The following is a 288,358-nucleotide window of genomic DNA, read 5'->3' on the forward strand; positions in this document are numbered from 1 at the left end:
CAACTGTGGGACCTTATATAGACAGCTGTGTGCCTTTCCATATCATGTCCAATCAACTGAATTTACTGCAGGTGGACTCCAATTAAGCTGTAGAAAGATCTCAAGGATGATCGGTGGAAAAAAGATGCACCTGAGCTCAATTTTGAGCTTCATGGCAAAGGCTGTGAATACTTGTGTAAATGTGATTTCTTAGTTTTATATTTTTAATAAATTCCAAAAAAGTAAAAAAATTTTTTTTCAAATTGTCATAATGGAGTATTTTGTGTAGAATTTTGTGATAAGAGATCAAATTAATACAATTTGGAATGAGGCTGTAACATAACAAAATGTGGAAAAAGTGAAGCGCTGTGAATACTTTCCGGATGCACTGTATATTGCACTATTGATTCAGGACACCATCACTCATAAGCAGATGTAGATTTTATCACGCACTTTGTTTTTATGTGCAATATACAATTCATCCCAGAATATAAAAAATAAAAAATGTGCTTGTTTAAAACCAGAAGTTGCTGTATTTACTTAAACTAAAATCTCATGCAATTATTGGAGTTTGTTAGCCTCGCTTCCTGATAAAGCAGCTGTCGTCTAAAATACTGGTCTCAAGTCAAGATTTGTTTTGTCGTTGTTGTTTTTTTTTTGTTTGTTTTTTCTCAAAATCAATCTATGTACAGTATATTTGTTTAAGGGGAGAAAAGCGGTAGTCTAACTCATAAAACAGTAGTGATGTGAACATGCAGAAGATATCTAGTTACCATTAAGTCGATGATATTGGGAAACAAAAATCTGGCGTAAAAATGAATAGAAAATTCCAAGCAAATAGGAGGAATGCTATTTATAAACGTTATTTTACAAATAACTTCTGTACTGTTATATTCTAATTTTAAAAATAATTTTGCTGCTATAATGCACGACTGATTCCAAAAAGGGGTGGAAAAGATTTCAGGGCACTACTGTTTTTACGTCGGATGACATTTTTTTCATTCTTTTTTTTTTTTTTTTTAATTGGGGAAAAGTATGTGGCGTAAAAATGCTAACGTGAACAGAACATTCCAAACAACAAATAAAAGTACTGTACTTTATGAAGAAATATCTTCTGTACTTGTAAAATTGAAAAGCAGTTTTGCTACGATAGTTTTCTTGATTTCAAGACACGATCAACCTTTTAATTTCAGAAGATATTTTGTCACCATCATTTGGACTTTATTGGAAAACAAAAATGAGGCTAAAAATGTTTTTACCTTCATTTAGCATGTGGAAGAGTCCAACTTTGTCAGCAATAGAAAGCATCTTCTTCTGCTATTTTGTGCTTTTCTGGATCCAGAGGGTTTTGTTGACATGATGACTTTTACAGAAACTCCAAATTTAAAAAGATTTCCGCTTACCTACTATAATCAAGCTGTTTGTTTACAACTGAGACTGCAATGTTATTGATGCACAGACAGAAAAGGGGCGGTGCAACTGTTTTGCCAATCAGAATGCAGAACATGTTTGCTGGAATTCCACAAGGAGCAAAACCATGAAAAGTAAACCCTGATACAGCAAGGGATTACAGTACAGAGACCTTTTGCTACTTCACGCTTCGGTTATTGCAGTTTCACTCCTTTACGGATTTTCAAATTAATTGATTTTGTTTTTGTCGTCATTAATATCATTGTACTGTGCATTGTGTTCAGCAGGGACCGATTAAGGAGGGAGCTTTGTCGGGTTGTCTGTGTGCGCGGCCGTTATAGGCTGTGGTGACTGTGTGTTTGTGGCTGTAATTGGCTGGTGTAAGCTGTCAGTCAAACAGCAGGCAGGCGCTGATTATGTAAACAAACTGAGAAGCAAAGCGACCGCTAGCTTTTAGCAGCTCAGAAAATAAATTCATCATTTAAATCTGACTACGGAAACGGAATTGTGATTACCAACTGGTGCTTCGTGGATTATTATTAGGTTCCAGAAGCGACTCAAGAGTTGTCTGGGAAAAGGCAGCAGCGGTGCTGCTGGTCCGTCCTACTGCTGATGGCTAGGCTAAGTACTCTTCAAAGTCACTGCTATGGACCCTGTATACAGCCAACTGTCATGATTACCTAAGTGGAGCCACCTGGGGTAATCATCTGGCGCACTGGAGTGCGCCTTCTGATTGGGTTATGTTCGCTATTTAAGCATTCTACACCGAGACATGGGTGTCTGAGGATTACTCCTGTATTCGTAAGACACTCCCGATTACCTGCCTTGTTGTTTACTTGATTCTGCCCGTCTGCCTTCGATCCGACCTGCTTCCGTCCACGCTACGATCTTCTCTTCAGTCCTGGTAAACTCGACCTGCCTTCGTCCCACGCTACGATTGATCACGTCTCCCGCTAACCCTTACGCTTCCCCAAATAAAGAATTGTACGAACGCTCTGGGGTCTCCTGCTCTGTTCTGGTAATCCCTGACAGCCAACGCCAGTTCCATTAGACGTGAAATGGGTGACTAGAAGCCAAATCTCGTGGGAAACTGCTACATTCGGGACAGTTTTATTTTAATAATCGTGGCGATCCAGCTCAATTCGAAGACACCCTATGCTAGCACGCGGCCAGTGTGCCGCTGCCTAGATTGCTTTCTCACACTGCTATACAAATAAACATGACTTGACACTGAAAGGAGAGGCCCTCCAATTTTGTTTTACTTTTGCATGATGAGAATTAAACCATTCAACTTCAATTATGTGTTTTGTGTTATTATTTGTAGATCTTTAATTGTTTTTTTGTTATAGTCGTGTACGCATAGGTCATCTCGAGGTAAGTCAAACCCTTGGGGGGCTTTTATAAAGGTGCAATGCAACTTTGCGGATTTTCACTTTTCGCGGGTGGTTCTGGTCCCTGTTAGATGCTTCGTGGATTATTATTAGGTTCCAGAAGCGACTCAAGAGTTGTCTGGGAAAAGGCAGCAGCGGTGCTGCTGGTTGTTGTTGTTGTTGTTAAATCGCTTCAAGTCGTCTAAAGATGATCTTTAGGAACGACATGGAACGCTTCGGTTGTGTTACGATTACCGCGAATTGGCCGCTCCGAAAGCGGAGGAGGTCAGCTTTGGGTAACTTGTACCGAAGCGTTCGTGTAGCGGGTGGGAGACGCATTCGTCGGCCATGAGGCCGTCCACAGGACACCACGTGGAGGTTGCGTTCCTTGTCCTGCCGGTGCTGCTGGTCCGTCCTACTGCTGATGGCTAGGCTAAGAACTCTTCAAAGTCACTGCTACGGACCCTGTATACAGCCAACGCCAGTTCCATTAGACGTGAAATGGGTGACTAGAAGCCAAATCTCGTGGGAAATTGTTACATTCAGGACAGTTTTATTTTAATAATCGTGGCGATCCAGCTCAATTCGAAGACACCCTATGCTAGCACGCGGCGAGTGTGCCGCTGTCTAGATTGCTTTCTCACACTGCTATACAAATAAACATGACTTGACACTGAAAGGAGAAGCCCTCCAATTTTGTTTTACTTTTGCATGATGAGAATTAAACCATTCAACTTCAATTATGTGTTTTGTGTTATTATTTGTAGATCTATAATTGTTTTTTTGTTATAGTCGTGTACGCATAGGTCATCTCGAGGTAAGTCAAACCCTTGGGGGGCTTTTATAAAGGTGCAATGCAACTTTGCGGATTTTCACTTTTCGCGGGTGGTTCTGGTCCCTGTTAGATGCTTCGTGGATTATTACTAGGTTCCAGAAGCGACTCAAGAGTTGTCTGGGAAAAGGCAGCAGCGGTGCTGCTGGTCCGTCCTACTGCTGATGGCTAGGCTAAGGACTCTTCAAAGTCACTGCTACGGACCCTGTATACAGCCAACGCCAGTTCCATTAGACGTGAAATGGGTGACTAGAAGCCAAATCTCGTGGGAAACTGCTACATTCGGGACAGTTTTATTTTAATAATCGTGGCGATCCAGCTCAATTCGAAGACACCCTATGCTAGCACGCGGCCAGTGTGCCGCTGTCTAGATTGCTTTCTCACACTGCTATACAAATAAACATGACTTGACACTGAAAGGAGAAGCCCTCCAATTTTGTTTTACTTTTGCATGATGAGAATAAAACCATTCAACTTCAATTATGTGTTTTGTGTTATTATTTGTAGATCTATAATTATTTTTTTGTTGTAGTCGTGTACGCATAGGTCATCTCGAAATAAGTCAAACCCTTGGGGGGCTTTTATAAAGGTGCAATGCAACTTTGCGGATTTTCACTTTTCGCGGGTGGTTCTGGTCCCCATTAACCCCGAAAACTAAGGGATCTCTATATCAAACTGGTAGCCCGCCAATTAGTTACAAAAAGTAGTTCTCACCTTAAAAAGTAAGAGCCCCCTGGTGTAGATTAACCAAATTACAAGTCAAAGACCAAACTGTTTTGGTGATTGCCTTTTATTTTATTTAGCAGAAATGAACATGCTTTGCTTGACTTTGTTTCAACACTTGGGTCGCCCTGACAATATTAAGGTCCAACATTATGTGGTGTACATTCAGATATTACATATATTCAACCAAAAAATAACATTTACTCTGTTTGCCGCCTACATACGCACAATAAGACCGTTGATTTATCTTTGGTCCGACACGTCACGAGAGCATGTAGCTCAAATGAAAATAAATAAACGCCGTTGATGTCTACGTCTTTGTGCACTGTACAGATTAAGGCATTTAGCGTGATGTCCAACAGCTTGCTAAGAGGTGGAAGCTACTTAAAGTGGAAGCTGGATGAAAAGACAGAAAATGGAATCGAGGAAGAATTTCTTTAGATGTAGACAGGTTGCTCCTGTGCTGTAAGCAGGCGGTACATGGCGGCAGGCATCGTCTTCATGTGGATCTGAAACAAAAGTGGAACATTGTATTGATAAAAATTTTGTCTGAACATCTTGCACAAATTGACTTCAACTCAGGGGTGATTTGAGAGTTCAGAGATTTGGTGGTACAGATTTATCGTTCTTTTGTTTTACTTAGTGAAAAGCATCATTCAACATTGTTCAGAAGTACAGTGGGACCTCGCTACTTCGCGGTTCGACGTTTGCGGATTCAGAGCTTCGCGGTCTGTAATGGTTAAAAAAAAAACAGAAAAAATTTTTTTTTTCAAGGGGCGTCGCTACTTTTTGCGGGAATCCCCCTCGGCCGATGACCATAGCACGGCGCGCCATTCTCGTTTCCCGGTGTTGTGCCCAAATCCGACTCCCGTACAGAATCCTCCCCCCCTTGCGTGAACGCGCATTCTGCTGCGCTTCCGACAAAAGCGATCGTATTCTATATAATACGCTTATTGAAACCATAAAGCGAGCTAATTCAAATAATTGGGCGATCGTAGTCTATATAACGCGTTTATTTAAACAATAAAGCGCGATCGTATTCTATAAAATGCGTTTGTTAACGCGGATGAAAAAGTCACCAACGTCACGTCTCCCGCTCGGGCCGCGATGGCTCTACATGGCGCTACACAGCCCTCAAAGGGGGGGAAAGGGGTAGGGGGGACCAGTTGGGGTTAGGGGGCGGTGAAGCGGAAGCCGCGTGGACCCAGCAGTGGCAGCCGTGGGCTACCAGTACACTCAGTACGGCCGGAGTAATTCGAGAGCCCTCCTGGCTTAGCATGGTGTTCGTGGCGCACGTTAAAGCACGTGTATGCTGACGGGATCTCAAAGACTATTATCCATTACGGCGGTGAAGCGGAAGCTGCACCAAAACCGCGCGCCGGTGTTGTGCCCAAATCCGACTCCCGTACAAAATCCTCCCCCCCTCGCGTGAACGCGCATTCTGCTGTGCTTCCGACAGGCCGTCGCGGTGTCGTGCGTATCGCGCCCGAAAGTACCCGCGCCGCGGGTTAGGGGCTCGCTCGCGAATAATAAGGATAAGCGGTGCAGATAATGAAATGAGATGAGATTTTTTTTTTTTTTTGAAGGTGCGCCGCTACTTCGCGGATTTTCACTTATCGCGGGAGGTTTTGGTCTCCATTAACCGCGATAACCGAGGTCTTACTGTAACAGGAAAACCAAAAAATCAGATGCTGTTATCCAAAATGTTCATAGACCTCATTTAGAAGTTAAGGTGCCCGCACGGAACTTAGATAATGCCGGTCTAAATGTGAATCCAAGAGCCAAGTCTGCAGGCTCAAAAGCATTCTCCATCTGGGCCCCAGTGCTGTGGAATGCTGTCTCTAGAGATAAGATCTGCAATCTCAGTGGAAGTTTTTTAATTCTAGACCTAAGACCTCCCGCTATTCAATAGCTTATGATTGATGCCCACCTCCTACTTTTCTGGCTTGCCTGGCTGGTGGTGATACGAGGTAGAAGGACGATTCGAGATGAGTCAGCGGACCAGTATCTGGACCTGAAGCATGTCATCGTCTGCATCTACCAGCCAGCAGCGATTAGAAACTGCTCCCTTGCTGTCAGAGACGTTTTTGGACTATTTTACAGGCTCGAGGCGCTGTTGCTGTCATGCACTTTCTGGATGGATTTCAACATAATACCTATTGTTTTTTTTTATTGATGTTCACTATGTTTTGTGTACTGTTACCCAATGCAAAATCTATTGCACCCTGGTCATCCTGGAAGGGGGATTACTACTTTTAAGGCTCCTTTTCAAGGTTTCTTTTTTTCCTCGGGCTGAGCTATTGAGTTTTTCCTTGCCTACATGTGTCCTTTGAGACATTTTGTGATTAAGAGGTCTATACTGGACAGTCCAAATAAATGTGACTTGACTTGACTTCCCAATTGTGCACATCTTTATAGTTAAGGTGGGTAATAGACTCTCACCTGAACATGGTACTTTTTTACAGGAAAAAAAACTAAAAAAAAATGTTAGTGCTGGTGCTGGGAGGATGACCCACAAACATAGCTTACACATACGCAACATTTAAGTTTGGCATTGTTGCATTCCATTCAGTGGAGCTAAAATGAGGACTAATATCTGTTGATGATAACAAGGTTGTGCTATCGGTTGGTAAAATAATTGTTTAAGATGACCACTGTATAATAAACAGGAGCCTCTATAAAACACTAGCCGAGAGAAAGAGGAGCAGAGATGTGCTAGGAATAAACGACTGAACCATTTCAACACAGCGGAGTATTTTCGCTGATCCATTGTCCACCCTCCCTCTTCCCACACCTGTTCATTACCTGCACCTGACTCTACTCAGGAACCAAGTATTGAAGCACTGTGCCGACAGCAAAAGCTCACGGATCATTGTTTGGCCTTGATGTTCCTTAGCTGTATACCTATCATCAATCTACTCTGGACATCATGAATTTTGTCAGCTGCACGTATTTTCTGGACTGTGTTTTTTATTATTTGTTTTATCTCCCTCCAATATGCAAAGTACATTTTGTTATTTTGCCCCCACATAAACTAAAGTCACTCAGCATTGTGTGTATGTGGTTGGGTCCGCATCAACATAACAAAAAAAATGTTTGCGTCATTTCTGTTCTCCTACATAAATCCATCTCATGAAATTAATATATTTTCCTCCCTCATCTTTTTCCATTTCCAAGCATTTCTGAGGGATCTCCAGGGAGCCAGTATGGCCGCTCTAGAGCATCAAATTGCTGACTTCTGCAATAGGGAAAAGATTACCATTTTTTTCATACTTATTAATCAAAACATATGCCTGAAGAACTCTACATTGCCCTGCGATCCAGATTCTGGAGGGAAGGAATCATTCTCTGCTCCAAGTTTTCACAATACATCCTTGGCTTTGTGTCCTGCTTAATGAAATGCAACTCCCTATCTCCAGTTGCACTCCAACAGCCCAAAACCATGACATTCCCAACACCATGCTTGACTTTAGGCACGACACAAACATGTTTGTACTCCTCACCTGGTTGCCGCCACACATAGTTCACCATATGAGCCAAATTAATCAATCTTTGTCCCATCAAACCTGGGGATATCTTTCCAGTTAGCCTTTGTTGACATACTTCTTTTCATTGTGTCAAAGCAATGTTTTAGTAAAATTAAAGTGAAATCTCTGCCGAAATGTGAGTGGAGTACTCGCTGTTTGAACCGAAAAGACGTAAACAACTCAGAGGAGAGGCGAAAATCGCGCCGCTAAAACAGTGTCAGGTGTGTGGGACACGTCACCTTTGGCGTTCTGCAGCCAAAGTAACGCACTGCTTTTGACTGTCAGTAACGGTCACGTCGTTGTAATTGCGAAAAAAAATAATTAGTAAGATAAACCTGTTACTGAAAAAAGAACGCCGTTACATAAAAAGTCGTTATTCACAATTCTGTTCATGTTATTTTGTTCTTTTTGAATGGATGACTTTTTTACACCACTAGGCGGTGTTAATTAATACACAACGTCCTTTTAAGTGACCATCATGTGAAAATGTGTCTACATTTTAAAATATTATATTGTGGAATTCCATAAATGATGTCACTTTTATAATTCAAACATAAAACCTAGACATGTGGAATCTCCAAAAAGTTGGAAATCACAGTTTTTCGCATAACAGCAAAGAAATGAGAAAAGTAAATGTACCTCTCCCATGGCATTAGATAGGATCTGAACAATCCTCTCGTGAGGCGTCGCCACCACACTCTGACTGTTGATTTCGATGATTCGGTGGCCCACACGGACTCCGCCCCGCTCTGCGATCCCGCCCCTCATCAGGCTGCAGATCTGCACACATATAACCGCACAATCCATGAGAGGCAGGGGAGGCTGTACCTCACCCATAATCATGAAAACATGAAATTAAAATATATCAAATGATTGTATATTTATTCAGTGTTAATAGTTCTTTACAATTCAGGGAATTTTCCATTTTATTTATTATGAATTTTATTACCAAAAATTCCGGACTACAGAGAGCAAATTTAAGAATGAAACTTAATTTTGTCTTTGTACAAGCGGCAGGCTTACTTAGCCATAAAAATTAACTAAGTCACAGCCTTTTCTTACAATAAATACTGCACACACTTTCAGCTGCATTATTTTCAGTTCTGGTCCGAGTTGTTTGCATCGCGTGTTTTTGGCTGATGTGACACTTCAAGATGGTGATTACAAAGACCAGCACATATTTATTACTGTTTTGCGTGACGTGTGAGCCCTATATTTCTAGACGACTGCCAGAGTAACAGACAAAATTGCATTTGCTTGTAATCGTTTCTCGAGGATAAAACAAAACTTTAGCGACCTGACAATGACTCCTACAATGCGGAAAGAACATGAATATTTTTTAAAGATAACTTCAAATGTTGTTCAATTTGAATCTATCAATTGAGGACTTGTGTGTTAAATGATGAAATGGTAATGCTTGTTTTTAGTATAGAAGAACAAGATGATAACTTCTGGTGTGAGAAATCGATGGTACCTGTTTTTAAGCGTCAAAATAGAAGACAGAAGGTTTGAATATAGAAGAGGACACTTGTTTTCAACATCGAAAATGATGATCCTGGTTTTCAGCATAGAAAAAGAATAAATTAATGTCTTTCTAAAAATGGTTACACTTATTTTAGGTATTGAAGAAGATGCTAATGTCTAGTTTGGAAAATGTTGTTGCCCGAAGAAGACAAAAGTAATGGTGTAAAAGACGCAGGTTTGTAAAGTAAAAAGACACATTTTTGGCATATAAGTATCATGATATGCAAGATGATATCTAGAAGAAATTTGTATAATCCCATACAATCAAGAGTAAAATTAAGCTGCTGGAAAAACTTTTAAAATAAAAAGATATGTTTTTAAAAGTTATACTACGGAAAATACAATAGTACTTTAATTGAGACCAGAATATAATACAAATAGACAATTATAGCTACATAGAAAATACTGAAAATTGATTCCAGGTTCTACTCACGATGCCATTCTGGACACTAAAGCCCAATTGATATCGTAGGTCCGGTCTGCGGATGAGCACCATGGTAACGGGCGGGCACCGCACAATATTCATCTTGATCCTGCATTGAGATTTAAGCCCCTAGAAGAGAGCAAAATTATGAGCCCGAAGAAAAATAAAACTGAGATCTCGACTTGGTTGTACCTTTATGATGCTCTGGCATGTGCTGAGCGGCAAACCCACCAAACTAGTTCCATTGACGGTCATTATCTGGTCACCGATGTTGAGCCGACCCGATTTCTCGGCGGGTCCGGCATGCATCATGCTAGCGATGATGACGGTGGGGAGGATGGACCCCCAGCCTGACTCCACGATCACCACACCCAGAATCTCCCCCTTCTGCTTTTCAATGTAAACCTGAGAGCCAATCATCACCGCAATGATTTGCACACAACATCAAGTATTGTTCTTCAGGACTTTGCTGCTATCTGCTGGTTTACTTACATCTCTACAGTTCTCAGACTTGGAGAAGTGGATGAGGTCGTCGTTGTACATGTCCTGAGTGTTGAGTAGGTCGCTGTACTCCCTTTGACTCAAATCTTCGGGGTCGATCCCGTTGGCTCTAAGGAACTCCTGGTAGGCCACGCTGAACGACTGACCGATGGACTGAGCGATAAGCTGGGCCTTAAAAACAGATAAGGACAGGATTTTCTCAACCCAAAATCCTGGTTCTACATTTTGGTAGAGAGTTTTTCTCCTCCCCATTGCTGGGGTTCCAGACGACTCATTTAATTAATAAAAGCTTCACTACTCCATTCAAGACTGAGTTAGTTTAATGAAACTATCATTTGTAGCCTTCAATAGCAGTAAATTTGAATACACACATGCTACTTATATATACAACACTGGTGTCTCATGTAATGTAGGTTTGTCAAGCTGTTTTATGTTCGTGTACAACTTGGATCACAACGTTATTGACACACAGGCAAAAAATGGGCGGGGTGACTGTTGAGTCAAAAATAGGTTAGAACACAATGAACGCCGAAAATCCACAAATCAGGAAAACTGCAAGATATACAGCGAGGGATTGCTGTACAAAGCATCGAAATTTACCACAACAGAACCCACATGTGGACTCAATGACTCACATCCTCGGACTCAAAGACGTGGCAGATCATCCTGTAGAGTCGCCTGTCGTCATTGGACATGGAGGTCTGCTCGGCCGTGTTCTCCAAATTTTCTTGGGCACTGCGGGATCGGACCATCTTCCCACGGGCCATTAAGACCACCATGTTGCCGATGTCGGCAATGTAGGAGATGGTCCTCAGCGGCAAGTCCATTAAAGACTCCTGGTGACCCACCAAACCCACAACAGAAATGGTTATTTTGGTGACAAAAATTTAAATAAAAGATTTTTTCTTTTTTGGCGATCACAGAAAATTCCAGGCTACAGAGAGTACCTGATTAAAGACTGCATACTCAAATTTAAGTACAAAATTCTTTATACAAGCTGCACAGGAGTTTGTGATCATTCAAGATGGTGATTCAAAGATATTTACTACCGCGCCGAAGAAAATGGAAAATGTGAGCTGAACATTTCTAGACAACCATACTGTAGAGCATAATGACAGATTACAACAAAGACATGTCTTTCTGTGTTGTTATTGGTGGTTCCTGTGGTAACGGACCATATTCCTGGGGTCTTTTTATTGAGCCACAGCACCAGAACTAATCAACAAAACATTACCAATTAACAGGAGGAAACGGCAAAGTGTTTGCCCAAAAAACAGCTGCACAATACAATCGTAATATGTATTATAATACATAAGCATATGCCAAGGGGAGTAGGCTGAAGCCGAATATTTTAAGTGGATACACTAATTCCATTTTCTTCTTGCAGGGAGGACATATTCAAAATCAAAACAAGAAAACAGTACCTTACCCCACAAAAGGGAAATTATAAAACAGAGAAATTACATTTTGAACGTACAATAGTATAGCTAGCAACATATAATACCAAAAGGTACTCTTGTCATACAGTATTAATTTTTTATAGAATATTTTGTCTAATATACGTATAATATATACGTTTTTTTAATTCATATAAATTAGAGGCATTTGTAAATTCATCAGCTAAATTATTAAATAACTAAATACATTTTCAGGTGGCACAGTGGCTTTTTAATGTTGTGCGAAAATATTGGACCTTGGAGTTGATGAGTGTCTGCTCTGTTGAGAAACAACTGTTAAATATTTGTTGGGAGTTGATGCTTTCTTGTTTTGTAGATAGATAGATAGATAGATAGATACTTTGTTCATCCCCGAAGGGAAATTCACATTTCCAGCAGCATCCCTGAGCTGAGAACAATCGAGAACAATCGAAAATAACACGGGAGCTGCTGGAGTGGCTGCCATTCGTGACGGCGCCGGAAGAAAAGATTCAATTTGAATCATGTACAAACAAACAAACAATTGAATCATGTACAAACAAACAAACAAACAAAATATTCATGTTTCAATAAGTGGAGTGTTAATAAAATGGGGGGAAAATAATTTCTGATACTGATATAACCAGGTAAAACTAATTTTAAGTTACCTGTCCAAATGAATGTTGTGCCATCTCACCTTTCCCACTCTCTCATCTCACCTTTCCCACTCTCTCTCCTCTCACCTTTCCCACTCTCTCTCCTGCTGCTCGCTCCTAAACATAGAGATTTAGGCTTCACTAAATCTTAAAATTTGAACCCTTTGGATCTTTAAAACTATGTTTTTTATACCCAGCGTTATACACAATTCTAATAGCTTTCTTCTGTGATGGAAAAAGCGATTCTATATTGTTCTTATATGTATTTCCCCAAAATATCTATATTGTATTCTTTTGTTATTGTTCCTCGAGGATCAAATGAAACTTTAATGACCTGAGGTTGACACCAATGATACAGAAAGAAAATTACAGTGTTTTTGAGAGACAACGTTACGCACAATGTATAATAATAATAATAATAATTTCCTTTGTATTGTCATTCTTTGTAACAATGTACACAGAACGAAATGTCGATACACCTGACCCGTTGTAGCGAGTCGATGCAGCCGCAGCCAGAGGGCGCCGCCATTATACCAATTAGGTATGTCTCGGTCGAGGCGCGAACCAGCGACCTCCCAGTCTCAAAGCGGGCACACTACCATCTAGGCTACTGAGCTGTGAGCCCGATATTTCTAGACAACAGTGCCAGGGCAACCATACTGTGTGAGAATAGTGCCAGGTCGCTACACAGACGTGTTTTTTTCAGTCGTTGTCATTGGTGGTTGGACCAAATTTGCCTCCACTTATCGTTCCTTGAGGATAAAGGAAAATCCAGCAACTTAAGAATGACTCAGATGTTACGGAAAGAGAAGTGTAGCGTTTTTAATAGATAACTTTCACTGCTGTTCAATTTGAATGAATACATGGAGGACTGTAAAAGTAGAAATATTTTGCATAAGTTGTAAATGTCAAACATGCAGTTTTGCTCCTGTCATGTATTGTATGGATAATGAGAGAAAAAACATCAACTTATTTCTTCTCTAGAAAGGCGTCACAAATGTTTCCAGTTGGTGTTTTACATTTAGAGTCTATGCATCGTGTTAAAAGAGCAGTTCCCCATTTTCCTCTGTGCCGCTCATTCTTGAGGAATTTGTAATGGATTTACAATAACAAAAGTTGTGATGAGTCATACAATTTAATTGAACCTCTGTGAACTACTCATTCATTTTATTGGTCTGCTGTTGCCGGGCAAAAGAAAAATTCCGCCATTAAAAAAAAAGAATAAGCCACGACTATTTCAAGTGTAGCAAAAAAAGTAGTGGCTTGTAGTCTGGAACTTACGGTAAAAGGGCAAAGAGGTTCCTTTTAGCGTTAAATGCTAACGTAGCAATACCTGAGTGTCTGCATTCAGGACTTTGATCCTTTGCGTGGACATGAATAGATCCACCTCGGCGGTACATGGAGCCTCATTGTCCGGACTCTACAGAAGAACAAGAACAAAAAAAATTATTCAATAAGTTCAGTTCTGTTTTTGAGAAGAAAAACGAGACAGCTTACCTTTTTCCGATTCTTTGCCTGTTTCTGAGCAGCCTGCCGGAATGGAAACCACAACTTGAAGGTCAACATATTTGAAATTCATCTAGTTATCCTACTTATTTAACTCGTCTTACATGTAAAGGCACAAATCTCTCTTAACTAGTCAGCAGGTTGAGGTAGTTACTTTAAAAAGGTAGACAGTGTACACTCCCACAACAGACCCTGGTTTGTTTTCTGACTGCATTGCTCTTAGCGCAAACTTAGTGATTAGTTTTAGGAATTTGTTTTTGAAAAGCCAAAGTGGCCTTCAATATCAAATAATTAATCATCCAATTTTTCTTGTTGCTGTTTTTGTCTTTCTTGGCAAAACAAAAAATGGCACAAGATTTTACCAGAGAGATTTAAAGGGATGATGTGTAATTATGGACTACCAGATGTCCCTGTATGTGTAGTGCAACTGGAAAAGAGTGCCCCCAAAGCACAAAGAAGAATGCAAACCACAGAAACTTATTGTCAGGTTTTCAATGTAAATTATATACATGTATTTTATCTGTGCAAATATGGCCACGAAATAGTCATAATAATGATTGACTTTAACACTTATACACAATATAAGCCTCATCTAGAGGGGCTGGCATAATTGTCATTTTACAGGTAAAATCTCTGGCCTATGGCTAGTAAAAAATTAGAAGAAAAATTGTGTGGTTTGGTCACTTTGAGCCTCCGTAGTTTGTATCCCTCTTAGTGCTTTTTAGCACTCGTTTTCAATTGCACTACACAATAACAAGGCATTTGGTGGTCAAATACACGTTTCCCTTTAAATTGAGCAAAATTATCCACCTGGTTGCCTTTTTAATATCTGTTGTTGGTTTTCATAATGATGCTACTTTTTATGATATGTTTTAAGAGCTGTAGGAACTATACTTCAAAATATGATTCAACTGAACTGTATTAAAGCGTTCTTATGTGTTTACAAAATAAAAATAATAAATAAAGAAACAGTGTGTGAGTAGCTACAAGCTTTGTTTTGTCATAAACCTAATTTTATCATTGCCATTTTGATTGTTCTTGTGCACTCCTATTTAAACTTGTATAAGCCAACTGTGCAGTGACTCATCCTTATACTATACAATTTCTAAGGCCTTTATTGAGGCCATGCCCTAGAGCTGTCAGTCAACCAGCCAGAAAGAGTTTGTATCAGCTCGACGTTTCACTATTTGAAAAGGAATCGGCTTTACTCTTCATTTCTTAGTTTGAAATGAAACATAATAAGAATATAAAGCACACTCCAGTTCAAAGGTTTGGGGTTGATATGAAAAGTCCTTATTTTTGAAAAAAGAAAAGCTTTTGTTGAATGACGAAACTAATCAGAAATAGACCCCATACATTGTTTATGTGGTAAATGACTATTTTAGGAGAGTATTTTTGTTTTTAATGCAATATCTAGATAGGTGTATAAGTGGTCATTTCCATTAACCAGCACTCCAAAGGTCTAGAAATACACTGTGTTTACTAATTGAGTTAGAAAGCCAATGGTTTATTAGAATTTCCTAGTGCAATAATAGACAGCTCAATAAAACTGACCATCATTTGAGCTAGTAGGGTATCTGGGGCATCACATTTGTGGGTGTGATTAAATTTTCAGAATGGCCAGAAAAGTATACTTTAATTTCAAACTCGACAGTCTTTTTTTGTACTAAGAAATCTAGGCTATTCTATGCGAGGAATTGCCAAGAACCTAAAGATCTCCTACAACAGTGTGTGCTACTCCCTTCAGAGAACAGCATAAACATTCTCTAACCAGAGTAGAAAGTGTATTGGGAGGCCTCGCTGCCCAACCAAGAGGACAAGTGCATTAAAGTCTCTAGTTTGAGAAATAGAAGCCTTAAAAGTCCTCAGCTTTCAGCTTGGTTAAATAGTTCCCACAACTCAACTACAGCAAAGGGGCGACTCAGAGAGGCTGGCCATCAAAGCAAAGGAAAAACAAGTCCGGGGCTAGCCGACCAACAGAAGAGATTAATATGGGCATAAGAATTCAGACATTAAACATCTCATTTGATAAATAAAAGTGTGCCTTTTTCATGGAAAACACAAAACTGTTTGGTTGATCCCAAAGTTTGAACGGTGGTGAATACAATATATATGATAAGACATCATAATATTATCACAATATGTGTGTGTTTTTCAGAGACAGGGGTGCATTGCTTTACCAAAAAAGGTGGCCTTACTCGCACTCTGTTCATTGCTTCCTGGGCTTGCTGCATGCGGGCGCTTTTTGTTGGCGTTCTCTCGGACAGCAGATGTGTGCAGCCTAGGTAGGTTGCCGCGAAAATGATGCCATCTATGAGGTCGTCTGGATCACATGGTCCCGGAACTATGCGGATGGAATGCACTTATCAATATGAACATATATTTACATTGCTCACAATGTCTTGTGTTTAACCCAAAATGAAAACTTTTCAAGAAAACTTTTTCTGTAGGAACCTGCTTTGTGATGTCACTATTAAAAGCCTTCTTATAACCGGAAATATATAAAAACTAATGCATTAACACACATGAATGATGTTAAGTTTAGATAAATAAATGTATACATACATAAACAAACAAAATACTGTTACAATTGTCAATTTATAGTAAAACATTGACTTCAATCACTGCTTAGATGGGCGTATGAGCTAATTAGGTTTTCCTTAGGGGTAACAACTTTACTCATTTTTTTATAAATACAGTGGGACCTCGCTACTCCGCGGTTTGACGCTCAGAGCTTTGCGGTCTGTAATGGTTAAAAAAATTTTTTTTTTAAATAGCCATTTCGCAGATTTTCACTTTTTGCGGGCCTTTTTGGCGGAACGTCAGCGGACGCGGGATAAGGCGGCCGGTTGGATGGGACGGGACAGGGGGGGCGTGGCGGGGGTCACTCCTGGGCCACGCGACGGAGCGAGTTCGGCAGACGCGGCGTCACACGGCGCGACGCGAGAAAAGGCGGCTGCCGTGATCGGGCTACCCCCGTAACTGGGGGGAGCCCGCTCGTCCGACGACCCCAGTAGCGCGGCGCGACGACAGGCGGCCATGCGCACGCTGTGGGCGAAAGGCGCCGGACGTGCACGGGACCCCCAGAACTGTGTCGGTGTCGTACGTATCGCGCCCGAATTTACCCGCGCTGCGGGTTAAAGGCTCGCTCGCGGGAGCGACCGAACGGCACCCGCGGTGCGGCGCAAGTAAAAACCCTGTCGTGAATTTGTCTCCGATCGTCCCGGGCGGACGTAAAATCGGCCAGCTGTACGACTCTTAGCGGTGGATCACTCGGCTCGTGCGTCGATGAAGAACGCAGCTAGCTGCGAGAACTAATGTGATTTGCAGCTGCGATTGGCTGGCAAACAGTCCAGGGTGTCCCCTGCCCACTGCCCGGAGATGGCTGGGATGGGCCCCAGCCCCCCCGCGACCCTAATAAAGATAAGCGGTGCAGATAACGAGATGAGATGAGATTTTAAAATTTTTTTTTGAAGGGGCGTCGCTACTTTGCAGAGTTTCACTTTTAGCGGGAGGTTTTGGTCCCCATTAACCGGGTCTAAAAAATAATAATAAAAAAAACAAAACTTTTTTTTTTTCTTTTTTTTCTTTTTGAAGGGTCGTCGCTACTTTGCAGATTTTCACTTTTTGCGAGTGGTTTTGTTCCCATTAACCGGGTCTAAAAAATAATAATAAAAAAAACAAAACTTTTTTTTTTCTTTTTTTTCTTTTTGAAGGGTTGTCGCTACTTTGCAGATTTTCACTTTTTGCGAGTGGTTTTGTTCCCATTAACCGGGTCTAAAAAATAATAATTTAAAGAAATAATAATAATAATAATAATATGTATATATTTTTTTGGGGAAGGTGCGCCGCTACTTTGCGGATTTTCACTTATCGCGGGTGGTTTTGGTCCGCATTAACCGCGATAACCGAGGTCCCACTGTAGTGGGATTTTAAAGTGACGTGCTGTCAGCTGAGGAATAGCCTCACTTGTCATCCTGGAAATATAATATTAAAATATATGAAATGGTTATATTTATTCAGAGTAAAATCCTTTCTCATTTAACTTAACAATTTTGGGAATTTTCTTTTTCAATATTGCTGAATTTTGATGTTATACAGTATAATGAATATTATCAATACAAATATTTTGTAACGTCTTACTGTGCTGAGTGTCTGCAATTGCAGAGTGAGGTGCGCAATTCTCTTTCCTCTCGGCATAGGGCGATTGTGAGACCAATAATTCTTATTTGACATGATGGCTTTTTGAGACACTCGTAATTGAATTATTTACATACACGTAATGTAGTTTCATCAAGCTATTTTACGTACATGTACAACTTAAACCACAACGTCATTGACACACAGGCAGACACAGGCAGGAAAGGTGTGGTGCGACTGTTGAGCTAATCATAATGCAGAACACACTGAATGGTAAAAATCTGTTTCATTACAAAATGGTGAAAGGTAAACCGCAATACAGCGAGGGATTATTGTGTAGGTAAGAAAGGATTCTCCTTACCATCCACGAATGTGGGAAATTGAGGAAAAGATCTGCGGATCTAAATAGAAAATCAAAATATTACAACAAAAATACATTTTCTTGAAATGTAAGGATTTCTTTATCGTACCTCCTGGACAGGTGGCTGCATGGCCTGTTGCTGCGGCTGCAGTGGATTCTGTTGGTGATGCTGCTGTAATGCAGCGTCCCTCTGATTTGATTGGTGGCCTTGGGGCTGATGCTCGCGATATTGTTGGAAATGGCCTGCTCTGGATGACTCGACATTCAGCAGACCAACTGCCTCCGGGTCTGATGCTGAGGCATGCTGGGACGGAGACTTGGACACTGACTGCGGAGAAGTAATGTAAGGACTCATGTTTAGTAATATTGAAAGCGAATGTGCAAATAAATGGGGGGTTTATACTTGCCATCATGTATATTGGGTCCACTTCCTCTGTCGGGCTGATCTCCTGTCTCATTACCCAAATGGGTTCCGCAGGCTGGTCAGGTGTGTAGGGCGAGCGTATCGTCTTGGTCTTAACCTCCTCGATGGCCTCTCGAATGTCTTTTATGACTAGGCTGATGGCATCTCCAGGGACTTTTGTAACTTCTTCAGATGACAGACCAACTTCGTCCTTGTTCTCTCTTGAGGGGCTTAGATATTTTGTTTGTGTCTCTGTTGGTCTACAGGTTTTCTGAATGGGACTCTGAGTAGCGCTACCTCCCTCTCCATCGGACTGGCCATCATAATGGTGCAGCCGGCAACCAACGGAACTGTCTGCTTGAGAGGAATGGGAACCTCGATCCCTGCCCCATCTTGATGCATGATGGGAGCCCGTGCTAGGGGAGGCTTTCTGGACATTCTCTGGTCTATGGCTAGCAAATAACTCGCAGTGCTGGGCCTCACATGCCTCTGCCTTCTGACAGAGGCGAGGCTCCCTGAGTCCTTCAGGATAAGAGGTCATCAGGGGTTCTGGAAACGATTTGGGATGTGGTTTGGTCTCTGGATTATCACCCGGCTCCACGTAAGACTTTTGGTGGGACTCTGTATAAAAGTCTGCATAGGTTTTGGGGTAATATTCCAGCGGTGATTCAGAACACTCGTCGTCCTCTTCAGGGAGCATGTCATTGTCGGGCAGAGGGCTCATACTTGCTTCCTCGCTGAAGTGGTCCATCTGTGGGAAAAGATGCGCATCGGGAGATGACGGCGGAGTAGGGGAGTGAAGTGGAGGTGGGCTGTGGAGAGGTCCGTCGTTACTGAGTGAGGCAGCGCTTTCTGTGTCCGAGCACAGATCCGTGATTTCGCTCCCATGAGCTTCAACATCTAAAATTTGACAATCCTTTTCCTCTTCACGATTAACACAGACCTCCCTTCCATCTTCAACTCTATGCATGTCATCAAAGAGGCAGCAAGGGGGATCTGCAGTTAAGTGCTGATCCCCTCCATTCTCTGCCAGTCTTGGTTCTTCAATCTTCTTAACTTCTGTCAAGTCTTTCTCAAAGACCAGATCCTTTTCATGAAGATCTGGTTGGAAGTCAAGACAAACAGGTACAGTTGAGAGGTGGGTCGGGCTGACCAAAGCCACAGGAGTCAGGTGGGGTGATCCTTGATCCTGTAATTGTCCCTTCAAGAAACCCTCTGTAACAGTTTGCTGCATTGCCATTTCTTTTTGACCTTCATTGTGGTCTGATGCTGATTCTTGCATCTCCTTATTTAGTGGTCTCTGTTTTTGACTTTTGAGCCTCGGATTTGGGTCACCACGACGGCGGTAACGGGTTACAGCAGGCCGAAGTTGCTGGACTGGACGTGGATCTGTGTTTTGCCTATTATGGAAAGGAACAGCCTCTGGTGCAACTCCAGGAAAAGTATCATGACTTTGATCTTGCCCTTGTACAGATGGTGGTCGCCGGCGATGCCGCTGTGCACCACCACGAATTGTGGGTGGGTGGTGATGACTAGGAGGTTCATGATGATGGTGATGGTGATGTGGATTCAACTCCCCGTCCGGACTGAGTATCTGACATGGCCTCCAAGGTCGACGCATAGGAGGTTCTCCGAGCCCTGCGCCATTGTTCGGTCTACTCCTTTGAGAAACCGAGGCTTCGGGGCATTCTTCATACATTTCCCCACATTCCTCTTCTGCGTACTTCTGGCTCATTTTACTGAGGTAATTTGACTCCAATTTTCAAAACATAGTCCCCTTTATTTACATGGATACCTTTCAGACACAGAGAAAAAAGACAATATAAATACCTGTAAATAGTCAGACAAACTAAAAGAAAGTTTTTTTCATTATCTTTAGTTAGTGACTCTTATTATTTATAAATACCAGCTCGGTGGCCTAGGGGGTAAGGCGGCCGCCCCTAGACTGGGAGGTTGCTGATTCAAGCCTCGGCCGGGTCATACCTAAGACTTTCAACATTGGTACCCATTGCCTCCCTGCTTGGCGCCCGGCATTAGGGGTTGGAATTGGGGGGTTTGGTCACCTAATGACACATCAGTTGGGTTGAGCGAGGGGGCTGGGAATCCCCCTCTCTGTATCAATCTCCGAGAAAGTGTCAGAAATGTGAATGTTCTTGACTCTAGCCACCCCCCACTAGGGGGATATTATTTATAAATCACTTGGACTAGGCCTGTGTATTCATGTGAACTGTGGGTAGGTGCTTTTGCAGACATATCCAATTGTAATGATAGCGTGAGACACCATCACTTGGCAAGGCATAGCTATCAACTCATTGGGGGTGGCTCTGGGAATTGAAAAAAAAAAAAATAATAAAATAGTAACAAAATAAGACACGGTACATATAATGTTACAGTAATACCAATTTTTTTCTTTTGATCTTTGAAGAGATACAGTGCTGTTCAAAATAATAGCAGTGCAATGTGACTAACCAGAATATCTCAGGTTTTAGTTTATTTTTATTGTAACATGCCAAACATGTTACCAGTAGTTCAGTAGATTTCTCAGATAACAAACAAGACCCAGCATTCATAATAGGCACGCTCCAGGGGCTGAGCAATTGGTTACATAGATCAAAAGGCTGTGCTAGGAAGAATAGCAGTGTCTTCTGTTGACTGTGCGGACTCAAAACTATTTTGTATTTCCCGCACAAATGTAGGATTTAGGAATCCTCATATTTAGTTTTTTTTTATAATTGCTTCATCTGTGTGGAATAAAGTCAACCAACTTGGCACCTTTCAGTTGTTATTTCACTCCATGATTGCTTAACAGCGTTCCATTTTTTATATCTCCTGACAAGTTATCGACTTGATTGAAATCTGGGGATTGGGCTGGCCACTCCAAAATATTAATTTTATTGGTTAGGAACCAAGACTTTGCTCGTCTACTGGTGTGTCTGGGGTCATTGTCTTGTTCAAACACCCATTTCAAGGGAATGTCCTTTTCAGCAACATAACCTCTTCAAGTATCTTGACATACACAAACTGATCTATGATCCCTGGTACGTGATAAATGGGCCCAACACCAGAGTAGGAAACATGCCCAGACCATGATACTTGCACCATCATGCTTTACTGTCTTCAATGTGTACTGATGTTTAAATTCAGAGTTTTGGGTCGGCTCACTCTTGGTCAGTGGCACATGGACCCAGAGAGGACCATTTTACTTTCATGTGGCCAAAAATGTCCCTCCATTTTTCTTTAGGCCGTTGATGTGTTCGTTGGCAAATTGTAACCTTGTTTGCACATGCCTTTTTTTAACAGGAACTTTGCGTGAGATTCTTAAAAATTCTTTTTTGCTCCACACAAACGTCTTCTGACTGTCACAGCACTTACAGGTAACTACAGATTGTGTTTGATCATCCTGGAGCTGTTCATTGACTGAGCCTTTGCCATTCTGGTTACTCTCCAGTCAATTTTGAGAGTTGTCTTCAGTTTTCTTCCTCGTGTCATTGTTTTTCTACCCATTTTAAGGCATTGGAAGTCATTTTAGCTGAACAGCCAACACATTTTTGCACCTCTTTATAAGTTCATCCCTCTACTACCAACTTTTTTATCAAAGAACACCTTTCTTCGAAGCAGTGTCTAGATCGGCTCATTTTCCTAAAATGCATGTTAAACCTGTGCTGGCTTCATCATCCTTGAATAGGCGCCATAGGCGATTCACACATCATTTTTTTTCTTCCTCCCAAAAAAACTCATGGATTGGTTGCCACACTGCAAATTTTTGAACCCAACACTTTGAACTATATGCCTAACTGCACAGCCTTCTGAGCGTGCCTGTTATGATTGCTGGGTCTTGTTTGTTTTCTTAGAATACACTGCACCTACTGGTGACTTGTTTGGCATGTAACAATAAAAAAGATACTAAAACCTGAGATATTCTGATTAGTCACATTGCACTTCTATTCTTTTGAACAGCACTGCAAGTATTTTTGTGGTACTAACTACTGTGAATCAATTATAAAGACAATTTGTCCAAATTCAGACACACATTGAGAACAATCTATTTACACCCCCATTCAGAGTGGCTGATAACTTACATTTCATTAACAAGTAGGGTTCGGGGGAATTGAGATCAGGAAAAAAAACCTTTACCAAGGTTTTGTTACTCATACTGATCTATTCTGTACTTTATATAGGACACCTACAGAGGAGATTGCACAGGTTGCCAGTTCATTATTTTGACTATTATTGCACACTGTTGTTTGTTGTTATGACCATTATGAACTATTTACATCATTGTCACGATTGGCCAATTTTGCTGTTGTTCTATGATCTTCACACCCTTTAGGGCAGATTTGTTTTTGTAACTTAGGGTAGTTAATAAAAAAGAGAGGGATCAAGGAATGGCCTTAAGAACCGGTTAGAGTTTCTTATCTGAGTTTGGTCTCGCCCCTGTTCTCCTTGCAAGTTTAAATTCCATTGATAATATTCTCTTCTTCTTTTTTCAGTATCTAACCATTACTATAAAGACAAACAGGGCTACTAGGTAGTCCATACGTCATTTATTTAATTTAGTAGTCATTCCATTTTTAAGGTGGTTATTTGAAAACAACCAATGCATTGCATCTGCAGCTAACTATGACGTCGATAGTTGATTAATTTGTTGATTGTTTTGTCGATGCATGGAATCTTCTTTGGATGAACTTAAACTATGTTTTTTTCATTTCAAACTGTATTCTAGAACATAAAACATAAATGTGGGGTTTTAAAAAAAGAAACTTGGAATTTTTAAATTTGTCAACAATTTCCCAACAAAAATTAGAATAAAATCCCTAAATGTGCGTGGCCAGTACATTAGATGTCTTAAAAAACATTAATTACAAAATAATATTGAATTAACCAACGTTTATCAAATCAAATCTATTTGTAAAGCCACTTAAAGTGCTGTATAAAAAAAAACATACAACAAGACAGTAAAATCCCACTAATATTTCTGCCATCCATGACTTGATTTTTGAAATGCAATTTAAAAGGGTATCAATAGGACTTGTGCCATCCGGGGACACTGCACTGTAAAGCTGGGTGTCATCAGCATAACTATGGAAGTTGACCCCGTGTCTCCTGATGACACGCCCAAGCGGGAGCACATGCAGATTAAAAAGTACTGGGCCTAAAATTGAACCTTGGGGAACCCCACATGTAATTTCATGGGTTCTAGAGGAACATGCATCGATACTTACAAAGAAATGTCAGTCTGTGACATAGAACAAAACCACTTCAAAACAGTTCAAGAGATGCCCACCAAGTTTCTAAATCTGTTTGATAAAATGTGGTGATCTACTGTGTCAAAGCCAACACCAGAACTGTGTGTTTATTAAAAGCAATATTATACTTGATATAATTTCAATTTTTTAAAAGGGCAGTCTCTGTACTGTGGTTGCTCCTTAAACCAGACAGAAATTTCTCCAAAACACAGTTTTCTTCTAAAAAAGAATTCAGCTGGCATTCAAAATGACTTATTTTGTTTTAAGGAAGGTTTGAAAAATATTATTAAATATTTTTCTCCTTTTGGGAAAATAAAAAGCTAAAATTTGGTTAGCAGCCCTCATTGATAACAAATGGGGCATCTGTGCCAAGCCATGTTTCTGTCAAAAGAATCCCTTCTAGGCAGTTATCTAAAATTAAATCGTTTATAATAAAATATTTATTTAGAAGGGCGTGCACATTCAACACAGCTACGTTTATGGTTGTTTTGAACGTGCGATCATGAAGTGGAGTATGTGATGGTTTGATACATTGATTCTGTTTAACAAATAAAGACCTAATATTTAAAAAATATTTTTCTCTGATTAAACACAATGGAATTTAAAGGAGGAAACATATCAGCAAACAAGCATACATTCAAAAAATAAAATTCGTCATTATCTAATGTCAAAAAGCTGAATTTTGAGAATTTCAAATAGAAACGGAATGAAAATAATACATTACCGTAAATTCCGGATTACAAGCCATGACTTTTTTGCTGCATTTCTAACGCTGTGGCTTTAAATATGGCTTATTCTTTTTTGTTTTCTTGTTGGCACCGAGGAAAAAAAACAAGGTGCTCTTTTCCACAATATATGCACTTTTAATACAGTGACGCAATTCTAAAGAAATAAGTTTATGTTTTTGCCAACATTATTCATATAATACTTAACAGTTGTGAAATGGGAGGTTTTACAGTCATTTTTAGATATTTACAATGTAGTCACAATATTTTATCTATTTTCCCCACACATCAAGCCCTCAATTTATGCATTCGAATTGAACAGCAGTGGAAGTTATTTGTCAAAACCGCTTCACTTCTCTTTCCTTAGCATCATCCTCATTGTCAGGTTTCCTTTTATGCTCAGGTAACGATGACAAGCGAATGCAACATGGTCCTTTACCAGGGCAACAACCAACGACAACAACACAAAAAGATATGCCTGTGTTGTTATCTGGCACTAATCTCCACACTATGGCTGCCCTTGTGCTGTCGCCTAGAAATATAGAGCTCACATTTTATGTGGCGCAGCCCTTATTTGCGTTTTCCTTCGGCGCAGTAATAAATGTGTGTGCATCTTTGTCATTGGCATCTTGAATGGTTAGGTGATGCAAAAACAAAAGAGAACAGAGAAATACACTGAAAACGGCATCAGGTGTGCGCCGGGCTTAAAATGTAACAATTGGAATTAAATTAGTTCATTTTTAAATTAAAATCAGATTCAGCTTGTACAAAGACAGAATTAAGATTAATTCTTAAATCTGAGAATGCAGCTTTTAATCAGGTGTGGTATGTGTTCAGAAATATACGGTGATTTTCTAAATCATTTGAGATTAATTTAAACATCGATTAGTTGTTTATTAATCAATTAGATGTAGCCTCTCTAAAAAATGCAGCATAAAACAAAATATTATACAAACGAATAATACAAGAGTGAAGTGTTATTTAGTGAGTCAGTATTCCGCAAACTTTACTGTTCAGAGGACGGGTTTATTGTCCCACTATATTCTCGCGGCCTTGCCCGATTGTATAATTGATAATATTATGAATGAATGAATAAAAACTTTTATTTCGAACATTAAAATAAAAACAGGACAAAAACAATGAGTCAACATCAAAATAATGTCACATAACATGTTGGAAAAGGGGTAGTAACAATTATTATAAAAAATAGAAGCTTAAGTCCACTGTGTAATCACTAGATCACTAAAGATCTAGATGAGGTAGAAAAAGGCATTCAACTGTATCCCATCATCCTACTATTTTTACTCATGGTTCTGCGTTGTTCAACGTTGAACTCTTTCCCATAATGACCCATTTCAAAGCTGTACAACGTCTCACTGTGAGTAAAAATTGTGTGATAATAAGATCAATTTTTATACATTTTCCTTTGTCAAATGGAAACCTAGTGGCCTAGTTTCTGCCGCCAGCTTCGACCGATTCCCGTTGCATTTAATGCTGAGCAAATATGATCAGCGATATTTCTCAATTGTTCAATCACTGCACAAATCCGGTGATAGACTACTGTAAAACGTCAGTGAAACATGCACCCTAACTTTGAGGATTTTTAGGGGGTGGCTGATGACCGCTGTCTTAGTTTACATTAACAATACTAATGGCGGTAAAAACAAAGCTTCAGGGGCTGGCATGATTCTTAAGTGCTGTTTCATCCACTTTCCTACAGTTGCAAGCAGCTGACTGGGCAAGAAAAGTCCAAAAGTCAAAGAAGACTCAGGGTGGGAAGATTAAAACGGATATTTTCGCTGATTCGAACGTACACGAAGCGATGGACTGCCCAGTCATCGGAATAATAAGCCAGTTGTGATGCTTATCGAATGAGAACAGACTATCAGAGCAGCTATCAGTTGTTTCCACTGCTTGCCTGTGAGTCTTTCAAAAGATTCAATTTGTATGAGTGGGCAGATTGATCAAAATATCAATATTATCGATACTAACTACTTGGACAGAATTGATACTTTGTTCCTCCACAAATTTCCCCAAAACGGGGATTCTTTACGCCTTCCACCCTACAAAGAGCAATGAACTGCAACATTCAATGTAAACATGTTACTGTTCCTGAACAAAAACCTGTTATTCTGTTGTAACTGTGGCAACAAACACAAAAGACAATTAGACAAAAATGAAAATTTATCTGCACTACTTATTTTATTTATGAATTACAGTGATCCCTCAGTGTATCACGGTTTATTTTTCGTTGTTCCGCAGCTTTGCAGACTTTCATTGTGCATTGTGAATTGTGTTCTGCATCATGACTGGCAAAACAGTTGCCCCGCCCCTTTTGTGCCTGTGCGTCAAATGATTGGGCTAAGTTGTACAGAATGACGAACCTACAGTACGTGAGGTACGTGCAAATCATTTTAAATTTCATAGAAGCCATTATGTCAAAAAATGCTCTGGAACGACAAAAGCACCAGAGGAACATCCTTTCCCTTGGCAACAAAGTTGAACTTTCTTTAGGTAAAAGCATTTTTACGCCATATTCTCATTTTCCATAAACGTCAGATTGATGGCGACAAAATATTATCTGAAGTTAAATTATTTCAACCCCTTCTTGCATTCAATAGTGCAATATAGCAGCAAAATTATTTTAAAAATTATGATTTCACAGTACAGAAGTCATTAATAATAAAAAAAAACCTTTATGAAGTACAGTACTTTTATTCTGTAAACAATTACTTTGGTGTGTGAACAGAATTTGTTTTTTGGTTTCAATGTGTAATACAGTATTTAAAAAATAAATAGATACGTTTTTACTATGCGTATTTTGAATATTGTGGGTCCTTTTTGGAATGCAATCCCAGCAAAAAGAGACTGAGGGCTAAGGTTAATATGGCCCCCAAATTGATTTTGTAATCCGACCACAAGCCCCAACTGTCAACTTGATGAACCTCCAATTCCAATTCCAGTTTGCGCGGTGGAGAGAGGCTCAGCAAAGAAAGCTTGGCCCACCCGACCGCAGATGGTCCAGCGGCACGACAGGTCTTGAACGCAGCGCTACACTTCCATCTGTCAGGGTGCAGCGAAAGCTGCAGGCTGAGGGATTTGCTAACCCATTAACTCGCTAATCCACTCCTGATAAACAGCCACCGACAAATGCACACGTGCTATTTGGCCGTAGAAGGAAGCTAGCGATCAAATGTAGTGTCAATAACAAGATTGTTTGCTTTGACTATCCTTCCACAATCGAATGTGAAATCAATTAAGCTATTAGTTCTTGTCTAACTGATGAATTCACTCTGTTTTTAATTTTGAAACACCTGCAATGCAAAGGAAATTGTGTTGGATGCCAGTTTATCAATTGGACCATGATAACTCACTACTTTTGTTGATTTGACTATCATGCATTGTTTACATTATCGTCACTATCGGCCAATCATATTGCTGTTTTTTCATCACCACACCCTTTTGGCCAGATCTGCTTTTATATTTATAGGAGAATCAATAAAAAAGAAAGGGCTCCGCGTAGGGCTTTGAGAACAGGTTGAAATGTCTTATCTATATTAGGGATGTTCAATCCTACATATTTTGCAGTACTGTAAAGGCAATGTATTATATCTTTATTTTTTGGGTTCATTAGTGTCCCCTTGTTGACTAAAATGCAACTGATGCTAACATGGCTAATATTACGAGGACATGGATCCAAAAAAAGGCTTGCATCAGCACCGATACCGTGTATTCCTTATAAATTCAAAATCCATTGATGTGTTCTCTCCTTATTTTGAGTGTCTACTAAACTATAAACACAAATTAAAATAATATTAGGTGAGTGCTATTAAGTGAAAAGGTTCGAAAGTCCTAGAAATTTTACCACCAAAATGTATGTATATTTTTTCTGTGGTTTCATAATAATTAAGAGACTAGTTTGTTACTACAAGACCAGGTGGGTATTGCAAGAAATCAAGACAAGGAATTAAACAAGGATATGTTTATTATTTTGACTGGACTTAGCTTTTCCTCTAGGGCTCTGCAAACTACGGCCTGGGGGCCACATAGGCCACATGGGCCACATGAGCCACATGGGCCCAGCAGACATTTTAATCCAGCTCGCTGAACACGGTCAAAGCATAATGACAATATACAGTATATAATGATAAATAAAGTACTGCTGTGCCAGCTTTGTTCCTTTATGTGTTTACTACAAAAACACTACTACAGAAACACTAAAAAAATCATTAAAAAACTAAATCTCAAGTTTAGTGCTTGAAAAAAGGGACGTAATCTATGATTTGCATTCATTCTGAAAAGAAAATAATACTTAAGAAATACTACAAAGATATTACTAGAGTAATACTACAGAACTGAATCTACAATTCAGTGTTTTAAACATTTCTGAGCATTTCAAGACCAATTTGATTAGACTAATCTCATTAAAAACATATGAAAAATAAATATAAAATGAAGATGGTTGCATGTATATTTTTTTCCTAAATGAGAAAAATGGGATAGATCTCCAGGACCAGCCCGTGGCCACATTTTTCAACCGAATGCTGCCCGCGACTCCGACGGTTTGCCCAACCCTGCTGTAGTCGGTTGCAGGAACGCAAGTTAAATTTTGCTCAGCTATGACGCTAAGTTATTCTCTACAGCTAGCCTGCTATTCAATTTCGTTGTCATAATATGTTAACCCATTTTTTAACAATGACAATAAAGGTATATTCTATTCTATTCTATTCTAGACCAGGCTTACTACCGTTATCCCCAGAGATACACCTGGCGGTTTTACTGTCAATTGTGTGAAGAAATACTCTGGTTTTTGCATTTCCATGGGGTATTTTGATATGTTGCATTATTTTAAATATCCTGCATTGCAATTTACATGTAGGCTACATTGTCATTTAATTATACACTGTCGACTGTATATTGCAAAAGTCATTTTTAGTCAAGTCAACCCCTATAGTCCTTCATGTAGTAAATGTATTCCTGTCCGGCCTTTTTTCTATAGCTATGCCAATAAAGAATGCTTGTCAAAGTGCCATTGGAGCTTTGGTGATTGAATATATCACTGCTGTTTTTGAGATTCTAAAAAGTGACGCAAAAACTTGCAAAGATAGTATCAATTAAGTCTTTGACAATGGTATTATATTTTAAATACACTGTAGGTCCAACTATCATTCATCTGTACCCTTGTCAAAGAGAAGTTTTTTCTTTATGAAGAATTAATGAAATAAAACCGACAAAATCGTTAATTTGATAATGATTAAAATCTGAACTGTCTTTATTCTCTTTGATGACAACTTAGTGAACGATGATATCAGACGTGGCACTCCAGGATAAACATGATAAAAGACTTACAGATAAGAAAAAAATAAAGTAAAAAAGAATGATGGGATTAAATATTTGCCTCTGCTGCTTTAGGTAAAATTTGAAATCTGGGGAAAAAAAAAAAAAGATACCATTGAGCCAGTGCACAATTTAATTAGGGCTTCCCCCATAATAACTGCTCGTTTAAGTCTACACAATACAGTCTCATCTAGTAGTCAAATATTACATAGTATCCCTTTTATAAATAGTGTTTTGTTATTTGCATAACAATATCATATTCTTTAATTTATGTTTTGATCATTTAAATGCCTACAAACAATTTGACATCCGTTTGGTGAGAGAGCAACAGTGCAATGTCACATACTACGCAAGTGATATCTGCCTATTATGATGCTCCAATGACCCAGATCATTGAGAGTTGCAACCAAAGCCAAAATCAAATACTGCACTGCACTGCAACACATTCGATGAGTTTCCGTAGAAAAAGTGCCAGCCTAATACATATGGAAACACAATCTTCTGTTTGATGGGCTAGACAACAACATTTAGCATGATCATCATTACATTGGCCTCAATTTTGATTGATCCACTTGTTTTTGTTAAGTGTGAATACTCCGTATTACAGAATGGTATGAAACATTTTGAAGTATATGTGTTGCTTTTTTAGGTTTATGCAACTATATTCATAAAAATATCGGAATTGCTAACCAGCTAAAACATTAACTGTTCCAGGGCTGAATCCAATAGTAGTGGTAAAACTGTCAAAGCTATTTTAGCTGTGAGTCTGATCAATTATAGCTGCTATTTTTAGGATGGGCACTAAACTTTATTGGGGCAGTCTGTCAATAATAACTTCAGTTAAATCAAATTGACTACCGTTTCACTGTCCTTAATTGCATTTCAATACTTTCCCTTTTTAGGACCCGCTCGATTTTTATCAACCTGCCTGGCATAAAACAGTACTGCAGAAGGCTACTTTGCTAGATCACTAACCTAGTGCTTGCATAAATGTAGCAATAACAAAGGATGTAAAACAGAATGAAAAACATTATCATTACAATTTCTAGTCTCCCGAGCGCCACAACACAGTTAGCTATCATTAACTGGGACAAAGCCCGACACAAAAAGGATTTCAGAAAATTATACAAGGGAGTTAGCATATTTTCAAGGCGTATATTTACCTTTTACAGCAGGATCTTTTAGAACAGGTTGGAATTCCTTATCCGAGGTTTGGGTTCTCTCCTGTTCTCTTTGCATGTTCAAAAACTATTTATGTCTTCTCTACCCTTTTGAGAGTCTACTAAATTATAAAGTATTAACTGTGAGAGGGGAAAAGGCGTCTGGACTGAGAGGGTCCGTTTGTACTGAGTCTAATAAACTGTTTTTGTTGGGGAGAAAAAGAGGAAATATCTTACAAATTTCCTGCAAAAGGTGGGTGCGTCCATTTTAAAAAATTGACCATCGTATCATAATTGGCATCGACAGGTATGCATAATTGAAAGAATGTATCGGTTGCATTTTAGTTGCCGTGACAACAAGGAACCCAAAAAATAAAAGTATATTGCATTGCTGTACAGTACTGCAAAATATATAGGATTGAGACGATCAGCAAGCCAACCAAGAACTATTAAATCGTTCTAAGTGGAAGTTGGGAACTCCATCTTTTCAGCCAACCCCAAAACAGATCTTAAACCCAATCTTCTGTTTATGAATATTTAAACATGCGTAATTTGCTAAACATTCTGAATCTATCCAATGATTAGTTAAGAAAACAACCCAACGTTACACAAGATATGAAAGTGTAATTTTCGAGTTTGAGATAAAATTGGTACTGGAGCCTCTGTTCTCACTTTTGGCATAAAGTTGTCTTCTGTGTCATATACTGCATGTGATTTATAGTTTATTTTATGAACCAATTGTGTCCTAAAAATATCAGGAATTGCTTTTAATGTCCTGTTTTTGGAGCAAGAATGAGGCAAATTGTACACAAGACATTCCTTTGTGAACCTTAAAATTCTGAGACAGAATTGTACATTGCTACTTTAAACTCCAACAAGTGCAGTTTACAAACTGCTTCAGTAAAATTGTTTTGAACCAAAGTACATTTAACGAGTACAAATGATTGAAATTACATGTATACAAATACATCCTAATTGGATTAGTTTTATTTTCTAATGGTGGAATTCTGCAAAATCTTACAAAAATGTGGACACACTAGAACATTAGATATTATTTTGTACTAAAAAGTATCCATTGGTGATACATTTTCCTCATTCTAAGTATTAATTTTCTTGTTTTACTATATTTTCACTTGTTCCTCACGCAACATAAGATGGCAGATGGAAATATATAATAATATTAATAATAAATAAATAATAGTAAAAATGCATGAACTACCATATAAACATGCATTTTAAATTACCTAAGAAGAGAAATTTGCATTTATTTTACACAGCATGAGCCTTGCCTAAAGGGAGCTGACAATGTCTGCCATCTTGCTGCTACGGGTACCCAGGGACCTAAATAAGACTAGGGAAAAAAAATGAAAAGTAAAATGGTGTGTTTTGGTCGTTCTGAGTTTCTCTAGTTTCTATTCTTCCTTGTGCTTTTTAGCACACCTTTTCAGTTGTACTACACGATACATCTAGTGGTTGAATAATACTCACTGTCTCTTTAATTGTATTAATTGAAATGTTTCTTTTTTACATTTCTTTTAGAATTTCACATGTCCTGGAATCTCTACAGTCACATTTGAGAACCACTGCAATATAGGATATACATCTTAGAAATTAATCTGAAAACATATAAAGTATCCCTATTCATCTTATTACTTGTCTTTAAAGACTCTTATTGTATATTGCTCTTTGCTTAGTCACTCATGAGGATTTCTCATACCTGTCAACCTGTACATTTTTGCCGTACAAAGTACGTTTATTATGCATTTTAAGACGTGTACGACGAACAAGAAAAATCTGTACGGAAAAATGCAAATTTGTCAATTATGGGTTCCATCCGGTATACACCGACTATCACGAAACAGAAAATTAATCAAGTCAGACGAGTTCGCCACTATCTCAGTATCGTTTTCTTTCGTTGCAAAGGAAGCGATCGGTTTGATGCTACTGTGCGCATGCGTCTGCAGCCTCTGATTTCATATGGTAGTTATGTAGTAAAAGGAAGTCCGTCTCTTTTTAGAGAACCGGCTTTTTTGGCTCAACTCATCAAAGAGAGCCGGCTCTCAAACGGCTCACTTGCTTTGATGCATTGTATTACTAATTATCATGTTGTATAAAGAAGTTAATAAAAAAAAGGAAGTATAAAAGGAGAAAATGAAAAAAGACAGGTTTGTGGTTATCCCTTTAATTAGTAAATTAGTAAATTACCAACAATAATTTAATGCAGAAAATAAATCAATAATTTGAATAAGAAAATGTATTATTCTACTTAATTATATTTGCATGTATTTTTTCCTTCTGCGATGAAAGTCCAAGCCACTTAATTTTTGAACCTTTTTTATAATAAACCTCATTCATGTCGAGCAACTCAGTATCTCACAACAAAATGTTAATTAACAATATATATGATATAACGAAACACATGTACAATATAACATGTTAAACTACATTAATAAACACGTTCGAAGAAAAAAAATATGGTGTAAGATTATTTTGTATTTTGTAAGGGAATATATGACAATTTGTTAGGGCATGGAGCCGTGGAGGTTGACAGGTATGATTTCTTTACCTTTTAATAATTGACTGCATCGTCTTGTGTGTTACAAACACGCACAGTCATTTTCCTTGCACCGTGTTTTGCATGATAACAGCTTGATTTGATCCTAAATCTATGCGAGACACGGAATGCTATGTTAACCTGTCGCAGTAGTCATTCAATCCCTTCCCATTGCCTTGAGGATTCTCTTTGCAGGGCTCAACTATAAGCCATTTATTTGGCAGCACGACCATGCATAAAAAAGAGGCATCATACTGTTGCCCTGCAATAAAAACACATGAAGGGTTCTGTACAGATTCACAAACCGCCGACCACGATGTACCGTATTGCAAAATATTGCGTAACAGTGGAACAATTTGTCGCCTGCGCCTCCAGACGCTTACATTCGAGCAGGTGTCGTAAAAAAACAACGCCTTAGATAAACCGTCAAAGACCCGCAACGCTGTTTTCATCATAGCCTTACCTGCGTCTCAGTAGATGAAGCAGGTCCGGTGTGGTTCAGTTCTGGACGTATGCATCCCCACCGCCTCTTCTCTTCCCCCGCCCCGGCGCCTGTTTCTGTCTCGTTTGGGTTTTTTGCGGTTCGGTTCGGTTGGCATCGAGCCTTTAGACGACAAGTTGTCGGGCCGAGGCGGAGAGCGGAGCCCGAAGCCCGGAGCCCTTCCCCCTGCTTGGTGACGTCACCGCGGATTAGGGATGCACAAACGCGCTGCGGATGCTGACGTGCTTGCTTGCAGCCAGGAAGAGGACCACTTCGTCTTCCTCATCAATCTGGAAGTTTATTTACCATACCTGTCAACCTCCACGGCTTTCTTATTCAAATTATTAATTTATTTTCTGCATTAAATTATTGTTGGTAATATACTGATTAAAGGGATAACCACAAAACTGTCTTTTTTCATTTTTTCCTTTTATACTTCCTTTTTTTCTTAACTTCTTTATACAACGATAATGATTCGTAACATCAAAGCAAGTGAGCCGTCTGATAGCCGGCTCTCTTCAATGAGTTGAGCCGAAAAATCCGGTTCTCTAAAAAGAGACGGACTTCCTTTCACTACATAACTACCACATTAAATTCGTGGTGGCAGACGCATGCGCACAGTAGCATCAAACTGCTCGGCTGGTTTGCAACGGAAAAAAAAATGATACCGAGATAGAGGCAACCGCGGCGAACTTGTTTGACTTGATCGATTTGCCGTTTCGTGATAGTCGGTGTATACCGGATGGTACCCATAATTGACAAATTTGCGTTTTTCCGTACAGATTCTTTTGTACGTCTTACACGTCTTAAAATGCGTAATAAACGTACTTTGAACGGCAAAAACGTACAGGTTGACAGGGATAATAAACTCTTAAATCACGACAGAGCAAGGGTGTCATGTCCTGCACGGTCGTCATGGCACCCAGCTGGTCCCGCCCCTTGACACCAGCTGAGACACATTGACTCGATTGCGTGTGGGATACTTAAGCGCTCCTTTTGGGACTGCCCGTTGCCAGACCATTGCTTAACTATGAGGAAAACCTGTTCATGCCGGTTTGTTCTGAGTAAATGCCTTGTTTGTAATTTTGATTGCCTTTAAGCCTGTGTTGTTTTGTCTTTGGTACCTGTGTGTTGGACAACTTTTATTTTCCAATTAAATTGACGGATCGTCTACGCATTTGAGTTCACACTTCCTGCCTCCCGGTCCGTTCCGTGACAAAGGGTCCGCAACCAAAATGTTGAAAGAGCCATAACAGACTCAAACACCAAACTAAGCCTTGACAAATGTAATAACACCAAAATTAAATTGTAAATGGTCTGCATTTATATAGCGCTTTTCAAGTCATTGAAGACCTCCCAAGCGCTTTACAATGTGCTTCACACTTACCCATTCACACAATCACGCTCACACACAAATCCGGAGTCAGCTTCACACTTTTCACTTTTACACACTAACTAACCGATAGCAGCGTCAGCCATGCAAGGCAACTACCTGCTTATTGGGGGCATTAGGGATTCAGTGTCTTGCCCAAGGACACTTCGAGATATAACACGGAAGAGCCGGTCAACATTTTAGGTGGCATATTTGATCCCAGGAAAGATTTTGGGTCTACGCTTTGGGGATGAATGAGCACCTAGAATGTCTTGCTATAGTTATTATTATTATATTTTTCATTTTAAAGAATCAATACATAATATATTAATTAATAAATAATTGACCTTTGTGTTCCCAATCACAACCTGTTTTAATACCTTGAAGATAAGAATTCAATACGAGAAAAAAATCGGGACGGGAGGTAACAAACGCATAAATTTTAATCTTCGCATCTGACTGAGACAGCATAGGGCAAATTTTAGCAATGTTGCAAAGATGGAAACAAGCTGTTCTAGTAATATTCCTCACGTGTGTTTGAAAGGACACTTTGGGGTCAAATATGACAGCTAAATTTTTGACTGTAATGTATTGCTCTCTAGCAAGGGTGGGAGGATTGATCCGAATATCACTATTAATAATACTAAGCAAGTACTTGTATCAGATACTATTGTCCTGGGATCAATACTTCACCCCAGCAATTTCCTCAAAATTACTCTTCTATACGTAGATAGTGCAGTCCTTTTCTCTCTCACCCAGTGCCCTCGGCCACTCTCTAGGTTTATGCCTGTTTGTGTGACAAACAAAAAACAATTTTAGCACCTCTCTCTACCTAGCCTGCTGCTGCACCTTGCTTGCCAGGCAAAAGAAAGGGCCAAATCTACTCTCTGTTTAACAGTAGCTAAAATGACAGAAGAACTGTACGGTCGATAACAGAAAAGAACAATACTAAAGTTGACCACACATTTATATAATAAACATATTTTTCAACCGATATTGTTTTTTATTTAATGGATGTCGTGTTTACCACTTGTATGCTCTAAGTAATACACACTGTCCCTTTAAATGAGCAAAAGTATCTGTCATCGTTTTCAGTTGCACCAAACAATAAACCCACGTCTAGAGGTCAAATAATACACAATGTCAGTCAATGAGACATAATGGCGTTTTCTGTGTTCTAGATTTTTTGCAGTGAAGAGTACTGATGTAGTATAGTAGACACTCAAAATAAAGAGAGAAGACATCAATAAATTTGGAACTTGGAAGGAGGACAGGAGAATACAGTACAAAAATCCTCAAAATAAACAAAAATCAAATCTGTTCTAAAGTTCCTCAATATGTAGTACTTGTAACTTAATATGTAGTACTTGTAACTTAAATTACAACATAACAGAAATATTACAGTTGCTTATTTATGATTTATTTTCATTTTCTACCTTTAGGTAACTGATAAGTTTATAGTTTAGTTCACAGTTTACGGTTGATCCCTTGACCACCTGTGTTGTCAGGGCACAATCTCCTATGCAAGTGTCTAATATTAAAACCAGAATAAAGTATTTTTGACAAAGGAATTTGTTTTCTTTGTTTTCTTGCCTGCTTACTTGTTTGATCGTTTCAGACGTTACGTCAAATTTGTGAGTGACAGTAGCTGGGAGACACTTTGTGACTGAGATTATAAAACATTTATGCGGCGTTTGTAAAGTGAGCCCGGACAGGAAGCGGAGAACAAAATGGCAGCAAAGAAACGGGTGGGTTTTAATGTTTAATTCATATTCCAAGATCAGAATGTTGATCACAATATGTTGATTTAACTGCTGGAATACAAACAGGAAACTAGTTTTCCCCAAGAAGTTTTTACTTGAACATTTCAGCACTTTATTAAGCAGAAAGGCAAAGGGGTGGGCAAACTAAGGCCCAGCAGACTTTTTAATCCGGCCCGCTAAACAAAAAAGGTCAAAATATAATCACAATATATATAAATAATAGAGAATAAAGTACTATTCAAAAATAGTTTTTTTTCTCGTTCTAGGATTGGTTCCATTGTTCCATTGGGTGTCCATTACAAAAAACTAATACTGGACTATCACAAAAATACTACAAAATTACTACAAAAGTAAATCAAATTCAGTGCTTAAAAACAGTGACCTCATTCATTGTTTTGCTTTCATTCTGAAAATAAAAACTGCTACCACTACAAAACACTACAAAACTACTACTAAGTCATTCTTTAATATATACATACTACCACAGAAATAATACTTCTATTTCTCTATCTACCCTGGTCATAACCCTCAAGAGGGGTGACCGACAGCAAGACAAACACATAAAAAAACAAAGAAAATAACCAGTGAAACCAGTGAAATAATACTACAGATATAATAAAAAAATACAACCACAGTAATACTAAAACAAACAATAAAATAGTCATACTATGATAAAGAAATACTACTACAGATATACTACTAAATAAATGATCCAAAAATCTAACCACATCAATACTAGGAAAATACTATTACAGAAATTAAATTAAATTCTACAAAAGAAATACAACAAAAACACAACTACAGTAATATAGCTGATCTTTAGTGATGTATGTTTATGTTTATTTTATTATACTGTTTTTCTTAAAACCAGACTGTCATTTTATGTATTTAGAGTGGACATGAAAATACTGTAATGTCTGTTACCTTTGTCGCTGTAGTTTGGAATTTCGCATTTTATAATTATTATTTGTTATTTCCTGTTTTATCAGCTGATGGGGAAGTTTTGTGCTTTGAAGTCAGTCTGTGTGTGCACATGAACGGTGTGAGTTACGACCAATAGTAGCTCTTATGTGAATGTTTATACCGCTTGATATTTTGTTATTGAATTGGCGACAAGACTTAATCAGCAAGTGCATTGTTGATCACATAATTATTTTGAATGCAATGCTTTTCTTTTGAAGGTGTCTTACAGAAAGCACCCTATGTAAAAGTCGTAACATTGTAAATAATAAAGATCATTATGTATTCTAATTTTCTTTTACACAGCTTTTACGTTGCTAAATACTATTTAAGATGCGCATTTGATGGAAACGTTTCCTAAAATAAAACCATGTGAAGCATCAGTTTGAAAGCTGGACCATCATCATTTAGGTGGGGACGCTGCAAGTAAAACTACGATAATGCTACAGAAATACTACAAAAATGCTACCGTGGAAATACAACAAAAAAACTACAAAATAAAATAGTGATACCAGAAAACTAAATATCAATTTATTGCTCGAAACAGGGACTTAATATACAAATTTGCTTTGATTCTGAAAAGAAAAAAAACACTACAGAAATACTACAACAACTACTCAGAATACCTACAAAAATTCTACCACAAATATTATACGAAAAATACTAAAGAAATTATCCCAAAATACTACAATGGAAATACAATAAAAATCCTACAACAGAAAAACTACAAACCACTACAAAGCACTAAAGTAATGCCACAAAACTAAATATCAAAATATTACTTAAAACAGGGACCTTGTATATTATTTTACATTTTTTTCTGAAAAGAAAGAAATACTACAGAAATACTGCCACTTAAATATAACACACCACTATAAAATACTACACTAATTCTACAAAAGTAAATATAGAATTAAGTACTTCAAACAGGGACTTAATCTGTTATTTTGCTTTAATTGAAATACAGCTAAAGTGATACTACAAAAATATTACATAAATACTATCAAATGCTATCAAATAAATACTCCGAAAATACAACGACAATAATACTACAGAAATTCTTCTAGGGAAATACTACAAAAGCACTACAAAATACTACAATAATACTACAACACTAAATATTAAAATTAGTGCTTAAAACGGGGACTTAATACTGTATTATGTTTTACTTTGATAAAATATACAACTGCAGCCATACTAGAAAAATACTACAGAAATACTAAAAAATAGTACAATGGAAATACTGCAAAAATCCCGCTCCAGAAATATAACAAAACATTACAAGCTAATACATTATTGCTACAAAACTATATATCAAATAAGTGCTTCAAACGGGGATCTAATATGTCATTTTGCTTCAAATTAAAAATAGAAATACTCACACAACAAAATACCATTGCATAAATACCCCAAAAATACTATTACAGAAAAACTACAAAAATGCAACTACAGTAACACTACAAAAATACTACAGAAGTACCACAAAACTGGTACGACAGAAATATCACAAAAATACTAATACAGAAATACAACAATACTAAATATCAAATCAAGCATTCAAAACAGGGATATATTATTTCTCTGCTTAAATTGTGTGTGTTTCAATACCAATTTGATTAAATAATCTATTAAAAAAACTAATATATAAATTTATACAACATGTAGATGTCTGCATGTACCGGTATATTGTTTCATAAATGAGAAAAATTGGATAGGCCACATTTTTCCACCCAAATTAACCCCTGACTCAAAACCTTGACCACCCTGCCTGACTGCTTCTCATCAAACTACCATAATGTAAAATAAGTGCAATTTTGTGCCAGTAAAAAAACAAAATAAACTAACAACAAACAATACTATAATAAACAAAATACTATTTACATTTGTGTTCCTTTGATTAACACAGCCTGGGGTACAAATGTGTGAAGTAGCCCAATGTTGACACTGAAATCCATATTTTAGTGTCAGCCCAGGCCTCTCAGTGAAGATCAATGCTGCATTGGCCACCTCACTGGTTGAATATAGTCGGTTCCATCCTTGCTGTTACCGTGACAACAACCGCAGGAGACCATGCCAGCGTGCAATAAAGAACCAAGGTTAGCATTATATTAGGGCCAGCCTCTTACTGCATTTGTAGAACAAATGTGAAATCATTAGGCTTGGATTTGAAACCCATGCTAAAACCACATACATTTTTTTATTGCATCATGACTAGATAGATAGATAGATAGATAGATAGATAGATAGATAGATAGATAGATAGATAGATAGATAGATAGATAGATAGATAGATAGATAGATAGATAGATAGATAGATAGATAGATAGATAGATAGATAGATAGATAGATAGATAGATAGATAGATAGATAGATAGATAGATAGATAGATAGATAGATAGATAGATAGATAGATAGATAGATAGATAGATAGATAGATAGATAGATAGATAGATAGATAGATAGATACTTTATTCATCCCCTAAGGGAAATTCACATTTCCAGCAGCATCCCTGAGCTGAGAACAGTACAATAATAAAGCCAAAAGAATACAATATACAAATACCCAGTGTGACGTGCAAATGCCCACTGTAGCGTGTTATATAGAGTAACTAAATAGTGCTACACAGAATACATATTGCAGTAAGATTCGGTAATATCCAATGTAGGTGGTGTGGTTTAATGTGGGCCTTTACTCTGCCGGGTGGAGTTAAAGAGCCTCATGGCATGAGGAAGAAAAGATCTCTTCAGTCTGTCCGTAGTACAAGACAGTGACAGGAGTCTGTCGCTGAAACTGCTCTTCTGTCTGGAGATAATGCTGTGTAGTGGATGCGATGGATTGTCCATGATTGACCTCAGCTTTTTCAGTGCTCGTCTCTCAGCTACTGTTGTTAGGCTGTCCAGCTCTTTGCCCACAACAGAGCTCGCTTTCCTAGCCAGTTTATTGAGACGAGAGGCATCCTTCTTCTTGACGCTGCCTCCCCAACACGCTGCCGCATAGAAGAGGGCGCTTGCCACTACTGTCTCATAGAATATTTTCAGGAGCTTTTTGCAGATGTTGAAGGAGGCCAGCCTTCTGAGGAAGTAAAGTCGGCTTTGCCCTTTCCTACATAGAGCTTCTGTGTTGGCAGTCCAGTCCAGTTTGTTGTCCAGCTGCACACCCAGGTATTTGTAGGTCTGGACAAATTCTACACATTCTCCCTTGATGGTTACAGGAACCGGGTGAGTTCTGGTTCTCCTGAAGTCCACCACCATCTCTCTGGTCTTGGTGGTGTTTAGGTGCAGGTGGTTTGCGTCGCTCCATCGGACAAAGTCCTGAATCAATTTCCTGTACTCCTCCTCCTGCCCGTTTCTGATACATCCCACGATCGCAGTGTCGTCGGCAAACTTTTGCACATGGCAGGACTCAGAGTTGTACTTAAAGTCTGATGTATACAGAGTGAATAGGAACGGAGAGAGAACGGAGATCCTGTGCTGCTAACCACTAGCTTGACTTTGTTAGAAATGTCGATTTAAGGGGTCTGCAACGTGGTGCCCGCGAGTGCCAAAGTGCCCCCCAGGGACAGTTGAGGTGCCCGTGGACCTATCCTAGAAATAGCTCACCTGTGATGGCTCATTGTGATTTTCTCGTTAAATTATTTTTGTTTTATTTGTTGACTTAGTCTATTCAACCCTATTAACAGTTGACCTGGTAATAACATATGAACAACATTGTAATAACATGATTATTTGTCATTTTAGAAACTAAAACAAATAAATTGCAGTTCATGGGATTCATAGACAAAAAATCGATTCAAGTTTTAATTATAAATAATCATTGATTATTAATACTAAAAATAATAATTATTTTTAAGCAATTCATTAAGAGAATAAATTGTGAATCTATTCATGTATTGAATGTGTTTATTTATTCATATTTGTATTGATTTATTTCAAAGGAAATACAACAAACTAAATTCCAATTAATTGGTTTTACAAAGATAATGGGCAAAAAAAGTGCTTTTTTTAGCTATCTTCCTACCTTTTTACCTATTTAGCAAGTTATCTAGTTAGCGTTTTACATTTTTTGCATGCTATGTAGTTATCAAGGTAAATTGTGCCCCCTTTCTAGCTAGCTAGCTTGCTTTTTTCAGCTTTGTATCCTGACATTTAGTTGGCTTGTTACTTTTTTATCTAGCTATCTAGCTCCCTATTAGTTTTTTGCCCGTTTACCTTAGGAGCAAAATATAGACCTACCTTTTTAGCTATATACCATGCCATCCATCTAACTCGCTATTTTGACATTTCATATCAAAGCGGCACCCACTTTGCCCTAATTATTAACAATAAGCAGCTCGACATTGCAAAAAGGTTGGAGACCCCTCGTCTATTTCAACAAAATAAAGTAAAAAAAAAAAATCGACAGTACATTATAAAATCATCTTAGTAAAATTGAAAACATCTGTATTGTTGGGCAATGATTCCCAATTATTTTCTGTTGCGCACGGAAGAAGAAATCCTCCCGAAGGACCAACTTATATAAAAGAATAGCTTTATTAACTACAACAAAAAATATTTAAAGTGCATCTGAAATTCAAAAATAAACTAAAAATCCTTTAACTGTCCACATTTTTGACAGGACTTGTAAAACCATATACTGAAAATGTCTGGACCAGAACGGAATCAGGACCCAGATGCGAAACCTTAACCACAAGTTTATTGAGATAAAGAGGAAGAGCAGCGCCACGATCCGGTGCTCGCTGGATGCAGGAAGCAAGCCGCAATCCAGTGATAGATAGACGCGGGAAGCAAGCTGCTCACAGAATCGGATCGTGATCCAAATGCGAAAGTTGATCTTCCGGAGCGGGAGATCGTGGTGTCGAAGACGGAAAAAACAGGTCGATATCCGGGACAGAAGAGCAAAACGTGGTTGGGATCAAAAACGGGTCGTAAGCGGGGACGTGAAAGCAAAACGTGGTCAGGGTCAGAAAACAGGTTGTAGCGGGAGACAAACGGGAACAGATGGGTGGAAAACGGGTACAGGCGAATGAAAGGACTGAGCTTAAACAAGATAGGGAACCAATCAGGTAGCCCGCAGCTGCTGGCCCCAAACGGGCGGGCACAGGTGAAACTAATCAGTCATCCTGACAGAAAAATGAAATTACATAAAATCAATAAAGAGTAATGAATTCAAACAGATCACCAACATTAACTCAAGAGCACAATATTAAAAGAACTGCAAACAAAAATTTATAAAATGATAAGTTGGTTGGTTGGATCCCTTGAGCACTAGGGTCGTATGGGCACCATTTCCTGTGGTGTATCTTGGGCAAGTACAGCCTGGTGCCACCCATCTCTCTCCAGGCCAACATATGTTTCTGCCCGGTCTCGGACCCTAAACATTAGTGCTGATGGGGTTTTTTTCTAAAACAGTATAAATAAATAAGCACCTTTCACAATTCACTAATATGTATACTACTAATGTATATTAAAGCACAGTTATTATTTTTTTGTAAAAGTAAAAAAAATTCTAGCACAGGGGTCGCCAAAGGGCACTCCGTTGATATACATTTCTAAAATAACAAATAATCATGTCATGACAAAGTTATTACCAGGTTAATGATTGTTAGTAGGGTTAAATAGACTCAGTCTAACACAAAAAAGACAAATAATAATAATCATTTTCAAGAAAACCCCAATGAACCAGCACTGGTAAACTATTTTCATAACATGTCTGTGGGCACCTCAGCTTCTCAGCCTCCTTAGGGGGCACCCTAATGCTCGTAGTTACCATGTTGTAGATGTGTTGTAATACCGCTCAGTAATAGTCAGATAACAGAAAACCCTTTTATTTATTTACCATTGAAAAAAGGCTGACACCAATAATAGAAAAACACATTTTAAGCCTAACAAGGTAACCAAGAGATGAGGATATAATGGATAATGTTTTATTGTTCTTAGCCAATTTTATTGCTGATTAAGTTATGGGTTGCGACCGACCTGATAATATGGGATGTGTTACCTAAAAACCTAACAAAAGTAGAGGGTTAAACATGTTCATAGGATTAATATTCAACCTATAACCATAACTGCTTTAGTCTATTCTAGGTGGTACTCCCCCCTCCCACTTAAATGATGCCATACTGTACAATGCACATTGTGTCATTAGATATTTGTCACACTGGATGAACCCATTAAAGCACATCAATGTTTCATTAGCACACAGAACATTTTTCAACTCTCTTCTCATGCAGAAAACATGTGGCCTCAATTTGAAGGCATAGCAGAAATTTTATAGGCCCACTATGTAATTTTTGACAAGATGTCGCTGTATTATGAAGTTCAACTGAAAACAAGCGCTACAAATACAAACAACAGAGACTCAAATATATATATATATATATATATATATATATATATATATATATATATAATAATAATAATAATAATAATTTCCTTGTATTGTCATTCTGTGTAACAATGTACACAGAACGAAATGTCGATTGCATCTGACCCGATGCAGCCGCAGCCAAGAGAGGGCGCCGCCGACCACTTTTTAAGTCTTAGGAATGACTCGGCCGGGGCGCGAACCCGAACCTCCCAGTCTCAAAGCGGGCGCCTTACCATCTAGGCTACTGAGCTGGTAATATATATATATATATATATTTTTATATATATTTATATATATTTATATATAGTATATATGTTTGTTACCTCCCGTCTCGATTACTGTAATGCACTACTATCCGGTCTCCCAAAGTCCAAAATCAAGAGCCTCCAGCTGGTACAAAATGCTGCAGGTAGGCTTTTAACAGAGACAAGAAAGTTTGATCACATTACCCCGATTTTAGCTAACCTGCATTGGCTCCCTGTTAGCTTAAGATGTGATTTTAAGGTTCTGTTGGTAGTATACAAAATCATGCATTGACTTGCTCCCTCATATCTTTCAGATTTAATTTCGCCCTATGTGCGGGCCCTTCTCAAGATTTCTTCATTTTCCTCATGTTGAGGTTTTTGAGTTTTTCCTATCCCTCATGTAGGTTTTAGATCAGGGGATGGTGTAATAATAGTCTGTGGTTTGTAATAATCTGTGGTCTGTGTAGCCCTTTGAAACTCTTAGTGATTAAGGGCTATACAAATAAACATGACTTGACTTGACTTAACATATGTATACGTATTGAAGAAAAAAGACCCTTTTAAGAACTTTAATTGAAGAAAGCCGTAGCTCTTTTTCAAATCAAACAGAATATACGGAATCTTTTGGTAGGCATCAAAGCAGTTCACTTATATACAGGTAGTTTGTACTTTTTACATTAGTTTAGATACATTAGTAACAATGTATCTGTATGCCGGCAACAAGCCAAACAGGCATAACATACATGCAGCACTGTACATCACCAAATGCGAGTGATGTATTTAAATTGTCATGAAAAATATAAACAATAACAACGATCACTATGGTATGACCTATACTTGGAGTCTGAACAAATATGCATTAACATTTGAGGTCAAAGATGGTTCAGTGTTCTGTATTCATCAAATAATGTTTATCCAAAATCTTACGAAAATAATTGCATTCATTTGTTTATATGATTGGGGTTCAGCAGCATTTTTGGGTGTTCTCCGAGAATGGGTGGGGTTTCATCCGGGATTTGACCGCTACACCTAGTGCTGTAAAACCATTGCTGTCATCTTGTATATATTGTGTTATTTTTTTGGCTGCAAAAGCAAAGAGCAAATCAAAAACATGACAGATCTATTTAATGGGAGAATTATTCGAAGCCCTGAAATTTTACTTGGAAGCATTAATGAGACATTAGCCTTTATAAACTAGTAATGAATGAGTCATGTTCGCCCCCAAAACAAAAAAAATGGCAGGACCCTTTTGGTCACATTTAGTGAGTCATATCTACACCTCTTACATTTATTGGAAAAAAATATTGAAATTGGAACAATTAAAGGGATAGCGCGTATTTGTTAATCACTGTGTACTGCAACCAAAAAAGTCTAAAAAGATCAAGGAAGAATCCAAACTACGGAGTTTGCATGTTCTCCCTGTGCCTGTGTGGGTTTTTTCCGGGCACTCCGATTTCCTCCCACATTCCAGAAACATGCATCTCAGGTTAATTGGCCGGTCCAAATTGTCCCTAGGTGTGAATGAGTGAGTTGTCTGTCTCGGTGTGCCCTGCGACTGGCTGGCAACCAGTTCGGGGTGTCCCCTACCCACTGCACGAAACTAGCTGGGATGGGCTTCAGCCTCCCCGAACGACCCTACCGAAGATAAGCAATGCAGATAATGGATAGCATTGATTTACAGAATGAATGCTTATTTCTGAGAATCTAGAATCTCACATGCTCCCGAGTGCTTTTATTGGATGGGTAGTTAATAAGCCTGTTAGTTATCATGACAAATGCTGCACACGGCTTCAACCTGAATTGACTATCAAACTAGAATAGCTATGCACCATGAGAGCGCCATCCGCGTTTAGACACAAAACCATTTTTTGGGGAGCCTTTTGGGGCTGTTGCACCTTTGCAGGCCACACTCTTGGTGTTACTGGCCTTTCCACAAACGAGCATCTTGCAGTTTGCCAAAGTCAACCTCAAATTACTGTGACCTGTGGTCTGATGAGACTGAGATCAATTCATATGTTGAGTTATTTTGAGAATATATATTTACATTCGTTTATATTTCATAATCTAATGGTCATTTATTTAGCAATGTTAAAAAAGAGATTTGAAGGTTTTCTTTCCTTTTTTAACTCCAAACATTAAATTAGTCATCTGAAAGGATGATGGCACATGTTGAATGGTAAATCCTCCTTTGTCTTACCCAATGTAGCATAGGAAAATTATTTTGGTCGATTGTAAAGCAGCTGTCACCGAATTAATGAGTTTACTTTGGCAAAATGACGTTTTATCTTCTGAATGCTTACTTCCTGTTTTATCAGCTGATAATGGACAGTTTATTTCAGCATAATAAGCTTCATGGTAGAGCACATAACTGTTTTCAATAAATGTGATATTCATATGATTACTGTTTAGAATCACAGGTTAATCGCAATAAAAGCATCTCTTAATAATCTTTACCTCGTGAGAAATAACAACAATGAGACACTAACATAGCTAGTTAGCACTCGCTAACTTATTATATTGTGTGTCTTTGACGTGACTCGTAACTACTTAACATAAAATTGATCGGAAATACACCAAACGTACTGTGTAAAAATGATTGCGGCAAATCCTCGAATACTTGAGGGCTGCCAGTGTTGTGCCTCTGCACAAAAGCAGTCCCTCCGTTTGATTGCAGGTAACATCTGTCACGAGACGTGGTGAGGTCGAAGGAGTGATCGGACCAGAACGGAGGGAGGAAGCAGGAAGGGAGAACTCAATTGCGTGACGATCCATAAGTTTTATTTAACGAAATAAAAGTTGTCCAAAAGTCAGGGACAAGGCAAACAAAAACATTCTTACAATCAGAACAGAACGGTACAGAGTTCCTCCGGCACGAACTCAACAGGACAGGGCTTAACAGACGGAAAATGTTTAAACCTAAAACAGGACAAGGCATAACAGACCTGGGATTGTGTAGATATGTATAATGAGCCAGCACCCGCAAAGCCCAGAATCCAGCCTTAAATAGCAGACACAATTAGTTGAACTGCTTCAGCTGTTGCCCAGAGGGCGGGGCAGACTGGTCACCAAGGCGACCATGACAGAGCCCCCCCTTTAAGGGACAGCTCCCGAGGTCCCAAAAAGAAAGAATTACTACCTCGCGCCCCGGAATGGTTCGACGCTCACGATTGGGGCAACCCCGCTCTCTCCTCCGAACACGCAGGAACGGGGAGAGGCAGGCGCCATCTGCGTCAGGCGGATCGGAATCGGCGCTCGGCAGGGTGGGGGTCCGGCGGGCAAACTGGAGGGGATAACAGACAGGCAGAACCGACGAGAACAGGACAGATAAACAGGACAGGCAAAATCAGAAGAGTCGCACTCAGGACAGGCCGATTCAGAAGAGTCGCACTCAGGACAGGCCGATTCAGAAGAGTCGCACTCAGGACAGGCCGATTCAGAAGAGTCGCACTCAGGACAGACCGATTCAGAAGAGTCGCACTCAGGACAGACCGATTCAGAAGAGTCGCACTCAGGACAGACCGATTCAGAAGAGTCGCACTCAGGACAGACCGATTCAGAAGTGTCACACTCAGGACAGGCAGATTCAGAAGTGGCGATTCAGACAGGACAGGCGGAATCAGAACAGGCAAGGCAGGGCAGGCGGAATCAGAACAGACAAGACATGAGAGAGTCAAAATCAGAACCGGCAAAACAGGAGCAGCGGAGTCGGACTGGCAGGCAGCGGAGTCGGACTGGCAGGCAGCGGAGTCGGACTGGGAGGCAGCTGAGTCGGACTGGCAGGCAGCGGAGTCGGACTGGCGGGCAGCGGAGTCGGACTGGCAGGCAGCGGAGTCGGACTGGCAGGCAGCGGAGTCGGACTGGCAGGCAGCGGAGTCGGACTGGCACGCAGGGGAGACTGAATAGCAGGCAGTCGGCACGGGAGTCGGGCAGGAGGCAGAAAGGGAGAACTCAATTGCGTGACGATCCATAAGTTTTATTTAACAAAATAAAAGTTGTCCAAAAGTCAGGGACAAGGCAAACAAAAACATTCTTACAATCAGAACAGAACGGTACAGAGTTCCTCCGGCACGAACTCAACAGGACAGGGCTTAACAGACGGAAAATGTTTAAACCTAAAACAGGACAAGGCATAACAGACCTGGGATTGTGTAGATATGTATAATGAGCCAGCACCCGCAAAGCCCAGAATCCAGCCTTAAATAGCAGACACAATTAGTTGAACTGCTTCAGCTGTTGCCCAGAGGGCGGGGCAGACTGGTCACCAAGGCGACCATGACAAACATCGTCATCTTCTGTCCTCATCAAAAGGGATACAATTTCAAATCAGGCTTAGAACCTTGCCCAACACACAACAATAAATCACCATGCTTAAATTCTTATACAAGTGCTGTCTGCTAGCGTGCATCTTGCCGTCCATCGTGGCTCTGATTCTCCCAGGGAAGGCAATGTGAAGTCAGGTGCAAAGGGTCAATAGATATGTAGTCATTATTAATTGTCAAGAATGTTCGTCATGTTTTTCCTTCCATAGAAACCAAATAATTTTCCATTATCAGACATTTTTGAAAACTCACTAGGGAGCCACTAGGGAGTGACAAAGGCGCTTGTTGCCCAACCACGGCTAAAGTGACACTGTGTAATATCTGACCACGGGATGTCACTGTATTGTGTAGCACAACTGTAAACAAGTGGTAGAAAGCACAAGAAGGATTACAAACTAAATACAAACTAAACTCACTATAATGCTTAATGAAACTGTGAAAAAGTATTGGCCAAAACTGTGAATATATTGAGAATTATATTGTTTTATTTAAATTGCTGCTGCTAATTTTTATGGCACTTATTTTCATTGCTACATTGTTACTTTGCACTTTTCTTTCTCATTGCATTATTGTTATTATAAATTAGACCAGTTTTTCTGAGCGCTATATTGTAATTATCCATTTTTTGCTTATTTATCCTGATCGCCTTTTATCTTTTCTCCCTTCAAAGTCTTTATTACACAATTTACCCTGAAGTGCCATGTCGAATCTCATTGCATACAACGTTTCACAATGTTGATATCAATGACAATAAAGACTATTGTATTCTATTCTAAATCATAGACACTCAAACTGTATATATGACGTTTTATTTTACATCAAAATAGTACACAATGTCCTTTTACACTCTATTAATTATCAAAATCCAAAGTAAATTTCACAAACATTTAAGTTTGAAAGCTCCAACTTCACACAAAATGAACTAGAGTTGGTCTTAAGTGGTAATAAAATCTGTAAAAGTTGCTCTTCTTTCCCCATCCACTCTCCTCCTCTTTCTCCCCCCTCCTCTCCTCTCCACTCCACTCCACACACCCACTTCCACATTTGGGACAGTCAGCAGTGTGCTGCCAGTCCGGGAGTTGGAAAGCCACTCGAACAAAAGTCTGCAGTCATTTTTTTGTATTATCATTTCTCATCAAACATTCCACCCACGGTTGATTGCAATGTGGCTGTTGTACCTTTTGGCAGTAGCTGGTGAGTACTTTTCAATAGAATTACTACTGCTAATGCATGCGGATACTCATTTATTTTTTTCTATGACAATTTCTGTGATTCATACTTGCCACTTGTCTGTTCTCCCACTTTCCCCCCCTCAAGCCTACGTCCAAGCCCACAAGCAGTTGTTGCCGGGTTCCTGCAACTTCGAGGCCAACACCTGCGGTTACATTTCTGATGCAGACTTTGGTAGCTGGACCCTACATAAAGATGGTAAGAAATTTTTCATTTTTTGTCAGTTTTAGACATTTCAAAAAGCAGCGACCTTTGGCATTCTGGATGTTCCATCTGTTCTTCCACGCTTTTAAATGCGGGTGATAGGATCCACATCTGTTCTCCATTGACGCCAACATCCTTGAACATCTGGCAAGAACACATTTAGGCATACTCACTGGGTCGGCTCTGCAGTCCGTAAACGAGAGGGGAGCTGTGAACAATCACTTTGTGGCGTTTCAGTTTATTTTGAATCATCAAAGCTAGCTGTGGGATGAGAAGGTTACTCTGCAGCAGGAACAGAGTTTTGGTGACCTGGATGATATTCTCATTAAGTGTTCGGAGAATTGTATTGCCTAGATCAGGGGTTAGCAAACTAAGGCCTATGAGCTGTATATGCCAAGGTTTATTCATCCAGCCGAACGAAATGAGAAAAAAACTATATGACGGTATAAAAGATCACTGTTCAGGGATCTCTTAACCACTAGGGTTGTCACATCCTGGAGTGTTTCTTGGCAAAGGACAGCCTGGCGGCACCCATCCTTCTCCAGCCCTTTTTTTGGATATGAGTGTGTTCACCAACATGAAACAGATGTTTCCATGGTTACCTGGAGCAGGAAAAGCCACTTGATCTGACTCTGATACAGCACCTTTATCATCTGGTAGCCATTGATTTTGAGTGTCAAGCGCCATCCTGCCCTTCAGAAATAAGCCTTACTTTAGCATTAACAGGTAGCTAGGTAGACAAAACGGATACTAGATCCTAAATCACTGGGGAAAACGACTTTTAGAATCACATCGTACAATACTCATTGCATCACTTGTAGCTTTTATATTTTTGTTGAAAAACAAAGGTTGTGGCCATGACGTTAAATCCTTTGCTTTGATGACATATCAAAAGAGCTTAGTCTGGTAAAGGACTTTGCGTTTCATTTATTTTTGTATTAATATTCATTTTTTTAATGTATTTACATTCACTTTAAAAATTGATTAAAAAAATGAAATAATTCCTTTAAAAAAATAAAAAGGATTTATATTTCAAATAAAAATGTGTTGTTTTTGTGGGGTCACTCTTGTCCCAGTGTTCCTTTACATTTGTTTCTTTTTTATTGTGTATTTATTTTACTTATAAGATATGTATCAAGTGTCATGTTATCAGATTTAGTACTTAAAAGGAATGCATGTTATGTTACTTTTCTTCCATCTTGAGTGTTTCACAACAAATGCGACAAAATAAATCCTTTTAAAAACAAATATAAAATGATATATGACATTTAGTATACAAAAATGCATCTGAAAAAAATGGAAATAAGTACATTTTTGAATTTCATTTTTTATTTCTTCTGCCAAATTGTTTACCCATAGCGGAATGAGACTTTAAAAGCTTTAGGTTTAATTGAAAATGGAACCTAACGTCTAAAAAATGTTTGTAATTCGCTTCAATTTCTAGAGTCTCACGAGAAAAAACACTTCTTGCACACTATGGACTAAAAATAGTGTTTTAAGACATGATAACAAGTTGAAATTAGAGATAAAAGAAGTGAAAAAGTTATTTAAAGTAGATGTTTAAAACTCGTCTGACGTAAGGACCCACAATCCCACCCTAATTACAAGCTGTGATCCCAATCAAGAAAAGATTTCCACTTCTCAAATGTATTGAATGTAATGAACTCACCCGGCATGGTGCAAAAGCACATGCAGAAGAACAGATTAGTACAATTGAATGGTGGTCCTTTATTAGAGCAGGCTTTGGTACACGGAGATGAAAGCAGCAAGGCATCAGCATCCAGAACACCAGAGGATAACAAACATTACCCAATAGACAGAAGGTTTGGTGATCCAGTAAATTTGAGCTGAAGAGTTCACGGTACAATAGTTTATCAGGTAGTACTCGTAGTACAGGAGTCCAGGCAGGGGATTGTTAGAGAAAGAACTGGCAACTAGCATTCACTCAAATTTGTTACCGCCCGTTATTGTAGTGGGTTTAATTGTAGTTACTGGTAATCTAGCAGTTGCCAGTTTGAATCCCAATTAGGAAATTATAATTTATTCACGTTAAAGTACCTAATTTCCATTTACACTTGATTTCATTTTTTGGGGTTGAAATTTAAGGTAATTGACAAGATAGATAAAACAACAACCAATCTTAACCATTGCCTTCCAGTTATAAAAGTATTTACCCTTTCCCAAGTGCCAACTTGAAAAAATAACAGTTAACTAGAGCGTAAACTCATTTTTCATTTGCAGGCCGCTTCATTGCAGTAGATGCTGCTTTGAACGATCATCTTGACGTTGACGCACGTGCGGACACAGCAGGGATCTTGTTGAGTCCGGTTCTAGAACTGAATGACTGGAGCTGCCTGCGGTTGGTTTACCAAATCAGTGGCACTGGAAGCTTGCAAGTCTCGCAACGCACGGAAGGTCGGGGCTTTGACAGGCCGCTGTGGAGCAGCCAAACGGCTTCGGACAGTTGGGTCATTGCCAGTATGGACCTGGCCAACAGCACAGAGACTGCTCGGGTAAAATACGCACTTACATTGTCTTTGAATGTTGCATCTTGGAACCAGTGTTGGGCATGTTACCTTTAAAACAGTAAAAAGTTACAGTTACTAGTTACTTCATTTAAAAAATAACTATGTTAACCCCCAGATTACTGACACCAATAAGTAGCACGTTACTCTTAAGGTAACTAGTTACGAATTACCGTATATACTCTCATAGAACCTGACCCCCTGAAACTGCTTTAAAATAGCCACATAACAAATGAAAATAGAAGAAAACATGTACGTCAACCTTTGGAAACGGTGAACCCTTTCTTTCTTGGCCTGTGCAATCTCGAGAGCTTGCAAACAAACACTTAGCCAAGGGACCCCACATCCTCTTTGTCTTTCAGCCTTAAACCGTTGAAAGATCTTTCTCCATTTCTGAGTAGTCCAAGAAATGTTTCTTCTTCAGGCAGTGTATTTCAAAAGTAATTTTACAAATAAATGACGATTATTCGGCACACTTATCCTGTAAATTGCTTGCTCGGGTTTGCCCAATTTGTTTCTCGTTAGGTTGTTGTTCCTGTATGAGCCACGCCCCCCTCGCCACCGCTGCCTACCAATCGTTACTGGTGACACTCAACTAAATATGCGCATATAAGCTGGAATACTGATTTCAGTATTTTGTGTTAAAGTTGTAAATTAAGCTTAGATGTGAGTATATATATATATATATGGTAGGGAGAATATCTACCTGAGGAGAAATTTAAAGACCTCATACTCTGTGCTTGAGACAAATCATATTGTATTTTGTAGGTAAATGTAAACCACTTTAAGATATCATTTCTACTGGATCGATGGATGGATGTGACAATGTGAAGCAAAAGAACGCAACAAGCAGACGACCTTTCTTAGCTACCTACCTATCGTATGTGTCTGTGGTCTCTGTGTTCTCTGTGGTCTCTGTGTTCTCTCTGTCCGTCTGTCTGTCTGTCCATCCGTCCGTCCGTCCATCCGTCCGTCTGTCTGTCTAATGTACCTACCTCTCCATTATATTTCCAGTAAATGATTAATCCTGCATTTCTAAAACAAAAATACTTTTTTCACCATAAGTGCCTCAGATGTACTATGATTAAAGGAAAGATAAGTGGGAGTAAACGTCTTATTCGAACAACTGTGGGGTCAATGGAGTGTTGTTTTTTTGTTGTATTTGATGAAGTACAATCACATTTTGCAATTCTCTCAGCTATCTATTGCCCAACCCTTTGAGTCCAAACATCTGTATCGGTGAATGGAAGGCAAAAGTAGGTCGCGATAATAATGCACTGATTGATACAAAGAGTGTAGTCAAGTCATCTAAACATTGTGTGGGAACAGTTGAGCAAATGTTTATGTTGAATTCAGAACTCTGACAAGGTCACAACCTATATTGAGCCATGTCTGCTGTATCCGTGTGCGACCCTGAGAATATAAAAAGATTTTCCACCAGATCTAGGGTGAAGTCTTATGAGGAGCAGTGTTGGGCATGTTAATGAAAATTCAGTATTGTGATTTTAAGACTATAAACCGCAACTTTTGTCACCAATTTTCAATCCCGCGGCTTGCATTCTTTCACTCGCCAAGGGCGCTTGAACAGAAAAGCTAAGAGTAAGACGGGTTGCGTTTTACAAAGTTTAACATATGGTTACACTTACACGCTTTGTACATATATAAATTAACATAAACTGACCCTGATCGTAGAAAAAGAAAAGCATGTGATGCACCTTTCAAGTAAAAAACAACAGAGTTGGCCAATAAAGAAGGGAAAAGGGACGCTACATGTAAATTTAGAATCAATGAATTGAAGGTGAAACATTAGAAACAGCAGTAGGAAGAACTGGAGAAATGTAAAAAGCCCCCCAAAACCAGAAATTACGGTAATTAGTTTCAATTACTAATTACTTAACATAAAAGGTAACTCGATCCCAGACGGTAAGACTATTAATACTATCAAGTATCCACATCATAAAAGAAATTGAATAAAATGTGTTTACAACCTGCAAAAATAGGGTTAGAAATAAAAAGAGAAACATTTGCACCAATTTTAACATATATTTTGTTATTACTTTTGCCTCATTGATTTCATGTGGGTTTGTTGTTCCTGTCTAAGGCATCCCTACACGCTGCTTCCATTCGCTACTGGTGACACACAACCAAATATGCGCATATAAGCTGACCCAATGATTTTAGTGTTTTATTTTATACTTGTGAATCTGTTTTAAAAGTGAGTATATATACTAGGGAGAATATCTGCATGAGAGAAATTCAGGTTCTCGTATTCTGTGCTTGAGACAGCCCCAACTTGTCTGTATTCGGTTGTATTTTGTAGGTACAGTATATGTGAACATACCCACCCATTGTTAATGGCACAGTTTTACATGTGTCACTTTGAATAATGCAGAATTATTCAGTTGTCGGAAATATGTTGCAATTTATTACCTGTGTTTGATGAGTGACGCTGTAACACTCCATGTAGTATTGACAGCTGAGTTACTTATTTCTGTTAGTATCGCGTTACGGGCCTCGTCACCAAAAAAAGTAATTGCGTTCCTTTGTAACGCGTTAGAGCAGCACAGCAGTGCAGTGGTCAGTGCGTCCACGGCACAGTTTTGAGGTCAGAGGTTCAAATGCAGCCTTCCTGTGTGAGTTTGCATGTTCTCCCCCTGCTTGTATGGGTCTCCTCCCACATTCCAAAGACATGCATGTCAGGTCAAATGGCTGGTCCAAATTGTCCCTAGGTGTGAATAAGCGAGTGAGTTTTCCGTCTCTGTGTGCCCTGCGACTGGCTGGAAACCAGTTGAGGGTGCCCCCTGCCCACTGCCTGAAGATAGCTGGGCAGTGCAGATAATGGATGGCTGTAACTCATAGTCCCAACACTGGACACAACTGGGAGTTTTATAGGATGCTATCCTTTTTTAAATATGAATGGCAGCTAGCTTGACAGCAAGTTTGACAGCACAGGAACTAGTTTTCTGTCTTGGTCTACTATTTGTAATCAAGGACAGGTAAGTACTGATACTATGTATTATACCTGTGCCATAACCAGTCTTTTTTAAGATCAGTTCAGGCCCACCACAGGTTTTCATCCGGCTCGCGAGACAACACTAAGAGAAGCACAAGAAAAAAAAGGAGTTTAAATATGTCCAGTTGCTGTCACCAAAGCCACGCGCCACTCTCATAGCAACTGTCTCTCTGTCTCTCTCCCTGCCTTGCTCTCTCTCTCTTTGTATCTCTTTGTATCTTTCTTTGTTTCTTTCTCTCTCTTTCGTTCTCTCACTCTATTTCACTCTTTTTTCTTCCTCTTTCTCTCTCTTTCACTCTCTTTTCTGCTTTCTTTCTCTCTCTAATCTAGTATTATGTCCCATGTGGCCCCTGAGCTAAATGTAGTTTGACATCCCTGATATAGGTACTCACGAAGGTTGTAGTCATTAATAAGGATCTAAAAACAAAGGGATAAGTTTGTTCTATTTTCAAAATTGAACACCTACAAAGAAAATGTCATAGCATGGCAGTTTATTATTTTAACTATTATTGCGCTCTGTTGTTTGTTGTTTTAAATATTACATCAATGTACATATCTGCCAAACGCTTTGGTCTTCTTTCATTTTTCCACACCCTTTTGGGCAGATCTGATTTTGAAACCTAGGAGATGTAAAATAAAGGAGAGCCTTGAAAACAGGTTGGAATTCCTTGTCTGAAGGCTTCGCTCTCTGTCATCTTTCAAGTTTAAAATCCATTGATATCTCCTCCCCTTACTTTGAGTGTCTACTTAAGTTTAAACATTTCAGTTACCAACAAACATTTTCCCAACATGTGCTGTGCGTTAGGTGCTTATCGAAGGGATACCCGGACAGTCGGCTGGGAGCAGCGTCTCTGTTTTCGAGATCCACATTAGCCCCGGATACTGCTTGGGTGGGTGATGTCACACTTTTGCTCGCACGCCATCACGCGCAGTCCCTCAATCGAATAGGAACTTTTCCAATGTGTTGCACATACGACTTGACCTGCACATTTCCTTTTGGAGTACAACCTTAATAAAGATGACAGGTGTCGTGTTTCCTTGCATATGGTTCCGCTCAGCCCTCAGCTGGCTCTCATTTACAAGACTTTCGAACAGATCGTATAACAAACAGAAATGTAGTATTTTTGTAGTCCCTAACCCAGGCATGTCAAAGTCAGACCCGGGGGTCAGTCACGGCCCGTGATCACATTTTTACTGGCCCACGTCCTCAGTCATAAAACTGATTATTTGTGGACCTCCAATAATATCCACCGGAGTATAAAATAAATTTGTACCAGAAAAAAAATCACAATTTCACCAGATGATGGCAGTCGCCCTTAGGCCACATTGCCCTTGGCTTTCTTTGAGAATTTTAGCCCACCCCATGTCCAGCATGGCGACTGTAAATAAAAAAGGAAAGTTGACTGTTAGGGCCGCCGCTTCCAGGACAAGTGGAAATTGGAGTATATTTCACCCAAAACAGAAACAACCACATCTGCCCAAATCTGCCAAGAGACTGTGCTTGTTTTTAAAAAATATAATATCAAGAGGCACTACTAGACAAACCATGCTGACTACAAATAGCTGACTAGAAAAGTAACGCTGTGAAAAGGTGAAGCAACTGGAAGCTGTTTTAATGGCACAGCAGTGCTTTTTCACAAGACCCTGCAAGCCAATTGAAAATGCTACAAAGGCGTGCCATAAGGTTGCGACACTGATCGCCAATCACTGCAAACCTTTCGCGGAGGGTGAATTTGTTAAAGACTGTTCAAAGAATGCCAGGCAGAATAGTTGCCCCTCAAACATTTTCAGCTTACTAAATCAGGCCCGCTTTCTAAAAAACGTAGACACCCCTGCCTTAACCGAACAGTCACAAAGATCTCCTCTTTACCAGTGTTGAACGCCTTACTGAAAATGAGTAATTAGTTACAGTAACTAGGTACTTCATTTAAAAAAGAATTCAATTGCCCTCAGGTTACTGACACCAAAAAGTTGCATGTTATTCTGAAAGTAACTGTTTAGTTACAAAGTAACCTCTAGTTTTTTGCTTGAAAGCCAACCCCCCTAAAACTGCTTTAAGAGTCACATAAAAAAAGAAATAGAAGAAAAGATGTAACCTAACTTGTGGAAGCATTGAACTGTCAGTATTACTTGGCAATCTTGAGAGCTTGCAAACTAACACTTAGCCGAGACACTCCGTATACATTTTGACTTTTGTCTTCAAACCACTCGAATATTTTAAAATTTAATTTTTTATCTCTGGGTAGTGTCCAAAATGTTTTTTTCTCCAGGCATATGGTGTATGTCAAAAAATAATTTTCCAAATAAAAAGACCAAAACCAAGCAGATCTCTGGAAAAAAAATGTGTTGTTTGCAAACGAACCGGCTAATTAGACCGGTTTGTTAGCGAACAACACATCACAAGTTCAGATGGAGTAAAGTGTAAACTGCACGATCCTCCACTGAGACAGACAGGCAGATGCGTACTTTGAGCAGGTTTAAGTAACGGCTTCGATGAAGCCTAATGAAGTGGAGTTAAGACTACAGTTTGTTCTTCACAAATCTCATCAACTAAAATATATAGTGATTTAAAAATACTTTCAGAAGTACAAAATGTCCCAAAACTTTCTCAAGTAAATGAAACAGAGTAAACTTAACGCGTTACTACCCACTCCCAACACTGCCTTTTACTCCCTATCTTGCATATAGATTGCGACTTTGAGGAGTCCCACCTGTGCGGGTACAACAACCAATGGAACGCCAACGTGAACTGGTTTGTGGGTGGCGGTGGTGGAGGTCAACTTTTTCACAATAACCTGCCAAACGATCACACGCTCAACAACAAGACAGGTCAGTGATGATCCATGGCTCAGCATCAGTGTTGTGCACAAATTGACACCCCATTTGGGTCATTTTGGTCATGTTTGGGTCATTAGATGACCAGAATTTGTCATTTATGTAAGGATACTGATCAGTATTTTCTCACGGCAGTTCGAAAAAAGATATAACCAATACAATATATTTTCTATTTTGCTGTGCCTCACCTGTCATCATGGAAATATGAAAAAAAAAAAAGGAATGGTGATATTTATTCAGTGTTAAAGTTCTTTTTCATTTAATGCCACGATTTAGGGGTTTTCTTTTTAAGAATCGCTAAATTTTCACTTGATATTATAACTATTATTAATGCAATTAGTATGTAATGTACTAACGTGCTGAGTGTTTGCAGCTCCAGAGTGAGGCATGCATTTCTCTTGTCTCATGGCAGAGTGAGATAGTTAGACCGATGATTCTGATTTGGTGGAGCACCTGAGCATTTCCCCCCAAAATGTCCACACACACCACTTCTCAAGACCTAAAATTGTTTTCTTCAATACCTGCTGCATCTTTCCTACAAGTTGTTCCAATGAAAGCAGTTTTGCGTTTTATGATTTCCTTTTCAGATAAACCCTCTGTGACTATAAATTTGAAATGTTCAGTGATCCCAGTTTTTTATTCTCCAGTCAGATGAAGGTTCTTTATATGGAAAACTTGATGGCGCACCAACTGGCCATCTTGGCTACATGCTAGGAAAATTGTGTCTGGAGCCCTTAATGTGAACGTTGAAAAACCCACTCAGAACGGAAACTGCAATGATTCATTGATTATATAATTACAAAATGTATGTGTAATGTGCAAAATAATTAGTTTTTTTCTGGACCTTTCCAGGACACATGTGTTGGTTCTGTTTTTTTCTTTCCCGGTGCCAGTCTAGGTCATGGTTGGATTTTATATTCTTTAGTATTCCCTTAGACCAGGGGTGGCAAACACGTGGCTCTAAATGTTGGACCAGAGCTCCCTGCAAATATCCCAGAGTAAAGTAGTAAGGAATTTGAGTCACTGATAAAAATTAACTCCAAGACCATGTTTTTATCTGGGGTTACGGAATCAGAAATCTTAGACGTGGTTAACAACCGTAAAAACGAAACGTCTATGGATTGTTTTGACATCGATATGGCACTTGTTAAGCATATTATAAATAGCATTGTGAAACCATTGACCTTCATTAACCATTAACCAGCTCGGTAGCCTAGATGGTAGGGCACCCGCTCCGAGACTGGGAGGTCGATGGTTCAAGCCTCGGCCGAGTCATACCTAAGACTTACAACATTGGTACTCATTGCCTCCCTGCTTGGCGCTCGGGTTGGAAATGGGGGGATAGGTCACCTAATGACTAAAAATGGCTGCGCCCTGTTTGGCTGCGGCTGCATCTGCCTGTACAGTTTAACTGGTCAGGTGTATCGACATTTCGTTCTGTGTGCATGGTTACATAGAACGACAATAAAGGTAAATTCTATTCTATTCTATTCATATATAATCTATCATTTCTAACAAGCAAAATTCCAAATCAAATGAAAATAGCAAAAGTTATACCAATATACAAAAATGGAAACAAGCACATTTTTACAAATTATAGTATACCTGCTTCTTCAGTTCTCTAAAATATTAGAGAAATTTTACAATGATAGACTAGATCAATTGGTAGATAAACATAAATCGATTAATGAAAGTCAATATGGTTTTAGAGCAAACAGATCAGCAACAATGGCTATTATTGCTGCAGTAGAAGAAATCACCCATAGCACAGAAAAAAGAGATACGCATTCGGGTTATTCATTGACTTAAAAAAAGCATTTGATACCATTAATCATAGTATACTATTAAAAAAACTAGAAAGATATGGCATCAGGGGAGTGGCTTTGCAATGGATTCAAAGTTATTTAACGGGGAGGAAGCAATATGTAAAAATGGGAGAGTTGTCATCTGAATACTTGGACATCTGTTGTGGAGTACCACAGGGTTCTATCCTGGGTCCAAAGTTATTTAATTTATATATCAACGATATTTTCAATGTTTCAAAACTATTGAAAATAGTAATATTTGCAGACAACACTAACATTTTCTTTTCAAATGATAACTATATTGATTTGGTAACCTGTATTAATCGTGAAGTAATTAACCTAAAAGTATGGATGTATATAAATAAATTATCTTTAAATTTACATAAAACCAAAGTAATATTCTTTGGTAATCGCAAGGCAAATCAAGATTCAGAAGTAAAAATGGATGGTGCTGCAATAGAAGCTGCATCAGAAATTATGTTTTTAGGGGTTATAATAGACAATAAATTAAGCTGGAAAAGACACATCAGACACATACAAACTAAAGTATCTAAAAGCATTTAAATAATTAATAAAGCCAAATTCATTTTAATCTATAATGCATTGTATTTATTATATTGTTTTCTAGTTCTGCCATACTTAACATATTGTTAAGTCTGGGGCAATACAAAAGTTCACTACAGCCCCTTTTTATCCTCCAAAAACGTGCAATTAGAAATATACACAGGGTAGGATATCGAGATCATACTAATATTTTATTCCTGCAGTCCAAACTATTAAAATTGGATGATTTAGTAAAGTTTTTCACTGCACAACTGCTTTTTAAGGTCAACAAAAACTTAGTGCCAGAAAACATCCATAAATTATTCATTCGAAAAGAAGGAAATTATAACTTAAGGGGCGGTAGTGAATTCATGATCCCAAAGGTGAGAACCACCAGGAGAAATATGTGTGTGTCTGTGTGTGGAGTCAAGCTCTGGAACGGTTTGCAAGACAAGATCAAACGATGTCCATCTAGTCACTTGTTCAAATTTAAATACAAAAAAACATTCCTGGCAGAATACAGGGATGAAGAAAATTGGGTATGAGTGATACGAGTGCGTCTAGAACTATGATTAACTTTGTGTTATTGTTGCTGTCGTTATACAATAACTGTTATTATTAATAGTATTACAATTGTTGTTATATAATTGGTGTGTTTAATAGGGAAGTTAAAGGGGTAGGGAATATAAGCATTTGCCTTTGACTACCCCTTTACAAACATATTATGTAATATTATTTTGTTGTTGAGTTATTATTTTTGTTCTGTTTTTATTTTACTGTTCAAATAAAGTTTTCATTCATTCATTCATTCATCTTTGGCAGCCTTGCTAAAAGGGATCTTCGACACCAAAATGTGTCTATCGCAAACATCGAGTTAAAAGTATTTTCCTTGACTCACAGTTGTTTTCCTTTCTGGCCTATATTTCACAGTACTAAACAAATCTTTTAGGGTTTAGAGCAACAAAGAATAGACTCCAGTTCTCTCGAATCTGTATAACATACAAAGAATGTTCATGATTTATTATTAAGTACAGACTAAGCCTATTATTTAAAATTGTGTCCCAAACTTAATTCACTTTTGATTAATTTAGTTCTGCTTTGGATAATAAATGTGCCTGATGTGGATGTAGCAGCTATATGACACAACAGTCCAATTTAAATAATTGTTTTGAATAAAATTCAATTTTAAATCTCTATACACGTTTATTAAGTAAAACATTTTCCTTAGGTCATTTCATGTATGTGGACTCGGTCTACTCCAAAACGTTTAAAGAAGTGGCTAAGCTGGTGTCTCCTATGACAACGGTGCCCATTTCCGGCTGCCTGACGTTCCACTACCAGCGCAGCGACCAGGGTGGAAACCTTTTCTCTGTCTACGCCCGAGACCAGCTAGGCCAGTACCAGGAACTGTGGAGGGCCGAGTCTGGGACATCCGGGGACTGGACTGAAGGGGGCAATGGAGAGTGGACGCTGGCGCAGGTGGACTTGAAAGCTCCGTACTCTGTGCAGGTCAGAATCGAGGGATACATTTTCTGTATCTCTCGTTGTTTTTTTGCTTCTGCCAATAATTTCTGGTGTGCTGTGTGGCATAGAAATTTTACCAATGATGATCAGACTCCCCTGCTAAAATAGACTCTGTTGGAGATACAGACTTGTAATTTCTAGAGTAACCTTCTGTGGCATCAATAAGTCAGCACAGTGAATTTGGGGTCATTTGGAGTTTTTATTCAGGAGTTAGCAGGGGGGGGATTTGGGCAGGCAAAACAACAAAAAAGCCTGCCCAAATCCTCCCCCCCTGCTAAAAGAGACTCTGTTGGAGATACAGACTTGTAACCTCTAGAGTAACCTTCTGTGGCATCAATAAGTCAGCACAGTGAATTTGAAAACTTTCAGACATTTCTCATAATAAAACTATTATTATTTTTAATAGTAGTAATAAAAACGAACTAGATTGGTCGAACACCTATTCAGTAACACATCAGAAAGTGGAGGTATTCCTCTGTAGTTGGATTCCAAAACCAAAAAACATAATAAGGTTTAAAGCGTGTCTTACTTTGCAAACAGTATAGGCAGGGAAGTCCGATTTTAAATGAAAAAAAAACAATTTGCTTACACCGCGGGATCCAAAGCAACCAGGGTTTCATTCACATTAAAAAAAGACATTACATAAGGCTATTATAATACATCAAATAAAGGCTATTTGTGTACAATTAGTTGTGATCGCGGAAATCATAGCGTACATTGACGTTGGTGACTTTTTCATCCGCGTTAACAAACGCATTTTGTAGAATACGATCGCACTTTATTGTTTAAATAAACGCTTTATATAGACTAAGATCTTCCAATTGTTATAATTAGCTCGCTTTATTGTTTTAATACGCGTTTTATATAGAATACGATCGCTTTTGTTGGAAGCGCAGCAGAATGCGCGTTCACGCGAGGGGGGGAGGATTTTGCATAGGAGTCGGATTTGGGCACAACACGCAGCACGCCACTTCCACTAGCCAGTGTAGCAATGTCATCTTCCAGATTCAAAATGCGAGTTTTATTTTTGTCAAGACGATATTGCAAAGCACTAAGTTTTTCCAGTTCTGTTATGTCTGTTTTTATTGACGACACGTCGTCCACTACTTTGGTCAAGGTGGCGCTCATTCTTAAGATTTGCGTGAGGAGCTCCCGCCTTTTTTGCTCTAACGTTTACACTCGTAGCGATATCATGGTTAGCTTCCATGATGGCTGTGGTTTTCAAACAAGTTTGAATTGTTCGTTTGCCTTGTTCCATTGCTCGTTTTCACCACAGGGTCCAACTTTCAATTTGCCAAAGAGATGAACGTTTGAGTTGATTTTTCAAGGCTTGAATTTTGAAGACTTAGGACTGAAGCAAGGTTATTGTGCTGTACAGGGAAAATTGGAATTAACTTGATTTGAGGGGCCTAGCCAAGGCAAACCTAAATTTTCATAATTTATTTTTGAGGATTTTTTGTGAAGGGAGGAAGACGTTTTTTTAAAAAAATTCCACCCGTAACTGTTATTAGATTAGGATTTGCGCAATGCATTCTGCCCGCCTTTTGCACAACGCAGCCCGGGACGGGCCAAGCGCGGGATGCATTGCGCAAAGGGGGGGACAAAATCCACCTCGCAAATCCTCTACAAAGAAAGATAATCAAAGAACTATGGCAGACACACGCTACGCGCGTTGGCGAGAGCTGCGTTGCGCGAAACAAAATGGGGTCAAAATCAACCGCGCAGATCTTTCACAGAGAAATATACACTAAAAACAATAGGGGATCCGTGCCAAGCGTGGGGGAAATAGTCAGCAAGAGCAGCCCAGCCCGACTTGAACCTGAAGTAATGATTGACATTGAGTTCGGGCTGGGATTTAATATCTTAACGCTTGTGTTTTGCCATCTCCCAGGTTCCACACAAGTGACACCAACATTATAGTTTTTACGATATTCAAATATACAGTGTAGGGGAAAAATGATAAACATACAATCAATGTTTGATTTGTTCCTCTAAAAATATTGATAGAAAAGTTACCAGATAATAAATAGAATACTGTACTAACAAAAACTTCAATCCTTAAGAATAAACCTCAAAACGTGCATATAATAATTTTACAAAACGACAGTATGACAAAAAGTCAACTAACAGATACAGAGAAACACTTCCCAACCGAGTCAAGCATGACTGGGTGGTTGCTCTAAAAATCATTGGTTGCTCTAAAAATCATTGGCTGCTCTATGCCCAGTCTGGAGGTCATTGGCCGCTTGCGATACATCAGCAGAGCCAACAATATGATAAACTGCTCTTTCTCCAGCCCCCACACTGACCTACTTTCCTCTGGCAGATTCTATAGGTCCCTTAAAACAAGCACTCAGTTTATTCCACAGGGCCATCACCACCCTAAACAAGAATAAAAGACAGTAAAAAGTTATATATATATTTGCCTTCATTTGGAAAAATTAGTTTTCATAACTGATTTATCAAAATATTTTGGAAATACTGTATGTTAATGCTAAATTTAATTTCAATATGTTTTCATAGCACTATTTCTTTGATGCACTTACTGTAGAATTTAGGCCAGTCTCCAAGCACTGATGCCTTGTAAATATCTTTGCCTATTTATCCGAACATTTTTATCTTTTTTTCCTCTTTTAAGTCTTTATTACATGATTATCCTGGGTTGCCACGCCCAATCTTGTTGTAAACGATGTTCACTAAGTCGCTATCAATGACAATAAAGACATTTCTAATTCTTCAGGTGGTTTTCGAGGTCGCCTTCAATAGCCCGCGAGGAGGTCACGTTGCAGTCGATGACATTTCATTCTCACCTGAGTTCTGCAGTTTAGACACAGGTGAGCCACACGACGTTTAAATCACTCAGTAATATGTGTTGAAAGGTAATCCTATTTTGTATCTTGTAAAATATTAATATTTAACAATACAACAACTTAAGAATAAAAATAATGTGTAGAGAAAGTCACGTGAAGCTGATTCTCCTTTCACTCTCATATCTTCAATCGGAACTGAAAAACCACCTTTTCAGACTTGCTTACTCATCATAAACTGCTCCACACGACCCCTTTCCCATTTTTTACTATACTGTGGTTTCATTTTTGAGATAATTGCCTGTTTTTGTTTCTGCTTTTTATTTATATTAATGTTTTTATTCTGTATACAGCGACCTTGGGTGTCCTGAAATGTGCTTCAAAAGGACATGTATTATCACTATTTTATTATTATAATTATTGTAGTAAGACGTTCCCTTGCTCCATTTCTCACAGAGCCAACTTTTGACGCCTCCATTGCAAACTGTGACTTCGAGTCTGATTTGTGCCAGTACACGCAAGACCAAGCAAAGGGATCCCTGTGGAGAAGAGTGTCTGTAAAACCAAATCTATTTAGAAATGGCGACCACACATCAGGAGCAGGTGGGATAAAAGAGCATGTATGGATTTTTAATCTATCTCAGCTTTATATAATGTGATACTGATAAGCTTGAAATTCAGTAGACACTCAAAATAACCAGATAAGACAAGCTTGTAAGGAGAACCGAAGAGGACTGTACAAAACCACTCAAAATTCGAAAAATTCCACTGTCAACATATACAGTGAAGAGGTGACTCCAAGATGCTGGCCTTTAAGGAAGAGTGTCAAAAACCATTTACAGCTAAAATATTCATTTAATGTGGTATTTATATATGTGGTGTATTTGTGATTAGTTTCATATTATCTTCATTGAAAAAACATTGCTTTACCTTTAAAAATATTCACATTTCCAGGCGAATGGACATGTTTCTAGTGACACATTTCATTATTCAGATACAATCCAAATAACAACTTTTTCATGTAATGGATTTTCTTCACGTATATAATAGTTTTTATTCTCAAAGGGACATTTTTGCTGGCTCACTCCCAGCTGAGCACCCAGTCCAGTTACATGAACCGCCTCGTCAGTCCAACGCTTGCCGCAAACATGAAATACTGCCTACGATTTTACTTCTCTTTGCGTGGTGAGTGGTGACGAGTCGACATGTTGGAAACTTGAAAAAAATGCAAGTGACTCACCAACTAAGGAAAACCACAGGATTCAACCAGACGGACCAAGCCCTCACCGTGTATCTGCAACAGGGGAGCAGCCAGGAGAAGATCTGGACTCAGAGCGAGAAGTCCAGAGGAATCTGGATCGCAGCGGACGTGACCTTCCAGACGTTGCAGCCTGCCAAGGTCAGGAGAAAAGGAGATGGAGTTTTTTCTGTGAGGGGAGGTGTCGTCATTCAGGTTAGTGTGAATGGAAGAGGTTCATTAAAGGTTTTGCTGTTCAGGTGGTTTTTGTCAGCACCTGCAGAAGTCTGTGGGATTGCGGCTCCGTAGCTCTCGATGACATCACTATGAGTCTGGGAGACTGCGAGTTGGCCACAGGTAAAAAACAAAACCAAGCCAGCTATATTTACTCCTTAGGTCCTGAGGGGTGGGCAAGTTTTTTGATTCATTGGGTTGTAAAAATTTCAATCTGAGACTTTTGAACAGAGGTTTCTTTATTTGTTCTGTTTTCTTGCTGCAGGAATGTCCTCTGCCCTTCCGGGATGCTGTGACTTTGCTGCAGGCCTCTGCGGTTACACTCAAGACAAGCTGAGCGACGCCGCTGACTGGGAACGAAGGAGAGGGCCAACCCCAACCTCATACACTGGACCCAGGGGAGACCACACAAGTGGACTGGGTTAGAGAAGGCCTACACACACTCATTTGAGTGCTCACTCATAAATTCCTATATGAATGCTGCGGTTATGCACTTGAAACCAGTGTTGGGACTAACGGTGTTATTTATAACACCATTGCGTAACGGCATTATTTTTCAGTAACAGTGTAATCTTACTAATTATTTTTCTTCACCATTACAACATTGTTACTGTTACTGACGGTCAAAGGCGGTGCATTACTTAGGCTACAAAACGCCAATGATGGCGTGTCCCAACACACCTGATGCCGATTTTAGCAGCCCGGTTTTCCGCTCTTCTCGAATCATGTCACTATTCAAAATGGCGACAACAATATTGTTAGATAGCAATTTTGAGTATAGTATTTGCTATGCGCCGAAAGAAAAGGTGAGTGAGGGCTGATTTGCAAAAAAATTACAGCAACCCCACTTGTATCGTTTGGGAACGAAACGTCTTTGTGGGCCAGCTCTCGGAAATGAAGGATGAGAGACGGCTCCCCAACAATCATGGGCGTAACCAGCCCCAGACATTATGGCATTTTCCTTAATACAGGACAGGATAAGCTTGAATATGATTAAAAAAAACAATATATAAAAAAGAAAAAAAGAAAAAAACATTAAAATGAAAAAAAAAACGCAGCGTCGGAAATACTCAACTGCCTTGAAATGGTTCAGTCAATTTGATCCATAGCACCGTGTTTAGATTTATCCTGATAATTATGTATTTTCACCTCATCAGTTGACCAGATTATCATAACATTCTAATAATTTATCCATAAACCATTTACTATTAAAAAAAAAATAGATAAATCTGTGGTCTGTGCAGCCCTTTGAGACTCCTTGTGATTAAGGGGTATACAAAAAAACATCTAAATGTAAATGGTCTGGATTTATATAGCACTTTTCAAGTCAATGAAGACCTCTGAAAGCGCTTTACAATGTGCTTCACACTTTTTCCTTTCACACACTAACTAACCAATAGCAGCGTCAGCCATGCAGGGCAACTACCTGCTATCGGGGGCATTAGGGATTCAGTTTCTTGCCCAAGGAAACTTTGACCCAAGACGAGCGCTCTACCTCCTGAGCCAATGCCGCCCATGACTTGACTTGACTCTATTCGTAATCCCGTGATGGATTTTTTTGTGTGTGATAAAATCTTTTAATTCGAAAGATGTTTTTGTTTGATGATGAAGCACAATTTGGTTTTATGAATAATAATCTAACATTTCAAAAGTGACCGACACTCATGCTTGACGGTGGTTGCCCGGCAGGATATTACCTGTACATGGAAGCCTCTCCCATGCTGTCCGGCCAGACCGCCCGCCTGCTGTCCCGCTCCCTCCGAGGGTCCAGGGGACCCCAGTGCCTGTGCTTCTACTACCACATGTACGGTTCCAGCACGGGCCAGCTCACTGTTCGTCTCCAAAAAGATGGAGGGAACGTTGTGTTGTGGCAGCTAAATGGCGAGCAGAGCATCGCCTGGCTCAAGGCCACAGTGGAGTACCAGAGCGACAGCCAACATCAGGCAAGTCCATAGAGTTTAGTTTTGTTCCGAGAATGAATGAATTTACATTTTTCACTGGAAATACAGTGGCCCCTCTGAGATCTTAGAAATTTGAGATTCATGATGTCTTTCGAGCAAAAATCTTGCCCGACATCAGGAGAAAATCCAAGTTACCAGGATTTCCAGATGCTACCACTAGAGGGCCTAGTACTTGAGCATGTCCACCGCCAGCACCATCTTGTCCCAATTAGCACATGCATTTTTCGCTGTACATACCGGATACTGCGCACTTGTGTTCTGTTTACCGTATTGCTTACGTATCATAAATAGTCTCTTATGCTACCTCATAGATGAAGCCCTCAAGGAAAACGCTCCACGTCAGGGTTTCAAGATGATTCATTAACTCGACTGTGCAATCATATGGACAGAAAAATGTATAACAAACATGCTTGTGTAAAATACGCTCTGAATAGAAAAAATATATTTTTGAAAAGTTTCTTAAGAGAGTAACAGAGTAAGAGTGTATCATGAATTGTTCTGTGTTACGTTGTGTATATGCAACAATTGAAAAAGGGACGAAGTGCTTATTAATTTTAATTTAAAAACAATATTTTTCCCAAATTTTTGGACTCAGGCGGTTTCTTTTTTTATGCAGAGAATTTCACCAGCTTTTGAAAAAACACTTTCACAGGGTACAGATGAAGCAGGGTGCACAGATGTTTGATAGCAAGTTTGTAAAGAATTGGAAGTGCATAGTGATTCCCAGTGCTGAAAGGAACTTTCAACTTTGGGCGGGCGTTTCTCTGCTGCTTTTATTTCGAACCACACTCAAAGCTTGCAAATCATTTCTTGAATCAGTTACGCGGGCCTTCAAACGTCACTGCTTACGTCATCAACACACACCTGGATTTGCGGTTCATGAACCACTCATCTAAAATACTCGGCACACGCTTTAGGGATTCGAGCAAAAGAGCACATTTCTACGTCATGGTTGGGACTCTGAAGAAAATAGACATCAAAGTTGCTTCACATTCAATCAACACAGCCTAATTGAGGATTAACATTAGCAAAGGTTAGTTAAGACCTTCAGTAACTCAACTACATTTCTCAATAAAATGGTCAGTCATGTCATTATTCATGCATAGAATTTCATAAATTGGCAACCTTCATAGTCTTGAAACGTTAAACACAGGACATATAACATTTCATAGTCCATTGTTCTGTTGAAAACGCAGGGACAGAGTTTTTGACTCATGCTCCCTTACTCCTCCACTACCACGCATACACCTCCGTTAGCAACCCTCGACTTTCTCTACGGCAAGTGCTCGTACTTAACTCACAATTTTTTTCAAAAGTATTGTCTTATCTTATCGCTGTATTTTTATGTACCATTACTATTTTAATCTGTTTTTAGTGACCAGGAAGATGTCTTTTACAGATATCATGGGTTAACTTGGATGATTTTGGGGAAGCCGGTAACCGATTATCGTGTTTTTTGGTTATGGGGAGAATTTATTCAAGATACGAGAAATTTGAAAGTCGAGATCAATCTGGGAACAGATTAATGTTGTCCATAGAGGGGCCACTGTAGTATTAATAAATTGTTTTAATCTGGATGACATAGAAAAGTAAACTTTTTTTCTTTTTTTACTGTTCTGTCCCAGATAATGTTTGAAGCAACCAGAGGTTCATCTATTAGGAGCGACATTGCCATTGATGACATCAACCTGAGGGCCGGGCCTTGTCCAGGTACATATTTTTCATCCCTTGAAAACTGCTTAGAGATAGGTAATCTGGGAGGGACTTTTTGTAGAGGCACTGATCCTCCACGTTGAGAGGAACCTGCAGAGGTTGCTCGGGTATTTGGGTAGGCTGGTTGTGTCCAAGTAGTGAGGATCACTACTCCATACCTTTTACAAAAGTTGACTCATCTTGGATGCCTCCCTCAGGATTTGTTTTTAAGATTTTTTGGGGGGGAATTCTTGAACAGCACTAAATTAATGATTTTCCCTAATAAGAAAAGCCACAATCCTCTCATTGTTTTTAACATGAACCATCCATCATCTGCAACTCTTATCCTGAGTAGGGTCGCGGGGGTGCTGGAGCCCATCCCAGCCGTCTTCAGGCAGTGGGCAGTGGACACCCTGAACTGGTTGCCAGGGCACACAAGGACAGACAATTCGCGCGCTCATTCACACCCAGGGACAATTGGGACCGGCCAATTAATCTAACATGCATGCGGCACAGTTCTGAGTTCAAGAGATCAAAACTCCTGTGTGGAGTTTGGATGTTCTCCCTGTGATTGCGTGGGTTCCTTCCCACTTTTCAAAAAAACATGAACCAATTCTTCTATAAATCCATCCATTATCTGCACCGCTTATCGTCAGTAGGGTCGCGGGGGAGCTGGAGCCCATCCCAGCTATCTTGGGGCAGTGGGCAGGGGACACTCTGAACTGGTTGCCAGCCAGTCACAGGGCACATAGAGACAGACAACTCACGCGCTCATTCACACCGAGGGGCAATTTGGACCGTCCGATTAACCTGACATGCATGTTTTTGGAATGTGGGAGGGAACCCACACAAGCACGTGGAGAACATGCAAACTCCACACAGGAGGTTCGATCTCATGACCTCAGAACTGTGCCGCACACGCGCTAACCAGTGCGCCGCCGTGCTGCCCTCTTCTATAAATCATTTTTAGATTAAAACCCCTCATTTTTAAGAATTTAATTTAATTTGGGAATCTTTTATTTTTTGTTGTAAAATCTCATCTCATTAGCTGCACCGCTTATCCTCAGTAGGGTCGCAGGGGTGCTGGAGCCCATCCCAGCAATCATCGGGCAGTGGGCAGGGGACACCCTGAACTGGTTGCCAGCCAATCGCAGGGCACACGGGGACAGACAACTCACTCGCTCATTCACACCTAGGGACAATTTGGACCGGCCAATTCACCTGAAATGCATGTTTTTGGAATGTGGGAGGAAACTGGAGTGCCCGGAAGAAACCCACGCAAGCACTGGGAGAACATACAAACTCCGCACAGGAAGTCTGGAGCTGGATGTGAACCCACGCGTGGGGTTCCCAAGACATGAACTGTGCCGCACATGCGCTAACCACTGCGCCGCCGTGCTGCCCGCTGTAAAATCTATTTACCATAAAATTAGAATTCTTTTTTTAACCTGACAAAATGCAGCGCTGCTTGGCAATCCATCAGGCTTCCATTTCAATGGCTTCTGCAAGCAATTGTTGCGGTTATTTTTTACTTAGATTGCATAATTGTAAATACATTTGATTCTGGTAGAGAAAGTGGTTTGGCAGACAATTTGGCACTTTTTAATCAAGAAATGGTATCTTAATGAGTTTGGTAAAGGCAATAATAATAAAAAAATAGCGACTAGCTTCAAAAAGTAAACATTTTCAAAACTGCATCATTCTTAAAATATGGTTTTAAGAACAAAGATGACTTACAATTCAGGGAGTATAGGTGTAGTTTGAATTCCACTTGGGAGTAGAGGGGAAGAGGTCTGGTGAGTCCTGATTCAGTTCAAGAGAAACAATAGTGACCTTTGTGAGCTGCAAGATTCTTATTTTTAATATATGCAGTTTTTACTGTTATTGAGCAAAGCATACAGGAAGTAACATCTGGTGCAGCATCCTGATGGTCTTTGTACCCTTTTGCATCAACAGAGACCAAAGCCCCTGTGACAACATCCAATGAGATCGAGTAGAAGGAAACGGCAGCAACAGGAAGGATGCTTTTTTGTTTTTGCACATTTCAGCGGACTCCAAAGGCTTTTTAACTGCCAACTCAAACACTCGGTCACACACATGTAGATCTCTTTATATCGAGCATCATTGTTCTTTACACTCATGCACTGTTTAAGGAGTGCAGTATTTTCTTCACATGTGTATGCATTAGATTAATGCTTCTTGCTTAACTAAAATAAAAGGGGATGTGGTTTTGCAGAAAATGTTCAAGATCATCAGGACCACACATAAACCCATTCAAACAGAAAAGATTGAGCATGAATAAAAATGACTCAAGCTTTATTCAAAAACATTGTGCACTGTACATTTGCATTGGAATGAACCAAACATCAGTTGGTCCCCTACATAATACAAGTTCCATCGTTCAGATGTTTCATGGACTCCATTTGCTGCGTCAGAGATAAAACATCCTGAAATCCGCTGCTGAGGCCGGACATGTGCTGGAAATATGCATCCTTTTCCACCTGCACCGACAGATTGTTCACTCCTGCATCCTTCAAAATGGCCGTCACCTGCAAGCCAGCACACATATTGTAAATCCCGGACTTACAGAGCACACCCGATTAAAAGCTGCATGTTCTAATTTAAGAACGAAACTCGTTTTTTTTTTTTTTTTTAAACGAGCCGCATGGATCATAAGCTACGGGCTTGAACTGTCGTAAAAATGAAATAAAGTAATTTTCGGAATTCAGAGTGCGCCTGATTAAAAGTTGAATGCTCAAATCTAAGAACGGAACTCCATTTTGCCATAGCGGATTTTAAGCGGCAGGGTTGACCAGCCATAAAAATGAACTCATTCACATCCATTTCTTACATTCAAATAAAAACATCAGCAGGGAAATGTCCAGTGCGTTAAAGTAACAAATTGTGCCACATGTAAGACACTTGTTTGTGGACTGTGTCCGCATCTGTCAATCTTAATCAAGTAGCACAGCAGTCAATATTTAGGAGTGCGACAAAACATTCTCAAAACAAAACTCAAATGTATTGTAAAATTTAGGAGCACGTACAATCACAATAGCATGTACCAATGCTGAGCCATGCAACTGATCTTAAGCTCTCTCATTTTTTTGCGCACATGACAAAGTGATAGAGAAGAGACCAAGTATTGCTGCTACTATTACCAAAAAAAAATCTCAAGTGTGTTAACACAATGTGTTATTTTTCTGTACTATACATTCCCTGCTGATTCTGCCAAGCCTGTCCCTTGGCTGTGGATTCGCTTAGATGGTGGGTGTGAATCTCGTTCCTCCATCCATATGCGTCACTCATTACATGACGAGGCATTTGACTACTGAAAGGAGTCAGTTACTTCCGCCGATTAATGAAATGAAATGATCTGCATTTATATAGCGCTTTTCAAGTCAAGACTTCCCAAAGCGCTTTACAGTGTGCTTCAAATTTCCCAATAGCGGCCGTGCAGCCATGTAAGGCGCTAACCTGCTTATTGTGGGTATTTTGGGTTCAGTGTCTTACCCAAGGACACTTCGACATGTAACACGGAGGAGCCGGGATTCGAACTGCGATCTCTTGATCCCATGACGAGCGCTCTACCTCCTGAGCCACTGCACTTCATTGAATTTCTTCACTTTGACATTCAGAGCACTGGGCAGAAATCACATCAACACCCACCTTGGGCCCTCATGATGCTTTTTTTCTTTCTTTTTTTTTAAACAAAATCGTTAAGATTCCCCTGGTCTGCATTATTAAGCCAGCTGCTAGGCACCAGCTGAGGAAGCCTGCAACAGGTGAAATCTGTGAGAAGGGTCCAGTGCGCCTCTGAAAACGCGGCTGACATTCTCGCCAATATCCGTCTCACAAAAAAAAAAAAAAAAAAAGAATGAGCCGCACCGGATTTAAAGCCACAGTGTCAAAAATGTAGCAAAAAAGTAGCTGTTTTAGTGGGGGATTTACAGTATGCAAATCACAGCAGTCAGTGAGCGTAATTACTGACTTCATGATTAATCTCCACTTAACACCCGAGCGGTTAGTTATCAAGTCTGCAGGTCAAATAAGAGTTGGTAATTGGAAATGACCTGCTGAATAATGCGCTGTTCCACCACATCGGACATTATCTGCAGATGGATGGTCCCTGCTATCATGCTGGCTGAATGTCTCCAGAAATGAGGGTCTCTGTATGACAAGACTCCTTCAATCTTCTCAATCTGGGAACAGAACCAAAAAAGTGAACAGGATCAACTGTCGGGTGCATACAACTTCATCCTGTCCATGACTTCATTCATAGCTGACAATTCTTTGCATTGTCTAATGATGCCCTATTTTCTGCCGCAACACAGTCGACATATTCTTCCTCAAAAGGCTGCGTGATATGCATTTTTGGTATACAGTGAACAACAACTAAATATGGCTCCACAGCAGTGTGTCCAGTTTTCAGTTAATTTTGTGCACAGTAATCCGGCTTACTTTTGTGAAATGTAGTTTGTATTTTGATTGGCTAAACAGTCTCCACACCAATTTTCTGCATGTGTCTGCCCGTGTGTCATGACGTTGCGGTCTAAGTTGTAGATGAACATAAAACAGCTCACCGAACCTAAAATACATACGCGAAAATCGTTTTCAATTTTGAGTTCCTCTCAAAGCCACTTGTCGACCAAACGCTCTGGAACTACAAAGACATAGGGCAGAAGAAGATGCTTTGTATCACCTACAAAGTTGGACTTCTCCACATGCTAAAGAGAGGTAAAAAGATTTTCATGCGAAATTTTGGTTTTCCGATAACGTCTACATGATGGCGAAAAAATATCATCTGTAATAAATAGGTGGATAGTGTCCTGAGATAATTTCCTCCCCTTTTGGAATTAATAGTGTATTACAGCATTAAAACTATTTTTTAAATATATTTTGACTGTAAATAAGGTATTTGTAAAAACAAAAATGCTTTTATATACAGTACATTTCGTGTAATGCTTGAGTCTGTAAATATAGTTCGTCCTTTGGTTTCAATAGATAATAAAGTAGAGCAAGGTTTCTACTCAGTAGATTTTGACTATGAAGGGTCCTTAAAAAAAACAACACGAAAAGCAAGTAATTACTTTGTGTTGAAATGGATTATTTTTGAGTTAGTGGATGAAGACAGGCACAAGGAAAATCAGTGCAGTGCTATTTTTTTAGGTGTTTCTCTGCTATAGGTAGGTCTTTATTTACTTCGGTAGTTGCGCTTTTTCCTTTCCTTTTTGTGCATGTTAAGTCTGTTAAAAATGACTGAAACCACTCAAGTGTTTTAGATTTCATAGAAAATGCAGCTAACTGAGCATTAAAGACGTTTTTTCGGGTCATTTTGTTAACAAAACATGAATATATTCTATTATCCCAGTTTAAACTTCACATTTTTCTCATTCAATACATTTCCAAAGTGGGATTTTTTTCTTGATATGCGTTACGGCATGTAATCAGGGTGGGATTGTGGTTCCAAAAGTTAGATCAGTCAAGAACCACTGCCTTTGAAGGACGCTGTAAACTCATAAGGCTCCTGGGTGTGCTCACCTTCAGCAGAGCACTGTTAAGTTCCTTCTCATTTTCCGGGGGAGTTCTCAGTAGAAGAACCTCACAAGCATCCTTGAGCAGAGGGATTACGCTAAGGAAAATAAGCGTGGCGATGAAAAGGGAGCAAATCGGATCAGCAATCAACCACCCAAACTGCCTAATGAGGATGGTGGAAATAATCACACCGACGCTGCCCAACGTATCAGCCAGGACGTGAAGGTAAACTCCTGCGAAGACGACAAGAAATTCCACTTGGCTTCTTTCCTTGAAATATAAGGGCTGTTTTTATTTTTTACAGCTATGCAGCCATCAAACCTCTCATGTTGGCGTTCATGCCCCCTCCGCCTGAGCCGTGGGAATGGTTGTGCCCGCTGTGCCCGCCGTGAGAATGGCCGTGGCCTCCGTGGCTGTGGTCGGCATGGGAGTGGCCGTGGTGGGAATGGCCGTGGTCGTGCCCCGAGCAACTTTTACCGCCGTGGGAATGAGCGTGGCTGAAGGCGCAGATTCCTACCAGGTTGACCAACAAGCCGCCAACAGACACTGGCTACAAAAGACACCGTAAAAGGGCAAACTGATTACTGTAAATTCCAGACAACAGAGCTTACCTGACTAAAAGCTGTATGCTTAAAGTTAAGAATGAAATTCCATTTAGTCTCTGTACAAGCTGCACCAGATTTTAAGATGCAGGCTTTAACAGCCATATGAAACAATTAGTTTACATCCATTTCTTTACCTGGTGCTAACCACGTAGGAAATTTGGCGTCAACGCATTTGGCGCCGTTTTCATTTCTGTTTAGGTCACATCTTTTCAGATCCTGTGACCATCCAATATGATTAAAAGGTGAGCTCATATTCACTACTGTCTCGAGGAAAAACACGAATAAGAGCTGTGTATCGTAAAACGAGCCCTATATTTTTAGACAAGACAAGGGCAATCGTACTGTAGAGAATAGTGCCAGATTGCAACACAGACGTAATTTTTGTGCTGTTATCATTGATGGTTGACATAATACCGGACCAAATTGCATTTGCTTGTCCTCGTTCCTCAAGGTTTAAAGGAAACTCAAGCAACTGGATAATGACTGCGTTGTTAGAGAAAGCGAACAGAAGTGTTTTAGATGGATCATTTCTACTGTTTAATTCAGATGTATGAATTGAGGACTTGATTTGTGAGGCATGGGGGAGTATAGTCAATATTTAATCAAGTAACATAAAAAGCCTTTGTTTTGCTCCTGTTACGTATTATATAAATACATACTTCCTCTGCTGGTACCTCCAATTTCTCACCATTGATCAATAAATACCAAGTTTACTGGTAGCAGCTCGTGTTCCTTTAACTGCCAGAGTAATTGCTTTTAACTGAAATGCCACATTACATACGCTTTTTCTATTGGATATTTACTTTGATGAGGGATAGTACATTTGACTGATTTACAATAACAGAAGTTGTAAATAATCATACACTTTAATGGACTTCTGTGAACTACTCATTCATTTCATTCTTATACTGTTGCTGGGCAAAATGTTTTTCCGCCACAAAAAACAAAGAATAAACCGCACCGTAGATTAATTTACAGTGTTTATAATGTAGCAAACAGCAGAAGGCTGTTGTCTGGCATTTATGGTAATGTCATTGAAACACACTGGATTCAATGCGAACAAAATCTGTGCGGATGTTAAATTGAATAGTCCACAAAAACAAGCAACTAAAATGTGATTTCAAGTGGAAATGAAGTACCAAAAAGAATGACCATAAAAGGCAAAGCCATTAGCCTCTAGAAGGGATCCTTAAACAGTGTCTTTGCGACTGCCTACTAAGTGGCCATTCTTTCGTAACACTAACTTTTTGTTTGACGTTTGCAGAATCCATGTCTCTCTCGGCAGGCCTGATGTTGAGGACATAGTTTATATTTTCACAGTGGACTCACTGGGCCACTTAAACATTTATACCGCGTTCTAGCTGCTTTTAATGGCAGAGAAAAACAACTTGAAAACGTCAATTTAGGGCAAATAAATCTGGGTGTATTTTAATATGAAATGAGCTTATAAGCACTAGATAACTGCTTCAATAGTACATCTCCCTGGCCAAGCTGTGGAACAAGTCATTTTCAAGGAAAATGAATAGAAATTCACTCACTGTCAGCATATCTGTGTCTATGTTGGGAGGGTCCACTAAACGGGTCACCGACTCCATGAAGACAAAGAAAGCAATGACCATCAGGAACAGTCCATTGATGAACCCAGAAAGGATTTCAACGCGGCCGTATCTGGAAGAGGCAATGATGTTTTAAACCATTTTAAACTCAATTTATACTTCAAAAATGTTTCCTGGTGAGGGGGCTTCACAAACCTCGATCCTTACCCATAGGAGAAGATCCTAGTAGCTTTCCAGCGGGTCATCAGGGCGGCAAACAAACCGAGGACCAAAGCCGAGCAGTCAAACAACATGTGGAAGCCATCAGAGATCAGACCCAGGCTGTTTGTCCAAACACCATAAAACAGCTCAACAAAAGTGAAAGCCTGCAACATATAAATGTCGTTTGACAGCCAGAGTCAGTTAACTGCAAGCAACAGGGATAACCAAACGACACCACAGCTTGCACGGAAAAATAAATTGAAAAATGTATTTCCTTATTATTTTTCCTATTACAGACGCTCCCCTACTTACGACCATTCAACTTACGAAAAAAAAGTAGATACGATCATTTTTTTCAGAATGTCGAAAAATATCCGGACATTGCTGTAAGTTAGATTTTGTATTGTGTGCAACTTTTTCCGAGTAGAGGACATTACTGTAGTGCTTCTTTCCGCCACTACCAGTGTGTGGAGGTGCTGTGAGAGGTCACCCAGCATCCACCCCAAAGAAGAAATCCGCTTCCTCTTCCTAGTTTGTGTGTAAACATACTATGTATACTGTATATCTGTATCTGTAGCGCGGTAAGAACTTTGACGTTTTTATTGTTTAATATCTCTTGCATTAATTCAATATGGTTGGTATAAAGTGTAGAGAAGAGGTAAGCCGTTTATTTTTTAAATGAAAGTGGAATAAGAAAGCTTGATGCAGTTGAGAAAATGGTTGGATCGCTTTTTTTCGGCCACTTTCTACCACGGAGGAGGAAGTAGCCTAAGTCTTGAAGCCCAATTTACCGTATTTTCCGCACTATAAGGCGCACCGGGTTATAGGGCGCACCCCGAAAAAATAGTTTTTGGTCCTATATTTGACATACATAAGACGCACCGGATTATAAGGCGCTACAATGGGAACGTCGACAAAACAGTCAGATAGTTCAGTCAAACTTATTACCCCCTTAACATTCCGAAAGCTTGCAAAGACGCAAATACGTGTCGAGAACATGTGCGGATGCGGTGTCCGTACGATGTCACTCAAATGCATCGTTCCATCATTCGGAAGGTTAAAGTCTTGGGATTCAAGAAATGCCAACCATTCCTTAGTTTCTATTTTCTTTTTCGCTCACAACTATACTATGCATATGACAATAAACACTTGGAATTGAGTTTAACTTAAAAATAGACACTCCATTCCATCCATTATCTGCACCACTTATCACAGAAACATCGAGTTCAGTCTGAAACAAGATAAAGGGATAATATATAGCCGGAGTAGCTCACCGAAGTCGTTGTGTTCATAATAATGTGCAGCCAATGTCCTCTTATATCCGTGAGTGTAGTAAATCCAGGAGAATAAAATATTTACAAATACAGTATAGTAAAAAATGCTTTCTGTACGCCGTCAACCACGTGCTATACACATCCATCTTTTTCGGCCAATTGCAGGCTTTGTTTTGCCGATTAAGCCAATGCCAGCCTGTAAATGATAAAAAGGATCCGCCCCTTGACCTCCGAATAACTTTAGCCAATAGTGATCGATTCAACTGATGATTGACACATCTTCTTTGGCCAATTGCAGGCTTTGTTTTGCCGTTTAAGCCAATGCCAGCCTGTAAATGATAAAAAGGATCCGCCCTTGACCTCCGAATAACTTTAGCCAATAGTAAACGATTCAACTGATGATTGACACATCTTTTTTGGCCAATTGCAGGCTTTGTTTTGCCGTTTAAGCCAATGCCAGCCTGTAAATGATAAAAAGGATCCGCCCTTTGACCTCCGAATAACTTTAGCCAATAGTGATCGATTCAAATGATGATTGACACGTTGGTTAGCCAATGAAATGCCGGTAAATAAATCCCAGCATACACCGCGGACTACTTGGCGTTCGGGGGAAAATCTAGTCGGCGGCTGCAAGTTAGTTGGAAGACTTTGCAACTTAATGTTGATCCATAAATAAGGCGCACTGTATTATAAGGCGCATGGTCAGCTTTTGAAAAACATAAAGGCTTTTAGGTGCGCCTTATAGTGCGGAAAATACGGTAAGTTAAAACTCACTTTTTTTCAAAAGAGCATATTATTTTATCAAATAATTATATTTTAGTACAAAAAAATACAGATTACTTATACAAGCCTTAAACATACTTATATAAACCTTAAACATACAAAATAGGTAGATAGATGAAAATTAAATAATATATATATATATATATATATATATATATATATATATATATATATATATATATATAAATATAAAATATGGCACTGAAGCAACATACGAACAAATTCAACTGAACGAACGATCGTCCTGAATCTTGTTCGTAAGTAGGGCAGCATCTGTATACTGCAAGCTTCCCTCAACTCTCTAACTGAGCTTTTTGTAGTGTAAAAAGTATCGTAAAAGTAAAGATAAGTGCAAATAATATGGTTTAAATTAATACTTAACTTAGCTGTCGACATTATGCTTCCACTGGAAAAAAACATTTTCTTTAATAAGAACTTCATTTTAAATTTCAATGGAAATCATACCATTACAATAATATTCAAAACAAGTTTTGCTTTTTGTTTTTGTTCCCTTCGGGCAAGACTGTTAATTCCAAATATATAAATCCAGAGAAATACTAGATGCGAATATTACTCCTTCACAGATTATGTAGCTTACAAGATATAAAATATAATTGATTAAAGAAAATAAGAGCTTTGTAATCCCCATTTCCATCCCCAAAGAACAAAAATGTCCTACTATGGTAACAAATGACATGAATAATACTTAATTCGTCTTAATATGAAATTCAACAAATAAAAAAACAGGTACAGTGGAACCTCGGTTTTCGAACGCCTCTCAGTTCGAACCAATCGCAGTCCGACCAAAAATTTCGAGAAATTCTTGCTTCGCTGTTCGGTCGAAAATTCGGAGTTCGAACGCTGGTAATGCATGAGTGCGTACGCTAGAGTGCGATGCTGAGCGGCTTACGGGTGTAGATTGTGTAGATAGCCCCCACCCCTCGTGACCAACTGTTATCACGTGCGCACTTGCCTCTTTTTGCTTTCGCTTTTGATATCGCTGAACGGAGTGTTTTAGCCCCTAACTATGCCTCCGAAGAAGTTCGGTGCAAGCAGGACAGGTGAAAAAAGAAAAGTTGTTCATAAAACTATTGCCTTTAGGAAAGACATAATAGCTAAATATGAAAGAGGTGTGTGAGTTTCCGATCTTGCTAGGGAATACAGCATGTGCCTTCTGCTGACCACCACAAAGGTAAGAAATCCTAATTATAATTCTTTTCTTTATCTGTTTTTTTTTTTACACGTTTGTGTTAGCGTAATCTTTCGTACGGAAGATTACGATAACGCGAACGTACGATTAGCCTGGGTTACATTCAGGTAAACATTCAGGGTGTTGGAACTGAGCCCAAAATTCAGGGTGTTGGAACAGAGCCCTCTTTCCAATGAAGCGCTAGCCACTTGTGGTGCTAAATGACTTGTAAACGACCTGATTTTTTTATTTTTACGCGTTCATGTTAGCGTAATCTTTCGTACGGAAGATTACGATAACGTGAACGTACGATTAGCCTGGGTTAGCTTCATGTTTACGTTAAACATTCATGGTAACAATTCAGAGTGTTGGAACTGATGAAAACGATTTACATTATTTTTAATGGGAAAAATGATTTCGGTGATTGAACAAATCGGTTCTCGAACAGGGTTCTGGAACGGATTATGGTCGAGAACCGAGGTTCCACTGTATAATTTTTTTATGTATTTAACTGAAATTTTGTTTTTTAAATACAAAAACAGGTTTAAAAATAAGTTTGTTTTACTCTTAAGGATGTTTCCCGAAGTCCAAAATCAAGAGACTTCAGCTGGTACAAAATACTGCAGTGAGGCTTTTAACAAAGACAAGAAAGTTTGATCACATTAACCGGATTATATCTAACCTGCAATGGCTCCCTGTTTGCTTAAGATGTGATTTTAAGGTTCTGTTGGTATTATACAAAATCATGCATGGACTTGCTCCCTCATATCGTTCGGATTTAATTTCCCCCTATGTTCCGGCCCAGAGCCTACGCTCTGAAAATGCTGGTCTAATGATCCAAAGAGCCAAAAAGATATCCGAAAGTTTGAGAGCTTTCTCCATTCGGGCCCCGGTGCTGTGGAATGCTCTTCCCCCTGAGATTCCATCTGCAACCTCAGTGGAACTGTTTAAATCTAAGCTTAAAAACACTTATATTCTATAGCATATGAATAACCTATATTTTATGCTAACAATATGTGTGTATTATTTGTTAATCCACTGCAGCCGGGTCATCCTGGAAGGGGGATTGCCTCATGTGCGGTCCCGTCTCAAGGTTTCTTCATTATCCTCATGTCGAGGTTTTTGAGTTTTTCCTTGCCCTCATGTAGGTTTTAGATCAGGGGATTGTGTAATAATAGTCTGTGGTTTGCACTAATATGTGATCTGTGCAGCCCTTTGAGAATCTGTGTAATAAGGGCTATACAAATAAACATGACTTGACTAATATTTAAAAAAAAATACATCTCTTACTTTTAATATTGCATTTATTTATCGGAATTGTGCTACCCCTTAAATTCCAAGCAAAGAGGATCTAAGATGCCGAAATAATTGTTAGTCATGTTTATTTGGAAAATAAAATAGACTTCAAATTGTCTTTGTTTTTATTCCACGTAGTCTGTCTTGCTATGAGTTAATAAGTGCCATGTTCTGTTTGTAGGTTTGATCATCGCTTAAAGAGGGGAGTAATTCGCTGAGGTTTACATGTATGTCTATCTCCTTGCTTCCTTTGGTTAGTGTTCAGTGTTGTTCACAAAATGCCAAAGAATCATTATTCAATTGTAAAAGTTACAAATGACTAGTTTGAAGACACATGCGGTGGTCACGTTATTATGTTTCTCATAGCGTGTTCAATTTATGCGACCCCTGCAGGTTTTTCCATTAACAAACAATGAGCGTTCAACTATTGACTTTTTCTGTTGATTCAAAACACGAGCAACTGAAGCTCTGTGTTAATTTTGTAATATGTTATAACCAGTGTTGTACACAACAGGCATTAGCCACATCACGGTACTAAAATCACATTGCACGTACCAGGTTGAGACACAGAAAGTAGAAGATCTGCCTGGAGTCGTACTCCTCCAAGATCTGTTTCAAGGAGTCTTGAATGAAGCGCGGCAGGGACTGAGAGGTGTGCTGCAGGGCGTCACCCATGAAGTTGTACAAAGGTGTTCCTTCGGGCGAATAACCGACCAGGGTGCCTTTTTGACCTTTCCTTGACGGGGATGAGAGAATGCTGGATGCTGCAGAAGAAGAGTCAAGACCAACTGTGTAAAAGGTCTTTTAACATGTTCCCCGTGCTTTGACAGTGGGCATTATATGAAGAGTCTTTGAGAAATTAATATTTCAATTCAATCTTATTAGAAGCCAAATTTATTTTCTCAATGCACCGTGCAATATAAACTTAGTGTTTGCTATGCAATTTTGTGAGACCCTGATCGGTGGACAGTCTAAGGGGGCCAGGGGTGTGCCACCCGCATTGCTGCATTAGACTTTGTGAGTAGCCCGCGTACTAGTAACCTGGGTCATTGATGATTTTTTTAGGAAATGTAATTTCTAATTGACATCATGTTTAGCAGTTGACCTATTTTAACCTTTAACAATTAAAACATGGAAATAACATGTTTTAGAAATGCATATAAAACTAGTAAACCTTCGCGCTAGTAAGTATCAAAAAAGTTGCTTTCCGCTTCAAAAAGGTTGGAAACCCCTGCACTGCACAATACGGCGACATCTAGTGGTCAAAAACTGTAAACTGTCTCTTTGAGTCTTTATTAAGTGTTTATCCTGGAGCCAGGAGTGCTATACTTATTTCATTGCAAACAATGTTTACCACGTTATCAATGACAATAAAGACAATTCTATTCTATATCACGATTATTTTTATTATAGCAGTTCATCATTTCCCTTTTCTCATGTAATATTGTTTAAACCAAGGTAATCAATGAAATTAGCTTAGGTTATTCTGGAGCCAACACCAAAAGCAGCTAACATCTGCTGCTCAGCAGAAGTATTTATTAAAACCACATAAAAATCCAAATTCGTTTTTCCCTCTTCTAAAAAGTCAGTCGGAAAAGTAGCTATATTTAGCAACAATGATGCTTTGTAGGAAACACTGAGTTCACTTTCTTCTCATGTCCCGAGACTTCTGCCAGTTGCCATGACAATTGAAGTCGTACATGGCATTTCCCGTATTTTTTAGACTATAAAGCGCACCCAAAAACCCCAAATTGGCCCGAAATTTGAAAGTGCGCCGTGTAAATCGTAAAATACGGTCGATAAAGCTGGAAATGCATACAGCATTTATACATGCATTTATACGTGTTATTACACAAGGTTTTACCGATACTAGCGTATTTGTGCAATGACCAAAAAACGCAAAACATTGTATGCAGCAGGAATCGAACCCGGGTTGCGGCGGTGAGACCCAGGACACTTCTTATTAAATACGATAAGGACCGATTCATTGTCCGATACACCAGATTTTTTTCTCTTGTCTTGCTTTGTTGAGATTATTTATATCCTTCAGGGGCAGCTCGGCGGCGCAGTGGTTAGCGCGTGTGCGGTACAGTTTTGAGGTCATGGGATCTAACCACCTGTGTGGAGTTCACATGTTCTCCCTGTACTTGCGTGGGTTTCCTCCGGGCACTTCGGTTTCCTCCCACAATCCAAAAAAAGGCATGTTAGGTTAATTGGCCAGTCCAAATTGTCCCTAGGTGTGAATGAGCGAGGAGTTGTCTGTCTCTGTGTGCCCTGCGACTGGCTGGCAACCAGTTCAGGGAGTCCCCTGCCCACTGCCCGAAGATAGCTGGGATTGGCTCCAACACCTCCGCAACTCTACTGAGGATAAGCGTTGCAGATAATGGATGGATGGATTATATCTTTTAGGACACATTTTTTTTTTCATTCTATAACATTTGAGGGTGACACGGCACGTCCGTGGCACAGTTCTGAGGTCATGGGATGAAATCCAGCTACCAGCTTTCCTGTGCGGAGGTTGAATGTTCCCCCCGTGCTTGCGTGGGTTTCCTCCAGGCACAGTAAGAAAATGAGATCAAATTGAATGCCTTTTCGTATGTTAACTGTATCGAGGTCCAGTGGTTAGGTTTCTGCGCTTTGATCGCCGCTTCCCGGGTTTTTTGCCTGTTGCATACAAAGTTTTGCGATTTTGGTCAGCGACATTGTTCGACTTATCAATCATTGCACTAATATATACCATAAGTGGATAAAATACGCAACAGATATCGCTAATAAATACGGTAGCTCTTACTGTAGCTTTATTCCGATGCGCTTCATAGTCTTATGCTCATTATATATTTTGGGGGTGCGCCTTATAGTTCGGAAAAGACAGTAAATAGGAGGAATGTGTCCCTTTAAACGGGAGCATGCATCAAACTTACACATAATGAAGAAAAAGCCACTGACGAGCACGCCTCCTGAGAGCACATGCTCCGTGCTGCTCTTCTGGGGCGGTTTGCTCATCAAGCGTAACTGGTCGGTCAGTGGGTGAGTCCAGAAGTTGGCAAGTAGCAGAGCGCTGGAGAAAAGAGCCATGGTGCCATAACGGGCACACCGCTGCACTTCCATCTTTGTGTTGCAGATGGCCTCCACATAAAACTCAAGAATCATCACGGAAAAGATGATCATGGCGAAAGGCAGGATGAGTGCTGACCATGACTCTACTTTACTCTGTGGGAAAACAGTTAAAAATTGTAAATACTCAAGCAGGATTTCAGAGGATAAATGAAAACTGATTCTGACGAATCTGTCTTTTTTAAGACTACCGTATTTTTTTGACTATAAGGTACACCAAAAACCCCAAATTTGCCAGAAATTTGATAGTGCCCCTTTAAGCCGATGCGCCTGATATACCGGAAAATACTGCAGATAAATTTAGAAATGCATAGTTATATTAAATGAAACTGCTCACTGTCACTGTCCTGCCTTTGAGAAACATATCGAGTGGTCTTTAGGTGGAAAGAAAAGATAAGCGCAGGACTTAATTGGCAGCTCAGATGACAACTTTTGAACGCTCATTGCAAATCCTCTTTTGTTGTCTGCAAGTGTTAAAAGTCTTTTTATTACATGAATGAATGTATATATACTTTTCTATAACGTTTTGTACAAAATTACACACTTTTGTTTGAATAGTTGTTAGCATGTCATAACTTCACTTAGAATGTATCCGTATATTTAGCAAGCTAAGGGGACTTTTTTTGTACTTTGTATTCAGTTTTATGGTGACCTTCTAAGGATAATGGTTGAGGCCGTTCTCCGAATAAACTGCATCTAGCTGTCTGTGATCACGTGTATTTCAGACTGTAGAAATTAATCCGAACAGATCACTGCTAATATGTTGCACCACAAGGCTGTGGAGGTTGTCAGCAGTATCAAGTTCCTAGGGGTGCACATTACAAACAAACTCACCTGGTCCGTGAACACTGCATCACTGGTTAAGAGGGCACAGCAGCGCCTGTACTTCCTGCGGAGGATGAGGAGAGCCCACCTGCCCCCACCCTCCCTCATTACATTCTACAGGGGCACCATAGAGAGTATCCTGACCAGCTGTATCTCTGTGTGGTGTGGAGGCTGCAGCGCTACCGACTGGGGTAGTGTGAGGAGGGTAACGAGGACAGCAGAGAAAATAATCGGGACTACACTTCCCTCCATTCAGGACATTGGCCAGAAGCACTGCCTATCCCATGCTAAAAACATTACCGGGGACCCCTCTCACCCCCATCATGGACTGTTCACTCTGCTAGCCTCTGGGAAGAGGTACTGCAGTGTGCGGTGCAGGACCACCAGGCTCCGCAATAGTCTAGTCCCCCTGGCCATTAGACTGTTAAATGGTCAATCTAACATATAGTTAACTTAAATCTAAACGGCTGCTAATCTGACTTTTTGCACTACTGGCAGTTTTTTTTTTATAGCTTGCCACTCCTTGGACATTGCTCTCTGCACTATTGTAATTACAGCGTTATTGTTACAGTGTTAATGTTACTGTGTACCTGACTTGTTAACCTGACTGCCCATTTTGCACATCTGGTTAGCTACTCTTCTTGCACTATCGGCACTATGGTAAAATACTATACGTAGCCAAAATACAATACAACATTATTTATATCTGTACATTCAAGGAAACTGTGGGGGTCAGATGCATCGACATTTCGTTCTGTATACACGTGTACTAGAATGACAATAAAGTAGATCTGAATCTGAATCTGAATCACTAGTTTTTCAACAGTTTTGAACCAATAAACATATATTTTACAACGAATCAATAACGATGTTTTACAATGGGATTTTGTGATGACAAACTCTATTTTATCACGCTGTGTCTGTAACAAACTTTACAACCAACCACAATAGTTCAGACAGGACAGACTAGTTTCATTTTGAACACCAACACTTTTAATACAAACCTAGAAAATTTCAAATCACTAAGTAGTTTTTTCCCCAAAAGTAGTCTTTGATGTACACCACCCCCCAAAAAATACCAAAAAATTAACATTTTGCAGATGGGCTTAATATTGCAAAAAAAGAAAAAAATGACTTTCCGACTTTTTAGAGAGGGCTTAGGGGCAGCAGCTCTAGCACCACATAGTGTCTATCTGTGTACAACACCCATGAGACAAACATTTCACACTTACTTCTGTGGTGGCTGACAGCACAATTACCCAAGGCAGCAGTACCACAGCAGAAACCAAGTTATCCAGGGCGTACAGGCGTTTAGCTCCACCAAGTTCCACTGACAGCTTCCTGGACGCTGTGTGGAAACCAACCTTGAGACATAAGGAGACCACCAGCAGCACAACACCACCCTGATACAGAGAAGAGGTCGATCGAGTAATTAGGTTTTTGGGGGATACCAAATTATACCTGAAAAGTGCAGTTTCTAAAAAGCGATGAATGGGGAGAGCAAATCCTAACTAAACAAAAATTAACTGTGTCATAGTTCAACTTCATTTACTGTTTTGCTCTTGGTTGCAAAATGACAATGACACATTTGCTTTAACTGCAAGTAAAGTCTTTTGCATCAAGTTCACCTTAATTATTGCCTATTTATCCTGCTTCATTTCAGTCAACATGACATGTCAAAAAAAAATTTCGACCAGAGTTTGACTAGGCTAAACCTTGCTTTGAATATTAAGGGGCACATGTTGAATTATGGTTTGTTTTGTGTTGTTCTGCAACTGTACAAAACCTAAATGCACACAAAATGGATGAAAAAAAACAACGGCAATATGTTTGTCTCCAGACTTCACTAGGGATCCAAAAGGTCCAAATCACAGCAGCCCAAGGCAATCACTAAAGTTTTACTGCCAGAATGTTTTTCTTTTGATGAAATATTCTGGAAGGGACCAAAATATATTTGTTCATGTTTTGTTCTTTTCTGTAGTCATTTATCCAGGTGTTGGTCATCATCAAGAGTATTCTTTGCAAAATCTAAGGGCCCGGTCACACAGCCGTTTACGTCTGAATCACGGCCAGAAATTTCTGCCTGTGAAGCAGACGCTGTTGGACGCTTTGAGATCGCCATACAGACGAGATACAGCAGTGCTTTACACGCGGTCGGAAATTCGCACGCGGTTGGCAGCGCGAAAAAGTTTTGCGCTGCTCAAAACTTTAGGGCCCAGTCACCAAGCCTTTCACGGGCGTATCGAGGCTGAAACACGGCCAGAAATTTCTGCCCGTGAAGCAGACAATGTTGGACGCTTTGAGATCGCCATATAGACGAGATACAGCAGTGCTTTACACGCGGTCGGAAATTCACACGCGGTTACCCGCGCGAAAAAGTTTTGCGCTGCTCAAAACTTTTGCGCTGCTCAAAACTTTAGACCACGTGTTAACCGCGGGCGGCACATGAGGTAATGACGCAGAAATGACGCGGAACGACGTGCTCTGGCCGCGGCCAGGGCGTGGTTACACATGGGTAGGACGCGAAATTTCAGCGGGTAATCGTGGGTGGAGCACGGTCATAGCATGTTCTGCGCCTGTATCGCGGTGTTATTACGTGAAATTACCGTGTTACGCGTGTGACGGTCAAACACCTTTCTCCGCGTATATACAGCGCGATTTGCCGAGCATACGTCAGTTGTGCTCGAGACGTCAAGGGGTGGACATGGATCCCCGTCACCGTAGTGACCTCGTCTTAATCCATTTTTATTTCTTGACATTTCTTTTCATTTCATAACAAGATAATAAAATAAAAATGAAAAACTATTACAATAATAACATGTTGGTTTCTTCGGTGCCATAGCTTGAAATCTTGATCTTCACGGGACTGTGTCTTGAGCGGTTATGATTTCTACAGCCCGGTGTTATGCCGAGAAATGCATCCCTGCCGAGATTTGCATCCCCTCATCTACAACCACTTTTACCTCGTTTCATCTCACTTTTAGGGAATGTAATGGCGAACATATAACCAAATCTACTTTGTCTTGCATTTGTTGGGAATGTAATACAACTTAAACCATTCCATCTTTGTTTTTGTTGTGAACGTAATCGAACTGTAATGCACACCGTATATAAATCACTTTTGAGAACTGTTATGCACTCTACCGTAAAGCTTATTATGCAGAAATAAGCTTTACGGTAGAGTGCATAACAGTTTCAAAACGAGCGATTTGAATAGAAAAAGGCAAAATAAACATGTTACCTGCTCAAAAGTGATTTGTATACGGCGTGCATTACCGTTCGATTACATTCACAACAAATACAAAGACGGAATGGTTTAAGTTGCATTACATTCCCAACAAACGCAAGACAAAGTGGTTTTGGTTATATGTTCGCCATTAAATTCCCTAAAAGTGATATAAAAGTGAGATAGAACGAAGTAAAAGTGGTTGTAGTAGCGAGGGGATCCAAATCTCTGCAAGGATGCATTTCTCGGCAGCTTTTATACCCGTGGTCCACACGAGAAAATGACGCGGAAATGACGCGATGAGGAAGCGGAACAGTCGCCGGCGTCTGTTTTGCGGGCATACCACCGATGAACAGCGGGTTGGCCAATTTTGCGCATTTTCCATCGCGGGCAACCACGGGCAAAAAAAAAAACGCAAAATTTTACCCGCGATACAGACGCAAACGGCTGTGTGACCGGGCCCTAAACAAATGCACATTTTTATAATATTGGTTGTATCATGGTCTTGTGAGTCGTGCTATAATTTTGATAATGTTGGGCTCTTTTGTTAGATATTTCATAAGACGTATAATGCTCTTTTTGAGTCATTTTGGTTGGGTTAGTGATTGTGGGAGTTTTTACCCAGTTGAGAATTGGCTCAATTTAGGGTTTAAGAATCCGGTTTCCTCCCACATTCCAAAAACATGCATGTCAGGTGAATTGGCCGGTCCAAATTGTTCCTAGGTGTGAATGAGCGAGTGAGTTGTCTGTCCCCGTGTGCCCTGCGATTGGCTGGCAACCAGTTCAGGGTGTCCCCTGACCAAAGCCCGATGATTGCTGGGATGGGCTCCAGCACCCCCGCGACCCTACTGGGGATAAGCGGTGCAGCTAATGAGATGAGATGAGAATCCAACTTTGATTCCCTGGAATGTCAGAGACTTGGAAATAATTTCATAGCATTTTACATATTAATTTTTCCACTTTTTTTGATTAATGTATTCTCTATTTTTGCTTTGGGAGTTTCTTTTTGAGCGCAAGTTGAGTACTTCACTTTGTCTGACAGGTACTAATAAAATAATGAGACACAATACATTTTATTCATCCGAAATAGTTAATTGTGATTAATGTGCAAATCAAATATCACAAATCATAAGCATGCATGTTACTTTAAAACCAGATTTAACAATGTAAATGGAGTCAGTGTGATGAAAAAATTAACATCTTAAAAGTTTCTCCAATTACAATGATAACAAACTACCATCCTATATCATCTTTTCAGTAGTATCTAAAATTGCCAATAGGAATAATTATGTCACATGCTGTTGCCCCGTATCAGAGATTTAATAAAAATATTTCCATTTTAAATAATTGGCATAGATGTTGAAAAACAAAAAACTTACAGTTAAAGAGTACCAACTTAGTTTTCTATTGCGTGAGCTTGTAGTCCAAGAGTGTTGTGAACGCACAACGCACAACAGTATGGTACTCACTTTGTGATCTGCAACCCCTAGAAATGCAATGGTAGTGTAGAGGAAGTGAGTTAGGGCACTGTCGTGATGTCCCTCAGCTTGGTTAAAAGTTAAGGCTGACATTTTAGAATTAAAAAAAAGACTAACATATGACAATTAAGGATACGATGCTCGGCCATTTTTGCCATTAGATCATCATTGTCAAAGAGAAGTAGGCAAATCACTGCAATGATGAAGAGGGCAGCGCCCCTTGTCTGCAAAAGATGTGAACAAGCATAGTCATTAAAATGGAAGGCATGGAAATAGTGTTCTGTGTGTTTTTGTTTTTTTTTAAACTTGGCTGAACTACACCAGGGAAAGATGAGTAATGTTTTAAAGGAAACATTAAAGAAAGGTAGGGGAGGATTGTTAAAGTTAAATTTTATATAAACTCTTTGGTGGCTGTATTACCCAAGTAAAAAGCAAGTATTAAGTTATAAAATCACCCTCGAGGATGACCCAGCCCTGTTGGGATGGCATGTTGCCAAAAACGTGTCTCCGACAGAACTGGGGACTTCCGGTCAGGTGTGGTTTTATTGACACAAACAGGAAAAGGAACACTCATGAGCGCGACTTCAAAATAAAAGAATATAAGATTGATAAACGTATAAAAGATATAATTAGACTGATGTTTGAAATGTGACTATGTGTGTGTGTGTGAGAAAGATTGTTTTTTATATTTAGTAGTATGAAAACAAGTTATTTTCATTGCATTGAATTCTGAGAAATGCACATATCCAAAACAGCCACCTTTACAAGGACAAAAGAGAGAAGGAAGGAAGGAGGGAAGGAGAAAGGAAAGGAGGGAGGAAAGAAGGAAGGAAGCAAGGAAAGAAGCAAAGATGAAAGGGGGAAAAGTGCAAGAAAAGGGGGGAATGGTAAGGATAGGATAAAAAAAAAAGGAAGAAAATAGCCATGCGGCCACCACCCCTTTTTCCTCCACCCCACACACCTCCGTTTTGACCAAGGTACTCACGGAAAGATTTTCACATCAATTCAGCTTGATGCTAGGTATAAATATGATTCTGACACGCGATAAAATAATTCCTGATCATTTAAATGAGTTGATTACCTTAAATCTGGGTTTATTCGTCAGTGCATTCATACCTGCTATTGAATTTCTCCCCTCTGCCCATCGCTAACACCGCAAGTTCTTTTCTCAACTATGTCTTTAGTTATTTATTTTGATTTGATTTTCCTTTTCATGTTAATACATCATAATTTGTTAGAATCAAACAACGCCGCACTATGTATTTGTGTTTCTATCCATTTTTCTTTCGGCCTGATCAATCAATATAAATTGTTTGCAAAATAGATAATTTAATGCTAAAATACAATATATTTTGAGTACTGCTTCCTTCACGATAAATAATACAGAAACGAAAATGAATTTTGGGAACTAATTTGGGTGGGAAATTGTGAGCACCACCCCCTAGCCGAATTGGTACCCACAGAATTAGATTCTGAAACAAATAAATATAATTTAAATCAATTTTCTTTACAAAAAAAGAGGAAGAAAACAGAAGTCAAACAAAAAACAAAAAGAATCAAAGGAGAGCAAAAAATGGGCAAATAATTGTGATTGTCGGTAATTCAAATATCACCATTTGTCAGATTTTATTATTTTATGGAGCAATGGTTGTATTAAATTCACCCTAACAGCACAGAGCTGTTCTCCATCTATTAATTACACTATAATACAGGTTGAACGCTATCATATTTATTTGTGTATGATACGCATTCTTTTCAACCTAAAAATAACAATGACAATAATAAAAGTTTGGGTGCGCATTATACACAAGGCTTTATGGTAGTATATTACCATGTTTGTGCAATGATTGATCAGTCTAAGTATATCGCCTACCACAATCACAAAACATTGGAAACAACGGGAATCAAACCCAGGTCGCAGCAGTACCAGAAAAGAATGTTAAATAATAAAAGAAAACAGAAAGACAGAAATATATAAATAAACACAAAAAACACAAGGGAAAAAACAGGGGAAACAATTCTTATGAATCAGATGATGAATCAGACATTAATTAAATACATTGTAAATCTTATGTTGGTATTGTGTTCACAGTTCATATTGTCAAAAATGATTTTCATCATGGCCAAACATATTCAGAAATCTTCTTCACTTACAATTCTTACTTTGAAAAATAGTGAAACCAAATTCCAAAATGTTTTGATCACAAATTAGAGGTTTTGTGTTATAAACAAATAGATATGCTAATTACTTGACTAAACATTCATAGATCAGTGTGTCTTGTTTCCCATTTAGAAGCACCCAATAATGAAGTTCCCCAACAGCACGTGAAGAACTAAAAAAACCATGTCAGATGGATATAATGCCAACATCTCAACAACAATTACAGTGGAACGTTATTGAGGTGAGACAAGTTTACCTTTGCTGGACCACCTCCGGAACTGGTGAAGAGGACACCAAGAAGAGCTATCACCACCACATCACTGTGTTCAAAAAGCAGCAAAGTCCTAAAAAAGACATAAGAAAAGTACAGAATTTTTACTCTACATAAAGCATCATATTATAGCATTGTACACTATATACTGAAAAAGACATGCACAATTACCTGAGAGGTCCACAGAGTGTGAGACCAAAAAAGCCTAGGAGCGATATGATACAGCTGAAAACACTGTGCTTGAGTAACCTAATCCACTAGAAACAATTAAAAACATAATTAATTTTCTTAAAGCAATAGGTGAATAAAGAAACATTCATATTATTCACCCTTTTCTTATCGGATTTTAACACAATTATAAGGGGAAATATTGTCATAAACGTGCACCTGTCTTTTGGAGACGACTTTTCCAGAGGAAAAGGGCTTCTGGAAAAGGAGTAAAACAACAGCAGACCTGAAAACAATGGAATAATGTCAAGTTGAGTAAATTTATGAACATTTTTGGGAGACATTTGTAAGTAAATTATCCTGTTGTTGTATTACTTGATGTTTTAAGTTGTCAAAAGCCATGCTTCTTATGTTATTCATTGAGCTCGAATTTCATTTTTATTTAAAATTACTTAGTTTTTGCCTTGGCCAGACTTCAGACTGGCTTCTTAGAATGTGTTCAAATTTGTTTGCACATTTACTATGTATGAGTGTCAAGTTTCCATGCAAATCGGAGATAGGGTGGAGGGTATAACTGTGTTCCATACAAAAGACTACTTACTCAAAATAGTATTTAAGAATGATCTAAGACATAAGGCCTTTTCCAAATTTTATCACATTTTCTAATAAATCCTATTACATCTTAAAATTAGAATTATCTTTAATATTGTTGATTACAACGTAGTGAACATTGTTTGAACAAGATTAGACAAGCAACTTCAGAATATAAATGTAATAAAGTAATAGAAGAGAAAAATAAATCAAAAGAATGTCAGGATAATTATGCAAAAACATTGACAAGGTGGTGCTTGGAGACTTTCCCTAGGTTGTAAGATCATCCTAACAATAGTGCAATGAAAATAGTGCAATTATTTTAAGTAGCAACAAGATTCCAAAATTAAAATTGTTTTAGTTTAATTGTGTGTGTTATTATGTTGAATCAAATGGTGATGAAACATTATAATCGTACATTTACAATTTGACTTTACATTAAATGCTCATTATTATTTTATTCTCCTTATATGATAAGATGTGATTCAATTTGCATATGCAATCTTGTTATAATAATTGGTTACAAAATTTTATTACTGTGTGATTGGACTGACAAGAGGACGGGACCAAAATAAGCTCTGCCTTTTTTCTGTCAGCCCCCTTTTTTCCTTCTGTTTTCTCAATTGATTATCAGTTTAGTCTTAATTCATTGTAACTTTGTATTTAATGAACAGAGGAAAGAAAATGTCAATGTCAATCAATCGAAATAAGTCAATAAATACGATATGAATACCTATTTTTCTATACATAGGCTGAAGTGCTTATTTAGGTTGCAGATGGCCTGGGAAAGAAATATTCTCTGAGCCTCTTAGTTCTAGTTTTAAAACAAATAAAATAAACTAATGGAAGAACTAGAGAGTACTCACCCTAACTTCAATGTGAAGATGAACTGAACAATGTGAACAACCTTCAGGATGTCATATGATTCAAATATGCCCAATGCCTTTAAGATCTTTGAGATGATGAGTAGAACAATGTACCGAGTTAACCTGCAGATGAAAGGGCAAGCATGCATATTAAATACATTCTTATAGGCATACCTGAGGAGGAGGTGTACTACGAAACACTGACATAAACGGGACGGTGTGCATTATTTTGCACCTCCTAATAGTAAAACATGAACTATCTAAAAACAATAGAAAATAATTTTAACCTTTTATAATTTAGTCTGGAGAAACCTTGTCAACAAGACTTAAAAGATTAAGTCCCTCTGCATTGAACACAATTATTTTCTTAAAATTACAAAAAAAATGTCAAATTATATGCATGCATTGATGCCTTTTTGTTGAGGAAAAACAAGTTATCAAGATTTAATATTGTTTCTTGAGGTCTTCATTGCGACGTCACAATAAAACAGCTGTTTGGCTGCGGGTGCATCGGATCGCTACAGTTTAACTGTACGGCTCAGGTATATCGACATTTCATTCTGTGTGCATGGTTACAAAGAATGCCAATAAGAGTAAATTATATTCTATTCTATATTCCAGTACTGCAGAAAAGGCGAGTAAGAAATGAATGAAACATCGAGTAATGAAGCAATATGTGACACATGTGAGCTGAGGTCTCATTGCCTCACGAGGTTTCCCTTTTACCATCACTAGACGCATCTGGTGTCATGCAACCAAAAACGCAAAAGCACAAGGAAGAATACAAACTACAGGTACTTAAAGCAGCAAGACAGTGGACAATAATGTCAGCTCCCTCTTAGGTGAGTCTTATGCTATGTCAAATAAATACAAGTTTATCGAATGGAGATTATTAGAATGTATGTTGTCGCTAAGCACGGCGGCGCAGTGGTTAGTGCGTGTGCGGCACAGTTCTGAGGTCGTGGGAACCTCCTGAGTGGGTTCAAATCCAGCTCCCGGCCTTACTGTACGGAGTTTGTATGTTCTCCCCGTGCTTGCGTGGGTTTCCTCCGGGCACTCCGGTTTCCTCCCACATTCCAAAAACATGCATTTCAGGTAAATTGGCCGGTCCAAAGATGTGACTGAGCGAGTGAGTTGTCTGTCCCCGTGTGCCCTGCGATTGAATGGCAACCAGTCCAGGGTGTCCCCTGCCCATTGCCCGATGATTACTGGGATGGGCTCCAGCATCCCCGCGACCCTACTGAGGATAAGCGGTGCAGCTGATGAGATGAGATAAGATGTTGTCGCTATTGCGTGAGTTTTCAGCTATATTAGTTTTATTATTTAATCAGCACACGATTACTTTGACAGTCACATTACCAATTTAGTTGTTGTAAATGCGCCTTATACTTATCAACATATTTGAATAAAATATTCATTTGTTGTGTTTACTTGAAGTTTCAATGATTCCATCAATTGGGGACTTTCCCAATCGTTTTTCCAAGTGTCCTTGAGTCTGCCATATGTTATAAAAACACCAGCGAAAGCGAGTTAGATCCAGTCTTATCAAAGGTATGTTTGTGAATGTGTGATATCCTATCTTTAGCATTCAAGTTTCAGTTTCCATTTGTCAAATTGACACCTTTTTTATAAGACAAGGGGAGAAACATTTTTGCATGCCTTTTTGAAGTAGAACACTCTCCTGAACAACTGGTCCGAAGTGCACTCCATCCATCCATTATCTGCACCTCAGTAGGGTTGCGGGGGTGCTGGAGCCCATCCCAGCTATCTTCGGGCAGTGGGCAGGGGACTCCCTGAACTGGTTGCCAGCCAGTCGCAGGGCACACAAACACACAACTCACTCGCTCATTCACATCTAGGGACAATTTGGACCGGCCAATTAATGATAATGCATGATTTTAGAATGTGGGAGGAAACCACAGTGCCCGGAGGAAACCCACGGAAGCACTAGGAGAAAATGCAAACTCCGCACAGGAAGGCTGGTACCTGGATTTCAACCCATGACCTCAGAAGTGAACCACGCACGCGCTAACCACTGCCCTGCCGGGCCGCCGCAGTGGACTCTATCTTATTTTATTTTCTAACTTTGTAATAAAACTCTTCAGCTTCTTCTTTTTCTTCATCTAAATACTCTGTCAAAATCCCAGAAGTTGAACACGCAGCGAAACGCGGGTCTACGCCAGTTTTTCAACCCTTTTTGAACCAAGGTACACTTGTATTTATAAAAACTTTCCGAGGCACCCCGTCCATCGAAAATGTTCAAAAATGAAGTTATGTCAAATATTTCACTGTACTACCTAATAAGCAGATAATTAATATATAAAAAGAATAAAATACTACTCAAAATAAAAAAGAATGATGTGCTTTGTTTATGTTTTTATTTTTTACAGTGCAATTTTAAACTGTTTTGTTATACAAATTAAGTTATTAAATGTACTGTTCTACCTCATGAGCAGTTAATTAGTATATAAAAAGTATATAAAAATCTAATGCCACCTACTGATATGGATGACTATTAAAGTTCCCCATCCGAAGATAGCAAAAATACTGAATAATGGCCTGATTTTATGGAAAGATAAAATTTGGCAAATTCCAGCGGCACACTAGACAAGGTCTCACGGCACACTAGTGTGCCCCGCCACACTGGTTGAAAAAACACAGGTCTACGCCAACACGACCAACGACAATTCAAATGTGGAATTCATGTATTTTTGCTTCTGAATCAAACCTATATGTTTTACCTCAATAAATGCGTTTTTACCACTAGAAGACGCTAAAAACACGCATTGCCCCTTAGGAAAATTACACAGCAAGGTTGTTATCAACAAACCCAAAAAATATCATACCTGGAATTTGGAACCTCAACCATTCCAAGTTGTCCTCCAGAGAGTACGTTGTTACTATATTTGTCGTCCATTTTCAGCCACCAGGCTCGATGTTTTCTATCAATATCCTTTTCGCATTGCTGCTATCTATAAATTGAATTTAATTTGGAACTCATTTAGCAGCGAAGCGCAGCAATTGTTGCCGCTTTGCTTCAACTCAAAACGCTGTCATAATATCCAACAACCCATAAGAAGCGGCAGTTAGACGTTAGCTGCAAGCTAGCTAGCTAGCCAATAGAAATGCCGGTAAAATTCCTTTTCTATTCCCTATCACGATGAAACGTGAATTTTTCAATAGACGTAGGCATCAAATAACCAAGTTTAAGGAACACAGTGGGGGTTTGTTTCAGAAACTCAAATAAAACTCTTTACAGACTGAGCCAAATTGTGATGGTTCACTTCCGGACACGGTCAACAATCCACGTCATTTTCGAGAGAGTCACTTCTGCGTGGTTAGTGCAGTAATAATGGAATTTGGCTTTTTTGGCTCGGCTCCGAAAAAAGGGTTGTTTTGGGCTCACAAAGGGCTATTCGGATTGTTTTGGTTGCTTTCATTCGTATGTTATCAATTATTATGTAATAGTATGCACGAAAAGACTTCAAAAGGGGAAGGAAAAAAAAACAAGAAAAACAAGTAAAAAGGTAGGGAAAATGATAGAAGAAAAAATAATAAAAGGGAAAAGAGAGAGAAAAAGCAAGGAACAAATAGGATTAGGGGGAAAACAAGCTAATCGTGAAAACACAGGGTTCCTAAAAACACAGCAAATATTGATGTAAATATTTACAAGCCTACAAAAATAAAATTTAGAGTAGGACACAATTTTAATCGGCAGCACGGCAGCGCAGTGGTTATCGCATGTGCGACACAGTTCATGTCTTGGGAACCTCCTGCGTGGGTTCAAATCCAGCTCCAGTGCTTGCGTGGGTTTCCTCCGGGCACTCCGGTTTCCTCCCACATTCCAAAAACATGCATTTCAGGTGAATTGGTCGGTTCAAATTGTCCCTAGGTGTAAATGAGCGAGTGAGTTGTCTGTCCCCGTGTGTCCTGGGATTGGCTGGCAACCAGTTCAGGGTGTCCCCTTCCCACTGCCCGATGATTGCTGGGATGGGCTCCCGCGACCCTACTGAGGAGAAGCGGTGTAGCTAATGAGATGAGATGAGAAAATTTTACTCTTTGTATCCTCAACGAATTTAGAGTCAAAAACAGAGAATCCATGGCAAAAAAATAATAATACATATCAACCAATTAAAGCGTCTTGGAGGCAGCCGACTCATGATTGGTGGGGAACAGGTGGGGAACAGGCTGCTTTCGCTCACTTTAAGGAGTTGGCTGACAAAACCGTTTCGTTCCTGAGCGACACATCACTAAAAATGTCGCTCGTTGGGTTCACGATTGCGGGGTTACGTTGCATCGAAAAGAAAAAAATCTTCCTTGTAACAAGATAAAAAAAAAGTTTAGCGTCAACATTTTAGTTTATTTTTACTTAACCAACAAATATATCGAACATGCATGTGTGATAGGTTGTTTGTAGGCACAAATTGTTGAATAAGTCACGACTGTACAGGTCTTTATTTTTTCAGGTCCTCGATGTAATAAGCTATGATATTAAAGTGTTTCTCAACTTTTTTGAGCCATGGCACACTTATTGAAAAAAAAATTAATCTAAGGACACAAAGACCATCAAAAAATGTTTAACATTTAATTGAAGACACTTTTTAAAAAAGCTTAATTCAACATGTCGCTACGAATCGCAATCTTGAGAGCTTGCAAACTAACACAGCTGAGACACCCCATATCCATTTTGTCTATGGGCTTCAAACCACTCCAGGATACTCCATTTCTGGGTAGAGTCCAAGACACCTTCTTTTTTTCACCAGGCATGGTGTATTGCGAAAATGATTTTACAAATAAAAAGACCAAAATTCAGACACTTTTACGGTAAATTATTTGTTCACTTTTGCCCCGTTGATTTCACTTGAATTTGTTGTTCCTGTATAAGCCTCACCCGCCTCCCCACACGCTACCGGTGACACACAACCAAATATGTGCATAAGAGCTGACCCCTTGATTTCAGTATTCTATTTTTTACATCCATCCATCATCTGCACCGCTTATCCTCAGTAGTGTCACGGGGGTGCTGAAGCCCATTCCAGCTGTCTTCGGGAAGTGGGCAGGGGACACCCTGAACTGATTGACAGCTAATTGCAGAGCACACAGTCAGACAACTCACGCTATCATTAACACCTAGGGACAATTTGGACCGGCCAATTAACCTGGCATACATGTTTTTGGAATGTGGGAGGAAACCGGAGAGCACGGAGGAAACCCACGCAAGCACGGGGAGAACATACAAACTCCACACGGGAAGGCTGCGGTAGCTAGACTTGATCCCTGAACCTCTGCACCATGGGGCTGCGCACCAACCACCCAGCCGCCGTGCAGGATTTCTATTTTATACTTGTAAATTTGGTGTGGATACAAGTACTGTTTATGCGGTAGGTCGAATATCTACAAGTGGAGAACTTCAAGGTCCTTGTAGGCAGTACTTGAAACGGCACGACCGTAACTGTATTTAATTGTACTTTTTTAGGTAAATATAAATCCCCTTCAGGAATTACCTATAAAGGTGTGAGGGATGTATGTGAAGCAAGATAAATCAACAAGTAGAGGACAGGATAATGACTGTATTTTCTGGACTATGAAGCGCACTTAATTAAAAAAAATAATGTAAGGAATTTTTTGGTGCGCCTTGTAATACGGTGTACCTTATAAGCTGGAAAATATGATAAATAAAAATGGAAATGCATAATTACAATGAAAAGCTACGGATGAGTTTGTAGTTTCGTAAACCCTCAAACAAGGAGAGAATACATCAACGGATTTTGAACTTGCAAGGAGAACAGGAGATGACTATACAGAATGCTAAATTCCAAATCTGTTCCAAAACCCCTCCCTTGAGCACTTTCTTTTTATTAACAAATTTGCATCATAACCAATCTCCTTTGCAGTTGTCCAATATTAAAAACAGAATACTGTAATCTTATACGGTAACTATTCATGAATCTATTAGTGGTGAAACAAGATTTCGTTATGATAGTTCATGTTCTATAAACTATATATTATTTTCTGATGCTCTTCTTTTCCCAACCTTATCCATAACAGTAATTGTAATATCGTGTACCTTATAGCCGGGTGCACCTTAGAAAATACGGTAATGACCCGCATTTATACAGTAGCGGATTGACAAAGTGACACACCAAATAGTAACGATAGTAGGGTCAAAAGTTTTATTAATAATGCGTTACATTACCCGTTACCAAGAAAAGTGATAGTATTCCAGGAACACGTTCTTTTGTAATGCATTAGTCCCAACACTGTCCATCGAGTAATTAAGGGACAATGAAGCAGTGTTGAGAACTCTGACTCAAAATCCAATGAAGTGTTTTACTAATGGGGTCCACAAATTCCAAGAAGGATGTTCTCAAAATGATGCTTTGTGTCTTTCTGTGAAAAGAAGTTAAATGCAAACTTGACGTAAAAGTTAACTTGTCAGTACAGGCGGCATCTTTGATTTTACCAAAATGTCCTCCTGTAGCGTAGAGTTATACATGGCCCTGTATTCTTCCAAGATCTTTTTCAGGTCTACCTCAGAGCGACTCACCAGGACCCTAATCAGAGTATCTTCACAGGTACCATGACGCTGCAAGAATACAGTAGTCATCCAAAAAGATGCTGAGCATTAGAACTAATAATGTTCAAGATCCATCTCTCAATTTAGATCAATTGACCTAGGCTCTAAAGCTAGATCTATCTATCTATGTATCGATCTACCCATCTATCGATCTAGATCTTTGTTTAAGCTGAGAGCTACTACTTGTTACTAATTAGCAAAAAAGGGCACCCAGTTTGATATGCTTTTTTTTAAATAAAATAACTTATGTTATCACTATGTTGTTACTATGTTATTACCAGGTTAATTATCAGAAGTAGGATTAGATACTCAGTCAACCACAAAAAAAATAATAATTTTGCACCATGGCACCACATTGGTCTATCTATCCATCTATCTATCTATCTATCTATCTATCTATCTATCTATCTATCTATCTATCTATCTATCTATCTATCTATCTATCTATCTATCTATCTATCTATCTATCTATCTATCTATCTATCTATCTATCTATCTATCTATCTATCTATCTATCTATCTATCTATCTATCTATCTATCTATCTATCTATCTATCTATCTATCTATCTGTCTATCTATCTGTCTATCTGTCTGTCTGTCTGTCTGTCTGTCTGTCTGTCTGTCTGTCTGTCTGTCTGTCTATTTGAAGAAAAAGATTCATATTGGATTCGTTCATACCTCCATAGCTCGATGCAGCTTCTCAGCAAAGAATGCAGGTGTACTCCATGCACATTTTACTTGAAATAAAAACAAATGACACTCTACTTTAACTTATTCATGTTTGTGTGTGTTAGTGTGCATTTTTGTTTCTGCACGTTTATACGATAATCTAACTGAGTGCATGGCCATTGCTCACCGATGTCAAGAAGACAGTCTTCAATGTCCCCCCTCAGCTCCATATTCAAAGCTTTAGGTAGCGTCATGTCACTGAGGCAAGCATACCTCTGGAATGCTGTTAGGCAAAAAGGAGGTCACAAGGTCATATAGGAAATTATGAAATTTTGTAATAATGGTTGGCCATTCTGCTGCCAGAGGTACCTTCAAAAACCTAGTGAAAGGCATACATTTTGAAAAGAAATATTGCAGTTTGGTTACTCTGAATCTCCATAGTGTGTATTCTTCCTTGGACTTTGTAATACTTGTTTTCAGTTACAACATCTTGTGGTCAAATAAGACACATTGTCCCTTTAAAAAAGCCCGGTATTGGCACCGATACTGAGGCCTGGTATCAGTATTCACCCCTCCAAATTTTTCTTTAAACATTTAACATTTGTTCTCTGTTTTACAAAGCATGTTCGACCTGTTTCCCAAGGTACGTGCAGCCCCGCCTATTTGTTTGAGAATAATTGCCAAACCTTGTAAGTCAAGTAAAGCAGCCATAGCATTGACCTGCTTTTCTGTGGCACACTCACTTTTGGAGAGTTGAGGTCCACTCCGTGTTGTCAGGATGTCTAAGAAAGCGTGGATGTCTGTTTTTTTGGAATTCTCACCGGCTTCAAACAAAGTCTGCGGGTGCACAACACAATTACAAAAATCAGTGGTCTCCCGAAGTCTAGAATCAAGTCTCTTCAGCTGGTACAAAATGCCGCAGCGAGGCTTTTAACTAGGACAAAAAAGTACGATCACATAACACCGATTTTGGCTAACCTGCATTGGCTCCCAGTTAGCCTTAGATGTGATTTCAAGGTTCTCTTAGTATTATACAAAATCATACATGGACTTGCTCCCTCTTATCTTTCAGATCTGATTTGCCCCTATGTCCCGGTCCGAAGCCTACGATCTGAGAGTGCCGATCTTCTGGTGATCCCAAGAGCAAAGAAGTGTTCTGCTAGTTCGAGAGCGTTCTCCATCCGGGCACCGGTGCTGTGGAATGCTCTTCCCCCTGAGATACGATCTGCAACCTCAGTGGAAATGTTTAAATCTAAGCTTAAAACTCACTTCTACTCCATAGCATATGAATAACCTACTCTTCTCGTCGGCTGAAAAATAGCCTGTGTAATATAGTGTAATAATCTGTGAAGCCCTTTGAGACTCTTTGTGATTTAGGGCTATACAAATAAAAATGACTTGACTTGACTTGACAACAGCCTGTACACATGCTGAGCCATTCGACTGATCTTAAGCTTTTCCATCCCTTGTGCACATGCAGATTGTCGCTCTCATGGGTATAGGTTAATGCTAAGTTAATTAATATTGACTACTAGGCTAGTTGATAAACAAGTTTCTTAATCGCACGTGTTACATTTCTGTACTAGACATTTCCCCGCTGATTCTGGCAAGATTGAGATCTTTCTCTCCAGGGAAAGTTTGAATCGCTGCCATCCATTCATGCGTGTCGCTAATTTAAATACGAAGCAATTTGGTACTGAAGGGAGTCATAATTACTCCCATTGTTTACCCGCGCAAATTTCTTCACTTTGACATTTAGCGCACTGGGCAGAAATCACATTCCGTCATGACTTGTCGTGGGCCCTCGCAATGTTTAGTTCTAATTAAACGATCGCATTCCCTGAGCTGCACCAGTTCTAAGCCATCTGCAAAAGAGACCCGTTGAGGATGTGCTGCCAGACAGCTTGTAGTCTGGAATTTATGGTAGAGTGATTATTGGACCTCTGCATCTTTCTGGGCCCGAGACATGTCAACTTCTGTGCTCTCATCTTTGTTTGCCTTCAGCATCGCCAGCAGGGCTGTCGTGAAATCCCCTCTGGTTTCATCCTCGATCACATGCTCCAGGTCTTCTCCGTACACTGGTGAGAAAATGATTCATATGTAGAACACATTAAAATCAAATTTGTCATGAAATCACAATGTTTGTAGTTATTAATGGAATGTCATCCCCTTAAAGCAGGGGTCTCAAACTCAAATTACTTTGGGGCCGCTGGAGCTAAGTTCTGGGTCATGTTGGGCTGAATCAGGTTTTCCACAAAACAAAAAAATTCTGATAGTATTGTTCCACTGCTCTCAAATATCTTTTAAAAACTGCTAAATCAAGAATTAATATGAAAATCAATCAATTAATTGATTATAAATTCATAAGTACCATGGGCCGCACTTACAGTAATGGGACAGTGTGTAAGATTTGACCACTAGATGTAGTGTATTGTGAAGTGCAACCGACATTTTGTGCTAAAAAGCACAAGGAATAATACAAACTGTGAGGACTCAAAGGGATCAAAATGCACCATTTTACTTCTCATTTTTTTTGCCAAGTCTTTCGCAAGGTTTTTTGGAGTATCCTTAGCAACAAGATGCCAGACAATCTTGTCAACTGTCTCTAGTTGCGTCTCGTATTGTGTAAAATAAATACAATTTTCTCGACCTCCGGGTATCAAATGCATGTTTATATGATAGTTCATGTATTTTTGCCCAGAGTTCAAATCAATCTTGTTTTTTTTAATTAATACAATTTTATTTCTGTCACCAGGAGGCGCTAATCTCAGGCACAATCTCCCTTCAAAATCAAACTTGTGGTGTGTAATGGCATTCTGTTTTTTCCTCACTGTGATCATTCTGCAGAATTTGCATAATATTTTCTCACTTTATTCTCTTCTCGTCCGTACTTTCTCATTTACCTCAAACTTTGGTGCTTTGACTTAATTTATCGAACAGACAAAAAAAAATCCAACCTTCTTTATAGACCTTCTTCAACAGTTTAATCTCCTCATTTGATCTGGTTGCCATAACCTCCACGAGGACCTCTTCATCTGTGCCCAGTCTCTGTTGCAAAAATAAATTGTGATTGCATTTTCAGAAGCCATCAGATAAAACACCTATGTCAAAGTCAAGGCCCGGGGGCCGGATGTGGCCCACAAGAAGGTTTTCTAAGGCCCCTGAGATGATCTTGGCCCCTGAGATACTGTATCATACACGAGTAATTGTGTATTTTTCACAATACAATACCTCTCTATAAAGGTAGTGTTAATTAAGGTTAATAGAGTTTTGCTCTTTATTGTCCGTCCATCCATTATCTGCACAGCTTGTCCCCAGTAGGGTCGCAGGGGTGCTGGAGCCCATCCTAGCTATCTTCGACCAGCGGGCAGGGGACACCCAGACTGGTTGCCAGCCAGTCGTAGGGCACACAGAGACAGATAACTCATTCGCCGATTCACACCTAGGGACAATTTGGACCGGCCAATTAACCTGACATGCATATTTTTGGAATGCGGAAGTAAACCGGAGTGACCGGAGGAAACACACACAAGTGAGGGGAGAACATGCAAACTAAGCAGAGGAAGGCTGGCAGCTGGATTTGAACCCATGACGCACTAACCACTTAGCTGCGGTGCCGCCGCTCTTAATTGCATTTTTACAAAAATACCTCAGTTGAGAGAATAATAAAAAATGCTCTGAATATTTTTTTCTTGGAAGTCAATTTAGCCCAACTTTTTCTAAAATAGAAAAAGATGGTGCCTTAAAAATAGGGGTTAGCTGGTTGGTAAATTCAAAATTAATGCTTGTAATACACTACAAAAAATCTTATTTTTCATACTTTAAGTCAGGCATGTCGAACTCAGTTTGACTCGGGGGGCTGGTTCCAGGATTTATGTTCTCGGGTAGGCCGGTTCAGTGAAAAGACGACAAACATTTCGCTTTGTTTTTAGTAGTATGCTTTATCATTCAGTCTACATTTGTTGCTCAACCTTCAAATACAATCATGGGTGCAAAGGGGTCTTTTCTAAGCACAAGCAATGGAAAATAAATGATTTATATGTTTGGCATTGAATGTGTTAACAATTTGGTTCTTGTAATAGTTGAGTAAATACAGTTTTACATCTGAACCAACTCACCAAAAAACATCACAAGCATTAACTACCTCAGGTGGAAGCTATGAATAAAAGTATGCTTTACTAATACACATACTGCTTTGAGATGAATAAAAATGAACTGCAAGGTAAGAGTTTAGAATAAATGGGCAATAACATCAGCTCACACTACTAGGCTGGGCCTACTTTTACACCTTTACTGCCTTCTATCGGCAGTAAGGAACATTTGATTTGTATTTATTTTCAAAAAGTATAACTTCTGAAATGAGCTAGAAACATGTTTTTTCACATATTGAGAAATCTAGGGCAGGCTGGAATAAACCATCCAACATATGTTTAACATGCCTCTTCAAAGTAGTGAGCACATAGTTAGCATTAGCGGTTAGTTGTTAGCCTTAGCATTTGTATACAGTAATCCAGGTCAGAATCTAGCCTTTAAAGGTCGGCTAGCACAACATAGGCAACTGGCCAGCTTTAGCAGATGACATTTCAGACACTCTCACTAGCTTCAGGGTTGTTTACTGCGACTAGCACAATAATAGCCTTTGGCAATAGCAGCTTGTTTTATTTGACATTAATGTTATGGGGATTTTCATATTAAGGATTTTTTTCTTTTTACGCTTGTTAAAAATTTAAGATTACTGACGGAGCCATACAAAAACATTGCTTTTATCTGATCATACTGGAATATATTTCAGTATATATTTTAGTAGCTTCAGACTAAATTATCTCTCTCTCTCTCTCTCTCTCTCTCTCTCTCTCTCTCTCTCTCTCTCTCTCTCTCTCTCTCTCTCTCTCTCTCTCTCTCTCTCTCTCTCTCTCTCTCTCTCTCTCTCTCTCTCTCTCTCTCTCTCTCTCTCTCTCTCTCATATAAGGGCCCTTCATCTATTTGAATTTGACACGCCTGATATAAAGGTGCTGGTGCAATCCCTGACAAACTTTAACAACAACAAAAATGATTAAGAACCTAAGATATTTTAAATATAAGATTAGTATTTACCTTTGTCGCCTTTCTGATTAAGTAGGCGTCAAAGTGTGCCGGCGGCATCAATAAGGCCAAGCAGACATCCTCCAAATCCGACCTGAGGACGCGCTTCAGGGCTTCTTCTAAAGGCTGCAAAACATGGACATAGATCACTTTCCAAAAAGAAGAAATTGAACACAAAATGTTAACGACTATGAATTTAACAATATTTTATCCATTCAAATGATAGGTTTGACCTAGTAATAATATTAAATCAAAATCATACCTGTCAACTTGGATGTTTGCCCTGTATTCGATAAGTATTTTGAGCATTTCAAATTGTGTACGTCATAACAATATTTGTGTTTTTTTTTTCGTTAGATTGATCTCGTCTTTCCCATTTCGGCTCTAATCCCGATCGTCGTGGTCACTGGTAGCAGACGACAACATCATTGTAGATTGTTAATATTGTCGCGTGTTACACTAACAAATGTTACCCTTGATCAAGCATTTATTTTTCGCGCATATTGCTCTGCCTTCCTTACTCTAAAGCCGACAGTGAGAGGTTTCAGCCATGTGAGGAAAGTACATAGAGAACATAGTATAGGAAGACAATGGGAAATGATACTCTAAAATGTTTGTTGCAAATAAAATTGCATTGTGACAGATTTTATTACAGAGTAAAACCATCTTTAGATCAGATGATTGCCACTCCTTCTTTCTTTTCTGGATAGAGCCTTTTTTATACTGTACTCTGAAGGGAGTACTACACACCGTTGTAGGAAATCTTCAGTTTTTTTGGCAATTTCTCCTATGGAATAGCCTTAATTTGTAAGAACAAGAATAGATCGTCAAGTTCCACACAAAAGTTATTTTTCTGGAATCCGCGGGTATCAATTCATTTGATGAAAATAACACTTACCTGATGTTCAGAAGCCTCATAAACGACTTTGATCTTCTGTCTCTGCTCATTGTTCCTTTTGACCAAAACAGAAATGATGACATCTTCATCCACTCCTGAATGAGAAAATGTGTTTTTTAGGAAATTGATTCACTAGAGTGATGCTACTTTTATCATGTATGTCGAGGTAATGTTGCTTTTCTGTTTTGTTTTCCTAGTTCCCTTTTTGTTGTTGTTGATGCGGTTATTGTGCATGTATCCGGTTGGTTTGTTTTTATGTTATGTTGTAACTTTGAACGGTGTAATACAGTATTATTATACATACTGAAAAAAAATTGTTTTTGTATTCCTGGTGAGTGGTGACTAAAAACCCAATAAAAAAGAAGAAAAATCAGGAGTGTTAAAGTACGTTCGGTCTTCCTGTTAAAAATATTTAGACCAATGTTTCACAAACCTTTTTAGTGACATATACCTTGTGAAATATTTGTCAGTTACCTACGACCGGCACAAAGCTTTTGGGTTGGAGGGGAAAAAAATGAATACATGCTGTTTATGTTTCTAAATAATTAAACATATTTGTATAGTAGTCTTTAAAAGGACAGTGTGTATTATTTGACCATTAAATGTCGCTTTATGGTGTAGTGCAACCAAAAACGAGTGCTAAAAAGCTTAAAGAAGGATACAAACCATGGAGACCCAAAGCGACCAAGAGAACCATTATACTTCTTCTTTTTTTTTGCCCAGCCTTTTTGAGCTTTTTGGGTACCCGTATCAGCAAGATGACAAACATGTAAGTCAGCCTCAATGAGCCTCAAAAAGTAAGTGAGCCTCAAAGCTTGTTTTTTGTCCTATGAGAATTTTTAAAAATGAATGTTTTTACAAAAATTCATGTATTTTAGTATATTTTTAGATCAATATGATATCTTTAATAACTAGGAAGTCCTAGATAATACATAGTGTCCCTTTAATAAAAATACAGTTCGGAAAATGCTGCATACCTTTACTTTTAATGGCACTCTGTAGAACTTCGGCATCTTTGCTTGCATTGAAGTTAGGGTATGGGGCAATGGTTCCATAGAACACAGGTGTCTTTTTTCCTTTGACCTTAAATACAGGCACAGGAATATTTTGTTTTTTCTCTCTGAGCCTTTGCATGTTCAAACGAGCATGGGCAATACTCACTTTAATGGTTTCTTCATCCGGGTTTCTGTCGTGAATTATATTTTGGTAGAATTTCCTGAAGAAAGACATATTTCCTGGGCAAGATGATTAAAAATGATCTGATAAAATTGTCTGACAGAATAAGAAAGATAATTGTGAAATTTAAAGTGCTGAGAAAGATCGTCTTCGAGATGCAAAGCAACTCCACCCGTGTGATGATTAAAAAAAAAAGAAAAAAGAAAAAAAAATTGTCACCTGCACAATTTAAGCCTATCATCTGCCACTTTCTGAAACTGACACACCCTGAGCAAGCAATAAATAGCTACTGGTTGAGTGAGTTCTATTCAGGCTTGTGAAAAGAGCTTTACCCTCAAACTAAACAATGTGCAGTTTGTAAAATCTTGCTAGAGGAAAAAGTCCAAACAAAAATAAAAAGCTGTTTACCGAACTAATAATAAGAAGGCTGCTGTGCGACGATAATGTGCTGTTTTATCAAGTGACTGAACCGGATCTCCCACTTATTTATGTGTCTCTCCTCAGTTCAGGGTGGAAAAATATTTCCTGTATGCTGATGAAAATCTAGCAAAACTCTTTGTCAATGTCCAACCAACTAGATGGCACCCTTTGCAGTATTAAACAAGCTTGGCGTTTCCCCAAATTTCTCATAAGTATATTAACGGACGGCAAAAATAATATGTCATTGCAGACAAACCTACTCAACTTAACTGTTCTTGTACAGTTTAGAGGCTATGTGTCAAACTCATGGCCCATGAGCCAAATGTTGCCCGCCACATCATTTTATGTTGCCCATGAGACAATGCTGAGAGGAGCACTAAAAAAAAAGGAGCATCAAACAATGTTTAGTTTAAAAATTTTCCACTGGATGTCACGAAAGCCTGGCACTACTCCAAAGCACCCACTCTAGCTGTGTGGAAGACAATTGATGAACCAGAGAACATTGAGGAAACCCATCCCGTTGTTATCTATCCTTCCATTATCTGCACAGCTTATCCTCAGTAGGGTTGCGAGTACATCCCTGCTATCTTCGGGGAGTGGGCAGGGGACGCCCTGAACCAGTTGCATGCCAGTTACAGGGCACACAGAGACAGACAACTCACTTGCTTATTCACACCAGGGGACAGTTTGGACCGAACAAATGACCGGACATGTTTTTGGAACGTGGGAAGAAACCGGTGTGCCTGGAGGAAATCCACAAAAGCACGGGGAAAACATGCAAAGCTACAGAACTGTGCCGCAGACACGCTGGCCACTCATCTGCCGTGCCGCCGCCCGTTGTTATTTTACGTGAAATAAATATCACGGATGTGATGTTTGAGGCATCACAGAAAACACAAAATTTTAAAAAATAGCACCTTGCTGCCTTTGCAGTAGTTAAAATAAGTTTTACCTCCTTTCTATAATAGATATGAAATATAACAGTAAAGTTCCCATATTCAAATAAACAAAGAAGAAAAGCAGAAAGACTTTTGAATCGTGAAGTAAGTCGTTTAAATAAATGTGTGTATGTTATTATTTTGTCACTTTATATATATATATATATATATATATATATATATATATATATATATATATATATATATATATATATATATATATATATATATATATATATATATATATATATATATATATATATATATATATATATATATATATATATATATATATATATATATATATATATATATATATATATATAATATATATATAACACGAAACAATTTTACACAAAATATTAAGATATTTTTTAACATAAAAGCAAAGTTATACGTTACATTGAGAGATTTAAAACATGATTACTCCTTGAATAACTCTCATAAACCTTTGAGAGACAATTCAGATCTATGAACAAACAACAGCATTCAGACATGTATTATTTCTTTACAGGACAGTGACCAAATAACACACAAAACCAGGGTTGTCAAATTTATTTTATTTCTGGGACCATTTTCGCTCATATTTTAATCCAAGAAGGCAGAATCAGTTTGTCTTGAGTAGATAACTTGAATCAAAAAAATGTCAACAAAATTAACCTAATTGTGAAAATATTCCAATGTGTACAGAAAAGTCACAAAAATGAATCAAATCCTCAAAAAATTTAGAATATCAATTTAAGGGATCGTCAGTGCACCCTCTAGAGACGAAAAAGGAAAAAAGAAAGGAATAGGTACATTTTAAGAATGATTTTAAGGTTTTTTTATCATATTACGCACCGGATTAAACGTACAGTTCGCTTGACATCACGAATTTTAAATCCCTGAAGTGGGAAGACTTTTTAAAATTAGTAAGCAATCAATGTTCGTGTGTTACTGACCAAATTAGTAATTAATCGTCTAATGAATTAACTGTGAATTGATTTTAAAAGAAAAAGTTTGCTAAATTCCCCATAAAAGCTCCTTCAAAATTATGAGACTGATCGTTATTTTATAGAGAGTACATTTAGCGTCCTCTTTTGGTAGTCTGAAGTAACTGCAATCACTCAGAAATCCTAAAACTATTTCCCTGCAAACACAAGTTTATAAACAATACATATTTCATGATTAAAAATGGAAAAATGCTCCATTGCAATCCCCGTGAGTCCTTTTCCACAGTTACTGTCTCTTCGTGTCCAGTGTTAAAAAAAAGGATGTCATCATGTTATTATTATCTCGGAGGGGGTCCTCTCCCACGGCCACGTCCTCGACCAGGACCGGACACCGGTCCCGGTCCTCTGGGACCAGGCGGTTTTACCACAGCCCCTCTGCCGTTTGAATTGGGTGTTGCTGCATCTTTCTGAACACCTTTTCCAGCAGCGCCCGATTTTGTCTTCAGTGCCTTTGTATCTGGTGTCTTTTTATCTATTTAACAAGAACGTAAAAGAAGATACAAGATCATTTGTTTTTTATTTCGTAAAACCTATATCCTTCATTGTCAGGGTTGCCATGGTGCCCAATTGGTCCCACCCGTGTGGTTTCTGTCTTTCCACACCAGACCGCTGTCTAACGTGCATGACTCCCCACTTCCCGTAAAATAAAAGGCTTGTGTGAGAACATCATGCGTTTGGGTCCTGATCCAGTTCTGGTTCTTGACATAAGTTTGGGGACGTTTAGATATGTTCTTGTTTTTAAAAGAAAAGCACTGTTTTTTTTTTCAGTGAAGATGACATGAAACTAATGAAAAACACACCCCAAACATTGTTATAGTAGTAAATGACTATTTCACCAGTGACACACATTTTCATATCTGGAGTCGAATATTGGTTGGCTGAGAGCCGAAAGGGCGAGGGGGATTGGGAAAGACTCGTTGTGAGAGAGTGGTGGAGAATGCGTTTGGAGTTAACGAGAGCCGTCGATTCTTGAGTGGTGTAACTGTTATATTCTTTTGCGGCGTGGCTATAGCCGACAGTAGCCATTGATCAATAAAGCGACCTGTTGTTAAATCGTCGCCTTTCTTTTCACCGGACGCTACAGTACTGTACACTGTTTTGGCTAATTGTATCAGAAGGCTAATGGATGATAAGAAAACCCTTGTGCAATTATGTTAGCTGAACTGAAAACAGTTTAGCTGGTTAAAGAAGCTATAAAACTGACCTTCCTGTTAAGCTAGTCGAGTATCCGGAGCATCGCAATTGTGGTTGTGATTAAACTTTCAGAATAGCCCGAGAAAGAGAACCTTAGTGTGAAACAGTCTGTTCTTGCTCTAAGAAATGAAATTGCTTGAAAACTGAAAGTCTCTGACTACAGTGTTTAAGTCAAGTCAAGTCATGTTTATTTGTTACAGCCCTTAATTACAAAGAGTCTCAAAGGGCTGCACAGATCAAAGACTATTGCAAACTATTTTTACAGACTATGACACCATCCCCTCATCTAAAACCTACATGAGGGCAAATAATACAAATTTACTACTCCCTTCAGAGAACAGCACAATCAGACTCTAACTAACGTAGAAAGAGAAGTGGCAAGAGGACAAGCACAATAGAGTATCTCGAGAAATTTATGACTTGCAGATCCTCAACTAGCAGTTTCGGTAAATAGTACCCACCAAACACCAGTTGCAAAGAAAACGCCATATGTGAAACTGGCCAGCAAAAGGAAAAGATTAATATAGACCAAGGAAAGAGTCTTTAAACAAATAATTTGAGAAATAATAATGTGACTTTTTCATGGAAAACACAAACGTGCCCGGGTGACATCAAACTTTTAAACAGAAGTGTAGTTTACAGCTTTTAGTAAATAAATTACTAGATCCTCAAAAATTGTGTTATTGTAATATACGGTAATTAAGACACCTGCAGAGTATCACACAAATAAAATAAACATAATCTAGCACTGCGATTGATTAAAATAATTTGCTAACCCGGCTCTGGTGGTGGAGGTGGGGGCGCTAGCGAGCGGTCTGGCAGCAGGTCTTCCAAGTCTTTCATAACTTCGTTGGTGCTGTTTGTGTTGTTGCGACGGTTCTTTTCTTCATCACGAGCCTAAACATGGAATAGGGGCAGCGAGTAGTGAATTGTTACCAAAAAATGTCCCCAAAAATTTAATTTGTTACAGGATTTATTATTCTGTAATATTCTTATCTTTTTACGTTTCTGTTTTTTATTTATTCATTTAGTTTTTCCTTTGGGTATCTCCCATTAGGTTCTTTTTTTAAACCAAAACTTGACAGGTTTCTCATTCAGTCTCTTGGGTTTTCATTGTTATTTTGGGGTGTAAGGGATGGGTTCTGACTGTAGGAATTGTCTTTGTTATATGAAAGGTGTAAGAGTTTTTAGGAAACAAAACTCTCATTTTCTACTCCAATATATACAGTCTTGTGTAGAGTATTCAATGTCAGAAAATGATCAAATATTGTCAAAACATGGGAGGTAAATACCTGTACTGTGTTTTAAGTCAATCACATAGATATGTTATCTGACTGATACCGCTAGAATGTGAAGTTGGGAAAGGCGGGATACCGCTTCAGTTGTGCATCAAAGGTCGCCGTCACAACTCCACCACAGGGGGTCTGCCCCTCCCGGACCCCAGAGCTGGTACACGTCTCACCTCACAAGGGCAGTCTGAATTTGGCCAGCCAGAAGGTAGCAGGGCATGTCCTGACAGAAAAAACTGGTAGGTCCTGGCCAGGTCTCAGCTCAACAGGCAGCCAGCCAGACTTGCCAGGACGGCAGCCAAGCTTGATTAAGCTAGCGGCCAAACCAGTGGAACAAAGCCAGCAACCTCGGAGAAGCCTCAAGCCATCCGCAGTCAACCTCTCCTTCAACACTCTGTATCCTGTGGTCCTCGTTCCAACCAGTTATCAAGCCTACCAGGATTCCTCATCGCTCTACAGCAGAGGACATGGAGACTGTGCCTTCATCTTTATCGACGCAGAACTTCGCAGAACATCTCGTTGTTGCTAGGTATTGGTATTACGCAAAATTGGGAACTCAAAATACAATAACGTAAAAATCAAGCCAATGTTCTTGTCTATCCAAATGGTGCCAGATTAAGTTCTCAACTTCTATTTTATATTTTTGTTTTATTTTCTTATTCTTGTTTCGTGTTCTATTCAAGCTTCTTCATTAGATGATTAGTAACAGAAAATTCCATAAATCCAAGAGTATGTGTGTCTTGATCAAAAAAGGTAAAAAGAATTCACCTAATGTGTGTAGCCATCCTTCAGAATAACTAAACAAGGTTTTTCATTAATTTTCCTGACATAATGATCCAAAAACGTATGTGATGCTCCAAAAAGGCAAGACGAGTTTTGAAAGAATAAACCCGGCTCTTTAATTCAATTGGTCAATAAATTGTTTGTTGGAATAATTTATTTACCACCCATATTCGCAACACTTGTATGTTTTAAACACTCTAGAAGGAGGTTGGTTCAAAAATAACCCAATTTCTCTGAAGTGTGAACTGATTAACACCTTTAATTTGACCCAACATATTTTGTTTATAACAGCACCCCGTCTATTGTTAATAAAGAAAAAAATAGCCCAATAATGGGTAATGAAGTAGCAACAAACAGTAAACATAATCATTTTATTAAAACGTTGAAAAAGAGTAATTCTTTACAAAGAAAAGTTATCCTTTTTTGTTGTTTAAAGTGACATACTAAAAAAAATATTGGCCAGAATAGAGTCGATTGGTTTAAAGCGGCCTGAAAAAAAATGAGATTTTTGGGGGGGAGTAAAAAAATTGGGTCCTCCTGTGCATTACAAAATCTTATTCTTTAAAATGACCTGAAAAATGTGTCAATCTGTTTGAAGAAACACAATAAATTGATTTATTTAAGAGTCAAAACAATTGGACCATTTTGTTTAAAAGTCAACAAATTGAGATCATTTGCACAAAAGAAAATCGTGTCTTTGTTTGAGCATCCCCAAAATTGGGTCTATTTCTTTAAAGCAACCTAAAAGATTAGATTGTTTTTAACAAAACAACAGCCAAAATTGGGTATTTTGATCAAATAAACCCCAAATATAAGGCCATTCTGTATCAGAACCATTCCAAAATTTTGTTGTTTTGTTCCAAAGAAGTTCTTTAAAAAAAATCAAGCCTTTTTGTTTAAAAAAAACCAAAACAAATTGCTTAGTCTTGTATAACCCCTAGAAACTGGACCATTTTGTTTTCAATAACCCAAAACGCTGAAGTACTTTTCTGCAACATCCAAAAAATAGTTGTTGATCAAATTGATATAAGTGGTGTCCAATCTGGACCCCATTTGGGTATTTAGTGTTTCTGGAATGTATACTGTGACTTCTCGTTTTTAACGGTGCTTAGGTTCTAAAATGAACCCTTGATAGGCGAACTCCGTGAAGTAGAAACCTATATTTTGTACAATTGTCATACAAATAAATCCTTTAATGCATTGAATTAAAAAACAACAACATATTTTTATAAGCCCAAGTATTTTTTTAACAAATAAAAGTACTGTATATTGTAATCAGTTATCTATTTATGACCAATGACTACCATCTTTGGGACTGTTAAACCAATCTGAATGCAGAACACAATGCCGTTCTGTGAAGTAACAAAACCATAAAAACTCATGCATGTTATAGCAAGGGATCACTGTACTCTTTACCATCTGCATCTTCTTCTTCAAATCCAAGTTGGAGTTTTTGTATGCCTCTGAAACGGAATTCAAATAGTAGATGGCAAGTCTGGGGAGAAAAGTACCATTTTTAGTATACACAGTGACAGCAAAGTAAAACATTTTTTAAAAGTATTGTATTTGTATCTTGTACTGTATTTAGCTCTGTACTCACACCATCAGCAAAACAGCTGGTATAATGAGTCCCGGGTTGGCCACATAGCCAAACAGCGTCCCGATGAAGGCCGGCAGGTCGAGATCGATTGTCTCGATGATCACGTCAAACATTTTGGCCTTTCCGCTTCAAAAATTTAAAACTTTGATGTACGGAACTGTGAGAATGCTTAATGTACACAGCCGTTAAAAAGTTTGGGGACTTTAAGAAATATCCTTGTTTTTTAAGGAAAAGCACTACGTATTTCTTTTCATTTGTTCAGAAATACACCCCATTCATTGTTAATATGGTTTATTACTATTTTAGCAGCAAATGTCTGTTTTTAATGCGTTGTCTACATAGGTGTATATAGGCCCATTTCCAGCAACCAGCACTCGTGTGTAGTAATAGTACATTGTATTTGCTTATATTGAACAACTCATTTAATAAATAAAAGTCTGACCTTTCACGGAAAACACAAAATTGTCCAGGTGACCCCAAACTTTTGAACAGTAGCGTATTTTATCCAAGGCGTTACCTGAATGGTCCGCAATCGAATGAGGGTGGGAGAGTCATAATGGTGTAGACAACCGGCAACAAACTGAGGAAAAGGATGAGGAGCAGGAGCCCCATGTAGAAGTTGTTGGATTTGGAGGCCTTGAAGACTCTTTCGTGAGGGACGTTGGTGGCCATGACAGCCCAGCACTGATAGTACATTGACGTGAGCAGCCTAAGGACATTGATGCCAACCAGACCGGGAGCGTAAAAGGCCCCCATCCTAAAATGAGAGCACTGACAAAATCAAAATTATCTAGCTCAATATGTTGCTTGGTGTGCAAAGACTGGTAAGTCACTGAAGAGTTTTTGGTCCATTTGCTATATTTGAATAGTCAATCTTGACTGAATCCAGTTAACATGTGTGGGAGGAGTTAATGAGAACAAAGCAACAATTGTCGAAATAGTGCCAGATTGAGTCACAGGCGGCGTGTCTTTTTGTGCTTTTTTACTGGTGGTTTCTGCCATAATTAACCATTTGCATTAATTTGCTATCATTCCTCAAGGATTGAAGGGAACTTCAACAACCTGACATTCAGCCCATGATACGAAAAGTATTTTTGATAGATAATTTCCACAGCTCTTCAACTCGGATGTGTAAATTGAGGAATTGATTTGTGGGTAAAAAAAAAAAAAATATCGCATGTTGTAAGTTTTAAATAAAGTAGCGTCAAACCTATCATGATATGTATTATACGAAAAATGTTGGCAAAAACATAATTCTCTAGAAGGGCATCTAAAATGTTTCCAAACGTCACTGCGGTGTATTGTTCAGAGCGCATGTTTTGCGCAAAAGGGCAGCTTGTAGTACGGAATTTACGGAAGATGTTTCTCAACACTTAAAAGGGATTCCCACTCACTTAATACTGACAGATTCAAAAGCTCTTAAGTTAATACAACCATATTAAATGAAGGATTAAAACAAGTTCATACCAGATCATTCCTTGATTGAAGACAAGTCCCAAAACATTACCACTGATGTCAAACTCTCCATACGATGGCTGAAGACATAAAACCAATATTGGCTTGAGTCTACATGTATTTACAGATGACTTTCTGACCATTTCTTTATCCTGATCCCCAAGTTTTGTAAGCATGCTTTTAAACAATCGAGGGGGGAAATGGTGTATTCTAGACATATTTTGCTGAACGGGTTTGATTTCTTCAAGATGATTTATATAGAGCCATTTCACACCGCAAACAAATAATAACTGTAATTCATATCCCAAACGATGAATGCTTTGCTAATTTCAAGAATTGTTTTTTATACATATCATTTATTTATATTTACCAAAAAAATAAGGGAAAAAACGTTGAAATTAACACCATCATTTTGCTAATATTAAGCATTTATTATCTCATTTTACCCCAAAAGTCTCAAAATACGAAAAATATTTTCTTTCAAAAAAATATATCATGAAATAATAAATTAGTTAACAAAAGTATCTCCCTTTTGTGTAAATGGGGAAAACTAATGCTAATGATGTATTTAGGAAAAGTATACACTGAAACAATTTAAAGATAGCTCACTTTGCATTATTTTCTTAAATACATTTAAATGTCTAACAATGAAACGTACAAATCCAGCTTCCAGGTCCCAGCACCAACAGTAGTTGAGGAAACGCACAATGACAGCTCTGGCAAAGTCACCTATCAGGATTGTCAAATAGGTGACTTGGATGTCCGACACAGTCAGCTTTACAAACTCCTACAAAAAGATTTTTTTAAAATCATAAATAGATGAATACATAAATAAACAAACGAATACTGTAAGCAGAATATATATTGCTGGCTATCTACAGGCTAGATAACTAGCTAAATCAATAACTGTTCTGTCGAAACCAACCAGTACAGTATTGAATTAAATTGTCTTAATTGTCATTGATATCAACATTGGATGCAACGAGATTGGCCATGGCACTCTAGGGTAAAAATGTAATAAAGACTTTAAAGGGGGAAAAGGAGGGGGTATTAAAGGCAGAAGAAAAAATATATAGTGACAATGTAGTGCTAAGAGACTGCCCTAAGCTATAATAATGGGGCAATATTTGTAAATGAAACAGAATAGTGTATGTAACAATAGTGCAATGTTAAGTGGTGCAATAATAGTTAGCAGCAACAACAAAAAACAAAAACTTCTTTTTCGGCACAATATGTACAGTGTGAACAGCAGGAAGTTCAGAACTAGCCAATGCTCAGTGCTGAGGTAGAATAGACGTGGTGGAAGAAGTTCACAGACTGTGGGCAGTTAGAAAGAAAGTCCATAATCCAGCAGCAGCTGAAGGAAAAAAACGTAGGTTTGGAGAGTTTCTTCAACATAACATCTGGGATAAATATTTTGAATGCTGAGCTGAAGACAAAGAAAAATAACCTGACATAGATCCTCTGTTGCCCCAGGTTACGCCGCACAGTATAAATTGCTGTATTTATAACATCATCAGTGAGGCAGTTTGTTCTGTAAACTAACTGATGAGGGTCCAGTATGGGGAGGGGGGGACTCTTTGTGGTCTTCAAACACCAAACTCTTAAAACACTTGTATGGTACAGCAGACCTGCAGTATCAAGGCTGACAACTGATGACTTGTTGGTGGATGATGAGAGGCAGGATGGACATGGAGTGCTTGAAGAACGTAGTGAACATCACAGCCAGCTAGTAAGCGTAGTTTGTAAGCACCATCCCTGGTACTCCGTCCAGACCAGCCACCTTTCTGGGGTTTATAATTCTCAGCACACGTCTTAATTCGTGATTTTGAAGTATCAGTGTGCTGCTTCTGGTTGTCGGTGGGTGTGACGCAAATGCTGTAGGCCTGCTATCTTTAAAGCAGGTGATTTCCATTCTCTGTCAATGAAGCATTAGCCCCAAAGGTCACCATTTAGTTTCTTCTGAAGTTTGGAATTTATCCCTGCCACATTCTCCTCATCCTCCTCAATCTTTCGCGTTTAGGCTGCCCTGGCAACCCTGACGTCTCTATTCATGAGGACCTACATAGCTTTGCCCACCTGACCTGAAGGTGGTTTATCATTCCTTCATCTTGCAGTTATTTTTTGTTAAATTTCTGCCAGAAATCAGTCTTGGTGTCTGTTAAGGCCCGGTCACACAGCCTTTCACGGGCGTATCGTGGCTGAATCACGGCCAGAAATTTCTGCCCGTGAAGCAGACGCTGTTGGACGCTTTGAGATTGCGATACAGACGAGATACAGCAGTGCTTTACACGCGGTAAGAAATTCACGCGCGGCGAAAAAGTTTTGCGCTGCTCAAAAAGTTTTGCGCGGGTAACCGCGGGCGGCACACGTGGTACACACGAGGTAAAGACGCGGTACGAACGTGCTAGGACGTGCTACGGCCGCGGCCAAGACGTGGTTACACGCAGGTAGGACGCGAAATTTTAGCGGGTAATCGCGGGTGGAGCACGGTCATAGCACGTTTGTTCTGCGCCTGTATCGCGGTGTTATCACGTGCATTAGCGTGTGTACCGCGTGTAAGCACGGTCAAACACGATGCACCCGCGGTTACCCGCGATACAGTCGCCGGCGTCTGTTTCGAGGGCATACCACAGGTAAACAGCGGGTTTAGCCAATTTTGCACATTTTCCACCGCGTCTGCTTCACGGGCAGAAACTTCTGGCCGTGATTCAGCTGCGATACGCCCGTGAAAGGCTGTGTGACCAAGCCTTTACAATTGCAAGTTCTGATACTATAAAAAAGGCTTGTACGTATAAGCACCTATTGTCCATCCCTAGTTTGTAACTATGTTTATTAGTCTGAGTCCAGTTAAGAGAGCTGTTTCACCTTTACAGGTTTTACAATGAAACCCAATAAGCCATCTATTTAGGAAAACATCTGTTCTTACTATGCCAACTGCTGTCTCCCAGCAAGGTCCTCTGATGACATCGGCAGGGTTCATTGGTGGTGGGGTAGCCTCAGTGTCATTGATCAAGCGTGTGTAATTGGCGTGATACTCCTTCAGAGCCAAAATGGTCGCATTCTTAATGGACTCTTCTTCTTCGAGCTAAGGGCAAGGCAGGACAAGTTTTGTGAAATATTACTAGAGTGTTGTTTAGAAAATGTGTGAACTGCTGACAAGTCTCACCTTGGTGTTGACCTCATCAAAGAGTGCAAACAGGAATGTGTAGAGATTCCCCAGCAGAAGTGCAAAGATGCGCCCCAACTGCCACTTAAGGGCAATCCGAGGGTGGTAGTCCTCCAGCTCGGCAATGGTCTCAAACAGTGGGGGGCACAGGAGGCCCAGCAATGACATGATAATCTCCAACTGGAGCAGAAGAAAGGTACCGATAGTACTTACTAGCAAGAAAGTATCACAGTACCAAATAATTGCTTTACACTTTAAAAAACAATTTGGCCGATAAAAAAGACCTGTTTACATGTCCAAACATTTATTTAAATCAAAGTAATGCATACTGTAACTACAGCTTAACCTTTTTACATTACAATTTTCACAATAAAAATCTGCGAAGTGGCGAGACCACGAAAGGTGAACTTAATATACCAGAGGATTACTGTGTTTTGTGTAAAAAATGGGGTTGTTTTTCCACCCCTCCTGTTCCAAAAAAGCATCATCTGTGAGGGTCCAGCGCACCAACGCGTGCTATTGGACTAATAAACTGATTAAGCACACCAGGCACTTGATAATCACCTGCATATAATGACAGCACAGACAGATCCCTAAGTTATTTGAAACCAACAAAAACAAAAAAATGGATCAATTTGATCCAAGTACCAGATTGGACATTTTCTAACCAATTTGGGTTATTTTTGTTTAATCTATACCATAGCCTTCTTATTTATGCATGCAAACGCCCAAAAAGATCAGATCAGCGATTTGTTGAATTACAACTTCAAAGGTGAATTCTGAGCAGTAGTATAGCCTTTTCTACAAACAATTGTATTGTGTACTGCATTTGTACATCTAACAATGTCTTGACATTACCTCATTTTTCTCATACCAGCTGAGATCGTTTCTATTGGCAAACTCCTGTGACCTCTTCACCACAAAGTAGATGAGGTACCCGCTTCCTCCTAGGCTGCAAGTGATGAGGACGTTAGCCAGAACCCTGAGGAACCTCCTCAGATGAATATTCTCGTCTTTCTGGTTCTCTTGCTCATCCACAATGGACTCCTGATCTTGCACAGGAGTTGCAAAAAAGCAGTTGCATGTAGTTGCTACTATTCACATTCATGAGACTGGTTTTTCTATGGGTACCTTGAAGCTGGTGGTGATGGAGGCGTACTTGTTGTCGGCAGTTTCTGCATTTCCGATTAGATAATCCCAGCTTGTGAACATTTTCCAAGCGAAAGTAAACTCGCCATCTTCTCCGTCCCCACCACCAAGGTCCGCATTCTTTGCCATTCTAACCGAAGAAACAGAGACATGTGAGGAGGGGAGAAGAAAGCACAAGGTTTTGCAAATCCTAGTGCACATAACTCACGTGCGGATCACGACCATCAAACTGTAGCCGAATGTTCCAATCCCAACCATGAGGTAGGCTAAAGGCAGCCGGAACTTCAGCAAGCCGATGGTCCTCTGGCTATTGTAATATCCGTAGAACAGGACAGAATACTTGCAATAACCCTGAAGGTTGGGATAATATTATATTGTATAATATTTCCTTACTCAATTTCTAGTAGAAAATATTAAATTGGGATCTATAGGCTTTTTCTTAAATATTGTTGGCGTTCTTGAGGGGTAAGGAAGGAATTTTCTGTTCTAGTGGTATCAGTATAATAATGAATTCATAGGATTAAGATCGAGGGAGATTACTAAACGTCAAATGTGGACATTTTAAGCACTTTGAGACTATTTTGTGGTCATGGGCAATACAAATAAAACCTCAAAAACCTCAGTATGAGGAAAATTAAGAAACCTTGGTGCTACTCAGGTGTTCTTAAGGGAATACCTGGTGCCTGTGAACACCACGTAGGAGACCCCTGATTTAAAGGAACTTCATTGAAAACATCTTTGGGAGAGGATAATTTTTTTCTTTGGGGTGGGGGACGATATTAGCCATTGTAATATTGGAAACTGCTGAGCTTCGAATTTACATCTGTCAGACAAAAGCAGTAACGTTCAAGTAAATTTCCCTGCATGTTTTTAAGTCATATTTTCTGAATAACATACAATCTAAAAAATGTATATAATATGATACATTTAAAAGAATATGGATGACCGTCGGCCAGAAAATATTTGATTGAATGGCGACAGGCATGGCAAACAATAACACTATCGAGAGCTGATGCAAGTACCTATGCCTGTAATATAGCTTGGTAGTAGCACGATAAAGGGTATCGAGTTTGAATTTTAGTCATAATATTTCAGGCAATATATTTATATTTTACAATTCCTATCATAAATCCTATCTAGTTCATTATTGAACTGAAATTTCTTTATTGCCATCTATATCAACGTAGTGAAACATTGTATGCAAAGAGATTACAAATGGCACTTAAGGATAAACATGCAGTAAAGACTTTAAAGAGAAAATACTGTCATAATAAATTGGCAAAAATATTTACTACGTAGTGCTTAGAGGCTGGCCCAAGTTATAATAATAGTGTGTTATGTCTCTATCTGTAAAACATTACTAATCCACATTGCCGATGAGTTAGGCATCCTGAACTGGAACTAGATATTCGACCCAGTGACTTGTTTAAGTGACAACAACTCACATTGAAGTCCATAAGGACCGAGTAGTCTTGAGCAGTTGCCTGTTCTGCTCGAGGAACAGTTTTCCTGGGAATAGAACCGTAAGGAAGGCCCATCAGAACCTGCATTACAAAGAAAAACAAAGCAAAAGTAATTTGAAGATTACAAATGATAGCTCGTCACTAGTAATGACATAGCCAATACGATGTGGCATCAAAATGTTTGACACCCCAATAATATTGGGTTTGTATGAAAATGATTTTAACTGTGGCTACTCGATTGTTAAATAGCAACTAGAGGCATCGCGAGTATTGATACCCTATAAAGGGTGATATCAGCAGAAACCAAAACCTGGTACCAGTCCTCGCACAACACAAGTAATTACTATGGCACCTCAGGAATGACCACTAATCCGAAGGTAAAACCGAACATGACGAGGTTCATCCCATACATCCATCGCAGGAAGATGAAGTAAGATGCAACAGATGAACCAAAGTGACCTGAGGACATTGAAAGTTGTCAATCATTGGTACAATAGCAGCTTGCTCATAAGCTGTAAACTCACTTTCCACCTCTTTGATCTTCCTCTCCCAGGGAATACATGCGGTTTTGAAATTTTCAAAGTCTCTCTGGAATTTAATCCATTTCTTTGAAAACACAAAAAGAAACATTTTATTGTGATGCTAAACCTGTGCATGCGCTAAATAACAGAAGTATTTCGCTAACTTTTGTCATCATGACTTTGTAGGCATACCACTTCCTTCCTTTTCCTTTGCCAAGAGCTCCTTCAAACTTATCCACAAATTCCTGAGCTTCCCTAAAAATACACACAAAGGATGTAAAGGTTTGTTGCCATTGTTGGCCATAAACATCAAAAACATGTTTCGATGACCTCTAGTAGACAATTACTTGAGGTGCGTGAGTCGCCTCTTCATCCTCCAAGGCTTGTTCCTGATAGTGGATATCAGTTTTTTTTTCTCTTCTACCTCTTCCATTAGCAGGGCCATCTCCCCTTCCGATAATGATTCCTCTTCATCGTCAGAGCTTGAACTGGAGTCCGACGAACTGGTGAAGGATGAACAACTTCATAGAACTCGAAAATCTTTTGCAACAGATTACGGTACACTAAAAAATTCAAAGCTGAGGTCAATCCAAAGTTTTTCTTCTATGGGCTCCAAATAGTCTAACCATGAAAATTAGTTTAATATGAAGAGTATAATTCAATCTGTCTCAGAGCAGCAATTTTGTTAGTTGGTGTTGAGGGAATATGACATCACAGTTGATCAGTCTTCAACGGTCAGCTAATGACTATTTGTGGCTTTTTTTTACCCGAGTCCTGATTTGTAGTTTGAAGACGATTGGCAACTTCAACGTCTTCTTTGCTTGGTAGCATTTTCAAAATGGCTCCCTCCAGAGATGGGTTAAAACAGAGGCTATTATTTTTTTCCAACTCAAACTCAACATACCTAATACGTCTAATTAAAATGCTGAGTTTAGAGTAATGGAGGCCCAAACAGCCACTGTACGTAGATATGTCTTTAATAGGTACGTAGATATGTCTTGGATAGATACGTAGATATGTGTTAAATACATACATAGATCTGTAGATAGATATTCCTTTTGAGTCTTTAATTTTGCAATAAAGAGTTACTTCAAGTGTTGTGGTATTTTTTTGGTCATAAAAATGTGGACAGAGTTTACCTCTCTTGTTTCTTCTTTTTCTTTTTGTCTTTTCCCTTGGCTTCTCCCTTTTTGCTTTTACTGTCATCCTCCTCCTTTCCACCTTTCTTCCCTCCTTTTTTTGCCTTCTTTCCCCTCCGCTCATCACTGTCCTCCTCCTCACTATCTGAGGTCTTGCCTCCCTTTTTCCTACTGGCAGCTCCTCCTCGTTTCTTCCTCTTGGAGCCACTGTCCTCACTTTCGTCATCACGTTTGTTGGTGGACTTCTTTGCGTTTGGGCCCTTTCTTGTCCGAGGAGTTTCCGGCTCCTCTTCATCTTCTTCGTCTTCACTGGCTGCTTTCTTCCCACGGGCTCTTCCCTTTGCGGCTGTCCTCCCACCTGCTTTCTTCCTGTTTCCTCGACTGCGGGCGGCGCCATCTTATTTGAAAGTTTGGATGGACAATGTAAGAGGTCAACGCATATGGGCAACATGGAACTGAATATGGTTACCAACTTACCATCACTGTCACTTGCGTCTTCTTCCATATCAATCCCAACTGTGAGTTAAATACAGCACACATATGTCATTGCACAAGCATGTATCTGGTTCTGTTGTAAAGCATACAATGCTAAAGGGGGAACCACAAGGCTTCCTGTTTTAAATTGGACGGATTGTAACAAAACTAGGGCTGCAAGGCTTAGTTGACAAAAATCGAGAATAGAAGTAGTCGACAATGAATTCCATTGTCGACGATTGTCACCAGACACGTTTTTTCCAATAGTGTGAGACATCTCTACATGAATATAATGTCTGGTTAGAGTTGCTCATGTGCAGTAACATCTCTGACTTGAGCAGTTACATACAGAGATGACGGCGTCAACATCAGTTGGCATATCATAAACAAAATTGAGAGCATTTTAGCATAAATACGTCCAATAAAAAGGGTATTTGCAAAGCTTGCAAAGCAGACCCTGCGTATCATGGCAGTACCTCAGCGATAAAGCAACATTTGAAGACCAAATATGTCGGACAGTTAAATGAAACAGAGTCTGGAGCCCATCCCAACCATCTACTGGCAGTGTGCTATGGACACCCTAAACTGGTCGCCAGTCGCAGGGCACACATAGACAGACAACTCACTCGCTCATTCACACCTAAGGACAACATGGACCGGCCAATGAACCTGACATGGAATGTTGGAGGAAACCCACAAAGGCTTGAGAACATGAAAACTGGTAGCTGGATTTGAACCCATGACCTCAGAACTGTGCAGCGGACGCGCTAACCACTCAGCTGCTGTGCCACAGCGTGACAAAATATCATCTGGAGGAAAGAAGTAGAGTCCTGAAACCATTTCCACACCTTTTTGGAATCACTAAAGCAAAATAACATATCAGCAAGATTTTTTTTAAATTCCAATTTGAATGTTGTTTGTAAAAAAAAAAAAAAGTTCATGAACCTCATTACTTTTATTTGTTAAGCCAGTTGGCAATTCAAAATATTGAAAGAGGCATATTGGAAAAAAACAACCACAACATATGTTTAGAGCTGAAAAAACATCAAAAGTTACATAAGCCTTATCAGGAGGGCAACACATACTGCATATATATGTTAAGAAGGTCAGTGCCATACTAGCCCCCCCACAGAAACTATATCATTTTCCATTAAAAAAATATTTTGGGAAAAAGTGCCAGGGAGCAAATGGGGCAGAGGTCTCCAACGTGGTGCCTGCAGGCACCAGGGTGCCTCCTAAAGACAGCGGAGGAGCCCGGAGATCTGTTCTGAAGTTTTTATTTTAGAAATGCATATTAAACTGAGTGCTGTTTGCTCTAATCAGCAAAAAGTAACCCGAATCATGAAAAAGGTTTGAGTCTCCTGCACCAAGAGGCTTCAAAGAGCCGCATTTGGCTCCAGAGTCGCTTGTTGCTCACCCTCAAGTTAAACAAATGTTTGAGCCTGTAAATAGGGTTTGCTCTTAGGTTTCAATGTTTACTAGAGTACTTAAAACATGAATAGTTTTATACTTTGCGGATTTTGACTATCACAGGTCGTTTTAGAACACAACCCCTGCGAAACATAAAACATAGCCAGCACACCAAAATAACTAAATAAACATGTTTATCTTCCCGCCTCACCGTCATCTGCCGACAAAGCTCCTTTTCTCGGCATGCTGAAAAACAGAATACTTTCTGCCTCCTTCACGAGGTTTTCCTCGAGGCGACCATTTAATATCTTTCTTCTCCGCTAACATCCAGTACCCAACTCGGGTATCTTGCGAAGCCGTCACTATGGTGACAGAAGCATGTGATAAGATAACAAAAGAAGTTCTGGATGTGTGTGTTGCATGTCCAAAGAGGTTCAAATTTTTGTGCATTTTTTGAAAGTTTCTTACACAAATTGACAGTTACCATGTTACAGTAACACATTTGCTTTTACGAAATGGAGAGACACCATTATCCAAAGTGCTTTGGTGGACTCTCACTTGTTTTAGACGGCACACACACAAACGTACAGGCAACAGCCAGACACTTTTTAAGATTTAATGACGGTTTGGGTTTCTAAAAGCAGAAACCAGAAACTAACTAGTAAAGACTAATTTGGTAGGTTTTAAATCAGCCGACCCAAATCGGAGTACAACAGGCAGAAAAACATTAAAAGATGATTTTTCACATTTAAATTTAATCCTTAAGGATACCATTCCCTAAGATCGAGGTGTGGTTCAAGTCTGAAGGAAGTCCTATGTACAGTTTAAAACAATACAATTAAAATAAATTATTAAATAGCTAATAACATTGAATAAAACCAGGGTGCTCAACATAAAGAAAAACAGTAGGATACAAGTGCAATTTTGACTTAATTTTCTTTACCGTAACGTAACAAGTACACAACATCCATCCATCCATCCATTATCTGCACCGCTTATCCTCAGTAGGGTCGCGGGGGTGCTGGAGCCCATCCCAGCAATCTTCGGGCAGTGGGCAGGGGACACTCTGAACTGGTTGCCAGCCAGTCGCAGGGCATGTAGAGACAGACAACTCACTCGCTCATTCACACCTAGGGACAATTTGGACCAGCCAATTAACCTGACATGCATGTTTTTGGAATGTGGGAGGAAACCGGAGTGCCCGGAGGAAACCCACGTGAACACGGGGAGAACATGCAAACTCCACACAGAATGTTCATGACCTCAGAACTGAACACACGCGCTGATCACTGCGCCGCCGTGCTGCCCAGTACACAACATTTGTTTATTTATTTTATGTTATTTGTGTTACTTTTGCTTGACTTTATTTTGCTTTATGTTTTGGTTCTTTTCAGCTAGGTGTGGTTTGGTTTTGGTTTGCATTCTTTGCAAATATAAATCTTCCATCACAAAGTACTATAAAAAACTGTACATCAACATTTTTTGGTGTGGTATTCTTTGTACTATATGTTGAGTGGCAAGCGGGCCGCAAATAGCCCCTGGGCTGTAGTTTGGAAACATCGGTTGTAAAATGAAATTAAATAGTAATATTCAACTTTTTTACCAAGGTCCACTGATTTACAATCTGGCAGTAAGATAAAAAGACAAACAAACTGTAAACTAAAATTTTTATAGTACTACTTTATTTAACACAGTAAAAACGTGAAGGATCACATGGCATTTTTATTTGGTGTAAAATATAGAGCACTGCTTTTGACCAATTTAAAAATACAGTTGGGGCTGCATATATGTTTTTTTAAGTAATCTCAAAATGAATCAGAAAAACTGTGAAAAAAAACAGCATCAGTGCTTAATGAAAAAAAAAATCTATTTTGATTCATCTTCATCGTCCAGTAAAACATTACTTACATCCTGTATATGCGTACACACACACACACACACACACACACACATATACATATATATATATATATATATATATATATATATATATATATATACTAAATTTACTGCAAATGGGGACATTTTTCAGAAAGATGCTGAAAGTTGTTTGTGTTGTTTACCTGGTAAATAAACTTTTGACACAAACTATCTTTGTTTTTCATTCTTCATAGTCTCTTGTTCTGAGTAAATAGGCGCTGCTTTATGTTTGTAAGGTTTATTTGTCAAGAACCAGAACAGGATCAGGACCCAATCGCGTGACGTTCTCACACAAGCCTTTATTTTACGGGAAATGGGGAGTCATGCACGTTGGGCAGCCGGTCTGGCGTGGAAAGACAGGAAGCCAGAGACCGACGAGATCGATTCCAATTGCCCGGGTTGATATCGGACAGATGGGGTCGATACCGGACAGGACGGGACAGACAAGACAGATAACGAATCAGGATATCAAAAATAAACAGGAGAAACTAGACGGGAACAAAAACTGGAGAAAATAACAACAGGACAAAGACAGACAGAAACAAAACTGGAACCCGAAATTAAACAAAAATAAACGGGAACCGGACTGGAAATATCAACAGGAAAACAGGACCGAGTCAGAACCCACGTCTTGTGGGGCAGAGGTTCATTGACGGGCTGACAAAAAAAGCAAGAGAGCGCTGAGCTTAATATAGACAGAAAGCCAATCTCACCACGAGCCGCAGCTGGCGCCACACGGGCGGGGCCAATTGGGCACCATGGCAACCGTGACACACACGGGTGCGGGCGCCATGGCAACCATGACATTATTATCACGTAATAATGGGAATTGAAATCATTAATAAGGAGAGTAATTGTCTTAGGTTGACAGGTATGTGTTTGTCCTGTTAAGTTTCACGTTTCTTTTTTTTTTGCTTTATAAGCCACGACCCCCTCCCCATACGCTACCTGCCATTTGATACTGGTGACACACAACCAAATATGCACATCTAAACTGATCCCCTAATTTCAGTATTCTACTTTATAATCATTGTTCCGCTTGGATACGAGTGTTTACGGGAGGAGGATATCTCCATGAGGAGAAATTCTCATTCTCTGTGCTTGAAACGGCGCCGTCATAACTGTATTCAGTTGTACTTTGGAGGTAAATATAAACATGTCCACCCATCAGAGTATGTCAAGGGTTCTATGAGACAACATAAAAGAGTGTTCAGTAATTAGAGGATACTGTTATTCATGATCTGTATTTAATAAGTATCACAGTAGAGTTATAAAAACACGTTACAAAGGCTCTCGGCTCGTCTGTGCCATGATGCTGAGGTAGTGGAGCTTGATGTGGAAACATGAGCTGCTGGGAAGGGCTATCAATGTTAGAGATCCAATTTCCACCTGCGTGTGGGCAGTAAGACTTACTGAGCATCATTAGGATGTAACTGGATGTTGGAAGGCCACAGGTAGTGAAGGATCAGTTAATTTATCAATAAATGTCAAGCTCAGGAATAAAGATAATAGGTCATCAGGGCTCTTCTTTATAAAGAAGTTGGAGTGGAGAGGGGGCGGGGTACCTGACGACAATATATGAGAAAAAATATCGCAAAACTAACAGAAAAGTGCCATGTAGTTAAAGTGCAACTAGAATGAACAAATGAAACAATATGAAATGAAATATCCATCCATTCGCTCGCTCCTTCACACCTAGGGACAATTTGGACCGGCCAATTAACCTAATGTGCATTCGGCACAGTTCTGAGGTCTTGAAATTGAAACTCCTGTGTGGAGTTTGCATGTTCTCCCTGTGCTTGCGTGAGTGTCCTCCGGGCACTCTAGTTTCCTCTTACTTTCCAAAAAAACATGAACCAATTCTTCTGTAAATCCATCCATACATCCACTTTCTGCACCGCTTATGCTCAGTGGGGTCGCGGGGGGGCTGGAGCCCATCCCAGCTATCATCGGGCAGTGGGCAGAGGATACCCTCAACTGGTTGCCAGCCAGTCGCAGGGCACACAGGGACAGACAACTCGCTTGCACATTCACACCTAGGGACAATTTGAACCGGCCAATTAATCTGAAATGCATGTTTTTGGAATGTGGGAGGAAACCGGAGTGCCTGGAGGAAACCCACTCAAGCATGCGGAGAACATGCAAACTCCATACAGGAGGTTCGATCTCATGACCTAACCACTGCCCCGCCGTGCTGCCCTTGATATGAAATAATGAATGCAATTTTATGCCTAGGAGCATGTGCCCACTTCCACACCATTCATTCATTCATGGACTCTTTCATTTAGTGCACTCATTTACATGATTTTTCACATATACATAATGCACTCCTAAATAATTTGTGTCTATCATAATTTCAATTACTGACACCAGAGAGGCAGAGAGAAATGACAAGATGTCCCGGTGTTGGAAATTAAGAAACTGAACATGTGCTTTCATAACAATATTGGGTTCTTGATGTGCTTTTAATGTGAACTAAAAACACTGTACTTTTGAAGAGAATTGGTAAAGGGTGAAGTACATTGTAAAGCGCTCATCTTGGCACCAAGGGGTTGCAGGTTCGATTCCCTGCTCTTCTGAGTTATAGGTGGAAGTGTGCTTGGGCAAGACACTGAACCTCTAATGCCCAAGATAAGCAGGTAGGATCCTTGCATGACTGACACCCCTATCGTTGTGTGAGTGAATGGGTAAATGGGTAAAGTGTGAAGTACATTGTGGATCACTCATCTTGGGACTAAGAGGTTGCAAGTTTGATTCCTGGCTTGTCCGAATTAAATGTGGAAGTGTCCTTGAACCCCTAAGGCCCCTGATGAGTAGGCGGGTAAATTTCATGGCTGCCGCTGCTATGGGTGTGTGAGTGTTTGTGAATGGGTAAGTGTGAAGCACATTGTAAAGCGCTTTGTAAGGTCTTCAGTGACTTGAAAAGTGCTATATAAATCCAGTCGATTTACCATAAAACAAAGCATATTGTATCCGCCATGTGAAAGAGAGTTTAGTTTTGTTCAATACGCTACTACGTAGTTAAAAGGTGAGATCTTTTTTATTGGACTACAAGAAACCACCTGATCTTGGTGTCCTCAATTCTTTGTCAAGATTACATTTTTCGTGCATCATAAACGATTTTTTTAAAGCCAAATATACATAGTTTATGTTGTCTTTTGTGAGCATACTTGGTATTCGAGTAATCCAAAGTAATCACGTTACTCTACTTTAGTATTATAGTATTTGGTTTACGTTACTGGTTGCATTTTTCAAAAGGTAATTAGTAACTGTATCGGATTATATTTTTAAAGTAATCCTCCGATTCTCCGTATTTTCTATTCCTGTGCGTTTTAGAACAGGTTTTTGGTTGCATTACAGTGACATCTCGTGGTCAAACTGACGTCATTGTATGCTACGCAACTCTTTTTTTCTTTTTTTTTACCAACTTCAACGGAGTTTCTTGTGTTTCCGTAGTGCAGTGGTTAGTACATTCACCTAAGACGCAAAATGTCCCCAATTCGACACCAGGTGGAAACATATGTTGGCCATGGAGCGGTGTGGGAACCAGGCTGTACTTGCCCAAGACACAACACAAGTGATGACCGTAGTGGTTAAGGGATCCTACCAACCAACGGAATGCAGTACCTTAATATTGTGTGCAGGAAGTTCCAGATAGCGTAAACGGCACGTAAATCTTCAAAACGATACGCTTTCGAGAACATCTGAGCTTCATTTGTAGGTAGGGACCCAAACTAACGGCCCACTGAATGAGTTTAAGGGCTCTTGTTTATTGTTAAGCGCCTCCATGTGGTTATAAAAATAATAATTACAAAAATATATTGACATGAAAAAATAAGCAAAAATACTTTAACAATGATATAAACATGCTTGTATTAAGATTGTGATGGGCTAATTGAACCAACATGAACCAAAGATACCTTGGTTGACATGTCACATAATGGTTCACCACTCGACGTGTCATTCATCTTTTTACTGACGTATTTTGTAAGTTGTGCAGTATTGCAGCTGTATGAATGTGATGTTGCAATGAAGACCAGAATAATCAATATTGATGCTTGCCTCTCGGGGTAAAAAAAAAAAAAAACATTCGAAAGGCTGGCAATTGTTTTTTTTTTTTTAATAATGCAGTTTGGTGACTTTGAGGCTCTGAGGTCTGCATTCTTACTTGTGCTTTTTAGCACTGGTTCTAAGTTGCGCTACACAATACGACAAGATGTAAAGGTACAATCATTGACACTCAATCTGTGGATTCACTTATTACTTATTGATAGATTACAATTTTAATAATTTATGTCTTATTTTTAGATCTTATTTTGTGTGGCAATATATTTGAGAACTGTCTAGTATTTGAAAGCATTGAAGGGTATTTATGTGAACAGCAGAGCATGTGTAATAGTGTGAGTGGTTCCCTGTGTTGACTGGTGTGTGATCTCCCCTTGGCTGTTCAATGTGTACATGGATGGTGTGGTGAGAGAGGTGAATGCAAGAGTATTTGGCAGAGGTGTAGAGATGATGGATAACAGTGGAACGGTGTGGCAGGTAAGTTAGTTGTTGTTTGCAGATGACAGCGCTTGTGGCTGATTCTGAGGAAACATTGAGAATGTTGGTAATGGAGTTTGGAAGAGTGTGTGATAGGCGTAAGTTATGTGTGAATGTTGGGAAGAATAAAGTGATGAAGTGTTCACGTGATGGAATGGCAATGGCATTAGAAATAAGGTTGCATGAACAGGTGCTGGAAGAAGTTGAAAGCTTTAGGTACTTGCGTTGTGTTGTGGCTGCAGTAGGTGGAATGGAGTGCAAGGTATTGCACATAGTGAATCCAGGAAGCAAGGTTTTGAGTGCTCTGAGGAGAGTGATGAGCAACAAGAGTATGAGTATGGATGTTAAGAGGGCACTGTATGAGAGTGTGATTGTGCCGACTGTGTTGTATGGTGCAGACTTGGAGCCTGAACTCATATTTGAAAAGAAAGTTACATGTTTTTGAGATTAAGTGTTTGAGGAGTTTGCTAGGAGTGACAAGATTGGGAAATGAAATTGTGAAGGCCAGAACTGGAGAAGTAGTGGAACTGAGCAAGCATGTGGATATGAGAGTACTCTGTTGGTTTGGACACATGGAGAGGATGGATGAAGAGCAAGCGTTGAAGAGGTTCTAGAGCAGAAGTAAATGGAAGGAGACCAAGAGGAAGGCCGAGATTAACATGGATGGATGGTGTTATAAGTGCACTGGAGGTAAGAGATCTAAATGTAGTGGAAGCTAGAGCGCTTGTTGTTGAGAGGAATGAGTGGAGAGGTGTTGTGAAAGGATAGTGGGATGTTTGGATGCGTTCTAAGGGATGGGCAGGGCACCTCTATGATGCGGCAGGGGTAAACCAGTGAAAGCTGCCAGGCCGTGCTGTTGAACAAGTGTGTTGTGTCACCCTAACCAGAGTGATGTGGACTCTTTCCTGTGTCCCGTTTCATCTGGAGGGACGAAAGCATGACCAACTTGGGTGCCGAGGTGCTTAACTTGTTTAAGTGTTTGGGCATTCGGGTTAGCCATGGTCCCCGAAAATTTTGGGTGTGTTTTTTGCTACTTTTTCCTTTTCTTTTTTTTGTATGTTTGTCTTGCTGTCGGTCACCCCTCTCGAGGGATATGACCTGGGTAGATAGTGTAATACAGTATTTTAATTGTTTTCTTATGGAAAATCCAATTTGGCCCAACCTCAGCTAGACCCTAAACGCCTCGGTCAGAGGGACTTTTATAGGGGTATGTGTCTAGTGACTGCTTAACTCAACTTCTTATATGGGTGATCACTTGTGAGCACAGACAAATCTGTAGTATAATTACCTGTTAAAATTGTTAGAGTATTAGGGTTTACTTCCTGTGAGTAAAAAAATGCCCTCTTATAATATTCAAAAATAATCTGTCATTGCTGTGAACACATTTTATTTACATCATACAACTTACTCTGTATAATTGGAAGATTACACACACTTTAGTATATAAATAAAGATGTTTGTACAAACTTGCATAACTAAAAATGTTTAAAAAAAAAAAAATCAAGCAGCCACACCTTCCTCCCGACAATGCTCCATGAAACGCAAACCCACCATCCACATATTTTTCCAATTGTGTTTTGATCAACATAATAACACTCCCAACATTGTGAACAACGGCTCACGTGAAACAGCAGAAAACATTCAAAGTGAAGTCAAAACAGAATATATTAGCAGGATCCACCCTGTTAGAGGCAAACAAATTATTCAAGTCTTGGCTACTTGTGACAAAACACGCAACAGTGGAGGAAAGTAGAGGGCGATTAAAAAAAAAGTGTTAAATGAGGACCTATAGAACACGAAGCTGGCATGCCAACACTCAAATCTTTTGTTGGGGGCGTCAAAAGTTTAAACAGACATTCGCCAACTGTTCATACATTTAGTATTAGCAACACTGCTGTATGGGTGTAAGTGTCCAGCGGCACATAGATATTTAATGTGTAAGCCAGATTAGAAAAAGACCGAAAGAACAATTCAATATCCACTTTGCTACTCATGCCAGCAGAGAAGCAAGCACAATTAGGTTGGCCTTAAGAACCAACAACTAAATCTCCAATCCAGGACAATAGGCTCATCTTTTCCAAAACATTTGATTAAAAACAAAATTTCTGCATAGGATCAGCCTATAGAAAACAAATGGATGGGAACCATAACATAGACCCCATGATTGCTCTTAACTGTTCGCTACAAGCTAAAAATAAAACCACACAATAACTGAAAATATCAATGAACCAAAAGAACAATGAATAATAGTGACAGTTGGACTCCATTGTAGAAGGTTGGGCTCAAGTCTTTTTTTATCCTAAACATGAAAAATGTCATATTCTCTGGATCTTGTCAGCTACAACCACCGGGTTCTCTTTGCGGATCTTGGCCGCTGCTTCCGCTTTGTAGTCGTATGGACAGTTGTGCTGGTCGGAATAACGGTGGAAGCTACAGTACAAGTTCCCACAGCGACACTCGAAACCTGAAGTGTAACAAAATGAGAGTAAGTTTTTTTTAGGAATATAATGTTATAAAAATCAACATAATAAACGACAGTGATGTATAATAGTCTAAGTAACAAGCTGGCATCCTTTCCAATCTCCTTTGCAGGTGTCAAATATTAAAGCACAAAAGACTTATCAGTTTATATCAGTGGTTTCAAACTCACAGCCTATGGGCTACAGTCCCGTAGTATGAGGCCCCTGCCTTAAAAAAAATATTTTAAGTTTAATTTCACAAAAGGTTCAGTCGAGTTTGACATGAGTGCTACCACTGTGATGCTAAAAATCGTGAGGCAGGGCTCAGAATTGCAACCAATTCACTCGCAAATGCGGCCTAAATTAAAGTTGGTGTGGCCAAAAGAATATTAGCTCTCAAAATGAGAGTTCTGTCTGCAGTCAGATTTAAAAGTGCTATTTGAAAGTCACTTACTTGGCTAGCCACTCAAAGCACAAGACAGCACAGTAGATAAAAATAAAATTGTGTCTGAGACCAGGTAAACACGAGAGAGACGGATTTTTGAGTTTGATGCATGTCTGTCCTGTTATATATGTGAAATACTTTCTTGTTTGGCATATCTGCACATCTACATATACCTACCCAACTAAGACTATAATTTTAAAAAGATTTCCAGATTTGATTAATCAACCGCCACATTGAAGCCAAAAGGACAGTGGATGCATGTAAAATTCAAGGAATTTGTGCCTTCGAGCAAAGTGTCAAACAGGTTTTATCTGCTTGACCTCCATTTAAAAAAAAAAAAAACTTTACTATGTTTGCTGCCGTTGTGTAAGCATGCATACATCACAGGAATCTAACTTTAATGCTCCCAGCCAAAAAATGATATCATTTTTGTAGGGAGGGATAAATAAAATTAATCTTTCCGTTTAATTTATTTAAGAAAGGGCCCATATTTCAATTGGCGGCACGTGAAATTAAAATCATGGAGTAAAAACTAATCAGCATTTATGTTTTTAGAAATCTGTACCCAGATGGGGATAATTACACTTGAAGATGCATTCGCATTTGTGCCTCTTGACAACAACACCCATGTGCGTAACAGTTTGGAATGAATCTCACCTGTGAGGCCAATCTTTTTGCGGCACATAAAACAACGATTCTTTCTAGGTTTGGGAGGGTCCGGGGCTTGAGATTCTTCACTGCCAGCAGTGGAAGGATGGATGTCGGGTGTTGTGGTATGACCCGAAACTGAAAAAAGTGCAATGAAACATTTACTTCAAAAAATCTTTTTAATGTACTCGTGTAAAATTATCAGAATACAGACGCTCCCCTACATACGAACATTTGAGTTACGAATAACGGTACATACAAACATTTTATTGTGTGCACCTTTATCCAAGTAGAGGACAGTGCTGTAGTGCTTCTTTCCGCCGCTACCGGCGTGTGGTGGCTCTGTGAGAGGTAACCCAGCATCCACCCCGAAGAAGAAATCCGGCTTCTACTTCCTGGTTTGTGTGTGTACACACTGCACTGTATCTCTAGCGCTCCAAGAATGTTGATGTTTTTATTGTTTAATATCTCGTGCAACCATTCAATATAGTTGGTGTAACGCTGAAAGAGGCGGGCTGTTTCTTTTGAAATGAAGGTCGAGAAAACGGTCGAATCACTTTTTTGGCCACTTTTTACCACGGAGGAGGAATTCTCTTCCAAACTCTTCCAAAAGTAAGTTAAACTTAACTTTATTTATCTTTATAGTCAAGTCATGATTATTTGTATAGCCCTTAATAACAAAGAGTCTCAGAGGGCTTCACAGACCACAGAATGTTAACGCCTAATGTGTAGCTTTGTTCTCCATTACTATGCTTTATCATTCAGCCTGCTTTGTAACGTTATAGAGCATATTATTTTATTAAACGTTTATTTTTCAGTTTCAAAACAATACAGGTTACTTATACAAGACTTAAATATACTTATATATACCTTAAACATACATTCCATACAAAATATAGCACTGAAGCAACTTACGAACAAATTCAACTTACGCACGATCGGACGGAGCCCATCTTGTTCCTAAGTATGACAGCGTCTGTAATCAATTTACAATGCTAACCAACTATAGACTAATTTGTTTTGAGTTACAATGGTCAGTTTTGCTGCATTTTGCCTCTTGTTGCTGTTGCTTTTAAAACGAAAGCCTTGCGCACACCGTCCGCCACACTGGCAATTTGCCTCTTGTCAGGTGTGTGGGGTCACTTTTTGAAGGGGGAAAAAAACGCAGAATCAATGGTGTAAATTATCAAACATGAATATAACTATGGACATTGCAGAGAAAAATACAAAACAGTGCGGTGACGTCTAAAAACATTTATGATGCTCTTCAAGGGAGATTAGTCAATCAATGTTGGTTTATATAATTTTTTATATAATACATAACAGGAGCAAAAAAGGAAGTTTGACAGTATTTTATTAAATATTTTCCTCGTACTCACAATGTTTCAACATTGTCAGATCGCTAGTTTCCCTTAATCTGGATATACTTCCGGCGCCGTCGCAAATGGCAGCCACTCCAGCAGCTCCCGTGTTATTTTCGCTACTTTTGTGATTTATTGTTTTTGTTTTTTTGCTTAATTTTTCAGTGGCTGCCTTGCAACACTTGTAGCTCTTTGGATTACTTTCTATCCTATGGATATGGGTTTTAACGCGCAAAAATGCGTATATTCAAGAAATCAACTTCTCGACCTGAAGAATTCTCGAGCCGGCGGGGTCCCCCTTTTACCTAACGAGGTGAGGCGACCCTACCGGGGGTGCAGAGCCGGTGCTAAGGTAAAGGCTAATCGGCTAGCGGCGAAGTGGCAATATAAGCCCACGGTATCGTCCATAATCATGGGGAATGTCAACTCCCTACCAAATAAGATCGACGAACTGGCTGTGCTTGTGAAAGACATCAAAGCATACAGGGAGTGCAGCTTGCTTTGCTTTACGGAAACGTGGCTCACGTCTAGCATCCCAGACGCTAACATCGCGCTAACCGGCTTCTGCGCTGTTCAGGCTGACAGAGGCACAAAAGTCAGTGGGAAGCGCAAAGGAGGGGGACTGGCTATCTACGTGAACACGAGGTGGTGTAACCCCAGGCATGTAAAAACAAAGCTTTCTATCTGCTGCCGTGATGTCGAACTTTTGGCCGTAAGTCTGCGTCCCTATTACATGCCCAGAGAGTTCGGACACGCCATTGCTGTCATTGTTTACAAACCACCGCGCGCTGATGCAGAAGTAGCGTTTGACGTCATCCACTCCGCGGTGGCAAAGCTACAAACACAACACCCGGAGGCTGCAATGTTAATCTCTGGGGACTTCAACCACGTGACTCTTGATAAGACACTGCCCTCTTTTGTCCAGTATGTGGACTGCAAGACCAGGGGAAATAGGACTATTGACCTTCTGTATGCAAATATCAAAAATGCATACAGTGCAAAACCACTACCTGCCCTTGGAAAAGGAGACCACAACCTCATTCTGCTTAAACCACAGTACAAACCAAAAGTGAGGAGGCTACCAACAACCACACGCTCTTTTAGAAAATGGTCCAACGAGGCAGAGCAGGCTCTGAGAGACTGCTTCGGACTTACGGACTGGGATGTCCTGCTAGGGTCCAGCAGTGGGGACATTGATGAGATGGCAAACTGCACTACTGACTACATTAACTTCTGCATGGACAATGTTGTTCCTATAAAGACTGTACGCTGCTATGCCAACAACAAGCCCTGGATCACGAGCGACATCAAGTGCCTTCTGAACCAAAAGAAGAGGGCCTTTAAAAATGGTGATCAGCAGGAGCTAAAACGAGTACAGAGGGAGCTCAAAGTCCAGCTCCGGAAAGGGAAGGAGCAGTACAGGAGGAAGTTGAAGAAAAAGCTGCAGAACAACAACACGAAGGAGGTGTGGGAAGGGATGAAAACAATTACTGGCTGCAGCACCAAGCAGGGTGTGGCTGTGGATGTAGATGTGGGGCGAGTCAACCAGTTGAACAACTTTTTCAACAGGTTTGACCAATACGCCTCATCCTCACCCCTGAGTACTGCAGCTGTCCTTCCCCCTCCCCCTCTGGACACTAGCATGGAAGACATCCCCCCACTAAAAATAACTGCAGCCCAGGTGTGTGGAGAGCTGAGAAGGCTGCGAACCAGCAAGGCAGCTGGTCCAGATGGAGTATCCCCCCCGACTGCTGAAAGCCTGTGCGTCTGAGCTGGGAGACCCTGTACAGCGCATCTTCAACCTGAGCCTTGAACAGGGGAGGGTCCCGCAGCTGTGGAAAACATCCTGCATCATCCCAGTCCCAAAGAAATCAAGACCTGAGGAACTCAACGACTTCAGGCCGGTTGCCCTGACATCACATGTGATGAAAACCATGGAGCTGCTGCACCACCTGAGACTACAGGTCCGTCACGCCATCGACTCACTGCAATTTGCTTACCAGGAGAAGGTGGGAGTGGAGGATGCTATAGTATACATGTTACACTGATCCCTCTCTCACCTGGATAGGGCGAAGGGGGCTGTGAGGATTACATTTTTGGACTTCTCCAGTGCCTTCAATACCATACAGCCTCTGCTAGTGAGTAGGAAACTGACAGAGATGGGAGTTAGCTCACACCTTGTAGAATGGATTACTGACTACCTGACAGGCAGACCCCAGTATGTGAAACAGGGGGGCTGTACATCGGACACTGTGGTTAGCAGCACAGGATCTCCGCAGGGGACCGTGCTCTCTCCGTTCCTATTCACTCTATATACATCGGACTTTAAGTACAACTCTGAGTCCTGCCATGTGCAAAAGTTTGCCGACGACAGTGCGATCGTGGGATGTATCAGAAATGGGCAGGAGGAGGAGTACAGGAAATTGATTCAGGACTTTGTCCGATGGAGCGACGCATACCACCTGCACCTGAACACCACCAAGAACAGGGAGATGGTGGTGGACTTCAGGAGAACCAGAACTTACCCGGTTCCTGTAACCATCAAAGGAGAATGTGTAGAATTTGTCCAGACCTACAAATACCTGGGTGTGCAGCTGGACAACAAACTGGACTGGACTGCCAACACAGAAGCTCTATGTAGGAAAGGGCAAAGCCGACTTTACTTCCTCAGAAGGCTGGCCTTCAAAATCTGCAAAACGCTCCTGAAAATATTCTATGAGACAGCTGTGGCAAGCGCCCTCTTCTATGCGACAGCGTGTTGGGGAGGCAGCGTCAAGAAGAAGGATGCCTCTCGTCTCAATAAACTGGCTAGGAAAGCGAGCTCTGTTGTGGGCAAAGAGCTGGACAGCCTAACAACAGTAGCTGAGAGACGGGCACTGGAAAAGCTGCGGTCAATCATGGACAATCCATCGCATCCACTACACAGCATTATCTCCAGACAGAAGAGCAGTTTCAGCGACAGACTGCTGTCACTGTCTTGTACTACGGACAGACTGAAGAGATCTTTTCTTCCTCATGCCATGAGGCTCTTTAACTCTACCCGGCAGAGTAAAAGCCCACAGTAAACCACACCACCTACATTGCATATTACCGAATCTTATTGCAATATGTAATCTGTGTAGCACTATTTAGTTATTCTATATAACACGCTACAGTGGGCATTTGCACGTCACACTGGGTATTTGTATATTGTATTCTTTTTGCTCTATTATTGTATTGTTCTCAGCTCAGGGATGCTGCTGGAAATGTGAATTTCCCTTCGGGGATGAATAAAGTATCTATCTATCTATCTATCTATCTATCTATCTATCATCGAGGAACAATGACAAGCGAATGCAATTTGGTCTGTTAGCGCGGAAAACACCAGTAACGACACAAAAAGACAACTTCTCATGTCGGTGTTGCAAACTGGAAATTTTATCCACATTTTGGTTGCCCTGGTCCAATTATCTAGAAATCTGGGGCTCACATTTTATGCGATGCAGCCCTCATTTGTGTTTTCTTTCGAGGCAGCACTAAATACATGATTGTCTTTATGATGGTCATCACATGACTCCAAAACACACAACATAAACTACTTTGTTTCAGCTGTGCAGGGGACGGCGTCAAAGGGGGTTCTGCAGCAAAAGAAATCGACACTACATTCTCCACACTAATGGCGGTAAATGGGAGTGTTTTTGAACACATTGAATTACATTGAATAGCAACCCTGCAGCATTATTTTATGAATTTTTCTGCCGGTACCAAATGCTTGATTTATCTTGAAAGGAGCTGTACGGAATTTTGACTTTTTTTTGCGCTTGCCACCTATGGCTTGCATCACCATTGCAGCCTCTTTCAAGCTCCTTTATGATGCGTGTGAAAGTATGCATTTTATAGAAGCAGTCATATAAAATCTTTTTTCATCTTTAGGGGATTTTGGGTTGGCGTTTGGACTTCACTTAAAGCAGGCCTGTTTTTACTTTCACCATTTTAATGCTACACTAACACGATCCCAGTTAGAGCTAGAGTATATTGCAGCATAGATATTTGTCGTTGCTGCAGATACATCATTTATGCGTACTCTGCAAAATATGAGCCCACTAAAAAGTTTACTCCTTGGATCTACACGAGTCACATAGGTCACCTGGTTTGACTTTTAAACGCCAATCTTTGAAGTAAGGAGAGATTCTAATGCCTCCATACCTAATAGAGAAAATATTTAACTATCAACTTTTTAGAGACACCTCAAATGACACACCCATCCTTTAAAATACTTGAGTTTCTATAAAAGGCGGATATTTTCTTGCAAATTGTATTTTCTGAAATTATAGTGAAAATAGCCTCCATAAAATGTGACACTCACCAGAGTCTGGCAGTTCTGCTGTGATCGCCGATGCTCCTTCTTCTTCTGATAAAAGACTCATCTCAGTCATCTTTTGCGTTATACTAACAGTACTTGACATTGCACTGCAGGAAGATACACAGAATACCATTATTCAGTGAACCGCAATCATCCATTGCATAATCTAAGTGATGCAATTCCTTTTCATCTTTTTCATAAACAGATCTCACCTGAGCATGTCATTCGCATTGGCCTTGGCTGAAGCCTCAGCTGCAACCTCTGCTGCAGCCGCAGCTGCGGCAGCAGCATTGTTCAAGGTGGCCTCTAACCTCTGGATTGCCGAAGCCTCCACTGTGGGGCCATTGCTACTGCCTGGCAGAGAAGATAACGAAATGACAATACAGTCGCATACCACATTGAAGTTGTTTTTAAACCAATAAGAAAGACTGTAGGCAAATATGTGTAAACATTTTGTTATCCATGGCTTTTGGAAATTGGTGTGTTTTTAGTGTTGTAGATTACCTTTAAAAGTAGAAGGAACTAAAGAACTAAATTGAATGTTATAACATCTAATACCTATAAAATGTATCCTCATTTGGGTTGTTGGTGTATTCATTCCCATAGAAACAAGTAACGTAAATTCTGGACTACACGCAGCTACTATTTTGATACAATTTAAACAGAGCGTAATTTTTTTTCTTTTGACAGCACCAAGGAAAACTACAAGCGTTTTTCTTCCACAACGATTGCGCACTAAATACATAATACCACTGTGATGCCTAGAAACATTTATGACACATTTTTGAAAGAAATTAGTCCATAGTTTTTCCACCATTTTTCATATAAAGAATAACGGAAGCTAAAAGGAAAGTTTGTCGGCACTTTGTCCTAGATCGACAACGTACTCGCAATATTTCAGCTTTTTTACCCACAAATCAAGTCATAAATTTATACACCCAACTTGAACATCAGCAGTAGTTTTCAAAAAAGCTACAGTTGTTTTTCCCATGTTTGGCATCAATGTCAGGAAACAAAAGTTTCCTTTAATCCCAGAGAAACGATGACAAGAGAATGCAATTTGGTCCATTAGCATGGAAACCACCAATTAAAAACACAAAAAGACACGTTTGTGTGGCATTGTAGCACCATCTTCATCTACAGTATGGTCCCCTGGCGCGGTTGTCGAGAAATATAGGGCTCACATTTTACGTGACACAGCCCTCTTTCGCATTTTTCAAAGCAGTAGTACATATGTGTTTGTCTTTGTAATTGCCATTTCGAATGGTCACATGATCCAAAAATATTTGATGCAAAAGACTGAGATGGTCATTTTAATGGCTGTTTAGGCATGCGGTTTATAATCCGGAGCAGATTGTACGGAAACAAAATTGAATTTCGTTCTTTAATTTCAGGATGCAGCCTTTAATCAGGTGCGCTATGTAATCTGGAATTTACGGTACATGGTCTGCATTTATATTTAAGTCATTGAAGACCCCCTAAAGCACTTTACATTGCCCTTCACGTTTACCCATTCACACGCACACTCACATACCAATAGTCAAAAACATTTCACACATGAAAGAGAATAATCACATAAGTCTTTAAGGCAGGGGTGCCAAACTCGCTTCTTCACAATCACACTTAATAAAAGTTTGAGTCTTTAACTCCATTTCATTCAAATATGATTTTAGACTGTGATTCTCAAACAGAATACCAGAATCTGTACTTAAAGGAATTTTAGGGGGTACTTAAAATAATTGCATGTGCCTTACCATAATTATATTTTGATTATTATTTCATGTTTTTGTTTTTATTTTATTTTAGCCATTGTGTGTATTCAGCGTTTCAGTGTGTTGGGTGGGGATGAAGGACGGGATTTTCATTTCTTATTATACTCTGAATGCTTTTATACAGCACATAAAGCGGCAATACATTGCCTGAAAATTCCTTTACAAATACATTTTATTTGATTTCAAATACACCTTTTGAAGTTCCATCAATGGAAAAATCACGGCCCTTATGTCCCTCTTATCCACATTGCAAAAAATACATCATTGTCTAGTGTGGATTGTCAAAAATCTTCAATGAAGCCCTGGATAAGAATGTACTTGGCTGAAAAAGTATATAACTGGTGGGAGATCAAAGAAAAAAAGGTTGAAAAACACTGCTGGATAACATGTACAGATCAGTTGAGGGTTTTAACGCAAGCACTTTGGTCCATGCACCAAAAAAGGACACAGTAGGTCTTACCAATGGAACTCAAGGAACTGACTCCTCCATTGTTTTGTCGTGACAGGTGCTCCTTGTGGCAAACAGAACACATGCCATTAGTTCTAGGGTTGCCATAGAAACCACAGCCAGTAGCACAGAGCATTGGTGTTGGGCTCTGATTGGTCTCCTGGGCCATGATGTTGAGTAACCTGAACTGGAGGCATAAAAAAATAGTTTTCAGGAATTGTGTGTGTGTGTGTGTTGCCATAGCAGAATTAATGGATCTTATGTTTGTTACATAAAAAGGAGGAAAATAATGTAAAAACGACAAAAGCAATCAGTTTAAATATAGATGCAAAAAAAAGTTTGGAACTGTCCACAACAAGACTTTGGTCAGAATGGAGTCAAGGGCTGCACAAATAACCGAAATCTAACTGATATTGTGATAAGACGTACTGCGTTTGTGAAAGGAGAATCCTTCCAATTTCTTTGTTTTTTATGTAATGACGACATAGACCATTCATTCAATTAAGTCTTCTTTTACTTGTAAATTTAAAGTTGTTATTTTGTTACAGTCATATACTCTCAGTCGGTAATGAAGTAATATCTAGGTAAGTTTGCATGCCAATATGATTAAGCTCTAACAAAACATAGCACAGAAAATGCACTTTTCTTTTAAAATTGAAAATCGCGTCAAAATTGCAGTACAGGTCTGAAAAATCGTAATTAGTATTTTTTTCCCAAATTCGTGCAGCCCCATTGGCGTCTGCATTAGTATTATTTGACAGTAGTTCTGCAATATGTTAAAAAACGTTTATGAAATGAAATGATCTGCATTTATATAGCGCTTTTCAAGTCAATGACTTCCCAAAGCGCTTTACATTGTGCTTCACATTTCCCAATAGCGGCCGTGATCTGTGCAGCCATGTAAGGCGCTAACCTGCTTATTGGGGGGTCAGTGTCTTACCCAAGGACACTTCGGCATGTAACACGGACAAGCCGGGATTCGAACTGGGATCCCTTAATCCTAAAATGATCGCTCTACCTCCTGAACTACTGCCGCCCCGAGCTACTGCCGCCCCAATATATACACAACTTTTATTTGTTAGACAAAAACTGGAGTCTGTGAAAAATTGTTTATTTATTGATTTAAAAGTCTTAAGTTTTGTTGTTTAAGAATTGTTAAAGAAATAAATTTCTACTTCACGGATTTTGCCAGGTTGTCTTTCTAACAGAACCCACGCGATAAATGAGGGTTCACTTCTATCCTGATTTACCATCAGTAGTCCTACATACAAATTCGTTGACAACAATAGTTTTTTCACTAATCATTGACTGTTCCGTATCCTTTGAATTAAACTTTCTCAATTTCAATTTCACAACATGAAAATTATTATTTTAATTGACTTTCTTTTTAGAAAACAAATGTTCTTTAAATCGATTCTTGGTTGATTTGGTATGTTGAACATTTTTCAACATGGCTTACAACTGGTCAGATAAACCATGTGGGTGTTGTTTTTAAAATTTGTTTCCATTTAATTTTATTCAGGTCGTTTCAGATATTTTCTTTTTTACTTCAGATTATATTATATTATATTACATTATATATATATATATATATATATATATATATATATATATATATATATACCATTTTCTGATATGGCATTTACCAAGCCAGTAACTAAATTATCATGAATGGGTTTCATATATTGACACACTGAATATTCGGATTTTAGAACATATGGATAGAAACAAACATTTTTAGTTCATACGGTTATTTAAAACAACAATGAACAAATTATCATTAGATACTTTTAACATTTTCTAAATCTTGATTCGACTAATGCTAATGTTTAATGTTTGCTCGCAAAAATGAGAATCCAACACTCATTTGTTTAGATTTTATCAACAGTGTCCAACTGACTCTCCCGTCTCGATTACAATAATGTACCATTCTCCGGTCTCCTAAAGTACAAAATCCAGAGCCGGCAGCTGGTACCAAATGCTGCTAGCGATGCTTTTACTAAGACAAGAAAGTTTGAGCACATTACCCTGATTTTAACAAACCTGCTTTGGCTGTTAGCTTAAGATGTGATTTTAAGGTTCTGTTGGTATTATACAAGATCAGGCATGGACTTTGCTACCTTTTAGATGTTTAATTTCCCCCTATGTACCGGTCCAGAACCTTCGCTTGGAAAATGCCGGTCTACTAGTGATCCCAAGAGCCAAGAAGAGTTTCGCAAGTTAGAGAGCGTTCTCCACTCGAGCCCCTGTGCTGTGAAATGCTCTGCCCCCTTAGATTTGTTCTGCAACCTCATTGAAACTGTTTGAATATAGGCTTAAAACACACTTATATTCTATAGTTTATGAATTACCTATATTTCGTGGTGACAATGTCTGTGTATTGTTATTGCAACATTCGTTGCAGCCTGGTCATCCTGGAAGGGGATTTCCTCATGTGTGGTCCCTTCTCAAGGTTTCTTCATTTTCCTCATGTTGAGATTTTTTAGTTTGTTACCCTCCTATAGGTTTTAGATGAGGGGATGGTATAATAATAGTCTATAGTTTGCAATAATCTGGTTTGTGCAGCCCTTTGAGACTCCTTGTGGGCTAATCAAATAAACATGACTTGAGTTCTTTTGCCAAAAGGAATCATTAAACAAACTGTTTTTATTTATTTAATCAAGTGGAATTTGGTGTCAATCCATATGAGTTATACAATAATGTAAGATTTTTAAGAAAGTAGACTCAAATGTTCTTTTAATTGAGAGTTGGTGCAAAAAAATCTTCAAAGATCAGCTGTGAATGTTTTAAGTTTTAAATTCAGGACAATCGAATTTAAGCTCTACATTAAAGTCAACAGTTTGGCTTTTATTTCCAAGCATATACCACACAAAAACGAGATATTTCCCCGAGAAACCAACAGAAAGCTTTCAACAATCGAGACAAAGGCTACCATCCTGGCATTTTTTAAAGCACGTGCATCCTGAATGTACATCGTAGGTTGCTGGCCCCATTGGGAGACACAATCAGACTTTGTACCAGGTCATTTTAGACGGAGTTGAAGAATAAACACACAAATATAAGACCATTTTCCACCAACAGTGTGTTTCGACCGAACAGGCCACAAATCGTGTCACTTGGGCAAATCCACTGAGTCATGCTAGCAAGCTAACGGCTGCTACTAACAGTTTATTTTCATATGCACTTTGCTCTTATACACAGTTCTATACGTAAAACGAACGACATAAGTCGGATTATTTCCATTGCTACTACTCAGAATACATTTTGATGTATTTAGACAACAATGCGCTGTAGAGCTAGTTTGCTGTAGTTAGCCAAATGCATCGCGTGAGGGGCTTCTCGTGATTTTGCTAATACAAGCTAGCGGATAAGTTAGCAGAAGAAAACATTGTCGTCATATTTGTTGTTTTAATGTCTATATACACACACGCTCGATCACATTTGAAAGAAATCGGCCCTAAAGCTATGTAAATAGTAAAAAAACAAAACAAAGACACCATTTAAAGTCCTTGCATGGCGATTGTGACGATACTGTTTATTGAGTAGATCAGCAACAATCATGATAACGTGTTTACGAAGACTTGTAAGGGGATTGGATTTATTACGTTTAGAGAGAGCATATTAAATTGGTTTTGATTTGTTCCCTTTCAGCATCAAATGAATGTTTTTTTAATCTATAACATAAGTAAAAAACGTTAAAGACCCCTCACCAAACGAGCAACAGCGATAGCCTTGGTCGCCAAAAGTTTACTTACCTCCAAAGACAGATGTCCGTCCAGTGGTTTATTCGGAATAATAATACAGCGATTTCGATTTCAGGGCTCAAAAATGTTGATCTCCTTTGTTGTTGTTGTTTTTTTTTTTTTTTTTTTTGCGGTTTTCTTTTCCTTGACAAGGTTGAGCTCAGCCTCTTACACGACTAGCGTCCTTGACGTCCTAGTGTGAACTGTGTTCCTATCCAAATTGGCATCTGTTTTCTGAAGAGTTGTGTTTAGGGACTGCGCTTCCGTGTGAACGTCATGAAAGCGAAAAGGGGAATGGGTTTTAGATTTGAATTTGAATTAATGGCTATGATATCAATTGTGTTGCCAGTAGACATGCGTGTTCAGGACACTAACCGATAGATCAGAATCGGTGCCCTTGTTGGTGGAAAATGGAGTTTATATCACTAAACCAGGGGTCTCAAGCTCATTTGAGTTGGGGTACGCTAAGGTTACCCCGTAGGGAAATTCACATTTTCAGGAGTATCCTCATGCTAAAAAATAAAATAAAATGAGAGCATAGAATATTAAAAATACACAATATGACATGTAGAATAAACACATTTAAATAATGTTCGACTATTGGACATTGTAATAAAAATAAAGCAAATTATGCAAATGTAACGATTAGGGTTTGATGTGGGCTTTTTCTCCCCCGGGTGGAGTTAAAGAGCCTCATGGCATGAGGGAAAAATTATCTACTCAGTCTGTCTGTGGAGCAGGAAAGCGACAGCAGTCTGTCACTGAAGCTGCTCCTATACCTGGAAATGATGCTGTGTAGTGGATGTAGTTTGTAGGTTGACAGCAGCTTTTTCAGTGCCCGTCTGTCAGCCACAGTTGTCAGGCTGTCCAGCTCTGTGCCCACAACAGAGCCCGCCTTCCTCACCAGTTTATTCAGACGTGAAGCATCCTTCTTCTTAGTGCTGCCTCCCCAACACACTGCCGCATAGAAGAGGGCGCTTGCCACGACAGTTTCATAGAACATCTGCGGGAGATTTTTGCAATGTTGAAGGATGCCAGCCTTCTGAGGAAGTACAGTTGGCTTTGTCCTTTCCTGCACAGAGTTTCCTTGTTGGCAGTCCAGTCCAGTTTAGTGTCCAGCTGCACACCAAAAGTTATTTGTAGGTCTGGACAAACTCTACACATTCTCGTTTGATGGCTACGGGTTCCAGGTGAGGTCTAGGCCTCCTGAAGTGCACCATCATCTCCCTGGTCTTGGTGGTGTTCAGGTGCAGGTGGTTAGCGTCGCTCCATGAGACAAAATCCTGGATACATTCCCTGTACTCCTCCTCTTGTCCACTTCTGATACATCCCATGATAGCAGTGTCGTCAGCAAACTTTTGCACGTGGCAGGACTCAGAGTTGTACTGAAAGTCCGACATTTACAGGGTGAACAGGACTGGAGAGAGCACAGTCCCCTGCGGCCCTCCCGTGCTGCTGACCCCTGTGTCAGATGTACAACCCCCCTGTCACACATACTGGGGTTTGCCTGTCAGGTGGTCTGTTCCACAAAACAGCACAGATAAAACATTCTGCTGTTCTTAAAGGGACAGTGTTTTATGTCTGTACACTATATGTCGCTGTAATGTGTAGTGCATCTTAAAATTATTCCAAGAAAGACTACAAACTACAGTGACTGAAAGTGAGCAAAAAGCACCCTTTTCTTCCAATTTTTACTCAGCCTATCACAAAGAAGGGCAAAAAGAAGGGAAACACTTTGTTTAAAAAACAGGAATAAAAATAGGGAAGAAGAAATAAATTGGCAAAAAAAGAAAACAGGAATATGAAGAAAAGTAGTAGGAAAGAAAGCAAGAAAGGAAAATAGAGAAAAGGAAAGAAAAAAGCCAATACATTAAATAAATGACTTGAAGAGAAAAAATACAAAAACGGGAAAATATGCAATTTTCTCTCTTATTTCCTTTTCATTTTTGTATTTAGACACCCGAGTTGTAGACCCACTGCCTTGAAAGATCAAATGTATGGCGAGTGAGGGAAAATATGGCCCGCCACATCATTTTATGTGTCCCACAAGACAATGCTGAGAGAAGCACAAGAGAAAAGGGGTTGGCATCACGTCAATGACTTAAAGATTTAAATATGTCCAGTGGATGTTGCCGAAGCCAAGCTGCACTCGCAAAGCACCCACTGTAACTGTATTTGCTGACCAGCATTAATCAACCATAGAACATTGAGGAAATCCCTTATTTGACTTAAAATAAAAGCCACAGACCCGCTATTAAAGGCAATATAAAAATAAAGAAATAGATGGCAGCACGGCAGCGCAGTGGTTAGCGTGTGTGCGGCACAGTTCTGAGGTCATTAGATCGAACCGTCCTGTGTGGAGTTTGCATGTTCTACCCATGCTTGTGTGGGTTTCCTCCAGGCACTCCGGTTTCCTCCCACATTCCCAAAACATGCATGTCAGGTTAATTGGTCGGTCCAAATTGTCCCTAGGTGTGAATGAGCGCGCGAATTGTCTGCCCCTGTTTGCCCTACGACTGGCTGGGAACCAGTTTAGGGTGTCCCCTGCCCACTGCCTGAAGATAGCTGGGATGAGCTCCAGCACCCCCGCGACCCTACTGAGGGTAAGCGGTGCAGATAATGGATGGATGGATGGATGGATAAATAGATAAATAAATATAGGGGTAGCACGGCGGCATCTTGGTTATCACGCAGCCCCATAGTGCAAGGTTCAATTCCAGCTACTGCAACCTTACTATCTTGAGTTTACATGTTCTCCCGGTGCTTGCATGAGTTTCTTCAGGTCACTCCTGTTTCCTCCCTCATGCCAAAAAGATGAATGTCAGGTTAGTTGACCTGTCCAAATTGTCCCAAGGTGTGAATCAGTGAGTGACTTGTCAGTCTCTGTGTACCCTGCGACTGGCTGGCAACCAGTTCAGGGTGTCCCCTGTCCACTATTGTAACTGGGATGGGCTCCAGCACCCCCGCGACCCTCGTGAGGATAAGCAGCGCAGAAAATGGATGGATGGATAAAAGAATACCTGGGTGTCTTTGCAGATATTTAAAGAGGCTTTAACTTCTTTTTATAATAGATATGAAATCTAACAGCAAAGTAATCAAGTAAACAATTTTATAGACAAATAAAAATAAAAAGGCAAAAATACTTTAAAATCAATACATCAATAATCAAAGTTAGTGTTTGTATGCGATTTTTGTCACTTTCCAGTCTACATGAATTTCTGCGATTTAAATGAACTGTTGTGGAAATTAATCAAATGTTTGCTTTTCTTCTTTGTTTTTTACAAATGGAGATTAACAAATACTTCAACAAATTAAATCTTAGTGGAGGAAAAAAAAGATTATAAATCTTATTTACAGTCAAATGTTACATCCCTGAATCCTAATTTAACGGTGAGCCTCAAAAAGATCCCCTGTCCTCCAGGTAAGGGACACTTTTTATGCCAATAATGTTCTGGTCGGCTGGATAAATATAGGGGTACCACGGCGGCATCCTGGTTAGCACGCAGCCCCATAGTGCAAGGTTCAATTCCAGCTACTGCAACCTTCCTGTCTTGAATTTACAATTAACAAACACTTCAACAAATTAAATCTTAGTGGAGGGAAAAAAAGATTAAAAATCTTATATACAGTCGAAACTTACATCCATGAATCCTAATTTAACTGTGAGCCTCAAAAAGATCCCCTGTCCTCCAGGTAAGGGACACTTTTTATTCCAATAATGTACTGGTCAGACCCCCAGGTGAGGGTTTCTTCGAACATGTGCCTCCCGAGGTATAATGAGTGCGACACCCCTGCCTAAAAGGGATACTGTGTATAATTTGACCACTAGATGCCGCTGAATTGTATGGTGCAACTGAAAACTAGTGCTAAAAAGTACTTGAAAGAATGCAAACTCCAAAATCTCAAAGTGACCAAAACACATCGTTTTACTTTTTTGGGCAGCCTTTCCGAGGGTTTTTGGGTACCTCTAATAGCAAAATGGTGGCTAAACAAGTCAGCTCCCAATAGATGAGCCTCATGTTATGTAAAATGCAAACTTCTCGCTCTATGAGTATTTCAAAAATTGCAGGTCTATATATTCATGGTTCACGTATTTTCGCTTATTTTTAAAATTAATATATATTTTTATCTAATTTATTGAGTTTTTTTTAGCATTGGTCAGGTGCTAAGTAATGCACAATACAGTATCAATTTAACACCCACTCTCAACATTTCAGGACAATTCAATTAAATTCAAGACAAGTAATGTAGTGATTATTTTCATGCATGAAAAGGTTTTTGGCCATCGGCGTGTGTGTGTGTGTGTGTGTGTGTGTGTGTGTGTGTGTGTGTGTGTGTGTGTGTGCGTGTGCGTGTGTGTGGGTAAGTATGAAGCACATTGTAAAGCGATTTGGGAGGTTTCAGTGACTTGAAAAGTGCTTTATAAATGCAGATCATTTACATTAAATTTGAGGCCTTCAGGCGATTATAAAAATTGCACACAATCTTTGATCATAAACAAATTTTTGCAACTCGTTCACGTTATGGTTGATGTTTTTAAACAGCAAAACCAAACAAATGAGCAGGAAACGGAAGTGAAGAATTTAATAATGACGTCACCAACAGAATGAAGTTGTTGATTAAACTACAATAAAATGTATTCAGATGCATAAAGTATGAAACAATTTGTCATTTTTCACGTACTTATTTTCAAATTTATTATTTTTTCCGTAAAAGGTTTTGGATCGCAGTACTTTCTTACAGATGTGTTTTACCAATCAGCTACTCCGGTAGTTTAACTCAGCCAATGGGCTCGCAGCGTGCAAGGATTTAAACTGAGACGACCATAGTGTTTTAGTGTGTTGCTTGAACTCGGTTTACCAACCTCTCGACAGCGCTTTAACTTACTTCAAGCTGCATTTGAATATGGCCTTTCGAGTTACCAGAGTAAGTTTTTAACACATTTTAAAAATTGTTTGTTATCATTGTTAGGGCGCTAATGTTATCTCTTAGATAATATTTGCCTGTTGCTGCTCATGCAATTGCTCTGCAAATAAGTACCTTTCATTGTCCAATTAGTCATTTCATTCTTCATAATCCTACGTCAGTTGACGCAACTTTGAATTTAAATTTACATTTGTATTTCTCCTTGCAGAACCGTTTGGCTTCCACAAGGACCGACCTCGCTGGTAAGAAATGCTCCTTAACTGGTCCTGCGCTCAAGACCCGATCAGCTCTTGGGGACATCGGCAACCAGGCTACAAAAGAAGAGGTTCACAAGAAGGTAACTTTATTATTATTTTTTTAAGTATTAAAAATAACTTTACTGCCAGTGCTTCAGTCTTTCGAAACTACCAGACTTTAATCCCGGCAGCCATTTTATAACTTCTCCTTCTCGAAGAGCGAGCCATATTGAGTATAAAAACTAGGCCAAGAAGCTGACCAAAGCTAGATTTGATTTGATTCTATTGAATCTGGCGATAGTTTTAAATCGGATTTCTCATGAAGACCGCAACGTTACCATGTTAAATCGTTTGAATTTCATAAAAGGGTTTAGAATGTCTGCCTACTAACCTGTACCACTTTTCTCTCCTTTAAGGAACTACAGCTATTTCAAATTTCATTCAAAAAAATACCCTGTGTTTTGGTTTCTATCATGCCTGTTTGACCAATTTAGTCTTTTGCAAAGACTTGGTCACTCAGTAAAAAAATCACATTTTGTCAATTTACTCTTCCGTTTTGTGGGCTGGATGTTGGCCCACGGTCCATAGTTTGCACACCCCTTTCTATAAGCTTCTGAAATACCAGTTAATGCAAATTGATCTAATCTTTCAATGGTTTCCACTTTTAGGCAGTCAAAGCTCAGGCTACAAAAAAACCAAAGCCTCCTGCTGTTGTGACGGAAAAAATTGAGGCTGCTCCACAAAATGTTCCTGTTGCAGAGGTGAGTTGATGTTATGATGGCCTGTTTTTTTTTTTTTTTTTTTTTTTTTTTAAATATATATAAATACTTACTGTCACTTTTGTACAATGTTTAGGTGGCTATTCCAGTTCCCCTTGCAGTACCAGAGTCTGTGTCTCCAACACCAATGGAGACGTCGGGCTGTGAGCCTGCTGACTTGTGTCAGGCATTTTCCGACGTAATTCTGCATAACTCTATCAGGGACGTTGATGCAGATGACGGCGACAATCCTATGCTCTGCAGTCAATACGTCAAACTAATATACAAGTATATGCGTCAGCTGGAGGTGAGCATTTATGTCAAGATCTATTGTATCCACACTACTGTTCATAAGTTCGGGGTAACCCAGACTACTCTATCAAAGTTTGGCCAATGACTTTTCGCCCATATTAAGCATATCTTTTTTTTTTTTTTTTTTTTTTTTTTAATAAGGCTTCGCTATCTTGGCACCTGAGTTACCACTTTAACTACATGTATTTGTCACCATTCTACTCTGGTTACACACTTTTTGTGATTCTTTCTGGTAGAAACTCACAAATCTTATTTATTTTTTATAAAATTTTTTGAAAGTCCTCACATCAGATGGCCTTTATTTCTTATTTATTGGTGCTCAAGAGAAAGTTGATTGTATAGCTTAACAGCTGACCTCAAGCTGTAATGTTACACGAGGGTTTTCTAGTCATCCCTTGGCATTCAAATGCTTTTGGGGAAACTCCATATACTGAAAGATTGGACCATTATATTGATTTTTAAATGCCAATGACCCTTGACAAATGTAGATATTGCATTAAAATAAGCAAAAATATTAAAGCTAAAACGATATGTATGTGTTTCTGTTTTAATTTTTTTCCTTAAATAAACAAAGGACATTTCAGCGCGACCATAACTTAATGGTGGTGTGTGTACTCAGTTGCTGGAAAAGACTAACTGCTACCATGTATCTGAATATTCACTTGGCATTGTTGAACACCTAAATTATTCTGTCCTCAGGCTGAGCAGAATGTCCGTCCAAATTACCTCCAAGGACAGGAAGTGACCGGCAACATGCGTGCAATTCTCATTGACTGGCTAGTGCAAGTGGCCATGAAGTTTCGCCTGCTGCAGGAGACAATGTACATGACTGTGGGACTAATTGACCGCTTTCTTCAGGTATGTTTACCAATTGTTTTGTAAAGATCTACAAATGGGTGGCTAAACTTTTATTGTTTTTTCAAAGGAAAACCCAGTCCCCAAGAAGCAGCTACAGCTTGTTGGAGTATCTGCCATGTTCCTGGCTTCAAAGTATGAAGAGATGTATCCACCAGAGATAATGGACTTCGCCTTAGTAACCGATCAGGCTTACACCACCGCCCAGATCAGAGAAATGGAAATGGATATTCTCCGTGTGCTGAACTTTCAACTCGGTCGCCCGCTTCCACTGCACTTCCTCAGACGTGCTTCCAAAATTCATGAAGTTGGTTGCACAAAATCTTATTTTGGGGTCTCCTTAATCCATTGTGCGTGCATACTCAATGGTCATGTCCTAACTTAGGTGACTGCTGAGCAACACACCCTGGCAAAATACTTGCTAGAACTCACCATGGTCGACTATGAAATGGTCCATTTCCCACCTTCAATCGTAGCAAGTGCTTCTTTGGCTCTCACACTTCAGCTTTTGGATGCTGGTGAATGGGTGAGTTGTAAAACTTTTTACCAGTATTTGACTCCAAAAGTTGAGCATCTTTTGACAAGGGTTGCAGCAAGCTTTTTTTTTTTTCCCTCCTCGCACCACTTTTGGTGTATTACTTTGTTGCCTAAAAAGTGTGCTTGGCAAATTACTAGCATCAAGCCAAATTGTACTTTTTAAATTTGTGTCTGTCAATTATGGCCCATTTGGATTCTTAATGAGCTTTTTAACTAGATGGTGCTCAGACTACTGATCCTTAAAGGCAGACCGTATGTGCAAATTTCTGACCATTTTGGGATTTTTAAATACTAATGTGGTAAATCAATCAACTTCGCTTTGCTTTCTGAATCTGTCTGCTGTTAAGTACTAAAACCACATTTTAACTTTAATTTAAAAAAAAAAAAAAATTGTGCCCAAACTTTTTCACACTAGTTTCCATCATTTGATGATGCCTGAGTCAATCCAGGTTGTTGCTCAATACCTTAGTCTTATTGTTGCAATTTGTTTCAGTAAAAATCTGTGGGGAAAAGGTTAAATTTCAGGTTTTAAAGAATTTTCTTAACTGATTTAATGTTTGCCCCTTTGCATTTTAGTATTTTGACTGACAGTTTCCTGGTTCTGTGCAGGATGTGACACTGCAGCACTACATGGGTTACAGCTTGGACAGCTTAGTACCAGTCATGGGACACATATGCAGAAATGTCATGAAGGTGAACGAAGGCCTAACCAAGCACATGGTAAGATTCCTCTTTTTACTTGATTTACTTAATTAAAGTAATAAGCATGTGTGTTTTCTGCAGGCTGTCAAAGAGAAGTATTCTTCTTCCAAACATATGAGGATTGCGACAATCGCCCAGCTGAAGTCTAATGTGGTGAAAGATCTTGTGAAGCAACTGAAAGCTAGTTAGAATGTTTTAACATGATGTATAGCATTGTCACTTATTTACTTTGTATGTACTTTTATGCTGCTTTTAATAAATTCATCAAAATCCATATACTTGTCAGTTTTAAATGCAATGACGAGATGTTTGGAGTCCTTATGTTTTACCAGCAAGATGGCCACTAAAGTTTTGCTTTTAAACATTCGGTTACATGCATTTTTCTTGATGATAAAGTGTCTGGGTTTAACGACTGTTCAGTGAGCATCTAACTCTGGCCTGTGTAGAGGCCAAATTGTCCAAAGGAATGGTCTGAGTAATTTGCTGTATTAAAGTTTCCAATGTTTAGAGTGAATTTTTCCCGACATGGATTTGAGTTGTGTATGATTCTGAAAATTAAAAAAAAATGCAACTACAGTATTGTAAACCAAATGAGGCAGTGTGAGCATTGTATCATACAATTCAATTTCAGACCCAAACCCAGTGGTTTAGGATGTAGCTACACTATTGCATGTCACTGACCGTGGCAGTATCTTTAAAGAGCGGTAAGCTTTGGACCCAGATGCTATTGGTGTATATCAGTATACTACCTCTCGCTACTGGTAACCATGGAAACTAATCTTAACCTTAAAACCCTCCTGGAGGGTGATGGCTCTACACTTGCTTAAAACGAAGTCCAAACATTAAAATACAATTCAATATACTTGAATAAAAAATATACCTAAAAGTTTTATTTCTGACCTCTTTTAAAACCAAACGCGCTTGTTAGAAACCGGAAGCTGTAGACTTTCATAAACTAACTTTAAAGCCTTTGTTGGGGCAGTTAATTCATGCACACATCTTGGTCTTGCATCAACATTAAGCAGTCATTGACTCAAATACTAATCTCTAGTTTTTGTATATATTTGAATACGACTTTTAATCGGTAGGCTATTTTAAGGGGAGAAAAGCGGTATTAGTGCACACTGTAAAGTCCCGCACTTGGTTGTATTTACCAGCAGGGGGGGTGCTATACTTTAAAATCTCAAGGTATTTTTCAAAGGCTTGAACTATGAAAATCTCATATCGGAATGTTCTCTACTGAAGCATATTTAGGAGTAAATGTATTGCTTTTTTAGTTTGCTATGTCAGATAAGATTGCTTGTCAAATTACCACCAGAGCTTTAGATATATTGTCGCACTTTTTTGGATTCTAAAAAGCGAAGCAAAATTTTGTAAATACAGTAAATCAATAGTCTTTGACAATGGTAATATATCTAGATCCAACTCAGCTGTTCTCTCGTCAAGAAAAGAGATTTTAGCTTTTTGTGAAGGATCAATGAAATGAAAGAAAATCAAAAAATAAGAATTTCAACTAGAATTAACTTGATTGTCATTGTTAACATAGACGTGAAAATTGGTAACAATGAGATTAGGCCTGGTACTTCAAGATGAACATGTAATAATAAATACAATAAGATAAAAGGTTTCAATACACAGGCAAAAACATGTCTCAATTGCATTGGTTGGAAATCGTATCGTCCACTAATACAAACAACTGTGTGGCAGGCAAAACTTGTACCTCTGTAACACTTTATGTACTCCTCTACAACCCACAAATAGCCTACTCTTTGAATAAGACCGTGTGCAGCTGCCGGTTTCTCCCTTTTCCTAGTAACAGTTGTCCGGCAGCCGCAAAAAACGGTGGGCAACACTTTATCTGATCCGTGATTCTGATAAAGATTCTGGGGGTTCATTAGAAAATCCTGTGAACATGCACTTATCCCAACTATCTTCAGCTGGCCTTTTCATCCTGCCTCTGCAGAGCGGCAACAGATTAAGTCAAAATCAATGACCAGACTTGATCAAGCTGCACTTTATTCAGTTAGCTTGGATTTCTTTATTACACTTTTGTGAAATACCCCCCAACTTGGACAGGAATAACATCCCATCATACCATCAGTCAATCACATTATGCATACCGGTCGTCCTGTTCGGTTTTGCCTTACAAAGTACGTTTTTTATGCATTTTAAGACAATTACGACGTACAAGGAAATCTGTACGGAAAAACGCAAATTGGTCAATGATGGGTACCATCCGGTATACACCGACTATCACGTAAAGGCAAATCAATCACGTCAAAGGAGTTCGCTGCGGAAGCCTCTATCTCAGTATCGTTTTTTTTTCGTGGCAAACGAAGCGAGCGGTTTGATGATAATGTGCGCATGCGTCTGCCGCCTGGGGATTTCCAATCATGCATCATTCAGAAAAAAAAATATGGTGTACGATTATTTTGTATTTTGTACGGGAATATACGACAGTTTGTATGGGCATGGAGCCATGGAGGTTAACAGGTATGCATTATGTCAATCACTCCCTCCCAACTACACTTCCAATACCGTAGTGACTAATCGGGAAAAACGGGGGGCTTTCCAGACGGTCATGTCATGTCATGTCAAGGTCTAATTTTGGGGCCGGCTGGATGAGAAAACAAATTTGAACATGTATCTGTCACCTGCAGTATCTAACCTTCCTCGTGCATTCATTCTCTAGTCAGCTATTTGCCCACATTCAGCGCAACCCCAACATCGTATAGCAGTCTTGGTGAGGTGACCTTTACCATCTGTGGTATTCTCCTCTCAAATTTTAGGTTGGTTTGGCCCACCACCAGTCTGGTGAAATAAACACAAAATAAAGAGAAATTATATTGGTCAGGTACGATAGAGGGAAGAAAGGTGCTAGTTGGAGACGAAAAGCCAGGAAAAGAAGAAGAAACACATTAAACGAAGGACCGTTATCATTCATTTCACTCATCTTGCCGTTTTCGCCCATCATCTTTGTCCGTCAGGTTGTGTGTTGTGCAACGTATTTGCAGAATTTACCAGTTAACTGTCTTTACCAAGTAGCTCCTCTCAATCAAATAAGCTCGTAGTGATGGGAATTCCGTCTCTTTTTCGAGGGGCAGCTCTTGCAGCTAAGCTCACTGAAGTCTCTTCAGATTGTTTTTGTTGCTTATATCCATATTTTTTCATTTTTTTATATATAACATTATGCACAGAATTATTTTCGGGGGACAATTTGACAAAAAAAACAAACAAAGACAAGACTGAAAAGGGATACAACAGAATAAAATAATAAAATATAGACCAAAAAGTTAAAAGGGGAAAAACAATAATAAAGGAAGAAAGAAGACGTCAAAGGTAGAAGAATCAAAACAATACAAGGAAAATGAGAAAAAGGAAGGAAAAGCAGGGAAAAAAAGAAAGAAAAAAAAAACTTAAGAAAAAAAAATAAATAAAAGAAGAAAAAAATCAATGAAAAAGAAGAAAAAGCCGACCTCCTTACAACATAATTTCCTCACAGATGCCTTAAAAAAGAATTAAGCAAAATAAACTTATGAAGCATTAAAAAGAGCAAGAGAAAAATACTTGCCTACGTCGTCACAGTATTGCCACAGCGTGGGTGCTTTAGCCCAAAACAGCAGGTTTGAATAGAGTGAGAAGATTTGTATGTCGAGTTGCGTTTTTAGAGTCTCAATTTTAAAAAAACATGCCCATCAGTTGTGTTTACAGGTGCACAAATTGTAATTTAAAGGAACACGAGTTATTTTGAGTAAACAGGCTTTTTTTAAAGTACCGTAGGAGCCTTCGGCTGTGGTGATCTGGTTTAGATGTATTTGTATGAATTTGAAGTTTGCTACTGCTGATGCTAGCTAGTGGATCTTTTATAATAATAAGAAAAGTTATAACAAGATTAACAACATTATCAATAATGAATACTTAATATAACCTATATTTAATAATAATAATAAAACATAATTAAATCGAGAATGATCTTTATTGTTGATTAATTGTCATTATCATTATTATTATAATTGATCCCACTAATACAAACAATATATTAAAGGTGGGTGCAAGCCAAAATTGGGAATTGTTCTACAGTTTAACTTATGTGTGAACTATCCATCCATTATCCATCTGTTATCTGCACCACTTATCCTCAGTTTTTAGCAGGGGTGCTAGAGACCATCCCAGCTAGCTATAAGCAGTGGGCAAGGGAAACCCTGAACTGGTTGCCAGCTAGTCGCAATGCACACAGTGACAGACAACTTACCTGCTCATTCACACCTAGGGACAATTTGGACTGGCCAATTTACCTGAAATGCATGTTTTTTGGAATGTGAGAGGAAACCGGAGTGCCCAGAGGAAATTCACGCAAACACGGGGAGAACATGCAAAATCCGAACAGGAAGTCTGGTAGCTGGATTTGAACTTATGAGCTCAAACCTGTGCTGGAGACCACTCAGCTGCCGTGCCGCTCTATGAGTGAACTAAGCTCCTGTAAATATAAACAGGTCCTTTTTCACCCATTTACCCTTCTGGTATAAAAGCGATTTTACCCGTTCCTTACCCGATTTGGACTGGCATTGCAAAAAAAGTCACACGCCAAAGCTCCACAAAGTGACTCGCACTGTAACGCTTATTTAAGTGATTCAAATTTTGATCACTAAAATAATGTCGCTATCATGCCGATTGCACATACTATGTGCTCATTTGAGATGTTACTATCTACAATCCACAATATTTGTCCGTCAATTGGCTAGTGTAAACTAATATGTATTTTGCTGGTCTGCCTCAGAATGCGCACACAGCTAAGCCACGTGGCACTTGTTTACAAACGCGGGAAAGTGTCTATAAATTTTGAAGAATGCTGCGATTGCATTCGAATCGGGCAGTTGCACTCGCATTTTTGAATACTTGATGTCACATAGCTGCAACACTGTGCGATCAGAAGAACGCGTGTCTTCCTGGCAGCTGCTAATGTATAGTTTGGAGAGCAGCTGAGGCAGATATTCTTGTAAACGGACACGTCTGCCTAGTCATGACCTCAGCCGCCAAGAATGAACACTTTGTATCATCAGTAACTTTGAATGCGGAATTTTCCCTGACAAGCAGTATTAGGAATAACGCATTCGAAGGAACGCCTTAGTGGAACTCAATTACCTTTTTTGATAAGTGCTGAAACGCGTTATTAATAACAATTTGTAACTTCACTTTGTTAACTAGATGGTGCGATACTTTAATTATTCCGCTACTTATTAAATTCAGATAATAGATTAAGTCAAGTCAAGTCAAATTTATTTATATAGCCCTTAATCACAAAAATGTCTCAAAGGACTGCACAGGATTACAGTTACAAAATTACACAATTACCTGATCTTAAACCAGCATGCGGGCAAGGAAAAACTGAAAAACCTCAGTGTGAGGAGAAAAGAGAAACCTTGAGAAAGGACCTCACATGTGGTAATCCCCCTTCCAGGATTGACCAGGGTGAATTACAATTAGCATTACTGTACACATAATAGTAAACATTAGGTAAGATGTTGAAAATGTCCGGAAAAGGCATGACATCAACGACGCCCCCAGCCTGCAAACCAGTTCAGAAAGTCTATGACGGCCATGACGCTGCCTCCCGTCTCTGCCAGCTGGTAAATGTAGGGGTTGACATGCTGCAGGTCAGACGCCGGTCCGCTGACCCATCCCAAATCATCCTTCTCCTTCGTATCAGCCAGGCAGGCGTCGGAAAAAGACAGGACAAAACAGAGTATGAGGTGGGCATTAATCATATGCTTTGGAATAGTAGTGTGTCTTAAGCCTCGATTTAAAAACTTCCGTTGAGGTTGCAGATCTTATCTCCAGAGGCAGGGCGTTACATAACACCGGGGCCCGGATGGAGAACGCTCTCGAGCCCGCAGACTTCTTGGCTCTCGGAGTCACGAGTAGACCGGCATTTTCCGAGCGCAGACTCCGTGCAGGAACATAGGGGGAAATCAAATCGGAGAGATAAGAGGGTGCAAGCCCATGCAAACATTTATATGTTAATAAGAGAACCTTAAAGTCACATCTTAAGTGGACTGGGAGCCAGTGCAAGTTGGCCAATATAGGAGTAATATGCTCAAACTTTTTGGTCCTAGTCAAAAGTCTAGCTGCCGCATTCTGAACCAGCTGCAAACTTTTAATGCTAGACATCGGGAGACCAGAAAGCAATACATTACAGTAATCAAGCCGAGAAGTAATAAACGCATGAATTAAAATCTCTGCATCTGATTGGGACAGCATCGAACGAATCTTCGCAATATTACGGAGGTGGTAGAAAGCTATTCTAGTAATATTTTTCACGTGTAACTGAAACGACAGATTAGGATCAAATATAACACCTAGATTTTTGACCGAGTCACTATGGGTGATATTACATTTGTCTAGGTTCAGGGTAGTGTTTGAAAACAACTGACGACAGTGAGCTGGACCAATAATCAACATTTCAGTTTTTTCTGGGTTAAGGCGTAAAAAATTATTTGACATCCATCTTTGAATCTCAGTAAGGCAAGCCTCCAGATTTCTAAAACTTAAATGTCCAGTTTTTTCCAGTGGCACATACAGTTGAGTGTCATCTGCATAGCAATGGAAGCTAATATTATACTTGCGGATAATGTCACCAAGCGGGATCATATAAATACTAAAAAGAAGGGGGCCAAGTACAGAGCCTTGAGGAACACCACAAGGGACATTAGATTGTTTAGAGGTCAGATTGCCATAGTTAACACATTGCATCCTGTCTGACAGGTAGGACCTAAACCACGAGAGTACAGTTCCTGATATACCAATGCGTTCTAGACGAACCAATAATATGTTGTGGTCGACCGTATCAAAAGCAGCACTGAGATCCAGCAGCAGTAACATTGATGAGGCACCAGAATCTATTGTTAAAAGGAGATCATTGGTTACTTTAGCAAGGGCTGTCTCAGTAGAATGATTTACCCTAAATGCTGACTGGACAGTTTCAAAAAGGTTATTTTCTGACATGAAGTCATTTAGCTGCTGTGCAACGACCTTTTCAAGTAATTTCGCAAAAAATGGCAGATTTGACACTGGCCTATAATTACCTAGGCTTTCTGGGTCAAGGTTAGGTCGCTTAAGCGTGGGTTTAATGACGGCAGACTTGAAGGCTACAGGAACAATACCCGAGGATAGCGATATATTAATAATATTTAAAACTGATGGTCCTAAGATCCCAAACAGATCCTTCACCAGTGAAGCTGGAAACGGATCAAGCAGGCACGTAGTTTGTTTGGCCCTACTGACCATCTGTGTTAGATTATCAAGGGACAAATCATTGAAACTGGAGAATGTTTCTGAACAACCGCTGACACAGTCCATATCTAACACCTCCATATCTTTGATATAGGAGGAGGAAACAGAGCATTCTTTTAAAATTTCATTCCTGATTAGTTGAATCTTTTTATTAAAAAATTCCATAATGTCCTCAGCAGAATAAGTGCAACCATTTGGGTTAAGTTGTTGTCTAGTAAGTCTCGCCACTGTGTCAAACAAAAGTTTCGGATTATTCTTATGTTCAACAATAATCTTAGAGAAATACGATGCTTTAGCTGAGGCAAGAGCTACTTTATATTTCAGCAAATTGTCACACCAGGCCAGTCGAAAAACCTCCAGCTTAGTAGTGCGCCATTTTCGTTCAATTTTTCTGCAACTTTGTTTGAGTAACCTAGTTTCTTCAATAAACCAAGGTGTATACTTCTTGCGTCGGAATTTATACTTTAGGGGCGCCACAGAATCAAGAACATTAACCAAAGCAGTATTGAAGTTGTTTGTAAGTGAGTCAACAGACCCAGTGTACGGAGGGAAGGCTGCAGTTACCGTAGGTAATAATTCTTTTAAGGCTAACACCGTTTTAGGGCTGATATTGCGACTGCTAAAGCCTAAATTTTCCTTATCACAGTAAACATTAAACAGCACCTCACATTTAACAAAATAGTGATCAGAGATGGCATTAGGATACGGTAACACTGTAACATTTGAGGCTACTACGCCACGGGTCAGGACGAGATCTAGAGTGTTCCCATCTTTATGAGTGGGCACATCAACTATTTGATTGAAACCAAATGTATCAATCAGTGACTTAAATGCAATTGCAAGTGAATTTGATGGGGAGTTTATGTGAACATTAAAATCACCAATAATTACAACATTGTCCGCATAAGTTACTAAGTCTGTTAACAGTTCCGAAAATTCTTCCAAAAAATTTGAGTATGGTCCAGGTGGGCGATACACAACAACTAAATAAATTGGTGTTGACATTAAGGACCTCATAACAAGTGCTTCAAACGTTTTAAAACTAGTAGGGGTATTAGAAGTAAATTTCAACCTATCTTATATAAGAGCAACACCTCCACCTTTTTTGCATGGTCGTGCCAAGTGCGAATTCACAAAGTTAGGGGGAGAAGCCTCATTTAACACTACAAACTCATTTGGTTTTAACCAGGTCTCACAAAGGCCAACAAGGTTAAGATTGTGTTCATTAATAAGATCATTGACAAGTAAAGCTTTGGAGGCTAGTGATCTAATATTAAGAAGGCCAAGCTTCAGCACTGTGGACTGAGCTGAAACCTTTCGCGAATTTTGAACCTTAATGGCAACCTTAGTGGTAACCACCACAGGATTAGACTGCCGGTCCCGGGTCTTGTGCCTTGCATGACGGCAGACGCAGCCCGAATTCCATACCACAGGAATATTGTTGACAGGTGGAGTAGCAGGATGACTATTGGTAGAAAATAATGTTATTTCTTCTCCCTCCTCACCTAACAAGGGAGAAACAGAGGTAAGAAGCACAGAAGAAGATGCTATAGAAGAGTATAAATCAGGGTGTATGGTGCAGTCAGTAGAACGCTCTAAACTACAAAAACTATGTGAATTGCATGAATCTAGCATAACGCTAGTTAGCTCTAGCGTTACAGACTCCACACCCATGGTTACAGGTTCGCTAATCACCTGTGACCTGGCCTGCACTAGTGTACCCTGTCATGGAAGGCTTAAACAGTAATCTATATTTTTAGAAAGAGTGAGAGCACCTTCCCAGTTAGGGTGAAGGCCGTCTCTCCTCAGCAGGTCAGGTCGGCCCCAGAAAGCAGGCCAGTTATCCACAAACCTAAATCCCTTCTGATTGCAAAAACTTGCCAGCCACCGGTTTAGCGAGACTAGTCTGCTAAACCTCTCATCATTGCCTCTCGCAGGCAAGGGGCCAGAGACAATTACTCGATGCCGACTCATCTTACTGGCGAGATTACAGGTCCTAGCAATATTTTTCTTTGTAATCTCAGATTGTCTCATTCTAGTATCATTAGAGCCGACGTGAATGACTATATCGGTGTAGCTAACCCTGTCCTGGTGTCTAGGTTTGCTCGTCAGCTCCCTCAAATTAGCCTCAATGTCAGGTGCTCTGGCCCCAGAAATACACATAACCGTGGCTGGGGTGCTAAGCTTTATGTTACGAGTGATGGAGTCACCTATAACTAGGGTGCGGGAGCCAATAGACCGGGGTGGAGTGGGACTAGCTAGGGGGCTGAACTTGTTATGCGTCTGAATTGGCTCACCGCGATTAGCATGCCGTTTAGGGCTAATGCTAACCGGACTAGTAGGTTCGCTACAACCCACGCTAGCAGTGGTGTCCGAGGCACCTAACATTTTCCGTTTAAACTGCTCTAGCTCACGGACACGTCCCTCTAGAAGGGCTACCTGCCTACGGACACGGGAGCAACCTTTACAGCAACCCATACTCACTTGTAAGCGTCGGATGCCAAAGAGCGTCTTAGCAGCCGTGGGAGGGGATGCCCTTCAACAACGATCAGCAGCAGCTTCCGACTGTAAAACAATTGTGCGCGGCACTTACCTTGCGCCAATCGTCCGAGATGCTTACCCGAAACTTTTCAACTGTTCAAGATAAAAAGTCTCAATCCAGAATTCTGCTATAGTAGGAATCTGAAACAATCTCGTAGACGCGACGACGTGAGCAACACAAAATTCCCGCCACTCGATAACGATTCTATTATGCGGCTATTTTAAGACCGTTTTAGTGGGTCGGCTTCTATGCAAGTATACACTGTGATTTGTAACTAGATAGTTACTGTTGAAGTGACGTACTACTTTTTCCTGTCAGTAATCTGGAAGGTAACTGGGTTACTTTTTAAAGGAAATAACTCGTAACTGTAACAAATTACTTTCGTCCACTGATGCTCCAAACACTGCTGATAAGCAACACAAAATGAGGGGACGTGCAGCAAATGTTCAATGCACTTTTTATTCACAATTTAATAAGTTGCTTTTTTGTTTGGACTGGAAAAGTCTGTATTATACAACAAAATAAACACTAGACTAAACCAAATTCACCAGCAAGCTATTAACAGGAGGCCCTGATGGGTGATGGGAAAAAGCGACTTAGCTCATGCAGCTGGTGTTCCTGCTCTAAAAGGCCATTTGGACTCCTCCAGGGAATGCAGAGATGGATAGGGGTCAAACAGTACCTCCAGAGTCTCAGCTGTAAGACCATCAAATATATACAAACTTTGGTGTACTTGCTGTACATTATAATTTAAATTGTCTTTATTGCCATTGATAACAATTTAGACCACTGGGCGCTGTTCACAAATTCCACTCACTGATAACTTGCCTGAGATGCGTTTCTTCAATATTTGAGTCATCTTACTAGTCCAAACACAGCCAAAATGGCCAAACCCTCTCAACAGTTGAACCGCAATTTGCCACGTCGGTCACAGACCAGAACGGACACAGGACTCAATTGCATGCGTTTCTCAGATTTTATTGAAAGAGAGTGCGATTTTAGGCTTGCTTGTTGCTTGATCCAAGGAATGGCTCAGAGCGGAATTGAGCAAGGCGGGGATGACACTTCCGTGTCGGAAGAAGGCAGGCCGGAATGGCACGTCGTTTGACCAGGGTTGGAGATCAGGGGTGATGTCGAGTTCGTAATAGTGGTCGTAGGCAGGCAGAACAGGCGTAGTCAGATTCGGAAATGGGTCGAAAACAGGGATCAGGCAGAAAACAGGTTTAACAGGGACGGAGTCGGACGAAAACACTCACTGAGTGAAAATGCAACGGCTCGCAAACGATCCGAAAGAGTTTGAACAGAAGACAGGGGCTTAAGAAGGGTGTGGCCACCAATCAGCTTGTCCGGGCTGTTGGCGCCAATTAAGCTGCCATAGGTGTTCCAAATATGGCAATCATGACAACGTCGATCATTTCCGTCTTAATTCTCGAATGGTAAAGTTTTTGAGGGGATATATACATAAAAGGGCATTGATTTGTTTTGACACCGTTTACAATTTTAAATCAATTAAATTTGACCTCGAAAGTTTTGGAATATAGGACATTTCAAAGTCAAGGTGAAAGAAAAGAACCCGTTGTGATTTTTTTTACATTAGAATGTTTCCTTGCAGGCTTTCCTCCAGACCTCTTCAACTGCTTTTTGTTGAGTTTATGTGAAAATAATGTAGTCTTCAATCTTAAACTAGCATTTAATGTCACGTGGATTACCAGAACAGAGCAGGGAACCCCAGAGCGTTCGTTTCAAGTCTTTTATTTGGGGAAAGAGTAAGGGTTAGCGGGAAACACGATGACCGTCGAACTCAGCAGCAACGTCGTGAAGACAACTTCGGACGACGTAGCCAATCGTAGCGTGGACGGAAGCAGGTTGAGTTTACAGGGACTGAAGAGAAGATCGTAGCTTGGGACGGAAGCAGGTCGGATCGGAGGCAGGCAGGCAGAATCAGGTAAACAAGGCACAGGTAATCGGGAGCGTCATACGGGGTACAGATGTGAATCCTCCGACCAGGAGTTCTCCGCGTAACGCGTTTAAAAGGGGAGCATTGACCAATCAGGAAGCACATTCCAGCGCGCCACATGATTACCCCAGGTGACTCCATTTGGGTAATCATGACATTTAAAGGAAATATATGAATGTAAATACTCTTTTTTAAAGATTAGCAAAATAGTTTTCTTTGGCCTTGTAGTCCAATATGTTCTAAACCAGGCATGCTAAACTCAGTTTGGCTTGTGGGCTTAGTCCAGACTCTATGTTCTCAAGTGGGCCGCATGCTTATCGTTCAGCCTACATTTGTAGCCTACCCTACGAATTATAATCATGGGATTTATGATACGATAGGGTTCTTTTGTAACAGATCTGTTCATAGTCAATGAAAACAAATATTTTTGATGCCTGGCATTAAATTTGTCAACTTTGTTTTATTTTAACAGGAAAATGGTGTTATTTTAATCAGATTAATATTTTTCGGATCACTCTATATTTCTGATTACATACCATGATTTATCTCTTTTTTTGTTAGGATGATAGGAAGCGGATTTGGATGAGGTCAAGGAAAATTAGCACAGCGCAAAAAATGAACAAGAGACAGTCTCAAACAGGAAAAAATAACTTTTGCTGGGCAAGAGATTACACAAACAATTATGTTACGTAAAACAAATAAAAATTCCTCAACCTACAAGTGTTTGAAAATGCATATATATGATAGTTCATGTATTTTTTGCCTTTTATTATTTTTTTGAATGAAGCTTATTTATGTCTAGAAGGGTGCTAAATTATACAAACTATCACTTTAAACATAATTTTCTTATGGTTTACAATATCCTGCAAATCACAAGCAAGATTTTGCATTAGCATGAGCAATGTCTGTAAGTCATGACAAAAAGTTATCTGACGCCAGGGCAGATAAATCTGAAAAGTTGCCTGACCAGCAATAAAGTTGCCTGCCCCATTTTTCATAACTTGAAACACAATAAGACGACTAATTGCAAAAACAAAACAAAACAGAAAAACACTTTAAAATTAAGTTTATTATAAATCTACTTATAACATTCATTGCATGTATACGACTTCGCTGTTTTCCATCTGCCATCAGGATGTACCTGTATTTACTGATCTTCATTCATGAACCTACTCATCTTTTTTGAGATGTCATCTCAAAAAACTCATCTTTTTTGAGATAGCATCGTTTGCTACAAGCCACGTGAACTCCTCTTTCCACAATGCTTTTTCTAGCGTCATAAATTTTGTTATATTCTTTTGAATATTTACTCTGGGGCTGAGGTTTACTCTTGATTCCTAACCACGTTACCATTTTTCTTGTGTTCTCCGTGCGTCTACTTTGGAAAATGATATGCAACTGCACGACCTTATAAGGCTCGCGAAAGTCCAGAATCACGAAGTTATTCGATGCAGTCTTCGGATCGGCTGCCGAGTATGCAAATTGCTAAACGAACCAAAATTCCGAAATTTCTAAAACGATCGAAGATTTCGAAATCGGAATAAAGCAAACATTTTCTAAGTTGTACGGCCTGACGTAAAAGATGCACGCCCTGGGCAGACGTTATTTCAGACACTGGCATAAGCATTGGTTCGTTACCATTACTTCTGGCGATGAATTTGGAAAATGTACTGAGGAAAAGCCCAACACTGTTTTTTTGTCTTTTATTTACCACTGGAATATAGTAGATAACACACTATCTTTAAGTTATCCACCCTTGGCAGAGTGGAACATGCTTGACATACTGCAGGAAGAATTGTATTTTTTGGACTTCAGGGGCACCAAAAACCCTGAGTTGGCAGAAGTTTGAAAGTGCGCCTTAAAAGCTGGTGTGCCCTGAATATAGTGGTACCTCTACTTATGAATATAATTTGTCCTGGGAGTAGCCTTGTAACCTGAGAAGTGGTGGTTCTAGACTTAAGACCCGCTTCTATTCAATAGCTTATGATTGATGCCCATTTTTTTCCCTGCGTTTCCCGACTGCATGGCTGGTGGTGATACGCGGGAGAAGGAAAAATCGAGATGAGTCAGCGGACCAGCGTCTGGACCTGAAACATGTCAACCTCTGCATCGACCAGCCGGCAGAGATGGGAAGCTGCGTCGTTGCTATCATGGACCTTTGGGACAATTTTACATGCTCGAAGTGTTGTTGTTTTCATGCACTTTCTGGACAAATTTCTACATATTTCCTATGTTTCTTATTGATGTTCACTATGTCTTTTGTATTGTTATCCAATTCTAAACCTATTGCACCCTGGTCATCATGGAAAGGGGATTACCACTTGTGAGGCCGCTTCTCAAGGTTTCTTATTTTTCTGATGCTGAGGTTTTTGAGTTTTTCCTTTCCCGCATGTTGGTTTAACGTGCGCAGTCCTTTGAGACATTTTTTGATTAAAGGCTATGTAAATAAATGTGACTTGACCTGACTTGTAAGTAGAGAGGATTTTTGAATAAAAACGCACTAATCCCTTCCAAGCCCCATAAAAGTACAGTATAATATGATTTCATTTAATCATAGCAGCGCATTGGAACATGAAACAAATACATGTTAGAATTACATTACTGCACATCAAACATAAAACGAGAGGTACATAAGGTAAAAAAAACAAACAAAGAATAAAGGAAATAATAAGAATATTAAATTATCTTTTTGCCTTGCGTTTCTTGAAAAACTGATCCAATGACGTCTGGTTTTGCTGGATTTTGACAATCCATCCATCCATCCATCCATTGTCTTCCGCTTATCCGAGGTCGGGTCGCGGGGGCAGCAGCGTTAAAAGGGAAGCCCAGACGTCCCTATCCCCAGCCACTTCCTCCAGCTCATCCGACGGGACCCCGAGGCGTTCCCAAGCCAGCCGAGAGACATAGTCTCTCCAACGTGTCCTGGGCCGCCCCCGGGGCCTCCTGCCGGTGGGACACGCCCGGAACACCTCCCGAGGGAGGCGTCCAGGAGGCATCCGTATCAGATGCCCGAGCCACCTCAACTGGCTCCTCTCAACGCGGAGGAGCAGTGGCTCTACTCCGAGTCCCTCCCGGATGACTGAGCTTCTCACCCTATCTCTAAGGGAGAACCCAGCCACCCTGCGGAGAAAACTCATTTCGGCCGCTTGTATCCGGGATCGAGTTCTTTCGGTCATGACCCAAAGTTCATGACCATAGGTGAGGGTAGGAACGTAGATCGACTGGTAGATCGAGAGCTTTGCCTTTCGGCTCAGCTCCCTCTTCACCACGACAGACCGGTACAGGGTCCGAATGACGGCAGACGCTGCACCGACCCGTCTGTCGATCTCCCGTTCCATCCTACCCTCACTCGTGAACAAGACCCCAAGATACTTGAACTCCTCCACTTGGGGCAAGACCTCCTCCCCGACACGGAGGGAGCATACCACCCTTTTCCGACTGAGAACCATGGCCTCGGACTTGGAGGTGCTGATCCCCATCCCGGCCGCTTCACACTCGGTTGCGAATCGCTCCAGCGAGAGCTGAAGATCACGGGCTGAGGAAGCCAACAGCACCACGTCATCTGCAAAAAGCAGTGACGCAATGCTGAGGCCCCCAAACCGGACTCCATCCCCGCCAAGGCTGCGCCTAGAAATTCTGTCCATAAAAGTTATGAACAGAATCGGTGACAAAGGGCAGCCCTGGCGGAGCCCAACCCTCACCGGGAACGAATCCGACTTATTGCCGGCAATGCGGACCAGACTCTGGCACCGGGCATACAGGGACCGCACAGCCCGGATAAGACTGTGCGGTACCCCATACTCCCGAAGCACCCCCCACAGGGCCTCCCGAGGAACACGGTCGAATGCCTTCTCCAAGTCCACAAAACACATGTAGACCGGACAGGCAAACTCCCATGCACCCTCAAAGACCCTGAAGAGTGTATAGAGCTGGTCCAGTGTTCCACGGCCAGGACGAAAACCACACTGTTCCTCCTGAATCCGAGATTCGACTTCCTGGCGGACCCTCCTCTCCAGTACCCCTGAATAGACCTTACCAGGGAGGCTGAGAAGTGTGATTCCCCTGTAGTTGGAACACACTCTCCGGTCCCCCTTCTTAAAGACGGGAACCACCACCCCAGTCTGCCAGTCCAGAGGCACTGTCCCCGATGTCCACGCGATGTTGCAGAGGCGCGTCAAACATGACACGCCCACAACATCCAGAGCCTTAATGAAGTCTGGGCGGATCTCATCGACCCCCGGGGCCCTGCCACCGAGGAGTTTTTTGACAACCTCGGTGACTTCAACCCCAGTGATACGAGAGCCCAACCCAGAGTCCTCAGGCTCTGCTTCCCCAGAGGAAGACGTGCCGGTGGAATTGAGAAGGTCTTCGAAGTACTCCGCCCACCGATTCACAACGTCCCGGGTCGAGGTCAGCAGCGCCCCATCGGCACTATACACAGTGTCGATGGCACACCGCTTCCTCCCCCTAAGACGTCGGATGGTGGACCAGAATTTCCTCGAAGCCGTTCGGAAGTCGGCTTCCATGGCCTCGCCAAACTCCTCCCATGCCCGAGTTTTTGCCTCGGCAACCGCCAAAGCCGCATTCCGCTTGGCCAGCCGATACCTGCCAGCTGCTTCCAGAGTCCCACAGGCCAGGAAGGCCCGATAAGACTCCTTCTTCAGCTTGACGGCATCCCTCACCGCCGGTGACCACCAACGGGTCTGAGGGTTGCCACCGCGGCAGGCACCGACTACCTTGCGGCCACAGCTCCGATCAGCCGCCTCGACAATGGAGGCGCGGAACATGGTCCACTCGGACTCAATGTCCCCCGCCTCCCTCGGGACATGGGCGAAGTTCTGCCGGAGGTGTGAATTGAAACTTCTTCTGACAGGAGATTCTGCCAGCCGTTCCCAACAGACCCTCACAACACGCTTGGGTCTGCCGGGTCGGGCCGGCATCTTCCCCCACCATCGAAGCCAACTCACCACCAGGTGGTGATCAGTTGACAGCTCCGCCCCTCTCTTCACCCGAGTGTCCAGAACATGCGGCCGCAGGTCCGACGAAACGATGACAAAGTCGATCATCGAACTACGGCCTAGGGTGTCCTGGTGCCAAGTGCACATATGGACACCCTTATGTCTGAAAATGGTGTTCATTATGGACAGACCATGACGAGCACAGAAGTCCAATAACGAAACACCACTCGGGTTCAGGTCAGGGGGGCCGTTCTTCCCAATCACGCCCTTCCAGGTCTCACTGTCATTGCCCACGTGAGCGTTGAAGTCTCCCAGCAGTACGAGGGAGTCCCCAGGGGGCGCGCTCTCAAGCACACCCTCTAAGGACCCCAAGAAGGGTGGGTACTCCGAACTGCTATTTGGTGCATAAGCACAAACAACAGTCAGGACCCGTCCCCCCACCCGAAGGCGGAGGGAGGCTACCCTCTCGTCTACCGGGGTGAACCCCAACGTACAGGCGCCGAGCCGTGGAGCAATTAATATGCCCACACCGGCTCTGCGCCTCTCACCACGGGCAACTCCAGAGTGGAAGAGAGTCCAACCCCTCTCGAGAGGACTGGTACCAGAGCCCAAGCCGTGCGTAGAGGTGAGTCCGACTATATCTAGTCGGAATTTCTCAACCTCACGCACCAACTCGGGCTCCTTCCCTGCCAGAGAGGTAACGTTCCATGTCCCAAAAGCCAGTTTCTGTAGCCGGGGATCGTCGCGCCAAGGACCCCTCCCTTGGCTGCTACCCAGCTCTCTGCGCACCCGACCCCTTTGGCCCCTCCTACAGGTGGTGAGCCCATGGGAAGAGGGTCCCACGTCGTCCCTTCGGGCTGTGCCCGGCCGGCCCCCGTGGGTAAGGGTCCGGCCACCAGGCGCTCGCCAGCGGACCCCACCTCCAGGCCTGGCTCCAGAAGGGGGCCCCGGTAACCCGCGTCCGGGCGAGGGAAATCGAGGACCAAAGTTTTCTCTCATCATTAGGGGTCTTCTGATCTGCGTTTTGTCTGGCCACTCACCTAGGACCTGTTTGCCATGGGTGACCCTACCAGGGGCTTAAAGCCCCCGACAACATAGCTCCTAGGATCATTGGGACACACAAACTCCTCCACCACGATAAGGTAGCAGATCAATCCATTAGTCATAAGCTAGGCAGACATCATAATGACTGATAGCCTGACTTGTCAACACTTTTTTCCGAGTAATTCCTTTTCACAAACTCCAAGACTTCATGGAATTTTGCTAAAATGTCTTCAATTTGCGCTAGTTAAATGATAGCTGCGTCCTCCTCCCCGCCATCTTGCCAGAACCCGTCCTCCTACTCGTCTCTAAACTCTGAACTGTGATGGTGAGCATGCTGGGACACATGCAGCCCGTTTGTTTGGGTTCAGGAAACTCTGGGAGCAGCTAATAGCAGCACGGAGGAGCCGGGATTCGAACTCGCTCTACCTCCTGAGCCACTGCCGCCCCAATGAAGTATTGCATATGGTAACTCTTCTGCCTTTTAGAAATATGAGTGGTCCTTGAGTTTCCCCTTGTGGTTAATTGTGGTGAAACCAGATGCCATAATTGATATTTTATGAAATAAATTATTTTTGATTAAATGTACATTTTTTTTATGCAACCGTAGCGCTTACTGTAATTTTAATTCCATGCACCTTATAGTCCAGTATGCCTTACATATGAAAAATATATTCAAAAAAGACCAATTGTGCCTTATTATCTATCCATTGCGCCATGCGGGTTGGGTGACTTCTGCTGAAATTACAATCTCATTACACAGTTCCACAATTCCATTTTCCAAGTCTTTGTTCAATGCACATAGCATGAGTTATTGATTTTTTGTTGTTGATGTCGGTTGAAGACACTGTTTTTTGGAGGACTCGCTATCACGCTATTTCGTGATGACAATAGATTTCACAAACACGGCACATACTTAGCAGGTCTGAAGAGCCAATTTTCTACTCCAATCAACCCAATAGCTCTATTGACATAGTAATTAGGGAACACAATCAATTGGATCTCAAACTGCATGTCTTAAAGGTATACTTGAATGCACCATTTGAAACAAATCATTGATGTCAACTGAAATTGTCCTTCCAGCAAAAAAAGTTGGCAAAATAAAACTTAACGTTTTATTATAAAATATTTTCTGGACTCTAAGGGACAACGTGTGAGAACCAGAAATGGTCCTGCGGAGAATAGTGCCAGACTGCAACGCAGACACGCCTTTTTGTGTTGTTGTCATTAGTGACGGACCAAATTGCATTTGCTTGTTATTGTTTCTTGAGGATTAAAGGAAACTTCAGCGGCATTTACGTCAATGATACGGAAAGAGAAGCGTAACATTTTTAATAGATAACGTTCACGGCTGTTTAAATCGATTGTATAAATTAAGAGCTCAGGAATTGAAAGATGAGACTGACCGTCTTTAAAATTCAAGATCTGGGAAAATAATTGAAATATACCAATGACATATATCTATATATATATATATATATATATATATATATATATATATATATATATATATATATATATATATCTCATCTCATCTCATTAGCTGCACCGCTTATCCTCAGTAGGGTCGCGTGGGTGCTGGAGCCCATCCCAGCAATCATCGGGCAGTGGGCAGGGGACACCCTGAACTGGTTGCCAGCCAATCGCAGGGCACACAGGCACAGACAATTCGCTCGCTCATTCACACCTAGGGACAATTTTGGACCGGCTAATCCACCTGAAATGCATGTCTTTGGAATGTGGGAGGAAACCGGAGTGCCCGGAGGAAACCCACGCAAGCACAGGGAGAACATACAAACTCCGCACAGTAAGTCCGGTAGCTGGATTTGAACCCACTCAGGAGGTTCCCGAGACCTTAGAACTGTGCCGCACACGCGCTAACCACTGTGCTGCCGTGCTGCCCTATATATATATATATCTATATCTATATCTATATCTCAATATATATATATATATATATATATATATATATATATATATATATATATATATATATATATATATATATATATATATATATATATATATATATATATATATATATATATAGATATATATATAGATATATGTATATGTCACAGACCAGAAACGGACATAGGACTCAGTAGCGCACGTTTCTCAGTTTTTATTTGAAAAGAGCGGGAGAGTAAGGCTTGCTTGCTTGATCCGAGGACTGACGGACAACAGGAGCGAGCGAAGCGGGAGTGACACTTCCGTGTCGGACGGAGACAGGCGGGAATCGTGAGTCGTTGGCCGGGGCTGGAGATCAAAGGCAATGTCGTGTTCGTAAGCAGGGTCGTAGGCAGGAGGCAGGCAGGTAACGGGGTGAAACGGGTCAGGTAACAGGAGGCAGGCAGAATGGGCTTAATCAGGTCCAGAAACAGGTCAAAAACGAAGCTCAGGCAGGAAAAGGCTTTAGCAAAAACGGAGTCGGACAGGAATGCTCACTGAGCCGAATGCAACAGTGACCGAAAGGAAGCCGGGGGTAAAAATTGAGCGTCCACCAATCAGCTGTCCGGGCTGTTGGCGCCAATCAAGCCGCCGCTGGTGCTCCAAATCAGAAATCACGACAGTATAGATATAGATAGATAGACAGATATTATGATAAAAACATGCACTATTTTCTGACATTTCGTATGTTGTAGAATTCGGGAATCCCTTTAACAATGCTTTTCAACGGTTGGAGCCAGCTCAACCAGGAAGTAGATGGACGTCATAAATGTTTCCAGACATCAACGCGTTTCTTTGCATTTAGAGAGCATGCGTTGTGGAGAAGAGCAGCTCGCCGTTTTCCCCCGGGGTCTTCACAAGCAGGAATTAGCCGTATGGTATTGAAAGCTGCAGTGTTTAAAATGTAGTAAAAAAGTAGCTGCGTGTAGTCCAGAATTTTTGATAAGTTCTGTTTTAAAACAACATTTTATGACCTGTAAGTTCTAAGAAAAAAATAGGGCAATTTGTCATTTAAACATAAACATAATGAACACTCATACACTGATCATGACAGTTTGGGGATATCTTCAATAAGCTGTAACCCGACCTGAGCAGCCAAGACATACTGGCAAAAAGAAACAAATCCTGAGTGGCCATAAATCTTGGAATTCTTTGGAGGAAGGGAGGCAAGAGGCTGCCACACCGTAAATCAACTTCTTGCGTCACTTGGTGATCCAATTTTTGGGACACAAGGTGTGGCTGGGCCTGTGGACGCAATTGATTTTTAAGATAAACTGTAATCAATCCGTGTATTCTGTTCATTTCCTTTTTATCCATTTTCAATGACGTCAACATTTCTCAAACCAGATTTGAAATGTCAATAACTTGGTTCTTATTCATTTCCTGCATGGATATCGCATGGTATGTCACTCGATACATTAAAAGAGATGTGTGACACATCACATTTTTGTTATCACTTAAGGATGTTAGATATAACATTATTTTTACAGGAAAATATCTTTTGTCATTGATACTGATACCACCAACCTACCACTTAGACATTAAATTATATTCCCTCTGCAAATCAACTAATACCTATAAATTCCAGAAAAAAAATCGTCAAGGGGCAGTGTGTCACGGTTGCCCATGGCGCCCAATTGCCCCGCCCGTTTGGCGCCAGCTGAGGCTTGTTGACTGAGCGCTGTTGCCTTTATTCGAATAGTTATTGTACCGCCACTTGTACTTGCTGCTCTTTGTTCAACAACCCACTGTTCAAGTGTGTCCTCTAACTGTGGCCATCTCGCTTTTATTGCCACGGAAACTTTGCCTATTCTTCCTTACTTGGCCATCGATTCATTAATGTTGAACTCTCTCGCTGCTGCTCTATTCCCGTGTTCTACTGCGTGACTGATCGCCTTGAGTTTAAACTCTGCGTTGTAAGCGTGTCTCTTAATAGGAGCCATTTCAGGGTCTTTATACAAACGCACAAATAAAAGAGAATCGTTGTTTAATATTTCCCAGTATGCACAGCGCACTTCTTCTTCTGTCGGTGGCTGCTTACCGTGAGTTGCGAGACCTTGTAATTCAATATTGATCCATATATAAGGCGCACCGGATTATAAGGCGCATAGTCAGCTTTTTAAAAAAAAAAATCAGATTTTATGTGCGCCTTATAGTGCGGAAAATACGGTACAGAGACTCAAATTGACCAAAGCACACCATACTACATCAAAACATTTTTGCCAGGGCTTTTTGAGGCTTTTGGGTCCCCGTTACAACAAGATGGCAGACAATTATGTCAGGTCCTCTTGGGTAAGGCTCCTGTTATGGTAAATAAAGGCTGATTTCAAATGCACATTTATCGGATTGAATTGTCTTTATTGTAACTGATAACATCGTAGTGAAACATCGTTTTGAGTTTAAACATGGCACTCCAGGATAAACATGCATGGAAGACTTTAAAGATTAAAATAAGATAAAAGAATAAACAGGCAAAAATATTTACAACGTAGTGATTAGAGACTGGCCTAAGTTATAGTAATCGTGCAATCAAATAACTGGATCATAAGTGAGTGAGTGATAAATAGGAATAGAAATGGCGGCCCCGATTAAAGTAAATGAGAAGCCCAATCCAAAATTGCTTTACGTTTTGTATCTGAGCCCCCAGTAGTTTGGAAACAATAATCATATTTATATTTAATTTACTGACTAGGACTATTGAAGAAAAAGCCACCTCTCATCTTTCATAGAAGGCGGCCATTTTGCTGAGTGAATTTCAGGTTTCAAGTAACAACCAATCACAACGATACATGGAAAATAGTTGAAAATGTATTACGGTGACTACAATTAAACATAAAGATGAATACAAATTTGATTTAAATTATTTGTGCATTGATCTTCTGTTCAATCCCTGAAGATAGCTCTGATAGGCTCCATCACCCCATGAATAAATATGGTACATAAATTGATTAATAAATGTAACTTGACAAACGTTTTTAAAAAATGAAAAAAAAAAAAGTAATTCTTGTTGGGGATTTGTGAATATTCGCCTTATTATTGACAACAGAGCGTACACATGGTGTATGCACTCCGGAGACATAACAGGAAACAGAAGCGTTGCTATTGATTGTATTGGACAATAAAAGACCAGTTTCCTCTAGGGCCATTACACTAATGCACTTGGGGTGAATGTCGCAGCAGCCATTGCAGGCCTGCAGGTTATAATGTGCACCCAAGTGCCTTAATTATTCACAAGGGCTCCCCACCAGCTCTCGACCCTCCATTAGAGTCAGAAGGGGGAGAAAAAAGAGGGGAGGCTGACGGCACTCTTTGAGCATGATGCCACTTTCCCCCATTGAACCGAGTGAGGCCACCTGGGACTGAATGACCTATTCTTGGTCATAAATCACCGGGGCCTGTCACTGAAAAAAGTAATTAGTTACAGTTACCACCGGGAGTTTTTTTTAATTTAAAAAGTAATTGCGTTAACCCTCAGATTCATGACACCCAAAGGTAGCGCGTTACTCTGAAAGTAACTTTCTGGTTACAAACTACCATCAACCGTCTATTAGCTCGGTAGCCTAGATGGTAGGGCGGCCGCTCTGAGACTGGGAGGTCGCTGGTTCAAGCCTCGGCCGAGTCATACCTAAGACTTACAACATTGGTACTCATTGCCTCCCTGCTTGGCGTATGCACTCCGGAGACATAACAGGAAACAGAAGCGTTGCTATTGGCGCTCGGCGCCCTGTTTGGCTGCGGCTGCATCGGCTTGCTATACAGTTTAACTGTACGGGCCAGGTGTATCGACATTTCGTTTTGTGTGCATTGTTACAAAGAATGACAATAAAAGTAAATTCTATATTCTATTCTATTTCTTCTTCCAAATGTTTACATTGAAGTACTCTAAAACTGATTACAAATAGCCACATAATAAAATAAATAAAAGAAAACATTTCCACCAACATGTGGATGTGGTGAAACCTTCAAATTTTTTTTGTCTTGGAGCACGAAAACTAATAGTTGAGACACCCCATTACTATTTTGTCTTTTGTCTTAAAACCCGCGACTATTTCCTTCCCAATTCTGGGTAATATTCAAAACATTTTCTTTTTTGACCAGGTATGGCGTATTGCATAAGTAATTCAATAACATACCTCGGCTATTTTCCACGGTAAATTCTGTGCTCAAGTTGGCGTCAGTGATATGGTTGTTCCTGTAAAAGCCACGCCCACATGCACCCTACTATTTGCTACTGGTGACACACAACTAAATATGTATGCAAATACAAAATGAACTGACCCCTGATTTCAATATTTTATTTCATAGTTGTAAAAATGGCTTGGATGCAAGCATATACAAGAGGAATAGTATCAGAGTATCAACAGGGAGAAATTGCATGTACTTGTACAGTAATTGGTACATATAACATACGAAAGGTCATTAGTCGTTATTCCATTATCACGTTATTTCTACTCACAGTGCTAGAAACACTGATTTGCACAGTGCATTCTGAGGTTAAACAGTCTCCAAATCTTCACCTGTATGTCAGTAACATTGCGGAAGACAGAAACAGAAAATAGAAAGTCTTTCAACAAAATACTATACAAACTCTTTTACGCACGTATACATATTAAATGCATGTACTAATTGAAATTGTAGATTCAATTGGCGAAAAATAACACATGTTGAATGAAATTTGACATTTATCTGTAAAATCCTCCAATCCTGTTTTTCAGCATTTAACAAATCAGACTGAGGATGCATAATAGTCGTAAGTTTTCCATGTTGAGACTGTAAAACACTTCTCAGCTGTTAAAGTTTAGGACAGAACTGTGATTTTCTTTTAACATTACCACTTTTGACATACAGTAACCATGGGAAATTTCAATGTTTTTTTTAAATAAAACCAATGGTGTCATGATTACTGATTACACTCACCTTTGCCCGCTCGTTTGGCGCCAGCTGCTGCTGGTTACCTGATTGGTTCCCCGTCCTACTTAAGCTCAGTCCTTTCACTCACCGGTTGTCAGTCCGTCAGCAAACCTCTGTTGTCACAAGGCATTTTTGACTCTGACTCCCTTTTTGTCACCTGCTTTCCACACATCCGTTCCTGATATCCCCGTTTGTCTTTTGCTATGACCCATTTTTTGACCCTGACCATGTTTTGATCTCCTGTCCCGGCCAACGACCCGTTTTTTGACCCCGACTACGTTCTGATCTCCCGTCCTGACCTGTTTTTCCGTCTACTATGCTACGATCTCCCACCCCGGAAGATCCACCTCCGCATTCGGAACACGTTCCGATCCAGTGCGCGTCTTGCTTCCCGCGTTTATATTATCGTCCGTGATTCCCATGGATCACGGGTGATGCCTTTCCTCTATATTTTAATAAACTTGTGCTTAACATTACGCATCTGGGTCCTACTTCTGTTCTGGTCGTGACAAATGGTCTAAAAATTCTTTAGATATTGCACAAAAAGGTTGACCACATGAAAGCTTAATATTCATTCCGAAAAGGCAATTATGGGAGGAAAAAGAAGAGGGAAAATGCTCTATTACCACCAAGTGTCTATCTGTGAATGCTTCGATTAATAGGCTTTGTAAAAATGTGTGGCCTATAAGGGTCTGTGTAACAAATAGTACCGATTGATCAACCGACCGACTTACCTACCTACCTACCTACCTACCTACCTACCTACCTACCTACCTACCTACCTTCCTACCTACCTACCTACCTACCTACCTACCTACCTACCTACCTACCTACCTACCTACCTTCCTACCTACCTACCTACCTACCTACCTACCTACCTACCTACCTACCTACCTACCTACCTACCTACCTACCTACCTACCCATTACAGCCATAAATTCCATATGTTTTATTATTATAATTAAAACTTTTTATAACTCTTGACATCTTTATGAAAATATGTGTGTTCATTTGATTTTAGATTTTTTTTTTCCCAATCAAAAAAGGCCTTGCATGTTTTCATTGTTGTTAACGAGTTTATGCTTGCCTGCTGGACTGACTCTTGGTCCATTTCTGGGAAGTTTTGCAGGACTTCAGGTATGTGATGCAAAAGCACAGTGGAAAATTGTAACAGTTGGAAACAAAGAATCCACTTATTACGGAGATTAAAAACTTCAGATTAACGTCATTTCTTATATGCACATTAAGATTCATATTTACTTTAATTCATTCCCTTAATAGCAACGGGTGGCCGTGCTGCCTGGGGGTGCCCCCCTCTTGAAGCATGTTAAAAGATACTTTGTATAATGGTCAACATACACCAGAAAACTGTCAGTTGTCACCATGAGCACCAATGAGAATTATTGTTATGTAGTATGCTGAAAATATATGGGAGACAGCAATGATGATGATGACGGTGAAAATAGTGATGGTGATGGTGTAATTGTAATCCTGTGCAGTCCTTTGAGACACCTTGTGATTAAGGGCTATACAAATAAATGTGACTTGACATGATAATGATGATGCTCTTAATGAGGATGATGATTATGTGACTGCAACCACAGAAAATAAAAACAAACTGAATAGGGGGTGTTACCTTCTTTTATGTGTTTTTTTGGGGTCTATTTTTTTGTATAGCTCAAATTATAAAAGGAGAAGAAAGAAAGGCAGAGGCACACATTGCTGTTGGCAATATTTCATTAGAAATAACCTTCATGTCTTAGAACAAGACTAAACTGTCAGGTTTCAGACGGAATATACAGTGGCTTCCAAAACTACTTGGCCCCCTTGTGACCTTTTGCCACATTTCAGACTTCAAACATCAAGATATAAACTGTAATTTCTTGTGAAGAATCAACAATAAGTGGGACACAATCATGAAGTGGAACACACTTTATTGGATATTTCAAACCTTTTTAGCAAATAAAAAACAAAAAAGGGGGTGTGCAAAATTATTCAACCCCTTTACTTTCAGTGCAGTAAACTCTGTCCAGAAGTTCAGTGGGGATATCTGAATGATTCAATGTTGATCTAAATACACCAACAATGATAAATGGAAACCACATATGTGTAATCAAGTCTCTGTCTGAATGCACCTGCACTGTAATAGTCTCAGAGGTCTGTTTAAAGTGCAGAGAGTATCATGAAGAATGGAGAAACACACCAGGCAGGTCCGAGATACTGTTGTGGAGAAGTTTAAAGCTGGACTTGGATACAAAAAGATTTCCCAAGATTTAAACATCCCAAGGAACGCTGGGCAAGCAATAATATTGAAATGGAAGGAGTATCAGACCACTGCAAATCTACCAAGATCGGGCCATCCCCCTAAACTTTCAGCTCATACAAGGAGAAAACTGATCAGATATGGTAAATGGTAAAGGGTCTGCATTTATATAGTGCTTTTCAAGTCAATGAAGACCTCCCAAAGCGCTTTACAATGTGCTTCACACGTACCCTTTCACACACACACTCACACACGTATAGCGGCCATGCAGCCTGCTTATTGGGGGCATTAGGGATTCAGTGTCTTGCCCAAGGACACTTCAAAATATAACACGGAGGAGCCGGTAATCGAACCTGCGATCTCTTGATCCCAAGAGCGCTCTACCTCCTGAGCTAAGAGGCCAATGATCACTCTGGATGAACTGCAGAGGTCTACAGCTGAGGTGGGAGAATCTGTCCAGTCATATAATGCACAAATCTGGCCTTTATTGAAGAATGGCAAGAAGGAAGCCATTTCTTAAAGATATCCATAAAAAGTGTTGTTTAAAGTTTGCCACAAGCCACCTGGGAGACACACCAAACATGTGGAAGAAGGTGCTCCGGTCAGATAAGACCAAAATCGCACTTTTTTGCAACAACGCAAGACGTTATGTTTGGTGTAAAAGCAGCACAGCTTATCACCCTCAACACACCATCCCCAGAGTCAAACATGGTGGTTGTAGCATCATGGTTTGGGCCTGCTTTTCTTCAGCAGGGACAGGGAAGATCGTAAAGTTGATGGGAAGATGGATGGAGCCCAATATAGGACCTTTCTGGAAGAAGTCCGCAAAAGACCTGAAACTGAGACGGAGATTAGTCTTCCAACAAGACAATGATCGAAAAAAGCCACAATGGGATGGTTCACCAAAAAAACATATCAAGGTGTTAGAATGACCAAGTCAAACTCCAGACCTCAATCCAATTGATAATCTGTGGAAAGAACTGAAAACTGTTGTTCACAAACGCTTTCCATCCAACTTCACTGAACTCGAGCTGTTTTGCAAGGAGGAATGGGCAAAAATATCAGTTTCTCGATGTGCAAAACTGATAGAGACATACTCCGAGCGACTTGCAGCTGTAATTGCAGCAAAAGGTGGCGCTACAATGTATTAACTCAATGGGGCTGAATAATTTGGCACGCCCACTTCTTTGTTTTTTTTTTGTATTTGTTAAAAGATTTTAAAATATCCAATAAAGTGTGTTCCACTTCATGATTGTGTCCCACTTATTGTTGATTCTTCAAAAGAAATTACAGTTTTATATCTACATCTTTGAAGTCTGAAATGTGGGAAAAGGTCACAAAGTTCAAGGGGGCCAAATAGTTTCGCAAGCCACTGTATATTTTTCTGGCCATTCTCAAGGTTGACTTGTACCCACAAATGTGATACTCCACTGAACTGTCATTAAACCACTGATATGTTTTTTGTTTCCTGTTTCTGGTTTGAGCATCATGTTAGTTGTTTAGTGCCCATTTGTTGGGTTGTTACTTTTTACTTTGCATCTCCATTTCCAGTTTCGTCTTTGTTTCTGGTTTAGACATTTAATTTTGTGAACTTCCTTTTGTTATTAAATATGATCCCTCTTTTTAAGCACGCCTGCCTCTGCACCCCTCAATTTAACAATATATGGGGTGTGTATTTTTGATTAGTTTATATTATCTTCATTTGAAAAAAATAAATACACTTCTAAGCCACCTCAAACTTTTGGACGGTGGTGTACATTACATACAAATTACGAGTTGATAATCTGACTTTTCAGAATTAGAAAAATATGTTTTCATTGGGCAGCTCGGTGGCCTTGGGGGTGGGGCGCTCGCCCCGAGACTAGGAGGTTGCTTGTTCAAGCCTCGGCCAGGTCATACCTAAGACTTACAACATGGGTACTCCCTGCTTGGCGCTCGGCATTAGGGGTTGGAATTGGGGGTTTGGTCACCTAATGACTCCCAACACACCAGTTGGGTTGAGCGAGGGGGCTGGGAATCCCTTCCTCTGTATCAATCTCCCAGAAAGAGTCAGAAATGTGAATGTGTTCTTGACTCTAGCCACCCTACACTAGGGCAGGGGTGTCAAACTCAATTACACAGAGGGCCAGAACTCAAACCACACCTTTGGTCGCGGGCCGAACAGAAGAAATATTTATTGAATACACTTTCCTTTTTAAAAAAATAAAAATAAATAAATATGAATTCAAAACAGTCAGGAATATTATTCCAGAATAAACAAACCTAAGCATTAAATGAATTAAAAATTGTTGCTCTCCATAAAAATATCTCCTGTCATAACTATAAAACCTAAGATATGAAAAAATGGAAAATATAATTAAAATTTGTGCTTTTCACTTTGGGAATTTGCTTTATTGAAAAACATCTTCATATTGTTCTTTAACTCTTCAACTTTCTGTATCTTTTCTCTGGATTCAAGGTTTTACAGCTTACTCTGAAGTTTTGTCTTGTAGTGCCGTTTTACATTAAATTCCTTAATAAAGGCCACAAAATCCCCACAAATAAGACACACGGGTTTACCGGCAATGTCAGTTAACATAATTTTCTCGGCCATTGTGTTTTTTTAGTATCCGAGTATAATTTGAAAGGTGTCAGGGTTTCATAGACCCAGGCCATTATAGTAGATGTATATAAAAGGATTTGACGGGCCGGAAGTAATTGTACGGCAGGCAGGATGTGGCCCGCGGGCCGTGAAGTTGACACCTGTGCACTAGGGGGATATGGCTCCGGTATATATAATATGTATATAATAAATATATATAATATGCGGAGGATGAGTCAAGCTCCTTTTTTGGTGCGTGCAAATACGTGCATTTCTTAGGTGTCTGCGGCACAGTTCTGAGGTCATGGGATCAAATCCAGCTATCAGCTTTCCTGTGTGGAGTTTGCATGTTCTCCCTGTGCTTGAGTGTGTTTCCTACGGGCACTGTGGTTTCCTCCCACAATCCAAGTTGTCCTTGGGTGAGTTGTCTATCTCTGTGTCCCCTGTGACTGGCTGGTGACCAGTTCAGGGTGTCCCCTGCCCACTGCCTGAAGATAGCTGGGATGGGCTGCAGCACTTCCGCAACCTTACTAAGGATAAGCGGTGCAGAAAAGGATGGATGGATGTTTTTAGTGCTCAAGTGTGTTCCCAGCCTGAATGACACTATGGGACCATTTGAACAAGATTTTCTCCTGGTTTCTTTTCTCACACTTAACATGATGAATTAGCCAACAATCAATCAAAGTGACTGGGTGGGATTCAATAAGTAATGGACATGGAGGACCCCTTTGGCGCCAGATGCCACTGACCCATTTCAACAAGCTGTATTGGATTTATCATGTGTAAAGATGCTTACACAATTAGGTGTTGGGATCAGATTTCACTCGGGGAGTGCCAGTCATTGTCACTGAGCTAAATGCAATAACAATTACAAACAAGCTTTATTGGTGAGGCAGATACTAAAGGATGTTCACTTTTAAATAGATTGGAAATTGTCTAATCTCTCACCTCATTTGACACAGCTAGTAAAGCATGTCATTAAATACACAACAGTTAATTGCAGTGGCGAGCCATGCATTTCACACCTAAGCTTTCAGTAGTGCGGCGTTTGAATCAATTCAACCCTCTATAATTATTTTACGGCTGTAAAACATTTACTGCAGCTACAGCTGTGAAACCTATAAAAAAATCAACAATAACCTTTAGGAATACAGCAACATTTTACTCACGAAAAATCATTTTTATCCGTGCACAAAATCCAGCCTGTTTACTTTTCTCAAGAAGATTTCAATCACTCTGCATTTCAGTTCCATGAAGAAGCTAAAGAAGTCTATACCCTTTGAAGCTAATGTTGAACGTCCGGCCTGTCCCCTCGTATTTCTAGCATGGGTTTTTATTCGATTAAGGGTATAAAATGTCTGTTCAACAGAAGCAGCGGACACAAATATATTTTTTCTTCACATTTTCCTTGTCATACTTCCGCTACCGACTACTAGCCAATCATAGTTTGCGCAACCGCTGATGGTTTTTTAAGTTTTCTAGAAGGACATGGTGACGCCATCTCCAAATTTGATTCCCTTAATCAACAGCGTTAGTGACACTTACTCTATGGCTCACAGCCTGCGGAAATGACTTTGAAGGCCTCTGGGCGGATTAGTGGCCTAAATGTGATTGGTGAAATGTTTAATTATGCAAGCACACATCTGGAAGCAACAAAGAAACTGACTTACAATTTGGAATTATTTAATAAGTATTTATGGAAAAAATATCATTAACATCTTATAATTCAGATATTTTTAGACCAGCTGAGAAGCCCTTGCAGGCCCTGACGGCCCATCACTGGTTGATTGTTAAAAAAAAAAAAAAGTAAATTGACCTCATAATTAAAAATCTGTAAACTTAACTGTTACCATAAACAGCTGTGTTTATTTTTCTCTTCTGCTACTTATGTTGAGGTTTTTGAGTTTTTCCTTGCCCTCATGTAGGTTTTAGATCAGGGGATGGTGTAATAATAGTATGTGGTTTGCAATAATCTGTGGTCTGTGCAGCCTTTGAGACTCTTTGTGATTAAGGGCTAAACAAATAAACATGACTTGACTACTCAATTTTTGTCTGTTTTTTTCAGAAGCCAATTTGATTATGCTGCCTTCTAAAGGTCAATTGAAATACTTCAGCAGATATATATAAGCATACGAGACTTGCAAATGTTACTTAAACGTAGTGTTGGCAAAGCGACCTAAATAATTGATAACAAAACATAAAATATTATTTTTTATTATTATTCTAGAGTAGACTAGAATAGTCTTTTTGTCATTCATGACGACAGAGTGAACATAGTTTGCGATAAGATTAGATGCGACACTCCAGGATAAACATGTAATGAGATACTTTAACGAAAAATAATGAGATACAAAACTATATTGCCATGAATAGGCAATACAGAAGCCCTTTAAATACAAGAGTAACTAGTTACCGGATAGAGTTTGTATCAAAAAAATGGCACTGAAAACCAACTAATCCGTTCCCAGCTTCTCAAAATCATTCGTGTTAACCCTAAACAGCAATAAAACACAATTCCTTGATCACAAAAACACATTAAAAAATATTTGGGAGGTTAAAATGCCACAGCCACATCTCAGAACTGACAGATATACAACCGTACGTGACTCATTTGCAGTTTTTAGTCACATTTTAATGAAGAACTTTGGCTGCACTTCATTTTGAAACCACAATTGACACTGACGGCAAAATTGAATGTCAGGTCTTACGTGACTGCGGAAGGAACACAAATTATGTTGCGACACACTTGTGTACGATAAGACCTTGTCTATTAGATGTTACAGTCATCAGCAGAGTAGCAATTATATTCTTTTGTGTCAGGGCGGTAGAAGCAGATCTCTATTTTTACAATTATCTGATAATAATAATCCATTTTCTTGTCAACTCATTTGATTTGGAAATTGTGTGAGTCTTTCTTTTTACGTAGCAAAACGGGTTACGTGGCCGGTTCTCCGTCAGGGTGCCCTGGAGCTGCCGCTGGATCGAGGAGTTGTTCGGTTGGGTGCGAGAAAGGGGTTGTCCCCCCCATTGGTCCGTAGGTTACATTAAACACTCTTGTGATATTGTTTTTTTTGCATGCTAGGCTAGTCTACCACACCAGCACCTATCATAATTTGGGAATGTAATCCTCCCAAGGTTCTTTAGACCAGGGGTCAGCAGCCACCGCAACGTGGACTGGTACTTGGCCGTGGGTCATTTGGCAACACAGAAAGCAAAAAGTTGCCCTATATTTATCTTTTTTTGATGTTTTGAATGTTATGTGAGTCTTTTGGACCCAAATATTGATTGCACTTTAAAAAATAATTTTAAAAGCACAGCTCTAATATCTTATATTATTGGACAACACCTCTTAAAGGTGCTGTCTGGAATTTGGAAATTTTCCTCTCACTTTTGGTATAAGTCATGATTGCAGCCTTTGTCAAGCTCCTTTTGTGGTGCATGCAAAAGCATGCATTTCTTAGGTGCGCTCGAATAAACTCTTCTATTTTTATCTTTCTTGGGGTTTGGGTTTGCGTGTGGACTCTAGTTGAAACAGGCCTTTTCTTACTTTCACCATTTTCATGCTACACAAAAAAAAAACGGCAATGACAAGCATAAAGTAAACAGCGCCTTCCCCTCCTGCTTTCCTTCAGCCTAACACCTTTGCTAAAAGAAGGATAAGAGCAGATAGGCACGGTGGCAATAATTATAAAGGCTCTTTAAACTTTCTTTCGGCATTGTTAACACATTCTGATTAGAGAAAATATTCTACTTTCAATTTTTTAAGGACATCTCAAACATGCTTTAATTATGTCCGACCCATCTGTAACTTCACAACGCATTTGATCATAGATTCACTGTATACTCAGGCTAGTGGTTCGTCGAAATATTAGTTTTGGCAGTTTCCCTTATTTATTAGGACCACCGAAGCGCGGGGCTTAGGAGATCAAAAGGCAAAAGACAGCAGGATACATCAGGTTAGGTTACAATATGTTTTAATTGCAAACGTGCAATCGACAGATTATTATGGAATATATTACAGTTCAGCACAAGGCAATAAAGGACAACAAAAGTTGTCCAAACTGTCCTCAGACTTCCCAGCATGGTCGATACACCCGTCCCACCATGCATCTCATGGTGTCCCGCCGCAGTATGGGGATGTTCAGGTCCTCGCCGCCGCTTCTATGGTCGTTGACTTCATCGGCCCGTCGCTTGTAGATGGGAAGTTTGCTGTGCAGCGTCCTAAGGTCGCGCCAAAGACTCGGTTCAGCAACAACAATGACTCTCTGACCTCTGGCTTTGCCCTCGGCGATGAGATCGACCAGACCGCCCGTGTTTTCAGTCACTTCCCCGCTCAGCAGGGAATTGAATGCCGCCTGCTCCAAGGAGATATCTTCAGCCATGTCCACGGGTGACGGCTGAGAAGGTTGCAGCAAAAGCGCCGCGGCAAAGACTACGCATATCAGGGACTGTCTCATGCTGAAGATCTTCAACTGAGTTAGCTCGGATAGTAGAACAGATCTCTTTGGCGAAGTCTCGGTTCGTTGTTGTGACTTCAAGATCTGATGGTCTTTTATACCATTTCGGACACCTCAGCTTTTGTCGCGAACAACATCAGAACTTCACTTATTGTGCTCAGGAAATGAGCTCAGAACTACAAGTAGAATTATCGCCTTGTTCAAGTGTGTTGTCTTCGCACGAGTTAATTAAAGTCATGCTGGTGGATGACTTTGGAGCATTGACAACCAAACAGCAGGCTAAAAGCAAAGAAACTCTTATCCAAAATGGCTAACCTTTAAAATAATGGACTTGGATTAACCACCTATTGGCTCATTGTGGGTTTAGACTCTGTGATGAAGGCCAACCACTTTTTGTCATTGTTCACTCGTATTTTGACAGAAATGACCACATCAGATTAGTGAGCCCATTGATTGTTGAAGTGTTTGTTGTCTTTTTAAAGACCCTGAAATACAGTATTGTGACAATCTGCCAACATCAGTAATAGCTGGCAGATGTTCAAAAGCACCTACACAAGTGTACGGAAAAGGATTAAAGGATAGAGAAAGGGAGGGGGAATAAAATCAATCGGAAGGATCCTCACTTTGAAGGAGCTGTACAGAATTTGGAACTTTATTACACGCTGCTGTCATCTCCCGGGTTGTTCCATTATTGCAGCGTCTGTCAGTTTGTTCATGATGTGCATGCAAGTATGTGCATTTCTTAGACACACTTGAATAAACTTTCCTTTTTTAATCTTTTCTTTATTTCGCCATTTTCATGCTACACTAAAAATTGTAACACTCCTCTAAAAATGTGGGAACGAGCATTAAATCACCTCCGCAAGACCCTTACCCGCTAAAAACATTTCTATGGTGATAGTTAAAATGGGAAGACAGAATTGATCCCTAGACAATAGTATCAATCTGATCCAAGTACTCGCTCGTACCGATAATATTGCCATTGGGATTAATATGCCCACCCTTTTTTAGAACTTGGGCCAGTCTCCAAGCACAACCTTGTAAATTTTTTTGCCTATTTATCCTGACATCCTTATCCCGTTTTTCTTTTTTCAGTCTTTATTAAGTGTTTATTTTGTTTATCTTTCAGTGCCATGTCTAATCTTATTCCAAACTATGTTCACTGTGTTGTTATCAATGGCAATGAAGACAATTCTGTTCTAAATGGGGAGCTACAGTGTTTTGTGATTTTTGTTGCGTTTCTTTGCCTGAATCAAAATGCTGCAGCAAGGCTTATAACTAAGACAAGAAAGTTTGATCACATTACCCTGATTTTATCTAACCTGCTTTGGCTTCCTGTTAGCTTAAGATATGATTTTAAGGTTCTGTTGGTATTATCCAAAATCATGCATGGACTTGCTCCCTCATATCTTTCAGATTTAATTTCCCCCTATATTCCGGTCCGGAGCCTTCGCTCTGAAAACGCTGGTCTACTAGTGATCCCAAGAGCCTAGAAGAGATCCGCAGGTTCGAGAGCGTTCTCCATCCGGGCCCCGGTGCTGTGGAATGCTCTTCCCCCTGAGATTCGATCTGCAACCTCAGTGGAAATGTTTAAATCTAAGCTTAAAACACACTTCTACTCTATAGCATATTTTATGTTGATAATATGTGTATAATTTGCCCTCATGTAGGTGTTAGATGAGGGGATGGTGTCATAATAGTCTTTAGTTTGCAATAGTCTTTGATCTGTGCTGCCCTTTGAAACTCTTTGTGATTAAGGGCTATACAAATAAAAATCACTTGACTTGACTTGAATCACAAAGTATTCAAAAAATGTATTTAGAAAAGACTGTTTTATCATTTGTTCAACAGCCCATCCTCATTGGACTAAGGGCTTGTAACTCAAAACATATGTGTTTAGAAAAGGAGAGAACTGGAGATTTTCATCAAGGAAGCAAATGCTCAACTAACCTGTAGTTCTACTGCTCTGCAACTTTAACAATGGATGAAGATTGGCCCGATCAATAATTGGATGTAATTAGAACCCCGCCGGCAGGTCAAATGACAGGAATGATTTGTACTAGAGTTTTTTCCCCCCCTGCTAATTTGCTGATTTGAGGAATAGAGGACAACGTTGTTCAGTTAAGCAGCTAGACATCCTGTGTGCTTGTCTTCAAGACAGGGAAAAATAATGTTACTCGAGATGAAGCCACTGAGGTTATTTTTAATTGGGGCTGTCGTGAACAAGTTTTAAAAAACTTTCATCTGATGTTGTTTATTGTGCTGGATAAATTTGGTGTAATGTATTCACAATCTAAAAAACTGATAATTTTTTTCGTTATTATATCATAGCAAATTATAATCACTACTTCCTTGTCAATGACTGGTACCTCTACTTACAAATTGAATTTGTTCTGGGAGTAGATTCGTAACCTTAAAAACTTTGTAAGAGACGCAATTTGAATGTAAATGCGCTAATCTGTTCCAAGCACCGCAAAAGTACAGTATGATATCCATCAATCCATCCATTATCTGGACCGCTTATCCTCAGTAGGGTCGCGGGGTGCTGGAACCCATAAGTAAAGACATTTGTAAGTAGAGGTAACACTGTAAAGACTATTCTATAACATTTTAAATGGAGAATGATTTTTGTTTTTCACTTATTTGCAGCCCGAACTACTATTTATTCATGTGTAAGATTTAGTTTTACTTTTTTTTTTTTCAGCTCAAACTAATCTTTGTAGGTCACAAACATTGTGTCAAGAACTATTTCAACATGTTGGTCTTTCTGCAGCAGCGCTGATTCCCTCTCTCTAGGGATTCATGTCTGGCACGTTTGTTCCATCAACAGTACGAGAGACACTTGTTTCATTTGTATATTGGAACCGCACTGCTCGTAGCACATCCGATCATAGGCTCATGCTGTCACCAACTATTATCTGGGGCGGTCCTGCCTTTATTCTCTTAGAACAACTGCTGCAATCTGGGTTTGAATTCTATTGAATCAGATGTTGTGAAACTGTGGTCAGCAATATTTTTCGACTGATCAATTGTTGCTTGGATATGGTAAAGTAGAATTACATAAATAGTTCTAATATACAGTGAAGAACATTAGTATTTGAACGCCCTGCTATTTTGCTATTTCTCCCACTTCATGGAGGGGTCTGAAATTTTCATAGTAGGTGCATGTCCACTGTGAAGGAGATAAACTATAAAGAAAAATCCAGAAATCACAATGCATGATTTTTTAAACAATTTATTTGTGTGATACAGCTGCAAATAAGTATTTGAACACCTGTGTATCATCTACAATTCTGACCCTGAAATACCTGTTAGTCCGCCCATTAGAGGTCCACCTGCACTCCTTGTATGTTCCTGAATAAGATGTACCTGTTTGAGGTCATTAGCTGCATAAATACACCTGTCCACCCCATGCAATCAATAAGACTTTAACTTATAACATGGCGAAGACCCCAAAAGCTGTCCAAAGAGACCAGAGACAAAATTGTACACCTCCACAAGGCTGGAAAAGGCTACGGAGCAATTGCCAAGCAGCTTGGTGAAAAAAGGTCCACTGCAATCATTAAAAAATGGAGGAAGCTAAAGATGACGGTCAATCTCAATCGGAGTGGAGCCCCATGCAAGATATCACCTCTTCGGGTCTCAATGATTCTGAGAAAGGTGAGGAATCATCCCGGAACTACACGACAGGAGTTGGTTTCCACGGTTAGTGTAGGTAATACAAGAAGAGGTCATTATTTGAAATCATGCATGACACGAAAGGTTCCCCTGCTAAAACCAGCACATGTCAAGGCCCGTCTTAAGTTTGCATATGACCATTTGGATGATACAGAGGAGTCATGGGAGAAGGTTTTGTGGTCAGATGAAACCAAAATATAACTTTTTGGTCATAATTCCACTAAGCGCGTTTGGAGGAAGAAGAATGCAGAGTACAATCTGAAGAACACCATCCCTACTGTTGAAAATGGGGATGGTAGTATCATACTTTGGGGTGTTTTACTGCACATAGGACAGGACGAGTTCACTGCATTAAAGCGAGAATGACTTTGGTCGTGCATTGTGATATTTTGGGGAACAACCTGCTTCCCTCAGTCAGAGCATTGAAGATGGGTCGTGGCTGGGTCTTCCAACACGACAACGACCCGAAGCACACAGCCTGGAAAACCAAGGTGTGGCTTCGTTTTCTCAGGTGTTCAAATACTTATTTGCAGCTATATCACACAATAAATCGTTAAAAAAATCATGCATTTTAATTTTTTGATTTTTCTTTTTAGTTTATCTCTCTCACAGTGGACATGCACCTAAGAGGAAAATTTTATCCCCTTCCACGATTTCTAAATGGGAGAAATAGAAAAGTAGCAGGGTGTTCATATACTTATTTTCTTCACTGTAAATAAAAAAAAAATTACGAAACACAAAGTCCTTTACCGAAAAAAAGAGTCTTTCGAACCTTTAAATGCCACAAAAGCAAAGGACGTAACGGCATCACCACAAAGTTTGTTTTTCGAGAAAAATATGAAAGCCACACGTAATGCAATGCGTATTGTACGATGTGATTTTCAAATTTCGGAACAGTATTGTCACACGCTGCTGCATGTCAATTCCATCTCTTTATTCTTCTTTACTCTGAAAAACAACGGTGATAAGATGATAAAGGTGCTTTATCTGAGTCGGATCCGGAAGCTGGTAACCATGGAAGACAGTACTGTTACATGTGAAGGAGCAAACCCCTGCCCAAATAAACAGTCTGGAGAGGGATGGGCTGTTACCACCAGAGGGCCCCAGCTGGGGTTTGAACTAGGCATGGGTGTGTCCAATCACCAGACACCTCTGCCCAATCATCCTAAACCATTCATAAGGACATTTTGAACAGCACACGTTGTCGGTTCATTTTCATTTCCACACCAGGTTTGTTTCTGGTTTCTTTGTTACTTTTCTCCTTCCAGTTTTGGTCTATGTTTCTGGTTTTGTTTTGTTTGGACATCTCATTGTTTTGTGAACCCATTGTTGCTCGTCACTTTGTTCCTCCTTTTATTTTCAAATGCAATCCCTGTCTCAGTTACTGGCTTCCCCACATGGGTCCATCCTCCTTCACTTTCTCAAACAATAACATGGGCGCCACCACACTGTATTTTCTTAAGACACACCACTGGTAGTAGTGCCCAGACGAACCGGGCCATTGTACACAAATAAAAACATTACCCAGGGGCATTCATCTCAATGATTAACCCAAGAGAAAGTAAAACAAAAACTCTGCTGTTTGCTAGGACCTGAAAATCACCCCGGACATTGAACGGACTAATGACGGAAAACAGCAAAACTCTTAAGAGTGCAAAGATGAAAGGCAAACACAGCTCTCAGCAGTTCACGGAGGCTCGCCTTAATAATGGGAGCTGGTGTGAGCTGCTACAAGGTCAGTACAAAGATGAAAGCAAAGAGAGGAGAGACGACCATGGATGATCCGTTGCTAGGAAAGAATAGATTTCACAAAAGGAACTCGAAATAACCATGGTGTTTCCCATTAAGGCGGGCGCAGAGGAAAAAAGTTGCTATCTTGCGAGTTAAGTTACACAAAAACATAATGAAATGTTTAATACACCTTAATGTCAGTTATTTTGCAGGGCCATTAGAATGTAATTGTAGGGTCTAAAATAGTCCATGGGAAGTGTGTGAATCATTCTTCCTTCCTACTGTCGAACGGCGAGGGAATGTCTTTTCGATGTTCATGTTGCCATGGCGACCAAATGTTGAGCTGATCGTATGCAACCTTGCCCACACAGGTCACATTGAGCATGCATACTTCGTTCCAAGTGTCGCCCAACAAGGAAATTTCGTGTAAAGGAATAAGCTTTATTTTCGGTGTTTTTGATTACTCCACAAAAATTTGAAATACATACTATTTGTTCACATTTGGGAAACTCTGAGAGCAGCTAATGGCAGCACATTCAGTATTTTAGTTTGGACTTTGTATCCTGAAACGCCTTTGTAACTTGAGCTAATATTTTCCTGTTCAGCGACTTTGTAACCTGAAACTTTCGGAAGTAAAGACATTCGTAGGTAGAGGTGACACTGTAAAGACAATTTTATTCCATTTTAAATGGAGAACGATTTTTGGAGAAGTATTCATTTCAATAAAACAGATGTAATAAAATGGTATAATAAACTCAAATTCGGGATGACAAGCAGCTACGTTTTTGTGACATTTTAATGACTGTTGTTTGACCTGACTCCAAAAGCAGGGTTTGAACTGTCTTTAAAAAATTTGAAAGTAGATTTTTTTTGCTTTTTTAGTATGTGTTAGCAATGCACAAATTAGTTCAAAGAGCCCTTGTGACAGGAGTCCCAACTTTGATTTTGGTGGCGTTGTCATGATTACTCATTGCACTCACCTGGGCCCGCTGCTGCTAGTTGCCTAATTGATTCCCCTCCTATTTATACCCAGTACTCCAGTCACTCCTTGTCAGTCCATTAGCAAACCTCTGCATACGCAAGGCCAGCACTTTGACTCTGGCTCCCGTCGGTCCCGTCTTCATCCGTATCCTACTTGTCTGTTCCTGATTTCCCGTTTGTCTCTGGCTATTGGCCCGTTTTGAACCACCGACTACGCTCTGATCTCTCGCTCCGGCAAATCCACTTCCGTATTCCGATCACGCTCCGATCCCGTGAGCTGCTTGCGCCACCTGTCCAGCGAGCACCGGATCGCTGGCGCTTGTTTCCTCGATATCCCAATAAACTTTTGTGTGAAACGTTACGCGTTTCGGTCTACCATTTGTTTTGGTTTTGACAGGCGTGCCATTTGTGAGTTTGCTGTAGCATTGTTTAAGTGAACAAGTAAACCAAGGCGTGCGTGTTTTAGACCGAAATTGATGCGGTTGGGGCACCACAGAATCCAGGAAGCTAACCAAAGCAGCATCAAAGCAATTCATAAGTGACTCAACAGAACCGTTTAGGAAACAACGCAATTGCCCGCAGTAAAAGATCCAGTACAGCAGATATTGCGGCTGCTAGTACCCTTGGTTTCCTTAAGGCCACATTGTGTAATATTTGACCACTAAATGGCACTGCATTGTCTAAGATGCGAATGAAAATCAGTGCCAAGTGAGCAAAACGTAGCAACTAGATGCCAGACAAACATGAAGGCGATTATTAGGAGTGGATTCTGCTATGTAAAAGAAATACAAATTTCAAGACCTATAAATATTTTTAAAATTTAAATTGGCAGGATAGTACATTTATTTTTGCCCATTATTCAAATCAATGTTTTTTTACTGAATGAAGGGTTTTTTGCATCAATATGAGGCACTAAATATTACACACTGTCCCTTTAACACAACATTTAACCAGAGCCTCAAAAGTACCAAAATAATAATCAGAAATAGGCGTAATATACAGTAACACCGTCACAATTGAGGCTGCCACATCTTGAGTCAAAACCAAGTCCAGTGTTTCCATCTTTATGAGTTCGCACGTCATCTGCATAGCAATGGAAACTACGGTAATATTAAACCTGTGAATAATATCACCAACGGAAGTATACATTTATATATGCTGGATATAAGAAGTAGGAAGGACTGAGACCTGCGGAATGCCACAGGAGATACTAAAAGGCTCACCGTATTTAACACAATGAGTGTTATCTGAGAATGCATGCATTTCGAGCCATCATACCATCACTTGGACCTGGTGGATGGCATCATTTAGAACTTGATGCATCGGTCGAGATTTTGGAACAGGAAATTGTAAAACCGGACCTTCTGTTATTACCTATATTTCATGTTGATGATGTCAGTATATTGTCTGTTGATGCCCTTGCAACATCCATTGCAGCCTGGCCATTCTGGATAGGGGGTCACCTCATGTGAGGACCCTTCTCAAGGTTTTTTTATTTTTCTCATTTTTTTCATTGCCCTCATTTAGGTTTCAGATCAGGGGTAGTCCGTGCAGCCCTCTGTGACTTTTTGTGGTTAAGGGCTATACAAATAAACATGACTTAACTTGACTTGTAGGCCACTGTAGCTTCGGTTAAGGTTGGGCCACACTAGGCCCGATCAAAAAATACCACTGTTTTCAAATATCTGTATAGATACATTAAAAAAATACAAAATAAAAAAGATCATTTTGAGAAATAATGAAAAACTAAACTAATCAATCAAAAGACTATGTGAGTTGAAAACGTTGTTATGGTAATTCCGATTTTAATGTCTTCAGCCTTTAATTTTCTGAACGTGAAAAGTTTTGAACATGTTTTCTTGCAAATTTTTTGTTAATTTATCAGTGGAGAGTGACTTCATTGTTAGTGTAGCATGAAATAGGTAAAAGTAAGAAAAGGCCTGTTTCAAGTATAGTTCAAACGTCAAACCAACTAATGAAAAAAGAAGAATGAATTTGAGCGCGTCTTGGAAATACATTAAACATAAGGAGCATAATGATGGGCAAAACTAGAAGATGGCCTCAGCAAGTAGTAAAGGTCCAAATTCTGTATGGCTCCTTTTAATACAGTGCAACTTCTTTTTCTGTCATGACCCAGGCTGGCGCCAGGTCTACGCCAGGCTCAAAATATAAGAAAGGAACGTAAATTAGTAAATCTTTATGGCTGTTTAAGCCTGTGGCTTTAAATCTGGTGCAGTTCATACACATACAAAATTGAGTTTCGTTTTTAGAATTGAGCATGCAGCTTTTATTCAGGTGTGCTCTGTAGTCCGGAATTTAAGATTTTTTTTTTGCATAGAAAACACCCAGAAACCGATTCGTAGCCCTTAACCTAGCTAAGAACGGTCTGATAGTTTGGAGACTTCTGACAGGGCTTTCATGCTGAGCTGGCAGACTGTTCCAGACATATTGGCTGCCTGACAGTAAAAACTCTGCTGCAGAGGTGCAACTAAGAGCGCTGAGGTTTTTATTTGGTCTGTAACGAGACCGGAGTGTTATATTTAGCAGGGTACTGCATCATATTCAATAAAGACAGAGGGGATGTGATGAGAATTAGAATGGTATGGATGGGTCATAAATACGTAATCACACAAACACACACACGTACACACACACACGTTGTAAACATAACTTTGCCTGAAGAGGGATGGGCTCCACCAGGCTACACTTGCCCAAGACACACCATAGGAAATGGTACCCTACTACCCCAGTGGTTAAGGGATCCAACCAACTAAAATAAATGAATCAAACTCTCACAACTTGAGACAACTGGTCAAGTAGAAATGAGAAACTGCACTTGAAATATTTTGTTCACAACAAAAAAACAACAGAAAAACGATTTAATGTTAGTATCCAATCCCTCTCTCTACCTATCTCACTCCTATTCCTCTTTTTCCATTTAGTTTTTAAATTTATTCAAAGTAGTACACTACTTTTGACCGTCAATAACAGTAACGGCAAAAAAAACAATTAGTTAGAATACCCCGTTACTGGAAAAATAATGCTGGCTGTGGGCTGTTGAAAATTGTTTGGCATGCCACAAATGGCTCCCCAAGCCGCAGTTTGGACATCCTGATTGACACTAGGCATCAACAACTGAAATGAAGAAGATTTAGACAATGTCACAATTTGTTTATTTGACGGTATTAAGATACAGCATATGTGGCTAGTATTGGTTTTATCACTTGATTACCTGAGATTGTTCAATTTAATTGTTTATTTTTATGACTTCTAATACAACCAAACAAACAAAACACTGAGCTTCAAAAAGGGTAGCAGCAGGATTAACTAGAGAACATGTGCCCGAGTTGAAACCCAATGATCAGATGCAATTTCATGTCCAACAGGTGGTGACTTGAATGCATCACAATTTCTTCCTTCCCTTAATTGCACCTCAAGGGGAAAAAGCCGTTCACTAAAGCCTTGCAATCTTCCTCCGCAGAAACATGACGGAATTTCAAGAAGAGGATGCACCCTTCACCGCAAAGAAGGGATTTTGTTCAAACTTCTTTTCTAGAGGTCGTCGGTTCGATTCCCAGCTCCTTTGAGTTAAATGTCAAAGTGTCCTTGGACAAGACACAGAACCCCTAGTGCCCCCAATAAGCAGGAAGGCACCTCGCATGGCTGACAGCGCCGTCTGTGTGTGAATGGTTAAGTGTGAAGTACATTGTAAAGCGCTTTGGGGGGTCCTCAGTGAACGTCCAAGCTACTTAATTTTTGAACCTTTTTATAATAAACCTCATTCATGTCGAGCAACTCAGCATCTCACTACAAAATGTTGATTAACAATATATATGATATAACGAAACACATGTACAATATAACATGTTAAACTACACAAATAAACACGTTTGAAAAACAAATATGGTGTAAGGTTATTTTGTGTTTTGTAAGGGAAAATCCACCATTTTTGATGGAAAAGCTTTATTGATGATATAAGACGTTTACCTTGGCAATTAAAGGCGATGAAAGAGATGTTGTTTAATAACAGAAGGTTATCAATTCAAATGACATCACTGAGCCTTCTTCACAGCGTTTTGTGTTTCGGTTACCGTGGAGACACTTCCTGCCATCAAGCGATTTTTAGCTTAACTTGTTGAGGAACAGTTCACATACACCGAACTTTTTATTGTAAAAAATATATTTGTTGAAATGGCGGAAGAACATTTTTCTATAAATCAACGTAATGACGGCCCCGAAATGGTGAGTCTGTGTCTTATGTTACAATATCGGAGGAAATAATAAATTGAGCTTCCTGTTACGACTTGATCAAAAAAGCTGACGTCGTCAAGATGAGATTTGACAAATAGTGGGTAACGTATTTTATGTTACTCGATGAAAATGTTTACGGTCACTACAACGCGTCAAGTACGGGTTAAAGTAAAAGATTGAATCACTTGTGTTAGTCAAGGGAACTCCAGCTCTCATTAGAGAACTAGCTCTTCCGGCTCGGCTCACCAAAAAGAGCTCTGTTCTTTTGGCTCCCGAACGGCTCTTCAGATTTTTTTGTCGCTTAAATTTCTATACCAACAACTATTAAGGAACATTATTCCTAAAATTACTTTAAAAAGGAGGAATATAAAACAAAAAAGACAAAAAAGAAAACAAAGGAAGAAAAAAGAAATGGAGGAAATAAGAAAAAAAAGAAAAAGGAGATAGGTAAAAAGCTAGAAAAAGGAAACAAAAGGAAAAAAGGGATAAGAGGAAAAGGAAAAAGAAAAGGGAAGAAACTAAAGAAAAAGGAAAAAGAAAAAAGAAAAAAAGGAACTGAAAAAAGAAAAGGACTAAAAAAAGAAGAAAGAAACGGCAACAAGAAACAAAAAGGAATATATAACAAGAAAAAAGAAGAGAAAACAAGTAAAAATCTGAGAGAAAAGGAGAAAAATGAGAAAAAACAAAGGAGAAAAATAAAAGGGAGAAAACAATTGAAAAAAAGCAAGAATAAATAAAGAAAAACCAAGGGAAAAACAAAAGAGAACACAAAATCCGAAAGTAAAAAAAGAAGAGAAATAAGTAGAAAGCTCTGGAAAAAAATCAAGAAAAGCAAAAAAGAATATAAGAAAACAAGTTGAAAGAGAGGGAAAAAAGAAAAAAGGAAGAGAAAATAAGTAGAAATCTGGTAGAAAGGGACCAAAATAAGAAAAATAAAGGAGAAAAGTAAAAGGGGAGAAAAAAGAAAAAAAGTAAGACAAAATAAATAAAAAGCTAGGGAAAAAACAAACAAGAACACAAAAGGAAAAATAGAAGAGAAAATAAGTAAAAAAAGCTGCAGAAAAAAAGCAAGTAAAAACAAGAAAAAAGAAACAAATTAATAAAAAAATGTAAGAAAAGGAGACACAAAGGGAAAAAAGAAGAGAAAATAAATGAAAAGGTAGGGAAAAAAAGAATAAAAAAAGAAAAAAGAGAGTAAAGAGAAGAAAAATTAAAAAAGCAATCAAAAGGAAAAAAAGCAAAAAAGGGAAAAAAAGACATATTTTTGTGTGTCTTTTTAAACTGTATATTACCATTAACAGTGTAACATTATGCAAAAAATGAATGAACTATGAGATACGACTAAATTAGGGCAGCACGGCAACATTTACACTAAAATAATCTAATAGTAAAACATGTTCAAAAAACACACATGACTATATTCAGATTCAGATTCAGATTCAGATTCAGATCTACTTTATTGTCATTCTAGTACACGTGTATACAGAACGAAATGTCGATACATCTGACCCACACAGTTTCCTTGAATGAACAGATATAAATAAAATGTTGTATTGTGTTGTAGTATTGAGTGCTAATAATATACTAAATAATTATGGCTATGTATAGTATTTTACAGTAGCGCAAATAGTGCAAGAGGAGTAGCTAACCAGATGTGCAAAATGGGCAGTCAGGTAAACAAGTCAGGTAAACAGAACAATAACACTGTAACAATAACGCTGTAAGTACAATAGTGCAGAGAAACAGATGTGCAGGAGTGGCTAGCTATAAAGAACTGCCAGTAGTGCAAAAGTCAAACAAAACCCACAGATGTACAGATTAGCAGCAGTTTAGATTTACTATGTGTTTGAGTGACCATTTAACAGTCTAATGGCCAGGGGGACAAGACTATTGTGGAACCTGGTGGTCCTGCACCACACACTGCAGTACCTCTTCTTAGAGGCTAGCAGAGTGAACAGTCCATGATGCGGGTGAGAGGGGTCCCTGATAATGTTCTTAGCTTGGGATAGGCAGCGCTTCTGGCCAATGTCCTGAATGGAGGGAAGAGAAGTCCCGATGATTTTCTCTGCTGTCCTCGTCACCCTCCTCACACTACCCCAGTCGGTAGCGCTGCAGCCTCCACACCACACAGAGATACAGCTGGTCAGGATACTCTCTATGGTGCCCCTGTAGAATGTGATGAGGGAGGGTGGGGGCAGGTGGGCTCTCCTCATCCTCCGCAGGAAGTACAGGCGCTGCTGTGCCCTCTTAACCAGTGATGCAGTGTTCACGGACCAGGTGAGTTTGTTTGTGATGTGCACCCCTAGGAACTTGATGCTGCTGACAACCTCCACAGCCTTGTTGTTGATGAAAAGTTGGGCATGGTTGGGCTGTTTCTTTCTGAAGTCGACAATGATCTCTTTAGTTTTGTCAACATTCAGGACCAGGCTGTTGTCCCTGCACCAGCCCACCAACTGATCCACCTTCTCTCTGTAGGCCAGGTCGTTGTCGTCCTTGATGAGGCCCACCACTGTTGTGTCGTCCGCAAACTTCACGATGTGGTTTGTGGCGGACCTAGGGACGCAGTCGTGTGTCATCAGGGTGAACAGCAAGGGGCTCAGGACACAGCCTTGGGGGGAGCCCGTGCTGAGGTTGATGACATCGGAGATGTTCTGACCAATCCGCACTGACTGGGGTCTGTCAGTGAGGAAGTCCAGCAGCCAATTCCGCAGGGGGGTGTTGAAACCCAGGAGTCTCATTTTGTCTACCAGGTGTTGTGGGATGATGGTGTTGAATGCTGAACTGAAGTCCAGGAACAGCATCCGCACATGGGCGTTCTTCTCCTCTAGGTGTGTCAGGCTCAGGTGAAGCGCCGAGTAGATGGCATCCCCGGTGGATCGGTTTGTCCGGTAGGCGAACTGAAAGGGGTCGAGTGAGGAGGGGAGACTGGAGGTGATGTGCTCTTTAACCAGTCTCTCAAAGCACTTCATTATGATGGGAGTCAATGCAACGGGCCGGTAATCGTTGAATGATAAGAGCTGGGGTTTCTTTGGCACTGGGATGATGTTAGCAATCTTGAAGCATGATGGTACCGTGGCTTGGTCTAGCGAGGTGTTGAAAATGTCTGTTAGTACACAAGCCAGCTGATCGGCGCACTCCCTAAGGACCCGCCCTGGAATGTTGTCCGGGCCTGGAGCCTTCCGTGTGTTGACCCTTCTCAGGGTCTTCCTCACGTCAAGAAGTTGTTGAAGTCATTCAGAAAGTCCATGCTAGTGTCCTGCACTGGGGCGGTGGTTGGCTTGTATCTGGTGATGGCCTGAATGCCTTTCCACATATCCCTGGTGTTGGTTGTGGTGAGGAAACGGTCCTGGATTTTTTGACTGTGCGATCGCTTTGCTAGTCTGATAGCACGGTTCAGGTTAGCCCTCGCTGATCTATTAAAATATCTACAGATCTACAAAAAAAAAAAAATACCAAACCATATTAACCTTTAATTAAATCAACAAATTTAAGTCAACAACACAAAATCCTTGAAAAAAGTTTACCAATCACAAGAGAAGAAAAGAGTCTCGAAGGGAAATGGCGTTTATTAAGCCGATAAGTTTGCGAATGATACATCACTAGAAAACACTGCCAGTGTTTTAGCACACAAAAGTAATCGGTTTTTCTCTCCCACTTTTCTTAATCATGCAATTCCAAGAAAAACAGGGCGCTAATGCTGAAGCACGGACACAAGGGAATCATCACAATGAATACGAATGCCAAGATGGAGAATATTACCACCCTGAAATCGGCATTTGCCCCTCCAAAAACTCCAGGGGTGAGACTGACGGGTATGCTTTTTTCCCCTTCTTTTTGGACAGGCCATTCACTTTAAAGGTATTCCCAAACCAAAACAAAAAATCTGAATGTGCAGTGTTTTCAAATATGTAGCAAAATATTCCACACCTCGTGGGACTCAAAAAAATTAGTATACTAATCTGGTTTGTTCCTGGTAGAGCACTTGTTCTAAACTGGACTGACTTGAGGACCCACCATTTAACCCTAACTACAGGCTGCATCCCAAATCAAGAAAAAAAGTCCAGTTCTAAAAGATTAATAAGATTAATACACTGGTAAAAAGCTAAAATCATAAACCATATATTGTACTTACCAGCAGACATTCGTGCATTTGGCAATTGTTTCCTTCTTGTGCCTGTTTTCCACTTTTCCTTCCCCTTCTCACTAACTTTCTTGGGTCCCATTGTTGTTGGCAAAACAAGGAAATAAAACCAACAACATCAATATTAAATGAGATGTGGTCCCTCTCAATTGACTACACGAGGTAGAAAACATCAAACAGGGCATTATTGCCATCTACGTTTGAGGAGTCCGCAAACCACTTTTTGGTCACGACCCACCAGTTGAGAAACACTGCTCTAATGCTGTGACGTCATTGAAGAAGCACAACATTTTCAAAATGGTTTATCCCATTAACTCGACATGAAAGGCCAGCTCCGGAACACACAGCGTTTATATTCATAATCGATGAATAAATCGATGATTTGTCTCAATTAATTCATGAATCTTATTTAAAACACAGATTTAATTTCCTCCTCTTACAGATAGAAAAATAGTGCACAAAACAACAGAGTTTATATAATATGAAACAATAAAAAAATCCAAATGTTTTTCAAATAGCTTAACAATAAACAAAAAATACATCCAAATTTATGCTGTATGGCTGCCCATCGCGTGTTGTTTGGCCAGCTAGCCTAGCATTAAGACAGTTTTTTTGCATGTCGCTTGGTTTATTCTTGGTCAGCTTTGCTTTTAGTTCCTGGATCCCGGTTAGCGTGGCTGCTCACTGCAAATTTTTTAGTCGAACGACCTCGCTTTTTCGCGAGGTTGCAGCCGCCTTTCGTTGGTCGGTCCCAGTTAGCCCACGTAAGCTATTCCGTGTGTTTTCATTGCCTCTTGTGCCATTACTACATCCATTCACGACACAGTGACTAGCGATTCTCCACAAAAGCTACCAAGACCTCGCTTAAAACACTCATAACCTCTTTTGACATACATATATATATATATATATATATATATATATATATATATATATATATATATATATATATATATACTGGACTGTTTTAGAAAATTAGAATATTGTGATAAAGTTCTTTATTTTCTGTAATGCAATTAAAAAAACAAAAATGTCATACATTATGGATTCATTACACATCAACTGAACTATTTCAAGCCTTTTATTATTTGAATATTGCTGAATTTGGCTTACAGCTTAAGAAAACTCAAAAATCCTATCTCAAAATATTAGAATATCATGAAAAAGTATACAAGTAGGCTATTCAACTAATCACCTGAATCATCTAATTAACCCGAAACACCTTGCGAGGGTTTTCTGAGCCTTAAAAACACTCAGCTTGGTTCAGTAAACTAAATCACAAGTATGGGGAAGACTGCTGATCTGACTGCTGTCCAGAGGACCATCATTGATACCCTCCATCAGGAGGGTAAGACACAAAAATAAATTTCTCAAAGAGCAGGCTTTTTACAGATTGCAGTTTCAAAGCATATCCACAAAAAGTCTGTTGGAAGGGAAAAATGTGGCCGGAAACGCTGCACAACCAAGAGAGATGACCGCAGCCTTAACAAAATTGTGAAGAAGAGCCGCTTCCAGAATTTGGGGGAGCTTCAAAGACAGTGGGCTGAAGCTGGAGTCCAGGTATCAAAAGCCACAGTTCACAAACGTGTCCGGGAAATGGGCTACAATAGCCGTATTCCCATGGTCAAGCCACTTCTGAACTCAAGACAACGGAAGAAGCGTCTGACTGACAGTTGCAGAGTGGTCCAAAGTCCTCTTTTCAGACGAAAGCAAGTTTTGCATTTCATTTGGAAGTCAAGGCGCCAGAGTCTGGAGAAAGGCTGGAGAGGAGCAAAATCCAAGTTGCCTGAAATCCAGTGTGAAGTTCCCACAGTCAGCAATGGTTTGGGGAGCCATGTCAGCTGCTGGTGTTGGTCCACTGTGTTTCATCAAGTCCAGAGTAAATGCAACTGTGTACCAAGAGATTTTAGAGCACTACATGCTTCCATCTGCTGAAAAGCTCTATGGAGATGAGGATTTCATTTTCCAGCATGATCTGGCACCTGCCCACAGTGCCAAAACCACCAGTAACTGGTGCACTGACCATGGCATCACTGTCCTTGATTGGCCTGCTAATTCCCCTGACCTGAACCCCATCGAGAATTTGTGGGGTATAGTTAAGAAGAAGATGAAAGACACCAGACCTACAAATGCAAATGAGCCGAAGGCCGCTATCGAAGCATCCTGGGCATCAATAACACCTCAGCAATGCCACAAGCTGATTGCCTCCATGCCACGCCGGATTGATGCAGTAATCCGTGCAAAAGGATTCCCAACCAAGTACTGAGTGCATCAATGGACATTTTCAAATGTTTGATTTAGTTTTGCTGTTATAAAATTATTTTTTTACTTGATCTGAGGAAGTATTCTAATATTTTGAGATAGGATTTTTGAGTTTTTTTCAGCTGTAAGCCAAAATCAGCAATATTCAAATAATAAAAGGCTTGAAATAGTTCAGTTGATGTGTAATGAATCCAGAATGTATGACATTTTTGTTTTTTTAATTGCATTACAGAAAATAAAGAACTTTATCACAATATTCTAATTTTCTGAGACAGTCCAGTATATTAGTGCAAATACCATGTAGTATTTCCCCACATTCTACATGTTTAAGAATATAGGAATACCTTTAAAGACGATTTCTACACCAATGATCACATACTTAAAGTGTTAACTGTAGCAACCATTAAACCTCATTTTATCATCGATGCGTTTCCATTTTTTTAGGCATCAGGTCTGAGCTTTTGGAAAGAAGAATTTCCCAAATATTGAGGTAAGGATTACTGCAATACTGTGTCGTACCTGCTGCAATGTCAATACAGAAGTTTTATTTCAAATAAGAAATCAAACTAGGTAAAAATATTTAAAAAAAAACACTAAACGATGAATCCACGGTTAAAAAAAGGATGCATTCAATTTGACGTTCCTTGAATTTTAAGGGGAGTGTGTTTTATTTGGCCATTAAATATATCTGATTGTGTAGTGCAACAGCGATGCTCACCGTTTAAGTACCTGCGAGAATTTCAAAATATGAGAATTGATTGCATTGACATAAAAAGAAGGAGTGTTACCCATACCCTAACTCTCAACATTGCATCCAAGTTGTCAGGACCAGAACAGGAAACCGGACCCACTCGCGCAACGTTACTCGCAGTTTTATTGGGGAAAGGAGAAAGGAGCGCACACTCGATCCGGAGATCGTTGGTCGCGGGGAGTAGGTTGCTCAGCCTCGGAAGTGAGAACTCCGTGGCTAGCGATGACGAAGTCAGGAACGAAAACGAGGAGAAATCAAACAGATCGTGGCGGGAGAAAAACAAGAGCCAAACACAGGAAAAACGGAGATTCGCAGAGGGACCGACAAAAGGCGACTGTCAGGACAGCGTTTGAATACTGACAGGAAGCCAATCTGTCAACAAGTTTCAGCTGGCGTCAACGGGCGGGGACCAATTGTGCGCCATGGCAACCGTGACACAAATTGAACAGTAGTAGAAGTATTTATCAAAAAAACTAGTTATTTTCCGTATCATTGGCATCAATGTCAGGTCACTGAAGTTTCCTTTAATCCCAGAGGACTGATTACAGGCAAATGACATTGGCTCAGGAGGTAGAGCGCTTGTCTTGGGATCAAGAGGTCGCAGGTTCGAGTCCCGGCTCCTCTGCGTTATATATCAAAGTGTCCTTGGGTAAGACACTGAATCACTAATGCCCCCAATAGAAGGTAGTTGCCTTGCATGGCTGACGCTGCTATCGGTTAGCTAGTGTGTAAAAGGCAAAAGTGTGAAGCACATTGTAAAGTGCTTTGGGAGGTTTTCATTGACTTGAAAAGCACTATATAAATCCATTTACATTTAGTTTATTTTTGCAGGGACAAGGTCCAGGCAGAACGGAACCCGCCGCTCCCCCCAGCCGACTTCTCCTCTGTCACTCAGAGGGATTTTCGGGTTGAGGGATTTGTACCCCAAAGGATTAAAGTGGACCGGGTATGTATTTTTGTTTTCTTTTGTGAGTGTTACATAATGCGTTTTATTCATAACATCCCTGTCAACCTCAGCTATGTACTTCACTTATTAATTATTGTAATTGCACTTATTAAGCATTAATAAACCAACACAACGCAGCACCTATTTACTCACAAATTGTGTAGACTAAAACAGAAGAATTTGAGTGAACAAGATTTCATTATTTACCCAATAAACCACACAAACAATCCTTTAAGCATCTTTGTTCTGTTCCCACTCTCAGTATATAAGTGTTGCTTAATTTAAACGTCACATCGTATTCAAATGAAATGTTTTCCGACAAAACTTATTAAACGGCGTACGTAAATTGAAAGTATAAAATTAAAAAATGTATAAAACACAGGGAAAATGTATACTTGTATGTCAGAACCAGAACAGGAGGACCCAGATGCGTAACGTTTTCACACAAGCTTTATTTTACGGGAATGGGGCAGTCCTGCGCGTGAACACAATCCGTGATTTGGGGATCGCTGGGCGGAAAAAGTAAGACAGGAGTCTGGCGTGGAAAAACAGTAAGCCAGAGGCCGACGAGATCACTACCAGATACACGAACAGATACCGGGGTCGATATCAGACAGGACGGGACAGACAGGATCGATACCAGATACACGAGCAGTAACCGGACAGACGGGATTGATACCGGACAGGACGGGACAGACAGGATCGATACCAGATACTTGAGACTGTAGCAAGATATCACACAGGACGAGACAGACGGGATCGATACCAGACACTGGAGACTGGAGTCAGATATCAAACAGGCTGAGATAGACGGGCACGATACCCGATACTGGAGACTGTAGCAAGATATCACAGACGGGATCGATACCAGGCACTGGAGACTGGAGTCAGATATCAAACAGGACGAGATAGACGGGATCGATACCCGATACTGGAGTCAGATATCAGACAGGACGAGACAGACAGGATCGATGCCAGACACTGAGGACTGGAGTCAGATATCAAACAAGACGAGATAGACGGGATTGATACCGGACAGGATACACAAGCAGGATACGGGACAGAGTCAAAACACACGTCTTGCGGGTGCAGAGCTTCATTGACGGACTGACAAAGGGTGAGTGAGAGCACTGAGCTTAAACAGGAGGGAAGCCAATCAGGAAACGAGCCGCAGCTGGTGCCAAACGGGCGGGGCCAAGTGAGGGCAATGGGCAACCGTGACACATGTATGTGTACAAGGATTTACGGTATATTTCCGTATTCGAGCAATGTTTGAGCAATAATTGATTACCGGTAAGTTGACAGGTATGTTATAAATAGATTTGCAAAGTGGTATGTTATGGGCTTCCCTAGAGCGCCTTTTTCAATGCATTTTGGTCCCATTCTATGATACAACTCTCTGTAGTGGTGAACTATTACACACTGTCAATTCAGTAAATGACACTATATTTTTAGAACCAACTTAAGAGCTCCTTGCTTTTAACCAGGGGTTGTCAACCTCGTGCCCGCGGGCACACTGACGCCCGCGGCGACACAATCACGTGCCCGCGGACCCGTTCTAAAAATATGCACAAAAATTGCACTTAATGGAGCAAAACCTTATGCAATCTTTTTGTGTGCATTAAGAGTGCATTGCAGAGTTTGTTACTTTTTATTCATGACTGTGCCTAAAGCAGAACTGCAGTTGAAGATTAAAACTTGAACGAGTTAAAATATACATTTTTGTTGCTTCTACTTCTAGATTCATGATTATAAAACTGAGCAGGCCATCAGCTATTGGAGTGAAAATTACCAGCGAGTACAGGTGGGTCACAATTGCATAAGTGTTTATTGTTCTTGTGTTTCATCAAAAATGTTTTATTTTTTCAACATACAAAACTACATTTAGAGACGTAAAAGATGTGTTTGTGTACAAAGGTCAGAATGAGAAAGAATTGAGATTGTGCGCTCTATTTTTCTGCGTTAATGTCATGATTACCAATTCAGAGCACCTGCGACTGCTTAATTGGTGCCAACAGCCTGGACAGCTGATTGGATGATGCACTCTTTTTAAACCCCCGGCTTCCAAGAGGAAGCCGTCAGATCGTTATGCGAACTGTTGCCACCAGCTCAGTAAGCCTTTACGTCCAACTCTGTTCCTGCCGTGCTTTTCTCTACCTGATCTTCGTTGCCAAACCTGTTTCCGGAGCTGACTTTGCTCCGTTCTGCCTGCCTGTTTCCCGATCTGTTTTGCCCCGTTACCTTCCTGCCTCCTGTTGTGGACCTCATTTCCGAACTTGACACCGCCTTTGCTCTCCAGTCCCGGCCAGTGACTTGTAATTCCCGCCTGTCTCCGATCCTCCTCGCTAGACACTGAAGTGCCACTTCCACATCGCCCGCTCCTCTTGTCCATCACCCATCGGATCGTGGAAGCAAGCCCTGCTCTCCCTCTTTATTAATATAAACTGAGAAAACGAGCGCTATTGGGTCCTGTGTCCGTTTCTGGTCTGTGGTCTGTTAAATACAATCCATCTCCAGAATTTATATAAAAAAAAAAACAACAACAACATGCGCTTGGTTAAAACTGGAAGTGGCAAACTTTTACCAAAGAATAACCCTAATGCAATTGCGGTTTATTCACGGACAAAGATGTACGTAGATGTACTGTAGATATACTGTATTTATTCGTGTCTAACACATACTCGTGTATAACGCACACCCCTAATTTTTGAATAACAATCTGCATAAAATTTTGTTTGACTATTTCTCTTGTCGTGATTTCTATGTCGATTTACATCTCCTAGCTCCACTTTTTCTATTCTCTAGCATTTATCTCTGGTACTGTGACTATAAATACTGTGATAATGAGATCAAATCTAATGCCTTTTTGTTTATCATCCATATCACTCGTGTTGCATAAGTTAAATTCTGCGCCCTCACTGCTGCGACCTGGGTTCGATTTCTGTGGTCAGCAATATATTTTTAGACTGGTCATTCATTGCACAAATATGATAACATAAAAGCATAAAATCTTGTGTATAACGAGGACCAAAAGTATGCGTATATGTTCCTGTACGGAGCCTTCGCTCTGAAAACGCTGGTCTACTAGTGATCCCAAGAGCCAAGAAGAGATCCGAAGGTTCGAGAGCGTTCTCCATTTGGGGCCCGGTGTTGTGGAATGCTCTGCCCTCTGAAGTTTGATCTGCAACCTCAGAGGAACTGTTTAAATCTAGGCTTAAAACACACTTCTATTCTATAGCTTATGAATGACCTATATTTCATGTTGACAATATCAGATTCAGATTTACTTTATTGTCATTCGTGTACACGTGTATACAGAACAAAATGTCGATACATCTGACCCGCACAGTTTCTTTGAACATCAGCCGGGATAGATAAGATTAACCATGTCTTCGTCAGAATTTTAGCGCAACAGTTCGTCATCTCGCGGTTCGATGCCACTTCCAGTTGTTAAATGGTCCAGTTTATTGTCCAGAGAGCGAACGTTGGAGAGGAAAATGGATGGGAGAGGCGTTTTGCAGGGTTTAGCCTTTAGCCTAGCTGTTAGCCCGGCCCGACAACCCCGCTTCCTCGTCCGGCGGTCACGCCGCTGTCTTGCCACTCTGCTTCGCTGCTTTGTAGGCCGCTGGGTCTTGTTGACATAGCAGTCCGTGGCTAATAAACACTCCCGAGTGGTCGTAGCACCGAGCGCTTGATGTCTGGATGATCGCATATCCAGCAAAAAAAAACTGCGATCGAATATATATATCAATATTGTTTATTAGTTGTTATTGTAACATCCATTGCAGCCTGGTCATCCTGGAAGGGGGATTACCTCATGTGCAGTACCTTCTCAAGGTTTCTTCATTTTCCTCATGTTGAGGTCTTTGAGTTTTTCCTTTCCCTCATGGTTTTAGATCAGGGGATGGTGTCGTAATAGTTTGTAGTTTGATCTGTACAGCCCTTTGAGACTCTTTGTGATTAAGAGCTATACAAATAAACATGACTTGAATGTGCGTTACACCCAACTAAATGTGATAGTCCCACTTCAAAATAAACAAAGCAAGATTTGTATTTGTTATCTTTTTGTCTTCCTATATAAAATTTGAAACAGTGTCAAGTCAAGTCGCATTTATTTATATAGCCCTTAATCACAAAAATGTCTCAAAGGACTGCACAGGATTACAATTACACCATGGCCTGATCTTAAACCAAAATGCAGGCAAGGAAAAACTCAAAACCTCAGCTTGAGGAAAAAAGAAACCTTGAGAAGGGGCCTCACAGTGGTGGATTTTTGTTTTTAAATTGGTCATCATTTTTAAGGGAAGAAAAGCAGTAGTCGAATGTGTGAAGCAGTAGTGTATAAAGTTTATAAACAAGACATTCAAAATAAGAAGAGAAGAAAATGGATTTTGAACTTGCAAGGAGAACTAGAGAAGACTAGGGGAAAAATTCTAACCTTTTCTAAAAGCTAGGGATGGGCGGATCAATTTAAGTATCAATATTTTCCAAACTAACCAAGTACTTGGATCCGATCGATACTATTGTCCTGTGATAGATACTTCAGTCCTTCACCAATTTCCTTGGGCAGCCCTTCTCTCTCTCATCCACTGCCCTCAGCCACTCTCAAATTGTATGCCCGATTGTGTGACTGACAGCCACACTTTTAGTACCTCTCCCGATCTGGCCTTATGCTGGTACCTGCCTGCCAGGCAGAAGAGAGGACGAAATCCATGTGCCGACCTTCCTTTCAGAAGCGACAAACAGGAAGCACAGGGCAATGTGGACGTTTTTTTCCATCAGCTTCAGAAAAGGACAATGTCAGGTATAATTTGTGTGCTAAAGTGGTCTGCTACTGTTGCAACACCACAAATTTGAATAAACAGATGAAAAAGCTCACCCTGCTCAGAGCAATGATCTGCAACCAAAAATGTAAACATAATAATGTTCCTGAACAAAAATTTGTAAATCCATTGTCACTATGGCAACAGAGTCAATGAGAGACAAGTGATACTTTTTTTGTAATACTGACTTTACTTTCAAATATTGTGCAATGGAAGAAACTTTAGTGGTATTGTTGACTTTGTTATACCGTACTTCTATTTTGGTTACATTGCTGCTTTTTTTATTTGCCTCTCTGCTTTTTTTCCCCAAACAGTTCGATTACAAATATTTCTATTTTTCTATACTTCTATAACAGGGGTATCAAATTCATTTTAGCTGGAGGCTACAAACTAGAGAGTAAGTTTAGGAGAAAGAGAGAGAAGGAAAGAGAGAGAGAGATAAAGAGGGAACAAGGGAGACAAATTAAAATAGAAAGAGACAGAAAAAGGGAGAAGCGTGAGATCAAATTGAGAGAGAAAGCACAATAGAGAGAAAGGGAGAAAAGAGAGATAGAGATGAAAAAATAAAGAGAAAAAGAAAGTGAAAAGATTAAGAAATGAGAGAAGAAAACATGCAAGGAGAGAAACAAATAAAAAGTAACCATAAAAAAGACAGAAAGTAAGGGAGTGAGAAAGTAATAAAAAGAAGGAAAGAGTGAAAAAGAGAGAAAAAAAGAGTCAGAGAAAGAGAAGAAAAGAGAGAAAAATCAAAGAAAAGAGGGACAAAAAGAAAAAGAGAAAGATAGAAATAAATACTACTGCAGTTGCTTTGCGAGTTTCGCCTGGCTTGTGTGACATCGAGTGGACATTTCTCAAACTGGAGCTCATATTTTTCTTGCGCTTCGCTCAGTGTTGTCTTGCAGGCCGCATTAAAACCCTTGGCGGGCCTGATCCGGGCCGCGGGCCGCCTGTTCGACAAAGGTGTTATAAAGTTTGCAATGCACTTATTTAATTAAAAAAAGCTTTTGAGTAACTTTTTTGTGCCGTGTTTGTAGAAACTCTTGATAAACTCAAGGAGGAATGGTTCAATGATCATGACAATTCCAAGCAAGACGAACCGGCATCAATCAATACTACCCTGTATTTACTCTGATTGGATCGATACCAAAACCCCTCCCCTGAGCCCTTTCTTTCGATGACATTTCCTAGGTTACCAAAAGCAGATACGCTCATAAAGGTGTGGAAATCAAAGAACATCATAACGATTGGCCAAAACAATGATATAAAGAGTGCATAATAGTCAAAATAACGAACTCGCATCTTGTGCAATATTCTTTACAGGTGTCTAATATAAAAAACAGCATCATTTTCTCACTGATGGAACATTTCCTTTACCATTGCCCACCGTCTATCTCAGGGGTGTCAAACTCATTTTAACTCGAGGGCCACACGATATAACATTCTGTTGGAGGCCGGACTAGTAGATTAAAGAGAAAGAAAAAGAGAGATAAAGAAATAAGAGAAAGAGGGAGGGAAAAGGAGAGAGGGCGGGACAAAGAAAGAAAAAGAGAGAGCGTGAGAGATAAAAAGTCATGAGAGAGGAGGAAAAGAAAGGAGGTGGAAGAAAGAAATCCAAAGAGAAATAGAAAGACAGAGGGAGAGAAAAGAGAAAAGAAAGCGCAAAGGGTAGGATGAGAGAAAGAGAAAAGGAAATAAGGAAGTTAGAGCAAAAGAAGTTAAAAAGACAGAGAGAAAGAAACAAAGAGCAACAAAACAAGAGAAAAAGAGAGACATAGAGAGTGAAAGAGACAGAGATGGAGAGAGAGAGAGAGAGAGAGAGAGAGAAAGAAAGAAAGAAATACAACTACAGTGTCTTTGTTCGAGGCACCTGGCTTTGGCAACATCAAGTTGACATATTTCAACCTGCAGCTTGCTTTTCTCTTGCGCTTCTCTGAGTGTTGTCTCGCGGGCCGGATTCAACCCATTAGCGGGCCTGATCCGGCCCGCGGGCTGCCTGTTTGACACTGTTTGACACCTGTGGTCTGGTTTAGCATTTTAACATATTTTGGTTTTGTCTGACAGGGAATCAGCCCGGTGGAGTGCCCGAACACACCATTTCGTAAATCCGCCAAGTTTTCTACACCCATTGATGAACTGCGGGATGACGAGGAAGCCTTCATGCAATAATTGTCCAAACATATTCATCTTCAATAAATTGAGATTTCTTCTACTCGTGTATTCGCTAGTTTTCTCAACCACATGCAAGTACGTAAAAAAACTCACCTTTTCTTTATGCTGCAAAAACAACAATGTACAATGTACAGGGTTGGGTAGGGTTACTTTAACTGGATTACTTTTAATTACTTTTGGATTACTCCAATACCAAATATGCTAATAAAAGACAAAAGAAACTAAATATGAATAAAATTATGACTCACAACACGTGGTAAGCTTTCTCTCCTGGCTTTGATCTCCGGTAAAACTAACATAAAATGCAACAGAAAAAAAATGAAAATAAATCCAAACAGCTTGCCAACATCATTTTTGCTGTTCCATGTATTCCGTTACTCCCCAAGCCTGCACAAAAATTAGTAATTTTATTCATAATTAGTTTTTTTTGTCTTTTATTAGCATATTTGGTATTGGAGTATCCAAAGGTAATTGAAAGTAGTCCAGTTAAAGTAACCCTACCCAACCCTGACAATGTAGTTGTCATTGAAGTCGTTTAAAGGGACAGTGTGTCATATTTGACCACTAGCTGTCACTGCATGGTGTACTGCAACCGAAAACAAATGCAACGAGGGAAGGGAAGAAGAATAACTACGGAAACCTAAAGTGACATTTTGTTCTCATATTTTTGTCCAGGATTTAACAAGAATTTTGGTTTTGGGGGGAAATTATAGTGTAGCAGTAAGATGGTGCACAATTATGTCACCTCCCCCTGTCATGACCACAACAGAAGTAGGACCAAGATGCGTAATGTTACTCACAAGTTTGTTGAAATATAGTGGAAAGGCAGCACCAATGATCCGGTGCTCGCTGGACGCGGGAAGCAAGCCGCTCAAAGGATCGGAGCGTGTTCCGAATGCGGAAGTGGATCTTCCGGAGCGGCAGATCATAGCGTAGTTAGACGGAAAAACAGGTCGTTAGCCGGGACGGGACTTCAGAATGTGGTCGAGGTCAAAAAACGGGTCGATAGCCGGGACGGGAGATCAAAACGTGGTCGGGGTCAAGAAACGGGTCGTATCAGGAGACAAACGGGGATATCAGGAATGGACGAGTGGAAAACAGGTGACAAAACGGGACCGACGGGCGTCAGAGTAAAAAATGCTTGCCTTCTGAAAACAGAGGTTCGCTGACGGACTGACAACAGGTGAGTGAAAGGACTGAGCTTAAGTAGGACGGGGAACCAATCAGGTAACCAGCAGCAGCTGGCGCCAAACGAGCGGGCCCAGGTGATTGTAATTAGTAATCATGACACCCCCAAGGTCAGCCTCATTTAATCTATTTAAAAATCCAGATTTGTGGGTGTGTGTGTGTGTGTGTCTGTGTGTGTGATTTATAGGCTCCAAGACAGCGAAACAGATTTTCGTGAAAATATACGCAGTTGTACATTAGGCCTCTGGGCGTGTCTTTATCTAGGTTTCATGTCAAGGCACCCCCAAGCACCTCTGGATCTCCATGCAGCTCTTTGGTGCTCCTTAGTGACCCCCTGCTGCTTCTTTTAAAAAACAACCGCCTCAACAACCTCGCTCAAGTAGAATGCTCGGCAACGCTGGGCCATTATGCTTGTATAAAATAAATACTCCATCTAAGAGTATTTAAATAGAATGCACATGTACGTGATACTTGTATGTATGTATATTAATGTATTTTTGCTTATTGGTCGGTTTTTAATGATTGAAGGTTTTTTTTTTACCATTGGGGGTGCTAAATAAAAAACATTGCCCATCATGCTCAAGTTATAAAACTACTACAATCAAAATAAAATTTAATAGTCTTTATTATACGTCATTTCCAAGGAGATTAGACATTAAAGTCCAGGATGAAACGCATGATAAAGTCTCAAAAAAGAAACACAGTATACTATTTCTAATAACATAAGTATAAATCTACAAATGAAATCACAGAACACTGAATTTCTGTCAAACAAATGGTCTTTATTGTCATTATGAAAAAGTACAAATAGATTTGAGGGCTTTCTTCAGTGCAAGAAAGCGATTTAAAGAGCAGCTTGGTAACTTTGGATTGAGCCAGGTCTCCGCGATGAATAAGATACAATTGTAGCTATTTCTCATGAGTCGCAGCTCCAGTTCATCTGTTTAATGGGATATGGGATATGGCGTTCATGGGGGTGGCTTAAGAGAGTTGTTAGCGTAGGCCGGACCTGCATCCTTGCTATTGACTTCACTCCTGAAGCCGCCTCAGTCTCTTCCCACACTGGATAACAATTCACGGAGCACTTGCTGGTGATCAGCATTTCTTTGCGCTCTTCTAACTTTCTGATTCAATGGATTAATTGTTTTTTTAATGTAACTAGTCACTAAAATGCTAGTTCTACAGTAGCCGTGCCCAGGATTTATTTTTTGGGTTGGACACGTTGACTTTTGTGCCTTGCCACTCCGGCTGTTTAACAGCATACACCATCCTATCACAGTCCCGGGGACAGACAGTCCACTCGACACACAAAGCCCTCCATTACCTGCTCTCTTGATAAGCATGGCTGTGTGCTGTCTGCTCAGAAACCATTGCGTGATATTGTTTAAATCAATGACAAGACAATAGACAATTCAATTCAAAATCTGCAAAGCAGTGAACCAGTGATAAGTGCAAAGTAGCGAGTGGTCTCTGTATTGCTATTTTAATGACTGAAGTTTTATTTTTCACCATTAGGAGCCGCTAAATAACAGACAACGTCCCTTTAAGTGCAATAAAAGAAACGCTGCACACAAAAGTACTAGTGCTCGAGAAATAAACCTCGAACGGGTACCTTGAAAAGGTGGCACACCTCATGCGATAGATGCAGATTGTGATTCGCATACATGTGCACAGGGAAATCAAAAAGAGCTTTAGCGTGGAATCTCGTAATACTTTATGTGTCAATCACCGAACAAAGCAGTGAGATGTTGATCCTTCTCGAGCATTCAGGAAGGATTAGTGGGCGGTAGCTATGGTGACAAGAAATGTTAGCATACATGCATGCACATTTTCTGTCAGAACGTTAGACTATGGCAAAAAGCCCTTCAGAAGGTTTGTACGTGTCATTTTAGATGTCATATCCTGTTTTTCTCTGTTTTCTCCTCTTTTATTTTTTATTTTTATTATAATCTTTATGTTATTTGGGGGGGGAGCGCACACTGCAAAACACAAAAATCCTGTCAAAATCATCCAACCCTCAAACATTTAGGACTAAAAAATTGGATACAGTATATGGATTGTTTCACATGTTACACTAAAGGTTTTGAAATTTCAACATTAAATTAATTGTTATGCAGGATTTCTTTAATGTTCATTGAAGTGATGTGTCTGAACGTAACGGCTCTATGAGCAGGCTCTTTGGAGTGAACAACAGGAGCCCAACCATTATGCTGGCTCCCATCATTACCTTTTTTTGGAGGGGATTGGTCAATATAAAATGTTTTCACAATTTGTCACTCGTTTTCGGTGCAATACACAATTTAGTGGACAAATATTACACAATTTCCCTTTACAAATCTTGTTAACAATATGCCAGTGACTAGCGAAGGTATTGCCCCCCAAGAACCTTTTTTAGGCTTTAAACTTAAAGCCCAAAAAATGAAAATATTTTCTAAGAATCAACATTTGAGACACAATCCGGACGTGGAACTAAAATATTTTAACATTCTATATTATATTTGTAATGAACAAACTGAAAAGTAGGTGTTGCAAAAATATTGGCAGCTCCTCAAATCTTTCGGCTCAAACAAGGAGAAAACTAATCAGAAAAGCTACCAACAGGTCTATGATTACATTGGATGACCTGCAGGGATACACCGCTGAGGTGGGTCGATCTGTGCATAAGAAAAGTATTAGCCGTACTCTGCATAAGTCTGCCCTTTTTGGAAGAGTGACAAGAAAAAATCCCTTTCTGGGAGAATACCATGTAAAGTCCTGTTTGGTGTCCACAAGAAAACACGTGGAACAAGATGCTCTGGTCAGATGAGATCAAGATTTAACTTTTTGAGCTGAATGCAAAGCGTTACCTTTGGCGTAAGAGTAACACTGCATATTACACAGAAAACACTACCCTCTCTGTCTAACATTCTCTGGGGTTGCTTATTTTCAGCGTGGACTGGGAAGATACTTAGGCCAAAAACCGGTCGATTCTTACAGAAAATCTGCTGGACTCTGCAAGAGACCTAAGAATGGGGCGCAGGTTCACCTTTCAACATGACAATGACCAGGGTTGGGTAGGGTTACTTTAACTGGATTACTTTCAATTACTTTTGGATTACTCCTATACCAAATATGCAAATAAAATACAAAAGAAACTAAATATGAATAAAATGACAACATTTTGTGCAGGCTTGGGGAGTAACGGAATACATGGAACGACAAAAATGATGTTGGCAAGCTGTTTGGATTTCTTTTCATTTTGTTTCTGTCGCATTTCATGTTAGTTTTGCAGAAGATCAAAGAGATCAAAGCCAGGAGAGAAAACTTACCACGTGTTGTGAGTCTTAATATTATTCAAGTCAAGTCAAGTCAAGTCATTTTTATTTGTATAGCCCTAAATCACGAAGAGTCTCAAAGGGCTTCACAGATCATAACACTATATTACACAGACTATTTTTCAGAATATTATCATACATTCCCCTGCTCTGGAGCCGACGAAAAGAGTAGGTTATTCATATGCTATAGAGTAGGAGTGAGTTTTAAGCTTAGATTTAAACATTTCCACTGAGGTTGCAGATCGGATCTCAGGGGGAAGAGTATTCCACAGCACCGGTGCCCGGATGGAGAATGCTTTCGAACCAGCAGAACACTTCTTTGCTCTTGGGATCACCAGAAGACCGGCACTCTCAGAACGTAGGCTTCGGACCGGGACATAGGGGGAAAATCAGATCTGAAAGATAAGAGGGAGCAAGTCCATGTATGATTTTGTATAATACTAAAAGAACCTTGTAATCACATCTAAGGCTAACTGGGAGCCAATGCAGGTTAGCCAAAATCGGTGTGATGTGATCGGACTTTTTTGTCCTAGTTAAAAGCCACGCTGCGGCATTTTGTACCAGCTGAAGAGACTTGATTCTAGACTTCGGGAGACCAGAGAGTAGTGCATTACAGTAATCGAGACGGGAGGTAACAAACGCATGAATTATAATTTCCGCATCCGACTGAGACAGTATAGAACGAATTTTAGCAATGTTACGAAGATGGAAGAAAGCGGTTCTAGTAATTTTCTTTACATGTGTTTCAAAGGATAGATCAGGGTCAAATATGACACCTAAATTTTTAACTGAGTCACTCTGTGTGATGTCATATTTAGTTTATTTTGTCTTTTATTAGCATATTTGGTATTGGAGTAATCCAAAAGTAATTGAAAGTAATCCAGTTAAAGTAACCCTACCCAACCCTGACAATGACCAATAACATTAAGAAAATTCTACAATGGAATGGTTTACCACTAACGATATAAAGGTATTAAAATGACCAAGCCAAAGTCCAGACTTTTATCCGATATAGCATTTTGGAAAGATCTGAAAAAATGCTGCGCACAAACAATTACCGGGCAGCACGGCGGCGCAGTGGTTAGCGCGTGTGCAGGCACAGTTCTAAGGTCTTGGGAACCTCCTATGTGGGTTCAAATCCAGCTACTGGACTTCCTGTGCGGAGTTTGTATATTCCCCCCGTGCTTGTGTGAGTTTCCTCCGGGCACTCCGGTTTCCACCCACATTCCAAAGATATGCATTTCAGGCACAGTGCATCCGGAAAGTATTCACAGCGCTTCACTTTTTCCACATTATGTTATGTTACAACCTCATTCCAAATTGTATTAATTTAATCTCTTATCTCAAAATTCTAGACAAAATACTCCATTATGACAATGTGAAAAAGTTTTTTTTTTAACTTTTTTAAAATTTATTAAAAATAGAAAAATAAGAAATCACATTTACATAAGTATTCACAGCCTTTGCCATGAAGCTCAAAATTGAGCTCAGGTGCATCTTTTTTCCACTGATCATCCTTGAGATTTTTCTACAGCTTAATTAAGGTCCACCTGCAGTAAATTCAGTTGATTGGACATGATTTGGAAAGTCACACACCTGTCAATATAAGGTCCCACAGTTGGGTGTGCATGTCAGAGCACAAACACCAAGCATGAAGTCAAAAGAACTGTCTGTAGACCTGCGAGACAGGATTGTCTTGAGGCACAAATCTGGGGAAGGATACAGAAAAATTTCTGCTGCTTTGAAGGTCCCAATGAGCACAGTGGCCTCCATTATTCGTAAACGGAAGACATTTGGAACCACCAGGACTCTTCCTAGAGCTGGCCGGCCTTCTAAACTGAGCGATCGGGGAAGAAGGGCCTTAGTCAGGGAGGTGACCAAGAACCCGATGGTCACTCTGTCAGAGCTCCAGCGTTCCTCTGTGGAGAGAGAAGAGCCTTCCAGAAGGACAACCATCCCTGCAGCAATCCACCAATCAGGCCTGTATGGTAGAGTGGCCAGACGAAAGCCACTCCTTAGTAAAAGGAACATGGAAGCCCGTCTGGAATTTGCCAAAAAGCACCTGAATGACTTTCAGACCATGAGAAACAAAATTCTCTGGTCTGATGAGACAAAGATTGAACTCTTTGGTGTGAAGGCCAGGCGCCATGTTTGGAGGAAACCAGGCAGCGCTGGAACTGGCAGACTAGTCAGGAGAGAAGGAAAAATGAATGCAGCAATATATAGAGATATCCTGGATGAAAACCTGCTCCAGAGCGCTCTTGACCTCAGGCTGGGGCGAAGGTTCATTTTTCAGCAGGACAACGACCCAAAGCACACAGCCAGGATCTCAAAAGATTGGCTTCAGAACCACTCCGTGAATGTCCTGGAGTGGCCCAGCCAGAGTCCAGACTTGAATCCGATCGAACATCTCTGGAGAGATCTGAAAATGGCTGTGCAGAAACGTCTCCCATCCAACATGATTGAGCTTGAGACTTATTGCAAAGAAGAATGGGCAAAACTGCCTAAAGATAGGTGTGCCAAACTTGTGGGATCATATTCAAAAAGACTTGAGGCTGTATTTGCTGCCAAAAGTGGATCAACAAAGTATTAAGCAAAGGCTGTGAATACTTATGTAAATGTGATTTCTTAATTTTCTATTTTTAATAAATTTAAAAAAAGTTAAAAAAAAAAAACGTTTAAACATTGTCATAATGGAGTATTTTGTGTAGAATTTTGAGATAAGAGATTAAATTAATACAATTTGGAATGAGGCTGTAACATAACAAAATGTGGAAAAAGTGAAGCGCTGTGAATACTTTCCGGATGCACAGTAGATTGGCTGGTCCAAATTGTCCCTAGGTGTGAAAGAGCGAGCGAGTTGTCTGTCCCTGTGTGCCCTGCGATTGGCTGGCAACCAGTTCAGGGTGTCCCCTGCCCACTGCGCGATGATTGCTGTGATGGGCTCCAGCACCCCCGTGACCCTACTGAGGATAAGCGGTGCAGCTAATGAGATGAGATGAGACAAACAATTACCATCAAACCTTAACGAACTTGAGTTTTGTAAGGAAGAATGGGTAAATGTTTCTGAAGATGATATGCATAACCGAAAACGACGTTTGCCTGTGATCACAGCAAAAGAAGGTTGTACAAAGTGTGAACTCAAAGGGGGGCAATATTTCTGCAACGCCTACTTTTCCAATTTTTTAAATCACAATATAAAATGTTGAATACATTTGATTCCTTTTGACGAATGTGTCTCACATGCTGTTAAATCTTATAAAACATTTTGAGTTTTTTAAAGAAGTTTGAAGCCTGAAAATTTCTGTACATGAATTGTTTTGGCTGTAATCCATTATCCCTAGCTGACTATTTCCGAAAACGAGGGCTGATAAAGCAAATATGTTTCATGCGTGGCGGCTATTTTTCTTTTATTTCATCCTAAAAGGCAAGAAGGAGCGTGGCTCCACGGAGAAACTGGCTGAGGATGCTGTTCTCTCTGCCCAAAATTGGCGGCAGTTACTAGGAGGAAGTGGGCGGTAATTACAGGCACACAGTAGGGGGAGATGGTGTCCAGCCGAGGCACCGCATAGAAAAAAGGCCAAGTGCCACAGCTCATAATGAGCATCTAATGAGCACTGGTGTCACTCACTCATTCCTCACACTTCCTCTAATCCACATATGTCTAAATCCAGGCCCGGGAGCCACATCCCGGCCCCTGAGAACGTTCTCTTCGTCCCCTGAGACATCTTGATTCATTATTGTATAATACACCAGGAATCGTTATTTGTTTCCACTCTATGTGACTTCTCTTTGCACTTTTATTTTATTGTAGTTTGATCTGTGAAAGAAAATTGCTATTATTTTTTTGGGGGAAGTTATTTTAACCCACTTTTCCTACAATATAAAATGTACTGATAACCGGATTAATAACGCCTTCTTTCATTTAATGGTATTTTTTTGTATCAAGGATGTCTGTCTTTTTTGCCTGTTGAAAATCAAAAATTACTGTCAAGAGCGTCCTGCCATATGTAAAAATAAATGGATAAATAAATAGATACCTACAAATATCCATCCATCCATCTATTATCTGCACCGCTTATTCTCAGTAGGGTTGCGGGGTGCTGGAGCCCATCTCAGCTATCTTCGGGCAGTGAGCAGGGGACACCCTGAACTGGTTGCCAGCCAATTGCAGGGCACACAGACACAGACAACTTACTCGCTCATTCACACTTAGGGACAATAAGAACCCAACAATTAACCTGACATGCATGTTTTTGGATGTGGTAGGATAACGGAGTTCCCGGAGGAAACCCACGCATGCACGGGGAGAACATGCAAACCTCACACAGGAGGTTCGATCTCATGACCTGATAACTGTGCGGCACACGCGCTAACCACTGCGTCACCATGCTGCCCACCTACAAATACATATCATATAAATAAGTGGACACAAAAAATAAATCAAGTAGTACCTAAATATATGTCATAAATGCAATGTATTCATATATTTCTGAATTTTGTCATTTATTTCTATATTTATTTTGTCATGTATTTTGTTGTGTATTAAGCCATAACGAAATGTTATAGTCAAACCTTTTGGAATTTTAACCTATAGCCAATTGGTTTATCACTGATCAACTAATAGGTGAAAATACCATCCTTCTCCTCATTTGAACAATATTTATTGTGACTAAAGACCCAACAAATTACAAGAAAAAATAAATATAACACATATTATATAATCAAAACACATGACTAAAAACACAATAAAATACATGACAAAACACATGAAAAAATAGGCAAAATAAAATACACAACAAAATACTAAATTAAATTAATGCTGAAATAAATGACAAAATGCATAAATTGTCACAACTAGAGCGTAATCAGGACCCAAATGCGTAACGTTAACCACAAGTTTATTGATAGAAAGAGGAAGGGCAGCGCCTGCGATCCGGTGCTCGCTGGACGCGGGAAGCAAGCCGCTCACACAATCGGATCATGTTCCGAATACAGAAGTGGATCTTCCGGAGCGGGAGATGGCGGTGTTGAGGACGGAAAAAACAGGTTGATGGCTAAGGCAGGACAGCAAAAACGTGGTTGGAATCAAAAACGGGACCTAAACCGGGATGGGAGAGAAAATGTGGTCGGGGTCAAAAAACAGGTCGTAGCTGGAGACAAACGGGGAGGTCAGGAACGGACGGGTGGAAAAAAACGCGTGCTAAAAGTGGGACCGACGGAGATCAGACTCAAAGTGCTTGCCTTGTAGAAACAGAGGTCCGAGGACGGACTGACAACAGGCGAGTGAAAGGACTGGACTTATAAAGGTCAGGGAACCAATCAAGTAGACCGCAGCGGCTGGCGCCAACAAGTGGGCACAGGTGATACTAATCAGTCATCATGACATAAATTGCGTTAATTTCATCTATTTAGGTTGGGCTCCTTTATTTATATGGCATATATTTGTAGGTTTTTATTCCTTCATTCGTATTTACATATGTGGGATTGGTCCTCCATAAGTTCTGTTTCTCTGCATGTCGTCTCAATCTTTTTCTCTCGGTCATTATACCTTTTTCGGTCACTCACTTCCAGGTTTTATTCTCCTCACAACTGTTGTCACTTGTCTTGATTTCCCAGACTTTTTGCTCCCTATCGCAACTCTTCCTCTTCCGTTTATTAGTACTCTATCCCCTTGGGTTCCTGGCTAGTTCATTGCCTTTCTCGTCACGTTCTAAGCACTATTGTCACAGCGCTCTTGTGTACCCAGTGTAACAAACCCCTGCCTGACCTCCTGGACTTGGAATATCATCTGATTAAGTTTTGGACTGTGAACTTCGCTGCTCGGAACCTTTCGCCTGTGTATTTTGGAAAGCTTGTTTGCCTCTGGTGCTCTGGACACTGTTGCCTCGCCGCCTTCCTTTCCTTGTGACAGATATTGCCCTAATAAAGGACAAACGTTTGATTGTACGAATATCTGCTTCTGTGTTGTGCGTCAGCAGCATCCCAAAAAACTTCCCGACACAGAGCCTTAAAAATATAATTGCCTTATCTACATGATCATTTTGGAATGTACTTGTTAGCGTTTGACCAGTGTTCCTCAACTGGTGTGACGCAGAACCGTTTTAACTGAGGTTCGATAACACTCCTTAACATTAAAAAGTGATAGTGCCCTGCAAATGCAAGTTTACCAATGCCATTTCAAAGCATAGAAAAAGACATGTTAAGTTTGATTACACATGTTGAGTGTAGCAAAAAAAAATATGAGATATGTATATCATCCTCTTGAGGTCAAAGGACAAAAAAAGACAGTGTTCTCCATTTGAATAATTTTGAATTGCACTTTTTGTATAATTTATTTTGAAATTGTGAATAGGAAACTGCTACAGTGGAAAGTCACAAACCCAATAGTGCAGTGTTGATTGTTTGGGTTCAGTAGGTTAACGTTTTTCTACTAAAAGTCCATAATTTGAGTCGTTTTGAAATATATATACAGTATCATATTTTCCGCAGTATAAGGCTCACCTTAAAAGCCCAAATTTGAAAATGTGCCTTATAACCCGGTGGGCATTATGTGCAGCAAAATTTGGTGGATAAGATTGGAAATGTAAACAGTATTTGTGAAATGATTGATCAACCAAAGCACATGCTGACCATAATTGCAAAACATTGTAAGCAATGGGAATTGAACCTGGATAGCGGCAATGAAGCCTCACAGACACATACCCAATAGACCACCGGTGATACAGGTGACATATGAAAAGGCATTAGACATTATTTCATTACACGGTACCAGAAATGAATGTTTGAGAATAGAGAGAAAAAAAAGGCAAAACTGAAATGATCATCTGATACACCAGAGTTTTTTCCCTCGTTGTGCTTTTTTGCGTTTATTCATATTTTTCGGGAAAACTACCTTCTTTGGAACACAGTATATCAAAAATGCTAAAATATGTAAGAAAAATCAATACTGAGGATGTTTTAATGAGTTTATTGAACAAAATATTTTACAACATCTTGGATATACATATATACAAATCCTGCATTGTCCTGTATCACACTGTTAAAGCCTGCCAGCAGTGTACACCAACACTGTCTCCGGAGGATGAACCAAGAAAATATCAATACATCATTGACTTCAAAACACATTATACAAATCTTAATATAGAAAGCACAAAAAATAAGCTAATTTCCTTTCCAAGGACAGGAAATTTCTTCATACAAAAACACGTTTTGTTTTATAAGTTGCAGCATTCAGGTCCTGAAAATACCTGGAATTTCCTCTTTTGGTGTACGGTTTATACGTTTGTCTGCATGGAAATTTAATGCAAAGTATTTATTCTAGAACAAATAAAGCAGTGGCTCAGCCACTGGTCCTTCTGATGTCGCCGTGGCTTCTCAGATAACGTACACATCAGACTTCTCCCCGAGTAGCCAATAGGTTCTCATTTTACCTTTGCCCTGAAAGACACAAATCGATAGGTTCATCAAGAGGAGCAGGTCAGGGCAGTGGGGGATGTAACCTGATATCCTCAATTGGTTTCCCTTTCTTTAAGATGATCGCAGGGATCACGTTTCAACCCTAATAGCAAAATCATTTGACTAAAAGCTTTTTCCCTCTTCCATTTATCACTTTTCACTACATAAATGATGACATCATGTTGGAGTAAATAATACCGTAAATCCCGGAATATGGAGCGCACATGATTAAAAGGCACATGCTCAAATTTAAGAACAAAATTGAATTTGGTCTTTGTATGAGCTGCACCAGATTTTAAGCCGTGCATATTAATTTCATGTGTTTTCAGATCATTTGAGCATTCATGAGAGCAAATACAAAGATAAAGATATATGTACTTCTATGCGGAAAGAAAACGCAAATGAGGGCTCCCTCATGTAAAATGTGAGCCCTATGTTTCTAGACGACAGCACCAGCGCAACCTCACTGTGGAGAATACAGCCAGATTGCAACACAGATATGTCTTTTGTGTTGTTGTCATTGTTAGGAACAGACCATATTGCATTAGCTTGTTATTGTTCTCTGAGGAATAAAGGAAAGATTAGTGACCTAAAAGAGGCTGCAAGAACTACTCGATACAAAATATTAAAATCGATTATTAAAAGCGTTGGTAACTAATTATATCATCGATTTTTTGCGATTTATAAAGCACTCAGCACGTCAATTGAATACAAATAAGAGAGTGCACTGATTTTCCTTTCGATCTGGCTATGATTTTGTTGTCGCACTTTAGTCTGGCAGAGGGCACTCCGAGATCTTATTTTGATGTATAAGCCTTGAACCAAATCCAAATGTATTTATATAGTATTATCAGACACCAAATTTCTACTCAAAGTACTGTATAAACACATTCCATGTACAATAAGATTACATCTCATGCTCCTCCAATGTTCCCACTCTTTTTTTGCACTTTATGAAAAAAGTATCTTACATATTTGCAGGTGTATAGCACACTTTTGTGTGTATTTTTCTTTATTGTTAGGCCATTTAACAAACATTTGGATTTTTTATTGTTTTATAGAATAATCTAAAAATAATAACTCTTTCGTGCAACTCATGAATGCTTTTTTTATCTGTCCAAAACACTGAATATTTAAAAATATATTTAAAAAAATAATAGTTAGTTGCAGTCATAGACCTGACATTGACTCTGATGATACAGAAAGAGAAGTGTAGCATTTTTGAATGACTTCCACTGCCCTTCCAGTTGGACTTGATTTGTGGGTGAAATATCATGAGTCTGTTGAAATATTTCACAAAACAATGAGTATGTAGCAAATATTCAATAAAGTACTGTACTTTCAAACCTCCTGTTTTGATGCATTATAAGAATAATATTGGCAAAAACACATACTGATTTCTCTGTTTCCAGACGTCACTGCAGTGTTTTTGAATCTGAGGCACATGCATTGTGGAAAAGAACGACTCGCCGTTTTCCTCAGTGCCACCACAAACATTTAAAGCTGCAGTGTTTAAAATGTAGCAAAAAGTGGCGGCATGTAGTCTGGAATATAGGGTAAGTATCTTCTTGCATCTCGTCGATGCTCGTTATCAAACAGAGGTCAAATGATGACACGTTCCCAGCTCAAAAAGTCATACATCATCGGAGCGATTGATGATGAAGTCATCATCAGTCATCAGATGACAATGGCATCGCTGACCTGAACATGAGAACCGCCTATGTTGGTTGACAAAAAGATTGCTTGGTTTCCTTTAATTATCACTTGTTTGACGGCTTATCTTGAGTTTTCTATTGGACATGTTTTATTGGCAGATCATTTTGGTGATTGTAATTATTTATTTTCTTATATTACACAATTCATTTTAAATGTTACTCTTCGTCCTATTATTCAATGTTTTTCACTCAATATTTAAACACATTTTCATTGTGGAGCAGCAAAATCTTTGTTCAATTCGTTTTTTTTAAAAAACATACAAAAATAAAAGACACTTGAACAGAAGACTACATGATACTTAAAGAGACGGTGTGCAATATTTGACTACTAGCTGTTGCTTTATAGCATAGTGTTGTGCAACTGAAATGTGTGCTAAAAACACAGGAAGGAATACAAACAACAGTGATTATAAGGAACCACAACACACAGTTTTACTTCTTAGCCTCACTTACAACTTAGCCACACCTAGAGGGAACTGACATGAATGTCCACCATCTGACTGCTACGGGTAGCTAAAAATCTAGCAAAAAAGCTGGGAAAATAGATGACAAGGAAAAACATTGTTTTACAGTCTCTTCAAGTCTCCCTAGTTGATATTCTTCCTTGTGCTTTTTACTACTTGTTTTCAGTTGCGTGACTCTATACAGTAACACCTAATGGTTAAATATTACACACTGTCCCTTTAAATATAAAAGATATAGATTCCTTACTTTCATTTCAATGTCTCCCCGTAACTGTAGATCGAAGTAGCCAAACTCGTCCAGCACTTCTTTGGTGGCTGAGGATACGTGAATCTTCAGCGCTGTAAAACACACATTTGTTTTTTACCCCAATATATTCAAACTGAAACGTCTTTATTTTGAAATGTCACACTCCAAGCAGTTTCATCACATATAGATATTTCATACGCAGATCTTAACAGTGGCTTCAGGCTTCAATATATCACTGGCTAAGGGCCCCTACACTTTAAGTGCTATCAATTATTTACCAGAAGACAGGAAGCGACTTAGCAGCTAATCAATATGTCCCAATAACTTCTCCAGTGATATCCCACCGTACTTTCAGAACAAGAGTTCCTGTCTTTGCAGACTAAAAATAGAAGCATCAGTCTGAAAGGCTTTCACAGCTTATATTACAAAAGGGATGATGAGGGAAATTTGTATCTACCAATATTAGAATCAGAATTGTCTTTATTGTCATTGATACCAACGTAGTGAACATGTTTCGCAAAAAGATTAGACATGGCATTCCTTGATAAACAAAATAAACATGTAATAAAGACTTAAAAGAAAAAATTAAGATAAATAGAATGTCAGGATAAATAGGCAAAAATATTTACAAGGTAGTACTTAGTCTTGGAAGAAACACGTTACAAAGTGTTTCTTGAACAAAATTACTTTTCACGATAACAAGTACTGTAATGCGTTACTAATACAATTTTATAACGCTACTGTAGTTGCACTGTGGTACATTACTGCATTATTAAGCTACTCATTAAATTATAAAAAGTAATGCAACATCAATTTGAAGGAAGGACATGTTCATATTTACATACAAAGTAAAACTAAATACAGATATGGCTGCACCGTCTCAAGCACAGTATATGAGGCTCCTGAATTTCTCATCATGGAGATATTCCCCCTATTATATATACCCGCATCCAAGCCTAATTTACCATCTTAAAATAAAATACTTAAATCAGGGGGTCATCTATATATAGGTAGATATTTGGCTGCGTGTCACCAATAGCAAGTGGCAGGTACCGTGTAGGGAAGGAGGCGTGGTTTATACACGAACAACAAACCAATCAAAAATCAATGGAGCATACTTAAGAATAGAATCTGCAGTAAAAATGTGTTGATTTTTTTTTTTTTTTTTTTTAAATATTCTTTTTAATAGACAATGCCTGGATAAAAAAAAAGGCCTTGGATAGTACCCAAAAATGCAGAAGGGGATATTCGAGACAAAAAGGATATGGAGTGTCTCGGCTAACTGTTCGTTTGCTAGTTCTCAAGATTGCACAAAGCAAGAAATATGATTCCACAGATTGGTCTACATGTTTTCTCCCATTTCTTTTATTATGCGGCCATTTTAAAGCAGTTTTGTAACTAGATAGATACTTTTGGAGTAACGAGCTACAGTACTTTTTAGTGTCAGTAATCTGGGGGGTAACTGAGCTACTTTGTAAATAAAATAACTGGTAACTGTAACTTATTATTATTTTTCAGTAATGTGCCCAACACTGGTAGTATTATCATTTTTTATGCTTGTTTGGTTAAAACAAACGAGGACAGAACTGCAAATATGTAAGAGTCAGAGGGAAAGATCCAATGTCTTCTCAGCAAACATGGCCTTGTATGTAAAAAATATATTAACAACTTCCTGCAAAGAGTGAAATACGAGGATTTAAGTAAGTGCATATGCACCACCATGATTCAATGCCTAAGGATTATGGCATGGCCGGATGGAGAAAAATTGCTTGCAAATATTACTGACAATTTGGACAGATAGTGGACATACCGAGTATGTGTATCTGTCCAATATACTCACCAGCTATTTTAAAGGTGTACATTGTATTCTCAAATATATACAGGTTTCCTTGTGCTTTTTTAGCTATCGTTTTCAGTTGCAATACACAATACAGCAACATTTAGTGGCCACATAATACACACGTCCCGTTTAAGGTGAAGAAGTTAAGTCATTTGATTCTCGATTGAGGAAAATTATTAATGAACTTGTTTTGAAAAGCATAAGAAGAAGAATAATGAAACAATTAATTAGAGATTTCAATTTGGTGTTTATAAAATAGTAATAAAAAGCATGTATAAAGAAAGCCTAAAATAACCTTTTAAAATCCTGACTCATACAAGCAGACTAATTGAAGACACTTAATAATAATTATTCCACTCCAAAAAGAAGGGAAATAGAGAAAAAACTAATGGGACTGAATTATCATCACTTAGAGATCTGTAAAAGACTTTTGAAGAAACTATTTGAGTGAGGAATAGGTAATGGACTAGGGGATAAAAGAACAATAATAAGGAAAGATTGTCATGCTCACCCTCTCCATTTGACTCCATTCGGGATGCCGTGTTGACGGTATCTCCAAACAAACAGTATCTTGGCATTTTCAAACCAACAACTCCGGCACAGACTGGACCTAAAAAATAAACATTATGATACAAGCTATTTATGGAAGTCAATGGGTTAAAGAATGTAAATAATGGCTATCTACAGGTTAGGTAGCTAGCTATATAGGTCCATAACTAGACAGACGGATGGACGGACAGACGGTAAGACAGACAGACAGACAGACAGACGGACGGACAGATGTAGGGGTGGTTAATAAGAGAAAGATGGATGGAGAGAAAAAAATAGAGAGGAAGTTAGAGTGGTCAAAAGAGAGAAATAATCAGAGAAAGAGACGTGAGAAATGAAGAGATAGAAAAGAGAGTGCGAGAGAAATAAAGAGAAAAAAGGGAGAGCGAAGGAAATTTATAGAAAGAAAAGAGAGTGTGAAATAAATGAAGAGAAAGAAGAGAAAGCGTGAGTAATGGAGAGAAAGAAAAGTGAGAGTGAGAGAAATGAGGAGAAAGAAAAGCGAGAGCGAGAGTCAGAGAGAGAGGGAAACAAAGACAAGAGAAGCACAAGAGAAACACAGAAAGAGAGAGAGACAGTGTGACAAAGAAAGATAGCAAGATGTAGAGTAATCATAAGAAAGGTGAAGGGTGGATTCTTTGATTGAAAAGGGAATAAATTGATTAGAATGAAAGAGGAATATAAGAATAGAGATAGAGAGAGACAGACAAAGAGAAAGAAAAAAGGAAGGACAAAAGGGAGAAAGAGAGAGCAGGAACGTTAGAAAGAGAGAAAGTGAGGAGAAGAAAGAGAGTAGGAAAGATGTAGAGGTTTAAAAGAGAGGTGAAGGGTGGGTGGATGGATGAATGGATGACAATAGAGAAATGTATTAGACTGTCAAGTCAAGTCAAGTCAAGTCAAGTCATCTTTATTTGTATAGTCTCTCCAGCGTGTCCTGGGTCTCCCCCGGGGCCTCCTGCCGGTGGGACATGCCCGGGACACCTCCCGAGGGAGGCGTACAGGAGGCGTCCTTATCAGATGCCCGAGCCACCTCATCTGGCTCCTCCCAATGCGGAGGAGCAGTGGCTCTACACAGAGTCCCTCCCAGATGACTGAGTTTCTCACCTTATCTCTGAGGGAGAGCCCAGACATCCTGCGGAAGAAACTCATTTCGGCCACTTGTATCCGGGATCGTGTTCTTTTGGATATGACCCAAAGTTCATGACCATAGGTGAGGGTAAGAACGTAGATCGACCGGTAGATCGAGAGCTTTGCCTTTCGGCCCAGCTTCCTCTTCACCACGACGGACCGGTACAGGGTCCGAATGACAGCAGACGCTGCACCGACCTGTCTGTCGATCTCCCGTTCCACCCTACCCTCACTCGTGAACAAGAACCCAAGATACTTAAACTCCTCCACATAGGGCAAGATCTCATCCCAAATCTGGAGGGAGCATGCCACCCTTTTCCGGCTGAGTACCATGGTCTCGGACTTAGAGGTGCTGATCCTCATCCTGGCCGCTTCCCACTCGGCTGCGAATTGCTCTAGCGAGAGCTGAAGATCACGGCCTGAGGAAGCCAACAGCACTACGTCATCTGCAAAAAGCAGTGACGCAATGCTGAGGCCCCCAAACCGGACTCCATCCCCACCAAGGCTGCGCCTAGAAATTCTGTCCATAAAAGTTATGAACAGAATCGGTGACAAAGGGCAGCCCTGGCGGAGTCCAACCCACACCGGGAACGAATCCAACTTCCTGCCGGCAATGCGGACCAAACTCTGGCACCGGGCATACAGGGATCGCACAGCCCGGATAAGACTGTCTGTTACCCCATACTCCTGAAGCACCCCCCAACGGGCCTCCCGAAGAACACGGTCGAATGCCTTCTCCAAGTCCACAAAACACATGTAAACCGGACAGGCAAACTCCCATGCACCCTCGAGGACCCTGCAGAGTGACGGCCAGACAGACAGACATAAACACAAAAAGAAAGACAGAGAGACACAGACACAGAGAGACACAGAGAGACACAGAGAGAGAGACACAGACACAGAGAGACACAGACACACAGAGACACAGAGACACAGAGACACAGAGACACAGAGAGGCAGACAGAGACAGACAGAGACAGACAGAGACAGACAGAGACAGACAGACAGAGACAGACAGACAGAGACAGACAGAGACAGACAGAGACAGACAGACAGAGACAGACAGACAGAGACAGACAGACAGACAGACACAGACAGACACAGACAGACACAGACAGAGACAGACAGACAGAGACAGACAGACAGACAGACACAGACACAGACAGACACAGACAGACACAGACAGACAGACACAGACAGACACAGACAGACACAGACAGACGCACACAGACAGACAGAGACAGAGACAGACACAGACACAGACAGACACAGACACAGACAGACAGAGACAAAGAGAGAGAGACAGAGAGAGAGAGAGAATTTGTCTAGATGTATATTTGTACTTACCCGTGTGTATCCCTATCCGGAGTCTGAGCTGATCATTGGGTCTGTGTCGGATCTTGAAGGTTTTGACTTGCTCTAACAAGGCCAGCGACATGCCGGCTATCTCTCTGGCGTGAAGTTTCCCGTTTCGCACCGGCAGACCCGATACCACCATGTAAGCGTCTCCGATGGTCTCCACCTGATGAAATAACGGTCTTTCATTTGGGACAAAGTCACGGCGAGAGTCCGACTTACTTTGTAAACGTCAAAGTTATCGATGATGGCGTCGAAACAGGTGTACAAGTCGTTGAGCAGCGTTACCACCTGGAGAGAAACAACACTTTGTCAGTGTTGTGCACATGTACGACTTTATGCTGCATTTAGCGTACAACAGGGAAGGGGGCATTTATCCATCGAGTTATTTACTCAGTAGTTTGATTTTCAATAAAATATGAAAGTCAGTAGTGATACGATGCATACTGTATGATGTGGTACTCAAAATTTCAAAACTAAATTGTTTTTCCGCAGGGATTTAGAATCTGGTACCGGTAATGTCACAGGCCGCTGCCCCTCAGTGCCGAGTTCTGGCTCATTTCCAAAGAGTGAATGACACTTTCCAATGAAAAACAACAGCGAGCGGATTATGAAGGTGCTATATCTGAGTCACATAAGAAGGTTCTGCTAATGATAATCATGGAAACCAGTACCATCTGTTCCTAGTGGGGGTGCAAACCCTACCCAAAAACAAGGCCTGGAGAGGGCTGTACCACAGGAAGTGGTGCCCCAACGACCCAGGCGCTTAAGGGATCGTTGAACCGTACACCAATTTGTTGTCACTGATTACTTGAAGTTGTACAGTTGTGTCATGGATCAGGAAATAGGTCTGGTATGTTGGGGGATTCAATCTGGCCCATCATACATTTCAGAGTATGTCAAAAAAGAAGCAAGTCTCTATATTTATAACAATAGTTTTTTTAATCCATGCTAACCAAATGCTCTATGGAGCCGCCAGAGGGCAATGTTGAGTTTTTATAGCGTGATGATGTGTGTTCAGGTGTAAAATGCTTTCACTTAACAGTTAAGATAAACCAGTTTCCACAAATAACGCCAAACATGAAAATATGTTTTCCCCATTGCGTGTGAATAAAAGTGTTGTGTTTAGAACCAGCTCAGTGGCCTTGGGGTAGTGCCTGCCCCAAGATTGGGAGGTCACTGGTTCAAGCCAAGTCATACCTTACTTCATGCTCGGAATTAGGGGTTTGAATACGGGTGTTCAAACTCCTGACATCTTGGCGACACATTGGTTGGGTATTGTTGCATCATTTACTGTTCACAGTCGTACAAATGTGTATGGGAACCGACCCCTTATTGAACAGGGATAAGGTGAGGAAAGGAAAGAAATCTGTTGTGGTTAGAAAAGATCCGTGATTAATATGTGGGGTACTTACAAATTTATGCTGAATGATAAAGCATAATAGTGAAAAACAAAGCTAAAAATTTGGAGTTGACATTTGTTTACTGATCCGGACCGCCTCAGAACAGAAAGTCTGGATCCGGCCCAGAGACAAACTGAGTTTGTCATCTGTACCCTGAAAGAATTTAGGTTTTTTTTCGAGTACCTGAAGTGGCGTACTCTCGGCAGACATGGACGTGAAGCCAACAATGTCACTGAAGTATATAGTGACGCTGTCAAAAGCTTCTGCCTGGACTGTCTCCCCTCGTTTTAGCTGCTCTGCTACAGAACTGCCAACACACAAAGTCAAAAAAACGAAACACACAAGTCAGCAAATAAAACACTGTTTAGCACTGTTGCATGGAACTGAAAATCTTTGGTTGACTTTCCAAAACAGAACGGCAGCTAAGTGTGATTCAATAATCGAATCCTGGCTAATGTTTCTCTCAGACAAAACCAAAGGACGCTAATGTGAAACAAATGGCGAGGGGAGTGATATCTGTCCTTTCTCTCAAGCTCATCTTTTGCTGACTGGGCAACTTTGTGCGAGGGAACGTTTTCCCTCGCGGAAAATCTGGTCCAACGTTTGAGATGGGGTGGGATTTACCGGTGATGTGTTTCACAGGCTTCTTAGCCCACTTCTCTGATCTTTACTTCACCTTCATTAGTAGGTCGCCTGTGATGGTGTTCTGTTCCCCTTTAGTCTCCAGTTAGGGAATAGTTCAAATGTGGGCTTGAGTGGGATAACAGGTCTTTCATTAACACAAGTACTTACTAATTTGGACTAAATTTCTGTAGAGTGCCACTTAAAAGATTGACACGTTGTCTTCTTACTCCATTTTCACTGCGTATGTTGGCCTTCATTTCTATCATGAAACAGTCATTTTAAAGGGTTTTGGTGCTACAACGCAATGTTTTCAGTCGCTAGGTGGTTTCTCCTGCATGTCCCATTTAATGATGAGGATGATGCCAGTTGCTATGGGGAAGTTACATCCCTTATGCTGATGTATTAAGTTATTATGTAGTAGGAATGCCATGAATTATGACAATATATTTAGTTGCTATGGGGTATCTACTGTATGTCCCTTACAATGATGATATTGCCAATTGCTATGAAGAGGTAACATCTCTTAGGAATCAAGTTATAATGAAGTAGAAATGTCTTGAATTATAAAAATGTTCTCAGTTGCTCTAATGTTTCTACTGTATGCCTCGAAAGAGGATGATGATGTCAGTTTCTATATCTCTATAGTTGATGACTTTGGTGTGCAGTTGCCTTCTGCATTTCCATTAGTTGCAATGGAATTGCTATGTCCCCGATGATGACACTGTTTTCAGTTGCTATGTAGTTTCTACCGTATGGCTCTAAAGAGCATTGTGATGTCAGTTTTTATAACTTTATTGATAATGTATTCAGTGTGCAGTTGTCATTAGTTTTGATAGGATTGCAATGTACCTGATGATGATTATGTTTTCAGTTGCTATGTGGTTTCTACTGTAGGTCCCTATGATGATGTCATCGTCAGTTGATGATAATTCTTGCTATAGAACTGCTATATCCCTTATGATTATGACTTTTCTATGGTATGTCCCTTACGATAATGACATTGTCAGTTGATGATAGTTTTTGTTTTTGTGTTGATGGCAACGTGTGAAATTATGCATCTATGTCTATTCTCAGTTTGTTTATGTGATTAAAGATCCATAGTGTTAGCCCTAAAATTGTAATAGTTTACGGACATTTTTTTCCTCAACAGGAGACCGGGGATGAATTTAAGTTGTTAAATCTTTTCATACTTCAGGCACAATTTGGATAATCTAAATTATAGTTGCCAAGGTCTTGCATATGTGATTTTATGTAGTAATTACTGTTTTGTTTTTTTGGCCATTGCCTAGCCATTTTATGTGCTAAGACATTTTTCTACACCCCTTACATCATATAAGTTATTCTGCAAGGATCCATTTTTTGATTGTCTATTTCTCTCTCATACAGTAAATCATTAATCTTATCTAATAAACATCTAAGACCTGAATGTGAGTGTGGTAATATGCTGGTAGTTGCAGCATAATGATATCTTGTGTGCATGTGTCATTTTGTCAGTTCGCTTTTCTTACTGAGGTAAAATTTGATAGAGAAGATTCTCCGCTTTTCTCTTCTCCTCCAGGTAGGCTTGCGTGCGCTCCTCCACCAGATTCTCTAGATTGTTAGCATACTGCTCCATTCTGGACAGCAGGTTGTTAAGAATGCTGGTGCTGCCTTCCCTGTAGAAAACACCCACACAGATGACAATTAGACACCAACCTATTGACCTCTACGATATCAATAAAGCATTTCAGGATTAAAAGATTGATCTCACTTTATTGGCATTTTGCAATTTACAGTGAATGAAGGAAAAACATGGACAGCTTGTTTAAGCTGCTGTTATGATTCATTATATGGGTTTAAAATGCATACTAGAAAAGAGTAGATGTACTCATCTCATTTGTGATTTATATACAGTAAATTCCTGACTACAAGCCACTACATTTTTTGTTACATTTTACACACTACGACTTTAAATACATTGTTTAGTTTTTTTTTTCGTAGTGAGAAAAACATTTTGTCCAGCAACAATAGACCAAGAAAATGAATACAGTAAGTAGTTTGCAGAGGTCCAATTAAATTGTTTGATTGATCAAAACTTCCATTATTGTATCAGTCATGTATTCCCCGAGTTTGTGTGACAGAGGAAAACGTCAAGCTGCTCTTTTCCGCAATGCATCCACTTTAAAAACAAAACACCGTGGTAATGTCTGGTAACAATTATGATGCCCTTCTAGAAGGAGAAATTAGTCTATGTTTTTGCCAACATTAGTCAAATAATACATCACAGGAGCAAAACGGGAGACTTGACAGTACCTAACTCAATATTTATAACGCACTCACAATGTTTAAAGTTTTTCACCCAGAAATAAAGTCCTCAACTTATACATCCAAGATGAGAAGCAGTGGAAGCAATCAAAAATGCTACACATCTCTTTCCGTGTCATCGGCGTCAATATCAGGGAGCTGAAGTTTCCTTTAATTCTCAAGCAACAATAACAAGGAAATGCAATTTGGTTCAATAAGCTCAAAAAGACACACCTCTGTTGCAGTCTGCCACTATTTTACACAGTATACTTGCCCTGGCCCTTTTGTCTCGAAATATAGGGCTCACATTTTATGCCACGCAGCCTTTGTTTACGTTTTCTCTTGGCGCAGTAGTAAATATGTGCTTATCTTTGAAATCACCATCTTGAATAGTCACATGATCCGAAAACATAATGCGTGGACCACTCTGAGCAGAGCTGAAAAACGAGAAAGCTGAAAACGACGTCAGATGTACGGAAACACGGTGTCGTTGGCGTTCTGCATCCAAAGGTGTTAATGTCAAATTCTGTACGTGCTTGCCGCAAAGTTTGCACTCGGCTTAAATGGTAAATTTTAAATCCGGTGCGGCTTATACAAAAACCGAGTTTTGTTCTTAAATTTGAGCATGCAGCTTTTGATCAGGTGCGCTGTGTATTCAGGAATTTACGGTACATATCACATTACATTTGTAATTTCTGTGATAAAAGCAAGAAAAATTTCACGAACTTTTCATCGTGATTATAAGAGCTCCCCAAATTCTGGAATCATCGAGTTGAGGTTGTTCGAACCTTTGGTCCCCCACACTCACGAAGACTGTCCACATATAACCAGGTATTTACTCAAACAGAGTGAGTCATGTACAGCACATTAGTTGATGTGAGTATCAATTTCTGGCACTCGGCCATGTTTATCGTGTGTCACACATCCTACAAACACCCACATGTCGTTCTAGTTTAAAGAACAATTCTGAGGTACAAAACCTGCAAAGGGCTGCAGTATCATCACGCTGTGAGCAATCACGCTGTGAGTGTAGCTTATTTACCGTCACTCATCTGAACATGTGGGGAAACATTTTTTTGTTTTTAAAGGGACACTGTGTAATACTTGGCAATTAAAAATCTCTGTATTCTATTGTGCAGTGTGCCGTGAAACCTTGTCTAGTGTGCCCAATTTTGTATTTGCAAAAGCACGCCATTGGTCACATCTTTGCTTTTATCCAATGAACACCTGAGTAACCGTAACATTCATCCATATCAGTAAACGGCAGAAGATTACTTTTTTTATTTTTATATACTAATTATCTACTCATGACAGTACAGTATATTTAATAACTAATTTTGTTTTAGGAAGCTGTTTAAGATTGCAATGCAAAGAATTATTTGATAAAATATATCAAATAAAGTAAAGATATTGCAAATATTTATCTGATTTTAATGATTTTTTTTTTTTTTACTTTCAAAAAAGTTAAAACAAAGTAAAAACAAAGGTCAATTGTGCTCATTTTAAGTCGTTTTTGTTATTTTTCTACAAAATAGAAATATGGAGTAAAAATTTAAAAACAAGTTTAAAATATAGTCCAATCCAAAATGACAGCAAAAACAAACCAACAAGAATAACCAGTATTCCCGACTGAGCCACGGTGACGACAAATTGTTTATATATAAAAAACCGTTATCAATTTGGCAACAGCATTATTTAGGTTAAAAAAAAGAACATAATTTTAATTAATCACATTTTAAACATTTTCGATAGATTGTGTGCCTTGAATTTTTTTAGATCAAAAAAGTGTGCCTTGGCTCCTAAAAGGTTGGGAAATACTGATGAGGTGCAACCGAAAAAAAGTGCTACAAAGTACAAGGACAAATACGATCTACTGAGACTGAAAGTGACCAAACTGAATCGTTTTACTTCTCTTGTTGTCCAGCCTTGACAGACTTCATGTCACCTCCCTCCAGGTGATCCTCAGGTTATGAAAAATAAATACAAATTTCTCAACTTACGAGTATTTGGGAAAATGCACGTTTATATGATAGTTCGTGAATTTGTTTTTATTGTTCCAAAAAAATAATTTTTCCTCAAAATAATAACCTTTTTTTCACCGCTTGATGGCGCTAAATAATACACTATGTCCCTTTAATTCAGTAAGGTTTAGGCAAGGTGCAGCCCTCAGTTTCACAAAGAAAATGTCTGTGATGGAAATAAAAATCTTTTTCTGCTGGCAGATAATTTGGCTCTGTATAACAACTACTTTTCTTATCTTTAATACTACTTTTTTAAAATTGTATCGTTGTAACAAGTAAAAAATAGGACTGTAATGATCTCATAAAAAGTATTTTTCCACTATAAACTATAAATTAAGAAGACAACACACCACTGTAAAAATGTTGAAGATTATTTAGCAAACTTTATAGTCAAGTCAAGTCATGTTTATTTTTATAGCCCTTAATCACAAGAAGTCTCAAAGGGCTTCACAGACCACGGATAATTGCAAACCACACACTATTCTTACACCATCCCCTGATCTAAAACCAACATGAGGGCAAGGAAAAATTCAACATGTGGAAAATGGAGAAACCTTGAGAAGGGGCCGCACATTTTCTCTCTCTTTATTTCTCGATTTATATTTTTCTGTTTCTATTTCTTATTTTTAATTTTCTCTCTGTTCTCTCCTTTTCCCACTTTCTCTCTTATTCTATCTCTCTCTACATCTCTCTTTCTCTTTTTCTGTTTTTCTCATTTTTGCTTCTCTTTTGCTCTCTCACTCTTTTCTTCTTTCTTTTTATCTACCCTCCCTTTGTAATCGCGTCCCCTCTTTCAATGAATTTTACTGTCTGCCGCGCCCCCGAACTCAAGCTGTAGCAGATCAGCTGATTGCTGGTCTGCTACTTAAGGCTGGGTTGTGGGTTTGGCGGGCGCTGGCTCATTACACATTCCCCGGTCTGTTATGCCTTGTCCTGTTTTAGTTTTAAACATTGTCCGTTCTGTTATGCCTTGTCCTGTTTAGTTGAGTTGGAAGAAACAACTGTTTGTTTTGTCATGTCCCAGAGTTTTGGACAACTTTTATTTTGGTGAATAAAAGTTTTGGATCGTTACGCAATTGAGTTCTCCCTTCCTGCCTCCTGCCTCCGTTCCGGTCCGGTCACCCCTTCCACTCCACCACGATACAGAATGAGCCAGCCACGACTAGAACTCAGCGAACGATCCCAGCGCGACTTGGGGAGAGCTGGAGAACGCAGTTTGGCAAGCGCCCACTGAGGTAACCTTCCCTGCCCGTTCGAACCACGGCCCCGCCCGTCGTGGCCATTGCTGTGCCTGCCGGGAGGAGTTGACGCCTGCCTGTTCGACTCTCATGCCTGCCTGCCCGACTCCCGTGCCGATTGCCTGCTATTCCGTCTCCCCTGCGTGCCAGTCCGACTCCGACTCCGCTGCCCGTCGGGCCGACTCCGACTCCCCTGCCCGCCGGGCCGACTCCGACTCCGCTGCCTGCCGGGCCGACTCCGCTGCCTGCCGGGCCGACTCCGACTCCGCTGCCTGCCGGGCCGACTCCGACTCCGCTGCCTGCCGGGGCGACTCCGACTCCGCTGCCTGCCGGGCCGACTCCGACTCGGCTGCCTGCCAGTCCGACTCTGCTGCCTGCCAGTCCGACTCTGCTGCCTGCCAGTCCGACTCCAACTCTGCTGCCTGCCAGTCCGACTCTGCTGCTCCTGTTTTGCCGGTTCTGATTTTGACTTGCCTGTTTTGCCGGTTCTGATTTTGACTCGCCTGTTTTTGCCGGTTCTGACTTTGACTCGCCTGTTTTTGCCGGTTCCGATTCCATCTGTCCTCTGTGTTTGCCGGTTCCGATTCCGTCTGTCCTCTGTGTTTGCCGGTTCCGATTCCGTCTGTCCTCTGTGTTTGCCGGTTCCGATTCCGTCTGTCCTCTGTGTTTGCCGGTTCCGATTCCGTCTGTCCTCTGTGTTTGCCGGTTCCGATTCCGTCTGTCCTCTGTGTTTGCCGGTTCCGATTCCGTCTGTCCTCTGTGTTTGCCGGTTCCGATTCCGTCTGTCCTCTGTGTTTGCCGGTTCTGATTCCGTCTGTCCTCTGTGTTTGCCGGTTCTGATTCCGTCTGTCCTCTGTGTTTGCCGGTTCTGATTCCGTCTGTCCTCTGTGTTTGCCGGTTCTGATTCCGTCTGTCCTCTGTGTTTGCCGGTTCTGATTCCGTCTGTCCTCGTGTTCGCCGGTCCAGTTTGCCTGCCGGACCCCCCCAACCCTGCCGAGCGTCGAACCATTCCGGGGCGTGAGGTAGTATTTTTTAAATTTTATTTATTTTCCTTTTTTGGGGACCTCAGGAGCTGTCCCTTAAAGGGGGGGCTCTGTCACGGTCGCCGGGGCGACCAGTCTGCCGCGCCCCCGGACTCAAGCTGTAGCAGATCAGCTGATTGCTGGTCTGCTACTTAAGGCTGGGTTGTGGGTTTGGCGGGCGCTGGCTCATTACACATTCCCCGGTCTGTTATGCCTTGTCCTGTTTTAGTTTTAAACATTGTCCGTTCTGTTATGCCTTGTCCTGTTTAGTTGAGTTGGAAGAAACAACTGTTTGTTTTGTCATGTCCCAGAGTTTTGGACAACTTTTATTTTGGTGAATAAAAGTTTTGGATCGTTACGCAATTGAGTTCTCCCTTCCTGCCTCCTGCCTCCGTTCCGGTCCGGTCACCCCTTCCACTCCACCACGTGACATTTTACAATATTTTAATCCCTTGTTCGTAGCGAGGTTTGGGTCCCAAAATGAAACTGTGATAGGTAAAATCTTTACTAAAAAGAAAGATTTATTTTATTTTACAATTATTACGAAATGAAATACTTTATTATACACTGAAACAAAACAAAAAAAATCTGCTGGATAAAAATGTATGTTACCCTTCTTTTAGGGTTATTTTTGAATCATTTTCAGATACTTTTATCCCATTAGAATGATTATTTTTCACGCTATAATATATATTTCTATATTCTATTTTTGTAGAATTTTCTAAATAATACATCCATTTTCTTTTTATTATTTTACTAAAAATAATATTTAATAAATTATGTAAACCAAGAACAATATCTAAAGTGAACAAAATTACCAGCAGACAATAGGAAAAATGTTTATGTGAAAATTGGATAATTATTTCACTAGTTTGACATTTTCACTGATACCAAGCCAAAAAATAGTGGCTTGTCATTCGGACTTTACGGTAAAAACATACTCAATAGGATTCGCTAATAAGGTTCCCAGAAGAAAGCATTTGCTGTTCTCACATTGTTGTTTTTATATTTGTCTTGGGATTTTTACACTCATGTTTTAAAAGTACAAGTACAATGTTTTAAAATCAATATTTATTTTTTTAATCTGTTTCCATTCCAGAAAGAGTGGAATACTCCTCTGCACATTCCAAAACAACAGCACATCTCCAAACATTGCTGATATAAACATCAATGTTTTTCTAATTTTCCCTGATGAGATTTGGATCACTTGTAGAAAACATCAGGCCTAGTTGCAATATTTAAGGAGTATTATTAAGCAGTTCAAGATCCAGGAGTAGATAGAACCAAATTAGCCTCAGGAAAAGTAAACAGCTCCGTTTGGTGGAGCCTGCCTGAGAGATTTTTTTGTTTACAGAGCAGTTAAACATAAAATAAAGCAAGTAGTATACACGCAGTTGGATTTGCCCAGTCAAAGGTCAGCAGTTGGTGGTGAGTTTTCACTCGGTACGGGGTTGAACAAATTGTTGGGTGCTGAACAACTCTCTTGTTACTTCATGCGGCCTTCATGAGCACAGGAGGCCAAATATAACAGCACATCCATCACGTCACGTCAACCACGTACCTTTCCTTAATGAAAACAGTCTGCAAACTTTGCACTTAAATAGATCCAAATAACAATATTATTGATACCGATCAAGTACTTGGATTGGATCAATACTACAGGATTCATACACCTTTTTCATGTCTAAATTAAAATACTTTTCAAGAACCTTTCAAGGCAAATTTTTCCAGTACCTTCAAAGGAAGAAATCCAGCGTCGATCAAAACGTTGTCTTTTTGTTGACTAAAATAAGGTTGCTATTTTGCTGCTAGCACATTCTTTGTGCTATTTTGAACTGTTCTAATCTATGATCTACGATTTTTTTGTGTCATTGGGCTGCTATCAACTGACATGCTTCGGAGCAGAGCACATTCAATCTTTCAATTCAGTGCTAATCTTTTGCTTGTTTTACTTATTTTAATTCATATTTTTGTGGGTTTTTAAGAGGTCCTATGTCTAAATTGGGAAAATAGTATGGTAAATAGTTCATTGTTTTGCATTTTAGCATTCATTTGTAGCACTGAAGAGTTAATATTTTTAATTCATATTTTATTATTTTGCATTCTCAGTGACTTTTTGTTGTTGTTCAACTTTGAATCTGTTCCGTGTGTAAAAAGCTAAAATTGTTTTTGTATTTTACAAGCTTTTTTGTATATCTGTAAATATTTTCATTTATATTACACATGTTTTTCAGGGATAACCTGCATAACATTAAATTACTAATTACCGTACTGAATCATTTGGTCCATAAAGTTTGAATATTATTGATAACGTATTAACAAAAAGACAAAAAAATCAGAGAACTGTTTGGGTGCCGAAAGAGCCAATTCTCAGTGAGTCGAGCCAAAAGAGCCACTTTTATAAATAGAGCTGTCCTCTTGTGTGCGACCAGTAGAGAGCGGTGACGTTTCAAATGACAACGCCATAATGACAAGCCACCAAAGCAGGTGTGTCAGCATCATTTTCATGCACTTTTTTATTTTTCTTCTTTTATTGTGAGGTCTATGGAGTTAGATGGAGTGCTGCGTAGGAGTCGGATTTGGGCACAACACCGGCTCGGGAGCTTTTATACCCGTGGTCCACACGAGAAAATGACGCGGAAATGACGCGATGAGGAAGCGGAACAGTCGCCGGCGTCTGTTTTGCGGGCATACCACCGATGAACAGCGGGTTGGCCAATTTTGCGCATTTTCCATCGCAGGCAACCACGGGCAAAAAAAAACCGCAAAATTTTAGCCGTGATTCAGCCGCAAACGGCTGTGTGACCGGCCCCTAATGTTTTTTATTTCTATCTTTAGATCTTAGTTTGTGTAGGGAATTTAAATGAAACGATATTTGTAGAGTGTTTTATCAGAACATTTTTATGGAAAAATTTGGCATAACCTCAACCAGACCAAAGCTCCGTTGACCCCTAAGTAAATTGAGTTTGACCCCTATGTTTTAGTGGTTCGGTTCCGATTTTAAATGAAGATACTAATTGAAATGACAGGAGCAGGCGGAAGAAGAAATTATACTGAGACAAAAGAAGTCTTACTTATTAAGTTTTGCCATGTAGATCTTGATGTGGCCGAAGTCGGGCCTCTCTGCGGGGTCCTCAGCCCAGCAGCCGTCCATCAGGATGGTAAGCTCCTCTGAGTGACATCTTGTGTCCGTCGTGGGCCGAAAGTAGGGTTTCTGCCCGTTGCGGACCTTCTGCACAATCTCTGGGGTCAAAAGGGGGGAAACTTTTTAGTTTAAAGCAAATGCAAATTACTTTTTTTCCTTGGTATCCCTTCAAACGAGATATGTACGTCCTAGGATTGTGCTTGTCGCTCGAATTGCTCGAGTGAAGGGGGAAATTTTTCCCATATGAAATATTTAAAAAATAATTGCTTTGTTCCCGTCCTCCCCAAGCCTGTGAATAGCTGGAAAAGGCATTTTTCTGATCACTAAAAACACATTCACGTAGTAATTATACATAAATAAATATAGAAATAAGATAAATAAGGTTATATTAACAAAATAAAAGGCGAGTTTATTATGAGTGCTGGAACGAATGTATGCGTGTGGTGCACAGGAAGGGGAGGGGGCATTTAAAAGGAGGAGTGACAAAGATCGCACACCTGTCAACTTATACGTTTTATCCTTATTTTATATATTTTTTTAATCATTTTAAATTGTGTATGCTGTATAACATCTAAATACGTGAAAAAAAGAAAAGAAAAAAAAAAGACCGATCTTGTCTTGCCCCTTTCGGCTCACTGGTAGCATACGACAACATCAATGTGTATTGCTAATATTGTAGTGGTATTCTACATAATCTTGCTGCGAGTAAATAGGTGCAGCGCTGTGAGTGTAAGGTTTATTATAGCCTAATAAGAGGAATTGCAATCAATAATGAAGGGAGTAAATCGCCAATGTTGAAAGGTCAAGGCACTGTTGATGATACATAACCACAAACTGTACACTTAAAAGGAAAGTTAAGGTAACTTTAAGTGATCGTAGACACCAGAAATATTTACAGCACCATTTTTTTTAACCTTTAGTAGTTTGCATGTGCAAAGTGGATGAGCTGATGCCGTAGGTGAGCTGATGCCGTAGGTAAGCGGTCATGAGCGGTGAGCGATTTGTACAGCGGGCAAAATTCTTCTTCAAAAGAAAACTTGTATATCAAAATTCTCGTGTTAAGAGGTGCTCAGGCCACTGTATTTGGGAAACCGTGCCAGCACTGTCTGTTTGTGCAGTTATTTTAAACTGTTTTATCAGCTCTTGGAAAAGGAACAGGCTCCTTAGGTCTGTTAATGGATTATCGGCACTTGTACAATCACCACTGAGCATGACTGTGAATAAACACCTAACAAATGTCATCCAGTCAGGAAAATACCCCACGGGAGATGTTAAATATCTATCGCGGTTGAGCACTTGCTCTGGAATTGCTTTCAAGGTTTCCATTTCCCACTGATGCTTTGTCATCGCCTGATACAAGACTGACTGTTGGCCTATGAATTTGGTTGAATGCAAACGAAACGAGATTGCTGTGTATTGCGTGGTTGGAATAAAATAATACAGTAAATGTTTTTTAAAATATACAGACTAGAGCAGGGGTTTTCAAATATTTACATGCTGAGAACTACTTTATGTTACTCATTAGCATAAAGGGCACCCAGTTCTAAAATAAAAAATAAATTTAAAAAAGTTATACTTTTTTGTTACTTTGTTATTGCCAGGTTAATTATTGGAAGCATGTTAAATAGACTTTGTCAACCACTAAAATCATTATTTTACTAGAAAATCTAAATGACCAGGCATTATTGAACTATTTTCAGAACAGGTCCCTGGGCTCCTAGCTATCCTTAGGAATATGCATATAATTGTCCAGCATCCTGCAGCTACAAGTACCCAAAAACTTCAAAAAGGCTGTGCCAAAAAATGAGAAGTAAAATGGTTGATTTTGGTCTCTCTAAGTCTCCATAGTTTGTATTCTTCTTAGTTTATTCTTTAGCACTCCTTTTCAGTTGCACTACCCAGTAAAGTGGAACCAAAAACAATATTTTTCTTCTATTGTTTTAAACAATTAAAATCAGCAAAAAAAAAGGTGATTTTTTTCTTTTTTTATTTGTTGGTAATTTTTGCAGTGCAATATGAAACAGTTTCAACAAACTACCGGTAATTAAGTTACTGAATCTGTGTCCCTGCATTTCATGAGCAGATGATTAGTATATAAAATGAAATAAAATGTAATCTCCCCGCCACTTACTGATATGGCTGAATGTATTTAAACTATTATTACATCCTTATAATTAAACTTTGTGCTTACCCTTAGGGCTGAGGTCCATGCCTTCCACATAGAAAGGTCCATTCCTCAATGCTATCTCTTGCAGAATGATGCCAAAACTGTATATGTCGCCCTTTTGCGTCCCCTGGGGAGGATGCTGGTCGTATATAAGCAGCTCGGGAGCTGTCCACAGCTTCTCTGTGAAAATGATGCGGAGTCAAAATAAAACATGGTGTGAACGTGGAAAATAAAAACAAAAAAACACGGCAACTTACTGGCGTAGAGTGCGTGAGAGTCGTCATTTTCGCAAGATGAGCGAAAGCTGGCCAATCCGAAATCGGTGATTTTCAACACGAATCGGCTGTCTACTACGCAATTGGATGACTTGAGATTTCCGTGGCAGCCAAAATAACTGTTGTGAAGATAGTTCATGCCCTGGAGAGCAGAGGAGCATTCATTCATGCATGAAGGAGCTTGTTTTCATTTTTCCCTCCACATGAGGACACTTACAGTAACTGTGGACACGTGGAAACAATAAACTTTAACAAGGTAGGGATTCAAAAAAGGGGGTCTTGTTTTGAGGATTTACAATTTCGGGGTAATTTGGGGGTAATTATTCTTAATTCCTCAGGGATGGACCTGCGTTGAATATTCTGCGGCAAGATTTGAGTCTGATTTTGGAAACATCTCTAAAAGCTTGAAAAGTGGGGATGGGAATTTCGGCTCTTTTTAGAGAATCGGCTCTATCGGCTGGGCTCACTAAAAAGAGCAATCTCTTTCGGCTCCCAAATGCCTCTTCAGATTTGTGTTTATAGTTCTCAGGGGACTGTGTAAGTTGTTGGTTGAGCTAGCTCTATTTGAAATTTTACTTTGCAGACAATACATTTGGCTTACAAGCCATCAATATAACTAAAGGGATACATTGTGTATTATTTGACCACTAGAGGTTGCTCTATTGTTTAGTGCAACCAAAAATGGGTGCTTAAAGACACAAAGAAGACCACCAACTACGGAGACTCAAAGCGTCAAAACCACACTATTTTTACTGTCATTTTTTTGCCCAGCCTTTTACGTTTTTTTTTTTTTTGGGTAGCAGGAAGATAAAAGACAATCATGTCAGCCGCAAAAACACTCGCAAAATAATGATATTTTATTGTATATTTTCATACATAAGGCGCACTAGACGATAAGGCGTGTGGATTTAAAACTACATTAAGAGCTATTGTATTTAAGAAATATATTATTTCAATGAGCACGGCGGCGCAGTTCAAGTCATGGAAACCTCCTGTGTGGGTTCAAATCCAGCTACAGACTTCCTGTGCGGAGTTTGTATGTTCTCCCCGTGCTAGCGTGGGTTTCCTACGGGGACTCCGGTTTCCTCCCACATTCCAAAAACATGCAATTCAGGTGAATTGGCCGGTCCAAATTGTCCCTAGGTGTGAATGAGCGAGTGAGTTGTCTGTCCCTGTGTGCCCTGCGACCGGCTGGCAACCAGTCCAGGGTGTCCCCTGCCCACTGCCCGATGATTGCTGGGATGGGCTCCAGCACCCCCGCGAACCTACTGAGGATAAGAGAAGCTAATGAGATGAGATGAGATGAGATTATTTAAATGATTGATCAGTCAAAAAATGTCACTGACCAATATCACTAAACATTTATGCAATGGGAATCGAACAGGGGAACAGTAAGAGCGCTGAAACTAGCGCCACTAGACCACCAGTGATAGATACAGGTAATATATGGAAAGACATCCATTTTATCTCATTTTAACACTATTTGTACTCACAGTGCCAGAGACAAATGTTAGAGAATGGAGAAAACAAAAACTCTTAATGAAAGATGTATAAGGAAATGCAAAAAAACATGACGAGGAAAACAACTCTTTGGTGTATCTGATGATGAATCAGAGTTTGTGTTTATTTATATAAGGAGGCTTTTCTGTTTTCTTAATTTTCTAAAATTTGTCAATGGAACCTTAAAAATAGGAAGATAATGAGAAATAACTTAATACCTAAAATAACTATTTTATTGGTGGTTTCGTGGTTAGGATTGTTAGTCCCTGTTGCATACAACGTTTTGCAATTTTGGTCAGCGATGGTTTTCGATTGATCAATCATTGTACAAATACGGTAATATATTGTAAAACCTCGTGTAGTACCGCACATGGATAAATACTGTATGCATTTTCAAATTTATCAACCGGATTTTCCGCCATATAAGCCGCACTGGGTTATACGGCGCACGTCCAAATTTCTAGCCAATTTTGTGTTTTTAGGTCTGCCTTACAGTCCGGAAAAATACGTAATAATTATTATCAAAGTGGAAACATGTGAATATTTTTCTCCAATATGGCAGCAACACGTTTTGCAAAATTTGATGAAACTGGAAATAAATGTGTAAGGTTGAATTTATTTTCCCTTTCCGCGATATGCTGTAAAACGGCATTCGTCATCGTTCCACCAATTCACATCATTTGCACTCACTCTTAGACACCGACCATGCGAAACCATGGCAACAACCGAGGTGGTTTCTATATTTCTCTAAGCTTCACAAAGCATCCCTTTTTGCCTCTGAAAATATCTTTTGTCTCTTTCCCCCTCCCACCCATGTACCTTCACAATGTCATTGATCAGTGAGTAGCGAAACATCCAATCGAGGTTGATGCTCTCGTTCTCCAGAATGTCCTGCACGCACAAAGCACCACATTAATATAACAAAACAGAAAAAGAATAAGTAAACTTCTATTTTCTACCCATCTATCTATCTACCCTGGTCATATCGCTCCAGAAGGATGAATGACTACAAGTAAAACTTCCATTTTAAGAGCATCAAACACTTCAACTAGTGTTCAGGGGAGCACTAGTTTACTGCAGGAAATTTTATCTTTGCAAAAAAGCATAACATTGTTCAGTAGCTTTACCCATAGCAGTAGGTGGCAGCAATATACTTTTTGCAATCTTTATATACTAATTAATCTGCTGATGAGGTAGTACAGAGAAGGATATCGAATAACCTATTTTGTTTGATAATGCTGTTTAGGATTGCACTGCAAAAAATGAATAAATCAAAGTAATAGACCACAGGCTTGCAAGACCCACCACCTCTGCCCCCTCCCATTTCTTTTGTCCTTTGATAAGAATGAGGATAGAGTCAGACATTACACAGCTACATTCACTATTCACCTGTGCCCATTTCCTGACTACTTAAGTCAGCTGCGAGTTGAGAAAACCATGGGACTGACCTAAGTCTTATAAATAGTTTTACTGAATCACAAAAAAAGAAGCAATATTGAAATGATGATGAATGGCCTTGTATACGCTCAGTTTCTTGGGAAAAAAATTAAGAAAATATTGTAAATAATTTTGCTCATGGGCGGCAGTAGCTCAGGAGGTAGAGCCATCGTGTTAGGATTAAGGGATCCCAGTTCGAATCCCGGCTTGTCCGTGTTACATGCCGAAGTGTCCTTGGGTAAGACACTAAACCCCCCAATACCCCCAATAAGCAGGTTAGCAGCCTTACATGGCTGCACAGATCACGGCCGCTATTGGGAAATGTGAAGCACAATGTAAAGCGCTTTGGGAAGTCATTGACTTGAAAAGCGCTATATAAATGCAGATCATTTCATTTCATGCTCATACGGATTTATTTTCTCTATTTCTTAAAAAAAAAAGTTTTTAGTTTTGGTTTACTGGTAGATCATTTTTCCTCATTCAAAGTGTTAATTTGGAAATTTCTTTAGATAAACTAGATAAAAAATATAGTAATATAATAAAAGTTGGAAACAGTAGAGTCATGAAAAAGAACTAATTGATGACCATTTCTTACATTTTAAGCCAATTGTGTGGGGAAAATTGGCTTGGATGACTTTGGCTGCAGAAAGCCAACTAGAAGGGCGTCATGAATGTTTCCAGACATTGCTTGGGTGTTTTGTATTGAGAGCGTAGTGGAAAAGACATGCTCTGCGTTTTCCTCCACACACTTGATGAAGTTTTGGTTAATCAGACAATGGAATTGGACGTCTGTGAACTACATTTTGGAAAAAAACAATAAGCAACACTACAATTAAAGCCTGCTGCATGGCAGCGCAGTGGTTAGCGCGTGTGCGGCACAGTTCTGAGGTCATGGGATCAAAACTTTCTGTGTGGAGTTTGCATGTTCTCCCCGTGCCTGTGTGGGTTTGCTCCAGGCACTCTGGTTTCCTCCCACATTCAAAAAACATGCATGTCAGGTTAATTGGCCGGTTCAAATTGTCCCTAGGTGTGAATGAGCGAGTGAGTTGTCTGTCTCTGTGTGCCCTGCGACTGGCCGGCAACCAGTTTAAGGTGTCCCCTGCCCACTGCCCGAAGATGGCCGAGATGGGCTCCAGCAACTCCCCCGACCCTACTGAAGATAAGTGCTCCAGATAATAGACCGATGGATAGTTAAAACCACAGTGTTTAAAAGGTAGCAAAGTAGTGGCTTGTAGTCCAGAATTTAGTGTAATTTTTCATTTTTAATGCTGTCAAAAGAATGGACCATACCTGTAAACTGCCTCTGGGGCAGTACTCGGTGATGATGCATATGTTGGGGGGGTCAATGCAAGCTCCGATGAAACGGGTGAGATGGTTAAACTGGACATCTCTCATCTGAAAACAACACAAACACAGTTTAACTTTCCAGATGTCCCATTTTGGGAAAACAGAGGACAGGGCAGTGAACTGGCAGCTCATTTATATTCAAAGACGGGATTACACTTGCCAACATTTCATCAAAATCTTGTACTTGCAGTCAGCGACTTGGCACCAAGTCTATTTCTACAAGCTGAGAGTGCTTTGCGAAGTTGAACGTGCAAGTGCATAATTTGGTTTCAGTAGCAATGAATGAGGCTGTGTGTCTGCGGTGAGGGTTGGGAAGGTGGGAGTTTTAAGAGGTTGTACATTACTGTTCAAAAGTTAGGAGGTCACCCAGACAATTTTGGGTTTTCCATGAAAAAGTCACACTTTTATTTATCAAATCAGTTAGATAGATAGATAGATAGATAGATAGATAGATAGATAGATAGATACTTTATTCATCCCCGAAGGGAAATTCACTTTTCCAGCAGCATCCCTAAGCTGAGAACAATCGAAAATAACTGAGAACAATCGAAAATAACACGGGAGCTGCTGGAGTGGCTGCCATTCGTGACGGCGCCGGAGAAACGATTCAATTTGAATCATGTACAAACAAACAAACAATTGAATCATGTACAAGAAACGATTCAATCTGAATCATGTACAAACAAACAAACAATTGAATCATGTACAACAAACAAACAAAATATTTATGTTTCAATAAGTTATTCAATGTCTGTGTTATTTTGGCCATTTTAATCTTTTCCATTTGTTGGGCAGTCAGATATGGCTTTTTCTTTACCAGTCTCGAGTTGCCTTTCACTGACACTAATGTTTTTCAGATACTCCTTAACCAATATGCTAGTTGAGGACCTGTAAGATGTCTCAAACTAGAGACTCCAATATACTCCTATTTATAGTCTACTCTGATTAAAACCAAGTTTGTTATGTTGTCTGAAGGAAGTAGTACACACTGTTGAAGAAGATCTTTAGATTCTTGGCAATTTTTCGCATGGAATGGCCTTAATTTCTTAGCACAAGAATGTCGATTTTCTAACAAAAGTTTTCTTATCATGGCGATTCTGAAAATTTAATTACAAATGTGATTGCTGTCGATAATCGACCAGTTCAAAGGAAGGTCGGTTTCATAGCTTTTCCAACATGCTAAATTGTTTTCAGCGGTGCTGATGTTACACCCGTTAAAAAGCTATTTAAAAATAGGTATATAAAACGATAATTTGAAATTTAAATAGAATATTGAAATTTGATAGGGAACACATTCTAGTAAATATTCTATTATCCAACTAAATCAAATAAAATAATTTATTTTACTTCACGAACAATGATTAGTGTTTTTCTGTCTCAACAAAATTTTTCAAAGAAAAGACATCAAACACATCATAGACATCATAGCACGTCTTTCGTCATTGTTTAGGTGTAGATGACAAACAAGACCTGAAATGGTTAATAGCAATTGTTAACAAGACATTGCTTGGGAAAAAAAGAATCTCTCCACCTGGTGACGTTGTGAGTCACAATGGACAAAAACCCAAACGACACGGTTTTTGGCCAGGTTTTTACCCTCCCGAAAAAATCCTTTGAATCCCTGGACGATTGGAAATCTCAGTTATTCCAGTGGCGAGCTACCCCAGACCAAGATTCCACATCCAGGATCGGATAAATTATGGAATGCTGCATCAAGATCGCAGTAAGAATTGGATTATTCCTTTGTTCTTGACTGTGGACTCATGAACTTTGGGAAACCAGCGATACCCTTGGATTTTTAATTTCCTGGATTGGAAAAAAAATCTAAAATGTTTTTTTTGGTTTTTTTTTTGCTAATTAGTGAACCTTCTTGTCATTTATTTGAATTGTCATTAAAATTTGAAGTATATTATTGTGTGACTTTAAATTCTGACACGGAACAAATTTCGGTTGATTTTAACACCTTGCCAGTGAGCATAAATTAGAGAAGATGACAAAAATAAATGTGAAAGCGAAATATAACAGTTAGTAAACCAAGATTAACCAAACATCAAATACCTTAAACCAAAAAAAGAGTGATCATTTACTGCAATTAATGGTAAATGTTGTCTAATGTCTTGCCATTTGTTCATCAAATTGCTGGTCATGTTTAAATTCATTTTGACTCTAATAATTTTACTACTCACCAAAACAAGATTTAGTTCTTAACTTTTCTTCCCTCTGCATCATAGGTGCTACAGTAACATTATTACACAAGGGTTTTCTACACCTATGCATATATTGCATTTAAAACAGACAAAGACAGCTTAAATAGCCATTTATCACCATACCAATGTATGGGGTGTATTTCTGATTAGTTAAATGGTATCTTCACCGAAAAAACAGTGTTTTTCCTTCAAAAATAAGGACCACCCAAAACTTTTGAAAGGTAGTGTACAAACAGGAGCGCCGCAGCCAATTAGAATTTGAGCAAAGCAATCAAATCTTGTGATTTGAAACAGTCGAGTGAAGTCATCTAATGACCAAGTAGTTTGCATAATTGATTACGGGATTGCGCTCTCTCTGAAAAGGTCGACCTGGTGCTTTTAGCAAAGTGGCACTTAAACAAAGACTGGCTGTGTTTATAATTTGGGCAGGTAGTACTTTTTTTAGCCTACCCTTTGGCCTAAATAATTCCCTGACTGATGAGAGGGTGGGGGTATGTGTGTGTCTATGGACTGCAGTGTTGGGACTAACATGTTACAAAGGAAAAAGAATATTGCTTTTTGATGTCAGAAAGTTGACATGTATGCATATATTCTTGTATATTTTGTCCTGTATTTTGTAAAAAATGTTTTCGTGTATTTTGTCACAACAAAATGTTATTGGAATTAGGGGGCAGATCAAACTTCCTGGGCTTGTTACCTTGAGCCGATTCACTTATCAGTAAATAGTTTGAATAACATTTTGTTGTGACAAAATACACGACAAAGTAGATGACAAAATACATGAAAAAATACATTAAAAAATACACAACAGAATATATCGCAAAATAAATAAATGACAAAATCCATAAATATATGAATAATTTGTATTTTTGTCATATATTAAGGTATTACGTGATTTATTTACGCGAGTCATGGCATATATTTGTAGATATTTTTTTACTTGTTTATAGATTTATTTCTACATATGGCGGGATCAATCCTCTATAATTACTAAATGGTGTGTTACTACATTATTCCACTACTTACTAAATCAAAGTCGTCTAATTCATGAACATTTCTGCAACACTTACATTGTCACAATCAACTCTCTGAAGGTTGAGCATGCTTATATATACCGACAACTGAATACAGTAATCCCTCGGCTATCATGGATAACCTCTTACGAAAAGTAAAAATCCACGAAATAGCCTCGCACTTTCATAAAACCTGTTAACACCATTTCTTTCCGCTCTTTTAAACAGGAACAACAAACCAACAGGAAATAGGGAAAACATGGGCTGATGGTACCTTTTAATCTGTCAAATACATTTTTTAATAAACTATTGCCGTAGAGAAGAAAAATGTCTTGGGCAGTACCCAGTAATGGAGAAAGGGTATCTTCTAGTAGTTTAAATCCAAGAGATTAAATGGATATGGCGCGTCTTCAGTAAGTATTCGTTAGCAAGCTATCAAGATTGCAGAAGCCAAGACATATGAAGGCATCACTACTTCCACTGGTTAGTGTAATGGTCTTCTATTCTTTCAGTTCGTGACTATTATAGAGTAGTTTTAGGGGTCGGCTACTATGCGAGTATATACGATAATTTGTAACTAAATAGATACTTTCGGAGTACCGCTCTGCTTTTTTGGTGTCAGTAACATTTGTTGGCCTGCAGAGGGATGGGTGCCATCAGGCTGAACTTTCCCAAGACACACCACAGGAAATAGTGTCTCTACGGCCCGTGTCGTTAAGTGAAACCCAATCTGAGAGGTAACTGAATAACTTTAAATGATCTAACTTGTGACCAACTTATTACTGTTTTTGGGGAACGAACCCAACACTGGTTGCTGGGTGAGATAAGTGGTTGCGTTTCCATTAGCGTCCTCCATCTGGTTGGCTTTTTCACAGGCTGAGGTTTGATGGCAGGCGACCGGGCCTCTGGGAGGTCTGAGAAATTGCCAGTTTTTTTTTTTTTTACCCGTTTAGAAGGCGGCCTGGCTCCCTCCTGGCCTGCTGACTGACTGACTTCCAGGAAAAGCCCAACTGATCTTCTCTAACGGGCTTTGAGTCACGTACCCCAGTTTAAAATAATATACAAATGCAAGAGACTTCGAATTTGAATATGAGACTACACTGCAAAAAGAAAAAATATAACAAATACAAATCTTAACCCATTGGCAAACATTTTAATATGTGCGGATTTTCTATTTGTATTTTCCAGTTTATTAACCTTATTTCTCTAAGGAAATACAAGAATATTGATTAAGATATTTTTCTAAATATAGGTGTAAAAATTTGTAGTTTAGTAAAAATTTTGAAGAATGGACTAAATACCAGCTCAGTAGCCTAGATGGTAGGGCGCCCGCTTTGAGACTGGGAGGTCGCTGGTTCGCGCCTCGGCCGAGTCATACCTAAGACTTATAACATTGGTAAAATGGCGGCGCCCTCAGTTGGCTGCGGCTGCATCGGCTCGCTACAACGGGTCAGGTGTATCGACGACATTTCGTTCTTACAAAGAATGACAATACAAAGGAAATTATTATTATTATTATTATTATAAAATGATTTTATACTTGCAAGAAGACCAGGGGAGGACCCAAACCTCCAATAAGAAATTCCAACCTGTTCAAAAAGCCCTCCCTGGGGCCCTTTCTTTTTTATTAAAAATTGTGTGCAGTTTTCAAAATACAAATATTTTTTTAAAAAGCATGTTTATATGATAGTCCATGTACTTGTGCTTATTATTCAAATCAATGTTGTGCTTTTTAATGAATGAATTTCATTTTCATTGAAAAACACAATATTATGTGCACAATATTGTGTTTTTTAGTACACGGGAAAAATAAATAAATAAATAAATACATAAATATATATATACATATATATATATATATACATATATATATATATATATATATATATATATATATATATATATATATATATATATATATATATATATATATATATATATATATATATATGGAAGTCTTCTAACATAGAAATACATCATCTTTGAAATATATTTTGAAATACAATCTGACAAGATAACATTCTTTACAGTTTGGTGTTGATGGGACTATAAGGCAAAAAGTTCAGTTTGAAAATTACAAAGAACATTTAATACAATAAGTGTGAGTATAAGTAAGTTAAGTTATGTTTTTTTATTACTGGGAGATAATTTTGATATTTGAAAATATTATTTTTAATATTTTACCATTTATTTTAAGCTATGTTTCCGTAAAATAAGAAAACACACATAAAACAATATAAAACAATTCTCCATATGAAATCATTTAGTTAATTTTGAGTACTATATTTTACTTGTTACAAGTCTACAATTTTGAAAAAAATCTTTGAAAAATAAGAAAAGTAATTCTTATATAAAGCAAATTTATCTGCCAGTGGCAATTGAATTTAATTTTCTATCGCAAACATGTTCTTCATGATTCTAAAGTGTTGGTCCTTGCCTAGCCCTGAGACTCAATTTAAATATACATAGTGTATTATATGGTGCCCCTAAAAGTTAAAAAAACTTAAATCATTAAAAAAAACGCAATACAAACATAACATTGATTGAAAAAATAATCAAAATACATGAACTATCATTGAAACATGCATTTTAAAAAATACTCGTTGGTCAAGAAATTAACATATATTCGAGCCTCACTTAAAGGGAAATGATGTAATTGTCCGCCATATTGCAGTTAATCATGCCCAAAAGCCTCTTCAAGGCTAGGCAAAAAAAAAAGAAAAAAAAGAAAAAAAAAGAAATACTTTTTTTTTATTTTTTTTGCACCAAATGCATATTGCACAACCCTTACGATACCAAACACTATTACGATACCAACTGTATGTAACATCCTACATGCCGACATTTCTTTGTGTAAATATTGTGTAAATTATAACTATAACCTTATCCTCCTTGTTTTTATAACCTTATCTTCTCTGTTCGTTAATCTTCTTGGTTTCTTTTATCCTCACTGTGAATATGTGAACCTGGAGTGCCATGCCCAATTTCGTTGTTACAATATGTTAACCCATTTTGTAACAATTACAATAAAGGTATATTGTATTTTATATATATATATATATATATATATATATATATATATATATATATATATATATATATATATATATATATAAAATGTGAGCAACAATTTTTTCAACGGGGTAAAAAGTTTATTCGTGCAAAATGGCTTTCACAAACAGACAATAGGTGGTGATCGAGCTGCTGCCCCAATGCCCTCTCTGAAATTACCGCTAATACCGACTTGTGTTATGTAAAATAAATGTATTCACCTGTGATTATTTCGAAAAGTGCATATTTATATGATCGTTCATGTATTTTTGTTTACTATTACCATCAATCTTGTTATTTCTAATGAATAAAGTCATTTATTTTTTTACAGTAGGAGGTTCTATATGTACACACTCTTTCAATTATAAGCATTTTTTGCTCACCATAATAATATTTTGCTGCAAAAAGTGAACTTAAAAGACACACTTACATGTTTAAGTTCCAGTAAAACTTGTCTGGTGAGCTCGATTCTCTTCTTGTTGACGTGTTTGATAGCCACCAGGTTGCCCTACAATCAAGACACAGCCTTCATTATTGGAATGATCAGAGAGAAGATTTTTGCTGATTGGAGACTAAGAACACATCATTGAGAAGCGGATATCCAGAGACTCATTAAAAGACAAAAGTAAGCACATCTTACCCAACCGTATCATATCGTCTTCATAATTAGCGTGATGGTACATTTGCTTTTAATACAAAAGCTCAGGACCTCATCACCATGGTAACACATGTTGTGTTCATTCGCACATCTGTATATTGTTAGTGTCCTGAGGACGCCACACAGCCACAAAATTTGTCTCTCATATTTAACCCTTTCTGACTATTTCTTTCAGGAATATTTTTTCCATTATCTAAAATTCTTTCGTCTCTGGTACCATTCCTAAAAAAAGGGCTAATACAGTACATGATAAAATGCACAAAGAAATATACGACAAAAAACATGACAAAATACATGATAAAATGCACCACCGTGTTTGAAAGGATGGCGGCATAATTGTGAAATTCACGAGCTGATTTTTGGAATACGGAGATGGAATAAGAGCTTGCTCTGTCCACTCCACGCATCGGCCCGGTATTGCAGTACCTCCGGGAACGGTGCATTCGCAATGATCGCAGCAAGGCTTTAGGACTAGGACCTTAGCTTGGCCTTCTGGCCGAGAGTAAGTGTCCCGGCTCCTAGGCTTTGTAGCCTATAATGAACTGACCAATAACGGATAATGGATAATGAATAACGAAGATAGAACAATAACCCTTAAAATTCCCCCCCACCTAATGCACGACCAAATACACGACAAAATAAACAACAAAATACAGGACGAAAGACATGGCAAAAAATACAGAAAAAAATAAATGACAAAATGAACTACAATATATATATATATATATATATTAATCAATAACTTGCATTCATGTCATATATTAAGGTATTAGGTGATTCACATGGATACATGGAGTGCAGGTGGACTTCTAATGGGCGGACTAACAGGTCTTTCAGGGTCAGAATTCTAGATGATACACACATGTTCAAATACTTATTTGCAGCTGTATCACACAAATAAACTGGTAAAAAAATCATGCATTGTGATTTATGGATTTTTCTTTTTAGTTTATCTCTATCACAGTGGACATGGACCTACGATGAAAATGTCAGAACCCTCCATGATTTCAAAGTGGGAGGAATCTCAAAATAGCAGGGTGCTCAAATACGTATATTCTTTACTGTATGTGTTCATTATTATACATTTAGCCCAATTCTCAATATACATGTAAATTTGTAACAAAATACTATTTTTGGTGGTCGCGCCTTATAATTCGGGGCAACCCATAGAGCGGTAATTTGGTTAGTTATTATTTGGCATGAAATGCCTTACTATAAAAAAGTGGACGTAAAGCAATGTCTCAGACATGATTATGCTTGACCTTAGCGGGTATTCTGTATTCATAAGCAACTTCCAAGAAAGCTAAACAAGCTTGGCTGTCTTATTTCTGCATCTTCGAGTCTTTATGTGAGCAAGTTTGCTCATCAAACGCATCAAATAAACATTTAGTAATTGCTGTTGGCTTGATTTCGCGCTGTGAATAAGAATATTTCATAACCAGTGTCATGTAGCCAAACACACTCTAAAATGACAGGCCGTTTGAGAAGTAAATCGTATTTGCTCTTACGTTAAACATTATACTCTCACACATGCACAACTATACTCTCATGCAGAAACAGACATATTAATGCACAAACAAAACTGTACTTACTCATACATACTTCTATACTCTTAAACAGACTACTATACTCTCATACACCCACCACAATACTCTCTTACACATACCACTATACTCTCATACACACACTACTATACTCTGATACGCACACTACTATACTCTCTCACACATATTACAATACTCCTATACACAGACTACTCTTTTACATACACTAGGATGCTCTCACACACATACTACTATACTCTCACACATGCTAATTTACTGGGAGCAACTCCGTTTTGACATCTGCCTAGGGAACATATTCTCAAAGATCAGTTTGCATCGCCATATTTGCATGAGTATCCAAAGTATAACAACACTGTTGTGAGGTGATGATTACGTTAGGTGTGAAAAAAACAGTAAAGAAATATATATAGAAAGTTTTAATACTGCGTCAGAAAGAATAGTAAGGTGTGAGAGAGAGAAAAATAGCGCGTGTTCGAGTCTATAGTAGTGAGTGTGTGGATGTATTGTAGTGTGTGAGATAGTATAATAAAGTGTGAATCAGTCTAAAGTAGTGTGTGTGTGTGTGTGTGTGTGTGTGTGTGTGTGGTAGTTTGTGTGAAATTATTGTGGTGTGATTTTGAGAGTATAGTAGTATGCCTGAGAAAGTATAGTAATTCAAGTATGATAGTTTTAAAGCATGTGTGAGTGAGTCAAAGTAGTGTGTGTGGGGGTGTGTGAAAGCATGGCAGTGTGTGTATGCGAGTATAGTATGTGTGAGAGTATAGTAATGTGAGTATGAGAGTATAATGGTATTTGTGAAAGATTATAGAAGAGTGGATTAAGTCAAGTCAAGTCATATTTATTTGTACAGCCCTTAATCAAAAGTTGTCTCAAACGACTGCACAGGATATGAGAGCGTGTGTATGGGTATGACTGTGTCTCTATGAGCGTATAGTTATGCATGTGTGAGCGTGTGATGTGATATGTGAGAGCAAGCATGAATTACTTCTCAAACGGCCTCCTCCACTCTGACACATTCGTTCTTATTACCGAGGCATGCATTTGCCGTTTTTTACTCGTTCTTCCTCTCACAGAATATTCACATCAGCAACAAGTTGATTGTCACGTCCAGACTGCAAGGCAGGAGTGTCGAAAGAGAGGAAGTAGATAAAAAGAAAAATTCTGACGCATTTTGCAGTTCGCATTAAAAGCGACTACCTAAATTCGCCCACGTGCTTTCTCCTCTCTCGACGAGCGTGCGTATGTGGAGGTGTAGAAAGGGAGAGTTGCAAATGTCAGAACTGGCCAAGTCTTACCTTAAAATAGCCCGTTTTCGCAAATAGCTGATATTTCCCGTGAGCCGTTATCAAGGAACCGTAGCTGGAGCCTCTCTGCGAAAGAAAAGGACGGAAGATAGCGTCAGCCTTGAGTCAATTGGAGCAAAGAGGATTAAACCAAGTCCACTTTGAACGGCAACAACCAATTCGGGAAATAAACTAAAGTGTCTTTGAAACGGCAGCTCAAGGCCTTGCGTGAATATATTCTCGTGGATTGAATCAGTGCATTGCAGAGGCGGCATTGTCGCTTGAACAATTGGATTGAATGCAAACACCGGCAGCACATTGGAAAAGGCGTACAGTGTTTGTGTATTACATGCACTCCTGTGTAACACTCGCCCCTAATTTTTGATGAAAAATCAGTATAAATTCTTCTTTCACTTTTTCTGAGCTCAAACTAGGCTTGGCAAGTCACACATGTTGAATATGTTGGGTGTCATGATGACTCATTACATTCACCTGTGCCCGCTCGTTTGGCCCCAGCTGCTGCTGGCTACCTGATTGGTTACCCGTCCTACTGAAGCTCAGTCCTTTCACTCGCCTGTTGTCAGTTAGTCAGCGAACCTCTGTTTTCAAAAGGCAAGTATTTTTTTACTCTGACTCCCGTCGGTCCCGTTTTGTCACCTGGTTTCCACTCGTCCGTTCCTGATTTCCCCGTTTGTCTCCTGCTCCGACCTGTTTTGCATTTTGATCTCCCGTCCCGGCTAACAACCCGTTTTTGACCCCGACCACGTTCTGATCTCCCGTCCCGGCTAACGACCTGTTTTTCCGTCTAACTACACTACGATCTACCGCTCCGAAAGATCCACTTCCGCATTTGGAACACGTTCCGATCCCGTGAGCGGCTTGCTTCCCGTGTCCAGCGAGCACCGGATGGCTGGCGCTGCTTTTCCTCTATATTCCAATAAACTTGTGAGTAACGTTACGCATCTGGGTCCTACTTCTGTTCTGGTGGTGACATTGTGCAATGATTAATTTCATTTTTTGACAAGGTAGAGTATGACCACAAAGCCGACATAAAACTATGTATTTTAACCCAGTGTTTGGGATAATGCCGTTATAGATAACGCAGTTACGCAACGGCGTTATTTATTTTTTAAGGGGTTAATTTAACTAATCATCCTTTCTGATGTTTCAACGCTGTTATTGTTACTGTCAAAATTGGTTTATTCTTTGGAATAAAGCGGTTTTTCACTCTCTTCCAATTCGTTGTTGTCACAACCAGAACCGAATCAGGACCCAATTGTGTAACGTTTGGCACAAGCTTTATTGAAAGAAGGCGGAAGGGCTGCGTCCACGATCCGGTAATCGCTGGGCGCGGGAGGCAAGTCGCTCTCGCAATTGTATTGTGATCCGAATACAGAAGTGGAACTTCCGTAGCGGGCGATGGCAGTGTCAGGAATGGAAAAACAGGTCGATAGCCGGGACAAGAGAGCAAAAACGTGATCGGGGGTCAGAAACGGGTCGTCAGCCGGGACGGTAGAGCAGACGTAGTCGGGATCAAAAAACAGGTCGTAGCCGGAGACAAACGGGGAGATCACGGACGGGCAGGTGGAAAAACGGGTGCAAAAACGGGACAGGCAGGAGTCGGGGTCAAAAAAGGCTTGCCTTGTATCAACAGAGGTTCGCAGACGGACTGAAAACAGGAGAGTGAAAGGACTGGGTTTAAATAGGCGCCAAATGAGCGGGCACAGGTGATTCAAATCGGTAATCATGACAGTTGTGTCACGTCTTTTGGGATCATGTCACCATCTAAAATAGCGACTACCATATAATAAGATGACGATTAGGAATATAGTATTTACTAACTTGCCGAAAGAAACTGCAAAGGACTGCTGGTGCGACAACTGACTGGTGTCATTTGGAAACGAAGCGGCTTTGTGAGCCCTCTCTTGGAAGTGGGAGCCGGCTACCCACCAATTGAGAGCCGTTTCCTTTCGAGACGCGATTTTTCTCTTGTGATTGGTCAAAATACATTTTATTCAGGGAATCTGTACTCTTGAGTACAAAAAGGGTTAAAATAGTTTCATTCATTATCGTTTTCTTTGTATATTTATAAGTATTTAAAAGTTTTCTATTTTTTTCAGTGTTAATGATTATGTGTTTATTTTGCTTTACTTTTTAAGCTAACCCATGTCCAATAATCACACACCTGTGCCCAGTTCAAAACACCAGTTAGGGCCCCCTGGTGGAGGGAAGTATGTGAGACCCCAACAAATATACAGGTACCGCAAACCCTCTTGTACATTGTGCACCCAAACGTTGAATTATTTTTAGGTAAAAGAAGGGAGCAGTCTTTTGGCTCTGCTCACTAGATATTTCAGACTCCAGACAGCTCTTCAGCTTGTTTTTTGTTAATTTATATGAACATTGGGTGATATTAATAGGCATTAAATAAGAAACAATGTCCCTTGTTTATTTTTAGTTACTTAAAATGAGCTAAACTGAGATATTTTGAATAAAATCAGAACCTTAGTACAGTAGTTACAGTTTAACTGTACGGATCAGGTGTATCGACATTTTGTTCTGTGTGCATGGTTACAAAGAATGAGAATAAGAGTAAAATTCTAAAATGATCATTTATCTACCGTACCATGTAATTCATTTTAGTGGGAAAAACAGTAAAAAAAAAAAAAAAAAAAACGTAGAAAATTAAAAATTCAACCGAAAGTGACCAAAACACACCATATTATTTGTCATTTTTTGTTCAGGCCTTTTGTGGTACCCGTAGCAGCAAGATGGTTGACAATTATGTCACCCCTGTAGGTGAGACGAGTACTTTTTTAAAATTATGTTTATATGATAATAGTTCATATATTTTTGTTTATTACCTAAAACAATATTGTTTTTTTTTTGCCCCAATGAATTATGTTTTTAACCCCTAGGAAGTGCTAAATAACACACTGTCCCTTTAAAAAACATTTTTGGTTCCCTAACAACTTAATCTTTCCTGGCAAAGTAATTGCAATGACAGCAGAAACAAGCAAAGTATGCGAAAAGCTCCCCTCCGAAATATTACATTCAAATATTGACATAATGGAAATGCATTTGTGTAATACCATACGATGTAATCCAGGGATCGAAGAACAAAAATAATTCTTGCAAACACTCAAGCCGCAAACCTGATACCTGAGGAATGCGACGAGGTATTCTAAATATAGGGACCAAAGCCAGGCAAAAGCTTATTTTAACGATCCTTCATATTTTTTATTTATTTATTTTTATATTCCACCAAGCCAGCCACGTTCAATAAAACCACTGGCAAATCAACCTGGAATGTGCAAAAAAAAAAAAAAAAAAAGGTCTGGACTCTTTTACTGGTGCTTGCTTTTTTTCTGTGCTTATCATGAAACTATGAAAAGGGTCCCCCCCAGGATGTTTCCATTCAAATTTAAGATTTCTTAAGACCTTTTTAAAGACCACATCCAATTGAATATAAGACCAATCTTGCACCTCTTCCGGGATAAAGACGTGGCAGGACGCTGAGTCGTGATGGACCCTGGTGTCTGACGCCGCCCGGCCACGAAAGCGGGGACTTTAAAGCCTTGCCCCGAAAGAGCAGGGAAGTTATTGTGTACCTGGTGACTGAGGTTTGGCCAGACTGTGCTGGCACTGAGGGGGAACTGACACCCGGCCGCGGTGATGCCCGGTCTAAGGGTGGGACTTTAGGTGGCCGTGAGCAAGACCGCGCGAGGGTCTGGAACAGGCGTCAAAGCAACTCCCGGGATGCCGGCGTTGAGAAGATGGGATAAAGTGCTGGGGGATGCGGTGACCACACGGTCGCCTCGTTGTGGTCACCTCGGCCCCTAAATCCCGCGCTAGGTCCTTTTAGGCTCCTGGCAGGCATGTGCTCTGCAAGTGACCATGTGGGAGCAAACCAGAACCGTACAGGGTGGTGGAGCGATGGGTTTGGGACAACAGCTGTTTATTTTTAAAGGGGAATTTTTGAGCGAACTGGACAAACTACAATAAGAAGCATTGAACAAATCAGACATGCTTTTAAGCGGATTTCTTTTTTTAAATCTGCCTGCAGTATCGTGTGTTTTGGAGTAAATTTTTTACAAGGTTGGATTCACAAGACGCTTGCGGATGTAAGGAGGCCGTGGTTGCGTACTCTTATTTAATTTGATGGCTGCAAGACAAAGTTTTTTGGTGAGTTACTCCAGGTCTATAGTTTCGGGTATCTTGTTTCAGACTGATTGTGATGTTTCTGTGATTAGTATATTTTGAAATTCCAAGAGTTTAAGCCTTCCAATGAAATATGGCATAACGTGTTTCAGTGACTGGTGACATCGTACAAACACGTATTTGTTGACCAAAAGTCCAGCGGCCCACCGGTGGGCCATCGGAATGTTAAAGGCTAAAACGGTATTTATTTTTGTGAAGTGAAATATTTGCAATAGAACTGTAATGTATGTGACCTCAATAAAAATATAAATTCAAAGTTACCGTACACGAAGGAGTGTCGTGATTGCCTAAGTGAAGTCACCTGGGGCAATCGTTTGGAGCGTACTGGGTCCGATACCGCGACCTTGGATTACCTGTGTTTCCCTGTGACGTGTCTTGGATTAATTTTTTGGGGGGCGACTTCTGTAGCCGTCCCTTGAGGGGGGGAGGGGGGATTTCGGTCGTGATTGCCTAAGTGAAGTCACCTGGGGTAATCGTTTGGAGCGCACTTCCTGATTGGCTGACGTTCTCCACTTAAGCGGTCTGCGTCCAGAGATGGACGTTCGAGTGTACTCTTCGTATCCCTGAGTGTTTCTCCAGGCTACAAGGTACCCACGACTTCTCTTGCCTGATTCATGCCTGCCTCCCATTTTTGACCTGTTTCCGTTACACGTTTTGCGACCTACTCTCCCGCCCCGGCCATCGACTTACCCGCTAAGCTGCACCTTCCGTCTATCCGCCACAGAGCTGCCATTCCGCCCGAAGAGGCTGACGACCAACAAGCGCCGACGTCCCAAGCCAGCTCCAACAACTCTTTAAAATAAAAACTCTGAAACTAACACTATTGGATCTGAGAGTCTGTTCTGGTCCTTGACAGAACACTCGAACCATAACTTGGATCCAGCGGAGGTTTCTCTCCTCTCCGGAGAATGCGGAAATGCCGAGCAGCAATCCGCTGGCAGTTCAGCAACACGTATTCCGCCTCCATGGCATCCCTAAGGACATTGTCTCAGACCGGGGTCCCCTGTTCTCGTCCGTTTTTTGGAAGGAGTTCTGCCGTCTGCTGGGAGCCTCAGTCAGCCTCTCATCCGGGTTCCACCCTCAGTCCAACGGTCAGTCAGAGCGAGTTAACCAGGATATGGAGACAGCACTCCGCTATATGGTCTCTCTTGAACGTTTGTCTTGGGCTTGGCAATTGGCATGGGTGGAGTATGCCCACAATTCCCTGGTTAGCTCCTCCACGGGAATGTCCCCCTATCAGTGCATATATGGCTACCAACCTCCTATGTTCCCTAGCCAGGAAGTGGAAGCCTCCTGCCCGTCAGCTACTGCTAACGCACGGCGCTGTCGACGAACCTGGGCTCGTGCCAGGGCCGTTCTCCTTCAGGCAAGTGTCATTTAGTCGGGGCTAATCGACTGAGGAATCCTGCTTTGGTCGTGATTGCCTAAGTGAAGTCACCTGGGGTAATCGTTTGGAGCGCACTTCCTGATTGGCTGACGTTCTCCACTTAAGCGGTCTGCGTCCAGAGATGGACGTTCAAGTGTACTCTTCGTATTCCTGAGTGTTTCTCCCGACTAAAGGTACCCACGACTTCTCTTGCCTGATTCATGCCTGCCTCCCGTTTTTGACCTGTTTCCGTTACACGTTTTGCGACCTACTCACCCGCCCCGGCAATTGACTTACCCGCTAAGCTGCACCTTCCGTCTATCCGTCACGGAGCTGCCATTCCGCCCGAAGAGGCTGACGACCAACAAGCGGCGACGTCCCAAGCCAGCTCCAACAACTCTTTCAAATAAAAACTCTGAAACTAACGCTATTGGATCCGAAAGTCTGTTCTGGTCCTTGACAAGGAGTAGTTTCATTTATTTAGTTACATTAATAAAATAGATCAGACCTTTTGAGGACAGCCATCACACTGATCTGGCTCTCAGTAAAAATGAGTTTGACACCGCTGTTTTAGTGGTTGATTTAAAGTCTAATAGTTACAACCTGGTAATAACCTAGTAATAATATAAATTGTTATTCTAGAAATTTATACTATCTGCATGCTGATCAGTGACAAAAAGTAAAAGGTTGGTGACCCCTGGTGTACACATTTTCTTCTTCTATATTTTATTTTAAAGTATTTTTACTATATGTGAGTATATACGGTAATTTGTAACTAGACAGTTATTTTTAGAGTAATGCGCTACTTTTTAGTGTCAGTAATCTGGGGGTAAATAATTTACTTTTTAAATAAAGTAACTGTAACTAATGACTGTTTTTCAGTAATGCATTCAACCCTGGTTGTGACACAACACTAACTAATAGAGACTATGAGTGCCAGCGGAGAAGTCGATATCAAAGAACAAATTTACGACAATATTTTCATGTCTGCTTAACGATTCGAGCGCGTCGGAACTTTATGCTTCTCGAACCTCACATGGACAATTTGTATTCGTCTGTTGTCTTTAATGTAATTCAATTAAGCGGAGAAATACGAGGTTAGCGTTTACCTGCGAGAGTGTGAGTCGACTGCCAGCTCGTTTATGGTATTTATTGGGGCTCTCAAACTGGAGATCCTCCCATCGGATCCTCCACAGCATTCCGGCCAGCTCTTTCTCCAACTTGAGTTTCCTTCAAAGAGAAAAACGTGGTAAATTTAGTGGTGAGAAAACTGATATCAAGCTTGATGGCACAGTAAGGGATAAAAGAGTTGATCGTGTTTTTTTTGTGTAATAAAGACATCACGGCAGCTATTCATCCTGTTGCACGTAAAAGCAATTGACTGTGTCACAAATACTGGCAAATGTTCATGGGAGGTTGTATTACAAAGACTGTAGTCATGTTTAAAGTTACAATAAAATGTTAATTTGGGATGTTCGATATCTTTTTTTTCTTCTGACTAACACCCCAACATTGAGTGGTCTTTGACACCAAAACTTTCCATCCTTATTGCACAAAATGTACTTTCCCTTGACAAAAAAGACAGTTTTTAAAAACTAACTATTATCACATACATACATACATACATGCATCCCTTCCTTTCTTTCTTCCTTCCTACCTTCCTTCCTTCCTTCCTTTCTTCCTTCCTTCCTTCTTTCCTTCCTCCTTCCTTCCTCTTTCCTTCCTCCTTCCTTCCTCCTTCCTTCCTTCCTTCCATCCATGTAATTAAGGACCAATACTAAAGGTTTATCTTCTCTTCTATTGTGTAATATAGAAACAGGCAGCTATTCATTTTGTTGGACGCAGAAGCAATAAATCGTGTCACAAATACTGGTAAATGTTCACTCTTATCATTATTACCATAAATATTATGATGATCATTATTGTTATTATTATTATTTTTTTTAACTGTCAAGAAGGTTTTTCAACTAATTGTTTTATTGTTGCATTAAAGGGACAGCTTGGATATTTAGCACCTTTTGGTGATAAATTAAAAAAAAAACAATATTGTTTTGAATTATAAGCAATACATTATGTATCATATCACATGCACTTAAAAAATGCTCGTAGGTTCATAAATTAACATTTGTTTTACATTACATGAGCCTTACCTAAAGGAAGCTGACATAATTGTTGGCCATCTTGCAGCTACAGGCCCTCAAAAATATTTAAAAAAAAAAGCTGGGTATACAAGTGAGAAGTTCTACGGTGCCTTTTTGTCACTTTGTATAGTTTGTATATTTCATTATACTTTTCAGTCCTCGTTTTTAGTGCCAATACATACAACAGCGACATATTGTGTTCTTTCAGGGGTTAAGTAAGAAGAGAATGTTTGTCATTTTTCATTGTTTTTTACGCATCTATTGTGAAACCGATCTTAGCATGCGTCATAAAGAAATGGGCTCTGGGCCCAGAGTTTGACACCATTCACTAAAGAATATAGCTCAAATCAACTACAGAATAGTAAGGAAAAAAATCCAATGTTTGCTAGAAAACCGATTGAACATTCAACCCCATTTCCCACACTTCTTGATGAACCAAACGTTCACATCATGTTGTCAAAAGATGACTTATGTTGTTTTCTTAAACAGCATCCAAAGTCCAAAAAGTGACCCCAAAAATTGCACAAATATTTTCAGATTGGCGACAGTTGGACCATGGAAGAACTTAATTCAATTAGAATCTTTATCTAGGAGATTAACGTTTCATCATAGTTTTTAGCTGTGAACACTCGGCAACAAAGTTAAAAAAAACAAAGGTTGACGCAATAGTCAGCGTCTAACTCAGGGGTGGGCAAATTACGGCCTGCAGGCCACATACGGCCCGTCAGGCTTTTAATCCGGCTGGCCAAATGAAACAATTAATATATAAAATGGTCAAAAAAGTACTACTAATTAAAATGTTGTGTCACTCTTGTCCCCAGTGTACCTTTCTGTGGACTCCACGTCATCAGGCCACTGCTGGCTACATTTTACTCGTGCTTTATAGCACATGTTTTTGGTTGCACTACACAATACAGCAACATCAAGTTGTCAAATATCACACAGCGTCCCTTCAATATTTTGAAAGGATTAAGAACTCAAAGTCACTATAAAAGTAAATGATACAAAAAATTTGTTTTTGGCTTGGTGCTATTTTGAACAACCGTTCTTTTTACAAAAATCTAGAAAATTTAGTTTCTCCAGTAAATTGTTTTTCATCTTAAAGGGACACTGTCTAATATTTGACCACTAGATATCGCTGTATTGTGTTGTCAGGCATGAATAGAAAGGTGAGAAGGATGTGTATAAGCCGCACTCTCAATTTTGATTTAATGGGTATAAAATTTTACTTTTTCTCAGCTCAAACTGAACATTGAAAATGACAGATGTTGTGGAATTCATGCTAATTCAAATCAATTGTTGACAACTATGATCTTTCTGTTTAATTCATTCTCTATCATTTGTGCCTGGTACAGTAAATAAAAATAGTGGGATATGGAGCTAAAATCTAATGTGCGTTAAATTCGATACTCTTTCCTATACACTACACTGATTTCAGTTTCAAACGCAACACCTCAAACACCCGATTTACTCTAGAAAATCTCAATACTAATTACTTGATGGTTCATATATTTTTGCTTATTTTTTAAATGAATTAGGTTTTGTTACAAGTAGGAGGCACTAAATAATACGAAATTTCCCTTTAAAATTGCAGGAATTGTTCATGGTTGTCTCCGCAACTTGAAGTTTTTCTACTCTCTGCCGCCATCTCCTGGCTTAAAGTCAAGATTGCAGCCTCAGTCAGCTCATTCTTCAAATACTCATAAAATGTTCTTTTGGGCAGTTTGGGTTTGGACAATATTTGAAGCAGGCTTTTTCTTACTTTTACGCTTCTGGCTACACTAACAAAAATCAACAACCTGGGAATGAGCATGAAATCACTCCACCACTCCGGCTGCCCATTTTCCTGCTTCCTTTTGTGTGGTGAGTCCCAGAACAGCGGTGTTAGAAGCAAAATAAAAGCAGATCCACGCGGTTGATCTCTCTCTCTCTCTCTCTCTTTATATATATATATATATATATATATATATATATATATATATATATATATATATATATACATACATATATATATATATATATATATATATATATATACATATATATATATATATATATATATATAGAGAGAGAGAGAGAGAGAGGCTCTTTGAACTCAGTTGGGCATTGTTAACACATATTTAATAGAGAAAAAAATTGTAAACTTTTTAAAGACACTCAAAACTTTGCACCCCACCTTCAAATACTTGTTAAAAAGATACAAAGGGATATTTCTTGACAGACTGCATAAGGACAGGAGCCTTTTCACTTCCTATTGTCTATCCCCGCACACAGCTGAGACTGACATTATTTTCAAGCATTAGTCTGGAGCACCAGTCGCTTTCCAGCCATTAGTCCAAAGCCTTTCACATTCTTTTTTCACCCACGTGGCTGTTTGTGTTTCGACAGACGCGAGAAATCCTTCCTTGCTCCAAAAAAAAAGACAAACGAGCCGAGCCCACACATTCCGACACCGTCTAAAAGGTGTAAAACACTTCCAGATGGTTTCATGAAATTATTGCAGCGCTTGCATATTGTGCTCTTGCTAGTGATGGGAATTTCTCTTTGGCCTCGGCTCACTAAAAAGAGCCGTCTCTTTCGGCTTGCAAATGGCTCTTCAGATTGTGTTTGCTTTATAACATATATTACAGATTATTATGTAACATTATGCAACAAATGACTTAAAAAGGGAAAATAAAGCAAAAATGACAAAAAGGAAAAAAAATAACCAAAAAATCTCTATATCACCAATAATAAAGTAATATCATGAAGAAAAAAACGAATCAATAATTTCAAAAATCCATTACTGTATTTCATTATTGTAATAGATTTTTTTCACACTACAGTGATTTTTTATAACTGATTTTAACTTAAATTTTTTATAGTAAGCAACTTTAAAGTCAAACAACTCGGAATTGATAAAAAAAACACACATGACCCGACAAAATGTAAATACGAAAATACTTCTTCAAGTTTGTTACGTTAAAAAGAAGCTAATTGTGAAACACATTATTCCTGAAAAACACAGGAAATGTAAATTAAAACATTTGTAACAACAACAAAAAAGATTTAAAGATAAAAGACACATTGAATTCACCAGAATTAAATATGCAGTGTTTTAACTTCCCAGGTGTTCTCCCAAAAATGGGCAGAGTAAAAGGGAGCAAAAAAACTCAAATTCACTCCCACTTACTCATTTCAGAGTAAATGCATCAAATGCAGTAGAAAACACCTTTCCAGTGTACAAATTGATATACTTTCTATAGTGTAAAAAATAATTGACACTTGAATGTGAGCAAAATATTTGACCTTTGAAAGCTAACACAGTATAGTGTAAAATAATAACTTTTATCAAGGTAGAATTAATTCTGAAAGTTTAACTCTTCGTTTAGTGTGCATTTTACACTCACTGGGAAAGTGTTAAAACGTACTCTTTAGAAGTTAAATCAACACTGGTTACTTTACTGTGCAGTTTTAAAATTTGACATACTCAAAAAATGTACAGTCCACAACACAAACCATGGGGGAAAATGCATTTTAACCAAACAAAAGAGGAAAAAAAGCGTCTCAAGGGGAACTGGCTTTTGATTGGGGGGAACTGGCTCCCGTCATTCACTTCAAAAAGCTCATAAAGCCGTTCCATTCGCGAACGACACATCACTAGCTCTTGCCTCTCTGTTGCTCCAACTTTGTTTTTTTTACCCCTTCTCCTTTTTCTTCGTGTCAAACGAGCTTAAAAAACATCACTTCTCCGACAGTTGTTTGCGTCCGCAAATACTGCAGGCGCTGCTCTGAGGACAGGAAACATTATCAAACAAGTCGGTTGCCCCCAACAGTCCCCCCTCCCATTTGGGCCTCCATCCACCACTCTAAAAAAAAATATTTTTCTATTTAAAGAGCCTCGTTCAGAGAGGTCTGGCAGCCCGAGTAGCAAAGCGTGGGGCTCCACAGTGGGCCTATTGTTTCATAAGTCCCATATGTGAATACCTCTGCTGGACCGGCCCTTCTATTAAAATATCAGAGCTCTGCTTAACATTTCTGCTGAACACACTTCAAAATCCACAAGTGGCCACCTGGTTAAGTCTGCGGACGCTCCCTCGTTCCAAAATATCCCAAAAATGTTTCCTCAATTTCCATTGGGAAAACAAATCTTTCATGTTTCTATAACTTGTTTCAAATGGAATCCACTTAACGTACACCACCGTTCAAATGTTTGGGGTCACTCAGACAAATATGAGTTTTCCATGTAAAAGTCACACTTTTGTTCACCAAGTTAGTTGTCCAATGTCTGTGTTCTCTTGCCCATTTTAATCTCTTCCTTTTGTTTTTACTTTGCCACTCTGCCTTGAAGGCCAGCATCTGGGAGTCACCTTTTCACTGTAGATGTTGACACTGGCGTTTTCCAGGTACTATTTAACCAAGGTGTCTATTCCTTAAACTAAAGACTCGAATGTACACTATAAAAAACACTGGATTAGTATAGTCTTTTGTCATATATTTTTCATGTATAAGGCACACTGGACTATAAGGCTCATGACATTTAATTTACAGTAAGATAAACCAGATTTATTTGTATTTAACCAAGGCACATATTACACACTCATGTTGTTTATCTGTGCAATGATTGATCAGTCCTAAAATGTCTGTGACCAAAATCGCAAAACATTATATAAGTGTATTTCTAATTAGTTCAATGTTTCTTCATTTAAAACTTTTGAACAGTAGTGTATTTGATATTGTAGGATAAAGCAACACAGCGGAGACATTTTAGTTCAGATAGGTTTTTATTAAACTGATAAAATGATACAAAAATATCTCACTGTTACATATATTTCTTTATTTCACTTAGATTATACAGTGTTCCTTAACTTTTCACATGTGGTACGTTGCACAAAACCTACATGTAGTTAATGACTATTTGCAATTTTGGGTGTTTTCACATGGAATGAAATATGGTGCATTTTTAACATTTGAAGCGCTCATTGACGCTACAATTACATTGACAAACAAGCGTGAGCAGCTGTGTCTCTTGAAATGGCTAGCGTTTGTCAGAGCTCAAAATTCTTGCAGTTATTTATGGAAAACTCATTGTTTTGCGAAGAAGCCAAAAGTTAATGTTGCTACCCTGCACTGTATGTTTCTAAAACATTGTATACATATGAGAGGTTGTATCAGTTTGTGCTGGTTAGCAGTTTTGGCTAATAAGCTAACGATGCTAATGAGTTCCACATCCGGGCAATGGTTAGGGTTGGTTACTCTACAACGTATGTTTCAAATATTTTGTTCTCATATAAAAGGTTGTGTGAGTTTGTGCCGGTTAGCAATTTTAGCTAATATTCTAAAGAAGGATAATGAGTTCCACATTTGTGGAGAAGCCAGGAGTAAAGATCAGCAAGCCTACAATGTATGTTTTAAAGATTTTGTTCTTATGTGGAATGTTCTGTCTGTTTGTAGAGGTTAGCAGTTTTAGCTAAAATGCTAAAGAAGCCAATGAGTTCCACACCGGTGGGGAAGCCATAAGTTAAAGTCGGCTACCCTAAAATGTATGTTTCAAACATTTGGTCCTCATCTGGGAGGTTGTGTCAGTTTGTGCTGGTAAGCAGTTTTGGCTAATTGGCTAATATGCTGAAGAGGATAATGAGTTACACACCCGTGGAGAAGCCAGAAGTTAAGGTTGGCAACAATACATATTATGTTTGAAATATTTTATTGTCATGGGGGTGTTTGTGTAAGTTTGTGCTGGCTAGCAGTTTTGACTAGTATGCCTAAGAAGCTAAAGAGTTTCACCTCGATGTATGATGTTTTTTTATGTTTGGTTATCTAAAATATTAAGAGATGGAATGGTGATTACAGCCATTTGTGAGGCTTTTGCTTTCTGTCCATTGTAAGTGTGATTAGTTAACAGTGTTAACTGAGATAAAATTCCATGATAATATGAGCTGGTGAGTTAACCGCGAAGTAGCAAAGGACCACTGTACATGTACATTTTCATCAAAGATGACCCATTTCCAATGTAGCAAAAATACATTTTTATATAATTCACAGTATTGAGAATTCTATTGTTGCTATTATTCCATACGGGCAGTCAAATCCCTAAATTGCATGACCCCAGCAATTAGACATATCTGAGAATTAAATCATTGTGTTACATTCACGAAAATACAAAACAGCAGCATTGAAAAATACACAGTTCTACAGTATATACTCTTTTTTTTACATTTGTCAAAATATAAGCTTAATAAATATTCATTAGAATTATCTCTGGCTTATACTGGCTGATTAGTGAAGAAGTCATAAAAAGCATTTTAGTGGTGATTTGTGGCTCAAGTAACAAACACAGCAGCTCGTCGGTTTGGTATGACGTCCGTCGAGGCGCCTGCGCCATATGCCTCGTTGTTTGTCGGCATAACCCGGCTTGCGTCTGCAAAAACACAAAGCCGATCATTAGAATTCGTCACCGGTCATCTCGACACGCCGTGAAAGGCTCACTGATTATTGTCTCGAGGCCAAGCACTGAAAGGCTCATCATGAATCATTCGGAATTTGATTTGCAGTACATTGAAAAAAGACTTTGAGTGTCATAGACTTATTACAAAGAAGCCATTTTAAACTAAAACGCTGTGACATGCAGTCAGGGGAGGCAGGGAAGGCTGTGCCTCACCTGTCATTATGGAAATGTAACATTGAAATATATTCAATGGTTATATTTATTTGTATATTATATCACATACGTAACAGTTCTTTTTCGTTTAACTTCACAGTTTTGGGATTTTCTTTTTCAAAATTGCGGAATTTTCACATTACATTATGATCTGTTTTTGTAACCTTGAAGAAAAGAGTGAGGATTTAAGGACAGGATTCAATTCTCTTTTCTGAAGGCTTCTCTCCTCTCTCCTTGCAAGTTCAAAATCCATTGATGTCTTCTCTCCTTATTTGGAGTGACTACTCAAGTTCAAACTTGACAAAAATGAATTGCTGTGGTAAGCGTCTGCAGATTTAGAGTGAGGTCCGCAGTTCTCTTGCCTCATTGCAAAGGCCAATAGAGAGACTAAGGATTCTGATGTGACGCTCACCTCAACCCTAAACAATAAAATTAGCGATAGTATTAGCAAGCTAACAGCAAGTCAAGCCATCTTAGTACTATTTTTCTCGTCGCATGGACTTTATTTGTAACTGAGAATTACTTATTTACTGAATCTTTCATTCAATAGGAGCAGTATGTAACGTATTACTGTGCCTGGCATCTGCGGATGCAGAGTAAGACACACAATTCTCTTGCTTCATGCCAGAGTGCGATAGAGAGACTAAATATTCTGATTTGGCGCACACCACACCCCCAAGCAATAGAGTAAGCGATAGTATTAGCAAGCTTAGAGCAAGTTATGCCATTTAGGGGTTTTTTTTTGTTGCAGGGACTTTATTCATAATGGATATGCCAACATTTTCATGTTAAAAAGTGGTGGATTTAATCAAGCACTCTATTTTTAGGCGCAAAACACAATCCATCTCCAGAATGTGAAAAAAAAGCAAGCAGCATGTGCCTGTTTAAAACCAGAAGTGCGTTTCCCAAAACAGGATCAAAGTAATTGTGGGAGCGGTAATGCACAATGACTTGCTCTTGCTACAAAATAAAGCAGCCTTACATTAAAATAGTAGTATCAAGTTGAGATAGTATGTTGTTTAAATATAACACAGGGGACGCCAACCTTTTTGAACTGGGGAGCTACTATTTGTTATAGATTAGCGCGAAGGACTACCCAGTTTGAAATGCATTTTCAAAATGGTGACCTAAGTTATTAAAAAAAAATTCTCAACTTATTACCAGATTGTAATGATTAGAAGTCGGGTTATCAGAAGCAATATCAACCACTAAAATATTGTTTTTAAAGACACTATCATGTCAATGATTTCTCATGCCAGTTAGAAATTACCTTTCCTCGAAAATCACTATGACCTATCACTAGTGAGCTCTTTTCAGAACCAGTCTGCAGGCTACTTGGGTGTTCTCTGGGGGGGTACCAGACTCCTCATGTAATGTATTAGCGTCTGCAGATACAGTGAGGCACGCAATTTGTTTGCCCCGTGGCAGATGGCAGTAGTGAGACAAAGGATTCTGATTTGGTGCAAATCTTAGCCAGAAACAATAAAATAAGGTACAGTATTAGCAAGCAGTGGTTGGAGTAATGCATTACAAAGAAACATGTTTCTGGAACTTAATTACTTTTCTCGATAACGGCTACTGTAGTGCGTTACTGATAAAATGTTGCAACTCAACTGCTGTTACAACATGGTGCGTTTCTCCGCTACTATTAAAACACAGACCGTGAATCACAACGTCTACTGTGATTTGGCAGTTTCTCCTTTGCTCATGAATTAACATGCAACCCTCTTTCTGCCAGCAACACAATGCCGACTGTATATACTCGCATCGCAGGCTGTATTTACAACTATACTTTAAAATACTGAAATCAGGGGGTCAGTTTATATGCGCATACGTATTGTGTAGTGTGTCACCAGTAGCGAATGGTAGGCAACACGGTGGCTGGGGGCTTGTCTTCTACAGGAACAACAATAACAATGGTGCAAACATGAGCGCAGAATTTACAGTGAGAGTGCTTATTTTTGCTTTTTTTATTCGCAAAATCATTTCTGCTTTTATCCTTTGCCAATCAAATAATGAATAAGATGTAGGTTCATTTATTTTAAATATAACTGCCTCACCAGACAAGAACCTCACCGTACGTCACAGGTAAAATGGACACATACAGACCGACGTAATAGGAGACAATAGTCTTTTTTGTTTTTTAATTGTTGTATTTGTAAAAAAATATGTTTTCAATAATATATTAGTAGTACATTTTTCACAATTTAAACAACATTTATAAAGGTTTCTATTCAAAGCGTCCCCAAAGTAGAAGATATTTCACAGCATTTACCGGCCAATAGTCCAGGTCAACTAGTTGGTAATGAAAACGCTCTGAGCTTGTTGAACTGTGTTCTGAAGAAAGAGATAGAAAGGGAGAATGTTAGTTTTTTTCTTTAAGATTTCCCTTTGGAATTTAACACAATTCAGAATTAAGGCAGTTTTCTAAAGAAAGGATTTACCTGAGGAGGAAAGCTGCTCCTTCGTCGTTCCTCTACCATTCCTCTGATCAAAATCCATTCTGATTGGCTGGTGATTAACACTTGTTAGTGTTAATAATCAGTAACGAAAACATTACCAAATCCATATTGTTATTTATACATTCAGAAATGAATTTCTGTATAAGTGTCGCAGTGCTCAAAAGCAATCAAGTACTCACTCAATCATCCAGAGCACATTTGTTAATTTAGTAAAACATGCTCAACAACAACTGTAAGAAAAGACTACGAATATAAAGTAAAAATATGTTGAGATGAAATAACTGTCCCTGCTACAGCAAAATCACCAGAGTTAGAATAACATGAGGAAGTGTTCAGTAGGGATTTTGGATTAATACCTAAAAAACATTGTTTATAAATATGTTGCGTTCACTTTCCAAGTCACTTAGGGATTGATTTAGGTGACATGTATTTTTAATGTTGTCAATGGGGGCTGTCAATGGGAGATCTGCCATGCAATTTCCATTTTTTATGCTAATCATGAACTGATATATATATCACCTTGTCCCCTGTGGACACTGCGTCAAATCAATGCCCTTTTAAATTGCTTTTTTTTTTTTTTTTTTTAATTAATGGATGTCAGAAATCTTTCTGCAGCTCAATTATGACAAAACTGAGCTTCGGGGAGAAAAATCACAATTTAAATCCAAAGTATTGCCTCAACTAAAAATATTAATAATTTATTGACTCAGACACAAAACAAATGTTGTGTGTGTAATGTTCATAGCAAACGTGTTTCAATTTCTTTTTAGAATAAATATTGAGGAAAAGAAGCGTATTATTGTGCTTGTTATGTACCTGCAGCATATTTTCTTTTATATTTTCTATATTCTATTTATAATTATATTTGTAAAGCTCACTTGAAATAGAAATGACAAGCTTTTGAGGCGTGTTTTGTAGCTACTCTTGGCCTAAAACAAATCTCATGAGGATCTTGTTATGCATCAGAGATTACAAGAAAATGTTGTGGGATTCTTCTCATTCAATTCTTATTGTTGCTCATAACTTCCAATTCCCTGCTTAGCAATTATAGCGATCTGCAGTCCGAATTTTGTGGCCAAACCTGACTTGGCTGAGGCTTATTACAAAAACAAACTTAACAAAAACTATTTGAGACAATAAAAGCTGGGTCTGTCTAGCTGGGATCAGCAACTCTGGTCCCTTGAGGTTCTCCATACTGCATATTTGGAATGTTTTTCTCTTCTAACACACCTGATTCAAATCAATCATTGTTATCAAATTTCAGAAAGCTCTAGAGAAACCTGATAAGAATTCTAAACATTGGAATTAGGTGTGTTGGATGCTGGGTATGTGCCCTCCAGGATTCCATTGTTGACCTCTTTTGTACAAAATACTACTAAAGAAATAGTACAAAAATATTGCAAAATTACAATTAAACCAGATATCAAATTCAGAGTTAAAACAGGGACCAAGTAGAGACATAATTTTGCTTTATTTCTGGAAAAAGAAAATTAATACTACCACGTTGCGGACCCTTGATGTAAATGTAACTATTATTGTGCTGAGCGTCTGCAGATACAGTGAGGAACGCCATTCTCTTGCCTCAGGGCAGTGGGTGATTGTGGGACCAAAGATTCTGTTTTGCAGCACACCTCTGTCCAAAACAATAGAGTAAGTGATCGTATTTGCAAGCTAACAGCACGTCAAGCCATCCAGTATTTTCTTATTGCGTGGACTTTTTTTTCATAATGGAGGATTACCATAAATTCTGGACTAGAAGCCGCTACTTCTTTTTACACACTGCATCCGCTCTAAATACAAAATGCTGTGGTGACGTCTGAAAACATTTAGGACACCCTTCTCGAGAAATTAGTCCATGTTTTTGCCAATATTATTTATATTATACATAATAGGAAAATAAGGGGAGGTTTACAATGATATTTCAATTTTTTCACCCAAATCAAGTCTTGAATTTATAGATCCAAATTGAACAGCATTGGAGGTTATATATCAAAAATCCTACACTTCTCTTTCCATATTATCAGCGACAATGTCAGGTCACTTTCCCTCACTATTCAAGGAACGATAACAAGCTAATGCAACTTTGTCCATTACCATGGACAACAACACAAAAGACATGCCTGTGTTGCAATCGGGTACTATTCTCTCCGGCATGGTTGCTCTAGGGCTGTCATCTAGAAATATAGGTCTTACATTTCATTCATGTTTTCTTTCAACTCTTTTCTCCAGAATTCAAGGTGACCTATTGTTTGATGCTTTTATTCAAATGGTGCAGCGCATAGACTACATTTATAAGTTAAGGTAAGAAAATAACCATTTTTTCCCTATAATGTAGTTCATACATTGCTTTCTTTCCCTGCTAATTAAATACTGCAAAATATTTAGGTTCATTTCCTTGTAAATCTGATAAAGATTTCTTATCAGACACATACACCACTGAACGTCACTGGTAGAAATAAATCATTCATATTCAACAAGTTATCAAAACAATACATATCAACACTTAAATAACAAGCAATCAGTCATGTTGACACATTGATATTAAGCGGTAAATGCGAAAACAGAGCATGCCTGTCCATTACTACTACCATTACTACTAAAACTGTCTCACAAGATTATGTTCCCATGTTTTTTTCATACAGATGTCACGTTGGAATCATTATTATTTCAAAACAAACGGTTTAAGAGATTAGCTAATTACATAGAAGAACACACAAAAATGAACTTGAAATTGATTAGTCATGAAAAAATAGCATGATTCAAACAAAAAATGTACTTACCTGTGGTAGACAAGCCAAAAACACGGAAACTGTTTCCAGAGTCAGCGAATTAATGGCTTCCCATACTGTAAGTAGCCCGGAACTTCCCTACACGTTTTGGTTCAATATTTTCGGAGTGATTTTCGGGAATGGGCGACGTATGGAGCATAAAACCATCTTCTTCTTTTCAATTCAGTTCAGTGTCAGTCGCGAGTAGCAGAAGGAACACAAGTACAGCGGAGACCTAACGTCTCGACCGATTGACCAATAAAAACTATCATTTTTCATTTGACCCAAACTAATGACTTCCCAAACCTTGCTCAGCCAGTCAGCTAAAGGAGAGCAATAATGGCCTTAGGAAAAAATGTATTTGAGACCACTTCTGAGGAGGGCTGCTCGATTAGTCGACATAGTCGACAAAAATTGATATTATAAATAGTCAACAATGGAATTCTTTGTCGAAGATTGTCGCCAGACACTATTTTCTAACAAAATGAGGCATCGCTCCATGAATATAATCTCTGTCTTGAGTAACGCATGCGCAATAGCGTCTCTGTCCCGAGTAGTAACATAAACATACAGAAATGGTCAACACTAAGTACGCGTACCAAAACTTCAAAGTTTTAGGAGCATTTTAGCCTGGATGAAGCAAAAAAAAATACCACTTGCAAAGTTTGCAAATGAAACCTTGCTTATCATGGCGGTAGCTGGGTGACACACGAAGATTCAAAAAGCACTTCGGACAGTTGTACGAAATGGAAATTAAAGAAACGTTTGAGCCAATGCGGTTTTAATGGTATGATTGTACATTCTATACGCATATATTTTGCTATAAAAGAAAGCACTACCATTAAGCCAGACTGTGCCAGACAACCGTTTATGAATTTAAATGCATGCAATGCTTGTTAAAAACGACAAACGTCAGTTGTTAAAACCGTTTGATTTGAAACTGTTGGGAATCGTTAAGTTCTTTTGATACAGACTTTGCAGTTGAACACTGAATGTACTTCATAAAATGCACATAATGTTTGTTTTATTTACTGTTCTACTGCTGCCAACGAACCTGTTCTTGGTTTCCAGGGATAAAATATGTTTACTTGATTTTAATTTATCATTTCTATGACTGTCCCTAGAAATTGGACAGAAATCTTTTAAAGATCTATATCTCTCCTGACGTTTAAACCGGTTTAGATTTGTATTTATTTTTTGTAAAAATCTTCAGTAGGTAAAATAATCAAATAACCAAAGCGAGCGGCAGCCTTTCCAGCAGCTCCCTGTTATCTTGCACTTTTTGTGATTTATTGTTTTTATTGTCTGCTTCTATCTTTGGTGTTTTTCGTCCCGTTTGACAACTACACTTTGGATTACTTTCTATCCTATGGACATGGGTTTTAACGCACAAAAATGCGTTTATTCGAGGAATCAACTCCTTGCCCTGAAGAATTCTCGTGCCGGCGTGATGAGGGGGCTCTATTGTGGATAGGGAGCAGGAGCTAGCTAAGCGGCTAGCAGCGTTATAAGTCTATAAATCATGGTAAATGTGAACTTTCTACCACATAAGACCGACGAACTGGCTGTGGTGGTGAAAAACATGAAAGCGCACAGGGAGTGCAGCTTGCTGTGTTTTACGGAAACGTTGCTCACGTCTAGCCTCCCGGACGCTAACGTGGAGCCACCCGGAGCTTCAGCGCTGTTAGACAGAGACACGAAAGCCCGCGTGAAGCGGAGAGGAGGTGGACTCACTAACACGAGGTGGTGTATCCCTGGGCAGAAAGATTTCCATCTTCCGCAGGGACGTCGAACTTTTGGACTAGCGTGTGAAGTCATCCACTCCGCTGTGGCTAAACTACAACAAAGCACCCCAAGGGCATCCTGTTAATCTGTTAATAAACAACAAGGGAGACTGCTGGAAGTGTGAATTTCCCTACGGGGATGAATAAAGTATCTATCTATCTATCTATCTATCTATCTATCTATCTATCTATCTATCTATCTATCTATCTATCTATCTATCTATCTATCTATCTATCTATCTATCTATCTATCTATCTATCTATCTATCTATCTATCTATCTATCTACCTGTCTATCTATCTATCTATCTATCTATCTATCTATCTATCTGATGATGTATTTTAATTGTTCCCTTATTTATTTTTGCTTTAGTATCATTTTTCAAAATTTAATAGAATTTATCATTTCTAAGCCTGTCCCTAAAAATTGGACAGAGGTTTATTTAAGGATGTATTTCTCTCCTAACGTAGTACTGTGCCTAATCGGTTTAGGTTTGTATTTATTTTTTGTAAAAATCTTCAGTAAATTCAATAATAGATGTATTTTAATTGTCGAGTCATGTTTATTTGTAGATCCCTTAATCACAAGGAGTCTCAGAGGGCTGCAGAGACTACAGATTATTGCAAACCACAGACTATTATTACACCATCCCCTGATCTAAAAGACCATGGTACTCCGCCGGAAAAGGGTGGCATGCTCCCTCCGGGTTGGGGATGAGATCTTGCCCCAAGTGGAGGAGTTCAAGTATCTTGGGGTCTTCTTCACGAGTGGGGGTAGGATGGAACGATTCAGACCCTGTACCGGTCCGTTGTGGGTCAGAGGGAGCTGAGCCGAAAGGCAAAGCTCTCGATCTACTGGTCGATCTACGTTCCTACCCTCAACTATGGTCAAGAACTGTGGGTTATGACCAAAATAACACGATCCCGGATACAAGTGGCTGAGATGAGTCTCCTCCGCAGGATGTCTGGGCTCTCCCTTCGGGGCGGCAGTAGCTCAGGAGGTAGAGCGATCGTTTTAGGATTAAGGGATCCCAGTTCGAATCCCGGCTTGTCCGTGTTACATGCCGAAGTGTCTTTGGGTAAGAGAATGAACCCCCAATACCCCCAATAAGCAGGTTAGCGCCTTACATGGCTGCACAGATCACGGCCGCTATTGGGAAATGTGAAGCACAATGTAAAGCGCTTTGGGAAGTCATTGACTTGAAAAGCGCTATATAAATGCAGATCATTTCATTTCATTTCATTTCTAAAACCTACATGAGGGCAAGGAAAAACTCAAAAACCTCAACATGAGGAAAATGTACCCATATTTCTCTTTTTATTATCATTTTCCACATAATTG

General features: G+C 39.7%; 10 protein-coding genes, 1 long non-coding RNA gene and 2 pseudogenes across 14 annotated transcripts in view; 6 read left to right on the forward strand and 7 right to left on the reverse strand.

Moving 5' to 3' along the window:
- Window positions 1-4,363: 4,363 nt before the first annotated feature.
- LOC148351042 (uncharacterized) lies at window positions 4,364-34,468 on the reverse strand. The gene is made up of 13 exons (XM_088319614.1): window positions 34,257-34,468; window positions 18,769-20,566; window positions 18,478-18,698; window positions 18,369-18,408; window positions 16,066-16,211; window positions 13,859-13,891; window positions 13,695-13,781; window positions 10,926-11,126; window positions 10,282-10,461; window positions 9,982-10,194; window positions 9,799-9,918; window positions 8,481-8,621; window positions 4,364-4,823 (listed from the first exon to the last, which is right to left on the reverse strand). Exons 2-13 carry the CDS (start codon window positions 20,504-20,506, stop codon window positions 4,752-4,754), a joined length of 3,192 nt encoding a protein of 1,063 aa, XP_088175740.1. The 5' UTR covers window positions 20,507-20,566; window positions 34,257-34,468; the 3' UTR covers window positions 4,364-4,751.
- LOC148351043 (5.8S ribosomal RNA) lies at window positions 17,121-17,267 on the forward strand (annotated as a pseudogene).
- Window positions 34,469-50,351: 15,883 nt separating the features above from the next.
- LOC148351044 (MAM domain-containing protein 2-like) lies at window positions 50,352-73,610 on the forward strand. Of its 3 annotated transcripts, none has more exons than XM_088356008.1 (15): window positions 50,352-50,494; window positions 50,618-50,728; window positions 52,976-53,247; window positions 57,078-57,162; window positions 58,961-59,101; window positions 62,684-62,964; window positions 65,720-65,813; window positions 66,243-66,389; window positions 66,852-66,971; window positions 67,046-67,239; window positions 67,284-67,380; window positions 67,523-67,678; window positions 68,947-69,200; window positions 70,844-70,928; window positions 72,867-73,610. In XM_088356008.1, the coding sequence occupies exons 1-15, from the start codon at window positions 50,464-50,466 to the stop codon at window positions 72,905-72,907; spliced, it is 2,109 nt and encodes a 702-aa protein (XP_088212134.1). In that variant the 5' UTR covers window positions 50,352-50,463; the 3' UTR covers window positions 72,908-73,610. The 3 variants fall into 3 exon arrangements, with proteins under 3 accessions (XP_088212134.1, XP_088212137.1, XP_088212135.1); XM_088356011.1 differs by having other exon boundaries at window positions 67,046-67,185; window positions 72,867-73,609; XM_088356009.1 differs by lacking the exon at window positions 50,352-50,494 and having other exon boundaries at window positions 50,557-50,728; window positions 67,046-67,185.
- On the reverse strand, window positions 73,210-99,363 carry slc30a5 (solute carrier family 30 member 5). Of its 2 annotated transcripts, none has more exons than XM_088356006.1 (16): window positions 98,896-99,363; window positions 96,050-96,172; window positions 94,812-94,878; window positions 94,596-94,681; window positions 94,410-94,497; window positions 92,129-92,216; window positions 91,984-92,060; window positions 88,521-88,691; window positions 86,271-86,559; window positions 83,905-84,113; window positions 78,814-78,971; window positions 78,589-78,718; window positions 76,767-76,995; window positions 76,452-76,678; window positions 74,984-75,112; window positions 73,210-73,459 (listed from the first exon to the last, which is right to left on the reverse strand). In XM_088356006.1, the coding sequence occupies exons 1-16, from the start codon at window positions 98,964-98,966 to the stop codon at window positions 73,289-73,291; spliced, it is 2,313 nt and encodes a 770-aa protein (XP_088212132.1). In that variant the 5' UTR covers window positions 98,967-99,363; the 3' UTR covers window positions 73,210-73,288. The 2 variants fall into 2 exon arrangements, with proteins under 2 accessions (XP_088212132.1, XP_088212133.1); XM_088356007.1 differs by lacking the exon at window positions 98,896-99,363 and adding an exon at window positions 97,709-98,309.
- A 2,845-nt stretch (window positions 99,364-102,208) lies between these two features.
- On the reverse strand, window positions 102,209-110,876 carry LOC148351046 (annexin A1-like). The gene is made up of 11 exons (XM_088355976.1): window positions 110,438-110,876; window positions 110,254-110,359; window positions 109,277-109,371; window positions 108,391-108,504; window positions 106,254-106,344; window positions 105,238-105,374; window positions 104,040-104,133; window positions 103,484-103,579; window positions 103,306-103,364; window positions 102,513-102,635; window positions 102,209-102,439 (listed from the first exon to the last, which is right to left on the reverse strand). The coding sequence occupies exons 1-11, from the start codon at window positions 110,504-110,506 to the stop codon at window positions 102,383-102,385; spliced, it is 1,041 nt and encodes a 346-aa protein (XP_088212102.1). The 5' UTR covers window positions 110,507-110,876; the 3' UTR covers window positions 102,209-102,382.
- Window positions 110,877-113,080: 2,204 nt separating this feature from the next.
- On the reverse strand, window positions 113,081-127,073 carry tmc2a (transmembrane channel-like 2a). The gene is made up of 19 exons (XM_088356066.1): window positions 127,042-127,073; window positions 126,565-126,961; window positions 125,773-125,928; window positions 125,590-125,680; window positions 125,429-125,510; window positions 125,257-125,363; window positions 124,887-124,985; window positions 123,650-123,792; window positions 123,424-123,571; window positions 123,151-123,339; window positions 122,293-122,472; window positions 122,053-122,211; window positions 119,782-119,910; window positions 119,136-119,203; window positions 118,186-118,425; window positions 117,669-117,794; window positions 117,485-117,563; window positions 114,773-114,893; window positions 113,081-113,274 (listed from the first exon to the last, which is right to left on the reverse strand). Exons 1-19 carry the CDS (start codon window positions 127,067-127,069, stop codon window positions 113,081-113,083), a joined length of 2,736 nt encoding a protein of 911 aa, XP_088212192.1. The 5' UTR covers window positions 127,070-127,073.
- A 9,207-nt stretch (window positions 127,074-136,280) lies between these two features.
- LOC148351048 (AN1-type zinc finger protein 5-like) lies at window positions 136,281-150,467 on the reverse strand. The gene is made up of 6 exons (XM_088319669.1): window positions 150,141-150,467; window positions 146,398-146,572; window positions 144,378-144,519; window positions 144,169-144,272; window positions 138,472-138,600; window positions 136,281-137,374 (listed from the first exon to the last, which is right to left on the reverse strand). Exons 2-6 carry the CDS (start codon window positions 146,552-146,554, stop codon window positions 137,226-137,228), a joined length of 681 nt encoding a protein of 226 aa, XP_088175795.1. The 5' UTR covers window positions 146,555-146,572; window positions 150,141-150,467; the 3' UTR covers window positions 136,281-137,225.
- On the forward strand, window positions 143,320-144,746 carry LOC148351049 (uncharacterized). The gene is made up of 2 exons (XR_015847071.1): window positions 143,320-143,484; window positions 144,371-144,746. It is a non-coding gene; the product is annotated as an uncharacterized LOC148351049 (long non-coding RNA).
- A 4,451-nt stretch (window positions 150,468-154,918) lies between the features above and the next one.
- ccnb1 (cyclin B1) lies at window positions 154,919-158,728 on the forward strand. Its single transcript, XM_088319675.1, has 9 exons — window positions 154,919-155,054; window positions 155,263-155,391; window positions 155,959-156,051; window positions 156,146-156,355; window positions 157,060-157,218; window positions 157,286-157,522; window positions 157,601-157,741; window positions 158,362-158,472; window positions 158,536-158,728. The coding sequence occupies exons 1-9, from the start codon at window positions 155,034-155,036 to the stop codon at window positions 158,641-158,643; spliced, it is 1,209 nt and encodes a 402-aa protein (XP_088175801.1). The 5' UTR covers window positions 154,919-155,033; the 3' UTR covers window positions 158,644-158,728.
- A 33,176-nt stretch (window positions 158,729-191,904) lies between these two features.
- Window positions 191,905-192,460, reverse strand: pmchl (pro-melanin-concentrating hormone, like). The gene has a single exon (XM_088356058.1). It carries the CDS (start codon window positions 192,402-192,404, stop codon window positions 192,015-192,017), a length of 390 nt encoding a protein of 129 aa, XP_088212184.1. The 5' UTR covers window positions 192,405-192,460; the 3' UTR covers window positions 191,905-192,014.
- A 10,408-nt stretch (window positions 192,461-202,868) lies between these two features.
- On the forward strand, window positions 202,869-218,177 carry spag8 (sperm associated antigen 8). Its single transcript, XM_088356035.1, has 6 exons — window positions 202,869-203,036; window positions 206,725-206,857; window positions 209,893-209,938; window positions 211,031-211,145; window positions 212,887-212,949; window positions 218,030-218,177. The coding sequence occupies exons 1-6, from the start codon at window positions 202,986-202,988 to the stop codon at window positions 218,132-218,134; spliced, it is 513 nt and encodes a 170-aa protein (XP_088212161.1). The 5' UTR covers window positions 202,869-202,985; the 3' UTR covers window positions 218,135-218,177.
- An 11,416-nt stretch (window positions 218,178-229,593) lies between these two features.
- The window catches only part of npr2 (natriuretic peptide receptor 2), a 114,037-nt gene continuing 55,272 nt past the window's right edge, over window positions 229,594-288,358 (reverse strand). Inside the window, exons 8-22 of the mRNA XM_088355853.1 lie at window positions 272,332-272,452; window positions 265,648-265,722; window positions 262,560-262,637; window positions 255,802-255,906; window positions 253,894-253,965; window positions 251,557-251,716; window positions 251,324-251,479; window positions 249,062-249,230; window positions 240,932-241,078; window positions 238,983-239,106; window positions 237,619-237,687; window positions 237,388-237,562; window positions 234,875-234,973; window positions 232,524-232,615; window positions 229,594-230,079 (exon numbers count right to left, since the gene is read on the reverse strand). Of these exons, the coding sequence (XP_088211979.1) occupies window positions 230,017-230,079; window positions 232,524-232,615; window positions 234,875-234,973; window positions 237,388-237,562; window positions 237,619-237,687; window positions 238,983-239,106; window positions 240,932-241,078; window positions 249,062-249,230; window positions 251,324-251,479; window positions 251,557-251,716; window positions 253,894-253,965; window positions 255,802-255,906; window positions 262,560-262,637; window positions 265,648-265,722; window positions 272,332-272,452 (1,705 nt within the window). The 3' untranslated portion in view covers window positions 229,594-230,016. The remainder of the gene's footprint in view (window positions 230,080-232,523; window positions 232,616-234,874; window positions 234,974-237,387; window positions 237,563-237,618; window positions 237,688-238,982; window positions 239,107-240,931; window positions 241,079-249,061; window positions 249,231-251,323; window positions 251,480-251,556; window positions 251,717-253,893; window positions 253,966-255,801; window positions 255,907-262,559; window positions 262,638-265,647; window positions 265,723-272,331; window positions 272,453-288,358) is intronic.
- On the forward strand, window positions 263,120-263,235 carry LOC148351054 (U2 spliceosomal RNA; annotated as a pseudogene).

Source organism: Urocampus carinirostris, chromosome 16, assembly GCF_059441175.1.
Source record: "Urocampus carinirostris isolate Australia breed hairy pipefish chromosome 16, RoL_Ucar_1.0, whole genome shotgun sequence".
NCBI lineage: Eukaryota > Metazoa > Chordata > Actinopteri > Syngnathiformes > Syngnathidae > Urocampus > Urocampus carinirostris.

What these genes read in the sequence shown, in the direction of transcription:
- LOC148351044 (XM_088356008.1), top strand. Translation starts at nt 50,464, where the DNA reads ATGTGGCTGTTGTACCTTTTGGCAGTAGCTG. An exon ending in GTACCTTTTGGCAGTAGCTG is followed by an intron (nt 50,495 to 50,617) that starts GTGAGTACTTTT and finishes CCCCCCCTCAAG; the next exon opens with CCTACGTCCAAGCCCACAAG. An exon ending in GTTCTGCAGTTTAGACACAG is followed by an intron (nt 65,814 to 66,242) that starts GTGAGCCACACG and finishes CATTTCTCACAG; the next exon opens with AGCCAACTTTTGACGCCTCC.
- LOC148351042 (XM_088319614.1), bottom strand. Translation starts at nt 20,506, where the DNA reads ATGAGCCAGAAGTACGCAGAAGAGGAATGTGGGGAAATGTATGAAGAA. An exon ending in TGCAGCCACCTGTCCAGGAG is followed by an intron (nt 18,409 to 18,477) that starts GTACGATAAAGA and finishes TTTTCTATTTAG; the next exon opens with ATCCGCAGATCTTTTCCTCA. An exon ending in TATCTAATGCCATGGGAGAG is followed by an intron (nt 4,824 to 8,480) that starts GTACATTTACTT and finishes CTTTTGTTTCAG; the next exon opens with ATCCACATGAAGACGATGCC.
- spag8 (XM_088356035.1), top strand. Translation starts at nt 202,986, where the DNA reads ATGGCGGAAGAACATTTTTCTATAAATCAACGTAATGACGGCCCCGAA. An exon ending in TCCAGGGGTGAGACTGACGG is followed by an intron (nt 206,858 to 209,892) that starts GTATGCTTTTTT and finishes CCATTTTTTTAG; the next exon opens with GCATCAGGTCTGAGCTTTTG. An exon ending in AAAGGATTAAAGTGGACCGG is followed by an intron (nt 211,146 to 212,886) that starts GTATGTATTTTT and finishes TTCTACTTCTAG; the next exon opens with ATTCATGATTATAAAACTGA.
- pmchl (XM_088356058.1), bottom strand. Translation starts at nt 192,404, where the DNA reads ATGAGACAGTCCCTGATATGCGTAGTCTTTGCCGCGGCGCTTTTGCTG.
- LOC148351046 (XM_088355976.1), bottom strand. Translation starts at nt 110,506, where the DNA reads ATGTCTTTCTTCAGGAAATTCTACCAAAATATAATTCACGACAGAAAC. An exon ending in GAGTGCCATTAAAAGTAAAG is followed by an intron (nt 109,372 to 110,253) that starts GTATGCAGCATT and finishes TTTCTCATTCAG; the next exon opens with GAGTGGATGAAGATGTCATC. An exon ending in ATGAGGCTTCTGAACATCAG is followed by an intron (nt 108,505 to 109,276) that starts GTAAGTGTTATT and finishes CATGTTTTGCAG; the next exon opens with CCTTTAGAAGAAGCCCTGAA.
- slc30a5 (XM_088356006.1), bottom strand. Translation starts at nt 98,966, where the DNA reads ATGGACGACAAATATAGTAACAACGTACTCTCTGGAGGACAACTTGGA. An exon ending in ACTTTCTGTGTCTCAACCTG is followed by an intron (nt 78,972 to 83,904) that starts GTACGTGCAATG and finishes TATATGTTGCAG; the next exon opens with GCTTTCACTTTTGTTGAGCT. An exon ending in CATGAACGCCAACATGAGAG is followed by an intron (nt 76,679 to 76,766) that starts GTTTGATGGCTG and finishes TCGTCTTCGCAG; the next exon opens with GAGTTTACCTTCACGTCCTG.
- LOC148351048 (XM_088319669.1), bottom strand. Translation starts at nt 146,554, where the DNA reads ATGGCCCAGGAGACCAATCAGAGCCCAACACCAATGCTCTGTGCTACT. An exon ending in CAGTTCCTTGAGTTCCATTG is followed by an intron (nt 144,520 to 146,397) that starts GTAAGACCTACT and finishes CTTCTCTGCCAG; the next exon opens with GCAGTAGCAATGGCCCCACA. An exon ending in AATGCGAATGACATGCTCAG is followed by an intron (nt 144,273 to 144,377) that starts GTGAGATCTGTT and finishes ATCTTCCTGCAG; the next exon opens with TGCAATGTCAAGTACTGTTA.
- ccnb1 (XM_088319675.1), top strand. Translation starts at nt 155,034, where the DNA reads ATGGCCTTTCGAGTTACCAGA. An exon ending in AAAATGTTCCTGTTGCAGAG is followed by an intron (nt 156,052 to 156,145) that starts GTGAGTTGATGT and finishes TACAATGTTTAG; the next exon opens with GTGGCTATTCCAGTTCCCCT. An exon ending in GTGCTTCCAAAATTCATGAA is followed by an intron (nt 157,523 to 157,600) that starts GTTGGTTGCACA and finishes GTCCTAACTTAG; the next exon opens with GTGACTGCTGAGCAACACAC.
- tmc2a (XM_088356066.1), bottom strand. Translation starts at nt 127,069, where the DNA reads ATGGAAGAAGACGCAAGTGACAGTGATG. An exon ending in AGACGCAAGTGACAGTGATG is followed by an intron (nt 126,962 to 127,041) that starts GTAAGTTGGTAA and finishes CTTTCAAATAAG; the next exon opens with ATGGCGCCGCCCGCAGTCGA. An exon ending in TTCGATTGCGGACCATTCAG is followed by an intron (nt 117,795 to 118,185) that starts GTAACGCCTTGG and finishes AAATTTTTGAAG; the next exon opens with CGGAAAGGCCAAAATGTTTG.